The sequence below is a fragment of the Strix uralensis genome, chromosome 1 (genome assembly GCF_047716275.1).
Source record: "Strix uralensis isolate ZFMK-TIS-50842 chromosome 1, bStrUra1, whole genome shotgun sequence".
Taxonomy (NCBI): domain Eukaryota; kingdom Metazoa; phylum Chordata; class Aves; order Strigiformes; family Strigidae; genus Strix; species Strix uralensis.
Genome location: NC_133972.1, coordinates 79,505,497 through 79,792,025, shown reverse-complemented (window position 1 = coordinate 79,792,025; position 286,529 = coordinate 79,505,497). Strand labels below are relative to the sequence as shown.

Here is a 286,529-nt window from a genome sequence, read left to right as displayed (position 1 = left end):
CAGGGCCAAGCTGGTTTAAGATTTCTTGTGAAGAAAACTGATAAACTCATCTGACCAGCAATCTTTGAGCTCCCAGAACTACCAAAGCAGATCTGATTTGCTTGTCCTCCTTTCTTCTGCCTCCCTTCCCCCCAGCTGCTCACAGATGCATGTGGCCCACTTCACACTTTCTAAACCCCTACATGAATAAGGGATCTGCAGGCAGTTTATTTCTGTGACATTAATTCCAGGGAAAAAGGGAGCATCGGTGTCATTATCACATTACCGGTTTCACCACGTTTTCTGCATCAAATGCAGGCAGGCTTGCAGCACTGCTCAATGCTGGGGTGCTCTCGGAGCCAGCAGTGGAGAGTCCAGCAGCTCCTTTGACAAGAGCAGGAAAAACCACATACTCACGCTGACTAATTCAGCTGATTTATTTTTGAATGCCATATTGAGGAAGGCACAGTGTAAACGGAGAAGCGCAAACCCACCGAGACCTAGAAGGTGCTCCAAGCTGTGTGTTGCTTTGTGCCTCTGCCTGCCTCTCAGTTGTCTCTGTGAGTGATTCAGAAAACCCTGTTTAATGAGACTCAGCTCCTGCCATCTGTTAAGTGAGACACTATAGGGACCGGGTATTGTAACATATTGAATAACAGAATTGCCTTTGATTTAGTGTACTTTGTGTATCATGTCCTGTTGCCATCATTCACAGTGATCAGAATGAAGCTTTAAGGGCTCCTTTTCTCTTTGGGGTGTAATTGTACGGTAACATAATGACTCACTGCAGTGGATGAGCAGGCCACAGTGACCCTCTGCATCCCTCCAGCTCTGAGTCACAGGCTGGGATTATAGGGACATGTTTAGGATTACAGACAAGCACTCCTCCAGAAACCTCCTTCTCTCTCACCTCTGCCAGTATCTTTGCTAACAGAGGTTGTGCACGCTCTCGGATGAGGCAGAAAGGCTCAAAATTCAGGAGACCCCTGCACAGCCTGAGACTATATAGCCAGGTGTCTGATCAAAAGTATCTATCGATCAGCTTGGTCAGTGACACCCAAGCACATAAAAATGGGATGACATAAATCCATCCATCCTCATGCCAGGAAGTGTCTTAATAGTAAAACAGAAGTGTGTATTGGCACTTGGTGTGGGCGAGTGTTTTGCAGGATGCCTGACACTTCTGAATGGGTCCTCCTGATGGCACGGAGCAGGGACATCATTTTACAGACCTTTGAGATGACATGCTTTGTGCTTTTTGAAGCAATCACATGTCTGTTGTGGTGGGACGGCAACCTTATTTCTTGAAGACATCACTCACACCGTGAACCCAGCACGATGCATCTCAGTGTGGTGGCTCGGGGCCAGGACTCTTCTGCCTGCCTATGCCAGACCTGGCTGCAGGCATGGGGAGAGGGAGAGGGCTCCAGGCAAGCCACTGCTGGGCAGTGCCGTGGACGAGGGCAGGGCAACACGCACCGCAGGGCGCTGGGGTGGGGACAGCCGGGAAGGGGAGGCCTCGTTAATGAGATGGGGTTGATGACTGCATTAGTCTGAAGGTCTGGTGGTGCTGGAAATCAGAGATGGTGGGAGCAGAGCTGATTACCTCCTCCTGGCAGGGTGGTTTCAGTCGCCTCTCACAAAATCCCTGGCTAAGCAGTAGCTGCCATTTTGGCAGAACATCTGCAGTGGCCGTAGGGGATGTATACCCCACTCTGCTTGCAAAACACCTCCCTGGGTGCTTCAGCATGTTGCCCAGGCTATTGCTGCTGAAATACCTGACCTGGTTTTATGGGGATGGATACAGTCACACACAAGCATCAGCATTTGGAAAGTGACTCAGAGAATCAGCTACAGACTTAAATGAAACGCATTTTTAAAAAAAAAAGGAAGGAGAAAATGAAAGAGGAAGAGCTGACATCAAAGTGAAGACCCAGGAACCGATGGATTTCACACTCAGTCGATTGTTTCAATTAATTACACAGAAGGAGCTGTGTACCAAACTGCTCCCCCCAACAGCTGGAAGCTCAACAGTTAGCGAGGCCACAGAAATCAGATGTTGCAGAGGATCCAGTTGCACCATACATTTCCACATCTTGCTCAAGCTCCCCAGGTGAGTGTCTGGGTTTGGTTTCTGCGGTACCGCACCGTGTGCCCGAATTCGTCAGGGACGGGCGTGTTCGTGCCTGCTACCAGCCTGCTGCATTTGCCTCCCCGCGGGGGAAGTGGGGAGGAAGCAGAGAAATTGTTGGGTTTGCGTTTCACAACTGCCTGCAAAATCCAGGTTACTGCACACATCCCGTGGCCCGGCCTCTCGGGCGCAGTGTGATGGGAAGCGGGAGGGAGTGTTTACACAGCTCGCTAGCCGCTCTGCAGTCACTATAGCAACCCCCGAGGGTCAGTTTATAGTAGGAGAGGAAGTTCACTTTTGGGGAGTTCAGCTTTCCAACGCCAGCATCAAGCATGGCTGAAAAACAAAAGGCCAGGCGGTGGGAGGAAACACATTTAAAGGAGCTTCCTATGTGCAAAACCACCCAGTCTTTCTCAGTCACCAGGAGATGCTGCATTCCCTTCCCCTCGGTCAAAGGCACGCCGCCATCCGACTGATGCCTGCATTGGAGGGTTATCTCCTCTCTGCTGCAGATGCCTGTGGGCATTTGAGAGCAGGGCAGCTGTAGATCAGTGCAAAATGGAGCCACAATTCCAGAAACACCGCCGTGCTGGCACCCCCAAGCTGAGAGCCACAGGACTGATGTCCAGAGTGTACTCACTGTACGCTCCAGCTACGCCAAGGCTGTTTGCAGACCTTTGCCATGTCTCTCATGGCAGAAAGAAACAATAGGCGCTGCTCTTTCTGGTCTGGAGGTAAACCAGCAGATGTCCATGCGTTCAAACTTGTGTGCCCTCTGTGGAGACACATGTTTTTTTGAACTTGGCATGCTGAGACTTAGTCTGCATCGGTGCTGCCAGTGGTACCCTAATTAAATCCGAAATAAATGACAGAATGTCTCTGAGGTGATGCCTAGGGAAACACCCTCTTCCCAAACACTGCCGTCTTCCCCAGACAGCTCTCCCTGACCTGTATGTCTCCTTGCTCTGTTGTATCTCACTACCAAAATGGCCTGAATACTGCCCAAGAGCTGAAAGAGCTTCTGTCAGCCATTGTTATAACAGTGGGACAGTGTCAGAGTGCGGTCACCCTGGGGAATTGTGTTTTCTCAGGGCAGGAGGTAATAAACACAGCATCTCCTTAGCCACAAGGGAAAACAGCCTGTGGCCTGAAGTCGTTCTCTCCTCAGCAGTTCCCATCACTGGGTCTGAAGCAGCAGAAGAGAAAAGGCTCGTTGGGGCACTGGGGGCCAAGGGCTACTTTAAAAGAAAGTCCACCCCCAGCTGAACACGTCCAACACTAGATGGGAGAACAGGCCCCAAACTTGCTGAACTTCCCAGCTGAGCTCACCGCTGTGCATTATGCTCCAGGGTTTCAGAGCAGGGTTTCAGTTTACCTACCTACCCTGCGTACCACCCCTGTGTGATGGATATGAGGTTGTAAAGGGATCCCTGAACTCAGCAGCTGCTGGAGAAAAGGCCCTGAGGAGTCCTGTGCTTGGCCAAGGACGTAGGGAACGTGCAGTGGGTACTCCTCTGGCTGGCCTTGGCCATGGTGGGGAATGTAGAAAGAAGGAAGCCTAGTAAATCCCAGGGAGGTGTATGGACTGCAGGGTGTCAGGACTGCACTTCCCAAGGCCCATTTTCCCCTCTAAAATGACAAGTTACATTAGCTACAGATCTTTCCAATAAATCTCCTTCTTCTGCCCATGATGATCTGTCCACCAGCTGGCTGGGAGCTAAGCTGGGTAACGGCCTGCTGTGCAGGCAGAGCTTGGGGGAACTAGCACTGGTGTTTCCCAAAGGACCAAAGAGGCAGCAAGCCACTTCCCAGGGGAAGAGAGAGAAAGAGAGGACATGGGGAGGAGAGACTGTGAGGATCTGTGTGTAGGAAGATTGGGAATTGCGATATATTATGCCAGAGAAAAACAGGCAGAAAGACACACCATTGTGGAGGAGCACAGGGTCCAAGGAGGGGAGAGTGACGCCATGAAATACTGTGCAGGAGAAAGAAGGATCACACAGTTGGTAAGGAGTGAGCCATAGCTGAGGCCTCCAAAAACAAAGTGATAAAAAGAGAGGAAAGATGATGAAAGTGTGATGAGAATGTGGGTGCTGCAGGGAAGGAATGTCAATGAAGGCTGCAGAGATGAGAAAGGTGGCTTTGTGAGGTGAAGGAATTCATCTGGCCATACAAAGATGTCAGATCCACTCGAAAAACAGATGTATTGAAGGTGCAATTCATCTCATCCCAAAGCACATGTCAGATACATCGTACATCTACTTCTCTCTGAAAAGGAGACCTACGGCAATGATGTCAGAAGAAGACATCCACACCATGCAGGTCAAATTTCAGTGAAGGAATCCTTTATGCCTAATAATCTTCTGCTCTTGGGTGGCAAGCGGAAGGGCAGAGCTTTGCGATGAGGGCTGAGTGTGAGTGTTTGAGGGTGATCTCCTGGGAGATTTTCCCCGGGCCAGGGTGTTGCCCAAGGAAACATGAGTAGGTTTCAGTGCTGCTTCACTCCTGAACTCATCAGCAGGGAGGACTCTCCCAAGGAAACTTCACAGGTGGGTTTCACTTTTGCTGGCAACACCCATCTCACATGTTTAACCCCACAGGCTTTGAGCAGGGGATGCATATAGGGCCAGCAAGCAAACACTATGTCCAGGAGTGACAAGTGAGCCTGTAGGACAAACCGCAAGAGCTGGTGGCACAGCCTGTGGGCTGGCATAGACCCTCACCTTGCCAGTGGCTATGGCATGGCAAGGATGCCCACAGGATTAGGCACTGCCCCTGTGCAGCAATGGCAAGTGGGCTTTGACATCTCTCAAACAGACTGTGGTTCAGAAGGGCCTTCTGCCATTGACCTCTCCCTCCTGCTCTGTGTGTGGATGAGTCAAAGCAGCTCCTGGTGTCCTCAGTGACACCTGAGTCCCACACAGGCTGCTGCTAGCCCTGGTTACAGGACAGACCTGCCTGATCTCCTTACAGTGATTAACAATGGCCCTTCAGATGGTTTAATGTCACAAGGAGTCTTTCTACAGGCTCAGCTCACGTCCCAGAGCAGTCAGATGTCCTTCCCCCTTCTTTGCCCATGTTGGTGAGCAGAGGGCTCAGCCCTCTGCCCTGGGCTCCATCCTGAGGTACCCCCAGCTCCCTGCATCTGCCTCAATGTACAGCCCACGTGTAGCGGGTGGGGATGCTGCAGTATCAGTTGAACCGGGCCACCTCGTATGGAAAAAGCAGGAGGACACCCAGGTGACTGAGACACCAGCAATGCACACAGCTCAAAACCTGGGCATGGCTCTTTGGAAATATTACTTGGGGGGGGGGGGGCACACAGAGAGGCAGAGGAAGTGTTGTCAACATTCCTTTATTAATACTGTATGAAGAAAAATACCCTGAAATAACACCGTCAAGTTTGGCAGCAATTGTGAGGCACTTGCCAGAAAGGCAGAGGTCTGTGTGAAGCCCCAAGCCGGGCACAAATTTAATCCAGCTCCCCAGATGTTGCTTAAAGGTGTAAAAATGAGAGCTTTTGTACTGGCTCACCATCTGCTTTGAGGTACATGTAACAACACAGTGAATACCATTTGCATGTATTTGAAGATTTAATGTTCAGATATGTAGGAAGGATAGTATAAAAAAGGCTAGAAACAAGGTACGTTAAAAACAGGTATCTTCATCTTTGTTGCTACTGCTACTTTGTATGGAAATAACGCTTACATTAGTTAGACCATAAGTGGTCATCACAGAGGGTAAAAATAGTTAGGGAGGAAATAATAGGAAGGATGTTAACATTATAAATGTTTCTATATCCTCACCTGTGCTTGGGGGTTGCCACTGCACCCATCTCAAAGGATGTTTATTGAAAGAGAAAGAAGAGATTCTAGAAAGAGATGACAAAAATGTTATTGAAAGAGATGGAAAAGACGTGGAAAAATCTTTTACCCCTTAGGTTCTTCTGGCTTGTTAGAAAAGGTTTAACCCCTTCAAGCTTAGAGGAAGCCAAACAGCCAGTTGCACAGAGAAAGCTACAGAAATATTTCTGTTTGCCCACTCTCATCACTTCTGTCCCAGGGACAACCTCACCATCTTAAACTGATTTGCTCACCCTGAAGGGTTAACCTACCCCAGGGCACACCTCCTGCCACCAGCTTAGGGCTCAGCACAGGGCCTGGAAGGCAGGCCAGCATAGCTTTGCCCATTAGCTTTGAGCCCTCAGGTTTCATAATAAGATGCTAGTCACTGAATGATGATTGGGAAGAAGGTCCCCCTCTAGGCAGCGTAACCTTTAATGGTCTCATGTGAAGCATTTGGCCTTGGCCCAAAAGCCCTGGATACTCAGCACTGGTGCCTTGATCCAGCACGGCACTTCTGCCCTCCCAAAAGCATCATGTGGGAACTAAAAAGCCACTTCAATTTGCCCTTCACTCTCCACTGAAGACAAAAGCCTGGAGGGTTTATTTCTGTTTTCTGTGAGATGTTGCTGTGTGGGGGGACGTGGAAGCCAACTTTCCACAAACATCTCAGGGCACCCAGTCTGAGCCAGCTTTCGGAAAGGGGGTCGGGCATCAGCAACACACCTGAATGAGCAGTCAGACTTTCTGAAAGGCTGGGAGGTTGGCCAGCAGCACCCTGGTGGGAGCTGGCACAGGATGAGTCCTTGTGAAAGTGCAGCATCCTCAGCTTGTTCAGCTTAGTGTAAAAGGCAGAGCCTCAAAATGAGTCATGTTTGAGACTCCAAGTGGGAGACAGGGAGTTATGTTTTAACATCTTTGATGCGGGAGCCCAGACAACACTTCCTTGTGATGACAAGGACCAGTATTTTGTCTTCTGCTTAACACACTGTCAAGAGAAATGAAGTCATGGACCATCACAGAGGTTTATCTGTATTGCAGCATCACCTACGCTAATAACTGTAATAATTCCTGCTCACTTATGTCTTCTTTTGAAAAAATGCCCTGCATACAGAAAGGTTTTCTTATGCAATATGTATGATAGATCCTACACTTCCAAAATGCACTTCTCTGCATCTAGTAAAATCCTCAGGGAGAGGATTTTTTGTTCATCCTTTATACCACTCCAGGGGCTCTAACTGGTGCCTGGCTCATCCTGCCCCTTGAAACAGCCACGTTTCCACAGAGGCAGATGGCAGTCAGACCTGTCCGATGCACGTCCCTTACAGCCAAAGCGCTCCAGGGCAGAGGGGATGCTTTAATTTTGCTGCTTTTTGTAGCTTTCTTATGACTGCTTCCCTTTACATTTGTCTTAGCCTGGCTCCCAAATACCCAGGACCGCTTCCCTTTCTGTTTAGGGACAGTTCCACTTTCTCACTCTCATCTGCTGGCACACAGTGGGTGTATTTATGTTTCCAGCTTTCTACAGGGAAGAGGTTTAAAGATTATAAGATGTCCCCGTGGAAACTGCACCACTTTCAAACATGAGAGGATGTCAGTATTCATAAGAGGCAGGGAAACCCTTACTAAAAAAGAAAAATTCACTACATTTTTGTTCCTGCTTCTTGAAGGTGTCCCTTTAACAGCACTCAACAGCTGTTAAATGGGATAATCGCCTGTTATCCTCATGTCACTAATTCAAATGCTAATGGCTCTCAGTGCATGAGAGGTTATTCAGCCATCCCGCACCCCAGGTACGCTTTGCATGACTAGGATGCTGAAGCAATTAAGCTCCCTTCTGGGATTCCAGAAACATTGGAAAGAAATGCTTCCAGATGAACTAAGAGAGGAGATGATGTCCAAGACAGAAAGGAAAACTGGGAAGGGAGGAGGCCGGCAGGAAGGATTTGCATGTTTTGATGCCTCAGAGGGGCTCCATCCCCAACTTGAGAGACCCTGAGCCCAGCCCAGCCTCTGTGCCAGCCGATTCAGCCAGAGCCCAGTTTGATCCCAAATAACTACTACTTGTATGGTGGTAGTGCTCAGCAAGCCCAAACAAGGGTCATCATTTCACTGTCCTAGCTCAACCGCTATCCCAGCAGTGTAATATTTGCTATCTACATGGAAACAGAAGCACCTCCTTCTAAGGTCCAGGTCACTACTACAAGGTTGCTAGCAGCAGAGGAGCAACTCTGCTCCTCAGGTGACAGCAGGCTCAGTGTCCGTCCAGCCATGCAGCGCAACAAGCTGTTGATACCCTGTGGGGCAAACCCTCTGGTGCTCCTTGCCTCTGTGACAGGAAAGAGGCTGCAGAAGGCAGCAGCAAAATCGTTAAAATCAACAACACTTTTATAGAGCAGAGCTTGCAACTGGATCCATGCTTGTGTGTGTGCGTGCGCACGCATGCATGTGTGTACAAAATGCACTTCAGTGCATTCATTTATATTTCACGCATGCAATTCCCCAAAAAAATCTCCCAGTCTCTACAGAAGTATGTAGCGTCTTTTACATGGTAATAACCACAGATTGTATAGTCGCACTGTTAGACAGGTCATACTATTACCTGTCAATATCAACACAAAAGTAGAGCTGGAGTTAATCATAGAATCATAGAATGGTTTGGGTTGGAAGGGACCTTAAAGATCATCTAGTTCCAACCCCCCAGCCATGGGCAGGGACACCTTCCACTAGACCAGGTTGCTCAAAGCCCCGTCCAACCTGGCCTTGAACACTGCCAGGGAGGGGGCAGCCACAGCTTCCCTGGGCAACCTGTTCCAGTGCCTTACCACCCTCGCAGAAAAGAATTTCTTCCTCATATCTAATCTAAATCTACCCTCTTTCAGTTTAAAACTGTTACCCCTTGTCCTATCACTATACACTCTGATGGAGAGTCCCTCTCCACCTTTCCTGTAGGCCCCCTTTAGGTACTGGAAGGCTGCTATAAGGTCTCCCCAGAGCCTTCTCTTCTCTAGGCTGAACAACCCCAACTCTCTCAGCCTGTCCTCACAGGGGAGGTGCTCCAGCCCCCTGATCATCTTTGTGGCCTCCTCTGGACCTGCTCCAACAGGTCCGTGTCCTTCTTATGTTGGGAGCCCCAGAGCTGGACACAGCACTCCAGGTGGGGTCTCACGAGAGTGGAGTAGAGGAGGAGAATCACCTCCCTCGACCTGCTGGCCACACTTCTCTTGATGCAGCCCAGGATACAGTTGGCTTTCTGGGCTGCGAGTGCACATTGCTGGCTCGTAGTCAGTTTTCCATCCATTAATACCCCCAAGTACTTCTCCGCAGGGCTGCTCTCAATTCACTCATCACCCAGCCTGTATCTGTGCCTGGGATTGCCTTGACCCATGTGCAGGACCTCGCACTTGGCCTTGCTGAACTTCATGATGTTTGCACAGACCCACCTCTCGAGCCTGTCAAGGTCGCTCTGGATGACATCCCTTCCCTCCAGTGTGTTGACCACACCACACAGCTTGGTGTCATCAGCAAACTTGCTGAGGGTGCACTCGATCCCATTGTCCATGTCACCAACAGAGATGTTAAACAGGGCCGGTCTCAACACTGACCCCTGAGGAACGCCACTCGTCACTGCTTGTCACTTGGACATCGAGCCGTTGGCTGCAACTCTTTGAGTGTGACCATCCAGCCAATTCCTTATCCACCAATGGGTCCCTCTGTGAAATCCACATCTCTCCAATTTAGAGACAAGGATGTCATGTAGGACAGTGTCAAATCCTTTGCACAAGTCCAGGTAGATGACATCTGTTTTAAGCCTAAAAATCTTTTGTTATGAAACTACTGATAATACATGACCTGCAAGGAGGTGGGGCATTGGTGTCTGTCCTTCCTTTGCACAGAGACCAGATGACAGCATTATACGTGATGCCAAAGGAACAGCAGTGACTTCAGTTTCCACCACAGCACTGGTGGATGTGCCTCACCCATCCCTCTTGTTCTCCAAGGAGGGTATCCAGATCCCAGACACTGGTGTCATCTGTCTAGAAAGTGGCAAGTAGGAGGAGAAAAGGGGAATTAACAGATCAGTATAGTACTCTGGAGGGGAAGATATAGAAGGTGAGGAGGGTAAATGGATGGAAAAGAGGATAGCTCTTCCTCAGCTCTCAGACATGGTCACCTGAAACACTTGTGACCACATTCTCCAAAGGGGCCAATAATCAATGAACACCCAGTTTTGTCTTGAAAAACTTATTGTGACATCAAAACAATGGTGCATTTCTAAACCTGGTCTTAAGCCCATGGAGACCACTATTATTTGAGGAAATTCACTGGCCAAAGCACCTTCTCATCCTCAGCATCCAGCATTGGCTTTCTTTTTAACTTTGAAATGATCCTGTATTCAACTCTGCAGGCCTGATATCTCCAGTTCCCTCAGTATTTCATTCCTAATTCTACTTTCGCGGCATCTTCTCCTCTGAAGAGTTACTTATGGGCAAGAAAAGTTTTTTTCATTGCACATTCAAAAAAAAAAAAATCTGTTGCCATGGCAGGGTGTGGGTTACAACCAACCATTTTAGTTGCACTAAGTTTAAAACGGTAACCAAGTTAGCAACTCTTTTGTTTCCTCCTGGGAAATAAAGAACCAATGCAGACAGCTCAATAACAAGTGCTGGGATGTGTTTGCTCCTGTGGGCTTACGGGTGACCACCAGGCAGCCACGGCTGGTCCCCTCCACGGGCTGCAGGACTGACCCAGTTTCTCCTCAGAGCTGTCATGGCAACCTCCACAGTCGTGTTTGCCGCTTTGCATGGTGAAACCTTTGATTTCTGGCTACAGCAAAGCAAGAACACAAAACCAGTGACAGTGCAAGCAGGAGAGCAGCTCAGCCTTTCGCCCTGGGTCCTGCTCCCAAACCAAATCCACGTCCTGTGGTAGCAATTGAGTTGGACTCCGGAGGGAAAGCAAGCTGTTACTTACTCTTTTCCATTCTGGTGCTGCTTTATTCCTCAGAAGGAAGCACGTTCAGCCTGGCTTGATAAAGAAATGAGGCACATGCAGTCATTTCATGCGTGCACAGTGTGGAGCAGAGCTTGCCACTCTTCCAGTCCCCACTGAACTTGAGGCCATTGCCCACACAGACCAAACTCAGTAGAGAGTTAGTACCCTCAGATCCGTGAAATCCATGAGAAGAAGGACAAACAGGGGAGAGCAATCATGCCTCCACACAAGGGAAGGTGACATCAGGAGCTTGGCCCATATTTGACATCGGAGAGTCTGCACAAGAGCGGCACCGGCTGAGGGGTACCCACCAGGGCTGCTCCCAGGGCCTCTGGCTTGAAGGTGGTTGTGCATTTACCCATCCCCAGCCATTCATTACCCGGAGAGTTGGCTGCCTACAGCGACAAAGAAACATCAGCGCTTTACACTAGAAACCTTGTCAGCCCAAACAGGAGAGAAAAATCTTCTGCACCATGGGACAGACACCCAAAAAATCACTCCTGTGTAACAGGGTGGAGGGAAAAGGAGAAAAAAAAAGAAAAAGAATAGATGGCTGAGAGGTTTGATTTATAAACGGAAATGAGCTGTAAGATAATGTGCCTGGACTGGCTAAGCTGAGGTGGGTGCGAGAACAGGTGACAGCCAGCAGGAACCAGAAGAGCTGAGGCAGTGGAGAAGGAAAAGCATCAGCCTGCTCAGAGGGAGTGAGAAGCACAGAAAGCGCATGCTAAGTAGGAGTGCTGGGATGACATTTGAAAAGGGGAAAATTTAGGCCGAGTGGCAGGAAAAGCTTCCTGACAGTGAGAGGCACGCACTGGAGCCATCCCGCGGGAGAAGCCCTGGAACCCTCATCACTTGGCATGCAAGGACCGAGCTGGAGGAAAGCTGCAAGTCCTGGAAAGGCCTTATCCAAAGCTCGCTGAAAGTCAGCAGCAAGGCTTGCATTAATTACAGGAGGCTTGGCTCAGAGACGAACTCCACAGCCAGGAACAAGCCTGCAGGGAAGAGGGGAAGTCCCAGTAAGTGACTGGGTGGTGGTGGGTCTCAGCATGAGAATCCCCCTCCCCACGGGAGCTGGGAAACAAATGAGTGAGCACGATGGGGAAATAGATGGGGAAATAAAAAATACCTTCTCCTTTAAGGCAATGTTATCTGTCAGCGAGGAGCTGCTCCGCTCTGGCTAAGGCACAGGCAGAGTCAGGGCTCAGGCTTCTGTTAGTCTGGGCCCCTGGGAAGGCCAGCTGCCAAAAGAAAGGGCAATTTTAATTTAGTCAGGGGGTAGGGTATGGGTGCGTGGGGAGGGAAATGAAGGAGAGAGTGAGGGAGCATGCACAGAAGAGTGAGGGAGAGAGGGGACATATGCACTGTGTCTCTGGATGTGCAACAAGAAGCCCAGCAGGGCAGGGCTCAGGACTGGGCGGAGGACGTGATGGCTGGAGGCAGAAGCCAAGGCAGAGGCAGAGGTACTCCAGGGACAATGCTGTTTCCCTCCTATCAAGAAGGAGCCTTGTCCGAAGAAACCCATGGTAAAAACTGCGGGGAGCACCGACTCCATCCCTAGAACTCACTAAGCCACCAGCTCTCCCCGTCACAAGAGGCAGAATTTCCCCTGTGGGGAGGCAAATGGAATAATTTCCCTTGTAGGGAGCCTCTCCATCGTGGCACACAGAGAGCTGCAGCACATAGCCCCAGAGCTGCGGGCCGAGCTCACAGGTAGCCTGGTGTGAGCTAAGCATCATCCCACTGATTCCAGTGGCCTTACTGGGAGTTGGCATCACATCACCTCCGCAGCATGAAACTGAATTTCAACCTCCGATCCCATGTGGATTCCTTCTACCCCTCACGAAAGCATCTGCGCCAAGGGTATCCACACATTCATGCAAGAGATAGCCAGGCATGGACACTTAAAGCAATAACCAAGTTGTGCACACAACAGCCCTGGACGTGCTTGTTGCATGTGCTATCCATTTCCCATCACTGCCTTTACTGCTGTATTCCTTTATTCAGATAGACCGCCTTCTCCATTTGAACAGCCAGCCTGGCAGGGCAGGAAATGACAGCCCATGCTCTTGCCCAGCCAACAGAAATGGAGCTAAAGTGGAAAACCTAATTTAAGAGTGAAGTACAATATAAAGAGGTTGCACGTATTTCCAGATCAGGCATTACAAACCCAGGGAATTCAGAGTTAAAGTTATGCTTAAAATAAATCTAAATTTTTTAAAGTGTGGCAATATGCAACCAAGGCATACAAATAGCCTTAATTTTGCCCTGCAGTGACACATAACCATCTGACTGTGATTAAAATGTTTTAGTACTTGTGCTCCTAGACTAGATTACCTTGATAAATACAATATTTTTTCATATTCCCTTGCTTTCCCCCTCCCCCAACAACCCTGTGCCCCAGATATTGCCACCAGCACAGATTTCACTACCTACCAGGAAAAGAAGATACATATCGCAGGTCCTTCACATCTGTAATGGGAGCCTGGGGCTAAGCATTGTCTTGGAAATACCCTCCCTCCTACCATCACAGCCACCACCACCCAAGGCTCTGGAGAGCACAACTTAAGTGCTCACCAAGTGAGCATTTACTCCTGCTGAGGAGAAGGGAAGGGCTTTCCTCACACCTTTTATACCACTGTAATCTACACTCGTGTATTTATTTTGCAAGCCCATTAAAACGTTGGTTTTAAAGTGTAGAGAAAATAAAAGAGAGACAAAGAAAAATCATCTGGATAAACAATTATGGCTTTTTGTCAAGGACTCAGGAGCTAATCGAGTCCAGATCTGTTCCACATTCACATTTACATGCAAAATAGTACTTACCCAGCTACAAAAAGTCAGATTAGCATCAAGAGTCAGCTCTGCCCTCAGCTACATAGTGCAAACTCCGTGGAGTGAATGCAGGCTCCCAGGGTGTAACAGAGGGCAAAGTTTGGCCCCAAATACTTGAAGACCATTTGGCCTAGACGTATGTGAAAGTGGCTGCTCTGCACTTCAATCCAGTCTGAAATGACTCTCCAGAAGTTGTATTTACTTAAGAGTGTGGGTGGCCTGAATTGTCACGGTGTGTTTAAATATTTGGCACTAAATCACAGCTGTCCACTTATTTGCACTTTTGCTGCTGGGCAGCAGGAACACCCCTGGAATTAGTCAGCATCAGATGCATTAATGAGCTAACAGATATATCATAGTTTACAGTTTAGGCTTCTTTTGTTCACATAAATTCACACCCCATCTCCACTTCTTTCCCAGAACAGCATATCTTTTCAAACATGTTGACTTTCTAAGCTTTATTTTATTTGGCCTTTATTAATGAGCTTGCAAAGTTTTCTGTTATGCGGAAAAGCACCTTGCCCCTAGCAAGCTTTCTGTGCATTACACACAATCCTGAAGAGACTCGTTGTGCGAGGGGAAACGGTCCAGCCTCAGAGAAGTTCCTCTTCACAAGCCAAAAGCCATCCTCCACATGCAAAGATCCCAAGTAAATATGGAACCAATAACAACTGCAAGCAAAGACCTTTGCATACGGAAAATATTTATAAAGTCCGTGTTACAAATCCCATCGGCTGGAGGAAAATGCTTGCACCTTTGCTGTGCAGAAAGCAGGCAATCTGTTGCACAAAAGGAAAGAAAATGTTGTTCTTTGGGTTAACACTCCCACGTCTCATTCATCCCACTTCTCCACCACCAGTAACCTTCTATAAATCACAGGCATAGCGTAGGTTGTGATTTAATAACTCGCCGACAAACTGTATCCAGTATGGGAGGACCACAGTGTTGGTATCAATTTTTTGTGACTTGTATGCCTAATGGATGCTAATTGCAAATCGTAATAATTTTTTATTAAACAAAACACTAGAGATTTTACCAGGGTAATGCTCCAGCATGGAATCAATGGGAGACAGTTTTCTCTGTGTGTGAATAAGACTTTTTTCATTTAAAAAAAAAATGCTTACTTGCTGACACTGAAGCTTCTTGTGGGAATACATCACTTTTGTAATTAAATTTTCATCTGGAAGATTTTTCAGGTCAAAAATGGAATTTCTGGTCAAAATCATAGCAGGGAGGAACACACAGGAAGCCAGGCTCTGAACCGAGCACAGCCAAGCCTCTCGCATCCTGAGCGTTCAGCTTAATTATGGAGCCAACAGCTCGTCTGCCATATGGCTGCTCCTCGCCTGGTCTTGCTCATTTTTGGCCATACTCCTCCAGCACCATTTCCTGGTTCTCCCTCTGGCCTCTCCCAGGAGCAGAAGGTGCAAAGCCACAGGCTGAAAGCATCTGCCCACTTTGCAATTGTATTTGCCAAGAAGCATCCCCAAGCAGGTGGTTACCTCCAGCCAGAGGAGCATGGAGGAGCAATCCCACCACCAGCAGTTGCTCTCACCCTCGCAACAGGATCTGGGAGAGGATGCCTGGCCATATCTGCCTTCCCCTCCGTGCACAGGAACGCACCGTATCAGCAGAAAGCACCTTCGTTAAGGGCGTAAATACATCCCCACCCCACCCCCCCCCCGGGCTGCTACACGGCTTTATCTGCAGCAGTGCAAGGAACAGGGAGAGCTGAGCTGCCGGCAAGCCTCCTGCCCGGACAGCCTGATTCACCGGAACAGGCCGGCTGCTTTTTGTCACCCTTATGATGACACACCAGAGCTGCAAACCTGGTTTAACCAGCCAGTTTGTGACAGCCTTGTGTCCACAGAGTGGTACAGGGTAGCTGGAAGGGGCCGGTGAGCCCCTCCGTGAGCAACTCTGCATTGCATACCTCAGCCAGACTGCTGCGACAGAGGTGGAGGCCGAGCTCTCACCAGCCACAGCGCACAGCCTCAGTCTCCATCCACCTTAAGGAGGGTAAGTCAGAAGTGGTTCAGCTCAGTTACCGCAGTCAAATGAGCCTGAAACACTGTTAGGAGGGATCAAAATCACATGTGCGTGTGCGTGGTTTCACAACACCTCCCTCTCCTCACTGCCAGCCACACCAGTTTCCTCAAAGAAAAGCAGAACAGTAGAGCACAGACCCAAAGCTACGCCGTGATGTATTAAAGCCTTGTTTTTCCCACTGCTTAAAGAACTGACCCAGCCCCCTCAAATGTTCCCAGCATATTTGAATTGTGAGTCAGAGACCACAATGGAGATACTTGCCTAGCTTGACGAAGTTTAAGTATCTCCTGCCAAATAGTAATCGCAGATTTTTTGCTCTGTCACTCATGAGTCCTGTTTCTGCCGCCCTAGCCATGCAAAACACACTGCCTCATTGAGGAAGCAAGGATTACTTCTCAGATGCTTACCTGTAGCATCTCCAGGTTTTCATGGTCCCTTTCATGCAGAGCACTGCTAACAAACAGGATGGAAACTTGCAGGTATTGAAAGCTTACATCCCTGTACCCACAGTGGAAGCAATGAAGATAGAGGATGGAAAGAATAGCAGCAATACTGAAAAGTAAGGCCAGGAAAAACTTCATCTTTGCAGGCAGGGTCTAACATTCAAAAGAAATAATAATTCAAGATTGAGATTTCCATAGACTGGAATAGCACCTCACTTAGCAAGACATCCTAAGGCTTAGGAGTTAATCCGTCATGGACCATCATACCCTCCATTGGGCCACCACCACCACCACTGCAGTAAACTTTGGCCAGGAGTAGGAAGCACCAACCATATCGTTCACCATAGCTAAAGCCACTGCCTGTTATGAGTTAGCATTCAAAGTGACAGAATAAGTTTTCACTGCTCTTTCTTCTTTAGCGGTAAGAGGGCTGCAGCCCTGACCGGAGCTCCATTTTCTCTCCTGCATCATCCGAACAATTCACACAGCCCCGCTCAGGGCAAAAAGGTAGAATACACTTTTGATTATTATTTTACTATAGGTCACACTCATTTCCTATTTTTAAATTTCCCTACACAATCATGAGTGCTAGAAACATTTTTTCTTAATTAGCTTCCCCCCTACTTCTTCCATCAAAAGCCAAGATTCCCATGCGATCTCAGCACTCTGGCAGAGAGGCCCGAGGGCTTCAAGGAAATCCCCGAGTATCACAGTGCGAGGCTTGATTTGCAGCGAGGAGAGCTGGCAGCACCGCAGTGTACCCCAGCACTCCAGCTGTTGCTCCAGCAGTGGGGCCATGTTGGGAGGAGTCCGAGGACAAGCAGCTGAGAAAAAACTCAGACACAACCAAACCCTCCAACGTTACACGAGGCCGAACTCATGTGTGTCTGTGTGTATGTGTGCGCTTGCTTTATTTTTCTTTTTTTTTCCCACCGCAACTAGACTTAATATTTCTTCAGAGGATTCATGCTCATACTTGTCCCTAGAAATCCTTCCCATTATCTTCTCCATCGCCCGGGCTGCAGTGAAACAAGCAGCCTGCTGCTATCCATCCCTGCTGTCTGGGGTTTGGGACAGCTGGGCTGCAAGGCGGCTGAGATGGGGGAGTTTCCAGGCTCTGAGGTGCATGAGGAGGAGAGAGATCATTTTGTGCGCTGCTAATCTCGCTTTGCAGGAGCGCTGACTTTCGCCTCTTTAGCACCTGCCATGGGGAGGCTTAGGTGTGGTACACAGGGGCAGCAAGAAAAAAAACTTCAAGCAAGATTTACTCCCTTCCTTATTAGTTAATGCTTGCCCCAAAAAATGATGCAAAGGCAGGGGGGTGAATAGGTCTGAGTGGACTTCACATAACAAATGCAAACATCACACTTTGACATCTTTGTGCTTTTAGGAACGGGGAGTCTTCGACTGAAGCTGTGTCCCAGAGACAGCAACGCTCTAAGATGTTCTTCCCAACTCTGCCTCAGGCTTGACATTTCAGGACTGTGGTGTCTTGCTGACAAACCTGAGCCATGTTAAACTGAAGATAAAGTATCAGCGATCTTTTTAAACTTCCCATCCCATTCCCGCCCCCCCCCCACCCCACCCCCACCCCCCGCCAAGCACGCATTCCTCACAGCTGTGCACATGTACTGACCTCTCCCAGCTCAGTCCTGGCGACAGGGTGATACACAGCCCAGACCTGCACTCCCTGAACGCCCCACGGGGTTTCCGTCTAGCACGGAGCTAGGCACTGAAGGTGCGTAAGAGGGAGCAAGAAAGAAAAAGAAGCTGTTGCAATGTGCAACAAATACAAATCCTAAAACAAATGTGCAACAAATCCTAAAACAATATGGATCCTAAGCCTGTTCAAATCAACCAGTGAGATTTCCAGCACCTCTACTAGGCTTCGGCTGAAAACAGTAAAGCCAGTAGTAAGTATCATGGCAGCAGGAATAGATTTTAGAGTCCCAGCTGATGGGTTAAACCCTGAACTGAATACTGAACTCATCCACAGAGGTGATTGCTCCAGGACAGCTGCACTGGCAAAGCCATGGGGGGGTGGGAGAAGGGTGCTTGTGCTCCCACCAGCTGCCAGTTGGTAGGTGACCAGGATACTTCACATGTCAAAGCTTGTTAATCTGACATCATCTGTGAGCAATAAAATGTGTCCATTAAAAACCACCTACACCAGCTAGAGCTATTGATAGGAGACAGACCAAAGCAGCAGGCAAACGGAGTTACCGTAAAGTTGGAGCAAGAGGCCTCAAAGCTCCTTGCCTCACACAGTTCAGATGATGCCAAGCTAACCAAGCTTAGAAGGAGAGCTGCTCTTGCAAGGAGGTCTTCTGCAACCAGCTGCGTGAGACCACTGTCATCTGAGCTGAAAGAAAAACCCTGTTGTATGGCCAAGGTAGGAGATTGGAGCAGCTAGTGCAGGGGGATGCAATGCATTTTTAGAGCACACTAATCTGGACAACAAGCTTTGGAAAGTGTTTCTGGAGTCTGAGCCAACCTCACAGTGCTGGCCCCAAAAATATTTAACACGTGCTCTTCTTAAAAAAGGCATTTTAAAGAGATCTGGATTGCAGTCTGAATGCAAGCAGTTCCTCTCAGCTCTCCATCCTCAGAGGCAACACAAGCAGATCAAGCAATTCGAGTGGCATTAACTGGCCCTGGAAGAGCCTCAGCCCAATGTCTGGGCTTGCTCCTTAAGCCAAAAAGAAAGAAGGCAGCTGCAAAACCATTGCATATTCACCTGGAAAGTTTCTAATGCTGTTTGTCAGAGCAGTGGCTGACACCAGGAGCACATCAGAGTCCTCTCCCTGATAGTGTGCCACCACCGAGCCATCGGCTGGGCTGTGAGATTGTCAGCTGTTACTTAGCAGCCCAGGCTACTCTCACATTACAAAATCTGGAAGAGAGATGGAAGCTGAAACCAGAGAAGCTGCAAACAAGGGCTAGCAGCCTCCCACAGCAGAGCAGGACAGTCTGCCCACCGGGAGTACCTCCAGCATTTGGGAGAGGACAGATTTTCAGTGCTGGGCACTCAGAAAACCTACGTAAGCACATGCATTTGCACGATGCACAACAAACCACTGGCTCTGCACACATGCACTGGCCCCTCACATCTGGCATTCAGACACGAGGACTTCAGAGGCCTAAAATAGGGGATGCACCTCTCTCCTACCCCTGCTAACTCACAGCAGTTGCAAGGGAGACAACAGCAAATGCCCCCCCTGCAACCCACTGCTGGCACCTCCATCCCCAGCAAGCTGCCAGGCTGTTACACCCTTACAAAGGGGCATGGCAGAGCAGCCTCCCCAGCCAAAGTAAGGTTTGTATCAGGGGCTAAAGATCAAACTGTATCTATCTCTGAACACACCTTTGTTAGTTTTGGCTGCACTCTTTCAGGTATCGCCTGCCTCCCCAGGCAAACAGTTCCTATCCTGAGCGCCGCAAGCCTGCTGCGCTCCTCCGAGGACTGCTTTCTCCTCGCAGGTATCTGCGCACCTACCGCATCCACAACAGCGGGGAGCAGCTGAGGAGGGAGAGCCCCAGGACTAACACCGCTGCAGTGAGCGTGTTGCAGGGAGCGGAGGAAGGAGCTGGAAGCAGATTCACGGTCAGGCTGCTGTTTGGCTTTGCTGGAAACAAGAGTGGAAAGCTGGCACCGACATCCAGCCGCCCCAACAAACATTGCATTCATATGCAGAGCTACGGAGCAAATGATCTGTCAGTTGTTCATCTGGAGAACAGGTTTCACCAGCCTGGATTAAATGATTACGTTGCCGCAGCATGTGCTTCTTGCTGCTTTTGGAGATAAAGGAAGTAAGGCGAAAGTACTGCAGAGAGAGGCCAGACCCTGCAACCCAGCTCCAAGCATCTTTACGTTTGGAGAAGGTTCAGACCGTCACGGAGCACAGGGGACAGGGCGCAAGTGTTTAAAAGGCAGCATTTTGGTGCTGATGTGCTGAAACTGCTAATGCAAGAAAACACCTCATTTGAGTACAGGAGGTGTATACTTTGCCTCATGTTACTGCCTCCAGATGTGCACCAGACTGGTTGTATTTCTGAGCCTTCTGCTCCTCATTCCCACAAAGCTGAAGGCAGGGTGAGTGCACTTGGAGGTCTAACAGCACATGTGCAGCAGCGACAGGCTCCACCAAAGCCTGCGTCCTGCCTGCACAAAACCCCCGTTGAGTGACTCCCTTAGGATGTAATTGCAGTCGACTTCATTCCAGGCCATGAGCATATGTCTGGCTACGGACATTACTGCGAGCACACAAGGAAAAAAAGAAACATAAAGGAGAAAGTGCAAAACAACACTCTTGTAATCCAAGCCCAGTTAGGATAACGGGTGTTTTCCTCTATAGGAAAAGGTTACTTTGCTACCTTTGGCAGTCTGGCCAGCTTCCCTGCATTAGTCTTTTGCAAGGCAGAAAAGAAAGGCTGACACCAGTTTAGCAGACTCAAAACCACAACACTGCACCAAACCCATGGCTCCCAGCAGCACCCCCTGAAGCCCTCCAGAGCCCACGCAAGCAAAAAGCAGATGCCCAAAGAGCCGACACACCAACTTTAGGACTCCGCCAGACCTCAGGGAGCCCTGAACCCTTGCACTGGGGAGCCCGGTGCATCTTTCTCCACTTCATGGCCTCTGGTGAGTCACCAGACTTTGTCCCATGGCCCTGTCTCTCAGAGGAGGATGCATCTGCGGTGGAGGCGTGCAGGGATGCAAGCACAGCACACCATGTGCAGCAGGAGCCAGAGCAGCCGCCCTCTGCCCCCACCGTGTTTTGCAACATGAACAGTAGCAGCAGCGCTATTGCTTTCACATTTGCCTTTTTTTTTTTTTTTTTCAGAATGAGCAAACCTGTGCATTGGTCCATAGCTCACCCTTGGGAACTGTACAAACACTGCTCTGGGGGAAGCTTTCTGCAAATAGCCCGCAGCAAGCACCCAGCACCCAACACTCCCAGTCCCAGCAGTTGCAGGATGGCAAATCTCTAAGTCATCCAAAGTAAGGTCTTATCAATGGAAAGTGTCAGGCAAGCCTAAGCAACACTGAGCTGCTCTCCCCACATCAAGCGACTGTGAAAACACGTAGGATTTGTCCAGCTGGGATGGCTCCCAGTCAGGCATTTACATTTGTGACTCGCGGACGAGTCTTTAAAAATACATCCCAGTGCACGTACAGATGTACTCCAAGATACACTTACATCCACAAGCACATGACTTAGGAGGTGGGTTCAAGCTAAAGTGACTCAGCCTCCCGGTTACAGGAACAAAATTAGCAACCACTCATAAACGTCTTATGTCTTAGATGGGGCTAGATGGCACTGTAAGTTAGTTAATGTGCAAGCCCTTTGCCTCAGGAGATTTCACTTTGGCATTATGATCAGTGGAAAACCAGGAAAGCTGGTGCTCCCTAGGGTATATTTTCCAGAGCTGGGCTAGTAATTCACACTGACAGCCTGATTCAATACATTTTCTAGGTACCTAGTTAGGAGCTGTGTCCAATAATTTAGTCATTCTCTGGAATTTACTTATTTTATTTTTTTTAGCAAATAATTCTTGGCTTGCAAGCATTTAAACATATGTTTTTTCCCAAGACTTGGCCTCCATTTTCCCTGCTTTAATTTATCCCATTTCTCCTCATTAACCCCTGCCCCCCACCCCCGTTGTTCCCATGCTGGATCCCTCTACCTCTCCCAAGAGAACAGTGATGAAATGACATTCACCTCCCAGTCCTCCTGGCACATCACCCCTTCTCTTCAGGATCAGCTTGGCGAGGCAGAGAGCCCTCTGGCCCCGAGCCCCTGAATCACTTAAGGATGCACAGCTGAAACAGAGCAAGGCAAAGTGGTGGAAGGAGGACCAGGCTCGCAGCGCAGGCGCCTGGCTGTATTCAGGTCAGAGAATTCAGGTCCCTCAGCCTTGGGCCTCTGCCTGAGCTGGTTAGGAGATGAATGAGTAAGGATCTGCCCTAATCTCACACCCAGTCCTTCCAGAGCCTCTGCACTCAAGCAAGCACGCCGCAGCTAATGGCACCATGCCACCAAGAGGGAACGGCATCCACATGTCCGGGTGGGAGAGGGGGGGACGTGCCATCCTGGTGCAGCACATCTGCCTCTGGGGCTGGGAAGAAGATGGCCACCTCTTTAACAGAGATCGTATCCATCACATCTCATACTCAGATGAGTATCTCTCTCTCATCATTTAACAAGGGGAGCAGCCCTCTGAAAAAAAAAAAACCTTTTCCCAGCCGAGAATCCCATCAGCTTCCTGACAGCCTGGGTCATTCGTGCCTGTGAATCTGCCTCCCTGTTCCTCAAGTAACAGATTAGTCACGTACATTTGCAATGGCAGTGATTCTGCCAAATAGCTGAGGAGCGGGACAGGAGGAGGAGAACGGCAGCATGACAAGAACAGGCAGAGGAGGGGAGAGGAGAAATAAAGTGTTTCTTCCTCTTCTCCCATGCCCCTTTGGATTTCAACAGCATTTGCATGCACAAGCTGCAAAACAGCTGCATCACGTGCTGGAGGTGAAATCCAGGCGTTATCTAGCCGAGAGACTTGGACAACCCTGTGTCTCCTCTTTTGCCCCAAGGCTGGCAGGAGCATCGCCCAGCAGCCAGAACCCTGACAGCTCCTTTGAGGTTGGGACCAAAAGCCTTCCTAAATACAGACAACATCTGGCAACTGGAAAAACCTCTCGCTTGAGCTCCCATCTTTTGAGTGACTGACAAATGCCAGACCCCGGCAGGGCTGACAAACGCTGAGGGCTGCAAAGCTTCCTGCTAAGGGGCGAGTCACTCAGAGAGGAAAACAAACAGGCAGAAGGTCCCCAAAAATCCAGCTCCTGATTAATAAAGACATGGCTTACTGCAGTTACTTCCTTCTTCCAATAGCATGCATGAAATATCACCGTTGTCATTAGAGCAGCAGTGCATGGAGCCTGTAAGCAGGTCAGACTGCTCCTCCATGGTGTACACGCTTGTGTCAAACTGTCCCTGTCCTGACACGCTTCCAGCTGCAAATGCCCTGGTAGGTAACAAAGAAGGAGATTCAAAGCAAAAGCACCTGAGTGATCCAGTAACAGGAAAAAAAAAGCAGGCTGTTTTGGGTCATCTCATGTGTGCACACATTCCCAGACGCTCAGTCTGTCCCCTGTAGCTCAGGGAAATGCTAAATGGGCAGCATGGCCTGGAGAAACTGTAAAGAGGGGGAAAGCAGACAAGTGCCTGGGGGAAAGCAGATGAGCAGGTTTTCAAGACAAGCATTGCTACTGCAATAAGAGATAGGGACACGTGTAGGCGGTCCCTGTCCTGGTAATAAATAACAGCTACAAAACTCTTATTAACCTCTGTAAAACATGTTGGTTCTGCCAGTACGTGCATCATGAAGCTATCTGTTACATGTTAGCACTGCGCTAGTCACTTTGGCTGTCCCAGAGAAAGGCAGAAGACAGGGCAGGCAGGTCACAGCATCTTGTTTGCCAGCCAAGGGGAGTCACAATCTCAGAGGACACATCCTCATTATCATAAAAATGATGCTTCCCTTCTGTATCCTCTAACACTGAAAAAGGAGAATAAAATCACTTCCCAGACAGGAACCTCACCATAATGTGAAATACCAAAGAAAACCTCAGAAATCTCCTATCTTTTCTTCCTAGGAACACACCGGCATGGGTCTAGGCATGAGCACCTGGTCTGGTGCATTTACCCGCAGTCCAGCGCAGGCTCGGCCCCGTTCACCAGCAGGGATGGGAAGCACCAGGCCCCTTCTCTCACCATTCTACTTCCCAGAGGGGCATTCAGGGCACAAGTGGCCTGCTACTGGCTAGGGAAGTCCTGTCCCATGTGCTGCCAGGCTTCCTCACAAGCCCATCGTTAGATGTCCCTTTTCAGAAACAGCATGGGGAGGAGGGGAAAATGCATAAACCGGAGCTCTGATATCTGGCATCACACCAGGACATAGATTAGACTAGTCAATCATTTTAATTGCTACCCAACAGTAATAATCTATTTATGCAATTTACTCTAAAATGTGCGTAGCACTATGGTCAGTTTATAATGCCAGTTGGGGCGATTCTTAACCAAACAGCCACGGTGGGTAGCAAGGTTGTGCATCTGGGGGCATTTTTTTGGTTGGCTGTTTCCAGAACTGCACTAGAATATTTTTTTGTTTAGGTTTTTGCTTCAACCTATATATTTTTGTCCATTTACTTTTCAATCTAACATATTCAGCAGACAGAAAAAACTGCAGAGCAGTAACTTCCACTACACATACTTACCATGCAACACAAGGTTATTCTTCCAGGGCACCCATGTCTTGTTCCTGTCCTGTGTATTTATTTTTGTACTCCTGCAAGGACTTGGATGCTCAGGAAGGATGCCATTTTAGAATTACTGGACCTAAGTAGCTGGAGGTACATAAATGAGCAATATGCTGAGACCTTAGGGGAGCCGATGGCTTTACTAGGTCATCAGCTAACCCACACAGCCAGGAGCGCAGGGTGTCAGTGAAGGAGATAAGCCAGCTCCAAGACAGACCCCAGCACGCCTCCATGGGAGTGTCATGGTCCACAGAAGCACTTTGTTCTCCTTTAAGGAAAATGGGACATCGGAGAGAGTTCCTCCCCCTCCATCTGCACCATTGAGACCTCTATTATTGCAGCACTGGGAAGGATGTGTTGGGTACACAGAAGCTGTTACCTGCCACTTGCTGAGCAAAACCACAGGGAAAACGGTGGTGCAGCCTCTGCTCTGACTGTGTCCATCCCACATGTCAATGAACAATAAAAACAGAGCACTGAAAAATAAAACCCAGTGCTTCAAAAAGCCCCCAGGAGACTATCTTCAATGGTATAATTTTTTTTTCTGCTTCTTTCTGATCCTTTTTTTACTGTTGCAGTTGACATCTTTTCCTCTTGCTGAACCAGCATTTCCTGACAGCAAACCATTGTCAGAAATTTTCCATCCAGCTCTCAAGTGGATTTCAACACTCGGTGCTTGTGTATGCTTATGAGAAGAGGTTAATGTCAATCTCAGAAAATTATCTGCAGGATGTGCAAAAGGGTACCACCAGTGAGGAGCAGCGCTTTTGTTTGGAGAAGTTCAGACACTAGCTGGTTTCTTTGCCTCAAAACTGGGGTCAGCTCTTCTCTGCTCACTTACATCTGTAATGGCAATCCTTCTTCACGTGTTTACTGCCCAACTGACCTATCACTTGGAAAAAAATCCGTCCATGGGGAACACTGTCTTTCGTGACACAGCATATCCCCTTTGAAATGCCCTGGGGATATTTTGATCATTTTAAAACCAAACATCTCAGAGAACAGCATTGCTCTCCCAATAAACAGCAGTACAGACAGGCCTCAGAAGCTAAACAAGCAAGGCAGGAGCTTGTGGGAGGAGATGATAATAAATGCAATAGCCAGCTTCTTAATCACCGCCACTAGTGCCTGATAACCATTACCTTGTCACAGCTGCCCTGTGCTTAGTGGTGACAGGACAGCTGTCCACGTTTGGAGGACTTTACCCAGCTAAATCTCTCCAAGGATGAACATGCACTGAAGTGTAAGCACACCCAAATAACTTTTTAAGGAGTTGGAAAAAAAAGATCTCCTGCGCCATCAGAGAGCCATCAGGCCTGAGGCAGCCCCAAGTCTGCAGTGGTTGCACTCCAGCAACCTCAACAGCCAAGGCTTTTTTGGGAGTGGGAAGGGACACAGTGAAAACCAGCCTGTCCCCACTCAGAATTTCTGCCTGCAGGGCACTCAAGCCAGATCTGCCTTAATAATGACCAGCAAGGCATCTTTTCCTTCAAAAGCCAGCACTCCTCCTCCACAGAGACATCGATAACTGCTGTCATAAGGGGCATTAAGTTCACCGGCAAGTGAAGCTGGTTTATGAGGGGGAGGGGGAAGGGGAAGGGTTAACCCAAATTCATTGACCCACCCACTGTCATCTGCCAGTAGCTCTGAGCACACTCATGGGGAGTAGGGGGGGGGACACGACATCCCAGCAGCACGTCCAAGAGAGGATGCCTTTTCTAAAGGACACAGCTGATTCATCACCCGCTTAAGCATCACGGGCAGTTTCAGCTGCAGAGGCCTGACCTGTTTGGCAGCAGCCAGCCGGCATCAGCTGCCTCCTGGAAAAGGGAAAGAAAAAATAAAAAGCTTTGAAATCACAGAGTGAGCAGAGGAATGGGAAGGAAAAAAGGGAGGGGGAGTGGGAAGAGGTGGGCTTGCAGTCTCTGGTTGGGTAACAGGCTAATTCCCCCCTGCTCCCTGCCCACGACTCCTTCTAATTACCCTGTTTCCTCTGAGCTGATTGGAAAGTGGCCTTGTGTCTGGAAAAGGCTGTAAGCATCTTACATGCATCTGTTCCACCTAATCCCTAATAACTAGTGCCTGTGTGTTCAGGGAGAGGAGGAGGTGGGGGAGGACGAGTGGGGAAGGGCCGGGAAGGCTTTCCGTGTGCGCTGCCATGTGGCAGTGGGCAGGGCTGCCCTGCCGCCAGGGCTGGGGGCTTTCGGGGAACTAACGCTGTTCCTCTTCTGCCCGTTTCACAATCTGGAGGCCCTTTCCTCCTTCCCCTTGCAAGAAAGAAAAATTTTATTAAAAAAAAAAAAAAAGGAGAGGGCCAGGGATGGGAAGAAGGACGTGTTTTGCCAAGCCTCGCTGCTGTTTGGATCTGTTTAAGCCACTCGTTTTCCCCTTGCCCTAATCCTGCATTATCCTTTAGGAATGACATTCAATTCCTGAAGGGGGGTGGGAAGTGCTCTCCAGGGCCCTACATGGTTTGCCCAGGAATTTGGATTGCACTTTTTATGTGCAGCTCCGGGAAGGGGCAGAGAGACAATTATGCAGCCGTTTAGTAGCAAGGCAGGCACATTTTCAGCAAGCTCTTCCTAGCGGGAGCTAATTCTACGCAAGGAGAGTGTGGGGATAAACAGCTCCATTTGCCAGTAAAAGGATTGTCACATCTGGAATTTACACAAGTTACGAGGAGCCAGGAGCCACTATTTTGTTTTGCTTGCACCGCGTCGTAAAACATGTTAGCACTTTAAAAGCGTGGCAAGGCAGACGCATGCAGGACGACATCTCCCACAACCCCGCCATGCCCTCACCCTCGCCTGCCAATGGCAGGGGACACCGGGCTCAGCCCTGCGTCTTGCTCAATGTCCTCAACTTTGCTCCAGCCCCTGAGAAGGGAGGTTTTTGGCTTCCAGCACAACCGGCTAGTGGTACCACGTCACATCTCCACGTGACAGCCCCAGAGAGGCTCCCAGACAGGAGAGGGACCCACTGTGTCCCCTGCACATCTCGCAGGGGATGCCAGCCTGCCCCCAAGGCTCAACCCACATGGAGGAGGATTCAATCACCGATCTTTTTCAACAGATTTTGAAAAGTTTGGCTGCGCCTCTGTGGGGTATTTATTTCCAAGTGCTTTCTGCATTTATCCAGCCAGTTTTCCGCTGTTTTGCTTTGGGATTTTTGCAGTGGCAAGCTGTGAGTGCTCCTCCTGCAAAAGCCTCTTCGCTCACCCCTCAGCACACAAACGATGCCAGAGGTGGTAACGAGTCCCATGGACTGAGCCACACCTCATTCCCATAAGAAGCCCTCATCCTCATTCCAACAAAGATGCTGGGAAGCATCCTGTGAAGGAGCGATGGGATACAGGCATCCACAGGCTGGACCCATCCCATCTAGCAACAGTGAAAATAAAAAATTAAGGGGAAGAAAACTGAAGTCAACGGCATTAGCCATTGCTAATGGCTAATGGCATTAGCTGAGATTTTGTGACTTTTGTGGCCAGCAGGTAGAGGGAGGTGATTCTCCCCCTCTGCTCTGCTCTTGTGACACCCCACCTGGAGTACTGGGCCCAGTTCTGAGGCCTCCAGCATAAGAAGGACATAGACCTGCTCAAGTGAGAAGTCCAGAGGAGGCCACAAAGATGATCACGGGGCTGGGGCACCTCCCCTGTGAGGACAGGCTGGGAGAGTTGGGCTTGTTCAGCCCAGAGAAGGGAAGACTCTGGGGACACCTTATAGCGGCCTTCCAGTACCTAAAGGGGGCCTACAGGAAGGGTAGGGAGGGACTCTTTATCAGGAAGCGTAGTGACAGAATGAGGGGTAACAGTTTTAAATGGAAAGAGGGTAGATTTAGATTAGATAGGAGAAAGAAATTCTTTTCTGTGAGGGTGGTGAAGCACTGAAACAGGTTGCCCAGAGAATTTGTGGCTGCCCCCCTCCCTGGCAGTGTTCAAGGCCAGGTTGGATGGGGCTTTGAGCAACCTGGTCTAATGGAAGGGGGGTTGGAACTAGATGATCTTTAAGGTCCCTTCCAACCCAAACCATTCCATGATTCTATGATTTTCACCTTTGGTGCTTCACACCTGCACACAGCCCTTAAGGATGAGCAAGGCAAAACCCAACAGCCCATCTTTTCCAATTTGTTTTTTTTCTTATTCTGTGTCACCAAGCAGCAGTTACCCAAGAAACCTGCTGCCCACTGACTTTCATGAAGGACTGAGCCAGCCCGGGTAGGAAAACAAGTACGAGCACAGTCATCTCTCGGCCGCCATGCTGATTGCAAAACACTGTGCAGAGGTAAAGGCCTGCAGGTTACTGTGTGAAAACCTGGCTGTGATTTACACCTCCTCCTCATCCTCCCACCAACGGACTAAGGGCTGCCTCTGGGAGTCTCACTTCACCCTGCCGCAGCAGCACTGCTCACTTTGCTGCCTGCCGGCAGGGCAAATACCCAGCTTTTGTGAGTCATCCGCCTAGCCCATCCAGCAGCAGATCCACTGCCCAGAGTGCCACCAGTGCTTGCATGTCGGGGAGCAAAACTCACACCAGGGATGGCTCCCCCGCAGCAGGATGCATAGCACTGGACCTGCAAGGGCGATGGGAGATGGGGAGAGTTGGCCACCATCTGCTTCATCTCTCGTGACTGGTTGGAAAAGTGAAGTGAAAGAGCATGACGGGAAGCTGCAAGGTTGCACTTCGCTTGTAATACTGTCCTCAAGGTTCACAGACTTTCCTTTTTTAAAAAATTTTATCATAAAATGTACCAGCTGAACTTCAGTTTTGCTAACATGATACAGAAGGTATCCCTCATCACTCTAACTAAAATTTAAAGCCCCTTGAGGTAACTTGGTGCAACTTTCCCATGATCTCAGGCTCCTGCACTTTAAAATTAACATCTGAAAGAAAAAAAGAAAAAAGTGTCTTCAAAACCTCCATCTTTAGGTACAAGATAAGTGGCATAATCACTTGAAGTAGTGTGCCCAGAACCACAGATGATTTTCTGTTAATTCAGCCTGAAGTGCTATGAAAACAGAGGCCACCTTCCTCCCAAGCTGGAAAGACAGCTTTGGTGAGGAGTGGTCAAGGCTCCTGAAAGTCAGGTTGTGCAGCCGAGGCCCTGCATAACCCTCTCAGAGCTTGGTTATACCATTTCTTTTCCCCCATTCTTAAAAGAGAGAAAATAAACCCTGAAGCCTGAGCCCCTAAGCTGCAGAAGCATATCTGAAACAGGCAAGCCACTGAAAACGCCCTGGTTTTTCCCCACCTCTGCCTGCTTTGGTTTGTCAGTGCCTGGGAGTCACTTTGTGCACACATGTTTCCCAAGACTGGCCATGTTCTGGCTGTGACCATGGGTGTCCCAGTAGCATGGGCTTGCCTGAATGTGCAAGGGTTGGCATGGAGTATAAACAGTAGCAAGTAGATGGTGTTTTAGGACGAGAAAACATCCAGTTGATCAAATTTATAGCCAGAGATTGTGCTTACAATTACAACTGCAGTCTCATTCCCTCCTCCTCAATATCCCACCAGCTCCAGGGAAGAAGAGACCAGTCGTGCCACAATGGCTCCAGCCCTCTGAACACCTTTTCCACAGCCTGGTCATTGCACCCTCAGGAAAAAAAGACAAACTGGCACGAACTCTGCCCCCAGCTACACCTCCAAATGACGGGAGCTGCAGAGGGTAAGAAGGGAGAAAGTTTGGCTTAAACAGCTCTTCTCTATTAAAGAGTCAGCGCAGGAGGACATTTATTTGCACCAAAGTACCAAAGACAAGCTAGGTATCCAAATACTTCTGAAGATCCAGGTTTGCCCAGCTGGTCAAAACCTACCTAGTGTTTACTTGCAGAGCTGGGAGGAGACCATGGAGGTACAGCCATCTACGCTTCCTACAGTTAGTGCCTGTAGCAAGAGCAAGTAACCACAGTTCAGGAGCTGCGTCTCCTCGTCCTGTGCTCTACACAGAGATCTGCAATCAGTCCCCCAATGTCCTGCATTCTTTGAGATCCCTTTGAAACCCTTTATAAGGGTGTTTAAAAAAACAGAAGTCTTTGCATGACAAATTCCACATGCTGCATACACAGGCATGAGATGGTTTCAAAAACTGCTAAAGGAATGAATTCACTGTATCCCGATTCATGCTCTCCATACGGGGCGATGCTCCCAGCCTATATGTATGAAATAAAACAATAACTATACTGTATGACAGGGCTTAGCATGAAAAGGTCCTCTATTTTCTACTCTGCTTTCACTGAGGTCCTATCTTTCCAGGATGAAACCTTCATAAATTTTCAGTTTGGGGATACTGAACAGGTTTATTCTGACACCCTTCTCTGAGGAAAGTCTGCAGCTTCCAAAAGACGGGCTGTGGATGCAGCATCAGCACGGTCACAGCCCACCGAAGGACATTTGTTATCACCCATCCCAACTGAGCTGATTAATCCTCAATGGCAGTGGCTTATTTTAATTGTCTGAACTCTGTTAAGGCAGAACTGAATCCCCTTAACTCCTCTAATTCTAGGAGATGGTTTTTTAGCTTGCTTCATGGATTTTTTTTCTTTCAATCTTGCATTCTTTTTGCACTAAGTCATATACCGCACACCATACCTTGGGAAAACCCGTATCTGCAGGTCCCTGTCCTGGCCAGGGGAAAAGCTGATCTAACTTGGAAAATGGCCCTACTTTGAAGGTGTCCCTCCAACTGAAATGTTTCTGAGATGAAGGCATTATACTACTTGAACAGGGAGAAGCAGAGCCAATGCTGCATGAAGCTGGGCTGACCCAGAGCACAACTGGGCCATGAGGCTCCCCTGGGAGCCTGGAGATGCCTGACTCGGGGGGCATCGCCTGGCCGGAGATGCACAGTCTCCTTGTGGGCTGTCGATACTCAGCAATGGATTAAAAAAAATAATGCCACTCCAACAGGCTTCAGGACTGACTGACCAGTCCTGAAAATCTCAGCTGAAAAAACTCATCCAGGGCTAGGCAGCGAGTGAACTGGCAGAACAAATGGTGCCTCCGTTCTCCCCATTCCCAGATGTCTTCTTTAGCCACAAGCTCTGTGCTAAAAACTTAACTGCTGTAACTTTATATAACAATTATGTCACCACTGTATTTCAGAAAGCACCTGCAAAATCCCGTTAACTTGCCACACCAAAAAAATGAAAAAAATAAGATACTTTGGATGAGAAGATAAAACAATGGTATTATTTTCAAGGGTGAAGCCTTTACAGTTTATATTTAAATATAATCCCCTATTTAAGCTATTAACCTAACTTAAAGTAAATCCTTGAGAACTTTGCCTAATATTCCGTAAAATGTAAATGAGAAATTTCCAAAGCAGATAACGAACTACTTTTACAAACAGCAGAAGGTGTTTCACCCACACCACCAAAGTGATCCAACTGAAGGGCTGAGCAGACACAAACCATACACATTTCCATTTCCATATGAACTGGTGTAAAACAGGAAGAATTCAATCAGTCATTAAACGTAACAGAGATCTAGGTTTTTGCTCTGGCTGTAGCTTATTCAACTATGGCTTTATATTTAAATGTTTTTACAGTATCTTTCACACTGGGGCTTGGGGGCTCCCAGGCAGTCAGTGATGCGATTAGATAAAAAACCAGTTTAAGGGCTATTTGACTTTTCATCCTTACTTCTTACTGCCTTGCTTTTGCGGGTTTAAAGCATAATCTTTTGACTAATTAAATACATATGCATATTCTGTTGCCTGCACAATGAATATATAATTAGACTCAGGAGGAAGATTATGTGCTCTCTAGCTGATACTAACACTTCAGCATAAAGGTACCCCAGACACCACTAAATGTAACCTATGAGCTTCTGCTAATAACATGCTGCCTCTGATCTCCAGAGGATTATCTTACTCTGGAGCTCTTATAGGAGCCGTATATTGAAAGGGGCCTGAAACAGATACCCTGTAATTTATGTCCCTGCTTAGTGCCTCAGTGAGGAAAGGCGGCCTTTGCTCCAAATTGTAAGGGTTTCTTTCCTTCTCTTTTTTTGGGGTCTGAAGTTAACACACGTGATCTTCAGGGAGCAGGAAGATGTAAGGAACCTCTGGGTGGTTTCAGGGAAGAAAGCATATTTTGCTGCCCAAGCTCCATCCTTTTTTTTTTTTTTTTTCATGTCCAGGACCGCTTCTTCCCCTTAGAAACACAGAGAAACCTCTTAAATAAATTATGTTAGGCAAGGTCCTTTCTCTCTGCTCCAAAATTAAAGTATGTCTGCTGCTTTATCTTCACCAAGCACATACTTCGTAAGCAGTGCTACCTCCCAGTGCTATTATTTGCTATACCTCATAAATATCGGAGTCCTTTTCCTTTCCTCTACTTGGCACTTTTCCCACCACTTTTAGGTTGCTGGGTATTGTTTTTGTTGTTGTTTTTTAACAGAGGTTACCCTCCCAGCCACCACATGATAATGCTTTTTTCTCCCCCCTCTGTGGTTAGACCAGCTCAGACAACTAGATAAATATTGTAGGGAACTGACCCTTAAATATCAGGTTTGCCTGTATTTTTTCATGGAGGTCTTTATTTCTTTAAATTGTAGGTGGTCTCCTTAAGACAGCAGGGAGACGAGCCTGATGTAGTGAAAGGAGGGAAAAAGAAGAAGCAGAAAATCCCCTCAGGATGTTTCCTGTGGTAAAACAGAGTAAGGAATATTTCAGGAACAGTAAGAAATATTTCAGGGCAGCTCCAGACAAATTCAAATCCAAATCTTCTGTGAGGTTCAGTAAACTGTGCAAATTGCGCGTTTCCTCCAAAACCCCAAACCAGACAACTTGAACCTGGTTTTGGAGCAAGTAGTGGGGATGTTGGCATTTCTGTGCCCCTTGGCAGTTGTAAAGAAGGTTGGGTGGTTTTTTTTAAGATGTCTGTCTTTTCAGAGCAAAGTTTGCTTAAAATAACAGTGGGCTAGCTACTAATAATCAGCCTCTATCAACTAGTGTCAACTGAAGATTTAGGCAAGGAGGGGGAAAAGCTCCTTTACTAGAAGTATTGTCTCAGTGTAAGTGATCTGCAAATTTCCTCTCACCTTAAAAATGAAATGATATCTGGACAGGCCAAAAGACAAAACCAGACCTGCAGCCTCAATGTCAGCAATACCTGTGACATTGTTAGTGTTACCTTCAAGTTAACTCAGCAAATCATGGGGTAACATAGCAGTCCAGTCCCTTTTCCGTAGGGTCTAACTCCTTAAATAACTTCCTTCAGCAGAAGACCCGCTTACTTTTTTGTTGCTGTTTACATTGTCAACCAAACATGTCCTCTGATGGCATTGAGGAGAACTGTACCAGAGAAGATGTAGCACCTATGTCAGTGTACTTGATCTCTGGATTTTGTCACACATAACATGCTTCACTGCAATTGCTTTACTTTAACCCTTGCTCAATGCAAAGAGGTACCCAGATGTCAGAGTTTCATATCTGTGCCTAAACTTCAAGGTTGACATACCTGAACATCAAGAATGAAGCACAGATCTCCTTTACAGCCCCAAAAGCAGGCAACCTGGAAAGTTTGGAGATTAAGCAAGTACTTGGCTAGAGAGCACTGTGTGTTGGTCCCACCTTATGTTGACCGACTGAAAGTAAAGTTGCTCTAGTCCCAGGGCCAGAGGTAGTCAGGTCGGCCCCAGTGCCACCCCTCTGCAGCACACCCCCAGGCACAGTGAAGTTGCTCCGTGCCACTCACCACGCTCTGCTTGCAAGGTTTTGACCGTTGCAGGTACCTGACATAAGCCACGCATCTGCTGGGACCCTTAATTCACTCTTCTCAAAGCCCTTTCCTTTTGGAAAGGAAAACCCAAAGCATCTGCCTACTCACATGGCAACATACCACATATCTCAATCAGAGCTGCTGAGGCAGATTGCTAAACTTAATTACCAGTTCCAAGGACTGAGACTGTGAATGACAGGTCAATTCATGCAGTGAGCTAGCAAAGATTGCTGATAAATGCTTTCTAATTGAAAGGATGATAAAACACCTATTAGTCACTGAGGAGCTTGAAGAATGAGTTAGTCCTGGGTTTTTTTTACACTAAAGATTAAGAAGTGCTAATCTCGTCAGCACTCTGCCGTCATTTCCTACCAGCCTAGTCACTCAGAAGGTTCAGGAAGGATGGTGACATTGCAGGGGGGTGACCAGTCACTGCTCCCTCAATCCTATTAAGGAGATGAATAGAAATAAGCATTAGCAGCGCGGATGAAGTCTATTGTAATCTGAAGAACATCGGACATTTTTGTGAGTTAGGAAAACAACAAAGAACAAAAATAACCTCTCACACACAGCTCCCTTGGAAAACTGGCTGTATTAACAATATGACGTATCCTCTGCACAGCACCTTTTAGCCCAAAGCATACAGTGGAGTTTAGTGGGCATTAGGAGTCCAGATGCTTAAGGCCCACCTCCAGCAATATCAATGATCTGCTGTATACAAGCAGTTTGAAACTCAAAGGCTGGATTCTGCCCCAGAAAAACCACTATGTAGGCACATGTACCTGTTTTTCACTAAGGCATTAGGACAGTCACTCTGGCAGTAGGACACAGCAGTCATACAGGATGAGAAATGCTCTTAGATTGTCACAGTGGGAAAAGCCACCAGAGCTGCCCTGCAAAAGCCCTGTGTGTAGATGTGACCCAAATGTTACCTTCTACAGCATTAAGTGACACAACATTTGCTGCTGGGAAGGCATGAAAACAGCCACCACCCATTAGCAGGAAACTCTGTTGCCTTGTTTCCACACTGTGCAACCCTGGATGAATTTTTCAGCTCTCTGTTTCTCTTTCCCTCCCTGCTCTTTTGCCGGTCTTTTAAGACCATAAGATGTTCAGAGTGAGACTGTCTCTCACAGTGTATTTGCTCTGTGCCTAACACAATGGGTTACAGCTCTCACTTAAGCCTGTAGGTACTGCTGTCATATAAATAATAATTCACGACACTTACACACACCACACTGCTGAAATGTAGCCACACTAGAGTTAAGGTTGGGACGTGGCCGAGTGACACAAGCCACAGAGCACGTATAAAGTGAAGTTTTGCCAGAGACAGAAGGTCAAGTCATTTTTACATGCTTAAGGAGGAGACGTCACCTTACATGTTAGGATGTTCCTTAGTTTCCCCTTTCTCCCCCACCAACATCCACACAGAGTGCTCACTACATGGTATTTAATATATACATTGTGAAGCCCAAGGTTTTCCAGGAGGTTGTAGCACTCCTGAAACTGTGCTTTATACGTTTAACTAGTGACAGATTTACAGTCTCTACAACAAAAATTGTGTAAATTCTTTACACAAAGAAGAGCATTTCTTTGAAACGAGTATGCCTGGCCGGCATATCTGACTAGAAATTGGCTTGAGGAGAGAGAGGAAATAGTTGTACTAACCAGTGTGTGAAAGTAGTCCAACGATGGCATGATTCAATTAGCGTAGAAACTTGTAAAATTGTAAGACCCTGTTCTTTTAATTTCAGATCCCCAAACTCTCGAAAGTCCAGATCAGTCTTGGTCAGCTCGTTCTTGTTGTACTTGACATGGTTTGCCTCAAGCCAAAAGCTTCAGGCTACGGACAGACACTCTTCTTCATAGTCAGATGTGCAGGTAGATATTTTGACTGAAGTGCACAAGGCAAATCAGATCGGCAGCTCTGCCAGTAAACCTTAGAGATGTAACTTGCAGAGAAGGGACCGTGATAAGCAACTGTGGGCAAAAACTTCTTCCAGCAGCTGGGTCCAGAAGATATATTAACTAGTAGTGTAGTGCCTACAATATTACACTAACATTTAAAACAGTCTTGTTTAGTGCCTGGCCACGAACGAAGGTCATCTCATGCCACTCACTTTACAGCACACATGTCTCAGACCTGCTCTTCATACACTCTACACACATTATAATTATGTACCAAATATATGTGGATGCTACTATATTTTTTTTTAAGAGTACTATCCTTGCTGTGCAAGTACCTATGCTGGTACAAAACTGCTTCTTACTGACAAAGTATATTATCTAACTTGGGGATAAGCCGCACTCTACATCCATATAACTACACTCCCATTCTCACTGAAAGATCTTCTACTAGGTATTTGGAAAAGTACACCTGCTGAAGCAGGCCAGCCCGCAGTTGTGGTGGTTACACAAAACTTCAATATACATCCCAATAAAGACTCCCCAGCCATTTTCACACATACTCTGGGATAAAGGACAGAAGCTTTTCGCCCTCCCCGTTCTCATCATCAGTGAACATCATTCAGATCAAAGATTGTTGTCTGATCCCAGGAAAAGGCTAACAGTGACTGCAGTGCTTAGGCAGTTGCTCCAACAACTATTCATAGAGCTGCACTGCAAATCGGATGAGGCAACTGATCTTTTTTTTTTTTTTTAATAAAAGTATCTTCAATTTTTCAGGGTTTTTTTTTTTTTTTTCTTAAAACACTTTCTTGAGCCAGCTGCAGCTGCAGCCTCCATCTCATCAAGCTGCAGCCTGAATTAGCATCCATGCAAATGAATAAGACAGATATCCCAAGTTTTATGTTTCATGCTTATTGCAAAGCTGAGCAGATGTGAAGCATATTTACAAATGCAGAGACATTTTGGGAGTTGCCCTGTTTGATGTCTGGACTTGTTTTGTATACACTTGTTATATTGCTGCAAGTTCTTGGAGGAGGATCCTTCCATGGTGACTTTACTAAATGAAATAAAATGAAGCCTCCTTCTGTTTAACCCAAAGGGAACTTGGCTTAAAGCTTTTTTTTGCAGTTGCAAGATAGCTCTTTAGCTTATATCTTACTGTGTCATCAGTAATTAGGCATGTACAGGAAATCAATCTCAACAGGGATATAAGATTCAAAACCTGTCAGTAAGCATTAGATAACAATTCTTTTTAAACACAAGGTCTTCAAAACGATGCTTATTAGTGAAATACAGTGTCTGAGTCAAAATCCTAGATAACCTAACAATAATTAATTTTGTTCAAAAGAATAAGCCTGAACTGTTTTGGTGACCATAGGAATACAGACCACTAAGATAAAGCCTGGACAGAGTTCCTCTAGGCCAAGAAGTATGAATAGGCAGCAGGACAATTGCTAGGAGGGATGCCAATGTAAAAAAAAACCAAAACAAACCCACCTCCTAACAGAAATTTAGGCCTGGAAAATGCATGTCAGCCTCTAAGGAACTCTGTTCCTGTTAGCCTCGAGATTCAGGATGTCCTTAACAGGTGTCAACCACAAGGACCGCTTTCAAGGCATTTGTTTCCTCCGATGGCTGTTTGCATCAGAATGTTTTCTCCAATAGTTACTGCAGCTAAGATTTCCGACCTAAGCAGACAGGAAAACATGGTAAAGCATAGGTATTTTGTGTTCAGATATGTCCTTCCATATCTCTAGACTCCTAAGTGCATACAAACACACAAACCCAGAGAAGGTCAAATGTTGAGCTGAAGGGAGGCAGTGTCACTCCTCTGATTACATGTCTGCACACGTAACATCAGGTTCAAACACCGACTGAGATGATGTAAATTGGAAATGCTGTTTAAGTCAGTAGAGTTAGGCCATTTGATGCTGATCCAAAATATCTGCTTTAAGTATGTGGGCAGGGCATGCCCTCTTAAATCTGAGCAAATCCATGGAGTCAGAGGTAGTTTGCAAAGAATCAAATCTACCCTTTTTTCCTTCCACCTGCAGCCTATTAATCCATAAAATTTGGAAAACAATAAAAACCCATTGCAGTTTATTATTAGATTTTGAAAAGTCCTGCAGACTGTTGGAGTTAACTTGCAGGAGTTACATTAGCAAAGTCACTCTAGCAACACAATTCTTGAGATGCAGTCAGCAAACCAAGACTGAAAAAACAAAGAACCCACAAATCAAGCTCACAAGGACACGCAGCTTGTTTCATTACTTCTGACAGCAAGGTAGTTTAAGCCCCTCTTTCATTTGGGCATGTGTCCTTAGTGATTTTGTAACTGGAAAGGACCTATTAGATATTTTGAATTGGGGTACTGCCAGTAGCTATTGCTTTCAAGACCTTTACACACTGAGATGGGAAGAATGTGTCCATGAAATAGATACTGGACCATGTGTGTTTGTGCATGTGTGTGTCAGCTTCAGAAGCAAAAACGCCTGAATGAGTTAGATCTGTAAACTTAGCTCCCTTTGGGAAAACTCCTCCTCCAGAAACCTTCTACTTTTTCGGAAAATACACATTCTTGTTATTCCAGCTCTCCTCATCTTATATACTTTGTAATTCCAACATGCAGTGAGATCAGTGTTTACACTGGCATAAAGAATTCCTGCAATTATGGCACGAATGAGGAATAAAATATCAGGACTGCCCCACAGATACACAAACTGATCTATAGGAAGGCTTAACATACTGCTTAACATTCATGAACAACAGTGCACAGGTACCCGGACACATCTTCATCCTTGCACATAATAATATTCACATAATGACTTTATTTAGTCAAAATTCTTCTATAACGTAGAAAGAGACACTGGAAGACACTTTGAAGTTGAACATACATCACAATGCTCTGACTCTCTGTTTCCATATGCTGTGGTTTCGCTTCCACCTCCAAGTTGGAAAGAGACAGGACTGAAGTGGAAGATAAACCAGCAGCCCCTCCGCACTCTGATGGGGAGATAGAGACGTGGGTGGGATGGAGAGCGGCTCAGGGGATGTGTAGCTGACCACCAGTCGCTCTGCGTTGCCTGCTGCACCCCTTGACTCTGTGCCACTTCCAGACTTTCACTTTAGCAGTGGTCCATGGGCCCTTTCATCAGCCCTAACTCCCAGCCACTGCGTGTCTTTATGATTTTAGAGCTACCTGCTCACTCCACAGTTAGTAAAGGAAGCAGCCGGCCAGATGGAGTGATAGGCAAGTCCCTATTGCCCTTCCATGGGGTGGGACATGCCCTCCCATCCACTTGCAGAGCTCTCTGGGCCAGGAGTATGAGAAGGAACGAGGTCCTACCCCGCGTCCAGCCATGGCAGCTGAGCTCAGCTGGGAGGCGCCTGCAGCCAGCTCCCAGGTTCGACCCCCTCCGCGTCCAGCAACGGGGATTTCTCAGATGAATGCTCCCGCCCTGGAGCTCGCTCCCCTTGGCAGCCGCTCAGACCTTGAGTCTAATGACCTTCAGGGCACCGTACAAGCCTCATTCATTTTGCTTAACATTCGATTAACTGTTTCTGGGTTTCTTCTATAATTTGCTCTGAGATTGAGGCCTCCATGGCAAACAGGAATGAGAAATAAACTTCTTAAATTTTTCTGCAAAAGACAGCCTGGCAACAAAATAAATATAGTCACTTCATGCAATCTAAAACAAAAGACAATACTGAAATGTATAAAACAACCTTAAAATTGATAAACCTAAAACCACTGTCAGGGGTCTGCAAAGAATTCACTGCCTCTGCCTGTCTCCTTGGCAAAGAAAACGCTTCAGACACAGAGCAGAGATATACCAAAGGGACAAATAAAAATGCAGTTAGTTTGGAGATTTTCTTGTAAAAACACCTGTTATGCTAAGGATGCAAGAAAAGTTTTTCTATTTATTTTCTCTCTGAGCAATTGCTAGAGCTGCTGCAGAGATATTTTGCAATTGTGAATACAAAAGGAGGTGGTTTATCTGGCAGTCAAGCTGTGGTTCCCATGATGAAAGAGTCTGAGGACTCTGGCACTGGCACGCACATACCAGCTACTCCCTCGTGTGATCGTCTGTGCTGCAGCTCACTTATTCTCCCTTTTTTTCCATGTCAGGACTTTGTCCTAAAGTTTCTGAATGCCTTGCCTGTGGCTTCAGATCCTCTGCCATCACAAATGAAGAGACTGCATCAGGGAAAGACAGCCTAGCTAAAGGCTCATGTCCTAGTTCCTCGGACAAAGTAGGGAAGGGGAGAGATTTAAGGGATTTTAAAGTGTTCCCTGTAATTTGACAGTTACTAATCATGTTCCAGCTTTTTAAGTGCCTCCAGCTCCTTCACAACTTGGTAGGTACCTGCAGAACTCCATGAGTTTCTAGGAGCTGCATAAGGTGAAAAGAAAAGAAAAAATACTGAATGCTTTCCAAAGTACTTCAAAATTACCTGGGTAGATTATGCTGTTGAGGTTTGTTGAGATTTTCCAATAAACCTGACAATTTATGTGGACCAAAACTGGGCAGAGCTGGCTTTCACAGTCAGCAGGGTTGGGGCACGTTGCATTTCCTCAAAGATAAGAGAGAGAATCGTTTCACACTTTGCCCGGATTTGTAGTAACACTGGAGGTATGTGAATCATGATGATAAATGATGCAATGCACAGTGGATTCCTAATTCAAAGTCTTCTCTTTATGAAGTTTTCCTATCTCTAAGAGAGTATGATGTAGCTCTTGCATAGATCCCAGATGGTGGAAACCCACTTCAGCACAAACCCCACTGAGACCTTTGTGGCTGAGATGAGTCCTCTCTTCACAGGCAGACAGTGCAAACACAGCTCAGGCACACTCATCCTCTGTGGGTCAGACCTGGTGAGACCTGGAAAAAGGAAGACACTTTTTGTCTACTTTTGTACTACACTTTTTGTGCCTCAGCGATAGAAAAGGACAGTCTGTTGCATGGCTAACTCCTGTTAACCCAACAGTTAATGGTGCATTCATTGGGCTTTCAGCTCTGCAAATTTTCAGTGTAATCCCTGGTAAGGCAAGACAGCATTCAGCACACATACAGCCTCACCAAGCAAAACCCTGCACCTTCAAAATCTAGATCTGCGTTCATATTCTATAGCTCTTGCTATAGAATAAAGCTCTTCTTTTCATTAATAGTTTTGGAAAATACCATTACAAGAAGGAAAAATCAAAAGTTTCCTATTCTGCATGATGAGGGTCCCACCTGGGAAATCACATACCACACTGTCCCTGCAAACAAGATGCCAAGCATAAACATTTCACCCAGCTGAAAGCACATACAGATCCTTCTGCTAAACCTGCAGTTCCAAACATAAAAAGGCTTAAACAAAGTAGAGAGGCCAACAATGAACTTCAGCAGCATGAGCAGGCACACTGCTGGGGAGCACAGGGGAGCAGAGGTAGAAACCCTCTAGCAAGAGTACATGGTGGGAATTTGAGTGACTCACAGGGGTAGCAGCTTTCATTATTTCCAACCGTCTAAAAATGTCCTTGGTCGCCACATCACGGTGTGGCTGCATGTACTGGAGGTGTCTCAGGTTCCAAGCAGCAGAGGTGACTGTGGGGCACCTGAGCACCCCTGGGACTTCTCCCTGCCCCTTTGATTCCCAGGCACAGTAGCAGGACCTGCATGTGCTCTGAAGGGCTGCCTGCATCCCCACTGCTTCGGGCAGGTCAGCGTGGGTGGGGGAGGCAGGTGCCCCCGTGCGGGGCAAGGGGATCAGGGCCTGTGTGCTGCTGTGAAGACAACTTTGATCTCCTTCCATCAGAGAGGGAAGAGGAGATCACAGAGCATGTAAGCACCCAGAGGTATTGCCCACCACCTGGGAATCCCCCGAACATGGGAGAGGGCTTCTTTTGCCAGAAAGCTCAGCCAGCTGTTTTCCCAAAGGGCTCTTTGGGGCTACAAGTATCTACACATAACAAGGAGCATCTTTTAGGCTGCTCTGCTTTTTATTAAGGATTAAGTAAGCACTTTCTTAATTCATTTAATGACATCTTTCCTTCATTTCCCAAACCCAGTCATGCACTGAAATCAGACTGACCTTAGTAAACACCAAAAAAAGAATATCACTCTTTTCATGGAAAAGCTTGGCATTATTTCCCAGTAACAACTGCAGAATCCTTATGGAAGCAGCCAATTAAGCAATAAAGCACAATAAAGTACAGCCTGTTACGCTAACATAATAATTCACACCTATAGTATTGCTACTAGAATCACACCTGCAGTGTTACATAAGGCCAAAAGCCAGGAACTATTAAAACAAGCTAGCCAGTTTATTATTACAATATAATTTGTGCCTGGGGATACGCTGCAGAAATTATAAAATATTGATATGTATTTTTATTTGAGTGTGAACAAAAATATGAATTTTAAAAGGGAAATGATGGAGTGGTTTAAGAGTAAAATCAGATGGAGCGTGATTCATTTAAAACTATACAAGGCAAAATGCTGACAACTAGCCAGTGGGGTAGGGGTCTGCAGCAGAAGGGAAAAGGAGTGGATGAGGTGACACCATGGCATCTTGCATCTGCTCTGTGGCCTGCTCTCCTGGGGCAGGTACTCAGTTGACCTTAGCTGGAGGACCTCATTGAGCTATCATGTATGTAGATCTAGCTGCTGGGCTGGAAGTAATTTGATGGAAAAAAAGTAAGTGCTTAGTCAGAGTATCTAGCATGCATTCCCTTTGAAACATCCCCCAGTGATAACTATCATAATTATACTTCCTTGCTCACACTGGTCACAGAGGAATTAGGCTGCCATCATCCATTCTTGCTCTGTGAAGAGTTTCAGCTGAGTCGAAGGCATGGGACATGGCACTGCTCAGCTGTGTCAGCAGCAGGTTGCCCTATCCTGAAGCAGTCCCAAACAAGGAAGAACTAAAAACGACAGATCCAGAGACAGTACAGACTCTCTCTCTTACGACACTCCCCAGATGATTCAGGAAACAAAAAATCTGCTGTTTTCTTACACTTACAGCATGAATGGGGCTGGACGTTCCCATTTCACTTGGTTATGACCCTAACTGAACCAGTTGCAGGATATAAATGAGGGAGTTGAGTGGTGCTCTGGTACTTGGGGTATACCTTTTCAGACAAAATTTTGGCAATCCAGAGAGCAGATGTAGCCTGCTCCTGCTCTAACACCTGGTGGGTACGGGGGGGCATAGGGGAGTTGCATACCGGTGTTCATTGTTAGTGCACCTGTAACACAGTGCCTGAAGCCATCCCTGGTATTACAGGCAAAATAAAGGCATTGCCCATACCCATGCAACATCTAAGAAACTGTACTCATTACTGTTGGCTCCTTTGGCAGGCTGGGACCCTGATAACAAGCCCCACAGCTTCTGTGTCTCATCATCGACCTGACAGCCCGAGGCTGGTCATCTCAGCTAGGCTATCATATCCTCCTGCCTGACCTCTCTTGCCTCCTCTTTCCCTTCTTTAGTCTATCTGAAAAGCTGCCACAGAAATAACCTTCTCCTGCTGCTCTGACCTTGTCCCCAGATGCCCCTGAGAGGTGATGGCACACCAGATCTGCTGTGTAAAGGCTGCAGACACCTTCGCTGGTAACACTTTAACTCCAATCAGCCAGGCGAGCAGGTGAGAGGTCAGGGTGGTCCCTGCATCATTTCTGCTGACCAAGTCCATTTCTCCAGCATGGCCCACCAAGGTCCCTTGTACAGTCAGCCTCCTCACACTGTTGTAAACCCCACTGGCGTCCATGCCACCCTTGTTCTGGCCTGCATCCTGGATCCCCCCTGAGTACCTTTGGGACAATGGCCAGCGATGGGGCTGGCCTGCCATCAGGGGCAGAGGACTGCAGGGGCACTCAACCTCAAGCCATGTCCCTTCGCCCTGGGTGGCTCCTCTGAGATCTCCAGACCGTGCCAGACAGTCTCCAGGAGTCCACATGCTAAAATGTCCAGGGGTCCATCCTCATCATGAGGAACTGAACACAGAACCTGGTAGAAACCCCATAAATTACAGCCCACAGAGTCGCTCAGGATTACCACTAATTAGTTAAACAAACCTTACCTGCTGTGATTTCTATGGAGACACAGCGGCCCCAGCCTCCACTGCTTTAGCAAAGGTGCCGAGAAATTATGAGGGGCACTTGGCTCAAAACTGGGTTGTCTTGCAACATTTTTCTGAGGTACTGTTTGCTTTGGCCTGCAAATTTCTGTGTACAAAACAAAAAACAAACCAAAACCCAACACAACAAACAAGTAGATAATTTCTAGGAACAAACTAATGGCTTTAGGAATCAAGTTGGGGGAAGGGGGTGAGAAAAAAAGCAGTGGGAGCTGAGGGACTTAAGAAATGCCTGGAGCATGGCCAGAGCTTGTCCTACAGTGAAACGGTGTGAAAATAGGTCAGACCTTTTTCTTTTAAATTTGTATTCTACCTGTTTAAGGGGCTCCTTGAAAAGTTGTAACAGCCAAAAGTGCATTTCACAGCTCTGAACACTGAAGGGAAGTAAAAGTAATCTCATCTTTCTCTGCTTTTTTTGTGAAACGACATCGCTTTGCAAAGGCACAGTCCTGTGCTCTATTCAGTACCCAAGCTGTGCTATTAAACTACTACACATACATACAATTAATTCTAAAACCTAGAAATATAGGGGAAAGGGGGGCACTCTATTTTTTTTTAAAAGAAGCCATTTCTAAAGATGTGGCAAGAGAAGGAAAAAAAAAAAAAAGCAGAAAGACACATTTTATATTAGAACCAGATGTGGAAAGGGGGAAAAAATTAGATTTGTGCCAACCAGCAACGCAGAGAATTTTTTATGTTTCAGCTTCGGAGTTGAATCTGCAGCACGCCGCGCCACATGCTGATATCCGTCAGTCTAATGACTATGGCATATTAGCAGCATAACGCTCCTGCCAGCAGAGAGAAGGGAGTTGGTAAACTAAAAGCAACCTCTTCTCTCTGTCTATTACGGTATAACCTTTTGGACAGTTAGTGAAAACCAGTTCAAACTCTGCTGTCATCCAAACTTCAGACCCATTGAAAAGCTTGCCTTGGCCCCAGGCCAAAGTCCAGTGTTTTATTACCAGTCTCATGTCTTTCTGTCCCTTGCCTTCCATTATCCACTTATTTTCTTAGCTTTTTAGAAAAAAAATAATAATAAAGCATCCTTATAGTACAACAACTGTCTCAACAAATTCTGGTACATGTCGTGGACCTCGTTAATTGATTCCACATCCAAAACACAAGACTTTGGGCTATTTTTGTTGTTCAAAGCTGTACATTAGCCAACATCCTCTGCATATAATTAACCCCCTATTTCCACGGAATCTCTGCATTAACTTATTACAGACTCGGCTGGTAATGAACTCCTGGGAGAAGTCCACATACAAACACTGGCCATTGGCTTCGCTGCCCACGTGGATTAAACAAAAATTAATCTCATCTATTTGGTTATTCATTTGGTGTCTTTAAATTGGAGGCATTTTTCTGCTTCGTTTGATGCACACAAAGAAAGAGGGATCTGGCTACTGAACTTTATCCAGAAACATCCATGTGTGGAGCAGATTAATGGGAACTTTTCATACCCATAATAGCTTTACAGCAGCGAAGTAGAACACGCAGTTCTCCCTGGGTGACTATAATGCTCTGGGAGACAGGGAAAACAAATGTGGCTAGAAGATAGTAATGTTTTGCTCATCAAGCACTGCGTAGTTTAGACATCATTAAAGTGACATGTTTAGAACCAAACCTGGGAGGAAACTCGGCTACCAGGGGTGGGTTTTTTAATGCCTTTTTTTTTTTTTTTTTTTTTTTTTGTGGAGCACTGAAGCTTTGGACACTGAAATAAAAAGAAGGATGTGACAGATAGAGATGTCCCAAAGCAGCTGCTGGTATCGAGTGACCATATGTAAAATGGTAAAAGGGAAGTGACAGGCAGGCTAGTAACAAAAAGCAGCAGCAGCAGGGCTTACCGATTCCCCCTCTACCTGCTTCCCACTGGAAATGGGGATTTCTAAATAGAGAGAACATAACAGCTATTTTTATAGCACTTATAACTTAACTGGTAGTGATCACCTGGCTGGAATCCAAAAGAGCAAGGTTCTTCTCTGGGCTTTGCACTGACCATGAATCAGTCACCTTACTGCTGCGTGCCTCAGTTTCCCCATGGGTAAAGCCAGAGTAAGAATAACAATGTCCCCTGGAAAATGTTCTGAATGCTACTAGGGGAGAAGACTGTAAGTGGATTACTCTAAATGAACTTGCTTCTCCCCTGCCTCCTCTCCACCTCATCAAACTCCTTCTCAAAATGAGGGTGGCTCTTGGGTTTTGGGGTTACAATTTTCAACAACACCCTTCTTTATACCATCTCTCTTGTCCATTAGACTCACATGGAAGTGTTCTGAAGAGGTGTCACGGGGTCTCATGGTCTCTTCTCCCTGCTACACATACAGAAGCTGCTTCTTGGAATGAATTGACTTCATCAGGTTAAAAACATCAAGGTCAACCCAGCTGTGCTAAGGAGCCTCCTCAACTAGGCCCTTCCAAATTCATGGTCTAACTTTAGTGGACAGTACTAGTCCAATTTCTCACATGAGCTCCCAGTGTAGCAGACCTGCCTTTCCCATAAATACCCCTCCCTGCCTCTCATGTGATTTTGGACCTATTTAGAAAAACTGTGTTACTTGGAAAGGTATTTATGCAAATTTTCAGCTGGGGATGGGGGCCTGTGTGCTGTGAAAGCCCACAATTCTACCTAAGTCACCTTCTTGTACAATATTCCTGTTGTTGTAGGACCTACTGGAAGAGGAGCAGACCTGGCCACATGCTTCAAGGCTCTCGGGATTTCCCCTGGCCCAGACGAGTGCTCCTGTTCCTTCAAGACAAGAATGGAGCCCCTCAGAGATCAGGACCTTGAGTCCTCCTCAGGGGTGGCCTGAGCAGTCTGAAGGACCATGTGCAGTGCAGCCCATCCCTCACAAGGGAGCTGCCAGCCAGGATCAGCACTGGACAAAACCTCTACCTTTCGCTGCAACAACGCCATTTTCAGCCTGAGCTTTTCAGGCTCACATGTTACTTGCTCAGGTGATTAAAGGTTGTGGCAGCAATTCCCTGCCTACCAGTGCCCGAGCCAGCTGGATTAAACCTCACTGGCATCTGCCTACGTGCGTCAAAGCGTGGAGACATTGCCTTTGACAAGCAGGGGCAGATGGCCTTGGAGGAAGATGCGCGTGGTGGCCTAGCTCCTTCTTGGAGGCATTTCTCCCCTCCTGCCCCTCACCTGTCTGGCCAGCATCTCTCCTGTGCAGCAGGGCTGGGGCAGCAGCCAGCTGTTTCTACCGTCATCCCCAGCAGCTGCTGTCTCCCTGTCACCTCAACATCCCACTGGCGTGGTGCATTATGTCAGTGGGAAAGCAGCCAGGGTTCACTGGTGTACAGCGAGAAGCAAAAATGGTCAGTGTGCCACCTCTGCAAACAGCCCAGCCTGCCACCATTCAGGGAGTATGTGTGGGTGAAGCTCCTCAGAGAGGAGGGGATTACCTGCCCCACACCCCCAGCCTTGCTGGAGGAGAGTGTCAGGAGCTGTGTACCCCTATAACACCTGTTTCAGATGTATCTGAACAGAAAGCATTAAAAGAAGGGGTTTAGAGGGAGTACTCACATCCATGGCCGTGAGTGCTCTTCATCTGAAAACTACGAGCTGACCCCCTGGTCATGCTGCATGAGTCTCACGGCGATGCCTCCAGGGCGGTATGTCCTGGGGTGCACTTTCAATCATCTCCTGAAGACTGAAAGATGAGCAACAGGACCATGACTGGGTGTCCCATGCTTTCTGCGAGGTTTTCGGGCTGTACAGAGAATGGGCAGGCTTTGTTCATCCAACGGAGGTCTCCATCCACTTCTGACAGCCTGCCACAACCCACTGGCCAGCATCTCCTGCCAAACAAGCAGAAAAGCAGAAAGTAGAGGGTGTCCAGAAAATGGAAATGAGGCTTGAGGGCACACCACAAAAGTTAGTGGGGACATGGCTGAGACCCACTTCTTCAAGGCAGCTTTACAACTTATTTTGCCACCAATATTTAGCCAGTTGACCAGTTAATCTAGTCGTCTATGTCAGCAAGCATCTGCACTTCAACCACACTGCTCTGGTCCTCCGAGCAGTTGCTGCAGGGACATCAGCACTGCTCAGGTGCACCCCAGCCAGCTGGGAATGCACTGGCTCAGGTCCCGAGGCCATGCGAATGGGCAGCAAGGCACAGGGATGGACTAATTGCTGGAGGACTGACAAGTTCTCCAACAGAGCTGCCCCGCTTGCCTTTCTCCAGATGCAGGGTGTCTCTGACCAGGTAACAGAAAGAGGAGCACAGCTATAACCAGCCTAGGGCACAGCAAGAAGAGGAAGCAAAGCAGAAGTGGCACTTATGTTTACTGCATCAAAGTCAACATTTGAAGAATACTGCTGTCGTTGACTGTAAATAGTGCAAAATGGTTTCCACAGGCAAACAAATCAGTTGGACGTGTCCAGGCCCATGTTCATTACCAGCTTGGAGACAAAGTTGTTGGGATTCTTGCAGTGCTGAATTACTTGTCTCATTACAAGCACACAAGCACACATTCTTACACACAAGTTTTTGCACCAAAGTGCAAAAAACAGTGTGTAAGAATTGTGACTTTAAGAGCAGGATTGCATCTAATCTAGCAGTCTTACTTTCTTTCACAGTTGCCATGAAAACAAGTGTGATTGCCCTTTATTCAATATTTACTAATGCTTCTAAAGTACTGACAAGAATTTTGTAATCATCCATTTCCTTACGCTTCGCAAAGGAGCTGAAAATCCCTTAAAAATTACAAGACATGCAACGACTAGCGGAGGTCTGTAAGCAGTACCAGTTAAATAACCAGCTAGCAGATTACAGCACAAAAACCTTTTAAAAGGGAACTCGATAGCAGACCGTTGCTGAGGATGCGATGAATGAAGATTGCTGAGTTGTCTCTGAGGAAGAATTTTCACTGCCACTGAAGTCAATGAGACCCTAGGGGAGAGATTTAAGGAATTCACTTCTCATTCAGCCTGAAGTCTTCTCAAAGCAACTTGGATATCCACACCAATATCCAAAGCCTCCAGACCAAGCACCCAAAATTCAGACCACCCACAGCTCTCACACGTATTTTGGCCCCCTCAGCTGAGTCAAGGGGAGCCCAGTGGATCCTGAGTTTCCCATTTCTCTGCTTTTCATATTTCCTGACCCTGTGGAAATTACCTCAGCACAGGAGGGAGCTGCCTATATTAGCAGAGAGTGTGGGCTGGAGAGAAAGACAAGAGGAGAAAGCAACTGCTCTTCAGCTGGCCTGACCACCCTGCAAACCCAAGCAGCTTTGCAAGACTCCGCAAGGAAGAGGATGAACCTTGGGGAATTTGTGGAGCCTAGTGACAAGCTGCCACAAAGGGGTCAGATGTCCCCCACACAGATGAGTCTTGCCCTTGGCAGGTCCCTCAGAAGAGAAATCATGCACTGGAGGGAGGTCGCGCTGCAGGTTACTCCATGGTGGGGTGCAGCACATCTTCCTTGCCTCTTCCTGGCAATCCAGTAAAGAGTGAGCCAATGGAAATGATGACTGGGCAGCAGACTGGAAACCCTGGGATTTCAAACACTTCCCTGCAGTTTAAAACTTGATGGCAACCATCACACTCCTCCAAATCAGGCATACCATGATCCTCACCCATTTTTATCTTTACTCTCCCTATGGTGCTCTGGATGAAAGATATCAATCCATCTGTAAGCACACAAAAAAAATGCTATAAAAACTCCTGATAAGCTGCTAGGACCCGGTAATTTCTATAAATCACATTTACTATTTAAATTCAGGGAAGAAAAAAAGAAAATTAGTCTACAGTAAAAGCAGATGATGCTATATCAGGCAAGACTAGAACTTCCTGATTTTTCAGAGTAGTGTCAGCTGGGGTTTTAAAACCCAACCTCTACATGTCAAAAATGTAAAATTTACAGCAGAGCCAGGCTTCCAAAGGTTTATCCACACAGTTGCAAGCCTTATGTAGACATGATGAAGTTCTACCAGCTCAACAAATAACAGGATTTTTAAAGTGAGTTATTTAGGCCAGGTCTGTGGACATGTATTTCATCTTCGGTTTACTTTAGTTTAGCTTAAGATTGACTTCAAGATCGATTATTCTAGTTTCAAAGTTGCCCATCCAGGGCTTTGTAACAATTTTAAACTTTGCTTTCAGTCATCGAACGCAACTTTCAAACAGAGCAGAGGACAGGACAAGTCTACTTTGTTTATTCGAGAATTCCTGTGTGCAGCTATTCTTATTTTAGAATAAAAGCACTCATGCAGGGACTCAAGTAACAAGATAGTTAGAGCCCATATAATTATTTCTGAACATTTTGTGTGTACGCCAGCTTTGTATCACAGCACCCACTGTGTATGCCAGTTCTGATGTAATGACATAACTCGTTGTAATAGATTATTTGGGGATTAAAATCAAAACAAACAGGTACTATAAGGAAAAAATATTGCCACATGAGGGCATGCTTCATCTCTTTCAAAAGCCTGCCTTTTCGGCTTGGATATTTAAGGCAAGTTACATTTTAAGACCTAGTTTTAGGAAAAGGAAAACTCGGTTTTTAATTATGATTTGCTAGGTTTCTTACATACCAATTAAGTGCAAAATTATCACAAACTTTGAAAAGAAATATTCTTTGTTCCCATCCGTGGACGTAGTATTTCCTGTGCTGACAGCAGCATATGCTTTGGTCTTAGGGCAGAGGAGATGAGCTACCTGAAATTTCAATGCATAATACTTGGGTTTGTACCATTTGGTACAAAATAACCACAGGACACAAAAATCAAACACAAAGGTACGAAAGGTATAAGTTTCGCCTTTTGCCCAATGGGAATAGTTTCCTGGTCAACCAGCCACACCAAGGCAAAGGGTGGCATCTTTTACTGTACTCTTGCAAAAGAAGGGCAGGGTTGTGGGGTTCCCCGGGGTTCCCCAGCTCTAGTGCAGTGCTGGATCCATCTCTTCCCAGGAACGACTGCCTGTGCATCCATGCACGCCCCGCATCCTCAGATCATGATATTGCTGCCAAACCTGCAGTATACTGTTGTGGGGATTCCTCAAATCACATGGTAATCCCAACAAAGTCCAAGCATCCCCTGCAAAGTCCACCTTTTAGGCAAAACTACCACCATCAGGCTTTCAGAGTCTAGCTGGTCATTTGTGGTAACAGCCCAGAAATTAATTAGGTCTGTAGACAGTACTGATGGGCAGCAAGAGGTTAATCTCTCCACTTAGAGAGCTGCACCAGAGCAGGAAGGATCCTCAAGGCCACAAACTTTCTCTAGTCCTCAAAGGAGGATTCTAGACCCACAGTGGAGCACAGTGATTAACTAGGAAACAACAGTATCCAAGCCTTTGAGTCACTAGAAGTAATTTTGTTTCTAGTGAGTCAGAGTATCTGTACATCCTTGCTTCCTGGAAACTTGAGTAAACACGCAATATCCCACTTGAGTATCATGTCTGTATCATGGAAATGATTCTCCAAAATGTTTGGTTTCTCCCAGCTCTAGCTAATATTCACAGATGCTCAAAATGCTACAGGACCTGGCCTCAGGGTGATTTGTTAAAATCAAACGGGAGGGTGTTTTCCCAAATTCCAGAGGAGCAGGGTCACACACCAAGTTTCAGATGCCTACCACTCGCCTGACCTGGGCTCAGCATCCCTGCTAGAGGAGCATCAGCTCCTGGAGCCTTCATCCTTGGCTGATCCAGTGAACCAGGAAGCTGCAGGGGCTGTAGCCCTGACAGCACCCAGCTGCACAATTCTGGCAGTCTGGGCTTGTGCTGACTAAGACGTTTGCACTGATGACGAGAGCCAGCTCATGGGGGAATCTTTCTTCGGCTTCTCCCTTTATCCCAGAGATGTAAATCCACTACGTGCGTTTTTCACTACCGCACCCATGCTCCAAGATGATTTAATCTGGCCACGGAAAAGACAAACAAAACATGAATGCTCCAATGCTTGTGGAAACAGGTGCAGTAAAAGCCATAGGTGGAGGGGCAAATAAGTTGAGGCAGGCTTTTAATCCAGTGACCTGGACAATATTGAATTCCCACACATTTTTGTTGTTGTAAACATGTTTTGGTTATAAAACTGAAAGATGACAGGCTTTATGTTCTCACTGTAAAATATCACACGAGAATGCACTGTGGTATTAGATGGGAACATCACCAGTATTCTGTGCTAACGGTGACTAAAATTCTTTCTTCTGTGATTTTACCAAGAGTAATTTTGAATTTATGCCTCAGCACATAAGTAACTGGATATTTATGATCATCCACAGGGCCAGATACATTGTGCCCCTGGACGAGCAGGCCCGAAGAGACAAGAACCCTGAATACCCACTTGCTGTTTAGGGAGGGACCAAGTTTCTCCCAAACTCCCTTGCCAGGCCATAAACTGCTTTTTTGTGCATGGCTTGGTTTCCCCACCAGCTTTTGCACCGCAGCCTGAACCAATCTATCCCCTCCAGGTCTCCATGGCCCCTGCAGGTCCCAGCGGGGCAGCAGCCAGCCACTGCTGCTTACTCGCTCCTGCTTGCTGCCCCTTCCCGCAGGGCCTTGCCCAGGCGTCCTGCCACCGCGATGTGGAAGGGCTGCACTGCAGTTTGCTAATAGGGTGGAAATGGCAGCTGGATCCCTCTGTGCCCACCAGAAATAAAAGCAAGGGCAGGAAGATGACCAGGCAGTCATCTGCTGAGCACTGGGGGAGAGGAAAGATCCCCACTTGCTTGCCCGGCCCCCAGCACACACAGTGGCAACATTATCTGCACCTCTGTGTGTCCCAGGCTTGCCTGACACCAGGAGATAAAGGAATCATGTTGTATCTTTAAAGAGGGACAGGGGCGTGGGAGAGGCGGCCTGTGGCCCCATCTTAGACCTGGCAGGAAAAGGCCAGTGAGTGCACTGGAACAAGCGGCCGCAGGAGTGTGGGACACCTGAGTCACACACAGCAAAGACCAGCCTGGTGTGGGCACTGCCGCCCAGCCAGGGCAGTGGGACAGCCATCCCACGGCTTCTCAGCTGAAGGATGGACTACGCACAGGATGAGCTCCAGCACCCAAGGAACAACATTCCCACCGAGCAGAGAGAAAGGGAGGTGCAGGGAGTGGGGTGAGAGGGACTGTCAGCCTGAAGACCGCTTGGGTCAGGGAGGAGTGGAATTAAATAAGATAGAGCTGGGCAAAGTAAAATGAAAAAGAACTAAGTAAAAATAAATAAATATAAAAAATAGGATGAAGCAAAATAAAATAAATACATTTAAAATGTAAAATAAAATGTGGTGGGGAGGGGGAAGGAGTAGCCACTTTCTCACTGGATCCTGCCTCAGCAGCACAGTCCTGTCCCAGCTCATGGAAGGACAAAGGAAGGTCTCACAGGGCTTTATCACCACAGGAACACCAACCCAACAGACAGCCCCTGCCACCACGGTGGGAGGGAAGGGGCCTCCCCTCTCCCCAGGCTCCCGGGTGTCATCTCACCCTGATTCACACCGCCGTTTCAGAGGCGGCTCTGGCTGGGAGTCAAAAGGAACCCGACGCCCCGGTCAAAGGCTGGAGCAGGCCACAGCAGGCTTCCTGGCAGAGCCGGTGCTGCGGGTGCTCCCAGGAAAACACAGGAACAGATTTCGGCAGTGGAGGAGGGGAAAGCACTTCCTTTTTCAGTTCACACCCTCCCGTATTAGTCAGGACAAGGACACCCAACATCACCTGCCTGGCCAGGTGGCCTGTGCAGGTCCCTGCAGGGGACTGCAACCCAGCATGAAATCTCCAGGGAACACAACAGGGTGCAGGAGATGTCCTCTTTCCTGGACCCACAGTGTCCAAGGCATCGGCTAGCTCACCAGCTTCCCCAAAAGGCACTGGTAGGGCATGCACAGCAGGGGCAGGCTGCAAATCTACAAGCCCTTGATCTGGGTTTAGGTGGTGTTTCTGAGCAGCCACCACTTCAGCAGGTGGCACTCTAACTCGCGGACCAGTACGTGCACTTGGAGATCTCTCTGCTGAAACTTGCTGTTATTTCACATCACAAGAGGCAAGCGTGGCCTCTCTGGGAGGATTCCCTGATGGTTGGGGAGGAAGGGAAACAACAACATCCCAAAAGCTTAAAAGGCAAAACCTCAGCAGGAGTCAGGTACTGAAGTTCCTTTGGTACCACTGAAAAACCCATCCAAAGTCCTCAGGTCCAGCACAGGCAGGTTATACAAGCTCACCTGCCTGGATGCAGGCACCACTGTCACTAGGACTTTTGCCCCATTCGCAACAATAAGTCTATTTATAAAGCACCCGCTTCCTGTTCCAGCTCCACCGCTGGTGCTCGCAGCACCAACGAGCGAGCGCTCCCTAAGCGAGCCTCTGTGGATGCGAGGCTGCCCCTCACTGCTCACCCCCGCTTCCTGCTGGGAGTCGGCAGGACAAAAAGCCTGCCCGCCGTAGACGAGGTGCGAGCATGCGTTTTGCTTGCCTGCTGACTGGTAACCTGTGGCAGAGAGGCAGTGAACAGCTGGGTTGAGAAAGCTGCTGCTGCTTGCCAAGTCTACGTGGTCGCCATAAAAAAATAATGCTAGGCTTTCCATGGAGTAAGAGCTAAGCACGAGCTCCCACTTCAGCCCAGAGACAACTGCGCCTGCTTCTCTCTCTGCAGAGGAGAATTCCTCTTTGACTGAGGAAAAAAACAGGGAACAGGCATAAGGAAAACAGCACATGGCAGCAATCATGGGAGAGTGGCAAACAGCCATCCTAACTGGTGGTCACAAAGCTGTCCAGCAGCTGCAGAGACAGAGGAAGGGGGGGGAACGAGCCAGAGGGAGATGGAGCAGAGGAGGAGGGGAGGAAGCTTTAAAGACAAGCAGATTGAGGGCAGCCTCCTAAATGAGTCAGAACTCACTGAGACGTGGCCATGACTCCCTATTTAGCAGAAGGCATCCGCAAATGAATAAAAAGGAATAAAACCTGGACAACTAGGAAGTCGAAGTCAATCGGATTCATACATATTTAACAGGGACATTCATCCGAATAGAGGCCTGCCTGTAGTGCTGGAAACAAGTCATGCTGCCTGGGAGGCTCACACAGAAAACCTTGCTCCCAGCCAGCATGGGACAGAAAGGCAGGGGACTGCTCACTGTGCTCAGGGGGAAAAAGCAGCCCCAATGTGAACAGAGAAAAAGACGAAGGAGCCAGTGAGGTGCAAGGGAAAGGGCATCTGCCATGCTGGTGAGATGCTGGGGAAAGGGCACGCTCTCTGGACCCCGACCCAGGGAGGGCAGGAGAGACCATGCTCCGTTCTGCAGCTGAAACCCCACTCCTGGCACACACTGCAGAGGACAAGCAGGGCTGCTGCCTGTGGAGCTGGAGCAGCTGAGCTGCAGCCCAGGAAACAGCACGGCTGCCCAGGCTGGGATAGCCCCAGGAAAAAACTTTAGCTCTCATTTTCTGGTCCAGAGATCTTGCTCTCAGTGCAGCAGCATGGCTTTAACAAGAAGCTGCAGAAACCTGGAGGAACGTCTGCCAGGATCATGACTGACGTCAGGAGGATGAGGGATGCAGGGATCACAGTCTGGATGGTCTGGATCCAGGTACGGACCTGGGTTATAAATCTATTGCCACACATCCCAGTGGACCCCTTCAGACCTGGATTAGTGGGAATTCAAGCCTAAGAGAACCACGCCACATCAAACCACGTTGCTTCTGCTCCACCTCTACCTACAGTGGCATGTCCTGTATCAGTTGCTCCACAGGCAGCCCTCGGCAACCTCTTGGCATTTGATGTGAACCCCATTAGCATAGAAATGGGAAACTCACCTTGGATACTACTGGCTTGGGAAGCATCATCGCAGGATTCCCCCTGCCTACTGTCCCCCATCGGCATCCCTATGAAGCACAAAAACAATTCCTACCAAGACAAGTTTCCTCTGTCCGGCACAGCCTGTCGTAGGAGTTCTGCAACCCAGGCTATGTCCTTGCTGACACCTGCACAACCTCAGAGCCCTCCAGGGGTTTGCACAAGCACAACTGGCTGAACTTTCCGACGAGGCAGAGGAACACAGGCACTGTCATCCCACAGGAATTGCTGCGGCCCTGTTGACATGGAGGCTGCTAGATGGTGTTTCCAGAGCAGATTTCCCTCTCTCCAAATGCGGACGCTCTCCCTTGGGGCAGAAGCAATGGCTTCAGTCCACCTTGTCACCTGTGGCAAACAAGCATCAGACAGACAAGGAAAGGCTCTTATCTGGCAGACGGGAAGCAGGACGCAGCTGAAGAAAAAAGGAGAGTGCACCTACAGTAGTACGTGATATGTTCCAGAGATATGTGAAAATGACAGTTATGAAAGAGACGGGAGGGGAAGGGAAAGAAAAAAAAGTCTTTTGGCCCATGTCCAGGGGGAAAGGTTCATTTCTGTCTTCAGACTTAATGGTTCAGCTTAGGGAGAAATGCAAACTGCACTGGGTCCTCCCTTCCCAGAGAGAGAGAGAGAACAGGGTCAAAGGCAGCACTACCTTTCCTCTCCCTGTGTATGTCATCTGCCTCAGCCCAACCTGAGGCAGGAGGTTGTCCTGAGCTGCCATTGTATCTGGGTTTAAGAAGAACAGCAGTGGTCTGGTGATCACTGCATCATGTAGGGAATCAGAAGTACTTTTGCCTCAGGCCACACGGTAAGCTCAGTAGGAACCAATTTTCATGCATCAGATATATTACATGGATGCCACACATCCCATTTGGCAACACCCGCAAGTATTGCAAGCTTCTGGACAAAGGGACTCCAAACTCTCTGGATCTGGCACAGCACTCACCAGGCTTGAATTTAGACTTACATTCTTGGCCAGCAGCCCCGAGCACTGAGAAGGAAGCATCCTTATCCTCCCTCTCCTCCCTCCTTCTCCCTCCTGCCCCCAAACAGAAGGCGTATTGGATCGTTCCTCTCCTCAGCACAGGGAGCTCTGACAGTCCTGCTCTTCTCCACTCACCAGGAAAAAGTCTCTGCTTGAATCAAAACACATCACAAAAAACAGCTGATTTCACCAGGATTTCCCTTAAGGAGAAAATCAGGAAAACAAAGAGTTCCAGCAGTGCTGAAACATTTTTCAGCATGTTTGAAATACAACATAGCTGCTTTTTTTTTTTTTAATTTCAAAACTACTTCCATACTATTTTACTACTTACTGTTGTAACTCCAGTGAGGGGTTCTACCAGTACAACACCTAAAATTTTTTAAAAAAATACATATTTTTTATCACCAATAAAAGTATACAGTCAGGGGAGGAGCTATCTGTACATCAGGATTTACAGATTTAGGAATTATATAATCCTAAATGGCATTTCCCAGCACCAGACCACGTGACTTTCCAAAACAGGGAAACAACTTCAGCATCCTATTAACTGTGTCCTCATGTGTATGTATGCAGCTCCATTGGTCTTACAGGTGTAAATTAGGGCAGGATTTGGTCCATGACATCCCTAACCCAAAAGAACAATTGCAAATCCTTAAAGGAGAGGGGAAAATTAAGAGACAATAGCCCTAAAACAATTAGTGAGATTAGAGACAAAAGAAAAATAATAATGTTGACAAAAGCAATGCTATATATGTTAACTTGACCCCAAATAAAACCTTAGATACTGGCTACTAAGTACTCTGTCAAAATCAGTCAACTGAACACTAAAATAAAGCCACTTTGGAGGGGGAAGCAGCTTTAAACCTACAGAAAGCAGCTTTACATACCAACCGCAGGCAGCAAGTAAAGAACACTGTGTTTAAGCAGAAATTGCAGGAAGCGTGTGGGTGGCAGGAGCCATCCTCCACGCTAGAGTTTAGTGGAGGACGCTGCGACCATTCCTGTGGTCAGTCCAGGGAAATCTCCATGCTGTGGCAAGATACACCACCAAGGCACACCCTGCTTTCCAAGGGCTAAGGATGAGCCTCCTGGAATTGCCAGGGACTGAAATGGAATTAGAAGAGACAGAAATGAAAGGTGAGATCTTGGACCAAATACAATAGATCTTGGATGCTGTACAAAAGTCACAGAGATCAGATGTCACCCAGTGATTAGGGAAAGATGAGATAATATCAAAGAGAAGGTAGGCCAGCTATGTTAAGAGGAAGAAAACTCCTTCAATTATAGCTCAGACCTACGAGTCAGAAGATCTAGTTTATACCCTTGGCAAAGCTGAAAACTTCCTGTGACATCTTAAGCTAACCAGTTTGCTCCTCGATACAACCAGATTAATAATTTACACAGGCCAGAGCTTTAAATTAACTGAGGTTCACAGACTACTTGGAGCTCCTGAGGTAAAAAGTGCTCATACCTTAAAACACAGCAATGAAACCCTCCTGCCGTCCATCTGCCGAGCACAGTGGGAACGCTCCCAGTAGGGTACCGCACACAGCCAGCTCCCACTATGTAAAACACACTTTAGCGCTTGCTACATAGTGCCATTGACAATAAAGTCCCAGCATACCTTTTCTTCCTTTGCTTGCTATCCCTTATAATCAGCTATATCCCACCACATTCTTCATGAACAGGAACTATTCATATCATTATATGAATATAGCCAAGGTATAGTAAACAGGAGTAAAGTAAACAGGAAAAGCCCAGGTATAGCCAAGTAAACAGGAAAAAACAGAAGATTTGCTAGCAGGTGCTAGGGAAAGGGAGGAGGTGATGGCGATCAGCAGCTTTGGCAGCTATGTAAATGGTACCAAGCATGGGAATTTCGTTAACCGCCTCCCTGTTAAGAAACCCAGAATGGTGGGGATTCATATTTAGAGAAGGCTTTCCAACATGCTGTTGGCTCTTATCTTGACCCAGCATTGCATATACTACTCATCACAGGCCATGACAGAAATTATATCAGCATCAGCAGCAACCAGAGTAGCAGAATATTCTTCATGGAAACAAAAAAAACCCAAAAAACCACCAGTGTTTACCATGAATAATGTCAGTTGCTCTGCAGCTTCCACCTTCCATCTGGGATTATTTGGCTCTGAGCTGATGAAAATGCTTTTGGAATATCATCTGGAAGGAGGACAGCATCCAGATGTATTTGACAGGAGTGAAAAACCTATGTGAGCCCTACGTTTCTTGTCTAAAAGTCACCACCCCAAAATAGCTTGTGATCTAGTTATTTTTATTTAGAGAAGAGCCTGTGCCTTGAGTTTGGATCAGAGTCCAAATTCCACTAGACTTTCAGACTGTTGTTAAGGTAGGATGCTCCATTCCGGCCCAGTTCAGAAACAGGATGACCAGTAAGTTAGGGATCTCCTTTAGAGCCAGACTCAGACATTAGGGTGGCCCATTTTCACAGGTTTGTGTCATACAGCTTTACAAAAAAGGGCAAGTTTGTTTCATGATGGAGAATTTAAAAACTGTGTGCTCATTTCCATGTTTCAGAAAGGCTGCAGGTTTCTGGGATGCTGGGAAGACTCCTGAGTCTCACCAGTCCCCAGAGATAATGGAGAACACGTTTCACTACCTGAAAATCATGGGTACTATCAGCTCTCCCTGTTAAAGCACTACCAGCACACAGGCATGTTTACCACTAGGCCACACACAGTATTATAGCTTGGTCCATTTTGTCTGTGCACGCATCAAGGATTCTTCAACAGTTCTGTATTTTTGGATTTGGAAACTCTGTAGGAACTCCAGGATCTCTTAAAAACCACCTGCACATTTTCTGCCTGCTTCCTCCCATTTCTGAATGATCCCTTGAGCACAGGAGCTTTCTTCTTTGCCCCAACTGGATATTCTTAAAGATGTTATTATAACTTGCTGGTTCAGCTTTAACCACAACGGTACTAACATAATAATTAATACTAATTTCTTGTAAATGGTCTGTTAGTAGATTTGGGTAATAATGATCTTAGTTACCTGGGCTTCTACCACACTGTGTACCCGTCCTAGAGCTCTTGTTTACACAGGAGGCTAACACAGCTCCAAATACTCCATTTTAGTTGCTCATGTAACAAACAAGTACTACACACGTGCTTGGCACAAAGTATCCCAGTACATATTCCACAAAACAGGAGTAACAGTCTATTCCAGTACATGTATCCAGTCCCATACACATGCCTTACCCATCTTCAGACCTGTAGGAGGCAATGCAGGAACTGTCTGGGGCTGTGAACACGTTCTGTGGGAAAAGCTGCAGCCTTCTCTCCCTCCTTTCTAAAACTCAGGGTAAAGCTCTGCTAGTAAACAGCTCTCTCTTAAAGAGAGATAACCCAGCAATGTCAGCTGGGTTAACTAACACTACCTTTGTCAGCACTTAAAACTATCTGAGAGACTTCCACCTGACAGATTAGGAGAAAGACCTTGGACCACCTTTTCTAATTACAGAGCAAGGGGTACAAGCACCATCAGCAGAGGATTGGTAGCAAGCATCTGGAATGGCTGCAAGATCTCCATCCAGCTCAGCTGTTTGAAAATAAATGTCTGTCCGCAGCCTTATGGAACTGAGCTGGTACATCTTCAGACATCCCTTACATAAATCTCTTGTACACTCAAGAGATTTATGATAAACACTTGCTCTTTCCTTAACCTCCAAAACCTTTTCCACCTGCTGAATAACGCAAGATTCTTTCCCCTCACTCAGCCTGTTCAATATCTATATAAAGCCTCTAGAGGAGATTCAGTGGCACCATGGACTGACTTGTCAGCAGTACACATATGACACCCATCTCTACATCATCTTCACCTCCCATGCAAATAACACCATTACCCAGCTCTTCAAGGGCTTGGCTGAGATCAGCAAATGAATGAAGAGAAGTTGGCAGAAGCTGAATCGTTGCAAGAGCCTGGGCTGATGATGGTATAGGAAAGTATTTTACATTTCCATAATGTCATCCATTCTCCATTGCTGGCATTAAGACTAATTGAGGATTTAATGTTCAGCTGAATTCATTCATTCTGGAAACCCCAATAACTGTTGCTGCAAAAACCTCAATCTTTCAGCACTATTTCTGATCAGATGACTTGCTGGATTGAATTTCGCCCTTATGCTTGATTTCTACAACCTAGTGTGTTTAGAAATGACACCCTGTACAAGAATGTTTCAGTCCATTTACTCAGCAGCACAAGACCACCAAACAAGCTTGAGCTCTGTTCTTTGCTCTGCTGACCACTCAGTCCCAGCTTAAATTCAAGGCTTTGCCCTTATTTTCAAAGCCTTCATGACCTTAGCAAAAATTGGTTTAAGGACATCCACACTTCTAACATTGTGTTGAAATCTGATGGTTATATTGCTCTTGTAACAAAAGAAATACCCAATTTGAAGGGTGTGTGCACCAGGGACAGAGATTCCCTAGTGCATAGGACACAATTATGGACTCCTGATCACCTGGGAGAGACAACCATAAATTCCAAAAGTGCGGAACGAAAGAGAAACTCCAGTTTTTGAACCCAGCTTTCCCATCTCTAGTCTAACCATACCAAAACCACCAGTATGAACAAGTAGTCCACGACTGACCGACAGGATGAAGCCTGATTTCCAAGGGCACACTCCAGTGGGGGTTCTCTGGAGACTGATAAAAGATGGGCTGAGCTGGCAGCATCTTGATGCTTTTAGCACAAACAGGCTCTCTCATGTACCCATCTGCCTCTCTCTTTCAACCTTTTAGGGACTTCACTTTCAGATCTGTATTCTTTCACCAAGTTAACTGACGAACAGGCTCACACTTTTGGGGAGGTAGGGCACATGGAATCACATACACAGACAGACATACACACGCAGCATGATTTCAGAGGTGTTGTTTTACTAGGAAACAGTTATTGGCAAAAGAGCTCCATGTAAAAAACAGGAGAGGAAAAGAGAGAGAGAAATGTTGAAGATGCCTTGTGTTCATTTTCATGAGTTTGTAAAGTAATTGGAAGCAGACACATAAAGGTATCCAGGAACATCCGAGGAGTCACTGCTTTCCAAACACCAGTGACTCCGAACCTGGAGAGCATCACACAAAAGTTTTCAAGTGACAGGTAAGTCACTAATGATAATCAGATCTGAAAGAAATTCATTTCCTCCTAAACCAAACACAAAAGCTGCTTTTCAGTTATATGAGATGCAGAACAAGTCAAAAAGTCTTGAAGACACCATTGAAATACACCTGAATCTATGTCCATCACTCACATCTACACAGGAATGGGGCCTTGTTTTAAGGTGGCATTTCCATGTTACTTTTGAATTTCCCAACCACTGCTCAGTTGCAATATACCTAACTATGTTTAAATTGCCTGCCAAGGAAAGTAAAACAGAGGTAGCTCAACAGGGGAACCAACCAGTCATGTATCTATACAATATTCAGAATAAATGCTCTGACGATGCAAAATCCTCACAATGCATCTAGAATTGCATGAATGCCTCAGCTAGTTTTGCCTGGAAGGAAAAACATGTATGTATGAGCAGGGATACTAGTCAAAGACACTATCATAGGTTTATAATAACTCCATCCTGTTTTCGTCAGCACAAAAATAAGCCCTGAAGAATACATGTCAGAAATTTATTTCTGACAACAACTGGCATTAACTTTGTGAATTTTAAATGCCAGTCGGACAACTTTTCAAGTGGTTAAAAGGTGCATGAAGGTTGAAAAGCTTGGAAGTCTTGCCAAGGATGATAAAACTTTGCTGAATTTGTTAAACTTACATTCCCATGAAATTTTCACTATAACAATCGTTCAACCTGACAACTGCCTAAATTTGTACTGACCTAATCTGACAAGACATAAGTGACCAAGCAAACCATCAGAAGAGAAACTTGGAACCACTGAAGAAGCCCACTCGAAGCCTATGCCATGGTGGGGTTATATCTCATCAAGCTCTTCCAGTGGTTGATTCCAGCAGCAACATTTGGGTTGGCACGCTGTGCCAGTGAGTCAGCATTTTTAAGTTACAACTGAGAAAACAAGAAAAAAAAATAATTATGCTGGTTTAATTATTTGGTAAGGGAGCCAGCATCATCATAAAACTGCCCAAATTTTAGTGCAAACCAACCTTCTCCCCTTTCTCTCCCAAGACTTCTTATCTTCTTTTCTTAAACTGACAACTCAGAAAACAGTCAGGGTGCTGCTTCCTTCTGCCTAGTATCCTCTGCCCTGCTTGCACATGTGCTTATCCAGTAACAGGCATCAATAGTGAAATAGGATTACGTTCCACTGGTTTAAAGCATGAGCACAGCCCTGGGTGGGGCTGCTGGAGGATCAACTCTTAATAAGGTGTCCAATTTATAATCTAACAGGGCGAGGAGCAACTGGCTCTCAGAATGAATAGCTCTTCTGTGTTACCATCTCCTGAGGCTGGCTGCCTGGCCAGCCCGCCTCATCCTTTTCTCTCTCTCTCTCACAGATGTTACTTTTTTCACTAACTTTTTTGCTGTTTCCCAGACTGGAAATATAAAGAGGAAGGAAGATGAGAAGTATCCACCCGTATCTGGTCAGACACTGCAAACTGCGACAAAATGAACTTAATAGGAAATAAACCCCTGGTATTTATTTACTCCAAGAAGGTTTCATTTCAACCTAGGATCCTGCTCCCAGGGACCGTCTTTGTGCCAAGAGATGTCTTTATAAGGAATGTTCTGCGCAACAGCCCCAGACCTGTGGGACACCAGGCACCACACAGAGCGTGCAGCCAGCAGGGTGAGGAGGAACGGCCGAATGCTGTGGAGGACAGGAGATAAGCAAAGGGATGCGATTCCCAGACTGATGCTCTCTCTGGTTTTGTCTTAGACCTCTTCTGTTAAACGATGTGTGGTGACTCAGCCGAGGAGCGCTAAGTTAACACACTGATCCTTCTGAACAGCCAGAGTGGCTCCCTCGGACGTTGTTTCCGACACACACATCCCCGAAATCCCACAACCGCCTTATCCGCCGCGTCGACATTTTCCCCCTTGCAGAGCAATACGGCCACAAGCATTTTCCTCACGGGTAGCCGGGGATGCACCCGACTGAGCCTGCAGGCCCAGCAGAACCCCGCGGGGGGGGCGGAGGCCCGGCCCCGGGCCTGGGCCTGGGCCTGGCCCGGCGCACGGCGCAGCACCCTCTGGTGGCGCCCACCGCCCAGCCGCCGCCGCAGCCCGCCCGGCCGCCTCGCGGAGCGGCCCTGCGGAGCCTGGCCCGGCCCCGGCCTCACGGCAACACCTGCCACAACAGCCCGGGCGGCGGGAGGGGCGCCGGCCGTGGCAGGGAGTCAGGGCTGCGATGGCCCTAAGCAGTGCTTTAAAGAAGCACCGGGACTTACCGCGCAGGTCGGCAGCAGTCGGACCCGCCGGTGAACCAGCGCCCGTCCTCAGCTGCTGAAAGACCTGCAGGGAGGCTTGGCATAGCGGCTCTGCAGGGACTGGCAGCGCACTCGAGCGGCTCGCTCTTTCTTCTCCGATCTCCAAAGCGGTTCTCTGGCCAAAGATTCACCCCGTACCTCCAGGAGATATATTTAATACATTTCCTCTCCACGGTGATGATCTAATCCGACCTCTCACAACGCATAAATCTGTAGCACGCTGCATTCAGGAATGCCTCCTCAATACCAATAGCCGTCCTTTCTTTCTGTCTCTGTGCTGGCACTGCATTGTGTAGAATGACTCTTTCTCAGCTGCAGCACTTTAAAATAAAAAAAAAAATACAATTCCACCTGAAAACTTTCCATCATTCTGTGCTTCCCCCCTTGCCAAAGCTCAGTGTAAGGTGATATGACCAGTCACTCAATCAATCTTTGTCAGGGTCGGGGGCATCTGGCTCGTGTAGGATTTTTTATAGTAGAAGTCTGTTTCTAGGACCATTGGCTCTTCTGCAGCAGGATGCTGTTTTCAGGATCTGATTTAAGCTGAACTCCAAAAGACCACAGAGAAAGAAGAAGCAGGGAGCGTGCACTCGACTTCCTGGAAAAGACACCCAAGCTGTTCTTATGGCCTCCTGCAACCGCAGTCCATCCTCCCCGGGGCTCTACGGCTCGTCCTGGCAATTGCCAGCACTCAGAGCTCAGAGGGCACAGGGCAGCAGCCTGCAGCTGGCCCAGGGAGCCTGCCTGGTTTGAGCAGTGAAATGCACAGTGTTTTCAAGTAATAGCCTGTTCAGCAGCCGCATCATGGTCTGTGAGAAATGCTAAGTGTCATTAGCAGTCTCTTGGTTCAAAATGTTTGGGAGGGCCACTGTTCTGTCCCCATCCTCACAGGGTCTTTGCATCTGGGATGGAGAACACAAAAGGACAAGCTGGGCCGCAGTACCCGTTATGCCATTGAAAAAAATGAAAATAAGATGTCAACAACTTCTGTGGGCCTAATTGTTTCTTCTCAAACAGATTGTTAGCTTATGTGAATCAGGGTAGCTCTACTGAGTAAACCAAAGAATGGAAAGGGGTGTGGGGGGGGTGGGGGAATAGCCTTGGGATCAGAAAGGCACAATATGGGTCTTTATCCCCATTGCTTGCTGGCTACTGAGTAACATAAACCTATTGCCACCACCCCCCCGCCACCAAGAGATAGTGGCATTAAGAGAGATGAAGAGACACAGGGTGGCAAACAGTAAGACTGTGTTTCTGCAAACACCACCATGCAAGGCCACCTGAAGGATCAGCCCTTGACTCCCTCTCTCTGCAACTCTTGCTCTTGCCCTGCTGCTCAGCTCTATCATGAAACTGAACCACACAAAACTAAGCTGATTAAAAACCAGAAATGGCTATCTTCTGAGCCAGATTGCTTCCCTGCTCTGGTCCACCTTACAGCCACATGTGCTTTGGACTAGATACAAGGGAACAGGTATAAAGAAAATACTTTTGAACTGCTTTTTTCAGCATCAGTGACAGCTTGAAGAGTTCAGACTGCAGCCTGGTGAAACGCTGGGAAATCCCACAGAGAGCAAAAGAGAAGGAAGCTGTACTTTAATTTCAGCAAAACACTGAACACAGACAAAGAGCAGGCAGTGAGTGAGTGATGCAAATGCCCCTAGTCAGATTTCTCCACTGGACCTTCAAGAGAAAAAGGTAAAATATCAAGCACAAAGGGCAGCCTGAGTTCTCCAAACACAAAATCAGGACAAGCCAAATCCTGTCCAATTGCACAACATTAAAGAGTGATTCTGTGCTCTCTTACCTTGTGCTAAAGGAACAGCAATGTTCTGACCTGCAGTGATTTATGTGTAGCAAATTCATGCTCATAAACAAGTGAGAGGAACCAAAATCTCATGCCCTAATCCTTCCAAGCAAAACCAAATTTTTTATGGGCAGCAAACTTGCTGCTGAAGAAGGTAATGTTTATCCTTATTTGAATCCAATAAAAACACCAAAACAAGAGAAACAATGCTCAAAGAGCTCTTCTCTGTTACACTTGCAAATAATGCTGAAAAAAAATATTGTTTCACATGCTTTACAAGTATTAATTAATTTAGCCTGATGTCTTCCCACCTGGACAGGTGTTATCATCTCCACTGAACATATGAGCAAGCTGAGTAAGACAGAGCTGGCCCTGTTTTTTCTAAGTAGCATCTAATTTTCAGTGCACTTCTGTGTACAGGCAGCTTCTGTTAATATTGGCTAGAGCTGTAAGTGATTAATATATGTGTAGGACAGATTCTGGGTATCTCAAGCTACAGGGCTAAATTTAAAGTCCATGCATGAAAATGTGAACCTAAAGGACTTGCCCATGGCTGGGCAAGATAGAAAATCTGTTGCAGGATCAGGAAAATAAGCCAAGTCTTCAGATTCCTTGGGGCTTGTCTCCACAAGAAATGTAGGGAAGCAACGTAAAATTGCAGCACGCCAGAAACGTTCTCCCCAGGTGGACCCTTCGGTGTTTGCTGCTTTGAAAGAGCAAATTTTAACCCCTCCATAGATTCATCCCTTCCCCACAAACACAGAGAGACCCACTTCTCACTTATTGCTGAATACTGTAGCTTGTTACCACTTTCTAAACTGAAAGGTGATGGTGACAAGAGAAGGATGTGGTGACTCAAGAGGTAGCAATAAGAAAGCCAAGGGTAAAGTTTCACTTTGGTTTCAGCAGAAAACTTCCCCATGAAGATACTCTTGGTTTGCAATCAGCAATGAAGTAGTTTACCTGCATTTCAAAGAGGCATGAGTTACCTCCCACTTAGCATACACAAAGATTATGTCTACCTGTTTTAAGCAGACACAGGTGATCTGAATATCTGCCCCCATTAGCTGGAGGACAATGCCAGCCCAAAGGAAGAGCTGTGTGGTTTCACGCTAGAAATAAGTAGCAGGTCTCTCTGCAATAAACTGCCTAGAGATAATCTAACAACGTCCATGCAGGGGGCTGGGCTACAGATGTACATCCTCCCAAGCTAAGGTGCTGGTGGGAGAGGTCTATCTTCCCAGCATGTGGTTACCATCCCTTCAGGTCTGCTTTGCTGAACCATGCTTGAATGCTTCTCACATTTTTCCTGTCTGAATGAGGCAGGTTAGCAGAGGCCTACTATTTCATCGTTATAAGCCACGACCCAATGCAAGATGGGAAGTGGTCACCCCACAGCCTACTCCCTGGATCTGGAGCAGCAGGAACCTCCAGCACCAGGGAAGAGCAGGAGATGGTAACTTCTGCCACAGCCTACATGAACACCTACAGCCTAAGTGCCGGGTGACAGTGTCCAAGAAGTTCATACTCTGGCTTGTCACATGCCAGGCTTGGGCCTGGTGCTAATGCATTAGGCTTGGCTAACATTTTATTTGGTGCAGGCATAGCTTTGCCATTATTTAAATTCTCAAATTGGTGTGATATAACTTAACTGGCAAAAATCAGAGTAGGCTAGGTCTGCCAGAACTGGTGGGTCTAAAGGAAGACATTGTGCTGCAGTGGGTACCCTGCGGTGAGGATAGCCGCTGGCCAAGAGTGACCACCCAGGAGGTACACACACTGTGGAGGCAGGTGTAAGGTCACTTTATGGTCTTGGTGGACTTGAGAAGAGTAGGAACACCAGAACAGATGTAACACTGTTTTTGCCACTTCACGTTATGGACATACCTCTGTTCAGACTGAAGCAGAGCCCCTTGGTGTGGCTCCCCCTCATCCCTCACACACCCACAGAGACACCTGCTGCACCATGACACCAAATCAAGTGTTTGTACAGCTCAGCTCTAAAGACTTTTTAAGGACCTTTGGGTTAAAAAAAAAACCCACCATACATCCTCCCTGAAAAGCACTTCTTTTAAGTGGATCATTTCACAGAACTGGCTTAAAGGGCAGCTAGACAAACAGCTGTATCAGCATGGCCGATGGAGCAGTAACCTGGGGCAGCACAGAAGGAGCCGACCGGAGTAGCCGCCTCGCTCAGCTGCAAGCTAGAGCAGGATGCCTGACTGTGGCCCAGCTCTACCAATACTTTCCAAAGTGTGTGTTTCAGTTTGGATTGTTTTGGTTTGGTTTTTTTTCCTTAGGTTTCCTAAAGAAATTAGGCTAATGCAATTTCTCAGTCCCTCGGTCTTCCTGTAATCCCTTTCAAATCTGCTCTTGAATCCCAGTCAAATCTGAAAGAGTCTTGAACATAGCATGTCCCTCCTCTAAATCAGCCAGTGTATGGGTAGAAGCCCAAACTCATGTCCTCTGCAAGGAGAAAAGCAGGCAAAACTCAGCTGCCAGCCAGTGCTGCCGGTTAGCCAACACACGACTCTGGCCCATGGGTTTCAGAGGGACAGGGAGGGAGTTGAGGTGGCAAACCTGCTGCTCATCAGAGGAAGCCAGGCTTTATCACTTTGATTGCTCATCCACAGCCTGCCTTTATCCAGGTTTTGAAACTTATGGCATGTCAACTTCAGTGTGTACTTGTGTTTTAAAATACAGTATTCTGCCAGAAGTTCCTTCTATAAGTAAGATGTAGTTAATACTTTTAACTCGATTCAGTCATTTCTGTATCAGGCTATTATAAGATTAATTGTCTTAACAACACAAGTATTACAGATATTCTTAGTGCAAAAAGCGGATATTTACTTCTGTGCAAGGGCTCAGATGTACCATTTGTGCAATGTGATGCCTGATACTGTATTTATATTGCTAAAATGTGTTTTCTGGGGGGAGCTTAACACAGAGGTGAATTCCATCTAACATGAGAGGAAAGAAATAACCTGTCAGCTGGATAGGTTATTCACCGATCTATAAATCAGAGAGTAACAATGCATACTGTATTCCCGCCTGTTCCCACACACTCCTTCTTGTCATCACAAGAGGTCTTTAGTACCCTGAAATATAGCTTGACAATAAAAATTAATTGAAAGTGCACTAGAATCATTAACTTTCGGAGCTTCACAGTTTGCCCATCCTTAAATAACACTGGTTATAAAATCCTGTTTGTGCTACAATTCCTTGGCTCTCCGCCATGTAGCATGTACAGAAATCAGCAATATGTGCAGCAGGGACTTAGCTGGCTATAATATGAGCACACATAATGGACTTTCTTCTTTAGCTTAGCAGCAAAACACTGACTCAGATCTAGAGACTGGTTATAGTCCCAGTGGCGTTTACTCCGTGTAATTAGCAGTATCAAGTGTGTTGTCTTTTGGGTAGCCTGATTGTTTCCATATGCACGAGTACCTTCTATGAACGTAGACAGGACAAGAGGCAGACAGCATTCAAAGCGTGCGCAGCACTACAGGAAGCACATATGTTTTAAATACATTATCTCTACAATTAAGAAGAGTTTATAAATCGGTCATATAAATCTTCAAGAACGGGGCCAGCAGAGAAAGAAAAAGACCTTCTTTCCAAGCATGAACTTCGCCTGGGTAATTACTTGTACCCAGGTCCCTGAGATGGGGCAAACCTCTCCCTGCTTGCTGATGGAAGAACAGCATGAATCAGTAGCTCACGTGGAGCGGGGAGCCTTGCTCCAAAGCTGGTGTGCATTGCTCCGGGCGGGAGAAGGCTGTTGATGCTGTGTTGAGGCCCGGAGGAAGATTGGGCTGGCGTTCGAGGTGGGGCGTGCCTGGGAATGCTGCACAACATTCATCTTAGGGGCAGGTACTTGCTGAAATTCCAATTCAGCAAGAGCGATGGCTGAGGCAGAGCGAGGCCTTGCCTTCGCCATGCAAAGAGGTGCAGTTTTTTACCTCAGGGTAGTGATTCTGACCTGTCCCAAGGTAAAAAAGCAGTGAAGGCGAGCAACTTGAGCCTCACTGCAAGGCAAACTAGGCACGGGGAACCCCAAATGGGGGTGTGCTGCTGGCCTCGCCTACTTTACCACATCAGCAGCAGTTACAGCAAGTTTTTTAAAAAAAGTAAAACAAAAATCCTTGAGAGCAGGAAAGACAGGCCCTAATGTCTGTTTTGAAATAAAGGGTAAGAAAAGGGGTTTGTTTGGGGTTATTTGCCTCTTGTTCTCCTTCTCCCTTCCACGCCCCACAATGTTGCCACATCTGACAGACTCTTTCACCCCCAACCCCCAGGCCTTCGCCCCATGGCTGGCAGCGTGGCTGGAGGCCACGGGGAAGTGTGGGGGGGGAGAGAGAGAGAGAGAGAGTCATTCCCCCTGCGGTCTGGCTCCTCCTGCTCCGCGCTGTCCTCCACGCACCTCTCATTACATCAGGGCCCCTCCACACCTCCCTTTGTGGCAGTGCACCTCAAGGCACACCTTGCTGTTTGGGAAATGCTCTCCCAGGATATTCCCTCGCACGCCTATTTTTATGGCTACAGTTGGTGCCTGAATAAAGGCCATCTTAAGTAACTGTCTCAGGCTGCTTGCTGTCTCCTGCCCTTGGTGAGCTCCCTCATGCTGTCCCAGCGGCCCAGGACAGCCTAGGACAGCCTCCCTGCCACACTCCTCTGAGCCTTTCGAAACCTTTTACATATGCATCTGTTTTATTGCTTTGCTAATGGTATTTCAGTATCTGTTCTGTAGCAAACCACTCTTTATCCATAATGTGAACTCGCCAAAGGAGAATGCTGAGGGGAGTGTAATACCAGGGTATTAAAAACATAATTTACTACAGCAGATATGGTAAATATTTCACCTTAAATCTTGCCTTGAAATACAGAAAATACACCTGTGCAAAGCACCTTTAAACTTGAGCAACTGCAGCTAGGCTCAGTGTCTGTACCAACTTGCATCATACAATTTCACCTCCCTTTATCCGCTACCTCTAGGAACTAGTACAAAAAGCTTCCCAAGCAAGCTGTTTAATTAATAAATCTTCACTATAAAATACTGAAAAGCAATATTTTATGCAATAAATCCAGACATACATTCTTCTCTACAGCTCTTAGAAGTATCTTGCATTTGCTGATTTGGATATGATTTTTGCAAGCCTAGTAAGAAGTAAATATCCTTTATAGAAAAAGGCATATGCTGCTCATCGACAATCGTTCATTAAACAGTCTAGAAGTTTGCTTCAATCATGTCTTCTGACGTTAGGAATGGGGATGCTATTATTTTAATAATAAGCTATCAAACAGTATTGCAAATAGTCACTGTTCTGTAATTTCTTGAAAAGCTCTGAAGAGGTGAAAAATGCATTTACAGCACGGCTACTGCTGCCTATTCAGAAGTGTGTTTTATCTCAACCACAAGATTTGGTTATCTCAGTGAAAAATACTGCACTCAAAATTAGTTTAGTAGTTTTTACATCTATCATTGTTGTCGTTCTGCATTTGTTCTTGGTGGTTTCTCCTGTTTTTTTTTCTAATTTTTCTTTGCTCATTTCTACTTAAATATCTGTCAGTGACAAGTGCACTTCATGGCATGTGGTCTCTCTCGTGGTCACAACAGATGCAGGGAAGCCCAGTGTACTCACTCAACCTAAAAAACATTACCAGGGAGTGAAATAATCTGTGTGCAGACTCGTGTCCTTACACTTGCAGGTGTGTAACTCTTCCCTAGTGCATGGTTAGCTATAGGCATCAACTCACTGTTGTGCAGAAATACCTGAGGAAGGTTTAAAGATGCTTGAGGTACTGCTACCAGCTTAGTACTGGAAGCACATAGGACAGTACATGCTAATTTAAAGTTTACGTAAATAATAAATATGTTTTAGGGCCTTTTTACATGTGAAACATTAGGTTAAATGAGAAGTATGAATATTTAGTTCAAATTTAATAATTAAAAATACACATGTACTACATAGTACCTAGAACTCTGCTATATGAACATTTTTATATATTGAGAGAGTATCTGGAAAACCACCTTTTCTGTGGTGATGGAAATAATATACTGCTTATGTGTCATGTTATTTTGAGTCATTATTAATCTATTACTCAGCTAGTTTTGTAAATGTGGTACAGCACTAACGATTTAGGGTGACATTGAAGATTCAGGTCCCTGACTCCACAGACATAAGCATGTGTGTAACATGTGCTGAAGTGCTTACAGGAGCAGAGCAGAAATATGTATCAAGCCCAAACTTGAAAACAGGTGGTTTTAAGTTATACAAGCACAAAGAACAGTGAACAATTTTTTAAGCAGCCACTTTTTGCATTCAGAAATTAAAAAGCTCTTTTTATTCCTGTTTCCACCACCCAAAAAAAAGCCTCCAACGGGCTGAGAAAGCAACATGTGAAATGTGAAAAAAAAAAAACAAACAAGTCGTAATCTTAAAACTGAGGCTCCTTTCCACCATGGGGGGCGGGGGGGGGGAGGGCAGGAACCCACTTTTTTTGCCTTTTTTTTTTTTTTCCCAGCAGCCTGTGTCTCCAGGCCAGTGAGTGTCTAACACTGTGGGATGGGAGCACTTCCTCGGCATAAACCAGGGCACCCTTACAGGGTGGGCTCTGCAGCATGCCTGGAGAGCAGTCTGCTTGTGGTCATAGCTGGTATTTTGCAATAACAGAACCAAAAAAAAAGGCTTCTATTAACATCTCTCCTCACTGCTGCCACAGTGGGCCAGTGCATGTCCTGGCAGCAGGGCTCCTGGTGACCCCGGGAGATGTCGCCCCTGCCTATGCCCTTCAGGGTGGGCCCGGCACACCGGCCTCTTCAGGGAGCTGCCCCCCTCCAGGTCCTGGAGAGGAGGGGGCCCCGAAACCCACCACCTGCTCAGGGATGGGGGGTGCTGAGGGCCACCTTCCCCTTTCCTTGCCTCAGGGTAGCCCCGTGCCCTGAGGGGAGATGGGTAAGGCCGAGGCCCGGAGCTGGGCCTTGTCCCTCCCCAGGTGGCAGCCCCCCTCCTAGGCCTCGCAAGGCCCAGCCACACTCCCAATGCTGGTACCGCACGGGTGGCACATGCACCCCCAGGCCGTGTCTGCACCTCCCAAGCAGCAGGGGCCTCCCATGTCCTGGTGAGGCCTGCCCGTGGCACAAGGGCCGGGAATAAGCGGGTAGCCCCGGTGGCGAGGCAAGGTGAGGTGGGGCATGGGGATTTAATGTCTGCCCCCAGCGTGGGGGTGGGGTGAAATCCCTCTCAGCTGCCCTCAGGGGAAGGGAGTGGCCCTCACAGGGTAACAGACGGGTGCTGTGAGCAGCCACCGGGATGCAAAACCAGTCAGGAGCTCCCTCCTCTTACTCACCTACCTGCCCGCCGCGGCAGGAGGCGGGAGGAGGTTTTGCAATATCTGAGGAAAGGGATGAGCCCCGGGATGGTGAGAGTGGGAGAGGAATGGCAGGGTTACATAAAGGAGGTGGGCGAGAAGGGGAGCGGGACAGTCAGATGAACGCACCCAGGCTAATCTGGAGGTGAGGGCACAGCCGAAGGGGTGTTGGGAGAGGAAACTAAACATTCACCCAAGCGTGGCTGGCCAACAGGGGAGTGGAGGGAGGGGGGACAGCCTTCCACTGCATTTGGTGCGGGTGCATGCTTTGATGCGGGTGCATGAAAGGACTGGACAAAAGACAGAAGCACCATCGCTGCACATACAGGGTGGCAAGACAGAAGACACCCTTTCCAGGAGATTTGCAGTTCCCCTTCCTGTTCCCCGGACGCTGCTGGGGAAACCTGCGTTTCTGCTGCTTGCTAGGAGACAGCACACAGCGTGGTGGCTGCGGGTGTGTGAGGCTTGCTAAATGGAGGCTCCTGCTGCCCTGCTGGTTGCTGCTGTGCTCAGGGAGGGAGGAGGAGGTGGAGGAGGAGGAGGGAGGGATGTGAAAGTGGGTCAGGAATGTAACTAGACTCTGCCCCCCTTGTTGCAGGCACAGGCGGCGCTGCCTTAGCGATGGAAAGCAGGCATTTCACTGTTGATGTTCCCCAGTCGTACCGGCAGACGGTTACTAGGGGATCCTGAAGGATGTGTTTCCCTGTGACCCTGTGAGAAGAAAAACTTAGTTGCCGCAGTAACCAAGTTTGTCTTGGATGCAATGATGCAGTAAATATCATAGGTGAGCCTTGCTAATGGAGGAGGAGGAAGCTGAAACTGTATAGGCTGGATAACTTGCAGTCAGGTCAGGAAACGCTTAAAAATGTCCCAGCAAACTGTATTAGTTAAGTACACGACTTTTACATTTCCTGATGCAATAAAACTCTCAGAATTTATCCCCTATGTATTGTAAACTACTAAGAAAACAGAGATAGAACTAAACTGCCTTACTGATGTAGCATGAGGTGCAGAGCTCACCCACAACTCTGCAGTAGCCCTGTGCAGCCCTTTTGCATGCAAGTAATTTTTGTTTGATGGCCTGAATTCTTGAAAGTTAAGGGGCGTGAAAGAAGGTGAATGCTGACTCAAAACCTTAAGTTTGCATCCATCTTCTTTTCAGCATTGTTACTTTAGAGTAACAATTTTCAATATTGTTACTTAGATTAAAAGAGAACTCATCAACCCTGCTCCTGTAGGAAATCCACAAACTAAATACTTTCAAAGTGGCAAACAAACTGAAAGAGTAAGCAAAAAATATTCAACTTGAGTCCATCATTTCTCACTATTGCCTCCAGTTCTTAAAATCTGATTTCCATCTTCCTTTTACAGAGAAACACACCTTTATTCACAGGGGTGGGGAATTACTTTTCAGAATTAGAAGGAAGAACTGAAAAAAAGCACAGAAGACAGATACCATGATATATCTGTTTCTTTAGTTTTCTTCCAGAATCATGTTTTTTCTAAAGCACTGGTGTTCTGGAGGAAAAATAGGTTGCTGTACATGGGACTGATTCTGCTCCCAGCCTGAGGACTGACAGGAGAGCTGAGCCGTCAGGCTCATAGATGCACCAGGAGTGAGGTGACACACCGAGTGTGTCAGGGCAGGCCACACAGCAGACAGATATGCATCCAGTCAATGGATGAGAGTATGTGTGTACATTTCATTAATGGAACAAAAGTCACTGGAGCAAACTGTGGAGTTATTCCTTTTAGTCCTTTGAATTATTTGTCAAGGAGGTATTGCTATGAATAAACATCCCTTTAGCTTCTTTCATCTCTGAAAGCTACTCAGTGTTTAAAAGCATCCATGCCCTTTAAATTTAAGGATATTCAAGGATGCACAATGAATGTTACTGTTTCTACTTTTTATGTGAGATAATTTGTCAGGTTGATTTCCCAAATCATTTGCTACTAAAAGCTAAATTTAATAATAAAAGTTACATGGATGTAAGCAAATTGTGGTGAAATATAACCAATCTATTGTACCATTACTCCTGTTTTAAGAAAAAAGTAGAAACCAATAATGGTTTAAGTGCTGTGGGCCATAAAGCTTTTCTTAAAAAGAACTCGGTGGATGGCCTGGGTGATACCTCATAGATGAATGTAGCCCATTGCCTCCAGTCATGGAAAATATTTAGACAGTCTTTATCCACAGTTTTAAGATCAATAATTGCTGAGGTATGTCATGCTTGGTTTTTTGTGGAACAACACTACTTGGTTCTGTCGACTCTCCTGGCAATGCAGAACAGTCAGTGGACAGTCTTTCACACCATCTGCTTGTGCCAGCCTCTGCTGCTGTGCAGTCTTGCAGACCTGGGCAGGGGGGGCCACAAGTCTCTCTCATTATTGGGTGAAAATGGCAGGTTAGAAAGCTTCCTCTTCCGGGACTGCCACAGAAAGTCTTGATGGTCCCACCTATTATCAGCATATTTCCATGTGTGTTGAGGCAACCCTGTGAGCTGGAAAAGCTAAACGTTACAGAGAAGAAGCACTTGTGTTAGCAACCATTCCTTCAGTTATTGGCAGGAAGGGTCTGGTTTTATTGTTAGGCTGGGCCCATTTTATGCCCCTCTGGACAAGCAAGGGGCATGTTAAGCCTTATGGAAACAGTCACGAGAAAATCCTCCTGTGCTCCATGTAGGAGCATGGTGTTTCCTACCTATCCCCCCCCACCCCTTTCTGTAGGGATGATGTGAGGAAGGAGGTGTGGCCAGCAAGTTGCTGCTTTCTAGTTATTCTTGGCTCTGGCAAAGGTCTTTCTATTCAAGGGTAAATGGCAGGGACCTTGACGCCACTCTAAATCTGTCGTAGAGGTTCCGAGAAGGACCAGATAATATGACAAGGCACGAAGCACAGCTTAGGTATAACAGAGAATTAGACCTACAACCTGTGGCTGCTTTGAACAGGAGTTTATTGTGGCATCCCAGACTGGTCCTTTACTGCCAAGCTTTGAGTATGGGCATAGTCTGCAGTGAGAAGCCAGTTAATGCAAAAGTATGGAAAAGGAAACATGGAAAAGTTCCAGGTCTGATACCTGAGTCCATCTGCAAAAGCATTTTTGCTTTGTTTTTGCTTTAACTTGTACACTGGAAAATTAGGAGGAAAAAAACCCCAACTATTTGAATAGGGCTTTTTCTAGCTGTGTTCAGTTGAGTCACCTGGTTATTAGAGAGAAAAAAGATGTATAGAAGTTTTACCAAATCATGTTAGGAGACTAGTGTGCATGGTCTGGTAAAATACATATTTTCTGAGTAATTTTAGCATGTTTTGCCTTTTAAACCCATCATTTCCAACATAGATAATAATAATTTAGAAGAAGTTATTAGCTCATCTTGTTTCCACCTTGCAGTGGAACTATTTTGCCTCCCACTAAAGTGGCTGACTGGCTTTAGGGAGAGGATAGATTGGGCCCTATTAAGATAGATTTAAAGATTTAGCCACATGCTATTTCGGAGGTTTATTTCCTTAGTTAATGTCTTGTTCTTACCAGGCTGAATTGCTGAAGCTTCTCTGTAAACAGGACAAAACAATAGCAGCAAAGGTATGATGCCATAGCATGCTGAATAGGGACCTCAAAGGCCATTACCATTTTAATGATGGCATTGTTAAGCAAAGTAGTCTTGAGATTAAAGCGTTTACTTCATTGAGAAAAAAACATGTTATTTATTGAGTGTTTTACCTTTAGCAACCAAAATACAGTAGTGTCTGTCTTTCTTTTGAAACTCTCACAAGTAGTTTCAAAGCTGTTTGCAGCTGGAGACTGTCAGCCACTCACTGTACTTACAAAACAGGTTTAAAAGCAGACACGGTTAACAGGATGTGACATAGACTCTTCAGCACAGTATGTGACACATCCCTGTACTTTTCTAATAACTTTGAAAGAAGCTGCTTAAGCTTAGAATGCAACAGGTCTCCTTAAAGTTCGAATTCAACAAGAAAGCCTTAAGGAAGGTATATTCCACACGTATCTTATTGAGAATTATTTCAGTGAACTTTTGCTTATCAGTACTGAAAAGATGTGTTAAAACCAGTCTGACAACTTTTTTCGTAACGCCATGTGCTGGAGGGCCTTGAGAAAACAGTTTTGAAACAATATCAGAGCCGAACTACTGAAATGCTTTGAACAAGAAGAATGTTCATTAAACACATTTCCCTGGTTTTTGTAGTGTCCCAAACAACAAAAGTCAGGTATTTCATGATTTATAGCCCCTTTTCCAGTGAGATGCTTCAGAAGGAGCTCGGAAGATTTGCATCTTGCAAGTAAGAACATGGTGGACTGAAAATGCTTAACCTACCCTATTTTTTCCAAATTTTAGCTGTGAATTTACTGGATCCTGTTTCAAAACATGCATATAAAAGTCTTAATTACCCACCCAGCTCCGCTTATCTTAATCCACTGTAATTCAGCCAACACCCACGGGAGAGGCTATGCAGTGAGTGGACCATGGGAGATGTAGGCTTTTTTCGTACTTCACTGGAAACAGTCACTGTGGTATAATCCTGCTTTCTCTGAGTTCCCATTAACTACAACTCCTTGGAGTGAAATTAGGTTTCATTGCCCAAGGCTGTACTCTTTTCTCTCCTGCAAAAGGGCTGTGCTTCAGGTCACAGGGCTGTGCTTGGGTCCTCCCACCCAAGCCCAGGGCATGGTCAAAGCGCCTGACAGATCAGCTCCTCTGCAGCCACCTGGCAGTGCTTGCTCGGCACTGGAGGTCTGAGGAGGAGAGACACAGATAAGGACTTTGCAAAGCACACTAGCTTCCCGTTTGGTTCTCCCTTTCCAACTGCAGATTTTTCAGTATTTCTCAGCACTCCTTGTCTTGATGTATAGCAAAGCGTTTCAGGTCAGAATGGGTTATGCAGCACCTCTGAAAAACACATTGTATACAGCTTGCTCTAAAAAATGAGAACTAAGTGGCACAAAACCATAAAATAGGATTTAGAAGAAATCGTAGATGTCATTTTTCAGGATACACTTCCTAACACAAAAGATGATGCAAACAAATAGTAGCATCGTGTTAGAGCCAGGGGAACTGGTTTGGGAGCACACCAGCTCAGGTTAAAACAGAAATTTTGCTAAAGGGGAAGGGCCTTCCAGTACGGCTGTTCAGCAGCATAGGAATTAAGAAAAATCAGGATAGTGAGAGAAAAGTACATGTTGTGTTACAAAAATGTAGGGCCCAACTCTAGAAAGGTTCATGGGTCACTGGGGATGCTACCCAGCAGGGAATGGTAAAGGAAGAATCTTCTTCACATCTAGGGCTGTTTTGAAGAGCTGCTGTTGATGGTACTTCCTCCTGGGCATTCCCAGGAGCTGTGTCTGTGTCTGCTTTGGTAAGTAGAGAATAGATGGTGGATCCTGGTATTGGCAGGACCATTTACACATCCGTCTTGGTATTTTCTTTGAAGTCTTGGGTAATAGCAAACGAGCCTCTGTAGAGATGATTTTTGCAACACAGGAAACACCTGTACACCCTCCTCAAATTATTTCTCCGCGTGACAAACGCACACCAGCTCTGCTGTGTCACAAGGTCATTTCACCCTAAAAGTTAGGGTCAGGAGCAACCTCACAAAAAAGCACTGGACAAGGCAAAACCCGTTCCCTCCTCTTGTCTCCTACTCTGTGTTCTGACTGCTTTTTCCCTCTATTCTTCAACCCACAGCTTGTCTTCCTAAAAGCATCAGTCCATCATTCCCGATATTTATTTCTCTGTCTGTTCCTGAGTTGTCAAGGACCAGCAGATTCTTTTTTATTACCGGTGTGCTTAGAGCAGAGGTACAGCTACAGGCTGGTTTGCATTCAAAAGCTGTAAAAGTAGAACTGTATCAGTCAGTGATGTGATTTCTGCAATTTCTAAAACTTTTTCTTTAAACTTGGTTATACAGCTGACACCTCTCTTCCTCATTTAATAAGAGCCTATTCTATTTCACGCACTGAAGTGCGCACCGTTGATATAAGCAGGCCTGGAGCTGGGAGAGGGGGCTCCTGTTCCTGGCCTTTCTGCATCTTACTGATTAGTTCCCCTCTCACCACTCCAGTTCCTTCAGCTGTGCAATGAAGCTCACAAAACTGTCCTTTTTATTATAAAGTGATTTAAGGTTCTTGGTGAAGAACATGACATGAAATTAGACAGCAATAGCTGTTGCAGAAGTGTTATATACCACTGTCACTGTGTGGGAAGTTGTCCAATGTCGTGTTAGTATACACAAAGCAGCAAAACATTTTTCAAGGTTAGCATCTTCTACTCTTCAGCCTGGCTAGGATAGAATAGCATCTTAGATAAGAAAATGTTTTTGCAGTGCGATATCATTACTGTGGTCTTCTTAAGATCTTGTCAGGATCCTGGCAGAAGTTATTTGCAATAAGAAAAAAAAAAAAAAGCAATTTCTCTTTTAACCAGTTATTAACCCTGAGACAATCTATACTTACAAGGAGGTAGTAAGTGTCGTATGCACAGTATCTCTTCCTTTGTTCTCTGAAATCAGGATGGTTTCTAAACATTTAAGTGTTATTTTATTACTAAGTGCTACTGTATATCTCTTAATATTTTACAGAAAACTGATAATAGGTGAATTACACAGCTCTGGAACTCCTTACGGTTGGGTATATCAGCATTTCTGTAACTTCATCTTTTCTCAGAGCAGGCCTCAGAAACTATTCTTGGATGATGTAGCAAACATTGGGTAATTCAGGAACAGTTTTATAAGCATTTAGATCTGTCGGTTACACTGCCTTATTTTCTTCCTGATGAATATGCCCAGCATGACACTGAGATTTTTTTATGAGAAACTCAAAGTAACTTGGAATGAAAATTCTTCTAATTTAAAAACAAAATAATAATCCATTGCACTGAATCACATACACAACTTTGATACCAGAGGCACCGTTCCTTAATCTGGTATCTCAATCTACTAGCGGCTAATTTTAATTTTGTTTTTAAAGTAACTGAAATGCACATGCAGATTTAGGGTTCTGGAGAGGGAAGGAAAGTAATTGTATTACATCTTCACTCTCCTCCAACTCATCCCCTAAAATAAAAAATTCTCCACCAAAGCAACAGACTATATAAGATGCACAATAGTTGTATATGTTGTACATTTTATTAATCTGAAGCTGAGCCTTTTCGTCCTTACACCATTTTGTCCCCAGGTCCTGTAACAGCCTTGCGCTGGGTCAGACACCCGTTTTCCAAAGAATGCCCTGGAAAGCACTGTGTGGGTGATACTATAATTCTGTATGTTTCTACAATGGAGCAGTGTGTCTGCGTAATGGGATCAGGAATTTTGCTTTGGAGAGTTAATGTGAATGCCAAATGATAAATAAAATGCTGAAATGAAAAATAGGCCCCAAAGAATGGAAAGCATTGTAATAAGACAACATTTCTCTTTCTAACTGTGGGCCCTCTGAAGTCTGCAGAAAGGGTTTATGGATGAGACATGACCAGCAGAGAGCATGCAGGATCATCGCTAAGAGCAGATCACCAGAATTCTGTAGAGTCACAAAACTCTCGGCTATTTAATGTTCAAGTTAATAATTCATAGAACCTTGTGACATTCAGAAGCATTTGGCAAACATCTTCTAATATTACTGGATTGTTTAAAGATGTTTGCAGGTCACATTTACAAGTGGATGTCTGTTATCTGGCATTTTTTATATGCCATATTTTTATAGCTCTTTTTGCTGTTATCTGCACACTGACTCCTTCCCACTGTACCAGGAAACTGTATTCCATTCATAGATAGCTGGCTCCATCCTCTCTTTTTTCATGCATAAATGTTATAGCAGAATATCTCTTTAGGAGATAATTTTGTTATCCTGTTTCCAAATCCTTATTATGAGTGCCTGAAAATCAAAGAAAACCTTACTAATCATATACATTTTCAAATTATCTATATAAACAGCTCTTAACTTATGTCACTCTTCTTTAAAGTTCAACCTGTTTCTTCATTGTATTATTTGTATTCCTGAAAGCCTTTCCTTTTGTGTTCATAGCAACCTTCCTATCTCCCTTTAATCACAGTGGCCTCCACCACTTTTCCCAACTGTTTAGAATTCGTTGGGAAGAGTTTAACTTATTTTCTTAGTAATAGTGTTTCAACATGCTGCAGCATATTTTACAAATGGTGGAGGATTCTAAATAAGTATTTCTTACTGAATTTCACTTTTAAACTAACTTCCTGGTATTATTCAGGGAACACATTACTGGTAAGTAGATTTGCTCTGGAATTTTTCCACAAATTTCTGAAATGCAATTTAATTTTTACATCCCAAATTTGTCACTTAAATGTTTGAGCACTGATTAAGCCCTTCTTGGGAGGGTTTACAGAGTCAAAGGTGACTCGTTCAGTAGACTAGTAGTTTGGGCAGTTGCCTGAGATGCAGAAAAGTGTTTCCATTCGTTTTCATCCCATTTTCATCAGAGATCACACAACTAGTTATATGCATTATGCTATTAATTTTTTAAATGGAATAACTGTAGTTTGACATCTAATTCATACTCACATGCTTAAGTTTCAGGGTTGATCAGCAGCCATAGAAGCAATGAATGTGCTCAACAGCTCTGAAAATCAGGCTATGTAGGTGCCTAGAAAATGCAGAATCAAATATCTAACTACAGGCATCCTAACCGGAAAAAAATAACTGCCTTTTTTTTTTTTTTCTTCTTAATTTATTGAATATGGATAAAGTATTGGTTCCTAGCAGAAGCAGAGCATATGACTTAATGGATCTCTTGCTCATTCAGATTGGTAAATCTGATACATACATTTATGATGTCTGGCAAATGTCATGATTTTTCTATGTAAAAAATAAAATGTAGTTATTAATTCTGTAGTCTGATTTTCAACATATTTGTTTTATTTTCTACATTCAGAAAAAGGTAGTGTTATGCTCTGTAAAATTTGGGGAGAAATAGCTGGCAGTGTGAATTGTGACATGATGTATTTTACTGATCTTGAAAGCTTAGTTTAGGCCCTCCTAATTACATGAAGCTCCCTCTTCTCACATAGCCCTGGGATAATTGAATGGTATGGCAGTCCAAAGCCTTTGGGATGCTAAAATAATCATGCATTAACCCTATAAACATACTTTTGCTTTGATGTTATCGCCACTAGCTGCTAGCTGAATAATTACAGTTCCCTTGTGATCAACTTTCATATGATAAGAGTGATAGCAATGATAAAGAGGATGAAAAAAGTTGCAAGACACTTGACATGTGTTCTTAGTTCATACGAAGAAAGGACATCAATTTATAGAAATTGATGTGGAGCATGCTATGTAATTAAAGCTTTTGGTCCCCATTTCATTACTGCAGGCAAGTGGGGCTTGCACTCAGTGGTGGGGAGCAGCCACAGGAACTGGTTGTGGCTCCCTGGCTGAGATAAGTTTATGCTGTTCCCTTTGGCAAATCATTGTCTTTTAAATTCCTCAACGCTTTGTTCAAAGTACAGCTGTGTTTCAATAATAACTTATTTCTGTATAATTCCAGTTCAGTGGTTTTTATTACATATGCTGCTAACATTTTCACACGAGTACTCCAGCTGTACAGCAGTTCTCTGCAGTCAGCACTAGCCCAAAATCATGCCAGGAACTGTCTCTATTAGTTTCCGTGTTACCAAACTTTTGTATACTGAACTATTATACACCACTCTCATCTTACTTTCTCTTCATTCCTCTGTTGTTCCAGCTCTCCAAAACTCTCCATTTTTATGGTTAGCCCCAATTTTCTGCCACAAGATTTTGCTGTAGTTCCTATTTACACGCAATAATATCCAAGTACCAAGTTTTAAAGAGCTGTCAGTTTCCAGATGTGAAATCTGAGCCCACTCCTTCTTTTCCATTGTGGCTGCGTAACGTGGTGTTCCTCCTAGAATGGGACTACTTATACCAGCTCTACTGAATCACTGCATGCAAGTGGGCACAGGGAGTATTTCCTCTCTTTTGCTGTGTCAGTAACCTGGAGTCTAGACCAGAAACATCATCTGTGGATCTGTCTTTAAGATTATCCCAAGAAAAGTGTGCAGACTGTGGTTACTCGTGCTTGTGTCCATTGGCTGGTGGATCAGGGGCTTAACAGCTAAGAAAAAAACATTAGGCAAGATTTTTATTGATTAAGTCTCTGCCCAGAGAACAACAGACTAGATCTTCTGAGGTGAATCGTTCCCACTTACAGTGGAAACCACAGTTCAGAATTTCATGTCGCTTAGGAGACTGTTCACTAGTCTGTTTATGGCATATAACTATAACCATACCAAAGCTCTGATAAATGCCAGGTAAAAATGAACAGGAAACAAAAGCAAGCTTACTTTTCAGTCAGAGAGGCCTTTCATGCCACTTTCTAGCCTTATTTAGCATTTGTGTATGTGTGTGTAGAGGGATAAGTAATTGTGGAGAACATTGGTGTCCTTCAACAGATGGTATTTTTACATGGGGACCACTGTTCAGAAGGCTCTAAGGTGAATTCATCACATTCGTTTTTATGTGTATTTTAAATCACATTTCACGTCCAGATCCCTAGAGGTAGAAAGCCAGTGCTCCAATCCACTGTGCTACCGTGCATTTTAGCAGTGTTCTCATCAGCCCTTCTCCTTGATTGCCTTCTGTATAATTCTAGTGAAATAGGCTCTATCCTCGGGCCTTTTCTTATTTTTTGGTTTCTTTGCATTTGACCATTTTAAAAATAATTTTGCTGAACTATTCAGACTGCTCATTTGCACTCTAAGAATTACCTTCAGCCACTTTTGAGAGGGAAAGGACATAGAGTAAAACAGACAGCTTAATGAAACAAATTTAGAAGATCTATGTGAAATGAATATGTAAGATTGTCCAGAAAATTATTAGAGAAAATCTTATTTGCGGTTGCCATTTAATCAAAATTCATAGCTGAGAAGATTATTCCACTGGTGAGTTTAGGGAGCCACAGCAGTCTATTATCAGTTCACGGGAGGTTGCAGGAAAAATTTTGCATGACTGTTAGGATTTCAGGATGTTTTCATAGATATTAATCCCAAACGATTTAATCCTTTGCTGTAAACACATGGGCCACTGAATGCAAGCTGAAACTTCGGAGTTTAAATGTTTTCTGCCCTTTCTAGCTACTCGGAGTTCTTTTGAGGAAGAGGCTGATGTCTGTGCCTTGTTCTTAGAAAACATTTGTTTCAAGAGTTGAGATTTCCAGTTAGTGAATCATTTCAGGTAACAGTTCTCTTACGCTCATTTTAATAATAGTGGTTTGGGTTTTTTTTCCTTTTCCAGTTTCATTTTAGATAGAGCACAGTCCCATCTGACCACCAAAGTAATTGAAAAAAAAAAAAAAAAAAAGTTTAGTAGCACATCTACCCCGTCTACCAAATATTTCCTCTCTAGATGCTCATTAAGAGAGTTTTCACCTTTCTTGTGTTGCACAGGAGGAAACAAGATTATGGAACGTGTTATCTATTATACAAGTTGAAGACAGGAATGCAGAAAAATATATTGAGAATACTTTAGTCTCAAGAATCCTTTATTTAAAAATGAAGAAAAGTGGATGTTGAATGATAAATGAAGGTTAAAGTGTCCATATTAGGACTTAAATGCTCTTATCCACATTTTCCTAATATTCAGACACTTTGCAAGTATTGAGTTTTCTTTTTGTAGAAGCAAGTATGTTCTTACATGAAAGCTCCAGAAATTATCTAAAACATGTCCCTATCTTATGGCCCTCTGGTCCACAAAGCTATCTTTTTCTGCCAGGAGTAACCTTCTGCTGGCAGTTTTTGCTGTTGTTGTGGAAGTCATTTTGTTATGTCAGTAGAAGAATTCCTTTTACCTGTCTTAATCATGTCTCCATTAGGGACAATCTGCTAATACAGCATAGCTGTTTTGACAAGCAAAGAGCTCTACTGGTGTATTTACACCCCTGTACGCTGCAACAGAGGTGTATCTACCCCAGTACAATTTACATCAGTAAAACTGTGCTTTTGCCAGCGTGGCTTATCTTATCATTGTCTGACTGACACAAGCTGCACTGGTGAAAGTATAGTTCTGACTCCATAACTGTGAACATTCGCTGCTTTTGGTAGCGTAGCTCGGTTTTAACCTCAGTTGCAAATCATATCCCTTTGTACCTCTGACTAGTGTAAGTAGGCCTGCACAATGTTATGGCATAGACCTGTCCCAAGGAAATTTTGCCTCTGGTTTCAGGAGGCACAAAGCACAATGTAAGTAGGTACAAAAGCACAAGTGCCTCTTTTCATGCTCATTTCCCTGAGCCCTACCATTTTCTTCTGCTTCCCCCTTGATTCTTTATCTACTGCATTCACTGGCCATTTTTCCCCGGTAGTTCGGTTCCTTCCAAAACTCTTCTCTTCCCCAAATCCTGTCACTGCAGGCTCCCCCAAGATATATTAATCTCTGCCCTTGAAAGTTGTCCTGCTTTTTCCTTCCCTGCAGGGTAACTGCTTCCTTGCATACTTTCTTCATGACTGCTGCCTCACTTCCTATTTCTTCACTTCTCTGCTGCTTGCTGGCCCTCTCTGCGTATTTTCTGCTGCTTTGTGGGTGCATCTCAAAGCACTGTCTACTGTATTTTCCCTGGGCTGGTTGGGGTTTCCTTCTTCCCCACCCCCTTTTATACTTGCACTATTTGAGTTATAATTAGCTGTGGCATGAAGTTAAGAAAATAAAAATGTAGGCTGGAAAAATCAAGAGAAACGTCCTAACAGCAAAATCTGCAAGAGTACAGACCAAGCTCCCAACAGAAGCTGTTGAATCCTCCATAACTGAGGATATTTAAAGCTAAACCAAGACAGTACTGAAAAGTATATAGCATAGAGCAGTACTGTGGCAGCCTCGGGGAATGAATAGCAGGTATTTTCCATCTCTACCCTATAATACCAAAAGATAGTAAGTAATGCTTCAGGTGGATATTGCTGCCTTCCTTTAGTTGCTGCTGTCTCCGCTGGTGCTACAGCAGCCCTTTGAATGACTGAACATGAAGAAGTCCCTGTTAGCATGAGCATTTATTTTGTTTGTGAGAAGTTTCAGAATCAGCTCTCCCTAGCAAATGGGACATGGGGAAACACACAGCTGGCTTACTACTTGCCTTCAGGAGGGAAAATAATCACATTTAAACTAACAATCAATTAGGTGTGAGAGGCTGGGTGGTCAATAAGAACGAAACGTGTCATGTTCAGTACCAAATCACAAGCTGCGCATTAAACACTAACTTCTTTTTGCACACCTGTGTTTTTTGCATTACCTGGCAACAAAAGCTTCTGGGCAACAATGCAGAGTTTTAAAAGAAGTGAAAGTATTGCAGTGGGTGGTTTTGCTTACCATTGTTTTTCCCGCTCCGTCTCTACACAGACATGCTTGCACATGGACTATACAACCCCTTTCTGAGGCTGTACATTAGTGATCACAGAACTGTTTGAGAACATAAATGTCAAACATCTGCTTGCTAGTTTTTTCACGCTACATTTTTAAACAGTGTGAGGAATAAGTAGGCTGTGCTCTTCCAAAATTTGCCAAGTAATTAAGTATGCGGGGGGATCTCACTTGGTTTTATCAGTTTAAAACATACTATTTTCTTAAATCCTCCTCTTTTAAGAATTTTGGTTACTAAAATTGTAATAACACTCTTTTGTGCCCCTGTTGTTTGTTTTGGTTACAAGGCTGAAAGACATGCCAGTTAGTTATGTACCACTTTAGCCATTCTCTACAGTTACCACTGTATATAGGATATATCCTATATACCTGAAAGAATAGGTTTCAGTTGTTGATCTTCCCCAGAGAGGATTTAGAAACATTGGTTATTGCTAAAATAGTTTAGGGGAATAGTTTATACTACTTTTTACACCCTGAAAATCAGGGCTGGGGAAGAGACTAGTTCATCAAGCTGGTCCAGTCCCAGCAGCAGGGCTGCTCTGCATTGCATCTATCTGTTGGAGACTCCCACAGTGAAAGGAGAGAAGGAGATGGGGCCAACAATTATTGCAGCCAGAGACTTCAAGCAGTCCTGCAATATGCCCTACAGGCTGTGATCTATGGCGGAAAAAAGTGGTGTGGGTTTCAGAAATACTGTCTTTGTATTTCCAGATGAGTCCTTAGACAAGAGGTAGTCTTAGCTGGCTAGGTGAGTCAGCTCAAGGTCTGTTTTGCACTGTTGAAATGGCTCAGAGCAAACAGGGAGCAAATACTTAGCACTCAATCATTTTTGCTGTGTATTATCACTGAAATATTGTCTGCTGAGAACAGGTCATAAAGCAGAGTGGATGGCTTGGTATCTGAAGAACTGCACCAGGATTTGGGGGGAAAGATGGGTTTTATTTCCAGCTTTGCACTGCTAGCCTGTTGAGATGTGAGGGAAATTGCTTAAGCATGCTGTGTTACCTCAGCTTTTCTTTCCCTCACTAGAGGCTAATGTTAAGATAAGTTTGGACTGAAGCTTCGGCCTTGACTTTCTGATCATCCCAAGATGCCCTTGGAGATAATGGGTGGGGTTGCTGCAGGAGCAAGTTCCACCGCTCCGCTCCCTCGCTCCCCAGGTGCCCGATTTCCAGAGGCCAAGGTAGTTGAGCATGGTGGTGCATCACATTTACCCACATGGGGGAAATGGGAATACTGTGTCATCCAACAAATGTTCTGAGAGAGTTTGCAGCTGGTATTATGTAGTGGGCTTTTCTGTGCGGTTTTCCACTGCACAAATTCATTAAGTTTAGTTTTCCAAGCATTTTTTAGGAAATACATTTAATTGAACTTTCCCCCTTTTAATCTCTGTAATTACCCTGTCTGTATGGTGGTCACACTTGTCAGTTCTGCGTTTGTTCTTAAGGAGTTTTTGATCCAAGAAACCTGCGTCTCAGTTGAAAGAAAAAACCCCTCAAAAGCAAAACAAAACCCCAACCCATGAGAAGACCCAGCAGTGGCATGTTTGTTCATTTAAAGAAATACCTGGTTGAAACGTAAAGGAAATTCGAGCATTTCTTTTGGTCTTATGTTTTATAAAGACTTATTTCTCAAAGACCCCGGGGCTGTATTCTCTGATCCCCTAAGCAGGCTTTTCCCTGTGTTAGTATGTCAGCTGAGTTCTGCCTCTTGGCACGAGTGAGGACATCAGTAAAAGGAAGGCAGTGAGAGGACTCCGGCTGCTGTGCAAGCATAAGACCACGCAGGGGATGGGGCCTCCAGTGCCCCCAACATGCTCTGTGGCTGGACAGCCACACACTGGGACGAGGGAGCCGGCTCCTGGCAGCTGCCCTCACCCAGCAGTCATGAGGTGTTAGAAAGTCAGGGCCCAACTGCCTCTTACAGTGTGTACAGTACTCCTGCTTAGTAAGAGAACTGCCTACTTCATACTGTTTTGGCTGAAAGGGATGTGTAAGCATTGCAGGAAATTAAAGTAACTTCTAAATACCATGATGTAAAACAGAGAACATTGATAACGTCCAACAAGATGGGAGGCAAGGAGGGAAAGATTTTCTAGCTGACCTCTACCTCCTCTTTTAATGCCACTGTTAGCTTTAGTCTCGGCGCTTTAAGACATCATTGCATCCTCAGAGTTGCGGCCTTCACATAAGCTACACATCCTGTTTTTCTTCTCTCCTTGAATGCCTTTAATCAGCATCTCTGATATTTGAATTGTGGGTGAGGGCAGAGTTGTCCTTTTCTTGGGACCGCAGCCAGTGGCTTTTATGTCACCAACATGGCTATGTCACCCAGTGGTTTTAATGAAATTGATAATACACAAAATACCTTCACAGAACTATTGTTTTTATTTGTACTATTGTTCATTGCATTTAACACCACTGTGTAGAATCAGAGAGTTATGTGAGGGCTATACAGAAGTAAGAGAAAGTCTTCTTGCCCCTTAGCATGTTTACCATCATGGTTGAGTATTGATGTCACAATATCCAGAAAGTATACAAACCATGTGCAGTCTTAGGTAAAGAAGACTTAATACTTCAGCTGTCACAAATAGTGATCAGAGGACATGTGATAAAACATAGCAATGCAGATGGTAGAAAATGCAGGATGAAAAGGATAGCTGTATCATGTAAGCAATGTAGTAACATTACAGGAGAGTCATTTTATTCATAAAAGTGGTTTTTATTAGACAAAAATTACCTCTACTTTCTCTTTCACTGGAATAAAAAAAAAAAAAAAAAAAAAAAGAAACCATTTGCTCAAATTTCACATTCAGTCTTAGACCACAGTGGGTTTTGACCTCTCTGATGCGTTACAAAAGTTGGAATGATGGCAAGTTTGAAAATGGAGTTATTTTAATTTCTCTTGCCTTGTGACAGCCCAGAATTAGAATTCATTCCTAAACTGTTAAAGACACATCACTTTTTACTATTTCATAAACCCTGGTAGTTAATTTTTTATTAGTTATTATATAACTTTTTTTGCCTCTTCATTTTTTTAAATTTACAGCATTAACATAGTGTGTGCTGGTTCAGCCTTCTTTACAACTTTCTGAAAGAATCAGGGTGTTTAAAACATAAAAACATAGAAACATATTTTATCCAAGCACTAAAATCCTGATTTTTTTCCGTATGAGCTTTACAACACCAACATTATTTGCATTTCCACCTTTCCAGAGCAGATTTCAGATGCTGAACTGAATGGCGCTTGTTTTCCTATTCTGTCTATCCGCTTGCTAAACTTCCCTCGTGGAAGGCTGCTTAAGCACCTCTGAAGTTAGAAAATACAGCTGGGGCGGATGGGAATCTTCATGCAGAGGTGGGCCAAAATGCCTCCAAGACTGTTCTACAGGTATTAGCCACAGGTCAATGAGACACGCGTTGCCAGCCTCCCAAGATGATTATCCATACAGGAATTTGCACCAGTTTCAATTACAGCAATTTATGTAAATGTCTGTGCAAACAAGGCCTTAGGTTGTAAACTCGTAGGCCTAATCTCCACACAGTTTATATGTATGTGCCATGCAGGCTTAAACCACGGCAGCCTTCCAATGTGAGTAACATGTTTTAAGGGCTGAGTTTGAGATGGACAACTGTTCAGTTTTTTGTTTAATCGAATGCCTGACCGCAAGAGATACTGAAGTAAAGACGTAAGCTGGCTATAAAGCTATTGAATTTACCAGCAGTTCTGCCGCTGTGGGTTGGCAGGTATAATGGGGACGGAGATGATAAGGTTAAAGACCCTTTACAATGAATTTTTTTTCAATTACTTCCCTTGATTGTTTTTTGGTAAAATAAGAACCTTGTAACAGAACAATCAGAATGCACTTTCTAATGTTTGCTGCTAATATTGTGGGGTAAACTATTAGGTAGCCGTTCTGTCAGTCAGCAGCTCCGCTTTAACAGAGCTTAATGGTATTGAAATTTATACACCAAGCTCACATGCAATACTGCACAAAATTTGGCTGACATAAATTCAGCCTGCAGAAACCACCACAACAAACCCACGTTAAGTTAAAGCTGCAGTTTCGTGTTCTGAATACACGTGTGTGCCTTTCGGTTTTGCAATTTTGGCATTTCCAAGTTCCAGGTCACCAAACCTGCAGGTGTTTTACTTGGAGTCCAGAAGGGAAGAGGTTTATTCCTGACATGAAGCACAGCTCATGTCTTTGAGACAGCTCCCGTGTATTCCTGACTTGTATGTCTTTATCCAGTATTTGAAAAGAACTGTGCAAAGGAAGTTAGTGGTGACACCTTACAGGCAAAAGACTGCATGTGAAAAGAGTTAGTCAGGGAATTTAGCCTTCCTTTCCATGTGAATCCCTTTCAATCAGGAGATAGGATACCAGGTAGGCTGGTACAAGCCTTTTGCCTACAGGCCAGGACTTGATTTCTTTAAAAGACAGCCTTCGACTTCAGGTTGCATCTCACCAATAACAGCTTTAAAAGGCCTAGTTTTAGTAGCTTTAGAAAGAGTGTAAATAACCATTTCCTTAAAGTGTAAACTGGTTCCTCCTATTCTCATTATGGCACTCCTCGCAAGCAGTTTTGCCTTTTTTTTTTTTTTTTTTCTTCCCCATTGAGCTTTCAGGATGGAGTGTTTCCAGAGGTTTTACATACTATTATTATTTGTCACGCAACTTTAAGCCGGTCCTGGCTTTAAAGTGAAATCCCCACGACTCCGAACACCTCTCTGTCACTTGTTGAGTCTTCTACATCTTTGAACTGCCCCTGCAGTGAGAATGACAGGACCGTACGTGCAGTGGCTGGGCACTTGGTAACTACCTCTATTTGCCAACGTCTGAATCTCGCCTTCGATAAGATGCAGTGTTCGGACCTCCTGTACCTATGCTGATGTCTTGTTAAATTTCACGTCCCCTAGGTTTCGCCAGCCGGACGGATGACTGACCCCCAGCAGGGACCCAAAAACGCGCACGGACCGAAGTTTTCCGAGGGAACAACCAACCACCACCAGAAGCCGACTTGTGCACACGGAGCAGCGGATTCCTGCCGGCAGCCGCTGTACCTGGTGAGGCGCCGGGCAGGAGGGAGGAGGAGGAGGATGCACAGACATTTCCACGGCCAGCGGAGAGCCCCGATGACTTCCTAAAGCCGGGCAGCGCGGCACCGCCACCGGCCGCTCCAGATGCGCCTTCAGCCCTGAGCGCACGCCGCGGCCGGGGGGAGCCGCCGGCTGCCGGGGCACCCCCACACCCCCCCCATCCCCCCCCGGCGGGGAGCGCGGCCGCCGCCGGCCAGGCCGGCCCGGGAGCGCCCCGGGCGCCGCGTGGCACCTGGCCCCCCCTTCTTCTCCCGGTTCGGGGCATCCCGGCGCTGCGCTGCCGGCGGCGGGGCCGGTGCGCGGCGGGGCGGGCGGGGGAGGGAGGGAGGGAGGGAGACGGAGAGGGGGCGGGGGGGGGCAAGTTGTGCTGGCTCCTCTCCTTGGAGGCGCCCCTCCCCGCGACGAGGGAGAGCTAGAGATGCTATTTGCAACAGGCTGCCGCCGCGGTAGCGCGTCCCCGGGAGAGGAGCCGGAGCGACACGTGATGTGTCTCCTTATCAGGGTGCGCGGGGGGGCAGCGCGGGGGCGGGCAGGGGGCGGGGGCGCCCGCGGAGCGCGGCGCGGCGCGGCGGGGTCCCTAACCGTGCCCATCTCTCCCCTCCAGGGAGGCGCGGAGGACGGGAAGTTAGCGCGGAGTTGATGAACTTTGCACATCCACAGAAACGCCATTTTGATTCCTTTTTCCGGAACAAGTTTGCGGCTCCCTCCCGGGCGCGCTCCCCCCCCCGGCGCGCCCCCGCGCCCCCCCGGCGGCCCATCCTCCCGGCATGTCGCGGCGCAAGCAGCCCAGCCCCAGCAAAGTCCGGCGTAAGTACCGCGGGGCTGCCCGGCCGCCGCGCTCCCTCACAAAGGGCAGGAGCGTGCCTTAACTCCGGAGGGATCTCTTTTTTTTTTTTTTTTTTTCCCTTCTTTTCTTTTTCTTAAGGGGGGGAGAAAGAAAGAGGAGGAAAAATAAACTTCTGGGAGGGGGCAGCGCGGGGGTGAGGACGTTGCAGCGTGTCGGCTGGTCGTGCGACTTGTTTAAAAAATGAAATGCTTGTTAGGGGGGGAAAAAGTTTCCTTTAAAAAAAAAAAGAGGAGGAAAAAAAGTTTGGCTGGCAGCGGTGGAGATGATGATGAGTTCGTGCAGCCTCCCTCTTCCCTTCCCCCGCTCCTCCCTCTCCTCTCCTCCCTCCGCGGCTCCTGTTTTTTTTTTTTTTTTTTTTTTTTTTTTTCCCCTTCCCTGTTGCAGACTTTCTACCAACCAGCGGCACCAGCCGCGGCGTTTTGCCTTCAGGACCTGATGCTCATCCATATTAAACCGTCTGAGCTCAGGAATCCGGCCAGATCATCCCCCCCCTCCTGCTGCAAAGTTTATTTTTAACCAGCCACCGCCACAATTTGGATGGGGCTGCGAGGAAGCAACATCTTCTAGCCCGGCTCGCCCCCGTCTCCCCAGTCCGCAGCCTCTTGCCTTTTAACTTTTCCTTCGGGCTCATTTTGCTGCCGGCGGTGGCGGTGGGTCCCGCGGCGGCCCCTGCCCGCTTTTCCCGGCCGGGGGGGCCGCGCTGGAGCTGGGAAGTTGGGATGAAGGCGCCCCTTCTTCGCAGGTAGAGCCGGCTTGCGCCGCGCATCTCTCCGCTGACTTTCCGCCCCCCCCGGCGGGGCCGTGCCTGCTCTTCCTCGGCACCCCGGTACCTCTCCCCTCTTCTCCTTCTCCCTCTTCTTTATTTTATTTTATTTTTTCCCCCCTTTCCTCCTCTTTCTACCACCCCCCCCCCCCCCCCCCCCCGCCTCTTCGCCGGTAGGGACGTGCGTGTCCTTTCCCCACCCGGCCTGCGCGGCGGCGGGGGTGAACCAGGCCCGAAGGGGGGGGTTGGGGAGAGGGGCTCTGCCCCCCGCGGGTCCCCCCCGTCCCGCTGTCTTTGTGCGGTGCCGGGACACATCCCAGCGCGGCGGGGCTAGCGGCGGGCAGGGACGCCCGGGCGGCGTCACCACTACAGGAAGGAGCCGGGCAGCATCCGAGGCGGGGGGGTGGGGTTGGGGGTGTCCAGGCTGGGGCAGCCCTCGCCCCCTTCACCCTCCGTCCTGACGGCGGGGGGGGGGGGCGACGGTGAAGACCTTCACCCTCCCTCCGCAGCGGCGGTGTTTCGGGTGAAAACAAAGTTTGGGGCCGCGGGGCTGCCGCCCCCCCGCCGCGGTGCCCGGTGCGGACGGGAGCCGGCCGCGACCCGTCGCTCAGGCGACCGCGCTCCCCATCGCCCGTTGCTACGGGCCGGGACCCCCCCGCCGCCTTCCCCCGGCGGCTCCTCCGCGGGGGCCGCGGTGAGGATGCGAGGCAGATCCCCCCGCCCAGTTAACAGTGCACGGGGCTGGGTGGGGGTGTCTTCTCCCCCCCCTCCCGCCCCCCCCATCCGCGGGGGGCTCGGGCAGGGCCGGGCGCGGCTGTTGTTGGGCAGAGCCGGGCCGGGCCGCGGGCAGCGCGGCGCGCCGAGATGCTGCAACTTTTTTTTTCAGCAGAGGAGGGAGGGCGGTGGATTGAACTTTGTCATGTCGCAGATAAGTTTCCTCTGGCTTCTTCTCCCTGCACTTCTCCCCCGCCTCCCCTCCGCACGCACGCTTGCTTTTTTTTTTTCCCCCTGCTTCTTTTTTTTTTTTTTTTTTTCTTAATTCTTTTCCCCGTTTCACCTCTCGGCTGCAATATCTTCGCCTGCTCGGCATCCTCGTCGGGTTACGCAGGAGGAGGAGAGCGCTTCTTCCTGGCTCAGCACATTTCCCTGCCCGGCCCGCTCCGCTCCGCTGCGCACCCCGCGGGGGCCCGGGCGCCTCCGTGCTCGCCGCCCTCCCACGGCCGCGCAGGGGTGCCCGGCCCGGAGCTGATGCTCTGGTCCTGCCCGCCGAGGAACCAGCATCCTGCCCGGGAGCCGCTGAACTGATTTCTGGAGGGAAGGCGGCGGGGGGGGGGAACCAACCATCCAGTTTTAATCCTGACTCCCTCTTTCCCCTGTTTTCTGTTGTAGATAAGATCAAGTGTGGTTACGTATTTGAGAAAGTAGTTAAACGTCTAGTTCAGTGTGATTTGGGGGCACTGGTCTAGGACAGTCAGCAAATGCAGCTGATGTTTCTTACCATTCCAACATCCAGCCCTGTGCCTTGGAAAAAAAAATTTGCTTACTAACAACAGGAGCAGTTGCTAAATAATTCCCATCTTGTCACCCCTGCAGTGCACAGCGGACAGCTGTTATGATGGCTGAAGTTTTTTGTTGAAGTCTGTCGTTTTGACACAAGCACCGAGTTTTGTTACCGCAGTTCCTGTTTTCCACAGGGTCAGCGTGCGTGAAAGGGATGCAGTGACTCAGGGTCAGGCCAGCCATATTTGTTTTAGGTTTTAATTTTCTCTTTGAAGACTTAAGGGTATATAGCCTTTTCTTGGTGTGCCTGCATAATGCCGATTAGCCTTAACGGGAGTTGGGTACATCCAGGGAAGAATAGGCCCTTTTGTTTGTTAGAAACCCAGAAACAGCATGAATCCATCATCCAATCAATCAGAGTACCAGGGCTCTCCCTCACCTGCCGGCAGGGACACATCCAGCCGCCTCTCTTGCTGCCGGGCAGCTGTGCTCGGCCCAGTGCGGCCTCTTTTGCTCCCTCACCTTTCTCCTCCCAGCAGCTGTATTTGGAACTGAATTTGTATCGTGTAGTTGGAAAAACACAGTCCTTGTAGTACAATTGAGTAAACTTTTCTTCTGCTCTAATATCATTGTCAGCTTCTAGTTGTCAAACTGTTGTTTGTCGATCTGTAGAGACTATTTATGTAGCCACTCTTACACATTTCTTTTAATAACTAATGACCCTAAAGAATATATTTTTTTTTTGGCTTGCTTTTAAGACAGTGTAACAGGGTGTATGCTGACTTTTTCCGGGTTTTTTGTTTGGTTGGATTTTTTTCAGTCGGACCTGGGTGTTCGAAGTTCTGTTTGCTTGCAGATTTCAGCGTAGTGAAACATCTTATTCAGACTCAGCTCACCCAGGTTGTGTGCACATTCTTAACAGTATTCAGTGACCCTCTGACCAAATGGCTTTTCTTTTTGATTCTGAGGGTCAGGAGATTCTTGAAGTTTCAAAATTGGGAAAGCTGAATGTCTTCATTATCTGTTAGTAATATCTATAATCTCCGTTTGTACCAAAGGCAAGTGCAGTGTTTCCCAAGGCATACAAACATTGACTTCTGCAGTGCTTTTCTCAGTCCTTAAGGATTTTATCACTTTGCCTACATTGGAGTCATACTGCAGTCATAACAGTAACTTGACTTTAGCCTGTGAAAGTTTCTTCTTAAGCAGAAATAGTTTGGATTGCTCTCAGCTGGATTTCTTATTTAAAAAAAAACCCGTGCATGTACTTACATTGTGTAGATTAAAAACATATAGATAAATCCCTTTGGTTATATTCATTATCCCTTGTAAAAGTAGGTGGTGCTTAGAAGGTCATAGGATAAGTGTTGCTAAGCAGCTAAACAGAAGGATGCTAAAATTAACCTGAGTGTTTTTGTAAGGGATTCACTTTTTAAGTTGCAATAATTTTTCTAATTGATTTAAAATACATTTTTTGATAGTAAAACATCTGAAAAAAATACTTAGATGCATGAATAAAGCTTTCCAGGAAACTGTCAAGTGTTCAAATTACCTACATACAAGAGTAATTCAGCCTTCCCCCAGTATGCCTAGATTTTACTAGCACTGGGCCCTTGATTTGTGCCCTTTGCAAATGTCCTTCCAGAGTTATCTATTGCTCCAAGAGCATCTGATGTATGTTGGATAGCAGCCTGTAGGAACAGTCTTGGGAAAAAAGAAACTGCAAAAGTTCCCCAGGAACAGGCAGAAAACAAGTAAATCCTGTTAGTCTGAAATCTATGCGTGTGCAGAAAAACCCCCTTTTAACTTTTTGATGAATGATGCCTAAGTTTGGAAATCTGTGTTTTAGGTGTACACTCTTAAAACATGTGAAATCATGTTTTCTTCTTTTAGCACAGTAAAGGTTGTTTTAAAATGAGTGTATTATTGGACCATGTTACTGGACCAGTTTGAGAGGGCTACCTTGATGATGTGGTAGCTTCTTCCTTTCATGGGAGGTCATTGTAGAAGAGGATGGTCGTGCAGCTTTCGGTTCTTCTGAAGGTAGTGAGAATGCCTGTTGCTCCGTGGCTTTTACCTCCTTTCTGAATTCAAGCAAGACGGTCAGTCATGGGATTACAGCTTTAAAATACGCTTTTCCAAGAGTATTCTGCAGCTTGGAAAGGGTCCAGGAACTTCTTCGTGTTCTTTGGAGTACAGCTTCATCGTGGATGGAGTGCTCAGGTACCCTGCAGCTTTGCTGGGAAGCATCTTGAGGAACAGATGTGAACTTTGGGGTTGAGAAGGAATTACTCTCTGAGACCATGAAACAGCTTGTTTCTTATTTTTGGGTGGGAAATCTGACTGGTCAATTTGCTGTTCATCAGTTAAAGCAGATTTTCTTTGGGGAGCTGTTTGAGGAATCCTTCCTCCGTGTGTTTTGTTTGGGTTTTTTTTTTTTAATATCCTACATAAACCAGCAACTATGGGACCTGTGTGCTCACCTCTGCCCCCCCCCCCCCCATTTAAAAGCATCTTTATAGGCAGTGATTTCAAAGGTAGGACTTGGGTGTCTTTGGAAATGCCACTCTCTGGTCATACGCTGAAAAGTTAGCTATTTGTGTGGAGCCAGGAAGGGCTTGAAATTTGCAGAGCTTTGCCAGGCTAGGTTTGGTTATCAGCGTTTGATTACAAATGAAAATAGGTGAGGTTGGCTGAGGTGGGAAGTCCTGGCTCTGTTCTGGGGTACTTCTGAACAGGAATTTCAAGAGCACTGACTCTTTGTTCTTCTTCGGTGCAAGAAATCTGATGATGGCTTATCTTTGATGTCTGCCAGTCATGATGTTTTTCCCACCTGAAGGTGTTTCCTCCACCCCACCTACTGCTCTGTTTTGAATAGCAACATTTGAGTGCCAGTGACTAGAAGAGTGCAGGCTTCTGAGGCAGGAGTACCAGAGCATCTCACTCCCCTTCCCTCAGCATTTTACTCGGAGCAGGGTGACAAAACTTATTTAGAGCTCGGGCTAATGTTTTATTATGAAATGCTAAAGTACAAAGAATTGCCAGCTGGGGCATATGCTGTGGACTCCCGTTGGATAGCTTGTTCCTGTTGTGCTGGAAGAGGGTCAGAACAAGGAAAAGAGCCTGGACAAAAGGGAGAAGAGTCAGTGGGATACTTGGCTCGTGGCAGTGCCGGTGTTAAACCTGTTAGAGCAGCCTCCTGCAGTCAGAAAGGAATTGTCCTGATGTAACTGAGCAGCGCCTTGGACCTGTGCTTCCTTTAGAAACAACACAGGTCTTCTGGTGTATCCTGCTTTTTTTTTTATAGTGACATTTCAGCTTTCAGGTTGGCCAGCCTAGCAATCAATAAAGGTGGTTGCCTTTGAATAGGTGCTTTACACAAAAGAAGTAGTTGATGGGTGGAGACTGTTTATTCAGAGTGATTCAACTAAGTAACGCTAAGAGAATCTGAATACCTCTTTAAAGACATAGAGAAAAGCAGCTGTTTTAACAACAGGATTCACCTGCAGAGTCCCAGCCATCCAGAGATGCTACAGCAAGGGAAAAGCTGTCAAAATCCCTCATGGGCATTGTTAGGCTCCTGAATGAAGACAGGTATTCCAAGGACCATTAGAGAGGGAGGTCTTTCAGGCCTTGGTTACCTCCCCTGTCTCCTTTACTGATCCATGCCATAGCCATGCCATAGAAGCATGTGGAAGCAGCTCAAATTCCACTCTTTTCCTGCACCTAACCTTCCTGAGCAAAGATGTTTTGTGTTTAATCTTATTTAGTTATTTACTTATTTAATCTCAGGATTTTGAGAGATCCTTTTCCTTTTGAAGGAGACATCCCCTCATCCCAGTGTCTGAAGTTTCTTTGAAGATCCATTTGCACAAGGGACATATTTGTGTAGAGGTCTCAAAAAGTGTGGGAGAACTGCATGCACACAATGGCCAAGTGACTTTCCAGTGTATCTCTGTCAGCTTTGAAAAACTGAATTTTGACTTGTAAGTCACTCTGGGTAAAAAATATCTATGCTGCTGTGTCTGAATGACTTGCTAATTTGGTTCTAAAAGGGAAGTGTATTTTGTGGTTAATAGAATTTGCCAGTCTCTGATACATGATAGACTTCTCCACATATCCTGGTGGATATTTTAACAGGTGTAGCATGTGCTTGCTTGAAACGGCACAAACATACTTGTAGGTGTTTTAGGAACGGGTTGCCTGCGTCATCTGTCCTTTGAAAGCGGAGGATGATCAGCCGTTGACAAACCTTATTTTAGTTAGTTTAAGTATGTGCTTCCTCTGTGAGGATGAGAGAAGCAAAAACTTCGCGTTGAAGTGTAGCTGGCTTTTGCTTTTATTGTGTGTGATTAGCTGGCTTTAAGTCGAGCCCTTGTTAGTCCCGTTTTGTACGGCAGGTGATGTCAGTGTTCAGGTGTATCGGTACCTGGGAGTGCTTTGCTCAGAGCTCTTGCATCACAACAGTAAATTCCCGTGTTCAGGCCGAACTCCTTCACACTGCTAACGTTATGGCTTGGACAAGGGAGAACTGCTTTGGATTTTGCAGTACTTCCTTGTATTTCCTTTAGGGAGCAACATCACTTTTAAATTGGACTGCTCACAGCTTTGGGTAGGGGAGAGAGCCTAGTTTAAGTTCCTCTTTTTGTTACACAAAATGCATTTGTGTCGTTAAGTTCATTATGTCTCATTGCTCTTAGTGTTTTGAGAACATGAGAAGCAGCCAGTACATGAATACCTGTGCACTGTTTTTCATTCATGTGTGCATTTTTTTTCTGATGTTGATGCAGTTGCCTCTGTATCAAGGACAACAGGTGGCTGTGGCGTGTTGTGCATGTGCTTGCCTGCTTTGTCCCCTCCTTTTCCCCAAAAGCATTAAGGTATCCTGAATTGGTGATAACTTGCAGCACAACTCACATATTTTGCTGTTTATACATTCTGATGCTTTTGGATGGAAGAAAGGAGGGCTGCAGGAGGAGGCTTGCTTTTTAAGTGAGACACTGGAGGTCCAGGAAGTGGAAGCATGTGCCAGTTGTGGAAGAGATGTAGCTGGGTTACTAAGGACTTCCATTTGTGAAGTTTGACAGTATTTTCCAGGGGAAGAAGTATGAGTGCAATGACAAATGCTGCTCTACAGAGATGTAACTTATGCCTTGTATTTAGTTGATTTGGAGGGTATATTCCTTTTAGTCTGTTTTTCTAACAGCTGCAGGTATTATTTGTTCTTCCTCCTTATCAGATGGCCCAGCCAGGTGTTGCTTAGTACATCTTACTACATTTCCAAGTAAGGTTCAAAACTGGTCCTTGACAGCTTCTGGAACAAGTCTTGGAGTAACTTCCAGCCTTTACAGCAGATAGGTGGCTCTTTTGCATGGTAAGATCTCCTGGCAGTCTTTGAACTGTCAGGAGCCTGACTGTCCATGCTGCAAAAAGGTCTAAGAGGGCTGTATCATAGTGTCCCTATTTCCTCACTGTGGACTCAGTTTATTGTTGGAAACTGATTTTCTTTAAATAGAGAAGAATTTATTTTCATATCAGTGCTACCTGCACTTTGTGGAAGAAATCTTCTCCATCCTCTGCCTGCATTCCTCCTTTTTGGGAAATGGCAGTGTCTTTTTGCTGAGTGTGAAGTGGCTACCATGTTCAACTTAACCAGAGGGTGAATTTCTAGGGGTGAAGTGAAATGATCCGTACCTCAGAGTGGGATGCTGGTTACGTTGGGAGGAAGCCATGCAGATTATAAACTCTGCAGGAAGGAACTGGTGGATTTTGTAAACTCTGCAGCCCCACTAACTGCAGTTCAAGCAGTTCTCAATCTCTACTTGCAAAGCTTTTGGAACTTGTAAGCTCTTTAAATCTAGTGACTGAGAATTTTCCATGGTTCCCTTTTCCCTTGAGAAAGAAAAAAGATAGAAATAAATGGTAAGGTTATTCATTTTAAATGCTCAAAAGTCAGCAAATGAAAAGTTAAGGTGTTCACAGAACAGTTAAGTGGGCCAAGCTGAATACAGATCATGCCCCGTTATGGTTGCTGTTATGTGTTTAATAAATCAATAGGTGTGTAAATAGTATGTAGAAGTGGAGAACGTGGCTTCATTTGAATCAACAGCAAAATTCTTTCAGGCTTCACTGGACTAAGATTTTATGTGGGGTATATACAGCTGAAAGCTCTTGAGCATTCATAGCATGAAAGATGCCAGGAAACTTTAAAAAACTGAAACACTAATAGTGTCTTTGTATTTTTGTGGTGCTTGAAATTCCTACAGGTGTAGTTACAAAGTCAGTGCATCTGTTTTAGGAGCTTGATTGATAAACAGCAAACTGAATTTGTGATAAAATAGCCTATTCTGACTAAATTCTCTTCTATCCTAGTTATGAGCATTGCTGAAACAGTGTGGCCATTGCTGCATCCCTTTTCTAAATCCTAGAGGCTGTGCTTTAACTTTCTTGAGTATATTCGCTCTGGGGAGTGGGAGGAAGATTTGTCCTTCCCAGGCCTGTCCTTCCCTGCAGGAAAAGGGGAATGTAGAGAATTCTCCCCGAGGATGGATCTGGGACAGAGATGGCCCCGGCATGTTTGGGGCCAGAGTTTTTATTTACACCATTGCGTAACGCTTAATCTCCATAGAAAAAGATGTGGGTTAGTAGATTTGCAGCTCCACAGTCTTGCATGTAGCTGTGGTCTGCCTGATAGCCGATGATAGCATGCTGGTATTGCATAGTAATGTACTGATGCCTGCCTGGGGTCGTCCTGGAGTATTGGGTGACCCTGTGCAGAAGGATCTGCTGTTGCCTGACTTTCAACCTCGTGCATTGGCAGCCTTTCTCGTGCCTGCACTGCTTGAATCGTCCAACTTGCAGTAAATGTTTCCGTTTGTGTGCTCACTGTCTGTTCAGAATGATTGCTAAAAAGTATTTGGGCCAAAAATAATTTACACTGGACAAGAAGATGCCAGCAGCATGTGCAGATTGCATGCAGTAGTTACTGTCCCAGCTAGTGACTCAAACAGAGCTGCACAACCCAGTAGCACAGATGTGGATTAGGAAAGTCCAGACTGCTGATTAAAAAATTTCCACTATTTCTGGTAATGGATGTTTATAAGGGCTGCCTAGTCCAAAGACCCAAGAAATGAGCAGGTGGTGGTCTTTGTTTAATTCCCAGTATACAGATGCCAAGTGTTATGCTTTGATTTCCTACACTGTAAACTCTTCGGGGCAGGGATCAGCATTCAATTACCGAGTTTTGAAAAGCCACCTAACACATTGTGGAACTGACCTGCTCGGTACTACCTCAGTATAAATGTTTAATTATAACTATCTTCTTACCCCATAGTGGACCCTTTCCAGATATCAAGGTTGAGGCATGCTGGGAACCTGCACTGCTGCTGCTGAGGTGTCTGTGTGTAAGCAGAGAGCTTTGGTTGCAAGGCAGAATTTGGGCAGCTCTCATAAATGCCTAGTTTGCACCCAAGGGTCAAAGATTCCTTTTTTTTTTTTTCCTAGGCAGTATGGGTGCAAGTATATACACGTGTTCAGGGGTCTGTTTCTGGTTGGTTTAGAAGCAAACACACTCCTAGATTTAGTACACGTTTTAAAGCATCAGAGTCAGACCATGTCCTTCTCTCTCCCTTTTGCTTTAGGTCTGGATGTAAAAATTACAAATGTCAGGGTTCTGAAATTGAGAAATTAGAAGAAGAAACTGGAAATAGAAGGATGCCACCCCCTAAAAACATCACCTTCCCAAGACTGAAATGAAGTGCAATTGCTGTCTTGCCGTTCACAAAGTAGTCTAATTCTCTTGCCTTGAGTGATTTGCATTGTAGCTTTAAACCGAATTCTTAAATCATCCCAACAGTGATGTATGTATCATTTGTTATGTTTATACAACATGAAAGCATATGGAGTAATGGAAACATCTAGAAATTAGACCTCCAGAGAAGACTCCCATTTTAATCAGGTTACTTACTTGGATTAAACCAACCCAAATTTAAAACATGTGGGCTCATGTACTAAACTAGTTGCATTTTCAGCACTTCAGGGGTCTGTCTTGGAGTTTGTCGGTGCGTTGTTGTAGTCTGTTCTAGCCAGCTTTGTAGGAGCAGTTTGGTGTTACTAAGGTTGGAATAAGCTGATGTCAGATTTTTGTCCACAGTGCATAGCAAGTAGAGGTCAAACACTTGTACAGCCGGTGATACTATGACTTGTTAAGAATGTACGCAGCAGGTCGCTTTTCAAAACATCTTTTGAAAAGCAGCCTGTGAGAGCAGTGCCATGTAGAAGAGGCATGCATCTTCCTCTGGCATCAGCAAATGGATGCATCCTATCACATTGGACTGCTGAGCATGTTTAGTCATGTTACTGTAATAAGCTCTGGGAACAGGAATGGGTTCTGCCCTGTTGCGCTTCGGGAAGATTTGAATGAATTTGACTGGTTTGTTCCAGGGAAGTTCATGTTTGTATCTGCTGCTTTTGTGCTCAGTACAGAGAAAGAAGGAGTCAAGTTTGTTTCTTGGCTCAAGGAGGGTTTCTTTGCAATTTAGGATTGCTAACATTACTGTACTTAAATTCTTATTCCTTAGAAGAGGTAAAATTAAAAAAATTGTAAGTGATTCCTAGAATAATCAGTGTTTCCGGTGCTGATAAGTGTACAGATCTGCTTGCTTTTGAGACTCCACTTTGCCCAGATAAACCAAGTATTAGGGACCCTTCTCTTGCTTCCAGCTGTAGCCTTCAGGCATCCCTATTTCTCCTGTCCGGCTGAATCATCTTACAACATATGCAGATGTAAATTTTAAATGTGCTGGGGTGGGGGTTACTGTCTTTATCCTTTTCTTTTTTGTCTTAACACAGCTTAGCCTGATGGCTCTCAAGATACTTTTTAAATTTGCTGGGGGGTGTGTGTGTATGTCGGAGGCAAGTCTAGATCACGCCAAGCACTGATCCTGCAGACAATTTAAACACAGATATAATTCTACTTAAGTAGGTTGTTCCATTTAAGTCAAAATACTGGCATGGGCGAAGTTAGGGGAAGTGTTTCAGGACTGGGGCCTGCGTTTAACTTTCAGAAAAAGTATTCCTGACACAAGCCAGAATCTTTAACCCGTGTGAGCTGCAGCTCGAAACTCGTCTCACTGACTTCAGTTTCTGACCTGCTTGAGAAGGTATTGCTCAGCCCGAGGAAGTGTTGCAGGTCTTGTGGCCTGAGAAGAGTTGGCTTTGAAGAGAGATGGCAAGAAACGTGGCCATGAACCAAACTCCTTCAATATATGGTGTCTGCAAGAGTTAAACAAAAGCACTCCAGCAGCTCATGTGCTCTCTGTGTGTGCATACTTTCCTAATCTTGACATGGGGTCTGAGCTGCAGGCTCTGAGGGCGTACGTGAAGTTGGCTTGGCTGTCACCTTTTCACTCCCCGGATCTGGCTGCGGCTCAGCATGGGGACGCTCCCCGCTGCTGGGAGTACTGGCTGCAGATAGCCAGATGCCTAAAACCTGCCCCTGTGGGGCTGGCTGGGCTGAAAGGTGCCCTGGCACGCCTCTCCTGCCCTCACACTGCTTCCTGCCCTTGCGGGGAGCAGTAGAGGGAAGAAAAAGTGCTGCGGTGGCCCCCTTCCTGCGCCTGGAAGATGTCATGCACCCGCCTTGTGCTCTCGGGTTGGTCTGGGTGAGCTTTCTGCTGCTCTGCTATCATCATTTGGCTGGAGAACAACTGCCTCTGAGGATGGGTCTGCTTTAAAACAGGGGAACAGCTGTATGGAGCAGGGCCCATAGGCCCATCTCTCATGCTGGCGGGCTGTCTCTGCACGTGGGGAGAGGGAGTACAGAGCACACGTTTTTCTCCTCTAGGTGACAAAGTCCTAAGGGCAACTTGGGCCTTGGCTGTCCAGGAAGAAAAACTACAGTTCCTTCAACCCACAGCACCCTGTCAAAATTTGCTGAGCATTTCTGACCAGAGGCTGGAAATGAAAGCTGTCTTTTTTTTTTTTTTTTTTTTTTTGCTTAGGTTTCCTTGGAAAGGCTGCCAGTGGCCACCTCGCCCCACCCTGCAGACATGTGGGCGGGAGTGGGGGTAGCCGGCAGGAGGGAACATCACCAAAAAGGCAGAGGGACTTGGCTCTTGGCCACGCACAGGAGCAGGAACAGCTGCCTGGATGGCCCCCGGAGCCTCACTCATGTCAGCATAACCAGCGCTCCTTAAAACGCGGCACTGTGTGTGGGGTGCGAGGGGGAGCAGGGCTGGGAGCAGGTTTAGGGGGGTGAGCAGTACACAGAACAACCCCCATGATTATTCCCCCCCTCCCCTTCAAAACAGACTTCTGCTTCCTGTAGGAATGGGAAGGCTTTGGAAATTCGTAAAAGTAGAACAAGTTACTGAAAGCAAGGAGCAGAAAGAATACACGTTGTAAAATTTGTGTGTGTCTGCTTGGTTTTTTTCCTTTTAAGAGAAGTGTGGCTAGGAACAGTTCGGCACTGTTGGATAAATCTGTCAGTGCTGTTCCCTTCTCTCTCCCCTATGTTGTCTCTGAGAACCTGTCACACTGTGACAGATCATACTGTCAAACATCATACTGTCTTTGAAAAGTATCTGGCTTGCCTTGGGATGCCGTATGAAATACGGCAGGATGTGGCATCCTGCAGGGAGCGGGTCATGTGTGCTCGCTTGGCCTCCTGCGCTTGCTTGAGCAGAGGAAGGGAATGCACATCAGAGGAACGCAGTTGTTCGCGGCTCCCTTCCACTACCCTATGTTGTTTCAGAGAGATAGCGCTTTGCGTTACCCAAGAGGTTTGCTGAAGCTGTCTTTCCTTATATATTGATACTAAGGGTCCTTGATGGTGAGAGCCTCTGCTTGGTTAAGGGCAGTGGGGCTATCTCTCTGACCTCCGTGACATGGGATGCTCAGTGCAAAATTACCCATGTGATAGGTACTGAACTGAATGAATGTGAGCTCTTCTTGGGCCCGAGATGACTTCTTCCAATTTAATAGCTAATACAGTAGTTTTTGAAAGTTGCAAGAGAATCTGACGTGTAGCTGGAAGCGCTGAGGGAAGAGGATACCAGCTTTTCCAGAACTGTGCAGCTCAATCACAGAACGAGGTTGGACTGGACATGAAACTGGATTCCAGGGTGACGTGGTGATTGCAGCCTCCGCCGGCTTTGCTTCTTCCCACAGCTGGGGAGTTGATTTTCCCAGTAGGCCTGTGCCAGCATAGTCCTGCTGCTAGTTTTGTGGTGTTACCCCAACACAGAAGTTGTGCTTGAATTGCTTGCAAGTGGTATGCAGTGCACAAATCTAGGCGACAGGGGTAAGCCAGCCTATCAGGGCTTGTTGCAGAGCTGAATTTGCAAAATGCTGTCTCCATCAAGGCCAGCGTAATAATAAGTTGCAGAGATTCCGTCTTGAAAAACAAACAGCGTAACACAGGCGTTTGGGAAGGAGGGTGTTGTGCTCTTTTATAAGGCTCTTGCTTTTTGTTAACTCAAGTTAACTTTGCGAGTTAGAGTAACATTTTCTGTATAATTCCAGAATTCTTGTAGTAATTAGCAAAAATGACACAGGGTCACAGCAGTTGTATGGGACCGAGTAAGCATCTATTCATGTTCTTTTCAACTGGGACAGTGGCATGAAGAATTTATTTACTGAAGGTCACAGAGAGAGACAGTACCAGAGGCAGAAAAAGAACCCGAATGCTCTAAATCCAGTCCTGTGTCTTCACCATTAGATCATGCTTCCTGTCTAGGCAGATGAACCCACATAAAAACCTTGGTTCACAAACAGATGACAATCAAGTACTACCAGCATTGTAAAATACAGCTAGGGCTAATATATTTGCTCTGACTTTCATCTTGAGTGCCTGGTGGAACACCTGTAAGTATTTACATTTTAACATGAGCTTTTGTGCTTGTGAAAGCAGACAGTTTGACAGCAATGACCTCTCACACAAAAGCCTGAATAAGTGATGAACTTCCAACAAATCCATGACCTGAACTCTGCTGGATGCATATTGAAGGCGACAAGTTAATATGGCCTGTGGCAGTACCAGCAAGAGGCCGGGCTCTGTGCTGGACTCTTCTGCTGGAGGTGGTCCACAAACGAGCCTCTAACCACTGTCCCTGCCCAAAGGCCTGGAAGTAAGGGTGCCGGGTGCCTGTACTCACTGCCTAGGTGAGGGTCTCAGGCAGATGGTTGCTGCAGAAAGGACTTCAGTTTTTCCGGAGGTTTCTCATCCTGCTGCTCTGCTCTGACCCTGGGTGAAGGGCTTGGTTTGTGTTACAGAGGAGGCAGAAGGGTGGATGTGTCTCTTCACTCCCAAGCTGTGCACTTCAGAGTTTGCTGTGCTTGAATTGAATTGAGTGGTAGTTAAAACTTCAATTATGGGCAGCTCTGGAGTTGGACGTGTCTCGGCTGCAAGCATGGTAACTACTGGCCGTCAGACAGGGAAGACAGCTGTGGTTCGGTAACCTCTGAAATCACCCTGACCTGAATCACGCTGAACCTGTGGCTCTGGCAATGTTTCCTCAGGACTGCCCTGTCCTGGAATGAGAAGTTCCTGGTACCTGCTTCTCCAGTGAAGCGTGAGTTCAGAGTGGGTAATGCCTCTTCAAGCTGACAGAAATGCCTCTGGATCTACAGTGGAAGGATTTTTAGTTCTGTGGAGTAAGTCATGCTGCATTTTTTGCCTACAAAAGTGAAAACTAGAGGGAGTCCTGCTTGTGTCTAATACCAAGTCAAGCCAAAAGCCCATGTAGCCCAGGATGCTCATTGATGTGGATTTATCAAAACAGAGTATGGCAAAAGGACAACTATTAATGATGCTTTCCTACTATAGTCTACCAGCAATGTGCAGCTTCTGAATTCTCTTGAGCCACGGGGGTTTTATATAGGTTCAATACTTAAGTTCAAGAAACCTTTTTTCTGAGCTTGTCCATCAGCTTTTTGAACCCATACTGACACTTGGCATGTTGTGGTGGTGAGTTTTGCAGCTTAACTACATGTTCTGTTGGAGGGGAGGTGAAAAAGCAACTTTCTAAACCTGCCATTTGATGTTTCACTTGATGACATTTAGGACTTGTACTATGGGAAATAGTGAGTAATCATTACCAACCTCCTCCCTGCCTTTCAGGATTGTGTGGACCTCTGCTGTATCACCTCTGTGGCCTTCCTCCCAGGTTGGAGTCCCGATCTGAGTATCGGTTATTATGCAGAAGTTGTTCCATGCTTTTGATTACGTTGTTCACTGACACTTGTTAAAGCTTCAGTTTGCCTTGTTAACATCTATCACGGGCACATGCCAAAAGTACTTTATTTGCCTGCATATTTATTGCTGTAAGGCATATACTTGGACAGACTTAAAGATTTCCAGGTGCTGCCAGTATTCTCCTCTTCAGCAGCTTTTTTGGGAAACTTTCTCAACATTGGCAGGTTACAGGCAGAAGATGCTGATTGGTAAGGATGTTTGCAGGTCTGCCTCATGATTGCTTGAGAACTGCTTGTTTAAATGGTGCTTTGCTCTCAGCCTTCCTTCCCAAATATACTACTAGTTTCTAAGAGCAGTGTCTCTGTATCCCTCCACTTAGTATTTTTTTTCCCCCCTACAGATGGCAGCCTGAAGCATGCCCTCCATATCTAAAACCTTAGTGATGCAACTTATTCAGAGACAGGGGGCATTTGTGCTTGTCAGCTCTGGGGGTATTTCTTTGAGATCCACTCAGACCAAGTGATACTACCCACAAAAAAGTTTGCCCGCTTTCCAGTGCTAGTCTGCTTATTTAGGATGATGACTACGTTTCACCCATCTGTTTGGTCTCAACAGGTACCAGAGGAATTGTTTTGAGCGCTCCGAAGTAAAATGTTTATTGATGTAACTCTGCTATGTTCCCATCCCTTTTTTTGGTAGTCTGCCAACTCACTTGTCCACCTGTAGGACTCCTCCATGTTGGTGGACTTGGAGATTTTAATTTTTGCAACCAGAAGTATTTTGCTTCAGTACTAACCATACCGCTACTATTTACTTACGTTAGGTTGCTCCCAGGGTCCTTTACAAATGGGTGCCTACAATGCTACTGAAATGCAGCCATTTCTGAAGTGGAGAGTGGGAAAGGAGAGGTTTAGATCAGGTCATGCTAACCCTTTTCTTTCTGTGTGTAAAGTGCTGTGCATTCTTCAGTACTGACATAGCCTAAAAAGGAACCTTGGTTTTTAAAGCCCTACCTTAACCTGCCTACCAAATGATGCATGCTGCTTGCTTTGTGTTTAGCTGGTGAAAAACTTTATTCCAGCTTGCCAGAACTGGAAACTTAGTTGCAAGGGTAACACTAGCTATTTCAAACCTTTTGGTAAGGAAAGCCTTTCACAATGAGAACTCAGCTCTATGTTACTTAGTCCCTTTCTCAGCTCTATGTTACTTAGTCCCTTTATTAAGCCTCTCAGGATTGATGAAATATAGTAAGTGGTCTTAGGAGAAACAAGCCGTGTTCATCGTATAGTACTGATTTATAATGATAATCTTCCAATGTCGCTGTGTATAAAACCATTCTAATAAACTGTTCAGCACTTAGTGTTGGTCTCTGTAAATTATATCATGTTTGGAAGTAGCAAGCGTATCTGTTTGGAGAAAGGAGGCAGGGGCTGTCCTTTTAAACTATCAAGTTGTGGTTGTAGTTCTGATTGTTGAATTCAGAGCTCGTCTTGTATTGCTCTGCTGCTGCCCTATGCATTTAGTATCCTGTATTTAAATTTAGTATCCTAAAGGCTGTGTGAGGACCAAGGAATGGAGCTTTAGCATGGCATATGCTTTGCAGGTGTCTCTGCTCTTCGGTGTTAGATGAGGAAAACCTAAAAGCTAAAATAAAGTTATTGTATATGTGTAAGCAGGAGGGCATGTTTATGTTGCTTTAATTAGAAATATTTTCTTAACTGCCATTTTTCTTAAGGTATATATACTAAATATTAAAGGTATGCCCTAAAGTGCTAGGCCAAGAAGCTGATAAGGACTTTTTGTGTTTGACCCTCTGTCTTCTGAAAGTTCAGTTTCGGCTGGCTCAGTTCTCTAATCTGACTTGCTATGCAGCTGATTTAGTTGTGCTGGCACAAGGAGGCAGTGGAGAAGACATAGCAGAGGAGGACAGGACTTCTGATTGCAATGCAGATAGAACAGATTTCAAAAGCCCATCCAACCATCATTAAAAAGACTGGTTCTCAAACCATCAAAAGCATCATGTCTCTAGTGAAGCAGGGGCCAGGAGGAAAAGTGGAAGCAGGGGCCAGGAGGAAAAGTGGAAGAACCAAGCAGAATGTTTTTGTGCCAGTTTATCTTTGTAGGGACCTTGAATCAACCTTGGATGAAACAGGAGGCATTGCTTGCTAGGATGGATCCTTGAATCCATGCAGCAGTGTTGCTGGGTTGATGAATTCCTGCACATAGAGCCTAAGCCAAGCCCTTCTTCATGGGTGGGGGGTCATTAGCAATGTCTGTTTTATCTGTCCTTGTATATAGGAACTGCATCTGCTGTGTTGTGGGGCTTAGGATCTTTGCTGGCTTGGAGTTGTGATGTTGAAAAACCAGCACAACCGTTTGGGTTTTTTTGAAGATGCTTCATTTTTGTGTATTCTTATCTGTGCTCTGGCTTCCACCTTCATTGAAGGTAAGCGTGAGCATCCACTCCATGGCTACTGTCAGTTCATGGGTATCTCTGTACTGTGATGCCAGTAACTGTAAAAGTGGCAGGCTTATGTTAATAGAGTCACTTTCCCCTGCCCCCCACCCCTTTTGCTTTTCCCACTTGCCCCTGTCTTTCAGGTACATTGTGGTGTTTGCCTTCAAAGGTTGTATTTAACACCACTTGTATTTAAGGCTTTTTCCCCACACCACTTCAAGGCAAGTATTCTTCCAGGTGTGACTACAAACAATGCAAAGGGAAAAATCTCAATGGAGATCTGTTTGTTATCTCTTTGAAGCTGCCTTTTTTTTAAGAGTCTTTTGATATTTAGCTATTTCCTCCCAGCTTTCCCCTTTCTGGTGTGTCTTTGCCTGGATAACTAAAAAAATTCATAATGATCTTGAATTAGTGACTTCAGAATGGTTTCCTTGGCAACCTAAATGTGCGTTTGACATCATAGAATGAAGAAGCAGCAAAACCAGCTTAAGAAGGGGAGTTTGTTTTTGTTTTTCCTAATTTGTTTACCCCCTTACCTCTAGCAGTTCATTCCTGTTGTTGTACTGTAACTCACCTCCTCTTCAGAGATGCTGATACAAAGGTATGTGGGGTTTCTCTGTAAGCCTTATCTCTAAAATGATCTGGGTAGCCAGTCCTCTCTCATTTTTTCTGTCTTTCGGCAGTCATACCTCACCAACTTTTGTTTTGGTCAGTGAAGGGGAGGTAAACTGTAGGCTTTCCCTGACTTGGGAATGAACAGCTGAAGGAAGGGGAAGAGCTTCTGGAGAGGTGTTGACCCTCAGTGCAAGTGGCACAAAACTAGACGCTGTTTGCGTCAAGAGGCTTCGGAATTTCAGCTGTGAAGATAGTCTCGTCTTCCCGCCTTACCACACGTGCTCTGTTTGCTCTCTTGATGCAAATCTCTTTATTGCATTAGCTGTGCAAAGATTCTGTTGCTTCTGTGAATAGGGTCTCCTTTAGCTGTTCTTTCTGCTTCCAAATTAATTTCCATTTTAAGAGAGTATCTTTCTTAATTACACTTGATATTGGGTAGGAAGATCATGTTTCATCATGTAAGATTGTGGTCCAGGTTTTGTTTTGGCTGAACTGGTACCAATCTGGTGCAACTTTGCCAGTGTCAGTGCAGCGTCTTTTGTGGCAGAAGTCGGTTTGTGTAGCCAGGAGCAGAGTATCAATCACTTGTGTAGAGATAACAACTTGAAGAAAATAATGGTGAAGACTGATGTATGTTTTATTGGAATCACAGACTTCTGTTAGAAGAAACGGAACTAAACATGTGCTAAAGGCCGAGTACGTACAATAACTGCAACAGTACATTTCCAAGAAAATTGTCTTGTTGCAAAGGAACGTGGACTGTGAAAGGGCTTTATGGCATCTGCACACTTAATACAGGCTCTATCAGTAGTTATCATCAGTTACAATAGTCCATTTGTTTTTAGATTTCTGAAGTTATTTTTTATAACTGTTTGGGGGAGTAGCATGTAAAACAGGGCAGCATGTAGAAATCTAAAACTCCAGCCAAAAGACACCTCCTTTTTGTGTCTATGTGTTGCAGCTGTCTATCTCTTGGCAGCAGGCAGCCTGTGCAGAATGTGAGGTTTTAGCACTGAAGCATGGAAGAGTGAATTAAGGAGTTCTGAACTTAAAACATTCTTCTTTTCTAGGGAATTTCAGTCCTTGCCATTCCTTAGTTATTTGAAGACTATTTGTAGGGTTGTTTTTTTTTCTTTCAGTAACTCCTTATATCCACAATATGATAAACTGAGACAGGTCGCTAACTCTTCCATTTTCTCAGTTATTCTACAGTTTAGTAATCAAATGAATTGGAGTCAGCTGCATGGATACCCAGCTGGGAGGAAATACAAAAAAGAGCATGTGTGTATTTTTTTAATGGGGAGGAGAGGAGGAAAGGGGAGATTTCAGTTTTTCAATGTGAAATAGACTTTTGTATAAGCCAGATAAATGTTTTGTTTTAGAGATGTCAGCACAGGACATGTTGTTTCTCTGTAAACTATGGATAACATCATAACACCTAGGGCATAGTTACACTTTTTAATCACCCCTTGTTACACCTTGAGAGGGAGAGGATTTTGTGAAATGAGCTAGTGTAGCAGCTACCCTCCAACAACTCAACACTATGAGTATTTGCATTTTGGAGTTAAGTAGATGCACGCTTTTATACCGTGCAAGAAAACTGACAGGGGAAATGTGTAATTACACATTGTAAGGCTTTCCATTAAAACCTATTTTTTTAAAAATATGTTGTGTGTTGAGTTACGCAGGTGTTGTCAGAATAGAGGGTAGAAACTGTGTCCTCAGTGCTCCGAGAAACAGGATTTGTGTGATGATCTCCATCTCCCTTGCAGACTAAATCCTTGTCTTTTGCCCAGGCTTTCCATTATTCCAGCCTGGTCTGGGATACAGTTTTCCTTTCAGCTGAGACATTTGTACCGCTGTAGTCACTGCATCCGCACTAGGCAGTGTGGCAGTTTTGTATGCGGGTAGTACCGCTGCCTTGCTGGCCAGGGCTGGGCTTCTCTGACTGAAAAAGGTATGGTTAAAGTTGTTCAGCTTCTGAGTTCGTGGATGAAGCCTGAATTTTGCTCCCTAAAAAAGGCTAAACCTTTCTGAAACACACATTTTAGTGTGCAAGGGCTGTGTGGTTGCTTCAGCAGGTTTTGGTTTTTCGATTTTGGGGTTTGGTGTTTTTTTTGGTTCATAACTTTTGCACGGCTTTTAAACCCTTGCTCTTCGGGAGGCTGGTATAAAAAGGAGTGGAAATCATCCCGGGGAGAGGAAAAGGACAGGCTAACCTTGGCACCTGGGGCCTGGCTATTATGTTGCACTTCCTCTGCGGGGCGGTGGGGCGCGGGGCCGGCCGGAGTGATGTTCTCACAGCAAATGGAGGAAGTTGCTCTAGCAGAAGCAGGGCTGCTGGATCTCCTCTCGCCTGGGGGATGGGGCAGGGTGGTGAAAGAGGGTTACACAAAGCACCGGCGCGGGGGGGGGGGGGGGGGGGGAAGGAAAAAAAAAAACCCAAACCACCCTGATCCCTCAGCTACGTGCAAAGCTCGACAAACTTTTCGGAAAACGGAATGCCTCGGGGAGGCCAGGAGGGGTTGGGGAGCAGAGATTGTTTCCCTGGCGGCTGCTGGCGGCGGGGAAGGTACCACGGGAAGGAGCTGGGGAAGGATGGAGGGGGGCGGCGGCTCCTCTCCCTGGTTGCTGACTAAACAGTTATGTCAGCTGGCAGTCGGCGCGGCCTGGGGATTTGCGATATAGCTCCTGGAGGGTGGGGGTGGCTGCGCGGGGGGAAGGGGGGGAGGGTTTCTGGCCCTGCCACAGCAACTGCTGCTCCTGCCTCTCCGTCGCGCTCGGGGCAGGGAGGCCTGGCCACGGGCGTGCTGGGCTGTGGCGTGACCCGGGAAGTTTTTGTGGTGATGCCCAAGCGAAGGGAACGCGCGTGCATCCACCGTCCTTGTTTGTTTAAACATCGTCACGGTGCCTCGAATAACAACCCCAGCCCTGAAAGGCTGTCCCATGCGGGAGAGCGTTCCCGTCTGACTGGTACCCATGCCTTCCTCATCCGCTGAGTCAGGGCCCTCCAGAGCATGCGCCTCTGCCAAAATAGTTGGAGCCTGTTGCTGGGGTGTGAGGAGCTCCCATCTGAACTTGGTGCTGCTTGCAGATGCTCGGGGAGAGGGCAGCCCTACAGGGCAGAGCTGCATATTTGTCCCTCTGCTGGGCTCTGGCTGGAGCTCGCGGTGACGGTGCGAAGTGCAGAGGTGGCAGCAGCAGCAAGGCTTGGCTGACGTGCTGCCTGCTGGTCTGCCACAGGTAGAGACTTCCCTGTCTAAGCACGGCCCAGTGCTGTTAGAAAGTAGACAGTGAATTCTGGCAGCTGTTCAAGTTTAATGTTTCCTTTCTTGGCCTTGAAGGCAGATGGAGCCCAGGGTAGCCCTTATACAGAGCAGGAGGTATTTATAATGATTCTTTTAGGTCGGTAACATTCAAATTCTATTTTTCTGTTCTTCTTGTTTTGTTTTCCATAAATCATGTGCCGTAAAGTTGAAACAGCCTTGGAACAGCTGCGGCTTTTCACCCGTGTGCTTCCCTCCCCTCCACCCCCCATTAGGAGTATGTGAAGGATGGGTTGCATGTGAATCACCTCTGTACCTATTTTGCTTCTCCTGTCCCAGCAGTGAAAGACAGAGAAGGACCCTGTCCTGACAGGCAAAAAGGGTGTGTGTCTCAATTGTTTGAGGTCAACTGAGTTAGCTGAACACAATTAAAAAAAAAAACTCTCTTGATTCTCCTTGAGGTACAGCCTGCTATGTCCGAAGCCATGTTTGTGGCTATGCGAGACCAGTTAATGTGTTAACCTGCATCTTAATGAACATTAAGATAGATTTTTAGTAGTGAGCTGCCGTGGTTGTAGTCATGAGTGAACTTGTCTGGTCCACATGGACAAGCTTGCTGGAGGCTTTAGCAGGAGAGCACCAGTCAGTGTTTCTAATGGTCTAATTAAGATGATTTGCTTTTTTGGGTGTTGTGTTGTTTTTTTTTTTTTTTTTTTTTCCAATGCTGAGTGTACTATGAAAGGTGAGTGAAGGCTGTAGAAAAATGTTTATATTGTGATGTGGAAATCTACAGGTCTTGCCCAGGAGTTGCTTTGTTGTACCTCTGTGCAGCTCTCATCACCTCAGTCCAGTTCTCATCTGGGTGTGTTGTGCCTGGCACTCTTTCACAGCACACCTGGATGCTCTTTCATGCACGAGTCAAAAGGTAGCGTGATTTCATAGGGCCTTGCAATCCTTTACCAAGCGGCCTTACAGATGAGCTGGGCAGCTGGACTTCTGTCATTGTGTTCTCAGCAATGTATATGTCTGCTAGCTGGTGTGGAAAGGTTATAAAGTGCTAAAGTATCCAAGTGATGCCTCAGTCTCCATTCTGCTTTAAACACTCCACTTGCGACCGGCCACAAGAGTGAGCACCTCGTGAGAGGGTGTTAAAATTGATAAAACCTGAATCCTTAAAGATCTAGCTTTTGTTGCTGCTTGTTGTAGGTAAAAAGAGGTGGTGGGATTTTTTTGAGCAGAGGAAAAAATCTCCAGTAGGTAGGAAGCCACTCAGAAGTTACTGTTAAGCCAGATGTACATCATCTGTTTTTTAAAGCAGTCAGATTGTCTGTGGCTCTATGAAAATGGAGCTGTTTTGAAAGGAGAGGGGTATGTAACTGCTTGAGTGCCAGGACATAGGGTCTGAAATGCTGAATAACCACAATTCTCGCTAACTTCACAAGGAACGCTTCTGGAAACGGCTCTTGATGCATTGGGTACAAAGCACTACAAGTGCGGGTAAACAGTTCTTTAAAATATTTTGGCACACTGAGAAAACTTCAGTGAGTGCTACTTGGAAGCTGAACACTTGACTTCTCGTGGATAAGATCAGTTTAAATAGGTGCGTTTTTCCTTGTGTGTGCATGAGAGAGGGGAACAGGAGGGCAAGTAAAAAAATCAGAGGAAAAGACCTCATTGCTGACTTGGGAGACTTGTTTGGCCTTCTGGGCCCTGTGCACTTGTCTGTGGTTTCCAGCCAAAGGCTCTCACTTTGAGAGCGCCTTGCTTCTTGTGCTGAACTATTTTTTGACGCACTGAATGAATGCAATATGTTAACACTCCTGTAAGTCCCAGAATTGCTTGGCTGCCCCTTGCCCTGCCTGCCTTGGGCTGGCTGAAAAGGTACCATTGTTTGTTCTGCAAACAGTGGGTGATGGTTGTTTCCAAGGTGACTATGGCACTGTTGCTGCCCTCTAGTACAAAAAAAAAAAATTGGCTTTAAACACCTGAGAGCATCCCACTGTCACCAGAGACAGTGGGAGGGAGGAAAGAGCTGTTAGAGCTCTCTGGGCTGGATATTAGAATACAGATGGAGAAAATGCCAGTAAGCTGAGAAGGGGCGATGCATACATTTGGTTTACGCTACAAAACATTCTTCCTAAATAGTGCACGGATACAGCTGTTGAAACAGGTGATTATTTCTAAGGGTGTGTCTCTGATGAGAAGAAATTATGGTGAATTTAAGGTCTCTTAATCATATTGATCAACTGTTAGTTGTAGTTTGAGTTTACAATAGTAATATCCTGCTTTTTCACTCAATTAAGAGGATGTTTTGAAGACTGCTCAAGCAAGGGTATGTGGACTTCCTACAAGGAAGGCTAGAAGGGAACACTCAGCAATTCTGCTAGACTTGAAAGTTTTCAGACTGTTTTGGAAAACATTGGTTTTGTGTATTCTTGGAAGGCCTGTGGTACTCAGAACAGTGACTTATTTTGAAGTGTCTAGGTGGATGGATTAGAAGCATTTTTGCAGTCCTCTCCCTGTGCTGCCTGCTCATCTACTGATACAGCTGTTTAGTATGGGGGGAGGTGAGTTTAGAAGGAAAAACAGACCAACGCTTTTTTTAATTGGTCGTGGATGCTGCTAGCAGAACTTTGCTTCCCCCCACATCAGGTTTAGTACAGTTCATACGCAGGTTTCAGTAAACATTAACCACTTTTATCAGGGCTCGCAGCATGCTGAATGGTTAGCAAAGAGCGTGTACTGAGAGAGACAGAGAAAATGAACAAGTCCAAGGTCAAAAGGATGGTAGGTTTTTCTTTATTAAAATAAGGGGTGGAGAAGGTTGACAACACTTTGTGGAAAAAGTAGGCCTGTGTGAAAAATGTGGTTCTTGTCCTTAAGCTTTCATCCAGATGAGAGTATGTGGGGGTACTGCAAGGAGGATGTGCATCTTCAATCTTTCTCCTGCTCTAGTGAGATGACCAGACTGCATCAGCCCTCCTCACACTCTTGCTGACTGACAGCATGAACTCCTCATGTCTCAGATCAATCCAGAGCTAAGTATGATCTTTGCTATTGTTTGTCATATCTTTATATGGGCCTGCTCCTACCCAGCATCCACAAAGCTCCCACTGACTTCAGCAGTGCACAGCCAAGTGCAGGCAGCAAAAGATCACAATTTCCTCCCCTCCTTGCCTGCATGAAGCAATGATACAAAGCCATCCTGGTTAGGAAGGGTGGTTAAGGAATTGTGGTTTAGCAGTTTGCCTCACCTTTCTTTCTCTTGGGTGACTTGGGATATTTCTTTATTGCTTTTGAGGGGTGCAATGCTGCTAATTTTTCTGCAAAGTGATTTGCTGTAGTGATTAAAAAATAGTTGATCAGCTTAGCAATGAAAATGAGGTAATTTGCAGGTAAATTAATGAAATTGTTTTAAGTTGAGGTGTGGAAAAAAAGCATTTTGAAAAGAGCATGTGACCTGCCCTAATGAAATTTGTTGAAGCATCTGATGCCAGAGTTCAAATTGTAAGTTATTTTTAATTGTGCAAATCACCATATCCTGTCCCTCCTAGCTCCATTCAAATAATACTCTGCAAAATAAAGAAGCAGCAGTGTTCACCTGCATGTTTCCTAGAAAACAAAATCAATTGAAAGGTTGTACCTCATTGGAAAAACACAGATTTACTTAAATGATACATCAAACATAGAAGAAATCCAAACCGTCTGTGGCTGATCTGACAGTAGTTTGAGAAACACCCTCCGCTGCATGCCCCTCAAATAAAAAACGTGTGCGCATAGTTAAAAATCTCTTCTTTGTGGTGACACAGATGATTCAGTGCAGGAAACGAGAGGAATCTCATTCAGCAGTTAAGCATTTGTGGGGCGGGGGTGTGAGGAGGTCATGGTGTTCAGCACACACGGTTAGAAACCTTCAGGCTCCTTTCCCTACTGCATTTTATACTGATGTAAATCAGGTCTGATACTGGAAGCCTCCACACGAGAGGCAAATCCCATCCTGTTTGTTCCACCTGGATCAACTGGGAGTTGAAAGAGACGAGAAGGGACTTTGTTGTTGGTTTTAAATTTTAACTACTGACATTAGCCATCCAACTCAAAACCATCCCTTGTCGTGGGAGGTGCAAGGGCTCAGGTCTCAGGTCCGGCTGGAGCTGAGCTGCAGGGTGGCCAGGCTAGTGCACGGAGGAGGGCCACCACCAGGGCTGCAGTGGTGGCCCGTGTTCTTCTTCCTGCTGTGGCTGCATGGTCCTGGGGGTGGCAGAAGGAGAGGAGCTTTAGATGCAGGGTTGCAATTACAGCTTCTTGGAAGATGCTGTAGTTCATCTAAATATAAAATATGGACTATGGGTTTGGTCTGAAGTGTTTGTGGGGTTTTACCAAACCACTACAAACAAGCCAAGTAAACAGCAGCAAGAAGTGACACATTTCAGGCAGGATTTATTTTTTATTTTTCTTTTGCAAGGTGATGTGGATATTTGTATTCTGTGACTCAGTGTTCAGAGGAAAGACATTTCTCAAATTGAGAACTTCTTTGTTTGTCCCTTATTCACAAACTTCCCAAAGAGCTTTATTTTAAAGTTTTTCAGGAGGCCGGGATGTAATTTTCTTTTTAACTCTGTTGATGTTCTCCCACAGCTTCCCAGGTGTTTTCGCCTCCTTCTCCAAATTTAAAACAAAAACAAACAAACAAAACTTCCTTTCCTAATAAGTCAATCGTGTGTTGTATTAGAAGTCTTTGTAAAGTCTGTGGAGGAAAACAAAATCATGTGTGCTACTTGAATTCTAAAGTACATTCATTTAGTACTAAGGGCAAGTTTAATGGGAGCATGTACAAAACATTACGTGTATGTGTAAACTTTTGCCTTGCCTGGAAACTGACCAAGGAATAAAGTCAGAAAGACAATTTTTAGATTGCTTTGATGCCTCTGCAAAAGCATTTGCAGTTTTTTTATTTGCTGTAGGTCTCCAGCTGATAACCGGCACTAATGAAGTGGCTTTTCATACAGTTTTATTGAAATTATTTATGCAAATACAGTGCAAACTTTATTGCAATAGCAATCATTTACAGTGCACAGCTGGTAAACAAAAACATTACCATTCATTCTCCAGTACCTCGATAGCTTCTGCTCGGTTCTCGCCACTGTAGCTGGCTGTGTGTGTTCCTAGTGTTTATTCCTCGACTCCAGCAGACCCACAGGTTTTGTCTGCTCGGACCACTGAAGTGCAGGAAGGGCCCTCTCTTTTGAAGAACGACTCCTCCTGTTTTGCCTTTTTTTTTTTTTTTTAACCTTGGTGGAAAAATAATTGTACTGTCAGTCTGCAAGACCACAGTACCCCTCTGAAATTGTTTCATAAAAGGTTCTCAGAGGACCATTAGGTGCACCAGAGGCAGGAAGAATTACATGTGTCCCCTTTTTAGATACCCTTGCAAAGGCTTCTGTGAAAGAGTACTCTCTTAAATCTGTAACACATGAAGTCTTTTGATAATATAGTGAAGGGACTCAATCTGTCAACCGTTACACAAAATTTCTGTCCTCTCTCCTCTAGCTGGGGCTCCCCCCTTGCTGGGGCAGACAGCCTCATTTCTCCCAAACTACTGTGGTCAGGTTTGGCTTGGTTGAAAATTTTTGTTGGGCGAGATGTGAGAGACCTCTGTGCCATGTGAGCACCAGGAGAAAACAGGGTGAATGCCCCACCGCAGCCTTGGGGCATCCAGGAGTGGTTGGGGAGACTTGTTTTTTCTTTCCTATCAGCGTGCAGGTGGGCCTCTATTCATTTCTCTTCTTACGGAAACTTTCATTGGCTCTCCCACTGAACTTCAGTTACAGTGTGTGATTTGGGGTTTTTTTGTTTAATTACTGAGCTCAGTAGAACAGAACAGGTGACAGGTATTCATTAATGAGCCATGCTACTTAGCTGCCATTTAGGAGCACTTTTGCATTGGCCTGGTGGGTGTCTCATGTACCTTAGGGGCAAGCAGGATTTGGATTCAGCAATGCAGATGCCAGGTGTGTTTGGGGCAGGCAGCGGTGCCCCCGGCATTTCAGCTTCAGGAGCCAGATCTCCCTAGGCTCCCAAGGGCAGACTCCCATCCTGCAGCAGGACCTGGGCAGCCATAGACCCATGCGGGCTCTCTGATGCGAGGTGCTGACCAGATGAACCATCCAGATGGACTGGTGGCCATGAGCTGAGCATCCCCATTGTGAGGTGGCAGGGGGCCTGGAGCAGTGGCCTAGTGCACACCAAAGTCACGGCTCTGCATGGCTTAAAAGCCTGGATTGTTTCAGTCTTGCAGCCCTCGTGTAGGGTCTTACATTCAAAGCACTAATGACTTCCTTGTTGGGACCCAGACTCTTTAAATTTTTATTAAAGGGATTGTCTGTGCTGACATTTAGCTAGCACCAGATGTTGGCTTTTGGTTACCAGTGTGGAGGTGGCATAGCTAATAAAGGCAAGGGTAGGAAACTTGTGAGAAACTGCCTGTCAGATGCAGCTTTGTGTACTGCAGCCTGCGTGATGTTTGTCGCTTCTTCATGGGCCAGCGTTCTACAAGAAAGCTTTTTTCTTTCCTCCTTCTTCTTTTTCTTCTATACTCTTGACTGGCCAAGTGTTTTCCAAGCACATGTCTCTTTCAGGTGGCCTTGCTCTTTTGTTAGAGGCTAGCTAATGCAGGGAGAGTGCAGAGGTAACTCAGTGGCAGATCTGGGGGGGGTTTCTCTTATATTTTGGTATTTCTTCTGTACGTAACTTTCCTGAAGATCATACTTCTCCCCCTCAACCTCTTTGGCCATACCCTCCCTCAGAAAATGTCAGCAAGCGATTGTTTCCTTTGCAGAGCAGCGAGCCCCTAGACAGAGGGTTTTCCAGTTTTATGAATGCACCATTTGTTGCTGAGGGCACAACTGTTCGATATAACTGGCTGCATCCCACTCTGCTTGGGACCAGCATGCACTACAGCCAGGCTATGCATAAACCAGATTTTTGTATTAAATGGCACCATTTTGTCCACAGCAGCAGTCTGTCTGTCTTTTGTGTGTGCACGTGAGACTTGCAGTTTTCAGATGCAAAATATATAAAGAACAGCAGTTTTGCAGAAATACATGTTACTCAGTGAGCGTACCGTGCTATTTTAAGGTTTCTTTTTCTTAGGGAGTTCCTGATGAGTGCCGTTTCTTCATTATTTTGTGTGGGCGGGCTGAGGAAAAAGCACATTTTAAAATAGTTTATAAAATGGATGCATAGTATAGCATTACAAATGTAGTTGTTTTATTGGGGACATACTCAGTTATAAGTTAACTGAAAATACATGTAGCACTTTGAAAGTGTACGCGCTCTTTTATGTTTTATTGTATGTCATCAACCCACTGCATATCCCCCCCCCCCCCCCCCCCCCCCCTTCTTGTTAAGTGGCACAGGGCTGGAGACTGTATAGATGTAACCACTTGAAGATGCGCTGTGCTTCACATTTTTAAGTATGTCTAGGAAATGTCATCTGATGTCAAACCTGGTGCTCATTCTCACCGCCTGCCCCACTTAACCCCCTTCTAAGGTCAGCACAATTCACAGGTTTTGGCCAAAATGGTGTGCGTGGCTCCAGGCTGCTGTGAAGGGTCAGGGTGTGTCAGGGGAGGCTGAAGGGGCTGTGTGGCCATTGAGCATGGCTCTTGTCCTAGTTTAAGATGCAGTTTTTAATATTTCCCTGCACACGTTTCTACAGGGCGCAAACATCTGAAACTCTTGGTTTACACTTAAAATAATGCAATACCGGCCTTCTGGCAGACTGGGAGGTGCATAGGGAGGGGGCGGAGGCGCGGTTGGGGGTTAGTGGGTACCGCGCTGTTTGCATGCTGTTTCTCTGTCATTTCCCCCTCGGCCCTGAAAAGCAACTTTTGGATAACGCCGTCCCCATTCTCAGGCGAGCACAGGCTGTAAAACAGGGAGGTTGCATGAGGCTCTGGTCCCAGCAGCTGAATCACAGCTTAGGCTTTTAGTCCACGCTGCCTATCTTGTTTGTCTTAATGCCAGGAGTTTCTCCTTGGAAGCACAGTGGGCTCTTTTCCCCATCTCTCTTCTCTCATACCTGTTGAGTCCCGCTCCAGCAAATAAGAACAAAGCAACCCCAGCTTAGAAATTGCCCACTTGTGCTTCAGTAAAAATGCTTTCTATGCTCCATCATTATTGTGTTTAAGAAATGGGGAAAACTGGAAACACCTCTAATTTTCCCTCTTTAAAGAATGCAGTACTGAGTGCAGAAGATGAGGATTCCCCACTTCACCCTCCTTTGGGTACCTGAACGAGTCTGAGCATCAGGCAGGCTTGCCTGAAACATAATAATCCATTCACCAAAAATAAATAATTAAAAAAAAAAGTACAGCTTCACAGCCTTTCTGTGGAGGTTTCCAACCCGCGCCCCCCCCCCCCCCCCCACCTCACCATGTTCCTCCATATATTCACTACCCACATAATGTTACCCGCAGGATGAAGGTGGAAGGGGGAAGCTTGTCCTCTTTTCATGTGACTTCAGCACATTTATTAATTGTACCAGACTTCAGGCACTCGTGTGACCAAAGGGATTGATCACGTTTGTAACCAGACAGAAGTTTTTCAGACACATCTTGCCTCGGCATCCCAGCAGATTCAGAGAAGGAGCCAGAGCTGCTTTCTCTGTGATTGCTCATTTGTGCTCATCAGCTGGCTAGCGTATAGTGTGCAGAGACAAAGGCCACTCTGGCCTGAAAAGCCCCCAAAGAAAAACAGTATAGTAAATACATCTGTAAAACGGTGTTCAAGTTACAGACTGCATGCGTTTCATGTGTTCCCACTCGCTTTCTCCATGTCCCTCCCTGCTCCCGGACCTTGCTGCCTTAAAAAAAGGATGGCAAAATAGTTTGATAAAATGTGTCAAGTGTTAAACTGTTGATATGATTTAAAAAAAAAAAAAACGGAGTCTTTGCTCAAGCATATGTTTCCAACACTTTAATCTTTTATGGACTGCATACTTGCTGTGGGAGTGGAAGGGGATGTTGCAGGCTTACTCTCAGTGTACTTAGAAATCTTTCCCACAGCATGAAAACTCCCCAGAAAACATGTGAAACAACGGCCTGGAAACCAGGAAGTTTCTGATGCCTAGCACTCATTGCTCTGAGGGATTTGCTGTGCTCTGGAGGTCATGGAATAATCTTTCTTCTTTGTTGGCTTCTCTAAGTTTATTTTACACGTCACGGAGGGGTATGTGTGTGTTGCTGAGCTTTTAGGGGTCCTCATTTCTGTAGCATGTTTTTTCCCTTGGTTCTTTTGTTACTGCACTCCCATGATTAATATGTCTGCTGCTTAAAATGGCTACTGAAACACCACTAAGTTCTTGCCACTGGTTACCAACTGCTTAACCCCTGTCAAAAACCACCCAGCACAGCTTTGAATTGATGCTTTTGTTGCTTAGCAGGTATATTTCTGATCTTCAGGCTATCCATTAACCCTGTAAATACTGTACACAATGAAGGCATAAATCTGCTGTGGTGATGATGGTACATCCTGATGCCATGATCACTGCTGCTGCCCCCGCACTGCACTCTGGTTAGATTTGCGTGGCATGTAGTCTTCTGGGTGTGTGGCTTTGGAGGGTTTTTTGCTTTGTTTTCCCACCCCCTCACCACTTTGTATAGTTTTGTTTTTTGTTTTTTTGGTTTTTTTTTTTTTTCGGAGCAGTAGAAGTTACTAACATAGAAAAGCAGCGACGAAGGTGGGAAGTCTGGCACTTGAGAGCTGGTGGTCCTAGTGAGTTGATAAAGAAGATCCAGTTCCCTACAGTAAAGAAATTGTGCATCCAGTTTCAGTCTGTGATGGACTTGGCGTTTTGTTTTCTGGCGTCTCATTTCCGTGTGCCTATGTTTGTGCTGGAGTGCAATGGAGCGTGAAAGGAGTCAGAGGAGAGAAGGGGCTGCAGCTTGGGTCTGATTGCCAAAAAAATCCCCCCAACCACCTTGACCAAAAGGAGAGTTAACTGGAACATACCACAAAACAGGTTAGGCAGGACGCTGAAGCCAGATACGAACCTTCTCCTGTGCTTTAAGGCATCTTCAGTATACCCTCCTCCCTCTACCCTTTCAGGATTTCCCCCCCCCTGCCTCCCCACCCCGTTATGAAATAGTCCTGTGCCGACTGGGTTTGAACATGGGGCAGGCGGATGGTTGCAGTGCTTGCTCGCCTGCTGCCAGCTGTTTCTTAAGAAACAGAGGGTGCACTTGTCCGTGCCCGTCATCCCGTCGCAGAGGCAGCGCTTTGTGTAGCATGTGCCTGTGTGAGCGCCTTCGTGCCCTCCACTGAGTTGCCTTGCAAACAGTCCCAGCCGAAAAGTAGCGGGGGAGGAACAGCAGCAAGGAGACAGGGAATGCTGGCGGGTGGAGCTTGGAGGGCTGATCCTCCACGTAGTTAATCATTACTTGCAGCATAACCTGTTCCTGTTTTCTAGAGGTTTCACTGGCACCCGCAGCCAGAAGCATATGAGGAATATGTGACAAACTGCTTTCTGAGCAAGACAGTTTGCCTTGCAGCAGCAAGCCCAGTGTCTAATACAAGACATCATTTCTTCTGTAACATGTTTATGCCTAATCGTTCAGTAAACATACCATATATAGTCCGGTTTGTGCTCGCTATAACACCCTGCTGCAAGGCGACTTTGCTAGTACTGTACAGATTCCTTAGCTCCTGGTAACCGGCTGACAAATAGGATGTTCCCATATGTAACATAAATATTCCACACAACTGGGTTTTTTTACACTCCTGCTCATAGTGCATAAAGCACTTGTTTCTGATCATGACAGTCTTAAGTCTGGCACTTTGAAAAACAAAGGTTATTATACAAAGCAAGGTGCCCTATCAGAGGATGGACTGGGTCCCACATGTGGACTTTCATTGCAGAATAAAGGTTCCACGCTTCCCATAAGTGTCAGACAAAGCTTGTATTTAGGGATCAATGTTTTGGGGACTTTTTTTTTCTTTCTTTTTTTGTCTTTCTCCACTTTAAATGTCTGTTGCCTCCTAGGTGATGGGTCCCAAGCTAGAGCTATGATTCACTGAGAACTTTCTCTTTTCATTCTGGCATCTTTTGTAGAATTTCTCCCCTTCCTCTTCCTCTATGACCTCTTTTTGTTTACGCTGTGCTAGCAGGGTACTGAGCACGGCAGAGGACATGAAGAGCAGCACTGTGGCTAGATTCACAGCTTTCTTAATCAGCTGTTACGTATGGTTTGCCTTCAGCTTTTTCCTTTTTTTTTAAAAACATTGTGAAATGACTTCAGTAACATTCTGACTCTTTCTCTGCTAGCAGAAGTGGTTCAGGAAAAGGAGATGAAGCCTGCCTACCTAGGCTGGGGTGGGGTGGTTTTGCCTTTTTGTGCCTTCTACTTTTTGTCTCGTTCCTTGACGTGTGAGAAGACAGCGCAGTAGTATGGACCCCAGATAACCTTGCACAGAGCTCTCTGGCTGTCTGCTTGGTGATGGCTGTTAGCGCCTGGGTCCAGCAGTTTAGTGACTGGCAATGTCTCCTGTACCACTGAGACGGTTGCTTAATCAGAGAGGTTGCGGGTTAGATGCAGATCCATACAGGTGGATTTGCCTCTAGTGACTTGCTCCTTATTTAGGCAATGCTTCCAGAAGCAGAGACTTTTCGGGGGGGGGGGGGGGGGGGGGGGGGGGAATGTTTGGGTGTTACATAAATAGACAGGACATGCATTTCTCTGACTTGTCTCTCATTGGCCTCGTCAGAGTGAATTATGTCTGACTGCTTGGCAGTTAATTGGACCATCCTTCCCATTTCCTAAGCTGATAAGCCCCTCACTGTCTGCCTCAATCAGGCTTCTTTGTTTGAGAAGTTACTAATGCTGCAGAAGAACAGAATAACTACTTTCCTATGTACTGTAACCAAGTGAGGTGCTTTGATTAATAAGCCTATGAAGATTCATCATATTTCTTCAGCAAAATCCTTTCACGAGACTTACTTGTACTGTAACATCAGTAGCAGTTGACAGGCACTGAAAAGTAGGTATAGCTGGTGTATTTAATACATATCTTGTCCCTTTTTGAAAGAATTGCATTTGTGTTTAAGTTATTCTGTGAGCAGCTTTCTGGCAGATCCTAGTAGCCGTGTGGAATATCATGAGTGTCTGTGGTTGTCTGTCCATCAGGATCGGGTCTTAGAAAAGATTCCCTTTTACCACAAAGTCTTCAGACTGGGACTGTCTTTTTTCATGTGTCTGGACGGTGCCTAGCTTAAAGTGGGTGTTGCCAGAAGGTGAGTAATAAATGATGATTAATCGTCTCTGAGCTATGGATGAGTTTGTATGAAAAAGCACTTGGCTAAAGGCTGTGCTTCAGCAAGCTCATCAAAATTAACCACGCAGGAGACAGTAGTGTAGCATCCCAAAGGCCTTATTTTTCTGTCTCTTGACTGGTTTTGTTTTGACTGCTGTGGATTTACTACATCTGATTGGTGGAAAAACATGGGTCCCTTTGTCTTCAATGTTAAATGATATTGGTATTACAGATTGCAAATGGGCTGAGTGATACAGAATTGCATGCACTAAAAGTAAACACCCTTTTGTTAGGTTGCTCAGTAATCTTTTTAATACAGAGGTGTGGTTGTGAACCTTGCAGGTATGCATCCTCATGTTTGTACCATTGAGTCTGTGATATGAATGCATAGGAAAGATGCAAAGATACCAATCCCTGTGTTAGTTGTATCTTGAAGTTGAAAAGTAATTTTATTCTGCAGGAGACCACTTATCCTTTGCTGTCAAAACTGTAAATAACTAGAAGTAGAAAACCTAAAGCCATAGTGATTTTTAAAATTAGTTTCCATTCTGAGTTTAAATATTAATTTGAGCAATGCAATGCATCTGTTTGATCATACAGTTATTTCTAAAACCTTTTGAAAAGTAGGATTTGTCTCAGAAATCTTCCTTCTCCCCCCATCCTTTGACTATTTCTGGCAGCTCTCAGGGCCCTACGCACACAAAATGAGTATTAGAGGATTTGCATCCTGCACAAAAATCGGAAGGACTGGGCTTTTTTGTCTTAAAAAGCTTTCCAAAATGGGATTTGTGTTGACTCGGACATAGAGAATATAAAGTACACAAAGAAAATAAATGAGCATTGCATTGTGAGCCTACATTTGTAGGTACACTCCTACCTTCAGAAGTGACCACCAGTTTATTTTTCATTGTACCTCTGAGTTGGTGTTGTTGAGCCCCAGGATGTCTGTGCAATTGATGGAGGACGAGGAGAGGACACAGATGCTGTTGAGTTCAAGCAGCTGTTAGTGGTGTTCAGCCCGTACTTCTTTGTTACATCTGAGAGACACAGGAACTCAAGTGAGCTGAACATGGGGCCCGGTCAGTAGGGTGAGATCTGGTGGAGAGGCTAACGGAGTCAAACCATCAACAGTGGTCGGATCCCAGTCCCTTCCTCCCAAGGACTTGTCGGCAGTCATCAAACCCCCAGACAGCTAGCAGGTGACTTCTTTCATGAGCATTTTTATTGTCTGACATTCAAGGTGATGGGTGGAGAATTTGCATTTGGATCTTAAAGTTTCTGGAAGAGTGTTTTGTGCTCTGTGTCTTGTCTGAACCTTACCCAAACTGATTCAAGACCAACTACCAGCCACTGATTCAAAGGCCTTGCCATCTACCATGGGATCACTGAGCTTCAGTCTTTCTGAGTGGAGGTGGTGAGGAAAGAGGGGGAGGAGGTGTCTGTGCACTAAAAAGGAAAAAACTGGAAAACAAGCAACTATGCACTATGAAGTTCTTGGAAAGAAAGATGCTGCGTATGTAGTAGTTAATGTGAATCGCACTCTGCATGCACGGTAGCACACTTACGTGGCTTACGGGAGAGCAGCTCGGTAGGCTGCCGTGGAGTCTTAGCAACCATGAGTGGAGAGGAAGCAGGAAGCAGCCTGGCTTCCCTAAAAGAGCTAGGGGAACATCAGCGATAGAGGAGTTTAGGAAGTGTTTAGCCTCAAAATTAGGGCAACTTGAAAATGAATTAACTGCTGGACCTGTAGTGATCTGTGTGTTCATGTATGTATAGAACCTTAAGCACAGAAAGGTTTGGGGTGAGTCTGGAAAGGGTCCATGTTTAAGGAATGTAGTTCTTCTGGCTTCTGAGATAGCTTTTTGTGTAGACAGCATGGAAAACGATTACAAAAACAAGTATTGCAAGACACTTAATGAGATGGGAAACTGGCAGTGCTAAGGCTGTGGCTCTTGGACTTGAGTGATTGTGAGAGAATTGCAGTTTTTTTCTGCTTGCTTTTTCCAGGCAAACATTTTCTGACTCGTGAATAACCACGAGTGGAGTTTATCCTACGGGCTTAAAGTAAGCAACCCCAAAAATGCATTGAAAATCTCTCTTGACTTTTGGAATGAGGGGTTGTGACAGCAACTGGACTCAAGGAAAAAAACATACTTTTAATGTTTGCTGGCGATTCCACCAGTGTAGTCTGAGACTTCATCTGCTGAGGTGTCAAACCATCCGCTTTCACCGTTTTGGAGTGGGGGTGACTGGGACTGACCAGACCAGTTTTTAGGGAGCTTAGTCAGCTTCCTAATTTCCAGGTATACTGAAAGAGTCATCAGGGACAGGATTGGAGAGAGAATGTCAGTAAGTTCCTCTGCATGAAAGAAGAGGGGCTGCCAGGAGGATTTTCAGTTGGAGATCACCAGGCAGCTTTGTTACGGGCCCTGTCTTCTCTTGCATGCAGCTCTACCAAGCTTTAGCCGTTTATGCTGAAACACTGTATGTCAGGTGTTTAGCTTCAAGCCTCATTTGTTTTGGTTGAAAGAAAAATAAGTAATAAAAAAAAAGTTCTTCAGCCATTTCTAAGAATGCAGCTAAGGGAAGAGTAACTTCAGGTTTTGAATGCTTTTCCATGTCCTCTATTTTCTTATTGGAGAGAAGAAAATTCACAACAAACCAAGAATCCTTAAAAAAGGGGAGGAAGTCTGACCTGTTTGTCTAGTCCGCAACACTTGTAGTGCAGGGGCATTGAGATTTGGGAAGGGCAAAGCAGGTGGGAGATTGCAGTTATAGCTATTGATTGAATAAGCTAGCTATTGATTATCATAGCTGATAATCATCGGCAATGATGGTTTCTCCAGTGTGTTGTCTTCTTAATGTCTGTTGCAATATGTATGGTAAAAAGGACTGTGCGTGACTCAGGGAAAGACAAGCATCCTTGCATCCCTCTTACTCCAGACCAGAGTAAGTCAGATCAGCTCTGTGAATACTGAAGTTGGCAACCTAGTCCCACATCCTGAGTTAGCAATTTAGTGACCTTGTGTACCTATATATTTGTCTTCTCTTTCACATGCAAAAAACATGTAGGGAATGCATGACCGTTTCTCTTGCAATGTGATGTACAGGTATAGGTATCGAATCTCTGGTTGAGGGGTTTGTTGGTATAAGATGAAAACATTCTCGTGAATGTGCTTTACTTTGTAGGCCCTTCTGTTCCATGTGGAGTAAGGGTAGCTTGAAAGTTGTCTGACAAGATTTGCACACCTTGGGGAACACCACTGGTCTCCTAAATAAAAACAAAGGTCCAGAAGTTTGTAAATACCTGCGTACGTCATGTAAACAAACTTCCTGATGCAGGGGCCGTGTAGCCCTCCCTTGCAGACCACAGCTTGCACTGGAAGCTTTGTAGCTTCTGTTGAAGCTAATAGGTCTCTTCCATAGAATGGGCCTATTAGTATCAATTCATTAGCAAGACTGAGGCCTTGATTTGTAATGAGCCCTTAAGTGTAATTTGCAATAGCCTGCTGACTGTATTTTACTAAGCTGCTGTGGGTGCAGGAGGGAAACAGATTGAGGCTGGAGTAATATTTACCTTCGCTTCCAGTCAGGAGAAGTATCTAGAGCAAAAAGGAATGTGCCACACCTAGGATCTCCAGAGTTGACTTTTCTGGGAACTTCGACCACAGAGAATGAAATACCCCCAATGCTGTATATGCAGGACGAAGGTGGCTGCTATCTTTAAAAATACGCATATGAAAACGGAACTGGAAGTTACTGCAAAACTGCATTTGAAGGTATCATGAGGGAAATTTTTAGAAACCAGACCTGAAAGGTTTTACAACAGTGAGTATCTCAGGATACTCCCTGACATTTCTCATTTGCTTTGCAGAAGTGTTAAAAGAACCCCTGGTTTCCGTAGTTATGGCTAGCAATTAGTATGTAGGTATAATATGTATTTTAACGTGCATTTAAAAACTGCTTCTTTGCTTAATTATGGAAGGGGAGGCTGTGGAAAGAGTATTGTAAGTTCTTTGGCAAGACACTTGATTGAAGTAATTTATTCATGTTAAGTACCCCAGAGCAATATTGAATAGCTCTATCCTCCTCTGTTTTGAGAAACTCCTCAAAATGAAAGAAAAATTCATTTTTTATTTGTTTTCCAAGAGAGAAAAAACTGAATTTCAAAATGGGTTAAACAGTTTAGCGATTCGTATTCCATTTCTTGCAAGCTTTCCCCTCCACCCTGAGCCCAACCACTCTTCCCCTCTGCTCTTGCTCACAGAATTACCATGCAACTAATTTTAGAGGTGGGTTTACACGTTTGTTTTAAAAACGCTGCAGTCTCCATCTCTGGTAATCCACCAGGTGGAAGCAGATGTGTAGAATAGCTGTACATGTATTTGTAAATCTGAGTTTGAGCAGAGGGGGGTTTCTAAGAGGGCAGTGTATGTGCAAAGGCAAGGGAACCCTTGGCAATGTAATACCATCAGTAAAATAAAAATTTGCAGTTAACCACTAGCTGGATTCGTTGGTGGTTTTCGTTCATGTGGTGGGCCGAGTGACATTGTATTAGCCAATTCTTCTGATGGATGGTTAGAGATCAGTTGCCTGGCTGTTCTGAAGTACAATAGGGAGAAGGCTATCAGGGAGGGGATGGGAGAATAAGATAGGAAGTGGTTTTCTTAGAGATGGGTGCTCTTCTTGTGCTAACAGAAGTTTTGGTCTGTTAGCCTCAAGTGTGCTTTTCTGACCTATGAGCTTTTTCGTAGCTGACTGATGTCTTCTTCCCTTCCACATGCCTTCCCATCAGCCACCTGGCATCCCTGTACCTCTCTGCTCTTGCAAAAAATGGCATCTTTGGAGTTTGGGGGATATACATTTTATATTCAGCCCTCACAACAATTTTGCTTTGAGTGCATCTTTGTCTGGAAATATGCTAAAAGTGTTAAAATATTTATTTTGTTTGGTTGAGGAATGGGTGGGAGGGCAGGGGGATTCTACGTGGTGTCAAACAGGAAGCTTGATGTAGCTCTAAATGACCTCGTGAAAGCATCCCTCTGGCCTGTGAATGCTCGTGGTCTCATAAAGGCAAGCAGTGGGCAAGGGGCTGTGCTATCCAAATTTACACTGCCTGCTATGTGTCGTGTAACAGAAATGCTGTGGCTGCATGCTGCTGCAGGTGTCCTTCTACAATTTTAGTTGTTGTTTCTGTTGACCTGTTGCACTAAAATTCATGCCACTGCCAGAGAAACTGTCCTCTTAGTAACAAGCTTTATGTGTAGGGCAAAGCCTGGACAGTAAGACGTGGTGAATGTATATTGGTGTAAATAATTTCCTTACTGACTTGTACTCATTGAGCTTTGCTTAATTCTGAGCATGTTACAGAAACAATCAAATTGCCTAAAAGTGAAGTGTTCCTTTCCACCTATACCAGTGAAGATACTTGCATTTTAAGTCCAGGGTTGCAAAACTTTGTCCTCTACTTCTACTCAGTGCATGTCAGGACAAAAATAAAATGGAGGAAGAGCTGAAAGAAACTGTTTGCATCACTCGAGGCCCAGTGGGAGCTGGGGGTCAGATTTGCTCTGAGAATTAATCAGTTCACTAGAGAATATGATAATACAAGGAAATGATGGCATTGCAATAAGGTTTTCATTTTTTTTTTTTTTATTAGTAGCAGAAACTAAAAATAAAAAGAAGGTGGGAGAAAGCCTAGGAGCAGAAGTGGCCTGAAGGGGAAATGACCAAGACCAGCTTAGAAATGCAGAGAATGGTGGTTCAGAAGTGCTGCTTCACTGCATCTTTCTGTGAAACTCTTTTCTGTCTTGTGGACAGGGGAAAGAGAGATCACAGCCCTGTGAAATCTGACTTCTTAATGCTGTTCTGAATAAAGCAAATTAGTTCTGGGCCTTCCACTTTTCTTGTGGATTGATGATTTTAAACAGGGAATGCTAGGCCTGTGGAAAAGCAACTGTAATCGCAAATCTGAAAGCGGCGTGTGGCCTTTCTTGTCGTTTTTAACAAGCCAAAACGTCGCAGAAATCTGCCCAGGCAAACTTTTGATCCTGCTGTGCCCCAGTGCAATAATTATAATGCAGAAACAGCTGATGGGTCACGTCTCCAGCCCTGCACAGCATTATGACTTGCTACCTACATTCCATGTTTAGCTTTGAGCGATCAGATGGTGCAAGCAACGTGAGCTAGCAGCGCCTGAGGACATTCAGCCAGGCAACGTGTCCTTTCCCTTTGCAGCTTTGGTTTCTTTTCTCCACTTCTGTCCCATCCTGTGCCCTTAAGGTGATGCATTTTACAATAAATACCACTCTCTGGAGGGAGTCAGCTGCCCGTGCGGGAGCATGTGTACCATTCCCACTTTGCTGTATGTTAAGTCCAAGGGCCCAAGGTTTGTAAATATTGTTTATAAAGTACCTGAGGACTATAGGTGAGCTGGTTGTCCTACTTATCGGGGACTCTGGGACTGCGGTCAGTACATGTGGTGGCACATGGTGACAGACTGTTTCAGCATTGTTACTGATGTGACTTAATGAAGCATGAATTTTATTGGGGGGAGGGGTAAATTTTGTCTGTGCATGGGGAAAGGGTCATTTACAAATGATTGCAAACAAACAAAAAAGTTGAAAATGATGCTTAATTCTGTCCTGTAAAGACTGAGGGAGGCAGGGAGGGAGGGGGATATTTTGGACTTGTGTTTGTTTTGTGCTTAGCACTGTGCAAAATGTACACTCAGTCCTTGATCTAGGAAAAAATTGGATAGGTAAGGATAAAATTACTAACTCATTGCCTGGGACTACTCACTGTCTTGTTCACCTCTTCCAGGGATGCTGTGGGAGAGGTGCAGTGCAGACATTTTAGTTGTGGTAGTTTTTTTTATTGTGAACTTATTTTCACTGGGTTTAATTGGAGAACTGAACGTCAGGTAGACTTTTAAATGATAGGAGTGTTCTTTAGGGCAGAGGGTTTGTAAATGAGCTCTGAGCTGGAGAGAAGCTGGTGAGGGGAAGCAGGAGGAGGGAGTCTGAAGATGGAGCCGGCTGTGGGTTTGTTCCACTACATCTTTTCATCTTTCCCTGGTACTGCAGCACCACAGGAGTAGAGTTACCGACAACATTCTTGCTCAGGTCTCTCATCTCTTACTCAAATAGAGGGTGTAATTTGACGATGTCTCAGCTCTCCTGTGTGAAGGCTGTTGATGAAACTATATGTATGTATGTTTTTAAGTGAAAAACAAAAAAATCCCCAAACAAATGCAAATCCCAAACCAGATCAGTTCTGTGATCCTGCAGTGTGTGGTTGTTCAAACGCTAGGACTGGCATGAGACCGGAGGGAGAATGTGCGGCCGGAGCTGCAGGGTGAAGCGAGGACTGGCAGTCTGTCCTTCTGAATGACAGCCGTGGCTTACATCAGGTTAAATCAGTCTACAATGCAGGCTGAGGCAAAGCAGAATGGATTAAAAACAGGTTTTCACTTCTAGCCTTGAGTTTCCTCACAACTGCAATTCCACGTCAGCTTGTGGGGGTACATGTATTTCAGCATCCCAGCTGCTGTGGAGTATGAGAGATATCTTTTTACAGGACAGTTCTCACAGTCAGTATTCACTAAAGTTTTCCTTATTCGAACTGCTGTGTTCACAACTTTCACAAATAGATTGTGAATCTGGATTTTTATCTCCTTCTTCTCCATCCGTATCAGCTGTTATCGGCTGCAAACAGGTTAGCAGTGAGGCCTGCTGGGCTGCTTAATGGGTGGCCGCCTGGCGCTGCCTTCGGGGTGATGCAGATCATTTCTATTGGCCAAGGTTATCTCCCTCCTGACCTTGTAGCCAGAACTCAGCCTCTCGGTGGCATGGTAATTGTGAAAAGGAAGGCTTCTGAAAGAATTTGTAGAGGCTGGAATAGTTTTTTGTTTTTCTGGTTTTGTAAAAGCCGTGGTTTATTTTTATCACTGCTCTGAATGAGGAGAGAAATTGCCTTGATGTTAAGTTTGCAAATTCGGACAAGGTCATGCTTGAGGATTCTTTTCTTCTAAAATCCATGGTGGAGGCTTCCCAAATTTAGCATGGCAGGAGGCTGCTGTACCACAATGTGGCTTAAAAGCCCGCTTTTGCTACTGTACTTTCTTGGTTGTTTGCTCACTGAGCATTGATAGCTTGCTGTATGTGATACATCTGATGGCATCTGATTTCTTCCTAGCTGTAGCCCTTCATACCAGAATGTCTTTTTCCTTGGTTGCAATTGGTTCAGTGTACTGGACAAAATATAATTGCATGCTTTTGGGATGAAGAGAGACCTCTGTTAGCTGTGTAACGGAATGAGGCACAGGGAATGAGGCACAGGGATTAATGGGGGGAATGGGGAGAGAGGGAGGAGTCGGGGTTTTTTTTTTTCTAGACACATCAGGCTCCTCCCGTAGCGAGGGAGAGCATAGTACATCGAACCTAAAGACCTTTAAAGTACATGCTGAAATGGATGCTGGGAAGATACAGTACAGTGCTTGGGCACAACTCCAAGGCTCCCAAGGCAAGTAATATTTAAACAAGCTGAACAGCCCCTTTAGGCAAGCAGCAGGAAATCCAGCACTGAGCTTTGTGTTGTTGCATGGTCAGCAGAAGATAAAAGCTCAGGCTATGCAGCTGGGGTTCCCTCCTATCATTGGATGGCAAACTGTTAAGAAAAGATAAAAGAACAGAAAAGAACAGGGGGTCGTCTTATTGAAAAGCATTCCTTCATATTTTAAGCCGTCAAAGTACTTTGAAATACATTAGGCCTGATGTAAGTCAGAAATAGCGCCATCGACAGCTTTGGTGTGTGTCAGATCTTTTACATCAGTTGGCAGGTGAAAGGTGAATTCGTTTCTCTGCTTCACCGGAGATAAATGTTTAACATGGGTAGGACTGTGATACTCATAGGTGCCTCACTGCGAGCCTCACAGAGGGTAGGAGCTTCCCAGAACTTTTTTTAGGAGCAGGGTGTATAATGGTGGGGCTGCTGCTGACTGGGGGTTTCATTCTGAAACGCAACCAGCATTCAGCCATATATAGCCTTTCCACGTCCTGCTTTCTGCAGCTGATCCTTGGTTAGGGACTTTTTTAACAATGAGGAAGAGAATTTAAATGAATGAGTTTGCTAGTTCAAGTCATCTAATCATTATTTACTGTATTCCTCCCCTCTGTCCCTCCTCCTTTTTTCCTGCATCACAGCACTGGTGTCTTGGGAAAGAAAATGCTTCAGAGCATTTGTTACCAATTTAGCAGCAAGTACGTGCTCAAATTTGGGATTTCTGAGATCTGTGTGTGCCATATGTAGGCAAAATGTAATATTTGCTAGTTCCAGTAGAAGGGAACAAACACAAATTTGCTGTTCTTCAGACAGTGTTTCTTTAATCTAGTAAGACTTACATTTGTGCAGCCTTTTTCTTTTGGTAAGACATTTAACCGTCCTCCCTAGGGTGCCTAATTGCTTATCATGAACTAATCAGTCCCCTGGGTATATGAAGGGATGAAACACTGCCAAGATAGAGACTTCCCCCAAAGGTGTGATAACCCTCCCAATTACCCCACCCTTTGGGAAGCTTGCTTACTGCTATTTTAAAGACCTCATTACTTCAGAAATTATCCATGTTTAGAGATTTTAGGAAGTTTTAAAGTAGTATATTTGCTGAGGAACCTTTGAACTTGTGAGCTTTCATATTATTTATGTCAAGTCTGTATTGAATAATGCTTCAAGTTCAGTGTGAAATACACTGAAGATGTTGCTGCTGCCACTTCTGCTTATAAAATTGCCTACTTCCATAGCCTCTGTGGCATGCCAGACCCTAACAGATGAGGAAAAGGCCGGTTTCTGTGTTCAGTTATTAGTAACTAGGGATGGCGAAATCTTCTAGCTTCAGAAACCCCATTTGAAGTTTAGAGGAAGGAAAATCTGTTGGTGACTGTCTTCTAATTTTTGGTAGAATGATAGTTACACATTACCATGTGTGAAATGGGTGGTTAGATTAAGAAAATTTTTTCACCTTACAGTGAAAAATTATTTAACTAGTGGGTTTGCTTGCTTTCTTCCTTTAGTTTCTTGTTTTAATTCATTCAAATACACGCTTGTTTGCTCTACAGGTGAGATGGCTACTGATTTCTTGGATTATTCTATCTCTTTGTATTGAACAGTTGAGCTCCATAAGGCATATAAAACTTACTACAAAACAATAATGTCTGAACTGGAAGTGGAAAATAGCTTCTCTGATTTAGTATCTGAGTGAAAGTATGCGTTCTGGTGTTGAGGTTTTCTTTGTCCTTCACTTATGCTCTGAATGAACATCATTTTTATATGAAGCTTGGAGGATGGGATCTGTCAGTCAGGTAGAAATACAGTTTGTTCCTTTAAAGAGTTGTAACCTAATCAAAGAACAATATCAGATTTTTTTTTTTCTTTTGCGGCTCTTTAAAAACACTTTCGGTCTTGTTCACCTCTGGTCGTAGAAGATTCTAAGTGACCTCAGCAAGATTAATGTAAATCTATATATATTGCCATAGAATGTACTGGCTTAAAACTGTAAAGCAAGGTGATTTCATTTTTAGAATGAAAAGAAAGTGGCTGTGTGAGTGTGTATGTATATATTACTGAGAAAATCTTCATGTGGAAACATCACTCCTCAAAAGAAGTATGAATTTTTCAGTATCATAGGTCTGATTATGATACTTCATTGTTGCTTCACTATGTGTGCATATATGAAAGTGATTAGTCAAGGTTCCACTGGCAAACCCTTGCTGTCCTGTTGCAGAAATTGGGGTGGGTGTGAGTGGGTGCACAGGCCACTTAGTTGATTTTTTTTGTTGCTGTTGTTTGGTTTTCTCTATGGTGAACACTTGCAACTACTACTTTATCCAGAATTGGGTTGAACCTATGCATAATTCATACTAGTTTGTTTCAGGCCAATGTTTTGGTATATGATATGTCAATGGGAGTCAGCAGAAAGAAATGAGTTCCCTTTTTCATATGTGAATTGCGGGAAGAATTGTCTGTATCATCTGTTTGATGGCAATGTGTGAAGTACTGGTGGTGGAATTGGTTTTCTGGAAGAGGAGGGTGGTTTTGGACTAGCAGCAGACGTTTTTGGCTGGAGGAATAGCAACTTGAAACTTCTTCACTTACTGAAGAAACCTGTTCACAATTTTGTCTGTTTTTTTTTTTTTTTTTTTTTTCCCCAGCGTTCCTGAAATAAACTTCCTGCAATTCTTTGCAGTGTGCAGGTGTCCAGACTCCCCTTTACTCATGGTCGCCTGTGCAGCCTGTCAGGCGACTGAAGGCTGTACCTAAAATTCTGCTGGCAGTGCAGCGCACTGTAATGGTCTTGATATAGTTACAGTGGACACCTCGTACAGCTACAAGCCGTAGCATCCCCTCCTAGTCCGAACAACTGAGTATTGCGTTCCAGGAGTCTACACGTGTGGAAGACTGCCTGGAATAGAAAAAGGAAAGCTGCAGAGATTGTAAGCTGCTGCTTGATCCGTGTGGCTGTCGTGCCGAGGAGCATCAAAACTTTGCTGGATGGATCCAACAGCTCGTTGCAGAGTAGAGGGTCAGTCTCACTGGTTATTTGCAGTTATTAACCTTAATGGATTCTATTTCTTTTGTTTGCTTTGTTTTTATGTTTTTCCCTGCGTGCATAAGAGGACTCTGGCCTCACAACCAGAATGCTCATGTTCAGGAAACTTAAGGCTGTTCCCACTGAAGGGCTTTGAAGATCAGCAGGCATTTCCTCCAGGGTTTACAACATTGTTGGAGGAGCCAGTCGCTGCAGAAGTCTTCAGGCCTATCCGCCCAACTTTGGTCGTTCCTTACCTCACCAGCACATGGATTATGCTGTTTGCAGACTGTCTAAGCTCCACGATGACCTCCGTGGATTCCTCATGAGCTTTTGCAAGGCCGGGCCTGTGTACTTTGTAAAATCCTTTAGAAATGCTTGCTAGCCTTTAAAAGTCCCAAAGCAAAGGCTATACTACAAGGAACTTGGAAGGTCAGCAGCTGGATGTGGTTGTGCACGAAGGGAGATCTCTGTGTGTGTGTGTGTGTGTATGCAGTTTGTGTTTTGAAAATACATCTTTTTTCAAGTCAGATGTGTTGTTTCTGAGAACGCTTCTTGTACTCACCTGATAAAGCTGAGGGACTTTTGAATTCCATAAGAAATTGATGAATTGGATCCCTGTGCCCTTTTTTTGCACACGTTACAGTCTATGAAAATTAACAGATGCTGTTTCATTTTGTCAGTGTGCAGGAAGCACCTCCCACAGGTTAGTTTCACTGTGTGTACTTCAAAATAGAAAGAAAACTCATACTGAAGAATACCACTGGCAAGTAGCACTGCTGTTTAAAAATTTTCCTACTGGCTTTCCTCTGAGAATCTCAATTTGGGAGAGGCTTGCCAGCACCATCTACTGCTGTAATTAATTTACCTAACTAAACCAAGAAAGAAACTTTGTATTTCAGAATTTAGAGCTCTGCAAACAACCCTGAAGGCTACCTGCCCAGCTGGGTGAGCTCACAAGGCTGTGGCAACTTGTTCATCAGTGATGGGAGAGAGATGTTTTTCTCAAGGCTGGGTTTTCCCTTCACGTGGAGGAAGCAATAAAACTCAGATTGTGATTTGTGGTACTCTGGCATCTATGGCAAATATGTATCTAGAATAACCCCAGGTAAAATTAAACAGCTAGCTTGTATCTTTTAACTCTGGTTCAAAGTAACAGGAGAATGGCAACCGATGGTCATCTATGCTTAGTATCACATGGAGATGATGTAGATGGTGTCTGTCTGTTCCTGGTCCTTAGCAGACTGTAGGAGGTGGTTGACTTGAGACCTCTTTGTGCCTCATAGGGTGCAGGGCAGAGGTTGGCTTTAGCTTGTGGGTCTGCAGAGGGTCTGCCTGGTGTGGAGATACAAGCCTGGGAAGGAGCACTACAGGTTACCTTGCTCATGAAAAAGCTGTGTAGCCACTTTGGGTATTGCAGTTGGAGGCTGATACTACAAATGCCTCCTAGGGTGGATGGGAGAGTGAGGGTTGTACAGCATGCTTCTGAATCCCTTTGCTCCAGCAGATCTCTCATTCCTCCCTGTGGCATGTCATTTCCCCTCTTAAAATTTCAAGCTAAAACTCTCTAATTAAAAAATCTGTTTTGGGGGGTATGTGTGTTCCTGAACATTTTAAACTGTCTTGATTATAGATTTTTTTGTTGTTGTTTTGGGGAGTGTGATAGGGGAATAGTTCCTGTGCTGACCAGAAACAGAAGACAGGAAGATAATGATGTTAACAAGGTGGGGGAGAAAAGGAGGTGTTTGTTTAGAAAAAGCCTAGTCACTAAAGCCTGTGGAGCAGAGGAACCCTGCTGATAACACAGATGAAATAGTCTGCCTCTTTCCTAACTTTAGAGGAGTGGAGCTTTGTAATAAATGGCTGCCATGTGGCAGCTGTCTCCCAGCTTCGTGAGCCTGGCAGTAGTTAATCCTGTCAGCAAGTCATGCTCCCTGGAAAAGAGCAGCGAGAAGAGCTGCAAACTCTTGAATCATTCTCTCTGCAAAATATTTGCATGTTGAATCTCTTTCTGCTTAAAACGAGTTTGGTGATTTGGTGGAGGTTCTCATTTTTAAGTAGCATTAAAATGCAGCTGTGTTGGCTTTTAAATAAAACGTTATAAATGTGCTGAGATGCTGCGATTCTTTTCCTTCTTTATAAAAGAAAAAAGCCATTTTAGTTTTGGAAGGTATATGTTCCAGGGTACAAAACGTTCTGTGTAAAGAAGGGACGCTCTATGTTGCTATCCCTGTGTGTTAAGAAATTACAGGTTGTGCATCTGAGATCATGATTATCCTTAAAAGCTTGAGGCTTTAAAATTAATCTGTTCACTTTAATTTGCTTTTTGTATTTTGCTGAGCATGTAATGTTTCTGTCCTTTCTTCACAACACAGAAAACTAGAACTTTGACTTTAAAAAAAAAAAAGTTTGGGATTTTTGTTCAGTAATGTAACACCATCAGATTTTTACAGGCTTCATGATAAAATCATGATGGCTGACAATGCTACCACCAGGAAATTAGTTTTAATCCCTATAATTTCTACTCTTTATTTTCTCATGTTGTGCATCATTTTACTGCGTTATCTTGCGAGGCGTAAAGTGCTTTGGCGTGCTACCTAGTACGGTGCTCCAAGCAGAGAGTGTGCTGGCATCTCTTGCAAAGGCAGTGCGGTCAGGCTGCAAAAGATGCGTTGGGGGCTCTGTGGTAGGCGAATTGATGCTCTACCCCTTGGGCTTGCCTGTGCAAGGAAATTTCCTAGCATGTGGATGCAGTTAGAGTGGTGAAAGGCCATGTGGGACATAGCTACTCTGAAAGGAAAGAGTGTTTTCCTGCTTTAGCTTACCCTAGGTCCAGAACAGTTTTTGTAAAATTGCCTGTGCATTCAGGCCTTCTGTGAAGCTCTCTTTAAATCCATCCTGGAGGAAGAGGATTGCAACCAGGGTGCCGCACAAGAAGCAGGGCACTAGCACAGAAGATTTTCTGTGTCTTCCTCAGCGTGATTCATCCTGCCTCTCTAATCCCTGCCGAATCCATCCTGCTGCGCACACACACCTCTGGCTACATGTGAAGAGCAAGTGTGAGGGGGTGAAATGTTTGCTCGTTTCTCCCTCCAGAGATTTGCTTTAAACCATTGCCTCGAGTCCTGGGTCCAAAGCTGCCCTTGGCTGAGCTGCTGGCCATCAGGGCAAGGGACAGGGATGGAGATGGGGACAGGGACAGGCCCTCCCTCCCTCCCCGACAGCTGCAGGCGCCAATTGCCAGCGAGCAGCCCGACCGCATGGTTTTGTGGCTTTTCTTCCTCTCATCACTTCTGTTCCTTCTTGTTTCTGTGATGCTGTGCAGAGGAACAACCGGACGGATTGTCTCCTCTCAGGGTGGCTGCCTGGGCATCTGCAGGGACAGTTGGTATGGCACAGGAGCCCCCTGTTTTTCTAGTGACACCAGGGGCTATTGATGGCAGGCTGGGGCTCTGCTGCTGCTGCTGCACAGATGCTTGCTCTTGGCCCACCTTAAAAGGACAAGATATCCCGTGGTTTAAACTGGCCATATATTGTTGGGGATGTCAGCATCTCCGTCATAGCTAGCCGGCCGAGCCCAGCGTCCCGCTTTGCCTGCCCTGTGTCCCTGCAGCCTCTCCTCACTCGGAGCCGAGGGGTGCTGTAATTTGGACTGTTTGGAGGGGAGGTTGCTTTTCTTCTCCGTTACTCAGAAATGTTTTCCATGTGGCTCTCCCAAGCGCAATCTGTCTAGCTCACCCCTCGGGCTCTTGGACAAATATCTTGTTCCCTCAGCACAGTGCTTGCTTAGCCATGTAGGTGATGGGACATCATCCTATAGCTTCACTCCCCGCTCAGGGTTTTAAGTTAACTGAGTTTGGCAGGGTAAAGCAAAAATTTTTTTTTAAAAAAAAACAACAAACCCACAGCTATATTTTAGATTGTTTCCTCAATTTGCATCCCTTGTCCCCTCTTGCTTGTCTGAGTGACGGCAGCGGCAGCAGGCAAAGTTTTGTGTTGCGGGGTCGCTGGGGGCTCCCCTCAGGCAGGCGCCCCTCCCCTTCCTCGTCCTGTTTGGCCGAGACACACACGATAGGGGTGCCCGCTGGTCCTTCCTTTGGCTTCCTCCTTCCTCTCGCTCTCTCACTTTGTCCTCTGCTCCTCTGGGGCCGTGTGGGCAGCGGTGGTTTTGGCAGGCAGCGTGATGCTGCTCGCCTGACCCATTCCCGCCTTTGCAAGACACCTCCATCCTGCCTGCTGAGGGAAGAGCCTTCAGGGCCTGCTCCCTCCAGTCCCTGCCTCTGCTTTGGGCTCCCACCCTCTCCCTCTCTGCATTCCAAGGCCATCCCCTTGCCCGGTGGGAGGTGAGCCAGCCCTGGCCCGAGGGAGAGACATGGCGGCCGGACTGGGGAAGGCTGATCGGTGTGGGGAGAGACCCCGGGCCATGTCCCAGGGAGCGCTGCCCTGCTGCGGCTGGTGCCAGCCCGGGGGGGACACGAAGGGACTTTCTCGGGTCGCCACTTCATCTAAGGCAAATAAACTGGAGTCAAAGCCAAGAAACACATCGACTTCCTGGAACTCTGCGAGCCGTCGGCACAGCTGTCCCCGCTCCCCGAACACATGCAAAGCAGAGCTTATAAGGACAGACAGTATTGCTTTTGTGTCCCTCCTCAGCCAGCGGGGAGGGCGCAGGGGAGGGGATCTGCCGGGTAAGGCCCAAGGCCCGCCTTGTCCCCTGTTTCCCCATGTCGCCATGGTTCCCGGTGACTGGGGGAAACTGGGCCCCCTCCCCACTGGCCTCCTGATGGCTGTGTGGGCAGGCAAGGATGAGGATGGAGGGGTGTTTACAGTTGTCTACACAGGAAGGAATGGAGGGATGTCTGCTTGCAGCCATTTATTTTACTCTGCTGTTGCCTTGACTTTATTTTTTCGTGTGTCTAAAAGTGGTGCTTGTGGCCCCAGGTTTGTTAAGCTGTCTTCAAATCTCAGTATCCTTTTTGCTTGAACAAGCTCTCAAAGCTGACTGCAATTCAGTGACAAAGGCTTCCTGGAGGGCCAGGTGCTCACCCACAAGCTGATACGAACAGCGAAGATGAGGAACAGCTCGTAAATACTTCTTTGGTCGGGGGGGGGTGAGGGCTAAGGCGTTAGAAAAATCTCAAAATTCATCAGCAGCTGTTGAGCCTAAATGTGGCTGCAGGTTATTGCAGCTTTTGTGGAGCTGTGCATTTTGTGTGGCACTGTTGTCCCTGAGAATGGCGGTGCTGGTCATGAGCTCGGTGCAGGCTCAGATCGAACCCTCTGATGTGCCTACGCAGAGACCTGAGCTTTCCTGGAGGGAGCCTGGGGGCCGTCGGGTTTTGCTTTCACCCTCAGTGCTGAAGCAGTGTGTGCCTCGGTTCTCCTTTCTAGCCTAGCAAGGCCACAGGCTTTTCTGTGTGAGGGCTGTTCCCACAGCACACAGCGCTTGCGAAAGGAGCAAACTTGGGTACCCTGTTCAAGTCAGCAAATTGAGCGCAGGGCCAAGAAGATAGGTACGAATGCATTTTATATTAAGGCTGCCTGGTGTCTTTGTGCGTTGCTGTAAACCAGTTGGACCATAACGTGAATTTCATCCAGGAAACCCCTGCTTTGCCAGTACGACATCTCACTGTTACATTAGTATAGCTTCCTTGTTCTCAGTGTATTACATCAATGTAATACAAGAGTATCATGATGATTCAGAGCTGTTGTTCGCTTAAGGCATTAACTAAGTTAAAATTCTGGTATGCTTTATGGAGAGATGCTTTTGGTCATCTGAGCCAAAGTCCAGAGGACCATGAGTGGTCCATGAGAAGGTGATTTTCAAAACATACATAAAAACTAAGTGCACATGTGTATCCCATCATGCACTCAAGGAAATAAAACAGGAGGAGTAAATATGTTTGAATATTTAAAATTTAGCCTAACTGTTAGATGTTGTAGCAACAGTATACAAAATAGTCTGGAAATACCAGGGTCATCTTGTTCTTGTTTGGTTCTTCTTCCCCTGGCCCTGCCCCGAAAACAGAAGGTGGTCCCTAGCTCAGTTTTAAGGCATGGCCATGAGCGTATGTTTCACTTGTTTATTCTGTGTCTGGGTGCATGTTAGGTAAGAAGAGACATATGGATATTGTGGATTTGTAGGGTTATTTTAGGAAGCTAACACAGGTAAAAGAATTGTATCGCTAATAGCTCAGAGAGTACATAGCAAGAGGAGCAGTCTGCCTTTGGTGCTCAGAGAGTACCTTTTAAGAGATGTTGCTCCTTTTGGTTTTTGTCTTTTAGGGTTGGTTTGGTTTGGTTTGGTTTTTCCTTAGATGAAAACATCAGTTACAGGCACAAGTTCAAAACCTTTGGGGTAACATTCTTAGTTTTTACTGAATGCTAAGTGAAAAGAACACCCACCAGATACTCCCATGCCACTGTCTTTCTTTGTATGCTTGTCTTCCTTTCCCCATAGGCTGCTCTGTACTGGTGCTCCAGCAGTGGTGACAGTGAGGTGACGCGGCCAGTATAATTCTCTACCACTGGGGTGCCGAGTCAGCACCAACACTTCAGTAGCAAGGGCAGGGTTGGTACTAAAGGTCAGTTGGGAAAACTTTTTTCATTTGGTTTTCCTTTGCCTTGAGGCAGTGCTTTGAATAGCGTTAACCCTTTTTTCTTCCCACACGATGGCTTTTCACCCTCTTTCCTTCCTGCCAGTGTTGATGCAAAATCACATTCGAAATGTAGTGCGGGTGATTGTGCGCATCTCTTGGGATGGGAGTGACCATCTGTGCTTAGGAGTGTCGCCATGTGCTTCGGGAGTAAAATCTGCTCCTCTGGGTAGAAACTTAGTAGCAGACCAGTGCATCAGAAACCTTTTGGAGCGCGGTGTAGCAATTCTTAGGTATTGTAATCTCAAGGGTAAACGGTAAACTGTTGTTTATTCAAACGTGATATCCCTCTTTGAAGTTCTATTCTCGTCTGAATTTGTATATTAGAAGGTCTGGCCTTCATTTAAATGATCCTTGGGGTTTTTTCTACCACTTAGGGGAAAAAAAAAAAAACAGTGGGAAAGCCTTGAATAAGCTAATAGCGTTGCTAAGATGGAAATGATGAAGAAGGTTCAGGATTCCTGTTTGGGCCTCACGGGAAAAAGTGGTTTAAAATGCATGTGTGTGTGGGTGCACATTCCTAAAACTGTCATTTGTTTCCCTTGTTTCTCCTCCCCCCCCCCGGTGTTCTGTACTACGTACTACGGCATGTTTAATGAAACCAATAAAAGTATTTGGCTGAGAGTGTTAATCTTTCCCTGGCCCAATTAGTGCATGGCTTCTACTTTAACGTTAATGTGGATTTTTTTCGGAAGGCAGAACAATGAGCAGCTTTGTGCTGCACACCAGGTTTCCCCCTCTTTGCCTGTATTGTGTGTTTCTTCCTATCTATTCCAAAGGGAGAGCTCATGTGCAAAGACAGTGGAGCAATATGGAGCAGAGACTTGTACCAGCTCCCAGGGGCCAGGACATGCTGCTCCGTGCTTGGGTAGCTGCCTCTCGATGGCAAGTCAAGTGACTGTGACTCTGAAGACTCATCATTTCTTCTCCTTTCTTCTTCCTTCCCCTGTGGCCCGTGTTCTCCTTTTTGCTTCATCCGTGATGCTCTTCACCAGAAGGAGAAGCAACTGTAACTGTTGAGAGTGATCTTAAAACAAGAAAATTAAATACAAATAAATACACATAAGCAAAGGGGGGAAGTAACTGTTGATGGGCTCAGCTTTAACGTACAGTGGAGTCACACTTTATCCCAAAGGAGGAAATAGGTCTAGCAAGTGTCTTCCTGTACAGACTGGATGGGAAGCAAACAAGGCTTTTTTCTTTTTTTTTAGCTCTGCTTTCTCAGTGACTCTCCCATTAGGTGGTCATGTGGGGCATCAGGGGTGGGCCTCTGTCAGAAGCAGGAGCTAAAGGCTCCCTTAGGTTTCTCTGTGGGATTGAAGTTGCCCCAGTTTCATAGTTTCAGCAACATCATCAAGTGGAGGAGACACATTCCCGCAGAAGAGCCAGGTCTCTTGGTGTGGCCATGCAGAGGGCTGCTGCCTTGTTTTGTTTGGTGTCATCCCCCCCCCCCTCCCCCCCCCCCCCCGCAGCATGTGTTCTCGCTCTGCTGCTTGCTCTCTGCTTTTCCTCCTTTTCACAGAGGAGGACTGTGACACTGGGGGGGGGGGGGTGTCCTTCAAAGTAGAAGATGACTTGAATGCTTGTGACCACTTCCCTGTTTCCTAGAGGCTTTGGTCTGATATTGAATGCAACCTGAGGCTGCACTGTTTGCCAGCCTATTTCCTGTTTGTCCTCTTTCCTGGAGGTCTTTGTTTTGTCCTGGGGAGAGGGAGGAAGAAGGCTCCATCATCACGACCTTTGAGCAGGGGCATTTGGTGTGAGCTGAGAAGGCTTGCAACCCTGAAGGAAGCCTGGCACTGGGCATCCATGCTGGTCAATACCTGTGATTCCCTGAGTTTCATAGGTCCTGTGGAAAAAAAAAACCACTTCCCCATCCTCTGTGATGCATTTATTTAAAGAAAAAAAAAAAGCTGCAAGAGAAATCTCTCAATATGTTCCTGCCTAAAGGCGCTCTTGCCATGGGTTTTCCCACAGGAAGGAGTGATTTGGCCCAGTATTCTTATTGTTTCTATATCCTATTGCAAATAGAAAGTAAGGCTTCTGAAATGAGTTTGTGCAGCTTGTGCAGTTGTCTTTGTTTCAGTGGTGCATTTTTGCTTCATGCAAGAGAGTGGAAGATAAATATGTAAATAAAAGCATGCAACAATAATACCTATTTTTTCAGAAATTAAGTTGTAATCTTTCAACTGCTTCCAAGATAGGAAATTTTTAATATACAGAAGATGGTTTTAAAAACAAGATCTGTGACTATACATCTTTGTTTGCGTTACCAGGAAGGTATTTAAATTCAGAAATAAAATAGCTGTTGGTTCATAGAAATTGTGAAAGACTGTAATAGCATAATGTATAGTTTTGCTCCTGAAAGAACAGAGAGCAAGCTGGCAGGTGTTTCAAAGCCAGGAGGTAGGATTGTTAATGTGTGCATATATGCCTGCCTCTTCTCTTTGGGATGAACATTTCACTTTTTTACTGTTGCTAAAAGCAGCACTAGGAATTTTGACTCTTGATCTCTGGGAAGCTCCTCAGCAATCTTACAGTTACATCGGCCAACGCAGGAATCTTCACAGTTACACAATAGATTGACTTTTTCCAGGGTGAATCAATGGTGACAATAATGTCTTAGGTATTGACTGAAAGAGGAAGGAATAGTCTACTTTGGAAAGGAGAGTTGTTTTGTTTTGTTGGGTTTTTTTAAGGACTAAAGCACTTATGTGCATTATTTTAACAGAAATCTGTCCTAGTAATTTAAACTGGTCCTTATTTTTGATGGTACTAAGCAGGTAACAGCAAGCGACTTAGAAGATTTAGGCCAGTCTTGACAATTACTCTTTTATGCTTATTCTATTAAAAATTAAGTCAGCTACCACATAAGTGGTTAAAAAAAAATTGAGAGAGGAAAAAAAAACCAAACGTACTGTGTTGCTTTGAATGAGATGGATGTTTTTTAAAAACAACAAAATAACAAAGCTGCAACAGTTAAGGACAAATAAAATAAAAGACAAACAAATATATAGCTCCTATAATTACTGGAGAAAATACAGAAGGATGGGTGCTTGGCCTCACCTTGGATCAAGAAATCTCTGTGTTGCAGGGACCACTAGTGTTTTCTTAGCAGAAAAGTACAAAAATGACTAGGGAAGAGTTATCTTGAGCTGTTCAGGATAGCATAAAAATATTCTTTTTGTGTGTTTTTGAAGATGAAAATTGAAAACAGTATTTGTTAAGAAGTTGATACTATCCAGAGCCTTAAACACCAGTCTCTAGACTGCGCTGGCTTGCTGTGTCAAATCATCTGTGTGCCGCTCCTGAGAGGGTCAGCAGTTAAATGTAGGAAGCTTGAATCTGTTGCTTTGTCTGGCATTGGGTGAAATGAGGAACTGCTTGACACAAGCCGGGCCCTTTCTCTTTGTCTGCCTTTTCTTGTGTGCTCTAAAATGTCAGTAGTTGGGATAATGTAGTCATTTATTGTTTGCAAATGCTGTTCAAATAGCATTTGAAGATGTGTTATGTGATTGATTTGCATGTCACCCTTGAGAATATATTTTTTTAAAAGGAAGAAACTGTGTTAACTGCGGTCTAAGGCTGATGGTCTTGGCTTTCTGAAAAAAAGAAAACCTGTATTAAGTTTGCTGGATGCGATTTGGAAATCTGGAATGATGAAATGTCCACAGTGCATTCATTTCCATAATGAAATAACTATTTTGCTTGTAAGGTTATAAAGGTGTATTTCTCCATTAAAAATGTACCAGTAGTTTTCCATATTACAGATAACCTTTTCCAGAGGCTATCACCATGGGTGCTGCAGGCAGAGAGCTCCTCTCTTTCTCATGCGTCGATCATCCCCTGTCACCTCTAAAAATGATGTTTAACTGCCCCGTCATTCTTCAGCCAGAACAGGCATCCTTCCTGAAACCCCAGTGATAGCATGATAAGGTTGTGGTTTCAGAAAGGGGTGTGGAGAAATTCTGTCGGCACATACGATGGTTGCTTATGTCTTCAGCTCATCTGGAAACCTCGGGCAGTGGGTGTGACGAATGTGCCAAATGGTCCCAGAAACCTCAGTAGTCATTTCACCACTGCTGGAAGGAAGAAAAAGGTCACCATGAATTCATGTATTGGAGTAAATGTTAATCCTCCAAGAAGAGAAGAGAGGAGGAGTGTGTGTATGAAATTGAATTACTTAAATTCTCTAGCTGCAGAATAGTCTTCCAACTTCTTAACCAAATGTTGTGACCATCAGTGATAGGCTAGCTTGCTCTCTTCTCTCCCTTCTCTTTTTTTTTTTGCTGGCTGAATACTGGGGACCAAGCCAGTAAGGGTTTCCTCTCTTCGTTTGCCCAGGTTGCACCACTGGCCAAGGCAGCAGCATCTCCCAGCCCAGTGTCCAGCCACTCGTGGGAGTGGACATTTGGCTGTGCTGGTGCTGTTTATGTGCTTCTGTCACCGTACCTATGTACCAGTCAGGGGAGCCCTCAAACGAAAGGGCTGTAGTTTTATTTTGCTAAAATGACTTCCAGAAAAACTTACTCACTTTCTCTTTTTTACCTTCTCCCTCACATAGTGCTAGAGGGTGCTGCTGAAGAAGAGGCTGAAGAGCCAGACGCTACTATAGATACTACACTAAGTGAGGAGACCAGCAACCAAGAAGAGAGCCACAGTCAATCAGGGGATAAAAATGGAGGTAACTGGTTTGACTACCTCTGTGTAACTCTATAAATTAGGACATTGATTAAGGCTTGTAGAGACATTTCTTACACATCCATACCCCCTATCTGTGTGAAAAGTATATGATACATTGGGCAGAAGCACTGGTGCATACATTTCTTTCGCCATTCCTGAACTTTATCTGTCTGAAAAGTATAAAATAGGTTGAGCAGAAGCATGGGCACATAAATACTTGACTGCCACTGTAGGCTTCCAAACTAAGATTTTTTTGGCTCCTAGTAACTTGGCACCACATTACTTAGCCTCAAAAAACCACCTGTTTATAATGCTCAAACTTATCTTCCAAAGACAGTATTATTCAGAGATCAAATGTTCACAGACAAACGTGTTCCTCCTTGTTCACACTCACATCCTCTTGTGTTACAGTGACTTTCTCACAACGCACATGTTGATTCTGTGCTCTCTGCCAGAGGTGACAGAGCAATAGACTTTCAGGCTGTTCCTGTTTCTTTGGGAGACTTCTTTTGGGGTAAAGGAGTGTTTAGTTTGAAAGCATTTTCCTTTTTAAACTCATAAAGAGGAAATTGGAAGGCCTTACCTGTGTGTTTGACATAACCTCAACACATGGTATATTGAGAAACCAGAGATGAGATTTTAGGTGTGTTTGGAATTTGGTATCTGAGACAGGGGCATCCTTGCTACATGCAAAATGTGATGGAGAAGTCTGAATCAGAACAACTTTAGCTGCGGCATTAGTTGTGGATGTAATACATATGCTCTATGGACTAATAGGGTTTGGTAGACCAAAAAGAAAAAAAAAAACCAGCTGTGGCAGTAAAGAGACATTTGGGGGATTTGGGGTTTTGTTTTGGTTGGATTTTTGGTAATTTAGCTTGTTCCATATACAGAGTTGGCTTAAGCTATGCTGGAAAGAGAACTCAGTACCCTACACTCTGTTACTAATGCCTTAATTGTGCAGTTCTGCTCAAAACACGTGCTTGCTTGAATGATTGTGCTTGCCAGAGCATGCATTCATCAGTACTGCTCTACCAGTTCACGGTGATCACAAGGTACCACAAATAATACTGTTTTACAGCAAGAGAGTTTAAGGTAAATCACTCTATAAGCCTCATACTGAATTAAGGTTGAAAATTAAGATAATGTGACTGTCCTATGAGAAGAAATGCATACCTTGTCCTGTGCATTCCAATATGAGAAACTTCTCCTTTTACAAGAACTCCAGTTATCATGGGCTGTTGCTTGTGCTCCATGATGATCCAGCAGAGTGTGATGTGAATTACAGGCGGTTGAAAGTACTGTGATGTTGTAGTTTTTTTTTCAGATGGCCTAGCAACTCCTATGTGTGTTTTTGTTTTTAATTCCAGAGAAGCAGCTGGAAAGCTTAAACAGCTACAAGGTATCACCAAGTTCACCAAACAGTTTGGACGGAGCAGACTTGTCCTCCATTGATGCCATGATGTCAGCAGTGATGAATGTGGGGAAGATTGCTGAAAACGGTGGGAGCTCTCAAAATGTCAAATCCCCCTCGAAGTCTCCTGCACCAAATCGAATTGGCAGGAGGAACCAGGTATGTAAACCCAAATGCAGGGAGGGCAAAGGGGAGACAAGCAGCTGCATGGGAAGTGATAAGACATAATTATGTTTCTTTGATTGTTTTGCCTTTTTTTCCCCCTCAGTGGGTATTTCTTGCCTCCACCATTGCTTCTCTGCGTATGTTTTCTGGTGGCTCTCCAGAACATAACTTTAGAAAACTGGGAATCAAAGGGGACTGCTTGCTTGGATTCACACATAAAAGATTTGAGCATGAGCTCCAATGTCATCCAGTGGTGAGCTTGTGTAAGCAGATCCCACTAGCAGTGGCAAAGCCGCCTAAGAATTGCTGCTTCTTCCCTGCTGCATCCTTTTCTCTAGGCTCTTGCATTCACCTAATCTGTTGGGGGACCAGTTCATTTCATGAAACTAGGAGAAGACATATAGCCCAGAGAGGAGCAGAGTGATGTGGCAGGGAGGCTTGGCTCAGCCATCATGAAGGGCCCCTCATGAAGTGTGTGGCTGTCACCAGGGAAGATCCAAGTGACAAGGTTAAAGGTGGTGCTAGAATGAAACATCTATCAGGACACTCAGTTCACACGTGTAGTATAAGGTGTCCTTACCTCATTGTTAATAAAACTATGAAGAGCTATTGCAGAATGCTTTGTACAAATCCTGCAGAGCAAATATATGTAGCTTTTACCACTTTTTTTCCATTTACCAGTTGATGGCACCAGTTGATAGCAATATTGATCTAAACAAGTGAAAGGAGAGAGTTGTCTCAGTTAAAGCTATGATTGTTTATATCCACATTTTTCTCTTGCTGGACCAAGCCCTACTCATGAAGGTGCTGCAGAACATCAAGAAATACCCCAAATCTCTGTGTCCATTTGACTTCAGAGCTTGTGGTGAAGCATGGAGAATTTGTAAATGAATCAAGATGTAACAGGGACCAGAAGGGTTGAGAGGCATGACTCATGTGATGTTTCTATAGTAGTTTATTAATAGCTCGCCAAGTAGCTGCCCAGTTGACAGATTTATGACTTGTCTTGAATTTTTTTGCTTGAAAGGAGTTGAAAGCCATTAACTGTAAATGAACATTCTTAAATGAAGAGTCTGGGCAGTATATGGGCAACTGTATTCATGGGATTGTATTGTCTAGCACCTGGCTTTAAGGTTTATTTGCAGTGTTCCCACATAGGGGCTGCCCTGGTTCCTTGATTTCATCATGTGAAGTGAGGCACTGGAGTTCAGACTAGTCTCAGTGGCAGTGCAATTACACAGCTGTCCACCGGTACACCATGTGGTTTGGCTTCAGGGAAGTTTATTAGCGTTAGTGACCTTTATTCCACCTGATATTTCAGTGGGCATCGAATCAAAGGAAGCTCGAGAGTAAATGTGACAGGATTAAGAGGGATTCTTACAGCATAAAAATAAACAAATACATTTAAAACATAGTAAATAGCCTATTTGTTTTTAGGCTGAAAGATCATTATCACCAGAGGGGCAAATGGCTACATTACTGAGAAAATAGAAGTGAGATGTGAAATATTAAGTGGGTATCAGTCTGGTTAGCAACCTCTAATACAGCAAATTTCCACTTTCAGCATAGCAGAATGAAAGCACTGAATTGTTTCAGTGTGTAGCAGCGCAGAGATCTCAGATTCTGGTCAGAATGTACCCCTTATTAAAATTTCAAGGATAATAACAGTTAGCTAGTTTTCTGGGTCTGACTGCTGTTTCCCATGAGTTGGCAGTGAAACATTCTGCCCTGAACCTTTGTCCCAAAGGCTATGGTTCCCTTTATAATGCTGACTTTATCTTGGCTCTAGTCTACCCATAGTCTAATAAACATGATCTGACATCAAGCAGCATCCATTTTAACTTCTCATTTGCTTTGCTCTTGAAGAAAATAAAAAGTGTAACAAAAGTGTTTCTGTGAGCTGGAGAAAAACAAATAGGCTTAATGCACAACTCCAAAAATATTTGACATCAGCTGAATGCAGAACAGTTGTGCCAGGTTGACTTACTAAAGGGAGAGTAGCTAGCAAATTTGCTGCTAATTTTATCTTTCAGTTCAGGAAGTGTGTTTTCAGCAACCTGGGTCTTGTGGGGTAGCTGAGTGCTATGTTTTAAATTTGTGAGTGGGGAGTGCTTTTACGGTAGAGATGCTAATATTTTTTGGTCTGGATTGGGTCATTCAACAGCATTCCTGTTGTAGCTACCCTGGATGTGCTTGAGCTGTGTTATGGTATGCAGCACGTACCCTGTGTGACCACGGGAGAAAGTTTGGGTTTTAGTTAATAATAAACCTGAGATTCAATTTAATCAGCTCAGGCTGAGCTATAGTGTGTTTCTGATCTTTGCTTCAAGGTGAACCAGCAATTACTCTATCTTCTGTTAATTTGCTGATTTGAAGAGCAGGCAGTCTGGAAAGCAGGTTTTGAAACAATGAAGTGCATCATGTAGAACTGCAGCACATTTAAGGGGTGGGGGGGGGGGGGTGTGGAAGGGGGAAAGTAGTAGGTTGATAATTTCACAGAAATACCCTGGGGATTAAATACCATCTAAACTGTCAGCACAGCTGTAGGGATTTTCCTCACAGCACAGTGTGTTTGTTCTCTGTCCTGAGCCAACTTTAACAGGGTTGCGGTATAATTGGAGCTGAACATTACTCCACAGACAGGTTGCATATAGTAAAATTAAAGTTGTGTAAGTAGGATGGAATGACCGTGTGCGATTACATGTTCATATATAAAAGTGGAGAGGACACTGGGATAATGCATTTTAATTTTCTTGAGGTGTCCGGACTTCATAATGGCAGCCTTTCTTGCTTGCTTTCTAATGTTTTGCACTAATAGTACGTTAGGCTTTGGCCTGTGTGCGTGGCCTACAGTGATTACCTTTAGGATGGAGAGCCCTGAAATACAGTTAGAAAAAGATGTACAAGAGAAACAGTAAGTAAGAGTGAGAGAACCTAATCGGTGCAGTCCTGATCCTTTTGGAAGTGAAGTCACAAGTTTTGTTTACTTCAGGCAAAATGGAAAAATAACTTTTAATCCACATCTACGTGTCACTGAAGTTAATAGGAAATTATCATGGCCCTATTTTTGAAAAAACAGTGTTAGATTTTAATAGGGTACTCTCCAGAATGGTTCCCTAAATCATATAGGAGGGGACATTGCTTTATTGAGATTTAAAAAACCCTTTCTCTAACACTGTGTCAGCATCTTCCCTCCTAACATGCTAGAGAATTTGTCACAGAGACTTGGGTTAGTCATTCTCAGTGTTCTCCACAAATGCTTGTGTCTGATAATCTGGAAATGATTGCTTCAGAGTTGATGACTTTTGGGATGGCGATGGGGGAAAAGAGTTGTGTGGAGAAAGGAAATGCACACATACACTCATACTCATCAACTCACTCCCAACTAAAGAGCTACCGAGGGTGGGTTTTCTTTTTTTGCTTGTTTTCAATGGTTTTACTAATGACATCTAAAATAGCCAGCAAAGAGGTTCAGTAGAACATGTTCTTTTGGCATAAATATTGTACTTTGCCATCAGTCATGCAGAGATGGTTACCTGTAGGTAGCAGAGAGTGGATCTACATAGCTGGGAAAGATTTGCATTGTTCTACAGAAAACGGTGGTTTAATTTTCAGTGCCAGACCATCTTCCTTTTAATATACAGGCGTTGGTGCAGAAGCCACACCTGGGCTTCTCGGTGAGATGGTGAAAATACCCTTTATGTCATGTAGTAGCCATCCTCGTAGACAATTCAGGCAAATGCCTTTGGTTCCTGCGAGAGTGCCATTTTCATCCTTGGCTGAATGAGTGGCAACTTTGCTCAGTGTCTCAAGGGCATACTTAAATCAGGCTGAGTTCTCCGGTCGGCTTCATTGTTTGTACTCGTGGTTTGACCGTGGTTACTCCTGATTCTCACCTGGGAGGAGAAGAACCGGGTTCATAATGTGTTCTTCTTGAGTCACGTACACTCCTGCACTGTCACCTCTTTCTTGCTATGATCTCATCAGATCTTGCAAGCTTCAGAAGGGTTGGGCCTGGCCGGTGTGCCCGGATGGGATGCTTGCAGGAGAAACACAGGATGCTAAGGGAAATGGTGCTGGTGATTCAGTAAATGCCACTCTTCCTTCTGAGTCAGCCACGGAGCAGAACATACAGCCCCTAGAAAAGGGCACTAAGATAGTGCCTTGCCATTGAGATGGGGCAGAAAACCTGAAGTCCTGATGACTTGTGCTTATTAAAGATCTTTTGGGAAGATTCGTGGCGTTTGCCCACATACTCTGGCAGTGTTCCAGGAATTACTTTCTGCTCACCTAAATTCCTCCTGGCAGTTGGAGCTGATTGTAATAATTGCCTTCACTTCCTGTCCTAAACTGCTACTGCTGAGTATCTGTGTGCTGTTAAAACAGCTGCTGTACTTCTGTGGCAGTGGAAATGACCCCCATTTATAAATTCAGAAGTTTCTGAAACTTCCCTGAGGGATCTATCAGGATGATAAATATATACATGCGAGTTGTTCTGTTAGCAGTGGCCTTTTGTACTTAGGATGGATAATATTTTTTCCATCCCCAGCAGTAACAGCTTTTGAGTTCTTTTATATAGATACTCCTTCTGATTGTTTTGTTTTGTTTTGTTCACAGGAAACAAAAGAAGAGAAGTCTTCCTATACCTGTCCTCTGTGTGAAAAGATTTGCACTACACAGCACCAGCTAACTATGCACATTCGTCAGGTACGCAGAGTACTAGCTCTTGATTTCTTAGTTTTATTAAGAGTGTCTGCTTTACCAGTGTGCATTTTACAGTGGTGGAAAACAATTCCATGTGCAAACCAGAAATTGTTTTGCTTTTATTTTAGCCTACCCCTTGTTTTCTCTTTAAAAATAAACCCCATAAACCCAACCCCAAGGTGGGTAATTTTCTTCCCTTCCTTCCCAACACTCCCCCTCACAGTGGCTCAAACAAGGATGTATGTCCTGTTCTGCATAGCTTAAGGTATCCTGAGGATCTGAAAAACCACTTCCATCATGAGGCATAAGTCTTGTTTTGTTATCCTGTTTGACTACAGATCTCTTTACTGGTCATGCAAATTAAGAAGCAGGAAGACAATTTTTAAACCATCTCAGTGTAGAAGAGCCTCTCAGTCCTTTGCAGGGTGTAGCAATTAAAAATACAGTTTTTTAATGGATGATGCACTTTTTTGTCAGCTACAGGCCTCTTCTTGCTCTTCTTGAAATATATGCATACTTTATAAGGATGTTTGGCCTTTTCTATGTCAGAAGGCTCTGCTTTGGATGCTAAAGTTGTAGTTCACCACTGTGAGTCCACTAGATACGTATTACTTCAGTTTTCCCTCCTGTACTGCAACTGTTACTTAATTTTTTTTTTCTTACTCTCCTGATGGGGTTTTTTTGGTATGTGAAGAAATCTTCAAGTCTCTGAATGCAAGTAAGAAAGAGTGGTACATATACACAGTAGCTAATGGCCATACTTTGGCCCTGTAATGCATTCCTATGGCCATAGAAGTCTGCATGTGCACTCAGAAGCAGTTTATTTCTCTTTTCTTGCTACACAGTCAGTTTGAAATTAGTATCTTTACAGAGTATTTGGTTTTAAGTGTCTTTCTTCTCCCGTGAAGTTTGTAATTATAAGCTCTTTCTGTTTTCCCCCAAAACTCACCCAGCCCCAGCCCCAAAACACTGCACAGCTTAAAGTATCCCAAGGTACCATTGTGTGATGGGTTGTTCCTGAGTCCTTTTCTATCCTCTTCCTCTTCTGCTGCATACCCAGCAGAAAGGCTGCATGTGGCAGGCATTGCAGCCTGTATGAAACAGCTACTTGTGCTGGTGCATTAAGGGGTTAAAAATGAAGGGTGGGGGTGGAGTTGAGGGGGGAGGGCTTCGAGGGGGAGGTATATACAGGGCACACCTTAATATAAGGTATTGTGCCGAGTGGCTCTTAAGATATTTATAGTTGTCGATAATACTTTACTGGCACTTCAGAAGGGGCATTCAATGAAAAAAAATCATTGCTTTCTCTAGCATAACACTGACACTGGAGGGACAGACCATTCCTGCAGCATCTGTGGAAAGTCTCTGAGCTCAGCGAGCTCCCTTGATCGCCACATGCTGGTGCACTCAGGTGAAAGGCCTTACAAATGTTCAGTATGTGGACAGTCCTTCACCACCAATGGAAACATGCACAGGTGAGTGCTGATCGTAACCCAGGAGTTTGGAAAGAGTTACAGGATAGGGGGCTGTTTTGTTTCCTTGGAAGGACTTGCAAGCTGACTAAAGACACTTACTTGGGCAGAAAATGCGGACTATCTGTGATCTACAAGTATGGTATGACACAAACATACTACAACTACTAGGATGCTTAAGGCAGGAAGTCAGAATTGAGAAAAATCTTCTAGCTCTCTTCACGTATTACCAAGAGTTGTTATGGATATCTAGAAGTATTGCTTTTTTGGTTTTATTAGTAGTAGTATTATTATTTTGACAAATGGGATGGATTTTTCTCAGAGGACAAAAACATATAGCCAAGCTGTATAGGAGCTTCTAATTTTATAACTTCAGAGTCATGCAATGCAAGCGGTTGTATCGGAACAGCTGTGAAGGTGTTGTATGTTTTATAGTTAGGGATCCAAGTGCCATCATGAGGATGCCTCTTCAGAATAATTGATCGTGTTTTTAAATACGTACATCAGTATTTACTTGTACTTGCTTGTACTATAGACAACTTACTGTGCTATAGATCTGGGAAATTCTCTGTAACCCAAGTTGCCAAACATATTTCCTGTAGTATCTTTCATAGGGATGTAGCAATATGTACAGTTGTCAACTGTTGAAACAAAATGTTAAATCACATGGATATTCCTTCCCCTCTCTCATTCCCCGATTCAGTATTCGTTTATTTGCATGGGTGGAACACCTTAGAGCTGATTAAGACTTCGTGAATTCCCACATAGCTTTAGTCCCCATATCAAAGAGTTTACAACCTACAAAGAAACTGCAAGACAGGTGGGGGAAAGGAATATAGCTTACAAGCAAAATGACAAGAGTGATGGTTATAGACTGGTTCTGTGTGGGAGGGAAGAAATCTTGTTTCCTTGATTATTCCCAGTCATTTTCCAAGCAGTGTGCTATAGGTGGAATGAAAGGGGTGATTTTGGTGACAATAGGAAAGACTGTCACACAGAGGAAACAACAGCTGCTCGCAGCTTTACCTTTTCTATATTGTATTACATGAAAACAGAGGAGAAACAGGAAGGAATGCAGTTTTGTAATTCCATATTTATTTAACTTACACTTGATTGGAATTGGGGAGAGTTGGATAGAGACATAAAATGAGGAGGGAAAGACACAAAGATGTTCAGAGGAGATACTGGCCTTGGGCGTTGAATAAATCACACATCTGACTCATCTGACCAGAGGTGTTGGGAGCCACATGTTTGCCAGACTGGGTCATTACTCTGTCTGCCCTGAGGAAGGCAGGGCGACTGCTGAGTTGCAGCTGATGGCACTGTCAGCATCCAAGGGTGAATTCCAGTGCTGGGACTCAGGGGTGGTCAAAAACTTGTGTCCAGGTCCTCAGACCAGGCTGTCTGCTGAAAGACTGCTTGTAGGGTTTGTTTGACTTTTTGCTCACTAGGCATATCCTCATCCTCTCCCAGAAGCAGGAAAGGGAGGCTTCCCCTGAGACTCGACTCCAGGGCTATGAGATGTTGATGTAGTCACCTTTGCTTATACAGGTTTCCGTGTATAGCAACTCTTACTATGCTTTAGTAACACATTTGCGAGAATTGCCAGACTCAGTGACTTGCCCAAAAGAAGTAAGTACAGAGCAGAACCTTCTGATGAGAAGATTGGTTTTTAATTTTTTCTTTTAACGAGATGTTGCTTGAAGTGACCAGAATGGAGTGCTGTATTTACTGAGTGCACTAAGAAGGACCTAAGTTCATGCAAGGAAAATCTTCCTATTAAAAGTTCTTTCCATCTGATAGGTTCCTGTCTGCTCTGTAAAACTCCTTGTGTAGGCCTGCATCGCAGCAACTCGGCGGGATATTGGAGAAACCTGTTACTGAGCTTGGTGGCACTGCAGCAAGTGACCCCACACCTGTGACAGGCAAGATGCTGAGCACACTGAAACAGGCTAGTTTTGCTAAAGGAGGGTTGTGGTTGGCAGGACTATGCCACCAACTTTCTGCAGTGAATAACCTTGCTGCTATAGCAGACTATAATAGTGAAGCCTGTTGCTGAAGTAGAAAGCATGAATGTGCAAATAGGCAGATGAGGATAAATGCAAAGTGAAATGAAATTTGTTATCTGGTGCTCTGACACACTCACAAGGAAGATGTTCATTTTACCCACCAGGTACCTCCTTCCGAAACAGGTATTTCTAGTCTAAGATGGCGTGAAGTAAATTCTTTCATAGGCATCTCAAACTTAGCTGCAGCATCAGGTCCAATGGCCTGCTGGTGCTGTGGCTGAATGTCTCTCACATCACATTCAAAACTGCTTCTGCCTCAGGATCCCAGAGCAAGGACCTGCTTGCCAGGTCCTGCCTTGTGTGCAGCTCTGCAGGCCTTGCTTTTGGTGGTGCTGTGCCTGTTCTGCGCCAGCTGAATGATAATACAAGTCCATCGTTCTCTGCTTTTGTGCACAGTTCCTTTATTGTTCACTATTTTTGTGCTACAGTATCTAAATAGTGACAGTTTTATGCCCAACACAGCAAAGAATCAGATTTCTAATGTGCCTCTGGTAGCCAGCATGGTGGTATCCCTGGAGCGTCACACAGAGGAACGTGGGATCAGAGAGAGAAGTTGTAGGCTTAGCAGAAAGTTGTGAATGTGTTGCTAAAGAATCAACATAGCTTGTGAAGGTCCTGCAGGAGCCTCCCCAAGTGTTATTGCATTTATATCAAATAAGCTTGGTGCATGAGAGAGGAGAGAGGGAGAAGTTAGTCTGCCAGTATCTGAACAGGGGGGAAAGAAATGTATAGACACATACTACGTACATCGTCTCTTCTCTTTCTCCACTCTGCCTTGTTCTGGCTCTTATTTAACTGTATACTTTTTTGTTTAATCCAGACTTTTAAAAGACCTTTTAGGGGAAAAAGTCCAACAAAATGGTTTTGTCAAGGGAAATATTGTGCCATAGGAGTTCTTATTACTGTTCCGGCAGAGGATGAAATTTCTGATCTGTTTTTCCACCTCATAGCAGCCAGGTTATTAGACATTCAGCTGAGCAGAGGAGGGAAGGAGTTTTGGTTGCTTTTTTTGGGTTAGAAAATATCAGTGTTGTTATACTCTCAAGTGCCCATCTTCTCCTTAGAAAGTTGTTTTTCCTCTCCTCACTTAATAAAGTGAAGGGAGGAAAAGACCCTCCAGAGCTCTTATTTGCTGTCCTTTTGCATGTGGGCAAAACTTTTTTGCAATAGCCAAACATTTTGTGGAGTGGGAATACTCTTTTCTGTCCATCTCTTCTCTGGGTAAGTCTCACTGTGTTAGGATGTTGCATGTACTCTTTACCTGTTAAATTGATGCTGCCCTTCCTGGCTCCCACAATACATGCAACACTTAATTTGTAAATGAGTCATAGCCTCTCACATAAAGTCCAGTTTCTTTTTGTTGTGCTCCTTGGCTCCTTGTCAACAAGTCAAGTTGAATGGGCACAGCACACAGGGGTGGACGGGGATGGTTCTCTTGTGCAGCACCAGTCAGAAAAAGAGGTTAAAACCTGCTTCCTTTTCTGAGCAGGATGACTCTTGGCCAGGATTTTCAACAGGGAACCGTGAGCCCTGGGCATCTCAGAAAACTCTCTTACATCTGCCAGACTGCTCAGGAGTGGCCTGAGCCTCCTGTGGGGACAGTTGTTGTTGGAGAGAGCAAAGGTCTCTGGAGAGTGCTCAATGTCCAACGCAAAAAGCTAATTTTCTCATTCTTCCAAACGTACCGTCAAGCTGACTGCCTCTGTATCAGTGCTGCTCCTGCTGTTTGGGGAGGGTTGTTGCAATCTTGTACAATAACTGGGAGATCTGTCAGTGTCTGGTATCAGGAACAGGAATTGCTGTGGAGGAAGAGTGCTGGAGGCAGTGCTGAGTTTTTTACAGAGATTTCTTTTTGACCAGTAGTGGAAAGAGGAAGTCTTCCTGGAAATAACAAGCCTTCTAGCATCAGGGACTGATCTGGGGGTTTGAGGGGTTGTTTTCTTGGTTCTTTTTAGGAATTTGGAGGAAGGAGTTAGATCACAGTAATTTTGAGTTCAAAATTAGTGTAATTGAAATGGCATTACAATGATCAGTACAGCAGAAAATCTGCATTAGGATATGCTAATCCTCACACTTTGACGCTAGAGACACAGACACTACAGCTTTCTCTTCATCACAGTAAATTAAAGTTGAATATTCTCAGATCTCCAGCAGGAGCATAAACTATATGGAAGGAGGGTGGTATGTGTGTTCTGTAGCTCTGAAAAAGCTGGGAATTTCCAAAGTAGTGTCTCCAATCAATAGATTGCAATTACTAAAGGCTTTCCATCTGTACTGTCACGGTAGCTCCCTAAGGAGTTTATCTGTGAGTAGTGCCAACTCTGAGAAGCCCTTTTCAGTCTAGACTCTGCCACCAAATAGGAGGTTGCAAGCTCTTATTCTGTCTCCATCACTGCATCTCCCCAAAACACAGACAGAGGAGTTAGGCTGCTGCTGTGGGTTTTAGTGGTGGTGGTGGTTTGTAAGCTTTAGCAAGGGACCTTGAGGTAGAGAAAAGACTTTGCTTGACTTACCATGTTGCATTCCAGTGGAACATGCATCAGGCTTCAGGGGAAAGGGCGATGCCTCCTCTTGGTCCAAAACGGTTTCCTTTGGGGGTGGGAGACATTGCCAACAGCCCCTTTTCCATTTTTGTGACTGAGGATGGTCTGTGCCTATTACTTTAAAATAATATATTCCTCCCTGCCAAAGACATGCTCTCCATGCAACTTGAAAATGTTAACAGGATATAAATGCCAGAAGGGAGGTGAGAAATGACCTTCCTGCCAGTTTCCAGTGGGTAGCTATTAAAGGCTCTGTGGCAAGACTGAAAAGGCTAAAGGGATAATATATGTATTTCAGCCACAGCTTCCCCAGTTTGGTAAACGAAGGTGCAGTGTCCATGGCTGATGCACCAGGCTGTCCATATTAGTGTGGCAATGCAAATTAACTGAAGTGTTTCTTATGAAACCAAAACATCACAGGTATCTAGCTCCTTTCTCTCCTTCCACTTCCTACTCCATACCTAGCAAAATTCTTCATAATGGCTTTTTATTTACATCCTGGTTAGGTACTTGTAGGCTGTTTATGCACCATCTCAGGAACAGGTCTCAAAGTTTGGGGATTTTTTTTTTTTGGCACATGCAAAACACCACATGTAACAACCACATGCAGAAGTCTTTGAAACTCAAATTGGAAGATCTGGATCGCAGAAGCTATGCTTTGAAGCATGCTTACAAAGGGTCCTATCAAAGAAGGTATTTCTTCTTTTAATTAAGAAGGCACTTTCATTCTCAATCTTATTTTCAGTGCTAGATAATTTTCCCAAACTTCTCTTTTTAATGTGCTGTGGAGAGACAAACAGCTGGTTTTGTTATCAGGGCATGGTAGTATTCTGATGTTCAAATTAAGTCTTTTTTAAACAACGTATTGTGTGCGTGTATGTTGCTGAATGAGTGTTTTTGAGAAAGATAGAAAATGCACATGCTGGAGGATAACCTGTGACTTTTGGTGTTTTAGCCAGCCATCTTCACTGGCAAATGAAGAGTGTATGCATGGTGAAGATTGTAACGTACTGGTTGGAAGATGGGTGTTGGATCCTGATAAAGGCATAGGGGTTGAGATGCATACACTTTAACGATTTCCCTGCTCTCTTTAACATGGTTCTGTGTCTTGTGGGCAGGCATGCGTACAGGCTGCCTGTGACTTTGCAAATATCCAATAGGTGGAGTGTCCTCAAGATCTGGCTGAATCCATCCTCTCCCTGCATTCCACCTGTGAATTGCTCCTGTGTTATTTATGGCATTGGACTGCTTCCAGTATGTTGTGTGTGCTTTGTGGGGTGCAGTGCAGTAACAATGCCCAGCCTCTTAAGTACAAATAGGATCTCTGCAGTCTAACACGTGCAGTCTGGCATTTGCTTAAGATGGGAGTTTTTGGAGACAGAGCATGGCCAAATGTCATGATGAGCTTTGTTTTTTCCAGAAGAAGAAAGGAGCTGCCTTATTACAACATGGTTTGGTTTCTGGTGGTTTACAAAGATGACCAAGTAGAAATTTGGTGTTAAACATTGGGCAGCTTTGAAAAACTGAACATACAAGATCTTGAAACTAAAAACAAATAGCCGAGGAAGTTGCCATGCTGAAAATGGTTGACACTTCACGTGTGTGTAAAGGCCCTCTCTTATTGTCTTGCACAATACAAATGTCTCTTTGGTCATCTCCTAAGGAGCTTTTATTTTAATGTAGCAATTGGTAGTCAGTGCTCTTAAATATGAAGAAGCAGGCTGTATTACAGGCTTTGAAATCCATTCCTTATACGTGGGGGATGATTTAACCACTGTCAGCATGCTAGTGAAAGATAAGCTTCAGCAAATGCAAGTGCCCTAATTCTTCAGCAGGGATAATGAATGCAAAGGACTAATTTCTGCTTCTAGTAATTGATGACTGTAGGACACAGGTGAGATGTGGTAGCTGTTTTGGTTTTCTTTGCAATTAAAAGGTGTTTGTTAGATTTTTCGCTAATACATTTTGTAAATAAGGATGGACAAACAGGTGGAGGGAAGTTTTTTTGGTGTCTCTCCTGTCAACAGATATATCCTGAGTAAATGTTTGGTATTCTGCTGGGATCCCCATGTTTTGAAGAAGGAAGGAAGAAAGGAAAGAAGGAAGAAAGGAAGAAAGAAAGGAGAAAGGGGAGGGAAGGAAGGAAGGAAGGAAGGAAGGAGGAAGAAAGGAAGGAAGAAAGGAAGGAAGAAAGGAGAAAGGGGAAGGAAGGGGAGGGGAGGAAAGGAAAGGAAAGGAAAGGAAAGGAAAGGAAAGGAAAGGAAAGGAAAGGAAAGGAAAGGAAAGGAAAGGAAAGGAAAGGAAAGGAAAGGAAAGGAAAGGAAAGGAAAGGAAAGGAAAGGAAAGGAAAGGAAAGGAAAGGAAAGGAAAGGGAAGGGAAGGGGAAAGGAAAGGAAAGGAAAGGAAAGGAAAGGAAAGGAAAGGAAAGGAAAGGAAAGGAAAGGAAAGGAAAGGGAAGGGAAGGGAAGGGGAAAGGGAAGGGAAGGGAAGGGAAGGGGAAAGGGAAGGGGAAAGGAAAGGGAAGGGAAGGGAAGGGAAGGGAAGGGAAGGGAAGGGAAGGGAAGGGAAGGGAAGGGAAGGGAAGGGAAGGGAAGGGAAGGGAAGGGAAGGGAAGGGAAGGGAAGGGAAGGGAAGGGAAGGGGAAAGGAAAGGAAAGGAAGGGGAAGGAAAGGGGAAAGGAAAGGGGAAAGGAAAGGGGGAAGGAAAGGGGAAAGGAAAGGAAAGGGGAAGGGAAAGGAAAGGGGAAGGGAAAGGAAAGGGGAAGGGAAAGGGAAGGAAAGGGGAAAGGGAAGGAAAGGAAAGGAAAGGGGAAAGGAAAGGGGAAAGGAAAGGGGAAAGGAAAGGGGAAAGGAAAGGGGAAAGGAAAGGGGAAAGGAAAGGGGAAAGGAAGGGAAGGGAAGGGAAGGGAAAGGAGAAAAGAAGGGAAGGGAAAGGAGAAAGGAAGGGAAGGGAAAGGAGAAAGGAAGGGAAAGGAGAAAGGAAGGGAAAGGAAGGGAAAGGAAGGGAAAGGAAGGGAAAGGAGAAAGGAAGGGAAAGGAGAAAGGAAGGGAAAGGAAAGGAGAAAGGAAGGGAAAGGAAAGGAGAAAGGAAGGGAAAGGAAAGGAGAAAGGAAGGGAAAGGAAAGGAGAAAGGAAGGGAAAGGAAAGGAGGAAGGAAGGGAAAGGAAAGGAGGAAGGAAGGGAAAGGAAAGGAGGAAGGAAGGGAAAGGAAAGGAGAAAGGAAGGGAGAGGAAGGGAAAGGAAGGAAGGGAGAGGAAGGAAGGAAAGAAGAAAAGAAAGGAAGGGAAAGAAAGGGAAAGAAGAAGGAAGGAAGAAAGGAAGGAAGAAAGGAAGGAAAAGGAAGGAAGAAAGAAAGGAAGAAAGGGAAAGAAAGAAAGGGGAAAAAAGAAAGGGGAAGAAAGGGAAATAAAGGAAATAAAGAAGTGCTTTTCAACAACAGTATAGCAGTAAGAGTCTGTATCTCTGCGTCTTTGATGAGAATTAGAAGACTACAGTATTTTTAATGGTCCCAGGCAGAAACTTTTGTCTGTCTCACTGTTGCTGAGTAGGTTGGTCATCTTTTGTAAAGACTTTATATAAACTTTTATTTAATTAAGATGATGCATAAATAGGGTGCTCCAAAAAACCCTTCCATAGATATCTTCAGCTGTAAGAGACTCTGAAGGAGCTCCTGTGCCACAGTACCTCTGTAAGCCATCAGAGCTGAAAGGTGATGCCATGATTTTAGACGTGTTACCTGCTGCTTGTAGCCTTGGACAGCATCCCCCTTCAGTTATCATTAAAGAACAGCAAAGGAAGTTAACACAAAAACACGAATGCTGAGATCTGATTAGAATCAAGTGAAGCAAGGAAGTGCAGAGTTAAGATTTATACGCAGACCTTAATTAGCTCCATTGTTCTTGAGAACTGAAGTGTACACAATGAGGAACATTATACTTGCATCTCCAGAGCTCTTCAATACCTAAACATAAGAAAGACTTCAGTGTGCTTTTCAGTCCTAGATTTTGTGTCCGTTGCCTTTAATAGCCAAGTCTGATCTTGTGTATTGTAAGATTGTGGATTTTTATGTTTTGGTTTTCTGCAGGCAAAAAAAGGGGACACGCTCTCAATAAGTTTAGGTTTCTGGTGTGACGAGTCAAGAGGAAGGTGGTCTGACATAGCAGAGTAATACCACCCTCCTCATGGGCAATAACATAAATCTCCGTATAACAGAGCATATTGAGCGTAGCTTAGTGCTGCTTTGTTACCCATGTCACTGTTCAAATGAGCACAAGCCACTTGACAGATTAGACTCTAGTTGCAGAGCACATGGCAGCATGGCAGCGGAGACCTTGATCTTTCCTCGTAAGTACCCTTTCAGGAACATCTCCTCTGAAGGTCTAGTATTCTCAGGGATGTTACCTCCCCTTCTCACCTTGAAGAGCTACAAAATAAATACAAGCCTTAATTTAGCAAGCACTAGAAAATCCAGGCAATCTTTGCACGGAGTTGAGGTGATTTTAGTCCTTTGCCATAAACCTGACATTAATGCAATTCTTGCAGAGATGTTAGCTCTCAAGGTTAACAAGTAACCTGTTGTTTTGTTGGCATTTCTGTTGTGAAAATGCTGGTGGTGAGAAAGTTACTGGAAGAGTTTGTATCTTAAGGTAATCTTTACTCAGCCTGTTGTGCATGCACGTCAGAAATACTTGCATCGCTTCTCAAATAAATGTGTGTTCACTCTGTTCCTCCTGTTGTCTGAAAAGACTCCTGGGCCAAATACTGATGAGAATGAGGAAAAAGTCTATCTCAAACGACATTTGTGGTTGCTGTCGTTCCACCTTTAATGTATGTCTTCCAGCTTTACCTTTTCTCCCCCCAGTATCTAACCTGCTCAACCTGTTCTAGTTCAGCATGCTGGAACCAGCAAACTGCAGAACATACCCCCTGTCAGGGTCAGCAGGTTTTTTCCTCTTTCTTTTCTCCCCTCTTTTAAAAATAGGCTATTCATTGATAGTAGATTGTCAGCATTTGGGAAAACTTCTCTAGCTATAAAAAAAAAAAACAGTGAGGGGAATCTTAGCATTTGGGTTTAGCCAGGGCTTTTCACTCGGGTTTTTTGAGCCATGATGTTCACCTGCATGATGCACACAGTTTAAGCAAAGACACAGTCTATAAAGTAGTAGCACCATTATACAGCTGGTAAATAGCACACAATACACAAATACTGCTTTCTGTTTCTTGAGGGCATCTATAGATAATGCTGAGTTCCTTAGGCTGCTCTCTTAGCTGAAGCTTTCTAAACATTCTCAGTGATTTTTTGGTGAATCCTCAGAGTCAGTTCTCCAGTGCTTCATGTGGAAAGATATCTTAAAACAGAGGAGGTGTACAACTTCTGTGTGGCTCATTTTTGACATCAAGCCATCTCAATGTGTCGTCCTTCTTGACAGTCTCATACTGAGGGTAAAGAGAGTAAGGCAATCCATATTGCTCATGGATTGCACCCAAATTAATTTCACTTGAGAGTGAAAGTTCCCAAACTCCTGTAAAGTAGCACAAGTCTTGCAGGGACTTCTGTTTCCAGCTAGTACGCTTGACTAAACAGACATGTAACAAGACGTGAAACCTTTTCCTAGTGCTTCTCTGCTCAGCGGGGGAATGCTGTGAGATCACTGCTGGTGAGGAAGGAGGACCACATGTTCAGGAACGGGACAGGAAATGGGCTGAGCACGTGAAACTTCTTTTGCTAGGATGCCGTCCTCAGCGCTGGGAAAAGTTTGCACAACTTGTGTGTGTGCAGTGATAACCTCTTACTTCCTTGCCCCTCAAGTTACTTGGTGACTGCTGATATCGGGATGATGCAGAGACCCTGCTTTAACACAGTCGTGCTTCTCTTATCTAGTGGAGCTTCCTTGCTTGCATGTGTGTGTGTGTGTGTATATGTGCCCAGGGGGAGGTATTCGGCTCCATCTGCACCGTGTCCCTGGCATTGCTGTGCCCATCTATTTTTTCCTCCTTGAGCTGTGTGATGCAGCAAGTTGTTCTGTGCTGTGTGCCATCAGGATTGCTCAACAGTGGAGTGTGAGAGGGAAGCAACTGCATGAGGGCTTTGCCTGGTTCTGGGAAGTAGCTGGGGCTTACGTTTGCTTGGTTGGTAAAGGGGTGCAGTTTTGAGGGAGAGGCAGGATGTACCTGGGACTTCTTCAACCATGTTTGCTCTTAAGGATAGAACTTTTTCCCCTTCTGACATCCTTTCACTTAATTCTTTCTCTCTATCCCCCCGCCGTGTTTTTTCCTGATGCTAAAATTTAAAACTGCTTTAATTGTCCTTACCATCCAATAACACTTGTTTTCTTTAAACATGAAGTTTCCTGAGAAATTGTGCCTGAAAACCATGAATTTTCAAAAAGATGAAAGAAAACTGCAGTTCAGAATGTCTCAGGCCAGGTTTTTGGTACACTTTTAAAGATCTTATTCCTGCTTAATTTTATTGTTGTTAATAAACTTTTGTCTCCAAGCTTAAGGAAGTACGGGGGCCTCAGAAGGATCTTGTTTAATGCTGTCCCTGAAAGAGTTTCTTACGGGTTTGGAAGTCTAGTTGCAGTATTTGGCATTGTTAATTTAGGTCTGCTCTGAATGTAATGAAAACTGCGGGCAGGCAGTTTGGTGAAGTGGTACTGGGAAGCTCACACTGCATTTCCCTCCTCTTTTGCCCTCCCTTATGCAAGGGTTGATGTGAACTGCAAATGAATGCTTTCTTTTGCTGTCCTTTGGGAAGCTTTGCTTTGGAGGCTCCGTTTGAATCACTTCCCTGACACAGCATCATCAGGCAAATATTTGTCTCCCTTTTTTCCTTTGAGGTCTTCTGACAACGCTGCTGGTAGGGAACAGGAGTAACTTTGAGCCAAGCTGGGAATGCAGTTGTATCAATCTCAGCCTGTTTGAACTTGCTGATTCTGCATAGCAAGTAGTTTCTTAAATGTGAATGCAACATAATTATTCAGAAATGGTACCCCCCCGCTTTGGATTTGTAGATCAGTATCATTCTTCTCACTCACGCTTACAACTTGCCTTTATTCACAGCAAAGCAAAATTTTGAAAGATCTCTGGGATAAAAAATTACAAAATGCTTTGTGTGGATGTGTGTGCATCGTATATCCTTAGGTATCATGTATTGGCAGCTGCATGACACTGGTTAACTTTGCAGACTGTCCTGGTAGTGCTGAAAAGGAATTTCAGATCTGTCATTTGAACGTAATCACAGGTGGCTTTTGCAGCCTTAGTGCACCCAGCTAGTCTTGGTGGATCTAAATACTAATGCTCATGTCATCCTAATGATACTGTCTGCCGCCTGCTGTAAGGCTATTTTTGCTTTGCTGGGAGAACCTCATTGTGCAGGCATATAGCACAGCAGCATGCACTGAACTTGGGGGGATGCTTAGGGCACGTCTGTGCAGCACCTTGGGTTGCAGCAGTTCCCGGGGGGACGCCGAGGGGGCTGCTACACCCACATGCCGCTGCATGCTGCTACGCGGGGAGGCTCGCTGGGGCCATGTTAGCCCTCACAGACAGAGCTAATAAGCATTGGGACCTCCATGAGGATAATGAGCCGTGCCGCTGCGCCGGCAAGATTGCAGTGCCTGGGTGCTGTGGGGAGTGCTAGCTGGGGGATCTCCTGTTGTGCCTGTGTGCAGACATGCGGCTAAAATGAGTCAGTGCTTCCCAATCTGATCCTTCCTGGGACCTGTTCGCCCCACCCTGCTCTTCCACTGCATGCCTTGCAATGGCTTCCTTACTAGCCATAGCCATGGAGAATTCTTGCTGTTCAGCTTCATTTTGTTTATCCCATATTAGTGTTCAACACTGATTACCACTAGAATATTTGGTGGTGCTTGAAATTTGTTTTAAGATAGCTCTGCAGTTGTAGGAGGGTGTTTCCAAAATGGTTGGGATTTTGGTATTCGAATGTCTTTTGACTTGCTGTGAAGTGTGCATGGTGTCTGAGGGCTTTTTTTGTCATTTGGGGGTTTTTTTGGGGATACAAATAGCAAACAAGCCAAGAAGAGAAGACAAACAGAAACTCATCCAGGTACAGATTGTGTCTGATTTGCAGAATTACCTGCTTCTTTCTGGTTCCTGTGACTACAACTGGCTAAGGCTGAGTGGATTGCTCTCTTAAGTGGGTGATGTTGGTAATTAGCACTGGAAATACATTGTCAATACAGATTCTCTACATGTTTTAACAAACAAAATGACTAAACTCTTTAACCCAAGGGTATAATGTTGCTGCACTTTTGACTTAAGTTCCAGTCATATTCACAAGACTCTTAGGAAGAGGGTTAGCAGCAGTATATTAACTGATTGCTCCTAAAAATGCTGCTGCTTCACTTTGTTTAGGATTTACTTCCCATGCAGGTCAGATGGCAGAAGCTTTGAAGAGGAATTCCCTGTGTTTTCCTACAGTTAGACAATTTGGGCTGAAGTAATGTTTGTTAAGCAGAATGAAACAAAAACAGTGACAAAGATGATGTGACCTAGAAATCTTTCAAAGAGACAGTGTAATTTTGAAGTCTGTCTTCTCTTACTCTGTGGGCTGTTTTTCATTCCATGGGGCCTGAAGAACATCATGGTACAAATTTCAACCTGTCTTGGATGCATCCTGCACTATTGTTGGTTCTGATATGGTGCATGAAGTTGAAACTTAGACAAAGCAGACTTTTTTTTAATACAGAGATGTTTGGTCATGTTCTGAATGATAGATGCTTTTTCTTTACCGTGGATTATTGAAAACATGGTTTTTTAATTCTTTGGAGATTATTTACTGTTACTTGATGGTAGCAATGTAAGTGAAAGATCTCAGGGAAGAAAACCATGGAAGAGGTAAAGCAATTGTATCAGCTAAACTGTACTTAAGGCATCTGACCAGCTCAGTCCTTCCCAGATTAGCTTGGTGAACTTGACTAAATCTGTGTTGGAGAAGAAAAAAAGAAAAAAAAGGTATGTTTTAAATAAGGTGAAGGATGGAAGGCACTGGTTTTTATTCTTAATCTCTGAATGGTTGGATGTGTGGCTCCCTTTAGATAATCATCAGATATATGAGGATCATCCCCTTGATTTTGATATCAAACTATCAGAAATCACGAGGGAGATGAGGAACAGCCATGCGCGATACAATAGAATATAGGGTACATCTAGTGGTAAAGTGGAGAAACTTAGAATAATATGTGGGATATGAAGCCAGAACCTGAACTCGATACTGTCAGATGATCTCTCTGGACTGATAATGCCCGGATTCATTGGCCTCCCCACTGCGTTTCCACAGGCGTGGAGACATGAGGGAGGAGGAGGGTGTTTATACATGCGCTGGATCCTGTGCTTAAGAATTAATCTTGATTTAGATGCTGGGACTTTCCCAACCGGGCCTCAGTGAAATTGTTTGCTGCTCCCCCTCTGGACATGCTGCTCCTTCTAATCAGACCTACCTGGCATAAAACTCTCTTGACTGAAAGCCAGCAGTGCTTGTGCTGCCATAGTTATAAGGGAGAGGCTTAACCCTGGACCCTGCTCAGAGGCTGCAGATACACCCTTTTGTTTCACATCTTCCTTTTGCCTGGGCCTCCAAGCCAGGGAGGCCCTTTCTCTTAGGGATGTGGAGCACATCAGCAGCTGTGGAAACCGGGGGTGCTGCTACAGTGTGATTTTTCTCCCCAGAGTTAAGAGGTGAGGGATTCCCATGCATTCTGAGGGATGCTTCCTCTCCAAGAGCCAAAGTGGCGCTGATCAGGTTATCTGCATGCAAAGCAGGAGCTCCTGGTTTTGTTCATAATTCAGTGGGACCCGAAGCTGGGAGCAGCTGCGTCTTGCAGTTGCCTCTTTCAGGATGCTTTGACTCCTCGTTCTAGCCTTGAGCCAGCCAGTCAAAACCTGCCCACGTCTGGTTTTGGCATTGAAGCTGTAGGCTGCCCTGTTTCGAGACCTCCAGAAAGCTTATATGATCAACATGCAAATCCTCTCGGCATTAAGAAAATATGGCAGCCCTTTTTGGAGATGCGGTAAAGACTGAGATGTGACCAGCAGGAGCTGCATGTCACTTCATTAGGACACATGTGCCTTTTTTTTTTCCCTTCCCATGAGTCAGCTCCCTTAGGCACTGATCCATCACCATCCGCGGGGAGAAAAAGGAGTAAGGCACTTGAGTTCTGCATTTGTTTATTATTACAAAAGTCTCTTCTTCAATGAAAAGCAGCAAAGTAATCACTTGCTACTGTTCTGGTGGAATAGTCACCCTTCTGAAATCACTCCCTGCATTACAGTGTGGGGCTGAAAACTTTTTCTGCCCATTTGTTTTAAAAAATAAAAGAAAAATAGGAAAGAAGTTGGGGAATTCTTGTGCAGTATCATCTTAGTCATCCTGTTCACGTGACCATTAGAGGGAGAGGAAAGCTGTGGCAGAAGAGGGGAAGCGGAAGGCAATTCTCATAGGGAGGATGGAATGAAAGGCAGTCAAGCACTTAAAAAATGTGATTTTGTTGAGAGGACTGACTGGCACACAGTCATAGCACAGTTGGATCCTCTTGGCTCACCTATGAAATTCCTTGTGCGAGGGGGGGGAAGAGATTACTAGAAGAGCTTTTTCACATACAGCTGTGCTGCAAAAAGCATAGTGTGTAGCAAGTTATCTGCATTTTTTGCACAGCAGTTCTTGAACGTTAAGAGTTTAGTTCAGAGGTGGACGTATCTTGTTTGGAAAAGACTTCCTCTTTCCATTTCAGAATTATTCTTTGCAAATTCTCCTGGCTCTCTGTCGGGTCTCATTTTAAATACAGTTTCACCACTTTCTCTGAGAGGTTAATCAAGGTTAGCTGGCATTTAGTGCAAGGGAGTCCTCCCTAGTATTAAGCTCAAATTTTTATCTCCTTCCTTTTATCCTGTATATCGTGGTTACATTTTAGTGTTCCACCCTTAGTACCATCCAAGTGTATGTGTACTTGCATGCGTGCTGTGGAGGCTAATAACCACTGTATGAAGTGCGAGTTTCAGGGCTCTGAACCTTCCCAAGCTTGTCTGCTGCTCTTGGGTTGCTCTGTAGGATGGCTCAGGGCCACAATTCATTGATTTAAATTAGAAAAACAAGCCAAGTTTCATCTGCTGTGGCTCTGGCTATCTTCTCAGCTGCAGTAGTGGTCACTTCAGAGCTGCTGGCATATGTTACTGTAACCTGCATCTGTGGCTGAATATGAGCATTTCTGTGCATGTCCTTATTTTCCCCTTCTTTTTTTGCACTACATTCTCACTTAAAGTGTTGAGTGTTTATCTTTACTTTTTGGAACTGATGAATGTCCTATCATTTCCCTTTATCATTGTAAGATGCTGAAAGCCAGGCTGACTTATGAGCCTGGCTTTTGTATTCAAAGTATGCCAGTGTTGTCAGGCCAAAATATGTTCTTATAGTCACAATGGGAAAATAACTTGTAAGCACAGCTTTGTTCCTGTTCTCCTCATATCTTGGCAGGCTAAACAGTGAGGTCGAGCATTTTCAGCGTTACATGTAAGATCTAATCAAGGCAAACTCTTCTAAAGGAGGATAAGGCAACACAAATACTTCCCCCCCCCCCCCCTAATTATAGTTAGGAAACTTTTTAAGTAGAAGAAGCCTTGGTGAAGGGAGTGTTTAACTTTAAAAGAAAGGTTGTGGATGTGACCTGGCATCTGCTTCAGTTCAACCCAAGTTGGGTGATAAATGTTTTCTTGAGGCAGAATGACATCCATGTTGCAAAGTAAAAGAGAGAAATGAAGATTGTGTCTATCCTTTGTACTGCTCGGCGTTATCTTCCCGCTTATCTTGGGCTGTAGCTCTAGTAATCTTTTTCCTCTCCACCCTTGAATTGATGTAGTGAAACTTGCTTAACCTGCCAAAGGAGCAAACCTACTGGCTGTAATGTGGACAGGTTGTGCCTCTCCTTGAGAACTCTGGAACCTGCTGCTTTGGTTTCGGATTTTTCTTTTTTCCTTAACGATCGCATGCAGGGAGCTATCACAGCAACTGTGATATTTGACCTACACAGTAAAAGTCAAAGGTGCAGTCAGGGTGTCTTCCTGTTTATAGCTCAATAGCTCAGGCTTCTTCCTTTCAAATATGCAAAACTAAAACATGAAGAGATTACCACATTCCATGCTGTGGGTATGGATTCTGCTCTCGCTTTTAGGGCTTGGCAAAAGTGTGCACGTTGCAGGAAGAGTAACTGCAAGCTGGGGACAGCCAAGGACACTGACACCAGAGGTAGCAAAGTTGCACCCACATTAGCAAGCCCTGCCTTATTAGCATATGTTATATTGCAAACACGGCTGGACTGCTTTTGGGACTTGCAGGAGCAGTGTGTTTGCATGCATTAGGTCACGCCAGGCAGAGGTGCCAGGTTGGACTGGCACTAACCTGGAGGTCGCAACAGTTTCTCCTGTTGATACGCTGTGGATGTGCCATCACACCCCTCCCAGGTAGGAGCAGCTCCATTGAAACAGGGCAGAGTTCAACAGGTGGACAAACAGCAGGAGGAAAGAGCCTCAAGGAGGCTGTTTTGCATAGGTAGCTACTGAACAGGAGTTCTACACACTTGTTACTGGCAGAAAAGAGACTTTAAAAGAAAATAGGAACAAAAAGTCCCACGCTTAATGCATAGAAGGATTTTGGTTGTTTGTTTGTTTTCTGGGTGAATGTGATTTAACTTGACTGCTTTTGCTCTGTAGCTATCTGAAAAGTAACTGGCCAAGTAATACTAGCTATGTGTCAGCCAAGCTGCCAGAAGGTTAAGCATGCAGGCCATGTGTGTGTCTGGGGTGGGGGGACAGACAGGCACACGCAAAAGCCTCTGTCTCACTTTCAAGAGCTCATCGAAATTGGAAAGCAGTCTTTACCAAAAAGAAATAAAAAAAAAGACCAACAAACCACCTCCCAGGTTTTGCTTTGCCTGTGCAATTGAATACTATGTTTTGTTGTTCCCAGATGCTTTTTGAGTTTTATCTTCAGCCATTGTGGACAGAAGCCCTTTGAACAAATAACTGTTTTCTTCTCCCTTGTTCCTGAGTGTAGAGACAACTGCTCCTCATGCTGTTGATTTATCACCCATAGGAAGCTCTAGATAGCCTGAGAAGTTAGATTGATGCCGGGGGTGGGGGGGGGGAAGACTAAAGAAAATGAGGCAGTACAGTACCTGTAGATGCCTTCCCTGCAGATTTTGTGAGATCAGGTAGCACTGGATTCATGCAGATAAATCGGCTAGCTTTGGTGCCTATGGTGGCAGGGCTACCAGAGGGCCAAGGCAGGGGAGTGGACTGCACTGCGGAGCCTGTGTCAGCGCTCCGCCTTCTCCCTGGGTCCTGTCGAACCTGGAGGCGGCCAAACCCTCAGAGCTTCAACCTTCTTTCTGCTCCCAGTCAGGTGATCATCAGAGAAAGAGGTCCAACAAATTCAGCAATGTTTCCATGATGCTGTGCCCAACCTGCTGAGCACATCTGCACACAGATGCTCTCTCCTCCTTGAACCTCCCACAGTGTGACTGACAGGTGTCATCAGTGTCCATCCACCATCTGTGTGACCAGCGAGGATTACTAGGGGGCTGGGGAAGCCACGCTTTTCCTCATGTGGATCTGGTCCTCCGAGCAGCCCTGGCCTTTCTGGGTGTTAAAAGCAGGCAGTAGCTGAACAGCCATTTTAATCTTGCATCGGTTCTGGTACGTGTGGTGCTTCTGGCTTGAGGCTGTTCCCACATAACACCCTCAGAAGCCTGGCTGTAGTTTGAGATGGTAATTTAGATGCCTTTTTATTTTTTTTTCTTTTTTTTTTTTTTCCTTAAAGGTTCAGAGATTGTGAAAGGAAATGTTAAAAGAAGTGTTGTGTGAGGAGACAGTCCTCCCAGCAGCTCCACTGTAGTCTGCCCATGGGTCAGTTTGGTCCAGTGTGTTATCTTGAAGCATCATGCCCTTGGCATCCAAAACTAAAACGGATTTTATGTCATAACACCCAAGCAGTTATGAGGACATACAAGACTTGCTTAGGTTACAACATTCTCTCATGTTTGAACATGATAGCGTGCAGTCAAGTTAAATGGCACTGTCCTGAGCCGAGTTGTGGGTGTGACTTCTGAAGGATGGGCCCTAATGCCATTAACATTGTCTCTCTCCCTCATGCCGCTTTGAAGTCAGTTGTATGGACAAGGGGCAGCTCTCTCCTGCACTCCTGTTTCTAGCTATTAGAATCAAAAATTTTCATTGCATGCAGGAGCATAAGTTTGACTTTTTTCAAAAACACTATAAATTTGAAGTGAAGCTAAATGCCCTACATTTTTTAAAAAAAGAAAATTTACAATTTGAGCTTTGAGTACCAAAAGAAGCGCGGGAGCAATACCTTTCATCTGACAGAAGGAAACTAGTCGATACTGTCTTCCTCAGGTTGCAAATATGGAAAACCAAAAGGCAAGTGGGTCAGGTATCCATACACTCAGGAGGCTGCGTCCTGAGCTGTTTTGTCCCTCTCCCCTTTCCAGTGTCTTTTGACAAGAAATAGTTGTTTTCTTAGGGAATACTTTGGCAATACAGAGTTTTGCAAGCTATACCTGCTGCAGCTTATCAGTGTGACCAGATATATCTTGACTTCCAAGTTGCAGTTGAAATTCAATATTGGGGTGCACCAGTGTGTTAAGGATGAGAAGAAAACAAATATATTTAAAAACTGTTGCTCTGAGATTGGCATATACAGATCCATTTGGGGTACTGTCTGAAACTGTAAAAGGAGAACCAGCTGAAGGTGGAGTGCTGTTTTGCACTGAGAGAAATGGTTGCTCATTTGCAGACTTTACTTACTAGACTACCACAAGACTGGGAGGCTGGGAGTGTAGCTTAGTGTGCAGTATTAGGCAGATGTGGTTCCTCTTGGATGATGGGGGACGGGCACGGTGCTCATGGGGCTAGATGGTAGCGGGACAAGTGCTGTGCTGTGGGTTGGGGCATGGGGGAGAGCCACGGTCCCAAGCACTGCAAAGGGGCCGTGCTGGATCGTGCCCCAGCTGTTTTGAAAAAGTTCAGTCTGTTTTGTGGGATCTCTGCTGGTATCCTTTAAAGGCAAACCTTAGAAGTAGTGTTGTCATTACAATTTACGTGGACTTTGCACCCCAATTTGTCTGCTGACAGTGTCTTCTTCCCCCTCCTGCTCAGGCACATGAAGATTCATGAGAAGGATCCAAACAGCACAGCGAGCACAACTCCTCCATCGCCGCTGAAGCGCAGGCGATTGTCTTCGAAACGGAAGTTTAGTCATGATGCTGAGATGGACAGAGAGGAGAGGACACCTGCAAAAAAGGTTCTTTATGGGGCATGAAGCAAAAGACATTCCTGGCTACCTCCTAAACTGTCCGCTGTTGAGTTCATGCAGTCAGCACAGAAATACTAAAATGTGGCCTTGTTACAGCCCTGTATATATTTTAAGATGCCGTGCTTTTCCTGTGTAACCAACACCGTTGTCTGAGATTGAAAATGAATTTCTAGTTTCAGAGATTGAAAGGAATCAATTTTTTTAATTCTTCATTGTTCAAATTTTTGACTTCACTTATGATTTATATTAGATGATTGATGTTGGATGACAAGAGGATGAACTATTTTTTTGCTACTGCAGCCTTTCCCCTAATTTTTTATTCTCCCATTTAACTCATAGTAGTCTTGCAGGATAGTGATTTGAACTTTTAAAAAAACAGTATTTACCTCAAAAGCAGCAACAACTTCAGTCTGGTTTTGTCTTGATCTGGAGGAAGAAAAATATCTGTAGTACATTTCCCTTTCACAGTAGCATAATCCTGCATTACTGAAGTTACAAGAGCAATCAGAAAGTATTTATTTGAAGGCTAGACATTTCCATTAGGGTTTTGTTTATGAAATATTTTAGTGCATTTCAGTCATTTATACAAAATGTATGGTGACTGCCAAATTTAACTTGACCCTTTCCACTTACTATCTCTAAATGGCAAGCTAGTAGCAGTTCCATTTAGGTCAGTATCCCCTTGTTCTGTGCATGCTTTTCTCCCTGTAATCAGAAGAGGGCTGTAGAAAACATGCAGAAGTTCATTGCTTTTTCCCTGGACCACTTGAGTTAGCAGTTGGCAGTATCTTAGTGGCATAAATAATTCAGGCTGACAGCTCGCCTGGCTTTCTGAAGGGGGAGGAATGCTAGTTCAGTGGTATATAAACATACGGGTTTATAAGTTGTTCAAATCGCAGTTTCTCATTAGAACTGATGTATCCGTGACTTAGCTGCACACTTTATCTCCTACTGAGCACGTTCTCACATGCGCACAGAGGCTCTGTCGCTTACCCTCTCTCTGTTGCCGAAATGAGTTATTTTTGGTTGCCTGCAGCGAAGTTACGGATGAAGCCTGCTACTTCCTTTTATATGAGAAGGACTTTGAATGGATTGCATGTTGGGTTTGTTGCTTAAAATTTGGTCTAGTGAGGTTTTTTCCCTCTCTCTGAAGGTTGTCGAGGATGGTCACTCTGGTGAAGGGGATAAGAAGGCTGAGGAGGAAGTTTATCATTGTCCAGTGTGTTTCAAAGATTTTTTTTGCAAGTATGGGCTGGAGTCCCACATGGAGACACATCCAGATAATTCGTTGAGGTAAGAAATAGTCCCAAGAGTGTTTCTGGTCACCAGATGGCCTGAGGGAGCCTGCTGGGGAGAGGCAGGAGCCATTCAGCCCCCTGCACTGTTAACTGCCCCCCTTTGTGATTTTGAACGGGTATTTAAATGTTCCTGCCTCATCTTGTGTCACTGGGGTGCTATAGGGCTTAATTTTATTATTTTTTTTGCAAATACAGGAAATCTTCCCAGTTAATAGCTGGGAATGTTTTTGGAAGAAATTAAAGCACACCTTCCTCCCCCCAAACCCATCACTGTTGTTACATAAAACTGTAAAATGCCCTGATTGCAAACTTCTAACAAGTTAAACTAAAGATGCTTAAAACATGAAGCAAAACTTTATAGAAGTATTCAGGTACCAACCTATGAGATTATTCTGCTTGGGAAGAAGAAGGCAGCTGGATATGAAGGTTTCATTGTCTATCATGGGAGTGAGTGAAGATAGATGAGTTTCTGGTTCTAGACTTTCAATAAAATGTGTTATGCTTTTCTGCCTGTTGAGGTTAGGGAATGGTTTGGATTTTGGCTTAAATCAGCTTCTCTTAACAAGGAAAAATTACTTATTAATTGTTTGGGAAGGTGCTTGGGTGTTGTGTTTTGGTTTAAGTAATTGCCCCTGGGACTCCTGATACTTTTTATTTCCTGTTTTTTACCATAGAAAAATGTAGAGCCAGATACATGAAGATAGAAAAGAGGTATTCCAAATCTAGTTTAAACATGTAGAAAAGCTGCTATTTTAGAAAAGGAGACTGTCCATTTGCAGAAGCTTGTCAATGTTTTAAGCTTATTTTGGGACATTGGACTCTAATGATCTGTTTGGAAGAGTGAAGGATTCAGCATCTTGAAGTGTCAACAATCTTTCCTGAATACAGTTTCTTAATAGAATGGCACGGAGCAGAGCCATCCCATTCTATTAAATGGGATTAATTCTATTACATTTTCCAATTTTTTTAAAATTAGAAAACCTTGGTAAATATGTGTAAAACCATTTTTAAAGACATTGTAAGCCCTGTAATTAGTGGGGAAAGGATTTGGAAAGATCTTTCTTAAATTTGATCCTGCAAATCATAGTTAATTAAATAGAGTTTGCTGTTTCTGAAGTAAATGGAGTAAATTTTCATCATAGAGCAAAACTGAAACAGTTGTTCTCTGGTTAGAGCTCTGCAACTCCCACAAAAGGGGAGTCTGAGATAATTTTGCCATATACTTTATGCTTTAGAGAAAGCAGCTGTCATATTAGGCTTATCCTGACATTAGCCTCATTCTGAAGCTTCTGTGAAGACAGGACCTCTTTGCAAAGCCATGGGCCTGAGTGGAGAGGTGGATTCTCTTGCTTTGACTGATAGATAGAAGGTAATTGAATAGATACCCTTCTAGCTTGGGCAGCTTTGCAGTCTGTTGCAGCAAGGCAGAAAGACACACTGGCTGTGCAAACACGCTGTTCCTCTTCATGCAACTCTTTCTCTAGGATTAGGAGACTTGCTTTTGGATAATGCTCTCCTGAGATGGATTTTGCTACCCTTGATTGTGTTGAGCAACAAAGGCTAAAATGTGTCCCTAAATCAAAGCCATGATTGTGAAGCTCTGTGGGCATGAGTTAAGGGTGGTGCTGGGATGCTTGTCTTTATGGACTTGTCTAGACGATGGTAAAGGGTTTTTTTGTCAAATATTTGCTCTAGCAATTTAAGACATGTCAGTGGAGATAGGACAGGGCAAGGAAGCTGTGGTTCTCCCTGGTCAACTAACGTATTCAAATGCAACTTGCCCTGCCTATCTGGTGTAAAACACATCTTTTGTCCTAGTCTAGACAAGTCAAATGATACTGTCTGCTTGGCCCAACCTAACAGAAAATCCTCTGGTAAGCAGAGCAGTCTGGATTGCTGTTAAGGAGAGTCTTTCATCCTAAAGGAAATGGGTTAAAATCCTTGGCAGGCAGGGGCTGTAATCCCTTGGTTCCCAGGGTTCTGCAAGACTGTAGGATTCAACAAGATAGCCTGAATGTGGTGCGCCATTCTCAGTCCTGAGTTCATGTGACTGAAATGATTCCTCTTGGTGAGGCTTAGGGGTGTTTTTTTGAGTGAAAGAGTATCAGAGCAAAGGGCACATGTGTATGGGTGTGCTCATGGCAGGGGAACAAACTGCAGAACATTAGAAGGTGTTCATCAAATCCTGGTGTTTCCTTATTGTAGAAGGCAAGAAGGAAGAACTTCTTCAAACAAACAAAGTGTAGCAGCTGTGTTATGAGCAAAGGACAGGGAGCAGAACACCCTCAGTCTTTTTTTATTGCCAGTATTGTAGAGGTAGAGTCACTTGATCAGGACCTCTGTGAGTCACGTATCAGATGTTGTGCATCTCGGAGCCAGATGCTCTGGGTCTGGCAGTCAGTTTGTTCAGCACAGACTGTCATGGCCAAAACTAAGTGATGCTCAGTCTGCCTAGCCGTACCTTTTTATGTAAACCACAGGGCAAACATCCGACTCCTTTTTGGTCTCCCAATAGTTAGCGTAAAAATGATTGCAGACTTCACCTCTGGAGTGGTGCGCCACGTGCATTGCCTTGACGGTGGTACCAACCTCCCTCAGGGATGCGTGCCCAGCAGCAGCATAGTGCCGGGGTGGGCAGGAGCTTCTGCCTGGCTTCCTTGTGGTCCTTTAATCCTGTCATTGTAGTGCCGTTGTGTAAATACAGCCTCTTGCCCTTCAGAGCCGTCTGAGTCTGTCTGTCCCGGCCCCCCTCTGCTAAGGAGCAGAAAAGGTAAAGCTGTCTGGCAGCCCCCGGATCAGTATGTGAGCAGCTAATTTACAGGGTGGGCCTTCCCGATGCTGTCAAATGAACAACTTTAAATCACAGAGGGGTTAGCTGTTCAAAGTCAGATGAAAAGACACACCGCGTTGTCTTCCCCACTACTGCTTTTTCATGTAAAGCCCCGAGGGAGCACCTCATTGTTTACTTGCAGCAGAATAAACAATACTTAATCCACTGATTGTGTGAGAGGGGCTCCCGCTTGGGAGAGTATCTCTTGATTATGTAAAATCCTAAATCGTGCATCTTTGTCTCCTAATTACGGTAAGAACTGCCCTGCTCTTGGGAGCAATAATAGGGCTCTTTGTCCCACTGACAATGGGCTGTGGCACTGCATCTCCTTCATGGCATTACCACCCCATGTCAGTCTCTGTCCCTTTGAAGCCCTGGGACCTGCACCCTAATTAGTGACATGAGCTGGTCCCAGCAAGGTTGTCTACAGTCCCTGTTAGCAGTGGGTGGTGGCCCAGGGGTGCTTTCTGATCCCCTTTGCCTCTCTACCTGGATTATTTAAAGAAGACGTCTGTTTCCCTGCAGCTGGGGCCTCAGAACACAGTCTATTTTGGTGAGTTTGTATCTGAGTGTTGATATAATTAGCAGAGCGCTGAAATGCTGTGCAGCCAATAGGGAAAATGAGAAACCTCGCCGAGCGGAGTAACTTCTCAGGAAACTTTTGTGGTGGAGGGTTGCTGTCAAACATGGTAATGTGCTTGTAAAGATCACCTGACAGACAGCTCTGAGCAACATCAGCAGTACAAGCAAAGGAGAGGTGAGGATTTCCTGGGGAGAAACCTCTCGAGGCGCTATGTGAGGTTTCTTCTCTTTCCTTTGGCAAGTACAGTGGAACAGGCTTAAAGTAAAACGTGTGGTTTTTAAAAAAGTACATGCACTATACAATTCCTCTGTTGGGTTTCACTGTAACCAGAGAATACCCTTTGTATTTTCTCTCCTCCAGGAGGCTTCATACAGTACTCTATACCAGCAGATAAAGGTTTTTTAACTTTTCCTCCCTCACAGCAGCAAGGAGACGTTTATGCTACCTCTTATGCCCATGTATCTTCCTGAGGAGAGGAGAAGGGAGGTAGTAATAGCATTGCACCTACCTCCTTTCTTAGAGACATGTTTCAACATCAGTTCTCAACAAGGATAGTTGTGCAGTTTAAACATGGTAAAAGCCTGGATCTTAATGAGTGTTATGAGGGTTTTCTGATCACATTTGGTTCAGTGTGACATTGCCTTCAGTTATGGGATTTGGTTTTGCTAACTTTTTATAGGAGACAAGAAACAAATAGACGTTGCAGAGTGTGAAAGACACTCTCTCTGCCTCAGTCACTGAGCTGACCTGGTGACCAGAACCAGTAGATGCCTGTTGCCATGAATGGATTCAGAGTAGATTAAGTTTTCTGACCTTTTACAGAGCATGTCCAAACAGTGATATAATATATTAAGCTCTGTAATTTGCCAAATCCCAGGCATATTTTCACAAGGACAGCAAAAGCAGTTCTCTTGCCCCAGGGTAATGTGCTTCTGTAGAACTTCCAAACAAAGAAAACCAAAAGCCATTCACAGTCTACCTTGTTCTTCAAAACACCCTACCCAAGTTTTGCTGAAACTTGTAAAGTCAAATTGGCTAGAAGTTGAACACCACCTTGGAGAGTTGTTGTTTTGAACAGTTAGATCAGTAACAGGCATAGCAACAGAAGAGCTCAGGTCCTGGAATGGAAAGTGTCAGGACACCCTGCTGTCATCTGCCTCCAGTTTTCCCAGGGTCACTACTGTGAGCTTTTGTTTCCAAATACGCTCCCAGGTGGAAAATGCTATTGCTGTGTCTTGGAGTTACCTAGCTTCACTCAGAAGGAGTGGACAACTTAAATGCCCTAGGAATGGTCTCCTGGACTCTGTGGATAAATTGTTTCACAAGATGTCACATGCACATTGTAATTCAGTCAGGCTGGTCACCAGTGCCAGCACATCCCTGTTCTTCAGTGCATGGTGTCAGGTGGTGGAATGATGCAAGGCACCTGGACCTACGTCCCAGTCTTAAATCATTTTAGCCAGTGCGCACGAGCAGCCCTGTTTAAGTCAAGACAGAATGAAGTGGGTTTGGAGTCAAAATGATTCCAGCTACTTAGAATATTACATGTTTATTGCCCAGTTACTGTTCTTCAGGGCAGTTCTGCACATTGGCTTTGGGGAGATAAAATAGCCAAGAAAATAAATTAATGTAAATTTAAAGTGTACAGAGATGATTCCAATCAGCAGCAGCAGTACAAAAGACTAGTACAAGACTAAATTGTGTACGGAGCAGCAATGTGACTGAGTAAAAGTACATTGTACAGGATGTAACAAGGTAAAAAAAAATAACACAGAAAAAGCCCCTTAAGTTTCATTCCTGTTTTTGCCAATGCCTACTTAAGCAACTTTAGGAATTCACTTTCCATCTTTTCTCTCCTTATGTAGTAGGGAATGATCTGTTTGACTTCATTTTTGTGAAGCATGTTGCTTTCTACACATGGTCAGCCTTTTGTGGGAAGAGGGTATTAGTAACATTGCAAACTTAAAGAATGAATGTGTTTGAAAACTAAATATTGCAATTTATATTACTTGTGAGACAAAACTACGACTTTGTGTCAGGGAGAGGAAGTTTTTTCCTAGTAGTTGACACTACTGTTACTGGAAGCAACTTGAAGCACGAATGACAAGTAGTCTTTATGCAGCATTGTGAAATTTCATACTACTTTTCTATCTCTGTCACAACCATTGGTGTGCACATAGATAAGCCTCATTCCTTGTTAGCACTTCAAAATACGAAACGTTGTGCTCTTTTAATGCAACTGGATAATTCTGAGGTTGTTGTATCCTACATGATTGTTGAGTACTGAGAGAGAGATGGAGAGCATTCCAGCAGAGACATGTTCATGGACCTCCTTGACCTAGTTTTGGCACACTCTACTTTGGCCCCAATACTCCCCTTCCTAGTCATTATTTGAGATTGTACCAGCAAGGGTAGTTTAGGTAGGAACCGCTGCTGGAATTGCTGTGTACTAACAGAGTCAATACTACAAGATTTGTTACAGCCAAGGATGGAGGTGCACAGGGGTCAGTTGCGTGGCATTGCCGATTTGGCTGAGTCTCCTGCTCTGCTCTGCTCTGCTCTGCAAGCTGCTTGCTCAGTGTCTTGCCGATAGGAACTAGGAACCGAATCCTGATCTATGTTGGCAGCATTTTCAGTTCAGCAGCAATTCCATGAACCAGCTGGTGGTGATGAAATCCAGCTCTGGTAAATGCTACGACCAAAAATACGCTGTGGTAAGATACAACTCTTAATGTTGCAGAGGAGAGGGTGTGCAAGTAAGCTGGCGAATGCATCCTTTTACTGAGCAAATGGAGAAGTAAAATCAGTGGGTTGAGCATCTGTCTGTATGCTGGCTTGCAAAAGCAGACCAGAACTGCATTTTAAGTGCTTTCTGAAGTTTTTGTTCAAGAAAGAGGGATGGGAAACATCTGAAGAGCAGCGCGAGTCCAGTGCTGGCCTAGAAGTAGTCAGCTCACATCAGGGAGCTCATTGTGCGAGGAGACTGGGAATCCAGAGCAGCCGGGTAAAAATATCAGATAGTGAATGGACACAGGGAGTGACCCTCTCATGTGAAACTGTGTGGTGTGTCACATGGTATTATCTTAGCTCGGTTGCAAGAATAGAAAGTGGATAAAATGCAAAGCTGACTGTAGAGGAAAGCTGCTTGTAAAAGGGAATACAGGAGGGAAAGAGGGCTGAGCCAAAATAGGTCATTAGCATGCCTGCCTGATCCTGATGACCAGGGTTTGTTTATACTCAGGCTCTCTCAAAGTGCTGGCTGCTGCTTATTGTGTTAGCAGTCATGTCTGTGTGCTGGGCATAGCTTACCTGTGAATGTAGATAAGGGCAAGGGTGTTCAGGCCAGATTTGGCTGGACCTATTTGTGAGCCCTGTTGTCATCAGTGGATGGTTATAGGATAGACAAACGCCTGTAGATGTGTTTCTTTTTATGTTACTTGTGAAAAGTGTTGTTGCTTTTTTAACATGGTAGACACATAGATGAATTTTTTTTAACTCTTGCCATTAATTTTAAAACTACACAAGTACTTGGCTTCCATGTTTGAAAGATGTGTTAGAATGCAGGAAGAGCTTTCCTTTTCTTACCCAGAAAGAATACCAGAAGGTCCACTTGAGTTTGTGTGCACAAATAATGACTTTTATTATGGATGCTGTGGAGCTTCCAATTTTGGTAGCTGTAGAGGACTGTACTGGTCATGCTTTTTTTTCTTTTTTCCCCACGTATGCTTGCCCTAATTATTAAATCCTTCATTGTTGTTTATGTTGATCTTCAGCTTTTGCTCCATGATTCCATCCAACCAATTTCTTGACACTTTTGGTTTTTAAAACTTTCACCTTTATTAAGTAAAAAGGTCGTGATAAGAAAATTAACTACTTTGTGCAAGTGTCTGCAGTCCATCTCCCATTTTCCCTTTATTTCTTCTTAGTTCCATGTTAATTCTGTTGAAGTAAATGGTAGAGTGAGCTACTGATCCACTGGAGCAGAGGTGTTTAAATCTGGTGCTGTTGAAATGTTGCCGGTACATGCAATTAGTTACAGCGCTGGGTAGAAGTTAAATCTTTTTTCCTGATTTTTCTTTGCTCGCACACAAAGTTAAAAGGTGGCACAGGATGGCTCATGCCTTTTTATTAAACCTTATAGTGGTTAACTTCTCTTGAGTCACTCTGACTGTGGGAGTCACAATATGCTGGTGCTGACGCTGGTTCTGCAGCATGCCGACAAGTTTCTGAAGCACGACATCACTCTGGCTTATATCGGATCTACCCTTGCTCCTACATGATACTTTTCTCGCCTGGACCAGAGCGTGGCTGTAGGAATGCATGCAGCATTGTGCATCCCTCTATTAATAGAAGGGCTGGCACAGTGGTGTCAGCCTTTGCTGCACCCAAGGGTGGCTTCTTTGAGGGAGAAGATTAAAGGGAATGACGGGACACATTGGTAACAAAGTCGGACAGCCAGTGGGGAGGTGAGAGGGAGGAAAAGTTAGAAGAAAAGTCCCGCCTTTGCTGAGGTGAAACAACGTGCACTGAACTTCTGGTGAGCTATCTCTGTCCCCCTGTGTGCTGGGAAAAGGGAGGGGCGCCTCTCCAGCCCATCGTGCCTGCGCTGGCTCCTGGTGCTACTGTGCCACTTGCAGTTTCGGCGCTGACCCATAGCACTGGGAGAGCAGGAGGTCCTTCGGGGTCAGACACGCTGTGATGCTGCAGGAGAAGGAGGTAGGAACAGTCATCGCAGGACAGCAGGAGGACCCATGGGGATCCCCGGGGGGGAGGCAGGAGCGGCATTCATAGCACTGCTGCTTTTCCATCACTCATCTGCAGCAAGTGGGAGAGATTAGTGCAGCTGTTGGATGTTATTTCCCAGGGCCCTGGGTGTGGAGGCCAGGAAGGGTTTTTCATCCAAAAGGAGATGAGTATCTGGAGCTGGGTGGGGTTGCACAGGAGCAGAAACCAATTTGCTCTCTCTCATCTCCTTCCCTTTGCCTTGCTCCAAAAGAAGTGAGAGAGAAGCAAAGGAATCCTTTCCTGTATGTCTGTAACCTGCTAGTTTTTCTTTCATAGGTGGTGAAAGCCCTTATGTTTGAAACCATCCTTTCTCCATCTCCCCCTCCTTGTTGGCCTCCTCTGCAGTGCACATTACCGGTACGGAGGCTGGGAGGCTGCTCCCGTCCCTGGTGCAGACATGAGTCAACAGCAGGGAGTCGCTCGTCTTTCTCTTCTGCCCAATTGTATTATTTTTAGGTCAGCATAGGATTTTCTTTGCTTGTAAGAAGAGCTGCATTAATTCTGAAAATAATGTGAGACAGAAAAGAGAATAATAACAACAAAGGTTGAAATTTATATACAGTACATATTAGGGATTTCAGTGGGAGGAGTTAGATGACTTAATAACATAACTGTGTATTTATGACTTCTGTCTCAGGATATGTTTCATTCTTGTTTTGTTTTCCTTGCTTCTGTTTGTGGCACTTGTTAATGAGCATGGACAGGAAATGAACAAAATGGTACCAAGCCTTTTATTTTAGATAAGGCCTAGAAATTAACACTGGTTTTGTTTGTTGAGATCCACAACATAGGCAACACAGTGTTAGTGAGCTGGGTGGGTGAAAACTTCAGGTTTTAGTCTACTCTTGTGTGGTTCAGAAGTGTGAGTAGAAGAATGCTAAATATCACTTTCCCTTTCCGACTGCCAGTCTCAGGTAATGCAGAGCATAGTGTTTGTTTAATTTCTTGGTAACAGAATGATGGATATAAATGTTTGGCATTTACATCTTGACTACTGACATAAAATTTAGAAGGATTGAATGTTTGACTGCATTACCCTTAACCAAATCAAGACTGATTAATTTTTGCTTAAAATTTGGCTCTGCATTTCCTTTCTAAAATGTCTTTAATTTTCTTAAGGAAAAAAAGCTATTTCCATTGCTGACAAATTGGAATTGACTCAGAGGAGAGTACAGTGCAAGGCAACAGGCATCGCTTATGTAAACTTTTCTTGCATAGGTGCTGCTTGTCCTAAGTGTAGTAAATCTTGGCTTGCCTCTTGAACAAGCTGCACAAAGCATTGCCTATTTCTTAAAGACTGTTAAAATGGTTTTATATCCTAATTAGCATTACACATTTCAAGAATACTAACTTATTTTAGTAGAAAGCTTTTTAATGGTGTGTTTTTACACAGACACCTTGTCTGCGTTTAAAAAAAATGAAAAAGGTGCACTGGTGTAGTAATAATTAAACAGACTAGCCTGGTGTGGTACATGGCCTGGGCACCGAGGTCAGCCTCGTCATTGCACTGTTGTTGCACAGTTATACTTTGATTCTGCTTTTGTGTTTTAGAAGTTCTGTTTTCTCATCCACTTGCTTTGTACACCTCTGCCAGAGAGTCAGAGCCCTAATATTACGTTCACATTGTACAGGTATGAATGACTCTAAAACATAAAGGCAATTGAGAATGAAGCTCATTTTAAAGTGGTCTTAGCTGCTAAAAGCAGTTTTTTCCTTTTTACTTATAATTGAATCTCTGTGCTTGGAACTGAACAGCTTTCTTCTCTCTGCTCTGTAATCATATTTATAGAAAAATGGAAAACTGTGGCCAAGACTAGCTAGCAATCACATGATAACACAGCAGCTTTTATTTGCTACATCTGGAAACTTACCTTGCAAGTAGAGTGCTTTTATCTCCACTCAGGTGTTGAGCCATTGCTCTGCCTGTTCTGCTAACAACCTCAGAACCTGTTCCCATCTCTGTTCTCTGCAGCCATACCATCCGTGTTTGACTTGGCAGTACACATGAGCAGACTTGTGAAATTGTAAGGAGAAGGGGTTTTTTTTGGTGTTGGGTTTTTTTTTTAAAGTTCATCATGAGCAAAGTATTACCATATGTTTCAGATGCTTTATTTGATATGCTGGACTTTTCAGACTTTCCACAATTATTTAACTTTTTTTTTTTTTTTAAAGCAATTTAAGCAAGATGAAAAAATATTCATATGACCTAGGATTCCTTTCTCTTGTCCTTCTTAGACTGTGTTTTTAGATCTACAAATACAGCAGGCATTGACACTACCTAAAGATGGAGAATAGTACTGATGACAAAACAGAGAAATTAATGGTTAGGCTTCCTTAAAAAAAAATAATGCTTCCAGTTAATGCGTTGTTAGGCATGGCAGCTTACTCCATTTTAAATTAATACAAGCCTTAGTCAATGCAGCATGATGCTTGCCTTAACTTTTTAGGTTTTGAAGCTTAGTATCTCTAAGTTTTTCTTGGAGGTGGTGCATGTCCTTATCTGCACCTGCATTGCTAATTGTATTCAAAGCTCAAGTCATGTCATTTGGGAGAAACTCGGACTCCCTTCCTACTTGAGGTGAGGGGGAGGGAGTTCGACAAAAACACACACACACACAAAAAACCCGTTGTGCATACGCTTGGGCAAACGGGCTGTGTATTTTAAATAGCTTGCATCCGTAGCAAAGACTGACAAGCCCAAGTGAGGTCTGCAGAGCCCAAGAGACCTCCTGAGCCAGTGGTATGGTGGAAGCCCTCAGCATCAGGAGCAGCTTTACAATGACCTCCCTTGTCCTTGGCCAGCGGCGTGGGCCCAGGGCGCCAGCGCGGGCTCTGGAGCCTGCTGGGCTGCCTGCTCACCTGGGAAGCCAGCCCTGGGGAGGCTGCCCCACTCGTCTCTCAGGGAGAGCTTTTCTCGGGCTGGTTCTATTCCGGCTCTCTGACTTGCATCTGCCTTTACAGGAGTGCCTGGGCCATGGAGGAAGGGAGGGCATCCACAGGAGTCCTGTGCTCCAGCTCCTGTGTGATCTGTAAACTGTGACAGCAGGGGAAGGTGCTGAGCCAGGGCGCGGTGCATTTATATGCCCTGAAGTGCCTGCATCTTGAGATGACAGGCGTGATTTATCTGGATGTTTCCTTTTTCAGCCAGGAGCTTATGTTTGACTGAATGGAAAAAGAGCTTAGTCCTTTTCCTGACTTCTCTTTTTGCTTGCTGCTTCTTCACTCACAGCAAGAAAATAGAAGGCCAAGGAAGAGAAAAATACAGAGGTGTTTAATTCTATGCATTATAAAAGAGAGAAAGTACATACTCCTTTTTCAAGATATATTGCTTTTGTTTTGGGGGAGGGGAGGCGGTTCCCTTTGTATGGAAAACACCATTTTTAAATTGGAAATTTGTACTGTCCTGAGGCATAGTAGTTGATACAGGTGTACTGCAAAGGACTTTCACACGGGTCCCTGCTCTGAAAGATTTACTCTCAAGTGCAGCTTTTGATGGGAGCTCTAAATAAACCAGTGCTTAAAATCAACATGTCACACAGCCAATGGAGGTGAGGGAGTGTAAGATGGACGAGGTGCACCACCCCGGTGTGTGGGGGCGCTGGCTGCTTGCGCAGGGGCACAAGCTGCTTGCGCAGGGGCACAGGCTCCTGCTCGGCCAAAGTCCTGGGGGTACCGTAGCAGGCACCAGCTCTCCCAGTAGTGTTTTGGTCCAGTCAGTGGTAGCTGTGCCTGCCCTGTCAGGCACGAGGGAATATGGCTGTTGCGTTGTGTTGCTGGTCCGGGGGAGGCCAGGCACATCAAGGACCCTGGAGCTGCCTCAAGACACCCCAAGATGAGGGTCTGCGTCCCTCTGCAGAACAGCTGGCCTCACAGACCGTCAGCGATGCTCCTGGTGCAGGAGCAATTGCTTGCAAGCCCTTGTTGTCTGTATGCTGATGTACAGGAGGAGCATGCCAGAAGCACTGCTTGCTTTCACACGAGGCGTTTTCATTACCTCTAAAAAAGAATTTTATTTCAGTAGCCTACAAGGTCCTCAGGTGACTGCTCTAACCCTTAATGCCCTTCTTCCCCAGGGGTTATGGTAGTTGTGTGTTTTTGTTTTCACTGAAGATAAAAGCTTTACATCACGGAATAGGTGCTGCCAAGCGAGCTGGAGGAGAGCTGTAGATCCTGATGCGGGAGGAGCGCTACATGTTGGCATTCCCCCCCCACCACCAAAGATTGTTGTCACATTTAGCAGACCTCTTTAAGTAAACATTTGCTTTGTAAATAGCATTGGTTTGGTATTTAGTGGAATGCAGGGACTGTACTGGCAAGAATTATAAAGGTAGGATGCAAGTGAATTGGCAGGGGAGATAAAACAGATTAAACCTCCAGCACGTAATATTTATGTCCCAGCGTTCTGGGTACCGTGATAACAAAGACCGTGTTACATATACTTCACACATGCTTCTTTCACCACTCAGAGACTATGAGTCCAATTGCTTTGTGGGTGACTTGGTTATCTCTTCATTTTCAGGGAATAAAAAAGGTCTGTGGAAGTTTATGTAGTGATAAAAAGAACAACAATGGGAGTTTGTTAGGGACAGGACAGGGAGGGAGTGGTTTCAGGATTTTGTCAGAAGTCATTTCTAATTGCAGGATGTTTTTTTAATGAGTAGGCACGCGTCCTTTTCCTTGTGTGGAGTTCGAAGACAATATGAGAACTAAGGCAGGGGGAGATATGTGAAAAACTCCTAGTGCATATAATATTCTCACTGACAAAATCTGACTGCTTCACATTCACTGGTGTTTGCTTTTGTGAAACCCGTGCTTTGGCTGCAAGCTGGGGCTGTAACCCAAGGAACCATGTTGAGTGAAACTGTGTGCCTCTTGTTGAATGCAGACTGGATGTGACCTGTCATGCTGCAGAGCTCAAATCCCAGATATTTAAAAGGCAGTAGGCTTGTTTGTTGATGTGTTGGCCAAGTATTGCTGCATAGTCCTTACTGCCTTCAACATAGCTGCATTTCCAATACCTTTGATTGTTTAACTGAAGTCTACTTTGTGTGCGAAACTTTTTATTAGCTGAATTTTGGATTTGAGAACTTAAGAAAACCAAGAAATCATAGCAATAAAGTGTGGATCAGAAAAGACCTTGCTTCTGCAGGCTGTGAAGGGGGTGTATGAGTGTCAGAAGTATTAAACCTGTTTCAGGTCTTCGTCCTCTGACCCTCCTCCCCTCCATGGAGCACTAGTTTTCCTTTTTAAAACAGTATATTTCTCATAACAGCTTTGAAAAAAATCAGTGGAAGTTTATGGAAAGGCAGTGCAGAGAAAATTCATACATGGCTATTTGAGTGGTGTGCAGTAGTATGTTTTAAGCAGTAGTTAAAAAAAGTGCTATTTATACGTTTGCAGCTGATTGCTACTTAGGTCCGATTTAGTCCCTCCGTGTCACTGATTTTTTTTTAAATGTCTTTTAATAGTACTTTTTAGTAAAAATGAAATGGTGTAAAGCCATTGAAATATTTCATGTAGGACAATGGGAAAGTTCTTAGAAGGCTGTGGTCTCAGCTGCCAATTTGCTGTCTGCTGTCTAGGATGCTCAGTTCTCATGTGCTATGTTCTTTAAACTTCAGTGAACTTAATAGCCAGAAGCTAGTAGAAAGTAATTGTGATTGAAATGGCCTTTCTTCGGTGATTTTTGACAAGCTGTGGCTTTGTTTTGCATTTAGCAGGTTCTTAGTATTACGGGACAAGAGGAAGGAGGCTGTCCTAACGCAAGAAGAATGCTAGTTCTTAAGCTTGCAGTAGTCAGTCATTTCTATTTTATTCCTTTCCTTTCCAGGTGTGACATCTGTTGTATTACCTTTCGTACTCATCGGGGCTTACTGCGCCATAATGCAGTTATCCACAAGCAGCTTCCCAGAGATCCCATGGGAAAGCCTTTCATTCAGAACAACCCTTCGATTCCAGCAGGCTTCCATGACTTGGGATTCACGGACTTCTCATGTAGGAAGTTCCCCCGCATTTCTCAGGTACTCTCTGTTCTTCATAGCTTAAGGTACCAGCTGTTACAGTGCATATCTTCTGAATTCATTGAAAGATTCATCCTTGATGAGGCAGAGACTGGGTGCAGAATATTTTGTGGAAAGCACATTACCACTGTCTGTGTAGGCTTCAAACACTTTCTGCCTTTCCTTTTTCTTTTTTCATCTAAAGAATATTGGGGTTGCTTTTTTTCAGCATTGCAGTGGATAACTATTGGTGTAAAGATCTATGAAAATATTTTAAAGGAGAACTTCAGTGATATTAGATCCTTGCCCCTTTCAGCCTGCCCATTAGTTGTCTTCTTCCCCAAACCATCGTATATCTAAAATCAATAGGGAGGACACATGGTAAGGAAGACATTATTTATTGTAATTTAGTGCAACAAGGATGTAGTTGTGTTCTGAAAACCTTTGGGAGGTCACCTTACTAAACGGTGACATCTTCAGTGATTTCTTCTCAAAACACTCCCAGGCACCTTTCCACTATGTTCTTGCATGAGGTCTGAAGATTTTGCACCTTTGAGGGACAGTGGCTTGGGAGAGGCAGGGAGGTAGTCTGTAAATACTTTTCTGAGAGTCATAAAGCTTTCTATTAGATGGTATTATTCCTCCCTCTGTCAAACCTTGCCTGCCTTAGTTAGTTTGGGTCTGGATGAAGCAGCTTATCTATTTTTTTAAAAAAAAAAGAAAGAAATCAACAGCACAATCCATCAGGACCATGCTTATTCAGTATCTGGGCTTTTCTTGTTCTACTTGGATTAAAGCATTGATTTCCAGCTCTTCTGGCTGCAAGGGTAGACCTGAAATTTGCTCCTGGTCCAGGGGAGCATGAGCATGGAGGTCATTCTGTAACTCTAGTAGAGTTTTGGTGTAAAAGTTACAAAATCAGGAGAAGAGAGAACTTTTTAAACAACTTGATTTTATTTCTTTTGTAATTATTGACAAAGTTATAAATGTTGGGACTTTTGCTTGCACTGTGAGGCAAGACCTGTGAAATACCTGAACAAAGTTTGTAGAGTATATAAAGATCTTGCCAGCCCTCTACTTAATTTATCACTTGTGCTCTTCTTTGGTGTGGAACCTTTGCAACATGTGAGCTATCTGGGTAGCATTTAAATACAGCATTTGGATTCGTGATAATTTTCAGAGACAGGTATAAAATCCATTTGTGAGCTTAGTATTTTTCTTGGAAGAATAAATGTAATCAGACTTCACTAACCAAAAGCCCTCCTGTTTTGGGCTCTGCATTTCATTGGTTTGCTTTGGGGGATATTATTTTGGTTGGTTTATGTTGTTTTGGCTTCTTGGATGCCTTTTTTTTTTTTTTCCTCCTTGCCTCCTAGTTTCTTTGTAGTAATAAAGCTAGAGGAGGTAGTCTTACTGCCCAGCTTACTGGAGCTTGCTGTATAGTCTACTGAGGCTCCTGTCCTGTCAGTGAAGTGAGAGAGATTTCTGGAAGGGAAGTTCAGGATGGAAAAGAATTTGAGAGTCTGAATAGCCCTCTGAAGGAGTTTGCTTTTATAGAAGGGAACTTTTGAAGAATCAGCTTCTAATTCAAGTATACCACTTAGGTGACTAAAGGCAGGAGCAGGAATGTCTCTATGCCAGGTAGGTGGTGGCTGCTCTAAACTCCTTAACTTGGGCAGTGGAAGAGAGAGTGAACTGATTTTGTTTTGCAGCAGGATGTGATACCTTTCCAGTTTGAGATGTCTACTCTAAATATTTTTGCATGTCTTGCAGGTCTGGTGTGAAACAAATTTGCGAAGGTGCATCAGTGACTTCCATCGATTTATTTGTGAGACGTGTAACAAGGCATTCCCTATGCTTTCAGCGCTCAAACTGCACACAGAAACTCATGTGGTGGATCAGGGAAAAGACAAGCACAAGCCACAGTCCACGACCCCACCTGGCGAGAACCCAGACCAGAAAGCCTTCATGGCATCCTTGGGCCTACAGTACACCAAAGACATCAAGCCTGTCAAGCAGGAGGACAATACACAAGATGAGGTCCAAGAAATGCGGCTCAGAGCACTGAAGAGTAACCTACCTCAGGAACCCGGCAGCACCGGTCTGCTCAGCCTCTCTCCTCTGGAAGCTGCCTCCATGGGAGGGTCATTTTCAGTCCTTCCCCCTACAAAAGAAAACATAAAGCTCCTCTCGCTGCAGCCTTTCCAGAAGGGTTTTATCATCCAGCCTGACAGCAGTATTGTGGTAAAACCCATCTCCAATGAGTCTGCCATTGAGCTGGCAGACATTCAGCAGATCTTGAAGATGGCTTCTTCTGCTCCTCCTCAAATCAGTCTTCCTCCACTTTCTAAGGCACCTTCTGTCCCTGTGCAGTCCATTTTCAAGCATATGCCACCGCTGAAGCCAAAGCCTTTGGTAACGCCTCGAACAGTTGTCGCAACCTCTACACCTCCTCCTCTTATCAGTGCCCAGCAAGCTTCCCCTGGCTGCATCAGCCCAAGCCTCCCACCTCCCCCTCTGAGGTTGATCAAGAACTCGGTGGAGTCCTCCTCCAACTCTCACCTCCCCCAGCCAGGAGCCAAATCAAGTCCTTCCTCGCAGCTGCTCCTCCAACCCAAAGTAGAGCCTTTAACTCAGCACGAGATGAAGACACAACTGGAGCAGGACAGCATCATTGAAGCTCTCCTGCCTCTGAGTATGGAAGCCAAGATCAAGCAAGAGGTCACAGAAGGAGACCTCAAAGCCATCATCGCAGGGGCAGCAAACAAGAAAGCCCCAACCATGAGGAAAGTTTTGTACCCCTGCCGTTTCTGTGACCAGGTGTTTGCCTTCTCTGGTGTTCTGAGAGCTCACATCCGTTCTCACTTGGGTATTTCCCCATACCAGTGCAACATCTGTGACTACATCGCAGCCGACAAGGCAGCGCTGATCCGGCACCTGCGGACGCACAGTGGGGAGAGGCCTTACATCTGTAAAATCTGCCACTACCCATTCACAGTGAAAGCCAATTGCGAGAGGCACCTGCGAAAGAAGCACCTCAAAGTGACCAGGAAGGATATAGAGAAGAACATCGAATATGTCACCAGCAATGCTGCAGAGATGGTGGATGCCTTCTGCTCCCCAGACACAGTGTGCAAGCTGTGTGGCGAGGACCTGAAGCATTACCGGGCCCTCCGCATTCACATGAGGACGCACAGTGGCTGCCAGAAGAAGAAGCCGTTTGAGTGCAAGGAGTGTGGCACAGCCTTTTCAGCCAAGAGAAATTGCATTCACCATATCCTCAAGCAGCACTTGCATGTGCAAGAAAGGGAGATTGAGAATTACATCCTAGCAGTGGACTGCAGTGCCCAGGAAAGCCAGACAGACCCTCCTTTATTGGACGACAGCACTTACATGGACCGCAAGCCCATGACACCTTTCCTGGAGCCACAAAACGGCTTCTTGCTTGGGACGTCATCTCATGTTCCCATCAAACTTGAACCTGCAGGCAACTTCCCGATGGATTTTGACGAGCCGTTGGATTTCTCTCAGAAGAACAAAAACCTGAGTGCTGTGCAAGTGAAGCAGGAGAACCTGTTTGGCTCTTCTCCCCTGTCCCTCTACGACTGTTCCATGGAGCCTATCGACCTGTCCATCCCCAAAGCCCTGAAGAAGGATAAAGATGATGTCACATGTGAAGCCAGGAATCAAGACCTGGCTGCTTCTGGGAACAGTGATAAAGCCTATAACTGTCTGCAGTGTCCTTTGGTTTTTGGTGCCAATGGGAACTCAGAGAAAAACAGGGCCGTTGGACATCCCCAGCCACTGAAAGGTTCATTGCATTTGACTGTCCCGATCATTTCCCCGGCTCTCCTTGGCAATTCTGCCTTGCTGAGACCCTTGAGGCCTAAACCACCACCGCCACCTCTCTTGCCAAAGCCTCCAGTAACTAAAGAGCTGCCACCGTTGGCTTCCATTGCACAGATCATCTCATCTGTGTCTTCTGCTCCTGCTTTGCTGAAAACGGAGGCTGCTGACGCCAGTCCCAAGGCAGTGAGCAGCTCCGCTGTGTGTGACAAATCAGGGAACGCCAAAGCAAAAGTGACAATCGTGACGCCTGTTCAGAGAGACTCCAGCCTGCCCAGTGACCTGACTCAGGCGTGTGATCCAGAGCAGTCTCCCATTGCCGATGCTGGGTTGACCAAGAAAAGAGGTAGAAAGAAAGGAACGAAAAATAAGCCTAAACTTAGCAGTGGTGTGGATCTGGAGTCAAGTGGGGAGTTTGCTAGCATAGAGAAGATGCTGGCTACCACAGACACTAATAAATTTAGCCCATTTCTGCAGTCCACTGACAATTTCAAGGAAGAAAGTGGCAGAAATGGAACAAGTGAGGACGAGAAGGAAACTGCTGAAGATAAGCTGCTGAGAGGGAAGAGGAACGCTTACTCAGACTGCCTGCAAAATATCCCTTGTCCTTACTGTCCTCAAGTCTTTCCATGGGCAAATTCCCTGCAGCGGCACATGCTCACTCACACAGGTAAGAGCACCTTGTGCTCATGGTGGATTGTAGCCCCCGAGGATGCTCCTCATGGAAGGGCCTCCCCGTGGAGGAATCTTCCTCTCTCTGATGCCTAAATGGTGTTCATTATTTTGCAAATCTGTAGCTGTTGCTGTTGTGTAGTAGTGGTGGTAAATTTTTCAGTAATGGAATAATCTCTATGCCTTTGAGTATCAAGGGAGAAAATTAAACTGCTAAAACCCATTTGACTTCAGTGGCATAACTTAGTGTACCTGGGAAAAGACTCTGGTTTCAGGTGTTCTGTTAGTACTGTCTTATCTTGAAGGTGAACATGCATGTTGAATATTTCATTGTGCCTTACATGGTTTGTTTGGCTGCTTCCAGTGGCTCTTTGTCTGCATCAGTAATAATAAAAAGATCCATAAAAATGAGAACAAGTAAGTATAGAATTGTGGCAGGAAAGTAAAATAATATAGTGTTCAGCATGGTTTTTTCATGCAGTGGCTTTTATTTGGCAGATCAAAATGGAGGATGCAAGAAAAATCATCCTGAGCATTATGTAGCAGCTTGCCTCTAGGAAATGTTTCTTCTCAGTGCTAGACAACTAAAGGTGGGCTTATGCCCTAAGGCATGGAGATGTGTATGGAATCTTTACTGTTGTGCCACTGTGTAAGTAACCTCAAACGTGGTGTAAACAAAAGGAGGAATTGGGGAGGGAGATTTTATTTGGGGTTATTTTTCATTCTTCTCTGTAAAGGAAATGCACTAGATAGTGTTGCTGACTTGAAGTTTGCTCCATTTTCCACCAACACTGTAATAAGGTAATTAGCAGATTCTCATCCTGCTCTGAGGGAGAGAAAGGACAAAGCTCTATTTGGTGTTGCTCCTTTTTAAGTCAGTCACAGCTGTTAATATTATTTCCTTCATTATGCAATCTCAACTCCTGGTGTAAAGAGTAAAAGTTAGGGATATTTGTAAGAAACCATAGGGAAATTGAGTACAGCCTCATGAAAGATAACATTTTTTTTGAAGGAATTGAGGTTTCCTGGAGCAACTGGCTCATGTCTGTGCTAAAGAGGGAAACCTGAAGAGGTGAAAGAGGTTAGCTAAGAGGTTTAAAGGGAACCTGAGCTGTGGAGCAGTCCCTATTACAGTTTGCTTTGGGTGACGTGAGGACATAACTTGCAAGGTATCAGTGCAACAGTGAGGCTATTGTTTTCTGGCCCAGAGAAACCAAACTATTTCATCTTATTAAGCGTACAGTTTACTTTCCATGGTGAAGGAGAGCTCTTTATTTGTATCAATTGTTTTCTAACACCCTGCTCTCCAAAAAAAATATATCATTACTGAAGAACCGTTCATGAGACAGAAAACAATAGAGAGGCTTTTCCCAGACTAAGGGGTTTGACCTGCTTATTGATGGCAGACTTCCAAGGTAGCAGCACTGGTATAAACCCTTAATGAAGACAGGAAAATGCACTCGGCCATGAGTTACACTGGTAAAACTTGTCTCCCCTACCACCACTGGGCTGTGCTGCAATCCCCATAAGGAAGGCAAGCAACTGTGGCTGTAGCAGGGCTGGATCCTCAGTGCAGATACAAGATTTTTGGTGATACTGTGGCAGTGGCAATAATCAGATTCTGGTTGGTGTGCTCTGGCAATGATAATACTGAGCTCTTATCTAATCATCATCAGATCAGTGTTGAGGGAGACTTGTTGCTGGAGGACCACCCCATAGCAAGCTTTGACTGGCCTTGGGGCATCTCCTTTCAGGTGACACTAGCACTCTGTTTCTAAACTGGGAGTTTGCAGCAGCTCCCCTGTGGCAGCAGTGTAGATGAGGCTTACTGGAGGGGAGGGAAAGGTAAGCTAGGAAGGTAGAGGAGATTTAGGCCAGGGAGGTGGTGCCAAAGCAAGCGCTGGGATGCATTCAGGTGGAGCGAGCCCTGTGTTTTTGTGGCAAGTGTCAGTTGCTGGTGGCATGGGAGGAGTTTAGCAGCTGCAGGATAGATACGGCAGTTTGTTGGGTTTGTGTTCTAGGTGGGCAAGTTGGTTTTCTGATGGAGACATCTACGGTGTCATAGTGCAACACACAGTTTCTGTCCCCACCTATTGCACAGGCAGTGACTTGTTAGATATCTCTGTTTTTTAAAAGGAGTTAAGAAAAAATCATATTCACTAATCTTACTGTAAAGAGAAAAGGGGAACTTAATTGTCTGGTCTTGATGGCTGCTCCCCCACCTGGGGAGAGAAGGGACCAAGAGACTGATGTGAACGGGATAGATGAGTTACGGTGATCTGTGTCCAAACTGCATGTGTCGGGTATCTGCTCCATAAGGAATCACTGCAGGCAAGCTGGTCTCTGCTCCTAGATTTCTGTGGTATGCTGCTATCAAAAGAACAAGGCAGTCATTTGAGCTAAGAAGTGGCAGCTAGCTCTTCTCCATCCATTTGTAGGAAAGTTGTTATTGGAGTAATTTACATAAGTGGTCTAAGCTAATAATGACTGAGCATGGTTGAGGAAAAGGTGTATAATTTTGAGCATTTAAGTAGTATCTGTATAATACCACTTCTAAACTACTGTGTTTATACAGACATGAAAAAATTTTTGCAAGTGTGTCTTCCATGTTCAATAAAATTTTGACATGGAGGACTCCTTCCATACAGTGTCAAGATCATATTTATCTTTTGTGAAAGTGCAAAAATATACATGCTGCCAGTAGCCCACATTCCTCGCGCAACCAAAAGTCTAGTGAAAGCTTTTGCCCTGCTTATTCTTACCTCAACTCCACTGTGTGTTTTTCAGTTCAAAAACATTTCCCTGTAAAAGCATACACCTTCCTCACCAGTTTTTATTTTAATGCAAAGCTCACAAGTGGGGCACTGGGAATTTGGCGTAGCTTGGTTTTATACAGTGTTTAACACAGTACCTGTGTTTTGTTTGAACATGCTTGAATACTTGCTTTCAATATATTCTCTTGATATCTTTATTGTTTAATTTACTCTTCTGTGCTTAGCTCGGATTGCCTTTCTTTTTTGCTCTCCTGTCCTGCTCTTGACTTTTTTCATTCTCAGAGCAGCAAGTAAGATTTGGCCTGCAGGTGGTGCAGTTAATTTTGCTCCTTTACGGCATGTGCATCACACTAGGTTCAATATGAAATTAAAATAATGGTCTTTTCTGGCCATTAGTTTGTAGTAGATAACCTGAATCTGTTTGCAGAGAATCACTTGAGAATATTTTCAGAGTGATACTGCCAGATCTTATTTGGCCCAAGATTATTTTTTGTAGAAAGTGAGATTTAATGGCAGAGGAGAGGGGGTTTTTTTGGTTTTGTTTTGTTTTGGTGTTACAACAGGAATGAACTGGACAAGAAAAGATCTATAAACAAAATAAAGTAATAAATAAATGGGCATTTTTATTCTTTGCTTTTATGACTTAAGTCAAAGTGAAATTGTAGACACCTTTACATTGCAACATTTGTCCTTACCATGGCGCTAAGGTGTTTCCACTAGGATGACAGTGGCAGGAGATATCTTAATCAAGGAATGATCTTCTAACATGCTGTGATTGTTTCGATGACCCTTTATATTGAAAAGACTTTTCAAATTACTGGCCTCCGTGAAACATCCAGCCTAGACTAGTCCTGCTGTGCTGCTAACCAAATTTTACAGTCAGTTCTGAGTCAATACGTAGGGACAGATGTATTTTAATGCAGACCATGACCATTCTTATAGAAAAAGTTAATAAAAATCAAATCACATTGCACTTAAACTGACTGTTTAGGTTGCCCTCCAGTGAGTAAGCATATTTTATCAGAAGAACAGCTGCCTTTAAGAGACAATACAGGAAGCAGAGAATACTGCTTTTTTTGCATTATCTTTTTTGGGCCTTTAAAGGTAACATTTTTGGAAAGCAGTCTGGTTTTCATTTGGGAATAGGACTGTGACTTGAGTTGAGAGGATTGGAGTTTGCACAGTAATCAGGATTTTAGTTTGGGTTTTGAGATGTCCAACTAGGACGTTTATGTGGAAAGAAGCATATCGTATCTGTTGTAAGTATTGGTCTGTATGACAAATGTTTGGTTGATACAAAAGTTTTAAAGGCTGAAAATATGAGAAAATTGTGACCTGAGATGCAGGTTGAGTTTCAAGTAATTAATCCCCAGCTAATCCTGTCATTGCATGCTTGAAAAGAAATGTGGAAAGGAATTGGGCTATCATGAAGCAAAAGGGTTTCTGTTCAACTTTGAAGTTCTGTTTTGTATTTGCATTGTGAATGAAGCCAAATAAGAGTGCAGAAAGTGGTGCTATTCGTAACCATAAATTTATGGTTGACTTAGCAGGCATCTAAAAAGAAAGAGTGACTTGAAAGCCTACAAAAAGCAGTGCCTTGATGCTTCTGAAAAGTTGTGTTGACACTGGAAGAAAATTGAGAGAAAGAAACAGCACCAGAGATGACTGTGAGATGTGGGGAATCCCTCGTATGGGTTGAGATGTTAATTAGAACAGAACCAACTTGCGGAAGATTAAAGTGAGAAACACATGCACAATGTTGTTTCAAAGAGGCTTCTGTCTTGGGTTGTGGGGCTGTGTGTGCAGAGGTTTTGGGTGTGATGTGGAAGGTGTGAGAAGAGTTGATCTCATTTTACTCCTGGGGAGTAAAAGGAGAGCTGATCTCCTTTCCTTCTAGAGAAACTGATGCATTACAGTCCAGACAAGGGGTCTGTGCAGTGGGTGGGAAACTGGCTGACAGGCTGCACCCAGGGGTGTGGTGGTGGTGGTGAATAGCTCCTTTTCAAACCAGCAGCCTGTCCTTGGGGTCCCCCAGGGATCGATATTGCACCCAATGCTTTTTAATATCTTCATAAGTGATCTGGATGATGAGATTAAGTGTATCCTGGTGAAGTTTGCCGATGATACTAAACTGAGTGGGGAAGTGGACACTTTGGAAGGGAGAGCCACCCTGTGGGAAGACCTGGATAGACTGGAAGAGAGGGCTTACAAGAACCTTGTGAAGTTCAACAGGGACAAGTGTAAGGTCTTGCACCTGGGAAAACATAATCCAGGAGTGCAGCACAGACTGGGATCTACCTGCCTGGGGAGCAGCTCTGTCAAAAGGGACCTGGGGGTCCTGGTGGGCAACAAGCTGATATGAGTGAACAGTGTGCTACTGTGGCAAAGTAAAGGATGCTGGTTTGTATCACCAGCAGAGATTAAGTTATTATCCCACTCTACTCAGCGCTTGTCAGGTACACAAGGAACACTGGAACACTGTGTTCAGTTTTGGTCCCCACTATGCAAAAAAGATATGGACAGGCTGGAGAGGGTCCAGAGAAGGGCCACAGATGATCAAAGGACTGGGAAGCCTGCCATGTGAGGAAAGGCTGAGAGAACTGGGTTTGTTCAGCCTTGAGAAGAGAAGGTTTAGGGGAGACCTTGTCACCATGTTCCAGTATTTAAGGGGTGGCTACAAAGAAGGAGACTCCCTTTTCACAAGGAGTCACATGGAAAAGATGAAGGGTAATGGGCCCAAGTTACTCCTGGGGAGATTCTGACAGGACACAAGAGGAAAAGTTTTCACAATGAGAACAATCATCCAATGGAATAATCTCCCCAGGGAAGTGGTGGATTTGCCAGCACTGGGCACTTTTAAGATTCAGCTGGACAGGGTGCTGGGCCATCTTGTCTAGACCGTGCTTTTGCCAAGAAGGGTTGGACCAGATGATCCTTGAGGTCCCTTCCAACCTGGTATTCTGTGATTCTATGATTTACAAGTAACTATCCTCACAGTCTCTTTCTTCATCATGAAGTCTTGCAGGCCAGCTTTCTTCATTGCATTGCATCCCTGGCTTTTCTTTCAACTCTTCCTGAGCTTAGTCCCTTCCCTTGTTCTAGTCATTTAAATGAATTACAGACATGAAAAACTTTCTCCTGTGGGGAAGTAATTGATTGCTTATTCAACGTATGGGGCTTGATTCCACTGAATTCAATGGAAAGATGCCCCATGGCTTTGATGGAAGTTATGTCAGATTCACATGGGTGATAGACGTCTCAGAAGAGAGCCTGCTGTTGAGGAGCTTGCAGTCAGATGTTGTAGTTGATCACCAAGCAATAAGGGCAAAGAGGAAAAAAACCAAGTTTCCTATTACACATGAGAAGGACAGATATACTTTTTTCTTGTGTAAGGCCAGAAGCCCTTCCCCTGTCAAAATGTGTTATTGTCTTTTCTACCAAATGTAACAGAATTTGCACAAACCTGGAGTTGCCAGCTGCTACCTGAGGAGGAATGTGCTTATCCCCCAGTCTAAGGAAGAGGATGCTGGATCTCACAGTGTCATATACGGTTTTTCCTGGCTGTTCAGAATAGCAAGCCCAACTTGTGTTTGGTGGGACTGAACGCTGCAGACAGGCGAAGCGTAAGGGCATGAGAAGCGCCCTGCCATATTAGAGCAGTGGTACCTGCAGCCAAGTACTCATGTCTCTCATGGTAGCAATAGGATGTGCTATTCAGGGTGAGCATGTGGGCCCGGCCTCTTCCTCTGGTCTGTTCCTCTGAATGCTTTATCAGCATCCACAACTGATGCATTAGGGTTGCGTGTTAGAGGGCACATCCTTGCCTGCTCCCTTTACTACCTGTTTATGGACCTGTGTGAGTCTCTCTTGACTGCTTTCTGAACACGCTGATGCTGTCTGCCTCCGACTTCATCTGGTGTCAAGCTCCAGAAGTTCGCTACCTGCTGTGTAAGGAACTATTTTTTAATCTGTTTTCAGCTGATCCCCTGCTAGTTTCAGAGAGTCCTCCCTTAGTTTCAGTATTGCAGGATTTGGGGAATTGTAGTTCTGTGTGCACTGTCTCAGCTGCCTTCGTGCTTTGTAAACTCAATTATAACAGCCCCCTCTCTCCTTCAAAGCGAGAAGCCTGAACCTTTCTGGTATCTCCTCACAGGGCAGCTGCCCTATCACTTAGATCAGGTTTGCTGTGTGCCATCTGCAACATGACTGTCTCCTTTCTGTGGTGTGGAGACCAGAAGTGCAGACACCACCTGAAACAAGGGCACACCAGGGCTTTACACAGCAGCAAAGCCTTGGTCTTGCTCTCAATACCCTTGCTTGCAGTACCTGATGTTTCTTGGCTTTAGTTTGGCTGCTGCTGCAGGCCAAGCCAGTGATCCTGGAGACCTGTCAGCAATGGCTCCAAAACTTCCTGCCTGAATGTACCTGCCAGTACCACATTCAGCATCACATAGGCATGTTTTAAATTATTTTTCCAGAGGTGTTCTACCTTATATTCATCTGCATTGAAGCTCACCTGCTATGGTATTGCCCCCTCTGTTTTGAGAGTTTAGCATTGAAGTAGATTGATTGTCAGATCATGCAAGGCTTTGTTGTAGGCAGGAGAGTGGCATTTAGTCAGAAGGGACAAGCTGACATGAAACCAAGGGTGAGCGTAGTCACTCAGGGTTTTCCTGTGCTGACCAAATGGGATGGATGCAAGAAGGAAGTTCAGCAGATGATGGTACATGTCCCTTGCCTGAAAAGTGTTTGCACAAGGGAGACATTCCTGTAAGGTGTTCACACCTCCAGAAGAGACGGGGTCACTTTGTGTCACTTTGAGTCGGTTTCATGGGAAAGTTGTTGAAGGAGCAAACCTAAAAGCAGCAAGAAGTTGTCGCTGTGTATTAGGGTGGCTAAAATTATGAATGAGTTGTTACTCTCAACCTCAGAGTAGCTGCTGATCAGATTGCACAGAAGTGTGCACAGGATTTTCCTTTTACATTTCCAAGTTCTGGTTTGTTTGGGGAAGGCTGCTGTCTTCCCAGCCTCTCTCATCCATTCTTCTTTTAATACAGCAGGTTGCCTTGCAGTGGTTCAAATGTAGTAATACAGGTCTCGGTACTAGTCTGACATTAAAATCTGCCATGCTGGGGACATGTTACGACGTGATTTGATCTTGCCTATCATGAAGAGACTAAGTTGCCTTGTTACCATGTTAACAGCCTGTAACTTCACAGGGCTGTAGCACGGTATCTGGGGTGTCACGTGGGCTCATCCTGCCTATGCAGACAACAGATGGCTACAGCATGAGAGGAAGACTCATGTTATAACATGATCCCTTTGCAGAACAAAAGTCTGCAGAAAGGGCTCTGAAAGTGCTCACCTCTGACAATCTTCACAGTGGAATGAAACTAAAATGTCCTACTTGGGTCTATTGAAAACTTTCTTTGTAGTCAGAGGGATCCTGACGCAGCTCAGCTGGTTGGTGGGATGAGGGGGAAAGCGTTTCTAAAGCTGCTCGTAGGACTTTGGTGGATGTAGATATTGTTCTTTGCAGTGGCACTGGGCTGGTCAGAGTGGTTTGACCTGCCCCCGGCAGACAGAGCCTTGGGCCACGGTTGGATAACACAAAGCACTTCTCAACCGTACTGGCTCAACCTGTTCCCAGCTGTTCATCCCCACAGTTGTAGCTGACCCAGCCGCCCAAAAAAATGAAAAGGGCAAGGGGAGGGACCGGCAGTCGTGAGATCAGTTCCCGGATCTGGCTGGCGGTATGGCCCTAAAAGAGCACATTGATGCAGCTGAGGTGTGGAGTTGGCAGCATCTCCTGGGAGGCGCTGGGGATAGATGCTGTTGAAATTGGCTTTTTGCTGTCGAATGCTTTGTGTCTTCAAATAACAGCTTTAGACAGCAAGGAAGGAGCCCAGATCCTATACTGTTATAGTTACCGTGTGCACTTTATAGCACAACTTAGTGGCTTTGCCAAGTGGTGTTTAATCATGGTCTAAAACCATTCAACAACTTTGGACTTGTGGTGTCCCTCCATTGTCCAAGCAAAATGGGATTCAAAATCAGTAGAAGTAAATTAACAATTTAAAACTGTGGCTTAGTTTAAAATGGGGTCCTTTCTCTTTTTTGTGCTGGTTTTAAAAGGTGGGTGAGTAGCATGCTTGGGGCTCACATGCAGAGCCCGTGCAAGGGCTGTACTTGGAAGTGAATAATTGTCCAAATTTCACTGCATGCCAGAAGGAACAGGAATGAGGGAGATGCTTGGATGCTGTTTGGTCAGCCATAAACGAAACAAAGCTTTAAGATGAGGTGTAAGACAGGAAGCACAATTCAATGGAGTGTCACTGGGAACAAGTTTATAGAGGGTTTCTTTTGGTCTTGTTTTAAACCAAAACAAAAACAGGATGGTGGTTTTGAATAGGATTCAGAGACAAGGAGACTGTGTGAGTGATAGGGCTTGTGCATGTCCTTGCTGCATGGAGAGGAAGGGAATGGTCTAAAGCACCTGAAGCAAAGCGAGGACACCTTGCCCAGCTCGCAGCAGTCAGACTGGGGGAGACCTGTACCAGCAGAGAGGTGTACAATGAAATTGTGGAGAAACTTAATGAATCGCCCAATTTCATCATGTTAAAGCAGCCCTGCCTTTGTCTCCTTAGGGCTTTCTGAATGCTCCCTTATTGCAACAAAACACAGTTGACGGAGGAGAGATCTGGGATGGGAATGGGGTAAGGGATTATGTCTTACGTAATACAGAAAGAAACTTTGCTAAGGAAAGATCCCTTCTTAAAGAGGCTTGCCCCTAATGTGAGCAGGTTGAGCACAACTGCTCCGTGCTAACTAGGCAGATGTTGTCAAAGTAAGTATACTCAACAGTGAATTTTCCAATTAGCATTTAGCAGAATTCATCTTTGCTCTAGATATCTGCCACTCTGTGATCCCTCCAGAAATCATGTGAGGCCTTGGCATAGTGGGGCACTTTTTGTTTTTCCAAACTGTTCTAGCTGTTTGTACCTCTGAACTACATTTGTGGGCATTTCCTAGAGGACAAAGGGCTTAAAACTGCATTTTCAGTGTCAGGCAAAGTTTAACAGTTGCTTCAGAGCCACAGCTCAGGTTAAAGCGAGTTGCTTGCTGCTGGGGGTTGGCCTGAGTGCTAGAGCTGTTGTTTGGAAGGTACTGAGGAGATGGTGTGTAACTTGCTGATTGTATTGCCAGCTCTACATCAAACTTTCTGCTAAACTGTGGAATTCACCATAAACTCAAAGTCTGGGGGTTCCCCCGCCCCCCCCCCCCCCCCCTTCAATGCAGATTTCCACTTGGTAGGTGCAGTTAGAGCTAGTCCTGAACACTTTTATTTGTGTCAGTGACTTCAGCTGCTCTCTTGAAGGTACTGGGGGATCATACCTTGTGTCAAAAGCAAAAAGTGGTTTTTCTTCCTGCATTATTTTTCTCCTTTTCCCCAGATATATTCAGTTCCATTTATTGTAAATAGTCCTTTTCTATCTCAAATATTTTAATTTCAAAAGCTATGCAGTTATGACCAAAAGCTTTCTCAACTGTGAGCTAATTAAATATTTAACTTGTGTGTGTGCATGTGATGTAATGATGGCGGCTTAATTTTAGTGTTTAGAGTGTTTACAATAAAAATGGACGAAGATAACCCCCAAAATTTTTCAAGTTGACTCTGCAGGTTGGAAAGATGTTCTTGCAGTTCGTGGCTGGAAGTAGAATCAGCGTTGTGTGAGTGGGTCCAAAAAATCCCAAATTTACTAGACTGCTACCACCTAGTGGTGGCTGCGTCTGTTGTAAAGTACAAGATTAGCTGGGGTTATTTCAGTTAATCTAGGGAAAAGAATAAATCATCGGCTCATCTGACTGATAATGCCAACTGCTTGTACAACATCCATTTCCAGGGCTCTGTCTGCTCCAGTTTTGAGCATTATTTACGTGATGGGTTTTCTAACACTTCTCTAGGGTTGTCAGGAATGTTTGGCAATAAACACTTGCTTTAGTCACAAAATAGTTTCCATTGCAACACCCTGTTTTATCTAATAACTCCTTAGCATCTGAAGCTCTACTCTCTATTCCACCTTAGTTCCAGGAAAAAAGAAAACCACGGGAAAACAGAATCAAACCAGCAGCCTCCCCACCTTGATCTGTATCTGCTCTTTTATCTGAAACTTTCCTCATTTGGTGTCTCTCTTGGTAATTTGGTTTGTGTATGCAGGAGAGCAGTTTACTTCTTTTTCTTTCTTGCCACCTATAAAAGATTAAGCGGACTCTTCTGACTGGGCTGACTGAAAACTGCAACTTGAATTGTAAATAAACTTCAGCAGAACAGTCTTTTCTTTCCACAGTTTGAAGGAAAAATGATTTTGGCTGCAACTATATAGTGGTTTCTTTCATGCAAGCGGAAAAGTTTTTGGATTCTCAGATGGAGTCCTTGAGGTTTTGCTTATGAATATATCTCCTGAGAAGTTCATTTTTTCCCAGGAGCTGACGAGGCAGCAGCTGAGCTACCAGTGGTTGCTTTGTCTTGCCTTCCTCTGTACGTCCTTACCTCCCTGCTTGTCTGCTCTTTCTCCCTTACCTTGCCCATGGTCTTTGACTCCAGTGTCAGAATTGACATCATCAAGTAGTGTCACCTTCTTATTTTCACTTTGGAGGAGTGACAAAAACTCTGGTTGTCCATGACAAGGTAATGTATTCTGCTCCCATGGTTGCTGAAGAAGTGGCAGTGGGTGGGAGCCTTGGCAAGCAGACCTCTCCACTCTTGTCCTCTTGACTCACCAAGTGTAAATATCTGTGAGATAACAAATGGACCAGAAAGCATTTTACAATCTTAGTAAGTAAAGAGGGGAAAGGAGTGAAAGAAACGGCAGGCCTTTCCCACATGTCCTGCTTTCCTCACTGTGTGGATGCAAGCAACTGCTCTGCACTGTAAATCAGCAAAATTCTGGAAACAGAAATTACCCATCTGAGAGGAGCTTGGCCCCATTGAAGGGATGTTTTCCCAGATCAGAAGGCTCAGTCAAAATCCTCCTTCTCCTTGTGTAAGATACAAGCCTGCTGGAGTTGTATGGCCAGCAAGGTCTCTGTTGCTGTAGATAGGCATCTGAGTGGGGAAAAACCAGTAGTGTAAGCCAAGCCTAAGCTCTACTGGAGTGGATGGAGCAGCTGCCAGTGCGAGACTACCCGTGCAGCTGTCCCTTGCACCGCGGTAGAAATCCCACACCGGACCTGACACGGCTGTCTTCATGACTGTCGTGTTTCCCACACACCTTCACAACTCCCCTGCTGCTATTCCAGTTCGGCTGCAGCAGAGTGGGGCTGATTCTCACCCATCCCCAAACAGCCAGGATTTGTGCAAAGCAGCTCTCTTTTTCACCAGCTGCAAAACCAACCACGCAGGTTGGGGGTAACCGCAGAGCAGCTCGACTAGTCAGGAACTGCCAGTTCATGATATGCATGAAGTTTCATAAGCGGCCTGTGAAACTCCTCGACAAAGAAAACAGTAGGTCTGGTTTGTGCAGGTAAGAAGGAAGAGCACTCATCCAAGCACGTACGCGTGTCAGCACGTTCCTGGCTATGTCCCTACCTGAGTTTTGAATGTGTTCATTCAGGGCTGGTGGGCCGGCTTTGGAAGAGAAAGTCCTGCTCCCATGTACATCCGTGCTCCTGGGGTCTGAAGTGGTCTTCGTGAAGGCATGTTGTTTAAACTTGGTGTTTGTTTTTCTTGATGTCGACCTCATCTGTTTGCCTGTGCTAGTAAGGCAATGAATGGCACTTACCTGTGAACCACCTATCCCTTGAAGTGTATCTCTCGTGCACAGGAAAATGTAATTGTGGGCCAGCCACTCAAGAACAGAATAATAGCTGGGAAGGGGCCCAGGCACAGAGGAGAGGAAAAAGGGAGATGGAGTTTAGGTACGATTCCTTGAAGGATGAGTATACTATAAGAAAAATAATATATTTTTGGATATACTGGAAGCAGAAAAAGAAAAAGGGAGAATTAGGGGAAAATTGGAAAGTCATGCATGATTTGAATAGGATTCAGAGACAAGGAGGCTGTGTAAGTGATCATCATATGTGCCTGGCTCCTTTTTCTCTGGACTGTGAAGCAGTGCCTCCCCTTAATTATTATGCATCAGCATTTCAGCTTGATTTTTAGAAATTAGCTCTTTTTCTTTAAAATAGCTTTTTTTCCCCTTCTTTTTTCACCTTAATATAGCCAAGACTTAATCAGTGAGTCAAAACACAGAATTCAAATGGAGATTCATAGGGTACTTGCAGGTGACCTTTGTTTTCAGATGCCCACATCCTCAAATTTGTTAGCATTATACACAGATTATGGCTTGATTGGGTGTTTTAGTGGGCAGATAGTTAGATGAGCAATGAACGTTGTGGAAAGCTTTTGTGTAATCCATTGTCTGTGTAGATGGATCTGTCTTGATTAAAAGGTGAGCTAATTTTTTTTGACAGGTCACTTGTTCCCCTTGCACCCCCCCAAGAAAAAGCATATCGAGGATTATGCTCTATTAAGTGATTGTTCACGATTACTGGAAATGCTGCTAAGCTTTGACATTTGTTTAATGGCCATTTATTATCACTTGGGTGGGGAGATGGGGTCAGTGCAAATCGCGTTGCAAGACTACATTTGAACTATGAAGTGCCTGAGAACTGTCTTCTTATCTTCTGTCATTACTCTTTGCTTATGAAAAAGCCTGTAATAGGAAATCTAGGCAATTTGGAGACAAGTACGTGTTGTACTGTGTCAAATGGAGAACCCAAACTGCTCTACTAGAGTTTCTAAATCCCTGTAGTTACTCAGCTTCTATCAGGCTTGCAGATGAATGCTGAAATGCCTGGTAGCTTGTGTGCTCCCTTGGCTGCATGCTGTCAACAAGAAGGAGGTGGGGTGGAGGACTTAAAGCAAGGAAAGTTTCAACTTTCAGAAAGCACAACTTGCAAAGTTCATGTCCTGGAACGGTTGTTGGAAAGTGGCGATGGGGATGCACTTACATGCCATGCATCATCGTCAGCTTTGGCCTCCCGATCCAGTCCAGCTTATTTCCTATTTACACATATGCTGTTTGTATAGAGCTCAGGAGGGCTACAGCTCCAACCCTTTGTTCTCCTTAGGAACCTTATCTGGTTTAATTTTTTGAGATGTCTTCAGTAACATTAATGCTACCAATTGATAAGGAAGCAGAGGAGGTCATTAAGGTGGACATCTTAGGTAGTTTTGCCTTCTTGTTGGAGTAGTTGTGAAACAGTGAAGGGTGCTGCCTGTTACTGCATCTTGGCTTTATGTTTTGGTTCCAGGTGGTGTGTCAAAGAGTGTGTGTCAAAGACCTCTGTGGATGAACTTCTGCATCTTTTGCTTATATGATGTATACCTGACTTTTTAAACTGATCTCTGTGTTATTGTCTGCACTAACCTTTAATTGTACCAATTGGTTGCATGAGGCCTTTGAAAAGCGTTTCCTGCTGCTTATAAATCAGTTTGATTAGTATGTGGATATATATTACTTTGATCTATGTCCACATTTTTCATCCATGACTTTATAAATAATACATTCATGTGTTTCTGGAACAGTGTATTTGTAATAGTAGTGACCTCAACTCTTCTTTGGTGTCTCATGTTTTGTGTTCTCTAGTAAAAGTGAATATATTTAAAATTACTTCAAGAAACTGCCAAGAATGTGAGTGTATTTTGGAAAAGAAAGCATTTTGTTACAGATTTTTAATCATCTTGTTAATTGGGTTCTGTGGTGTTTTGATCTCTTTTCAGCTGTAAGTTACTGCCCTAGGTCACAGATAACAGAAACAGATGTTTGGACGTTTGATGAAAAGCAATGCTCGTGGGTCCCTGTGCAGCCTTGCTGCTGGTAGTTGTGGATTAGTAGCGAGCATCCCACTGAAAGTTTCTCTCTGTTTGCTTGCAGACGGCCAGTCTGATGCAGAGACACTAGCTACAGGAAACGAAGTCTTGGACCTGACCTCCTGCGAGAAGGAACAGCCAGAGGAAATAACAGAGCTTCCAGAGAGTGAGTGCAGCCCCAAGGAGGAGCAAAAGGCTGACTCCCCTCCGGCAGAAGAGGATGCTGAAGAAAAAGCAGATGGATATGAAGAGGGCCCTGAGGAAGATTCTGTAAGTAACAAAAGTCTTGACCTCAATTTTGCCAGCAAATTAATGGACTTCAAGCTGACAGAGAGTGACCAGAGTGCAGGCAGCGGTTCTCAGACTGAAAGGAAACATGCCTGTGACATTTGTGGCAAAACCTTCAAGTTTGCTGGCACTCTTAGCCGTCACAAAAAGGCCCACACTCGTGAGGACAGAAAGGATGAAAGGAGCAGTGAGGATGAAAGCAAAAACATTCAGGATGATTCAGGAGCTCCCTCGATGCAGGACTCTGGTCTTGAGCAGGAAGAGTCTCCGATGGACTTGAAGGTAGTGGAGTCTCCTGTGGACTGTGAGGCAACAGGAAAGGAGAATGAAGAGAGCGAAAGCATCTCTGAGGGGGAAGGCACAGAGAGAAAGTCCACTGAGAAGAGCAGTGATGACAAAAAACCAAAGACTGATGGGGCTAATAGTACTGCAAAAGCAGACAAAAGAAAGAAAGTCTGTACTGTGTGCAACAAGCGTTTCTGGTCTCTGCAAGATCTGACGCGACATATGCGGTCTCATACAGGTAAGAGGAGGCTTGAGGGCAGAACAGATTGCGAGCAGGTCTGCCACCAGACTGAGGCATCTGCTCTGTAGGTGCACAATTGCTGTTAGCACTTGAGGTTGGAGAAACTGCTTTTAGTCCTGCTGGTTTCTGCAGGGTTTCTTCTCTGCCCAATCCTCCATGCTGCATACAAAGCCTATCAAGGGAGCGGGAATTGTCACCACTGCCTTATCTTCAATTCCCAAACTGTTTTTCCCCATGCTTGCTTGCAGAGTTTGGAGGTGAGGGCAAGTGTGGAGATCCCCGGGCAGTTGTTCTGTCCAGCTTCTGACTCCCTCATTGTCATGTGGCCTCTTTGAGCATTTTGACAAGCAGTGGAGAAACCTGGCAGTATATGATAAGACTTCATCTCTGAGTGAAATGTTAGAGATTATCTAAGCCTGGTACAGGCAATGTGCTGGTGGTCTGCGTGACCTGTTGCTTGAGTGAAAGGCAAAGCTACGGTGGGCACCCTGCTCTTCATTCTGACTTGGGCAGGGAAGGTAGAACACGAGTAGTAAAACACTTTTATGATGGCTTAACTCAGCAGTTAAAATATGTGGGATTGCTTTATGCGATACACGGTTTGCAGCAGTGCCTTGCAAATGAGATGAAACCATGAGCCAGCTCAAAGGTGAATTATTCATCCTTATTAATGCATCCTTATTAATGATGCATTCTACCTGTCAGCGAGCTGCTCTGAGGTGGGAAAACTGATGCAGTTTGACATTTTGTATCTTTTGAAGGTGCTCTCTGCTGAAGACAAGATCTTTGTGATTAACAAAATATTTGTGCTGTCATTGACAGTGATACTTAGTAAACTACACCAAAGACAGGGCCTTAACCAGACTTTTTTGTCCTTCTAAATAACAAATATTGACCTATCAAGTGCAAAATCGACCTCTTTTCTTCTGTCATTGAGCCACAAGTGAAACAGGGGACAGGTCCCATTCTTGTGCCTATTTTCATACATTCAGAAGCTTTGGGATGCTAATATCTGAAGTACTGAGCTTTACCCCCAAATGATGTGTGCCCGTGGGGATTCCCATACCGTATGTTTTAGTTGTCTTCATTGCATGCCGAGCTATGTGGGTCTTGTCAGTATGTTTTTCTCCCGTTTGTTTCTCTTTCTTATTTGATACTGAAGGATGTTTTAACATAGGATAGGTGTTGAATAGGAACGCGGGACAGTGCTTTCTTCAAATTTAATAAATGTAAATACCACCTATCCCCACTGTTAGATCAACACATTTTCAACTGAGGATTTTGCCTCAATACTGTGACTTTCCTCCTCCTTCTCTCCTTCCCACTTGTTCAGCTATATTGACAAAATACTGTCAGGTTGTAACATTGCTTATACTACAGTTTTAATGTGTGGGCTTTTTAAAGATAACTGTAAGGTTTTGGAATTTCTTTACTCAGAATAGGAATGTTTGGGACACGCTGAAGTGTGCAAGAAACCTCTGCCTGCCTACTGAATAGCAATCGGGCTGGAAATGTTTCGTTCTCCCAATGCAGGCTGCTTCCCCGAAAGTAGTTGTGGGATGCTCTGGTGCTGCCTGCCCAAGCACAGGGTGAGCCACAGCACTGCATCGGCCACAACCAAGTGCTGGATGGACAAAGGCTGTCGGCTGAAAATGCTGCCGGGGAGCCGTGCCCTACCTTGATAGCAGATGCCTGAGCAGGGCACTGGAGAGAAACGTTTCTAAGAAGCATCAGGCTTCCCAGGGACATCAGGACCCACTTGCACATTTCAGCCAGCCACCTCAAGTTGGCAGTTGGTTTTCTTTTAATGATCCCAAGCACTGTTACAAGTGAGAAATGAGCCGCGAGGGTCTTGTTCTGTATGCTCACTGGCACAAGATGGTGTCTTGATGGAATTGCAGCACTGAAAAATCTTTTAATGGGTGCAATCGGAAACAGAATGAAGCGACCAGGGTGGAACCTTTGGTTCTTCAGGACAGACAGCACCTTGGGGCACTGTGCTTGGTTGGGACTTTGGGGAATTTTCTCTGTGGGACTGTGGTTGCTTTGTTTTCTGGTGAGCTTATGCTTAGGAAAGTAATCAAGCATTTCAGGTGCAAAAAGCAGCTCTAAGATCAGAGCAGACTACTTATTGATTATGGCAGAGGATGCCTACAGCTGCTCTGTGGCTTAAGATTGCAAAATAAGAGGAAGAATTTTGTCCTCTCAGTAGCATTTCTGGAATGGGTGTGAAGAGGTTTTTCAGGGACTTTCACATGTCCCTCCTGTCCTAAAGCACCAGTGGGCTGAGGAACACCAGCAGCTCTGTAAATAACATCCCCAGGCAGGCATTTTTCACTTGATCAGTAAATTTTGATCACCTCTAACAGGCACCTCCCGTGCCCCATGAATACCTGACGAATCTAGGTCCTTTAGCTGCTCTGTGTCTGTTTTGAAATGTGGTGATACTGTCTTCTGCTTCACAGAAGGAGGAGGGGCCGTTGTGGCAAGGGTAATTCCTGACAGCTTCTCTTCGACTTTGGTGATTAACTTGTGCGTTTCATCCTTGTGCATCTGTCAGCATCTGAGAGAGAGAGATATTTTTCTCACATGCTGTTTGGTTCAGCTTTTAAGTGCTGTTGACCGCAGTTACTGGGGAGTATCCTCATCCTTCCATCTCAAGTCCTCTCCCTCCGTGTGTCTCAGGGGCTGACCTGCAGCAGGGAGCCCCCATAGTGGACTGGTTTGACAAAGGCTTTTGAGCTCCGGAGGACGACTGCAAACTTCTTCCAGAAAAGTTGCTGGCTAAATTAGACTGGATGCTGACAAGCACCTGGGGCTTATGGTCTTCCTCCCTCCTTAGTGCAGGGCCATACCAAGCTTGTAGAAATCTCAAGACACTTAGTTTTGTTTTTTTATTTGTGCCCCAAGCGATTTATCTGTATTCCCTCTTGCATGCCATCAGCTAGTTTGTTAATACAGAAGCAAAAAATCTGCATAAATGCGACACCCGTGTTTGATATAGGTACTGAATTTCCCAAGTGTAGAGCTGCTTGAAGCAAGAGGGAGGCACATTTGTGACCTTACGGCTGACTTTGTATTTTAATTCTATTCTAGGTGAGAGACCATACAAGTGTCAAACCTGTGAACGGACCTTTACTCTGAAACACAGCCTGGTTCGTCACCAGCGCATACACCAGAAAGTCAAAAATGCCCGAAACCATGGGAAGGAGAGCGACAAGGAGGAGACCCAGTCGAGGTGCGGAGAAGACAGCGAAAATGAATCTAGCCACAGTGGCACCAACCCCATCTCAGAAAACGAGTGCGACTCTGCGGGGGGCGTCAGCAGCCATACATCCCTCATGGGAAGCCGAAAAGAGTCCCTGGCCGGCACCGTCAAGGACTCCCCCTGCAGAGAAGACAGGCCGAGCGGGCGAGGAGCCAGCACCTGCCTCGCGGAACCCACCAAGAGTGCACAGAAACAGACCACAAAAGACCAGGAACCTCGGGGTAGCTCCGAGCACGAGAGGCCCTCAGGTTTCATTCAAGACTTGCTGGAGATGCACAACAAAAAGTCTCCCATGAATCACATCCTTGCCTCTGCAGACAGTGCGCCTCAGCTCTTGGGGGTTGAGTGACTTGCTAGGAGGTTGGACCCGTCCCAGCACGCAAACTGAAGCCAGCAGAGCAAGGTTGCTGGAGTCTTGTTTTGGAAGAGCGACCTACAGCTGTGGGGAGAGTATGGCAGACTGAACGCGGTGCCATATGCCTTTCAGTATAATAATGCAACAGACTACAGTATATACTGATTTGAGTGCCTTACTACTTTATTAGATCTTTTGGTATTATAGATTTTTTTCAAAAATGATTTTTTTTTTTAATATTTTAATGAATTATTTGGAGAGGACCTTTTTCATTTAAGCATTAATGTTACCTTTTGTATTGGTGTGCGTGAGCTTGTTCTTGTATATCTGTGATAGTCGCTGTGTTTGTTCTCTGAGCTGGAAATGGGGGCAGTGGGGTGGGAGGCCCTTGGATACCACAGCCAATAACTGGAAGAAAAATGATGTGAATTTCATATGAAATAGTCAGAGGAAACGCAGATGAGATGTTGACTTACTGTTCTTTCTCAGTAGATGTTCTTGCATTTGCCACATGGTGGAGCATTAAGCCTGTTCCAGGCCTGAACAACGTGGCAGTTGAAGGTGTTCAGAGTGGTTCAAGCCAAGAGCAGGAAACACAACAGATTTCGACCTCACACTTGTTTCCACTTTTCAGCATTAGAAGTGGTCGTCTAAATCCTAGGGGGTTTTTCTGGCCGTCATGGACTGAGTGTGTCTACAGAGAGGAGTTACATAGCAACGTAACCTATGGAAATTATGCACCCGCTGTTATATATGTTTGATTTGCTTCAGTATATTATTATTATTATTTTATTATTATTTTATAAATCCATCAGTTTGCTTGTCTCTGCAGTCAGCAGAAACCAATGGGCAATATTTGCCCACGCAGATGTATAACGCAGCTTGGATCCCCTCTCAAAATGTGTTTGACTTAATGCTTTCACCAGCTCCTCTTCTTATGTTGCAGCTCTTCTACTGTACTTTAAATGAAACCCTTCCTCTGACCGGAGAGTCAAATGGAGGCCAGCGAGGTATCATCACACCTGTACAGGGGAACATCTCACTCGTGGTGGGGTGCGAGTGTGTGCGTGTGGGTGCGTGTGCGTGCGTGTGTGTTGGGGGGAGAAGCGTGTGAGAACGAGGGGGCTGTGTAAGGCCCCTCCAAGTGCATAAGAAAGGCACTGCGAGTACTAGGTTAATCTTGTTGCAATGACATCGGTGACAGCGTGTGTTACTTAAAGAGCAAAGTTACTCCGTCTTCCAGTTGAAAGCAAGCAAGAGAGAAATGCGAGCCTTACCGTCATCTTGCTACTGTCATGTTCTAGAGCAAGAAAGTACTACTGGTAATAAAACTACAGATATAAGACATGTTAAAAATAAATAAAATAAATTAAAAAAAAATTCTTCCTGAGATTTTGGGGTTGATGCTTGAAGACTTGAGGTGTGTGTCTAAATTTCATATCAATAATTTAACCCCTTTAATGCTGGCAGCTGGAATTTCTCCGTATGGCTCCTGTTGCCGGCAACAGGTGACACTCCAGCCACCAATATTGAAGGGGTTAAGCGAAATGTATCCTACTGTAGCTGTGCATTTTTAGGAGTGCCCAGCGTTTTTGTTGTCCTTGTTGTTGTTGTTGTTGTTGTTGTTTGTTAATTGTCCTTCAGTCATGACCTCTGGGACAGACAGAGCCATAATAGCGTTGCCGGAGCCTCACTGTGCTATTCCACCACTGCAGCCCCCCAGCCCAGCCCGCACTGTGACCCTCCCTCCTTCCCCCCGCAGAATCGCTTTTCCTGCTCTCACCAGACATGGAGGAAGTGGGCCTCAGACCCAGTCTATATTATATAATATATATATATATCTATATATATCTATATCTATATTAAAAATTCTCCGAAAATTTCTGGAGACTGAAATCTCACTGTCCAGAATTCAAAGGAAGAGAAACGTTCTCGAGTAATATTCTTGCGAATAGAATAAGAAAAAATGGTTGAGGTATATGTGATTTCTATTTTTTTTGTGGGTTTTTGTTTTTTTTTTAAATAGGGATGTTTGAACCAGTTCAGAAACAAAGCTAACGCCAGATACAGATAAATCAATCACAACCAATGATTCATTTGAAACTCTACCCAGGTGCATTCTACTTACTTAAAACCAGTTCATGCATCCCTTAAATTGTTATTACTATTATAATTATAATAATTATTATTATTATTATTATTTTGGGTATTTTTGGTTTTTGTCTTTTTTGTTTTTTGTTTTTGTTGGTTTTTTTTTTTTTTTGCAACTCTCCACACTAAACTGCGCAATACTGTGGGGGAGAAGCCATTACTAAACTATATGCTGCAGAACAATGTAGCAAGTAATTAATTCCCAGCAGCCTGCCGGGACATCTGCTAGCAATAATCACTATTGATTTAAAGCTTTATTTAGCCTTTATCTATATCCTAGTAGAGTATAAGGTCTTGCCACATTTTATTGACATTTTTATTAGTTGAGTTTGACTGAGAACCGTTGCTGTTGTTGGGGTTTTTTTTTTGTTTCCCCTCCTCCCCCAATATTAAACTGTGAAATTTATAATGTGTTTAAACTATGGGTGAATCTTAGGCTTTAGTTTGCATGTTCAGCTAATTTGTCTCTATACGATTTTTGTTTGAATCTTTTTATTTTTTTTTCCTCTCTCAGGGCTTTTACAAAAAACAAAAAACAACAAAAAAAAGGATCTTCTGAAATTCTTTTGCCTGAGTTGCAATGGACTTAACATTGAGATAATTCAATCACTACATTAAGCACTTGACTGTGAAAGCGCAAAAAAAAAATAAACAAAGGAAAAAGAAAAAAAAAAAAAGAGAACCTTGTTTGAGGCTGTTGTGAAATAACTTTTGGGGGCTATGTGACAGTCTGATTCCATTTTCAGAATGATTCATCATCTTCTCTCTCCTCTCTGTGTGTCTCCTTTCTCTCTTCTCTCTCTCCACGAAGGAAGTTTAATCCTAGTGATTTCATCCCATGCAGGAAACAGTAATAAATGTGTAGAATTCATATTTTTCTAAAGGGAACTTAAACTGCTGCTACGAATTGTGTACAAGACTGGTTTATGCCACATGAACAGAGAATCACACATTTGTTTTGGTACTTTTATTCCTCTTTTTATTCAGTTGTACAGTACTTCCAAATTCAAAATAAAAAGTAAAAGTTGTTCTGTATCAAACCATCTAAGCAATAAAATGTTATATTTAAAAATTATAGGTTACAAAATGGACGTGGCTCTTCTTGTGGGTTTGTTGTAACTTGCTTTCAGACTTCTCTGCTAGAGGATGATGTACAGGCTGGAGCTTATCTGTGCAAATAGCATCACTGTTTCTCTTCCTTCAGTTGAACTGAGTTTGAGTCGATGATTGCAGCTCTTTGAAAATTCATGTTCATTTTGACCACCATTTTCTGGTAGCCAAACCCCTTTGAAACAGTGCTTTTCTCTCGGTGCAGTTCTTTAACATAGCAACTGAAGACAGCAGAAAAGTGCTTTGGTGCTGTTTTTCCTGCACAGGCATTGGGTCAGGGTTCTCCTTCCTTTTTTTGTTAATTGTAGCCCCATGATCACGTAAGTGAGTGTCCTTCCAGCGCGTTGTGGTGCTTAACAGTCTATCAGTCGTTTTCTATATAAATTAAATAGGTTTCTGCCAGCATAGTTTTCTTTTTGCATAAATGTGTATGGCTGTGAAATCTTCAGGGTGTATTCAGAAGCCACGTGCATGTGTCAAAAAAAGAGAGAAATCCTTCGTTTTAGCGTGTTGGAGCTACCTTAGCTTCATTTTATATGCTTTCCTATAAATAAAACACATTTCACAGGACAGTGGCCCAGAGAATCATCCGAGTTGTGTATCCAGCTGTGGAGGCCAGGGAACTGCAGCGAAGCTGAAGCATCTGCATCTTCCTAAGCCCTGCTGGGATGGTGGTTCTTTCTGGTAGAGAAGTGAACCAGATTCAGAATCAGAGAGGCATACCCAGGGGTAAACTGCTGCTGCTTTCCTCCCTCTGGCCTCCTCTGCCTTCATGACAGAGGTTGAAATTCCCCCCAGCACTCTCCCTGGTGAGGACCTGGTCCCTCACTGCTGAACAGGGACAGGTTGAAAGAAAACCAGTCAGCCAGCCAGCTCTGCCCCAAACCGAGGGTATCTGATGAAGCAGGGCTCTGTGAAGTATCTCTGGGTGAGCTGAAGGGGTGGAAACCTGCAGAAAATCACTTTATTCCCTCTTCTACCCACTGGCCTGAGAAATCTCCCTTCCTCTTGTGAGACTGATGGGAAACTCACATCCAAAGGGTGTGGGGACCCGGCATGAGGGGTAAAATCAAACGGGATGAGTTTATGTGGCTAGGAAGTGATTGTGGCTAATTACTGACAAAAGAGATGACTTAGCACTTGGTTCTGGGCCATGGAAGGCTACAATTGGTGTGCCCAGCCCTTTTCTCCTTCTACCTAAATTTGACTGTGACCATTCCCGAGTTGGGAATTTCCCTGCTTTTGCCTTCGACAGGGTAACGTCCTGCAGGCCAGCTGAACTTTGCTCCTTGCTGGCATTCCCCGCACCCTCCTCCTGCCTCCGCTCCTCCCTGGAGGCAGTGGTAGCTAGAGCTGGCCTGAAACATCAGGTTAACAGAGGGATGGGGAGGTGGTGGTGTCTCCATGTACCCCCTCTGACTTGCTTCTTCCTTGCCTCATTCCCTAAAGCTTTTTTCCCACCTTTTTAAATGTGAAGCTGCAGGTTAATTCTTGACATGGGTGGAGAGAGTGGCACAGCCCCCCATGTTGTGGGTCTGTCTCACAGCAGTGCCTCAGGCGTGGAGTCCATGCGCTCGCCCCAGAGCATCAAGATTTGGGGAAGATAAAAATCCTCTGCCACCAGAGGGATGCCTCGGCAGGGAGGGGCACCAGGAGGGTGTTTATTTCCAAGTGTGGAGTATGAATCTGTGGGCTGTGGGCCACGGGGATGGGCAGGAGAGCTGGTTTGAGATACAGTGAAAACTGGCTGTCCCAAAGCAGGATGCGGAGCCCAGTTGGAGCATCTTTTGCATCTTTACTGCTACTGAAATGCAAACTGTTAAAGAGAAAGGAATAAAAGTATTTGTTTTCCATTATCCAGCTGTCACAAAGTACCCAGCGTTTGAGGGATGGGAGGGCTGTATACCTACACCTAGATCTTCAGAAAGTGAGTACAATGAGAAATGATGTGCTGTTGATTCTATTAACATAGTGTTTTGCCCTGTTTTGTTGAAAAAAGTCTGTCTGAAACAAAATTACTCATGATTCAACTAGCAAAGGTGGCAAGGGGCAAAAGTTTACTTGAAACCTTTCCTTGTTCACAAGCCTCTGGTTTGGGGAATCACACATGCCTTTTTCTTTAGGCATTTCTGTAGAGTTACAATGGGATTGAAAATGTCACTTCTGGAAACTGTGAGGCTTAGGACTCAGAGCAAAAGGGAGATGCAAGATCCCAGCGTGGAATGACTGGCACTTTCTGTATGTCAAACAGCCTAAGGGGCACCATCTTTTATCATCCACTCAATGCAGGAAAAGGATGGGGAAATGCATCAGATTGTTTAATTGGGACTGTTTAATTGGGATTGTTCAACTGCTGGACTGGAATAAATGGGCCACGCTGACATTTCCCAGAACTTGGGTACCCAAGCAGTCAACATCAGGGAGGAAAATGCGTAAAAGCTGTACAACGCACCGGTATCTTCTGGTGACGTGGGTCACTTGAGCTCTCCAGCCTAGGAGCTGCGTAAAGCACTTCCCCCTCCAGTCCCTTTCCTTGGCAGGAACTGTAACCACCTGCGCAGGGGAGTGGCTCGCTGCACCCGCACTGCAACAGCGCAACAGGCCATAGGAAGATGCTGGGTCACGCACGCGCGTGCGTGTGTGAAATGGTTTGTATCTAACCTGCTAGTGGGATGACATTATTTCACTCATCTACACTGCCTGTGTGGTGGCTGACCTGGGGAGGTGGTCAGTTGCCTGGCTGTGTACATACTGCATCTTGGTAGCACCATGTCCCCGTGGTGACCCCTGGACTTTGGGTCCTGTGTGAGCTCTGCAGTTCCTGGGCTTGGGTCTGGCCTCCAGCCCCCACGCTGCAGCTGCCCTCCCTGCTCCATGTCCTCATGTGCACACGCAGGGAACAGGGGAACCAAATGTCCAGGAGAGATCACAGGATTTCCCTAGTCTTGGGCAATTAGTGCCACACTAGATCACAGGATTAAAGTGGAAATATCCCTAAAATGACAGGAGGTTCAGCACAGCTGGGATTCTTGAGCCAACAGCCCTGCTGAGGGGGTATACGTTTGCAGTCTGTTCCTCTGGTTTTGAAGTCAGGAGAAGTTTTGTTCAGACAGCCCCCTCCAGAGCCTAAAGCGTGTCCTGCAGATGCATGGACCTGCACTCCACAAGTTTGAAACTCTTGGCCTTTCTCAGCATGGCCACGCTGGTGTCCTTCCTAGTCACCTCAGCTGAGGATTGTGTTATTGGGAATGCAGGGAAGGTGATTTAACCCCTTCTCACCAGTCCTGAAAGGACAATTTATATCAAGTAAGAAGAAGGTGTTTCTCCTACATGTTGAGTGGGTGTCAGGCACTGGTGGCGTGTGCCCTTGGTCCTATGAAAAGTTACGGACTCACTCGTCCTGCGAAGTGCATGTGTTTGCTTGGGACTGATTAGAGGACTGGGGGGAGCAGAGCACAAGGAGTGTTCTGGGGCAGAGTTATTGGGTGTTTTAGGATCTCTCACCAGCTGCACCTCTTCCAGGTGCAAAGGCTGTAAGAGCAGCGCTGTGTGCTGCCAGGGCTCATCAGTGGCTTCACCTGGGCAGTGACACCTATTTAATGCAAGGGGTGGGGGGGGAGGGGGGGGTGGGGATAAGGAGAACAGTGTTGTATTTATGTACTGCTGAAGAAGCAGCAGCAGGTCTGCATTGTAAAAAGATATTAATGAAGCTGTTTTTCCAGTAAGATCTCTTTTTTTCAAAGAAATTAAGTGGATTAACACCCAGGAAAAAGGTAGTAGAGATGCAGAGGGAAGTTGGCCTGCTCAAAGACAGCAGTGAAGACACAGATTGATGGCAGGTTACTGCACAGAATGGAATGTCGAGGAGCTACAGGAACATCTACCTTGCTGTTGCTGGCTGCGCACGTCACCTCAGGTAGGTGATATGTAATCTGCACATGTCAGTGTTAATGGGGTGCCTGGCAGAGGGGAAAGTTGACTGAATTCTCTAGGGAAATGAAAACCTTCAGAGTATTCCTAGGTAAGGAGCCAAGATGCCTTCAATTCAGGATGCATGTGAAATCACCCTGTAGAGCTGAAACTAGGTAAAGAGTTGGAGTTGAGAAGCACTCGTGAGGCTTTCCAAAAAATCTAGTATTGCCTCCTACTTTCAGTTCTCAAGTCCCCTCAGAGCCTAAAAAAAGCCACATTCAAAAGAAGCAGGAGTTTTTCATATGTTAAATACTAGTAAGTGGGAAGTCTTCTCTGGCTCACTGAACCTCACAGCGTAATGTGGTAGAAAACCTTGTAGCAATCCTGTGAGTAGTAGGAACTGAAAATAGCTTTCTCCTTTGCTGTGCTTGCTGTTTATTTCTCCCATGCCAGATACGTCTCTTGTTTGTCAGGGAAAACTGCCAGGAGTGTATGAGGAAACTCTGGATGATGGGCGTTTGGAATACGCTGTTGTGAAAGCGTTTGAACTTCTCTAGGGCCTTTCAGCAAAGGGTTGTGAAGAAGTTTACAAACATCAGTCAATAGGAGGCTGTAAATAAGAGAGAAGCTTGCTGGAGAAAAGGCTTTTCATCATGAAAGGCCTGATCTATTTTCATAATCTCAGAGGTTAATGTGGTAAAGGCCAGCTCTGCTGTGGGCTGACTTTCCATCAGTAATTTTTAGCCTGTAACCGCGGAGGGAGCACGGCCATGCTACTCATAAAAGTGTGCGAAGGTTAGGACGAAATGTCAGCCAGAGACATCGCTGCTTCTACTATAACACGTGATCTGAGAAACAGCAAAACATGCCTCTTTGCAGCAGGTACGCTAAGAATTGGCCCTGCGTGAGTCTGCGTTGTGCACACAGGCCTAGCAGCCCCTGCCCTTGCAAAAGGAGTGGGTGAAGGAACGAGTTCAGTTACATTTGGGTAACTAAAGCAATCAATGTGTTTAACCTTTCCTCCCATCTCCTGCTATCTGATTGTACAGAGAATGATGACAGCTTCAATTTGCAACTAGACTTGTCTTAAATGAGCAACATCTGACTTCCAATGGATCTGCATCCAAAATAAATATGTGTGTTTTATTTTAGGGCGATGGCAGTGCTAGCTAGCTGCGAGATGTAGGCTTGCTTTGACCAATAAATATTTCTCTAGAGTGTTTGCAACTCAAGGTTTACCATGTGACCTGTGCTTGAGAATGGAAAAGTGACTGGGTAAAACCTGGCTGTAAACAAAACTGTAACTTTTTTCCTTGCTGTTTTCCTCTGTTTCTACTGAAGTGTAACCCTACTTGATGCACGGGGCTCCCAGGCAGCAGCTGGGGAGGAGGTAGAACATGGCAGGATACGTGCTGTCTCATGTGCCGCTGCTGAGCAGGATACAATACTCGTCCTTTCCTCACTTTGCCAGTAAATCTCTTTTTGGTGTCAGGATACTTAACATCATTTCATCTATTGCCTTCAAGATGCCTATATGAGTAAATCTTTACAGACTTCAAGGTTACATACATCAGGTCTGTTATACTCCACGGCCAGAGAAAATCAAAGCATCAATCTGCCGGCGTATACAGAGCAATCCGTGAAAAGTCGGCACCACAACACAGCAACTTTCATTTTTGATCTCCTTTCTAGATTGTTATCTGACAGTACCTTTTGGAGTTCAAACCACAGGGCCCTTCTAGTGCAGCTACCTGAAGCCCAGAATCAGCTCTGAGCTGGTTGGAAAAGCTTGCCAGGGGTGTAGGTAAGGGAGAGGAAAGGATCTGGAGAACAGAGGGGCCTGTGCACCTCATTTTGGCACAGGATGCAGAGCCGCATGCTGCTTTCAATGCATTTTGTTATTACTTTTGAGTGAATGCACCTCTCGTAAAGGGTTTTAAAGTTTTTTCTGAACCAAAATATTTTCTGTAGCAGCTGTAAAACACCTGCTTAAAAATTAAGGCACTTAAGTTGAACAACACTTTTAATTAAAAGTGATAGCAGCTCTCTCCCAGGGTTCCTTGTGGCAGCCTTTCACTGAACTGCAGCTGTGGGATGTTTTGCTGTTTGTCAGCAGATCCTTGGTGGCCTGTACTTATTACCACTGCAGTGAATCAGTGACATCTGTTTTGAGGCAGTTCTACAAATCCAGCATAATAGCAATAATGGGGTGACAGCCCTCGGGGATTGTCACTAAAGGAAAACTGCAGTAACCACAAGGAGTGCTGCACCTCACTAAAGGATCAGTAAATGACACCCAGTGAGATGTTTTTCACAGGAACAGAGGGAACATCTTGCCCTGCGTGAGCACGGAATAACACTACTCAGTGAGGTCAGTGATTGTTCTGGCTACACAACTGCAACTGATGTCTCATACTTCATCCTCACTGTATCTTTCAGTTGAGGGTGGATGGTAATTGGACACTGCAGTACCACAACCTGTCAGACTACTAATAGAGGGGAAAGGAGATGGTCCCTGTGTAGTGTGATTTTTTTTAAAATACAAGCTAAACCCTGTTTCATTTGTTTTTTCTTTCTGAAAGGCTGCCTTTCCTGTGGTGCTTAACAGCAAGATGTGCCTCCTGGTTGTCAGCTTGCTTATAGTAGCACCTAGTTAGGATTAGTTAGGCAAAATGTCATTTCCAGCTGTGAGAAATGCTTCCACTCTCTATGAATGAAGCACTTTTACAAACAACCATTCATTAACTAAGTCTTAAATACTGGCTCTAGGGAGAATATAACACACTTCATAATCAAGTTTGTTAGGGTACTTACACTTTCTTCTAATTATAACCTGTTATTTTGGTGACAGTTTGTCATACTGTATGTGATAGTCATCAGATGCTACTAAACTAACTTTTCATTTCCAATTGAAACCCGCAATAGGGTATTTTAAGACCTTCCTTTCTGTGTGGACTCCTGCTAAAGAACAGAGTTTGTTCTTTCTTTCTGTCTGTCTTGGAAACTTTCTGGTGGACTTGGCAGCTGAGGTTGGGATCAAGCGTGCTGTCAGGGGAAGGTTCTGTGCACTGCTCACTTCTGTAGTACTGTGGATCCCAGCTCATGCAAGGAAGTACACTTCAATGCTCTGATGGTTGGGACTGATTCATCTCTTGCAGAAAAAAAATACTCTAGCTGAAGATAGGATGTGGACCTATTTATGTCTGAACATGGTCGAGGTGCACATGAAGTTAAAAGGCCCAATTCAGTCTAACTTCAGTCACAAGAAACTTTGCTGAGGGCCAGGAAACCAGATGACAAACAGGTAGTGTGTACACAGCATCACTGTCATCCCTGCTGCTGCAGTATCTCACACTGACCCTGTAGATGGCTTTAGCCCTGACTTTTTTTGGAAGCAAATGCAGGACACTAGTATTTATAGCTTCTCATAGTTTTAAGTTTCACACTGCAAATTATTTTCCTAAAAGCACAGAAAAATGCAGTGCTCAGACTTACTTCAGTGACCAAGACAGAGCAAAGAATGATTAAGAAAAGTCGGACACAGTCATTCTAGCCCATCCATTTAGATGCTGCTCTCTGAGAAGGGACTAAAGTTCTCCTGTGCTTGTCTGTTATGAGAAGCAGCTGTCACTGGCTTGGGAGATCCCTCAGCTGGCAGCTTTTGGTATTGCTGGCTATAATAATTTCCATCTAGTGAACCTAGGATTGTATTTTATCTTCAGGGTAAATGCTTGTAATCACCAATGCAGCTTCATTTCAATTAAAACTATACTGTCTAGCTTCACCCAGGCCCCGTAGGGCAGAACTGTATTTGTTTTACTAGAATATACACTGAGGTTATCTTGAAAATTTCTCTTATTCAGATACTTGCATTGCTACGTATGTTAACTCCAAGTATCCCCTTCACTATGTGAAAGAGCCAGCTCCCAAGTTTCAGTTTCATTATGTGAATTTATGTGGCACAGGGAAACTCAGTTAAGGCAGGAAAAGCTCTAGTTTCCATGTAAGCTGAACAGACCAAAAGAGATGAGGAAAGACAGGTTAAGTTTCAGTTTTCCCTCACCAGTTAAGGAACTGGAATGTTATAATGCTGAAATTTTACTGCTTCTTGGTTAATACAAATTTATAATCAAGACTAACATGAGGGGACAGAAAGAACACCTACTGAAATTAAGACTGCAGTGACTAATTTAGAAAGAATAGAGACTAAAATGAACTCTCAGAAATCTATGTTGATCTTTTCAGGGAAAGATGAGGCAGACTTCAAATTTGAGACTTTTAAGTTCTCTGGGAGCTAAAAATACATCTTAAAAGCAGTTGTGTTAAGTTTTCCCTTATTTATCCACAGATGTAGTTCACAAATACAGGAGTCACAGCACCCTTTATTATTTAACCATTTTTGTTTTGCTTTTGTTTGCTTTTTTCTATCCTTCTGTTTGGAGGCAGTACACCTTCAGTATTACTGCCTGAATATTATTGTTGGCTTGGTCAGACAATGGCATACACTTTAAAGCTATATGGATTTGGCCTTGTTATAACTTTGTGCTCCAGCAGCCTCTAAGCATCTTAACAGATCTTTTTCATGCTGCCTACAGTTTAACAATAGGTTATTCTTTCTGGAAATGTAGGGGACTGGCTCAGTTCTAACAGATCAGGATTCAAGAATTTACTGAACATTTTCCCAGGGCCCTCCCTTATTCTTATAAGAATTTAGTCTTAATATTAGTCCATTGTCCAAAACATCACAGAATACTTCCTTGCTATTATTCCCACTCCAAATACACTTGTAGAAAAGCTGCTTTATAATAGAAACATGTTTTCACTCTGAGCATATTTGCTACTACAGGTTGCTTATCAAGAAAAAGAGCACCAGCATACCACTCGGGCTTTTTGGTGCCATACTTATGCTTTATTTTAAAAAAAAAGCTACACAATGCTAAGAAAAAAATCAAGTTTACTTTACAAAAAACCTGCAGCTGTTTTCAAGAGAACTGATCTCACTTATAAATGAAAGTCAGCAGGTAAGAAAGTAAATGTTAATTTAACATTTCATTTGCAGTACATCATCTGAACTTAATCATCCAAAACAATCAGTCACTCAAACTGACTGTTGATTGTATCTACACAATCATCTATATCATGTGATTTTAAAAAAAAATCCCTGGGAAAGCTTAGAGAAATGGAAAAATGTCAGGAGAATGTTATTTAGCCCACCTATAAGCACCTGCAGAAACTGAAAGATCTTTCTGGCTTTACTCTCCTCTAAGTTAATTGCAATTCCTGTGTATTTAAGAAAAGTCTTAGTGTAAAACTGCTAAATTCTGCTCAGTGAGGGTGTTAAACTGGTACAACATGAATCTACATAGTTACCATCAAGTTACACTAGTGCTATGTCTTACTATCTCCATAGAAGTGTACTGTGCAAGTCTCAAGTAATTCAAAACACTCCTGAAAAAGCCCTTGTGTCACTCCTGTGAGGTAGGTACTGTCCTTCCTTTGGAGGAAAAAAAAAAAAAAGAGAACAGACTCAACTGCTGCTCAGTACATCAGGCACACTGACAAACAGATCAACCAGCCTACATTAGTATTTGACTTTCCTGCTGCTTCCCTGAATTCAGAGCTTTCAATGGCAACATTCTGTTTAGCACTGTGCATTCCAGGAATAAACAGTGAATGATGCTTTTGATTACATCCATTCTAAGATAAAGATGATGTTCAGCATAACTGTTTTGAAACAAGCAGAAGCACTGCTGTCACTAGTCTGCTCCATTCATCTCCACTACCAACAATTTATTATTTTGTACATGAAGAATAAAGATGATACCTCATCCTTTAGTCTGACAGCCACTCACTCTGATTAAATGATACAGGGGAAAAAAAAAAATGAACTGCTGTCACAAACCAGACAGCATACAGAGGCCCACAGGTATCAAATGCTGTTTAACTGTAGCTAAATTAATGCTTTGCTACCACTGTAGAAATGGCCTCTAAAGCAGTTTTTCTCACCCCAAGTATAGACTCATTAAGTCTTCACAATTTTTTGAACTAGTTAAGGAGCTGTGAGAAAGGAATTAGTAGCAGTCCTTTGCACTAAGGCCATAGTTTATTTGCAGTCTAAAACCATTCAAGCATCTCTTACTAATAAGGAAAAAACCCTAGCTCCTATCTTTCAGAGTCCTTGCTCCTCTTCTCATAACCTCACATGAGCAGTTGTGGGGTAGTGTAGTAAGCTTGTTGAAAACTAGACTGGTAAGAATTATATAAATGCTTCTGCTGCCACACAGAAAGGGGTGGCATAGACACAGGCAAAATTGCTACTTGTTCCATCTTAAAGTTAATGAAACTATACCCTACTCAGCTGATGGTAATAATAATGATATCAGTAACATACCTCTGACACTAAGCTCTCTGTCTAAAAATTGAGTAGAAAATTCAAGTATCAAAATAAAAGTTGTTAAACAGGATAAATCAACAACTACATTCTCCCATTTGAAGAAATTAAATGTAGTAGACTGGATTATTAACTAGAAACAATGTCAGAGATGCCAAAGTTCAATCACCACTACACACTGGAATGTTATTGCTAAATTTCAACTACAGCAAACTAACAAGGAATTCAAAACTGTTACTTCATTTATGATGAGCAGTAGCGGACTGCTGGTCACTGTTCATACTTATGAACTGCTTTTCTGGCTGAGAAAGTTACTAGGAACCATCCACAGTAAATGCCACACTATGATCAGAAAGTCAGTCTTGGTGGACTTTCACATTGCTAGCTCCTGTGCAGGTTGCTGAACTGTCTACTCTCTTCTTTCATGCTTGGAGCTTAAGCATTTGGATGTTAACCACTGTGTGCAGAGAAGAACGCTGAAACCTTCAAATACTTATTTATTACTTGTACAGTGCTTCAGCCCTTTGGTTTAAGTCCTGGTCAGTGTGAGATTTCTGAAGGCCTAAGTTGCTCCAAAAGTCAATCAGTAAGGGCTAAACTATTTATCTGAACAAATAAAACTAGGATATTACAAATTAGTATCCTCTGTTCTGATCCTTTGTCTTTTTCCCTAGAGCACCACTGTATGTAGAGCAGCTCTCATCATCACCCCCTCAGAAGAATACCTTCCTATCTTGGGAAGAATTGGAGTATACCATTTCAGATTACTTATTACCAGAAGATGAAAAAAATAATCTTGATTTCAGGTTAGAGACATAATTCAAGAGGGAACTTGGAAGTTCAGTATATCAGGTGCTGCAATAGCTATAGGGTTTTAGTATACAAAGCATTTAATACATAAACACTTCAGTGAATCAATGCAAGCTTGAATGTAAGCCCATAAACCTACTACAGAACCAGCCAGATTACATCACTACACACAAAGTTGTTCTACACAATTTGAGTGGAGATACCTCTTACAGAGGTAGCTTTCAACTATTTGCCATGTAATTTGTACGATGATTCAGCAATCTTAACTATTAAAAATATTCTGCATGGGCTAGCTGTATTAAAGGGAAGTTGAACGAAGCATCTTTGGGGTTGCTTCTCCCATTCTTATCTTTTCCATAGCAAGATGGATCAAGAACACTTTCACAGTTCATTCTGGCAAAGTGTAGATTAAAATAGTGCCAGTACAGGTAGTTTCAGAGTTTAGATGCTTCAAACACACTATGACATGATGCGCAAGTATTGCTCAGCATTCATTGGCTCAGAAGCTCAGTCCCTGCAGAGCAAGTGTAGATCTAAAAGAGCACTTCCACATGTAGGGATCAGGAAGGGGAGGAAAAGAAAACAGAGGTCTCAAGTCAATGTCCCTTCCTGAACTCAACAAGCTTCCAGATAACCTTCAGAGACAGGAAGAGATGCAGTTGAGATGCAAACAATTCAAGCCTTGTCCAAGTGCCTGAATGGCAGCAAACTGACACTCTGCATTATCTGCTTTTTACTGTCAGTTAAATTCCTGAATGCAGTGGATATGGATCAGTACCTGGTAATCATGTAAACTGTGCTTGCCACAAAAGAAAATCCCATTTTGATTGCATATACTTTTTCTGCTTTAGTACTGAACTAACATGTAGTTAATAGATACGCATCTGTGTTACTAGTAGAAAAGACAAGGTGATAAAAAAGTAACTCAGACCGATGTACTGACCAGGGAAAAGTTTGAGATTTAAAAACTGCAAAGGGTGAAATTAAATAGTTTGCCATTTAAAAAGATTATTTGAAGCCAACATTTTTTTCAAATTCAGTTTCAAGTGTGTACAGTAAATGCAAAGTCCTTGCCCCATGTAAAGCTTTAAGAAAAGTCCACATTTTGATACATATGACATTCTAGTTTTTGAGAGAACCAAGCACTTACTGAAAGATGTTCTGGCTTATTCAGTAATTTCTTGAGTAAACATTGCAGAGCTACCACTATAATCAGAATACCTAAGCTGCTGGCACAACTCAATAACTAACCATTTAACAAGTTGGGTATAAAAAAAAATTTATGTAGTAATACCAATTCAGCACACAAATTCCATGCTTCACAAGTTCTGCTGCTGTGTAAGAGTCTTCCTAACATCTATGCAGGTAAGTTCAGATTTTTAGGTCACTGCATGCCCAGAGCAAAACAGCAGCAAAATATCTACCACTACGAGCAGCTATACCCAACTGTGCCTTTAGAATGCAAACTATGCAGAAATCTAGATAATCAGTGCCTTGCCACTGAAATAGGACCACACACACACACTTCAGTGTGTGCATGCTGCAGAGAATAAAGTTACTTACTGAAAAATAAAAATGCATACAGATTCTGATACAGACATACAATCAAGACAGATTAAGTCACTAGACATTCAGATTTGGGGGAGGAGAAAAATCCTTCAAAGACAGCATACAGATGACAAGCCAGCATTACAAAGAACTCTAAAGGCACATTTCAGGTAACATGGTTCTGTTAAGACCAACTGCTTACACACGCAGGCACAAATCTTAATGGCTACCTTCCCCTCCCACCCCCCAACAATTAACAAATAAAAAAAATAAAGAGAAGTGCATTTTCAGTAATATCAACACCATTCAGTTAATCTGTTCAGTCCAAATGTTTAGCAGTATTTTCCTTATGGTGATATGGATTCTCTGCACTACTCCAATCCAAAAAACCCAAACAGGCAGGATTAGTAAAGGTTCAACTGTTGTACTAGTTAACATTTACTCATCAGAGCCCACTGATCTCTTCTGTGCCCTCTTGTAGGGCAACCTCCTCGGTGAAGCTTTATCTAGATTTAAAAAAAAGAAAAAAGACAGTTGCATCAGTTGCTACAGCTACTTCAGATTAGATGTTATATGACCATGTATTTTTCTCCCTCCCAAACCCAAGCCAAACTGCCCTTCTAGTACAATGCATCACCACAGAGAAGCCAGTTCAAATAGCTCAAGTTTTTTTAACTATTAGCATCCTAAGTAGAAGGTAACAAAAAAATAATGCTCCTATTCTGTAACATGCAACTCCAGGGTGAGGGTTGTTCAATTTGCCAGTTACTAAAATGCAAAAAAATCCAAAACCCCAAAAAACAAACCCCACACCATCTCCTGATGAAACCACATGCTCTGCTGTTTAGAAAAGTCATGCTCAGTAATTACACTTTTAGAAAGTTAATGAATTTTGATCATTACTGGTTTGAATTTACCTGCCTGAAGAACGTGTGACTGACCCTCCTTTAGACAGCTTTGTCTTGCGTAAAGTATTTCCACATTCATACAGATTAACAGAAGATAAATGTTTTGGTTGTGAAAAAACACACTCTTCCAGGAAGCATCCATGTTTGACTATGAAGATGTCACTTTGTAATCAGATATCCCATGCAGGGAAGCCACCCAGCTTTAGCTGTGTGATCACTAGGTGCCAGAAGCATCATCCTACTCTTAAAACTTTGACATGCCTATAATTGTCCTTTACAATGATGGTCCTTACATAGATAGAATTTCAATCCTTGTAATACTGTAGAGAAGCTGCAATACTTTGTAGGAAGTGCTGAAGTGATTGCTAAGTGTATCTGGCTCAAAAATGCACATTTTCTTAAACAGAACCCTCTCCGATAATTTCACTGTTTAGAGTATGTGCGAACACAAGGAGCAGCCATCATGCCATTACAAGCCAGTCAGTACAATATGAAGAGTCTTTCAACAATGAAATAGTCAAGAACCTCTGAGGATCTTGAAGGCTATGTATTTCAAAGGATTCTAGTGTAGAGTTCTAATTAAAACTAACCTGGATCTAAAGAAAACCACAATTAAGACAATTTAAACACCAGTTTTTCCTAAACTTCAGGTATTAAGATATGAATACTTATTTAGCTTAAGAAAGGGATGGGGACAGGACCCAAACATTGCCACGATTTGGACCCATTTAGAGACAGCTTGCTCTTTGGAAAAAAAATTAGCATTTAGAGCTTCAGTCTTTCTTGCTAGATTGAAGCTTTTCAAATTCCTGTGTATAGATTTTATGCTTGTGCCTCACAGAAGACAAGTGTACAAGAAAGCTTACATTTTCAGAAGTAAAACACCAGCCCTTATTCCTATGTAACACAAGTACAGTTAAAAAGGGTGAAGAAATCAAAAAAGTGAAGTCGTCAACTCCTGGCACAACTTCACTATCACAGCTAAGGCCTCTAGCCCTTCTACACTGAATAAAGCCCAGAATATGCTTATTTCATCAAAACAGGAGTCTTTGTCAAGTAAAGGTAGTTCCTGCAAACGGTTTTCAAAGCACTTCTTTTGTCTAGGATGCACTTTAAGTGAGGTGCTCTCACACCAGCCAATGCTACTGGTGATAGGAGTTCACCTGAGATAAGCAAGGCCCAGGAAGATAAACCTGACTATTAAACTATTACACCCAAGGCTGAGGTTTGTTTCTCACTGAAACAAGATGTACTCAGACTTCGGCCTGACACTACACCAAGGTAACACAGAAGACAAGATACACATCTCCATTTTAGATAAAGAGTTCTGGGAACTATTAGAAGAGATAATAGTAGTTTCAGTAGAATATTGCTGAAGTACATTACTACAATATAACCAGAAATATATATACACATATTTACAATATATGAAAACAAATGTATATAAAATGTGTTTGTACGGTTGCATGCATCTGTCCTGTAATCTTTTACTGCTCATGCTACATCACTAGTCACTGCATGCAGGAAGCTGTCCTTCTAGCCACACCGAATTATAACATGGACAACACATTAAGCACTTCCACTCTTTAAATCAGCAGAGTTTGCCTCACCTCTTCTACTCTGCACTGAAGCCATGGGAAAGCAAAACAGAAGAAACAGCAAGAGAAGTTAGAAATATCTACAAACACACAAATGGTCTAAAGAAATCAGATGTTGGGTTTACTGTTGGCATTTCAGATACCAAGTAGAACTTCATAATTTTGGACTTGTGAAGGGCATCAATACCAAGTCTTAATGTGGCTTTAGTTAATACACACTTCTAATGCTTATTTAAAACTCTGGTCGACAGACAAACTTCCAAACAACTTGAGATTATAGATATTTTCTCCTATTTAAACCTCCTTTGTGATTCAAGTTTTGGGTAGAGATTTTATACTGTTGAAAAAGATTCTACAGAGCAAATTGTAAAAGTCACCAATAGTCATTATTGTATCAACCACTGAAGTTTGTTCTATACAAGACTAGGCTGCTGATGTAATAGTCTAATCATTAAGCACAGTGCTTTAGACAATTTTATTCTCTGCTGTTCTGAGAAACTGGTATCAGCTACTTATTTGGTTACAACTAAGTGATTAAATAAGTTTGTTACACTCTAGTTTGTGGAAGGCAGACTACTTACTTATTTGATTTAAAGTTTCTTGGGGAATCCAGCTCATATCAACATCGTTCTGATTTGATGTTCCCATCTCTACTTTCTGTACTGGTCTTTTCCTCTGAAAATTCAAGAAAGATAGATTTTTTTCTTTCCACAAAGTTTTGATAGTACAAGTACTAGGAATAACTAATAATGATACATTTAATGAATTGCAATTATTTCACTAAGACACAAACTTAAGGCTAGTCAATGTATGAAGCTGTCTTTGTAGCTTAATTTAAGCTATCTTTACCATTAACAATTTTATTCACCTAAGCTTGGCATTACCACTTCTAATGCCTCAATACTTATTCCACACAAAGATAAAACAATTTCATGCATGCCTGGGCAAGTTCATTATACTCATTACAAAAAATGGCTGATTAATCAAACTTTGTGATGAGCAGTTTTGTTACACTTTCTCAGATTAGCACAATATTCTTGTATGTCACCTTGCAAAAGAGATTTCAAAGCACAATAATCATTCCATACTTTTTCCCAAGGAAAGCTACTTAAAGTATCATAAGCCAGACTGCACGAAGACATAACCTATGCATTGCATGCAGATGAGGCTTAAGCTTTCAATTTCAACAGCTTTTACTTGCCAGACCACTTACATGGACAAACCCTTAGCTGTATAGCTTTATAAATGGAATACAGAAGACCCCAATCAGCATTATGGCAAAGCATTGATAAGAACTAAAGGACTACACAACTGTTTTCCCAAAAGTTTGACCCAATTTAAACTGATAGAAATAGAGAGCATTGGGAAAGTTTACCCAGTAAGTATTGAATCAGTAGCTGAACACATCCAGTGACTGGAAGGTATTGAAAATTCCAATTCAACCACTTCAGTGTGGTGTGAAAGAGCAGACCCAAAGAGCATAGGTAAGCAATCTAAATGTCTCCAACTATGAATATTTTTTAAAAACACTCCAGTTTTCCCAGTAATCTCCAAGGTCTTGGTTCTAAATCTTCTGAAGTTCTACCTGTACCATCATACATCAGAAGCAATTACTGAATTTTCTTTTCTTTTCCTATTGGTATGGTCTTGTATTAGCAAGTACACAGACAAAATACACTACCCACCTTCCTAGATTCTAGTAACTGATGTAGGCCAACAATGACAAGTAGACCCAGTCCAGCGAGGAACATGTACATGAAGATTCTTTAAAAAACAGTTTAAGAAACGATTAACTAAAAATCTCAAGTGTTTAAGAGAGTTTACAGAGGCATAGAAACTAAGACTAGCTTTGGCCACATGCCCACTCGATCTTTCCCAAGACCTTTTATAGGGGGTGGGTGGGGGAGAAAGTAATGAATGTTTATGTTTGTGACAGTCTTAACCACTTACAAAACCCTTAAAAGTCTTATACACTTTTAGTACACTACTGCAAAGCAAGTGCTGCTAGGATACCGATTTATTGGCAACAGAGCTTTGAAAGGCCTTGCTTATCTTGCTCTGTCTTCTACAGTTAGAATTCTGCCTATGCAGACAATCATTTTTTGAATCTGTGCATTTTGGTTTGTTTTGAAGAATTCTACCTGAAATACCTGTTGATACCTAGCAAGAGGTGAACATAACTAAAATTAATTTGGGAAGCAGGAAGGAATTTATTCCAAGTTGAACATCTTAACTCAGATTTATCACAAAGGAAATTACAGAGTTAAACTACAGAAGAGACTTGATTGAACATTCCTCTTTTAGGGTAATTATCTATTCACAGGTCATTAACTCAAACCAGTTCTAATAATTTGAATTCGAGAGCTCCTTTATCAGTGTATCATACATTTTTACATGACCAATTGTTCTTTCATTGATGCTATTCTATTTGAGAAATATGAATTAATGCAACAGCTATATCTTTTGGTTGGCTTTTTTTAAAAGGAAGCTTGCTCAGAAGGCAATTTCTAACCTGTGGCAGGAGAATTCAAATATTCAGCATTGTCTACAAGTATTTCTGAAGATTACTTTTTCTTAACTCACAGGTTCTCTTAAAATTCCACTCCAGTGTTAGAATATATATAGCATATCAGCACAGCACATGCTTGCAACATATAAGGTGTATCACATGTACTTAGTCTTTAAGACAGGGAAAAAAACACTCCTGAAAGATACCTGCTACAGACAGGGGTTAGTACAATAATGAATGAGTGAGAGTTCCTCTATCTCATACTCCAAATACATCTTTCAGATGATGTAATCTTGGATTATACTGGAATGCTCCTCACAGTAGGCCAATATTATGGACCCTCTGCATCTTTAATTCTTAGGAAAAAAGCACAGTAGCATAACAGAAGCTTAACAGCTTTTAATTGCTATGTAGCTGTATAACATCAGGTCCTATTCCAGGTTTAAACCCTCTGAGCCAAAGCAGATGTGTAAACTGCTTGTTGACATAGTACCAATCTTGAAGATCCCTAGTATTAATACAGATCTTAATTTGGGGAAAAAGTGAATATTTTCAGTCTATCAACATTGTACAAGTCAAACGCCTGCTATGCCATCAGCAAAACAGAGCCAACCTAACATTCAGTGAGGATACAAGAACTGTTCTCACTGGCACCACCAATAACCTGTTCTATCAGTATACCAACTAAACTTGAATCTCCAGTCTCCTTACGTTTCTCCATCCAGCCCATCTTCTTTTTCAATAATTGTAACAGTTTGATTGAAGACAGCATCTTGAAACACATTGCCCTATAACAAAGTTTCCACATAACATTTTAAATTAATTTCTTGAACACATATACAAGTGTTTATCTTCTTCCGTGTTCCTGGAAAAACTCTAGGAAGTAGTAACTCCTGCATGAGACTTGATTAAGTTTATAAACAGTACAAGTTTGACTCAACACATAAAAGCACTTTTGGTGCAAGTACAAAGAACAGTCTTGGTAGTAGCACGAAAGTCACATCTAGCCTTCAGTGTTACAGGAAATAACATGAGCCATTACATATGAAGGGTTCTTATTAGAACAATCAAACCAGAAAGGTACAGAAGCATGTTAAACTTTGACCTGCACTAAAAGAGAAAAGAATCCCCTATTCTAATCCTCATTTATGCTTTTGGATAGTCTTCCCCCAGATTGCAACTACTGGCCATTTACTTGCTCTAAGTCAAGTTTGCAGAGAGGATCCATGCCAATAGGTAAATTTGCTAGCAAAGCCCAGTCAAAGTTAAGTTATCCTAAAGAAAGCTTTAGTTTTTCTGGGGGTTTTTTGTTGTGTTTTTTTGGGGTTTTTTTTGGGGGGGTTTTTTGGGGGTTTTTTTTTGTTTGGTTTTTTTCACAGGAGTACAGCCCACTACTACACAGTTCTAAGGCATTCTACCACTGCTGACATGACTTTAAGTCTAACATATACAGAGCTAAGTGCACATGGCGGGGGCTATTGTGAAACATGTAGACAGACACACTGTGCTTATGGATCTACTGCTTTGCTTAAAAACCACAGAGGCATTCAACTTTCTGAAGAGGTAGTAACTCGACTAAAGTTCCTTTCCTGACATTTCCACATCAACTAGAAAGATTAAAGTGAATTACAACATCAGGCTTACATTTACATCTCTGTAGTTGAGATTGATAACTAGTCCAAAAGGACGACCACCCATAGGCTCAGCAGGGATGAAAGAGTACTCAAACGTGGCTTGTCTCTGTGGTGGAACTACTGTATTCAGAGGGAGAGCTGTGAAGTTCTGGATATAAAACTGGTAGTCTTGAGGATACCGGAAAGAAGCATCAAGAGACTCAACAATGAAATCCTCTGCACCCTTATTGGTGAAGCCCACCAGAAATTTTACAATGTTGTTTGCTGGAAAGTCTAAAACACAAAAAATATTCAACCATTAGAAACTTCATACACCACACCCAGACCATTTCTAAACAGAGCACGTCTAGAACAGATTCTGATTTTTCATAGCTTCACTGTTTTATGCACACATTGATATAGTCTAAGCAACAGTAGATAAGCACAAGACTCTTACCTTCGCCTTTCACAAATAAGATGGTTGTATCAGCACTAGGTGAGGCTTTAGGTTCTCCTGACAAGTCTTCTTCCTCTTTTTCTTCTGTCTAAGACAAGAGACTTTTTTAAAAAATCCTATAATGAACAGTGAAGCAAAGACCATGCTTGTTTCATGAGAATCCCATGTGTCAAATCATGCAACAATGGTAAGCATTAGTATCCATTCCTGCTGTTGCAGGATCAGCACATAGTCTGTTCTCCCTCTAGATTTGATTAGCATAATTTTCAGCATTTATCCTTCTACTTGTATTTGACACACTGACTAATCTGAACTGCATTTAGCGGTACTGAAAGGTTTATAATTGGAAAGCAACAGCAAGGTCTCTCTTTGGGGGTGGAAGGAAAAGAATAGAATCCAAATGTTAAGTGTTCACAACTAAGCTATTTCTATTTAGAAAACAAGCATTTCCAAAATTATAGGCAGCCATAAGGCAAATAAGAGTTACCTTCACTACAGAGGGAGTATTTATAGAAGCTTTCTATTAAGTTTTAATTCATTAACTGTTATGTATGCCTGGAAATGGTTAAGACTGTTGGAACTTACTTAGTTCGTGGATTCACTTGTTCAAGCTCACCTTTGTGATGATCCACTTAATTTGGCAATTGCAAGCATTAAGGGCTTATTTTCCACATGGGGATCATGGGATCACCACCTCCCCCACCAAATAAAAACAAGGCTGAACCCATTCTGAACTGTCTGAACTAATTGCTTGTGAGTTAGATCATTTGATTTCACTGCTTAAATAACCACTTGAAGCAGTGGATAGCCTACACGTACCGTGATCTAGGGAAGCCATGAACCAGAGCTGAGCACCTAGCATCCTGATTTCAAGATGCTGTGCAAAACTGCATCTTGTATTTCAGTGGCAAATAAACTGCCTAAAAAGTGTAATGTTTTGTACCCGAGTCACAGACTATTTATTAAAAGCAAATTACATCCAAAAGGTTATTTAATAATACTCTGTCAGTACCAAATACCTAGCATACCTTCTACCGCTTAGCAAAGCTGGTCGACCATAAGCTCACCAATTTATGAACATCAGTAAAAATCTAACAGAATCAAATAACAGTTTACCAGGTCTCCATTTTTATTATTTAGGTCTTCTCCTAATAATGTCCCAAACTTTCTTATTTTACACCAGAACTTTGAGAAATTTTTGTACCAATTTAAGTACACTAAGTGTTGAGCAAGCCCAATACTCTACTGCTACAAGCTGATCACATAACTACTGTCATGGTTTAAATCTGGCTGGCAACCAAACACCACACAGTCACTCGCTCACCCTCCCCCACCCCAGGGGATGGGGGAGAGAATCAGAGGGGTAAATGTAAGGAGACTCATAGATTGAGATGAAAACAATTTAATAATTGAAATAACGATAATAATAATAATAATATACAAACAAGTGATACACAATGTGAGTGCTCACCACCCATCAACTAACACCCAGCCCATTCCCAGCTAGCAATCCCAGAGTAGGGAAAAATCCCAAAACCACAATCCCAGAAGAGAGAGCAAGTCAGCTTCCCGGCCAACCTTCATCTGTATACTGAGCATAATGCTATATGATATGGAATATTCCACTGGCCAATTTGGGTCCATTGCTCTGGCTGTGCTCCCTCCCAGCTTCTTGTGCACCTGCACACTAGCAGGACATGGGAAGCTGAAAAGTCCTTGATTTCTTAGCAATGACTAAAACCATCAGTGTATTGTCAACATTCCTCCCATACCAAATCCCATACTGAATCCAAAACACACCACTATTCTAGATGCTACAAAGGAAAATTACTCTATCCCAGCTGAAACTAGGACAACTACATAAAGCATTTCACTTCGTCAGGATGAAGCAAGTGACCCTGAACAGCAGTATGGCCACTGGTATAACAGGCATACTCTGCAACAAGTGTCAGAGACTAGGAATGTGGTAAGTGAAAACAGGCTGCAAAACTAAGTTTTCAGAATTAATACTGAGCTTAACTAAGATTCTGTTGCCCCTTGAAAACAGAGACCAAAGAAGCCAGAATGAAGTAGTCCTATACCCCGGCGTCCTTCTCAGTTTACTGAGACGCAGCTTAAGCTGGGAAGAACTACAAGGGGCTCCCATGAGAATCTGGTTCCCTCATTTGGGTTTTTTTTGTGAACTGCAGTTTTGGTCATCAGAAATCAGGTTGTCCCCATGTGGCTCTTCAACTGGTAATTCAGGAAGAAAAGACAAATCCTTCTGAAACTTCAAACTGAACACAAGTTTAATTGGAGACTTTAAAACAGCTATTTGGAAATAGCGATGCTATTAAACTCGTATTTAAATATACCTAAAATATCTAGCTTCAGGCACCTTTGGTCTATTTTGTACTTATGAGGTAGACATTCATGTACAATTACCAAGTCTGTTGGCTCATCTTCTTCAACTTCAGCTTCATCATCTTCATCTTCAACTACAGTATCTTCCACAGCTTCCTCATCTTCTGTAGCATCTTGAGCTGCAACTAATAAACCTGAACCTACCAAAACAAAATGGAAATACAAGAAAGTCTTTTCAGTGTCTAGTTAGTCAACAGAAAACTGACATTGTAGTACAATTTTCAAAATGATGTTTTAAGAATTTTAGCTTTCTGAACTATTCATTTATGTGCCAGTGAGTTTGAAAACAGAAAGTTTACAACTGGATAACAAGAAGTTCATCATTCACACAGCAATACTTAAATTTGCAGAGGCAAACAACTTGCCTTAAAAGCCATTGTTTGTTTTTTTTAAACATCACCATATTAAAATACCTTAATTTTGTTTTGTTATTACAAATGTGAAAATAAAAAGACATCGCTATTGCCAGGAAGTTAACTTGGTGAGTACTGTTTCTTCTAAGACTAATAAGTTTAACAAATTATTAACATGTGCTTTTCATTTGCTGGTACCAGAACACTACGCTTTCACGGGTAGTTAAAAAAGTTATTATTTTTGCACTTATTTTCATTCAAGCTTTAAAATATTAAAAAGTCTTTTTTTAATATGACCTCCTCAATATTATTTACAGCTATATCATATGTTCAAAAGAACCACAACACTGTTCAGAAAAGAAAATGATTAGAGCATGGCTCCAAGAGCAAGGCTCCTAGACAAGTGCAGCCAGATAGTTCACTGCCTCCTTGGTTTTATGGAGCCAAGTCTCCTAAATTCAAGCACCAGGCAATATAAATAGTGGCCACAGGACAAAGTTTTGTCTGTTTGCTGTTTAGAGCACATGTAGGCTAGGCTGAGAATTTTATGCACAAAAATATATACACAAAACTACAGGGTTTTTTAAAAAACCTAACGTTGTCCAAAAATGAAAGAGTAGAAATGAATGGATGATTGATTTACACAAGCCTGAAAAATAACTAGTTGTCATGAGTACACACTTAAAGTATTTAAAAACCTTCACAAGGAATAGGAATCCAAGGACCTCAAGATTGTCAGTCATAGCTAGAAAAAGCAAATGCAACCCCTGCCAAGTCACTTTAGAAGGTACACTCAAAGACTTTTGCTCAACCACGTGCAACCCAACCTAAGACTAACAACAGTGGTTTTATTTTCTGAAGTTTTAAACTTGTCATGCTACAAATAAAGATTTTTTTTTTTAATTAAAACCTTTGTATCTTAACAGGCTACGGGTTGGATACAAGCATTCTTTGCAAGCAACTGTGCTAGCACGTTCTCTTAGACCTCTAATTTACAGTTTTTTGCAATGGATGTCAGAAGGGCTGATGATGTGGCAATAGCGGGAGAGGAGAGCTGCCCACCGCGGGAAGCAGCTGACACACAGCATGTGGGGAGAGCCGGGTGAGATGGCTGCCCTCCTGCCTTTCCACACCTAGTAGCAGGGAGGCAGTTTTCAGGTGGTGAATCAGATAACGCTGCAGAGTAAACTGAGATTAGTGCTCGGCGATGTGAAGGACACTTGGGGGGTGGCGGGAGGCGCGGTAGGAAGGCAGGCTGGCAGCCAGCGCATCTGCTAACAATTCACTATAGCAGCCAGCACCGCCTGAGCGCGGCAGCACGCAAAGAGACAAACCCGTCACTACAACCTCGAGTGGGTTTCGAGCGGGACAGCCGCGCCCACGTGGCTCTCCGAGGCCGATCGCACGGCGGGGCCCGGGCAGCAGCAGCGCCGAGCACGGCTCGCTCTGCCGGCGAGGCCAGGGCCGACACTGCTCAGAGGAGCCCTCGCCCGCCGCCCAGACTCTCCGCGGGAACGGGACAAGGCACCGGGGCCCCCTCCCGGGCCGGCGGTGGACCACGTGCGCCAGCAGGCCCGCGGCGCTGCCGCCCGCGCCCGGCGGCCATCAATGACCGGCGCCCACCGCCTCCTTCCCCGCGACCGGACCGCGAAGGCGGCGCTGGGCTACCCAGGCCCGACGAGAGCAGCTCCCCCTCTCCACCGCCCCCGGGTCGCCAAGGGGAGCCCGCCGAGTGCTCCCCAACGGCCGCTACCGCTCCCCTCTCACCACCGGCAGCGATGACCGCTCCCCCCACCCCACCCGCCCGCCCTCACCTGGGCCGCCGCCGGCGCCCCCAAGCAGCAAGGCGGCGGGGAAGGCGAGCAGGGTGAGCAGCAGCAGCTGCGACAGACGCCTCATGATGGCGGCGGTAACGACAACTACCCGGCACCCCCCACCGGCCCCGCGGCTGCCGCTGCGGGCTGTCTAAATGGCGGCGGCCTCCATCCGGGGCCGCCCCGCCCCGGCCGCGCCCCCGCGCCGCAGCGGACGTGGCTGCGCCGGGGAGGAGGCAGCGCGGTCACGTGAGCTTAACACACGCTTCCCCGCCGCCGGCCCTCCGCGCGCGTGCACCGCCCCTTCCGTTTCCGGGGTGGGACTTCGCTTCCTGCCTCGAAGGGGGCGGGAAGGAGGTGTGTCCCTCCCGCGCGGCGCGCGTGCGCGGGATTTCCCGCCTGCAGCGGGCGGGCGCGCGCGCCCTTGCCTGAGGGGGTTGGGGGCTGGGCAGCCCGGCCTTGGGGCGCGGCGACTGCCGGGGAAGGGCTGGTAGTGGCCTTCAGCGCCCGGGAGGCCGCGCTGAGGGGGCTCCCGCCGGAGGGGTGGCGCGGCTTCCCTCAGCGCCCCGGGCAGCGGCGGTGCGGCTCACGGCGCCTGTGCGAAGCGCGGCGGGGCGGTGTTCGTCTCTGTGTGGGAAGCGCTGCCCGTGTCTGTGTGGGTGGCTGGCGGGGCCGTCGTGGCCACGACAGGTGGACGGGGTAGGGGCGGGAGGGCAGGGCCGCCTCTCTGCCAGCATGCCTTCGGCACCTGAGCGTAGGTCCCTTCTAAGGTAGGGAAGGCCGGACGTGTTTGTTAACGTACTGTGAGGGGAGGCGTAAAATCCGACGGCTGAAGGGGTTTTGTTTTGCTTTCGTTTGGTTTTTTTTCCAGAGTACACTAACATGCCTCTGGAAGGAGGAAGGATAAAGTATATTACTGAAACAGAGGTGCTATCAAAATCTCACAATTCTGCTTTGCTTTAGAACAACTGATTCAGTCATGTATTCAATGGTTTAATTGAAAAAGTTTCCCAAAGTGTGCTAGGCAATGTATATGGAAGTGATATGTTACCTTTATTTAAGTGAATCTTCTATTAAATGAGATGTAAGACATACTAAGATGGAAAGCCTTCCCAAATCCCCCAATCAAAACAGTGAAAGTACCAAGGCCAAAACCAGACCCCAAGCTTTCTCTTTTCTCCCACAATTAATTTAGTGATTTGCATACAGGGTACAATGAGACATGAGTAGTGATAAGTCACATTCCATATTTTGTGGTAATTTTGTCATTTGTGCATATGCAGCTTGCTGTGATGGCAATGGTAAATGGAATCTTGAGTCTTCTTTTATTCTCCACGCTTTTCATTCGATTTTGAACCTGCAAATCACACAAAAAAATTATCATAAGTTACTTTTCTAGCTAAGTTTTACATTGATCATATTTTTACCATCTTGAAAGTGTTACTGAAACATTTTTAAGTACTGACTGAAGATGAAGCATGATTTTGAAAACTGAAGAAGATCCATTGCTACTGATAAAAGTATTTCTAGTCAGATAATACCCACCCAATGGTATAATACTATTTTTTCTGCAAAGGTCTTTAAATTTGTTTAACGTAATAATCATTGGCCAAACATGTTTAACAACCTAGTCATGGTTTGGGTTTTTTTGTGGTTATTTTTGTTTGTTTGCATTTTTTTTTTTTGGAAAAGCAGCCAAATATTTTTTCCTTGGATACATAAAAGAATAGTAGCATGCTACAGGAAGTTTTCTGTTTAGCACCGTAGGATCTGAAACATTATGTGTCTTCTAAGCAGCAACTATGTACTTTATGTGCTGCTTTTCCATCTGAGTTAACTGAGTCTGATGTTACTAATTAATTAACCTGTGTGGTGCTCTTACTGAGTTTGCACGTGATGGGGGCACAGAAAAATGTTCAAAGTGTGTGTGAAAATAATTGAGATACCTTGACTAGTGTTAGCAAAACACCAAGCCCAGACTGACTGCGATCTTACAGCTGTACCTAAAAGCCTATTAGGCTGTGGTTCTTTTGTGCTAAGTGCTCTACCCATATTGAACAATTTATAATCTGAAAGGAAAGACTATACGAATAATTGGGGCAAGCTGCAGAGATTTTTTTTTTTTTTTTTGCACAGACTGCTTTCTGTGTGTATTCACAGACATAACAAAATAAGTGTTGACAATAATTACCATTATTGTAACTTTTAGATTTGACATCTCATATGTTGGATGCTAATTCTGAGAAGGCTGGAGTTCACCTGGAGTTCAGATTGCCCACGGGAATTCTGCACATGGTCACAGTTATGCACAAGCATTGTATCTTTGCATTTAAAAAAGCTTTTCGGTTAGAAATAACAGGTAGAACTGTTACTAGGAAAAATGCCTTCGGTTTCATAACATGTATTGCAAAAAGGGTGAGCATTCTTAGCATCTGTGGACTATAAATAAAGTTTACCTCATGTCTCCAGTTTCCATTTTGAACTTCTTAAATGATTCTCCCAGATGTGTCTTTTTCTAAGATAGCAGAAAAAGGCAAATTGTTGTTTATGTACGTATAGAGAGACTTCTTATTTCTGCATTAATACTTGCTTTTGGCATGACAAAGTGTTTAAGAATCTATTCGACTGCCTCTTCAGCATTTACTCAGTGGCTTCCATGAGAAATGGATTCAGCAAAGCGCTGTTAGGAGCAGTGTTTTACATACAGTCCTAAACTGTTGTCTGCTTCCTGTTTCTCAGCTTTTGATGGTGTACTGTGTTGTCTCAGGAAAAAGCCGGCTGAACTGTAATCTGACAAGGACAGGGATTTGGGTTGGAATGTAGAGGGAAGTTTTGTCGATAAAATCAGGAGGTTCACTTTTCAGCTTGCTCCCTGATTTTTCCTGCAATTTTACACTAGCAAAATGTATTTTTTTTTCTCAGTTGTTTTTCTCTGGACTTTGCTATAGCTGTCCATACCCTGCAGTGCCAAGAACTGCAGTACTTCCCTGTTCTCTTCAGGTTTGGGTCAGTACAGTAGTTTTGACGAGTAACTCCCCCTAATCCAGTGCACACTGAAAAGGTAGCTGGGACTTTTCATGGGCTCACAGATAAGACCAATTTTTCTGCTTTTCAGAAAGCGTCAGAAGCTGTAAAATTAGTTGGTGATTTTGTACCCTTCTATAGTTTATAGTGCCTGCTGAAATCAGAAGAGATAATACTGTACTTCAAAAGAATTGTATCAAGGATTATCTCTTTGTTACTTTTTGCAGTTTAGAGAATAATTCTATGGATACGGAATTCTGAGATTTTTTGCCTATTTCTGTAATACTTGTCAAAATGACAAACAGTTACGATTTGTGGCAGTTATTGATGATTCCAATGAGAGTCTCCCACTGGGAGCTATGAAGCTGCTGTTATTCTCTCTCACCACTCTGGGGGATCAATTTATTTGAAATTGGTGCAGGCAGAAAATACTCATTCACAAGACTGAGCCCTGGGAGTCCTGTGGGCTGCTCCTGACTGAGTGGTAGTACAGGAGACAAACCGGTGTTCACAGGAGCTCTTAATGAGATCTGCTAGATTTTTGCCTACATTGGGGGGGGTTCTTTGAAGGTCAGTGGTTTCCCAAGTTTTTTTTCCAGGAAGGAATTTTAGTTACCCTATTGCAGCAACATTGTCTCAAAGACACACAGATTCCTTATTTTATCTGAAAAAAACAGAGAGGACTACCTGATACAAATACCTGGAGAAATGTGTTCCATGGGCTTGACTAAATGATGTTTTTTGAGAAACGGAAAAAAATCAACTGAAAAATCTAATAATCTAGATAAATTTGTCATTGCTAACCATGATTGCTTAATCAGATTTGTATGCTCCCTATGATGGCAACAGGAAAGGAACTTTGGAGCTCCCTTTGGCCTAGTTCAAGGTTACCCAGTTTAAGACTGTGTAACACATTGGTTGAAGGTTGGGGTGATGGTTTTGCAATAGATATACAGTTTAAAGCATACAGATTATTTTTAGCCACCAGATTTTTGATCTTGCCTCTGCATGAAGGGTGGAAACAAAGTTGGTGACACCAAAGATAGAAAACTATTTTTATTCTACAGAATAAACTAATTATTGCTACTAAGTCAGTGATAGCCTGGCTATCTAGTAGATTTATGTCATTGTGGACATGGAATTCATACAGCTAGTCTTTCTCACCAAAGAAAAGGGTGCTACACTGTCAAATTAGGAAGGTACAAAGTTAGAGAGAGTCCTGACTTCTGAAGAGTTCCCCAGTTGCATCAAAGTGTTTTAGTTGTGAGATGCTAGTAAAGAGAGAACCTAATTGGACTATCCTAATGCTATCATCTTCAAGTAAAAGATCAAATTTTTTGAGTTAGTTAAACAGTTTAAATAACTGCTAAATTACTGTATATAAAGAATAAATAGTATGTGCAACATTTTTAAATTCTGCCAGAGAATTTAGCTTGAGAGTCAAAGTGAGTTTGTGTTTTTGGTGGTACTAGACTAAAGATTCGGCATGTCCATTTAATTATGTTTATCTACTAATACTTATATATTGGTTGAAACCTAGTTGGAAGTGCCAGGTCAACTTCAAGATTACAAATTAAATTCACATTAATGAACACAAATCAAATTGGTAGGTGAGTAGATTTTGCTTGTATGAGAGCCTAGGTGACATGGTGGCCTAAAGTACCAGCATTCCCTTTTATGTAATTGGGACTCGCTGCGTGGAAGAATTCAGGATGGCAGTGGACCTGACAGTGCAGTTCTGCATAGCTAACTGTCACAGTTGGAACTGCTGACTGTTCTGGAGGGGCTCAGGGCTTACACAGGCAGGGATGTGTAAGCTTGCCACAGACTAGTGGCAAGCTTTGAGGTGAAACGCAGCAAACCACCTTCCCACACTTCAGCAAGAGATCCCATATTCTTTCTTGCATCAGAAGCAAAATGAGACAATTTTTTTGGTTAATGTTCCAAGTTCCTTGATGCACACTTTCCTTTTTTTTGATTGTACTACATTACAGCAGGATGTCTGGTTGCTGCAAAGAAAATAAGCCCAGTTCTGAACATTATCATGTCTAGACAGTTTGTCTTCCCCAGAAGGTCTATATAATAATAGCAATAGGTGTGGTATTGATGAGGCATAAGCCTCTGAAGTGGACGAGGAAGAGGGAATGAGGACATCTCTATTAGAGAAGTTACCAGGCTAGTGAGATCCTAAGTGCTGCTAGCAGTGTTTAGCTGTCCTGTAGTGCTTCAGTGCAACCCTGTCCTTCTGCTGTGTTTGTGTAACAGGGTGTAGGGCAACATACATACATTTTACTGACTGAGTGTACTCATGCATCTCTTTCAAAGGAGCTCGAGTAGCTGTCTAGCCAGGAGCTAGTAACAAGTACTAAACTAGCAAGCTGAGGAGGCCTGTACCTCTTGCATTATATATTTATTCCTAGGACATCAATGCACTGCAGGGCCCCTAATCAGCTTCCAGAGTCCATTGTATAAACTCTATATGAACACAGAATAACAAGGAGCAAGAGGGGAAAGGGGCACAGCACACAGTAACGTTTGTTAGTGGTGCTCAGTACAGGCAGACAACCTCTGATTTCTATCATTGTGAATAACGAACTCACCTGAGTAACTTGGTCTTGGAAATTTCCATTAATTAACTGTCTTGTGATTGCTACATTATTCATCTACTTTGTAACTAAATGTTCATGGTAATAAAGCTTGAGACTCAACTGTAATTTATATATACCTTGTCTTACAAAAACTGTCAATTGCTATAGCAATTTTTAAGAACAAAGTGTCAGTGATAAACCCCAAGCTGGAAATAATGCTTTATACATTCTATGCGGAGCCTCTTTGTAGTATGTGTTTTTAAACATTCTTTTAGCTATAGAATCACAGCTATCAAATGTAACCAGCTGTGCAGATCTTTGTATCATGCCTTTCAGTCTGTACATTCAGGTATCTTCAGCTACCCTGGGCTTTTCTCCATTAGATTGTATCCAGTTGGCCTGAGAGATAAGCCTAGAGAATAAGTTATAAAGCAACTAAACCTTTTTATTAGACACTCTCGCCCTTTGTGGGAGTTAAGGAACATCAGCTCCTGGGCTTGCCTGGAGAAGGTAAAACCTGCAAAGTAAAGGGTCTGTAGGTTCAGTTCACATAGTTACTCTCTCTTCCCTCTGGGCAGAAGTATCTCCTAAAGGGTTGGTATGCACTCTGATACTGCACATAGAGTACTCCACATCCTCAGGCATGTGCTTCTCATATTCATTAGAATCACTGGAAATGTTTCTTGACTCCGTTCTTCATGATCTTCCCACTGGAATGTATGCCACTGCGTAAATAGTGCAAATAATTTGACTGGTTTTGGCTTATGCTGTAATGGAAACAGTCTGGTTTGCTTTAGAAGTGACTAATTTAATAGAAGGGTGTAACACCTAGTGTCATAGGTGAAGGGTGCATTTTTCTGAGTTACCTATGGAGTAATCAATAAATAAGAAAGCCATCCAAGGCTATGGTAGAGTTGTCAATGTTAAAGAAAAAAAAAAAAGGGAAACACAAGATTCAATTAATTCTTAGACATTGCACTTTATGCTATGGGAAATGAACAAACCAAATCTGTTTCCTTTGTTGGATGACTTTATGTACTGTTATTGGTACGTTCAGATTTGAACAACAGGTTCTGAGTCTGAACACCATTTTCTTTCCCTACTCAGTGAAGAAGCAAAGCTCTTTCAACAAGAAAAAAAAGGGGTTTTTACCTACAAGAATCAAGCACATTTTTATTACCTATCCAGTTTTGCAACTAAACTCAACCATGCTGAGTTTTCTTTTGTTTTTTTATTTTGTCATGGCTCTATTTTTCAGACAATTTATATAAAACTTTAGCATATCAATAATAAATGAAGCGGTAAAATAATGTATCTAATCTTCATCAGATGCACCAGGAGCGTTATCAAGCATTATGAAACAATGATACAAAGATCATGAGCTGGAGGAGATGCTGACTTTTCAGAGGCTGAGATCTTTCAGAGTCACTGGGACTCCTGGCAGAGCCTGTTCCTGTTGCCGCCTCACCCAGGTACTGTGGCTCTGTGCCAGGGCTGGTGGGACACTGCCTATGCTGGGGTTGCCCTCAGCTTCTGGCCCATTTTCCCTCGTGGATCGGCCCCATTCCTGCTGCATGCTTCCTGAAGGTTAGTTTGGGTTTTCTTGAGCCCTGAACTGACTACAGTGGGGCCTTGCCCCCAGGGTTCCCTGAGATTTCCTGGTAAATCTCCAGATCCTTGCTGAAGACTGCAGCCAGGCTACAAATGCAGATCACAGGCCTACAGGCGTCTGCATCCAAAGTGACCCCTGCCCCCAGGTCTCTGAACTCTTTATTGAGGAGTGGGTGAGGGTATGGGGGTTTATTAATCTAACCTCTGTTGTCCAGCCAGCAGTCATTATCAGCTCAGCTGTAGTCTGCTGGCTCTCAGGAGCCTCATATTCTACCTGAATGCCAGTAACAAGGGGAATACTGACTGCAGAGGTCTGTCACAGGACCTGTCCAATTTAATATTTTTGTAAATGGTTTGGAGGGCGCAAAAGTACTTATAAGGTTTGCGGGTAGTGTGAAATCAGGTGGTGGGGTGGTGGTATGGGCCTAGCAGATACACTTGAGTGCAGGGCTGCCACCCAGAGGGGCCTAGGCAAGCTGCAGGAATGAGCCAACAGGAGCCTTAGGAAATTCAAAGGAGGCAGAGTCCTGCACCAGGAAAGGAACAGCCCCATCAACAGAACAGGCTGGGGACTGACTTGCCAGGGAGAAGCTTCTGCTGAGAAGGACCTGGGTGGGCCCTGGTAGACGCTAAGCTGCCATGAGCCAGCAGTGTGCCCTGGCAGTGAGAAAGGCCAAGAGCATCCTGGGCTGTATCAAGGGGATCAGAGCCAGCAGATCAAGGTGAGTGTTATCTCTCTAATCAGTGTTAGCGAGTCCATCTAGAACACTGTGTCTTGAACCTCCCCAGCTCAGGGAAGATACAGACAAAACTAGATGATCTTTAAAGGTCCCTTCCAACGCAAACCATTCTGTGATTCTGTGGAAACTTTATCTAGATGCTTCTGCAGAACTGAAGAAAGACATAAGGTGTCAAACTTTGGAACATTTACATTCTGATCCTTCCATTCCTTTTGCCCTTAAAGAAGTGGGGAAAAAAGGCAATTATCATAACTTTTTATTTCCTCATTTATTTCAAATAATAAATTGCAAAGTGTTTGATCACTGCTTGAAATTAGATGATTGCATAAATATCTGTATAAGACAAAATTCCACAGTGGGACTCAAATCCAGTAAAGGACTTAAGAGAAGGAGTGCTCTCAACTTTAATGTTCTTGAAGAGAAACACAAGTTTATGTACTTTGCTGGTTCTCAACTTGGTCAGAACCCTCAGCTTGAGTCTGTGGAAGTTTGTCCTGAGAAAGGAAGGGAAAATGCTACACATGGCAACTAGAAACTCTATCTGTTACAGATACTTACGGTGCTTATGATGTTGTATCAGTCTGAATTACACCTTAGCTGTCTGTGATTCTCTGACTCTATCACATCTCTTTTTCCATCTGGCAGTTTGAAGCTGCAGGATGCAGTTTTGTTCTTGGTCTTTCACCCTCTGTTGCTGCAGTGTTTTCTTCTCTCTTCTGAACTTACAAATCTGCTGTTGCATTTTTGTCATCTCAGCTTGTTTGTTTTCAAATTGTGCTTGTGATTCGAAGCTGAGCAGCCAGCCTGTTATATTTGGATCACAGTTGCTGACTTTCTGCCAACCTGCCATCCTTTTCTCCCTGGAATTTTGTTTGCAAGGATAGGAGCCATTTCTTTGTATTTTCCTTTTCCTCCCTTAGCACCAGGGCCAAAGTTACAGTCTTGGCCTCCTGTTTCTACTTTTTTTTTCTGAGATGCTGCAATTCCCATATCTTTTTTGTCTTTCTTGCATATGGTATGATCCACCTCCAAGCACTGTCTCCTAAACCTGGTCTTCACTTCTGCCTCATGCTTTATTTGAAGGAGGTAATATGCAGATTTAAGTTCTTCCACATGTTTCAGAAGGGCTTTTTCAGTCTCAGCACCCTCAAGACATTTGATCGCACTAAATAGAGCTTCCTGTGTGACTATCAGCCATCTCCTAGCCTCATTTTTCTCCTTCGTGAATTTACCTTTTGTTTCATTTCAATCTTCAGTATCCTCCTTTAACCTGCTTATTTTTTCCCCCTGTTGCTGGACGGTTTTTGGTTTTAACTCTTTAAAATTGGTCTTCAGAGAAATGGTTTCATAGTAAGAATCAGTAATCTGTGTTGGCTGTTTCTTCTGATTCCACTTCATCCTCTCAGTCACATCATCTAGACCTAAATTCTCTTCATTAAACAGTAGTCTTCCCCTATCTTTAACCTTCCTCAAAACCATATCATCACCCTGAAGATCTGTGATTTGGGTTTGTTCTTGCTGAGCCTGCTCTAGCTCCTTGATGACCCCTCTAAAGTTCATAACTATCTCCTGAAATGATAATTTTTCCAAATGGTAATTGGAATATTTTGTTCTGCACATATCTGAGGATGCTTCATAAGGACTTGGACAGGGCCTCCCTGTTCTATAAGTGGAGAGAATCCCTTTATTGCTTCTATCTCCTTGCTTATATTCTTCCTTGTGAGCAAGTGATATCTTGGAATGCTGGAGTAAAAAGTCCTTATCCGCTTCTAACATTTCCTAGGAAGACAACCATGTTCTGTCATCAATTAATTAGAAAAATTAGAGGTCATGTGGCTTGACGATAATCTAGTCAGAGAAGGCAGAAAGGCAACAGGGGATAAATTTGAGTAAGCTTCCCCCACACTGTTACAGTACTAGTAGAGTTGTGTCATTCTTCTATTGCAAAACAAGAGGTGACACCCTCTGTTCAATTTATGCAAATTATTTTTTCACTAACTTCAGTGGAAATTTCCCACCTGTGAAGATAAGTCGGTGTGGACCAGCATTATGAAATGATGAAACTGAAGAAGCCCACCCTTCTACAATGCTTACAGCTCTTGCACCTGCATCAAGCTCCAGTGGAGTGAAAAGTCTAAAGTGTCACTGTCAGATTTTGCCCTAACTTACAGTAATCTTTGACCTTAAAGCAAGAATTTAAAAAACCAAGAAATTTAAATTAAACTTGGCCAAACAACTTGATTATAGAAAATGGATACAAATAAATGTTTACATTAAAGCAGTAAGAAATAAAAGTCTTCCAAGGCTCCATGCATTGCTCTGTAAGACAGAGGTAGGAGGCAAAAAAATATGCTTGAAATGCTACTGAATTTCTCTGCTGAAAGGAGTGGGACAGTCAGAATACCTTATAGTACCCTACATAATAGGTCATACAATCTCTTACTGAATTTCCTAGATACTGTAATAAAACAGGAGTAGAGTTTGATCCAACATTTTAAAATGTTTGGTTTTAATTTTTTTCTTACACTCTAACTGAAAAAGAAAACTATAAATAGGAAAAAACATCTCAGATTCTGGTGGAAACTGTCTCTCAATATTTTCTCTTTTATTGTACTGTATTACACTGTTCTTTATACTTCTTTTCACTTCTCTGACTATCAGACCTGGTATATACACTATGTTCTCATGCAAAGAATCAGATGATATACTACTGTTGCTCTTGCTCCAGTTTTTTGGAGGTTCTATCTTTTGTCCAGTAGCTGCCTACCAAAAGAGTGTCATTTGTAGCCTGTAAACATTTGTAATTTGTAATAATTAAAATTAAACACCATTTCATTTAAAATTTAATTACAATTAAAAATTTTAATAATTTGTAATCTGAATGGGAACTTCAATGAAAGTGCACTGCCCCCTACATTCAGGACTCAGTTAATTCAAGGTGCAACTCCAGCACCTGCACTTGATATTCTTAACACTTCTCTTCTATGTTAGACATCTGGGAAGCCCAGCATGCACATAAAAAATATTGCAATATATATGTAATTTAAAGCACTACTACTAGTTTTATGAAAGAAAGGTATTTTCATTATTCAAGCCTCCATTCAAGCAGCATGAATTCTTACCATGACTTCTTCTGGACTGGGAGTTTTGCTAGCCGAGTTCAAATTACCCTCTCCAGAAAAGTGTTTCTCAGTACCAAAACCTGGATATAACTTGAATGAAGAGCCATGGGGCTGAGTGAGAAAATAAGACCGATCTTTTGTGGGGGATTCTTTAATAATGCAATCCAATAGTGACTCCCCCATTTCTACAAATGGCACTTCGTGAGGAACTACAAGGGGCTTAACTGGTAATTGTTCTGGCAGTGAAACCTCTTCTCTCCTAGATTCCTGCAGTTCTTTTTTAATAGTTTCTTTTCCATCTATGCTTTCTTCTCACCAGCCCAGCATTCTCCTTTGATGTGCTGGTTCTTTTTTGACTATGGATTCTTCCTCTGGGAAAAATGTGTCCACACTTGAAGATTCCTTCCAGATTGCTATGCAGAAAGTTGTGCTGCTTCTACTGCAAGTGTTTCTATGACTTAGTAACACCATGGTTTTCTGAGAGGTAACTTGAAAATTTATGTAGAATCAAAAAAATAATTAAGTTTCTCACAATGGTTTCAAAGAATATTTGTGAAAAAAACATAGCGGAGGAGAAGAGGTACTTTGCTTGGAACTTAACACGTGAATCATTTGCCTCCTCAGCATGTGTCATTTTTGATCAGGAGCCACCTAGACAAAACATGATGCAACTACATGAATGTTCACAGCAGCACTAAAGTACTGTATTATCTAATTTGTCTTTCCTATATATGTGTGCCTCTTCTATTTAAATCAATGCATGTATAAAGTCAGAATATAAGCTGCAGTATTGGAATATCAAGCATACTACGTGAGATGAAGGAGATCTTGGCCTTCTGCTGTGGTGCTGTACAAAGAGAGTCAAAGTATAGGGACTGCAAAAAGCTGAGCGGGATTTCTCTTAACGTCCAAGACAGCATGAGCAGGTTTTTCTAACAGTCACATGAACTTGCTTGCTATCAATCTTAGATATGTCATTGTAGTTGCAGTGAAGTTGGAGAGGATAAGCTCAGCTGAACCAGCTGGGACCGTATCTCAAGAAAAGGCCATCTGCCTTGCGGAGTGCGTGTAGCTCCTCACAACTATTTGTGTTCTGTGTGTTGTGACAGCTTACTGTGATCGTGGGTAAGAAAGAGGGACTCACAGCTTGGAAGAAGATGGAAGGACTCAGCTGCTAGGGACGTACTTCACTCCTCATTACACTGGCAGAGTAGAAGGGGAATGTAGCAGCAGCATCTTACTTCTAAAGCTACACATAAGTAAACTGAATGCTGACCCTTCTTTTTTCTTCTCTGTATGATCACTGTTCAGGACAGATGCAGTTTTGTATTTTCAGATAGCTTTTTATGTAAATCATCTAATTTTAACAGTTTCTTGACCATATGCTTTCTTTTTCCCTCTCCTATGTCTCTCCATGCTCTGTACAGTCCCTATCATTTCTGTCCTTCACTCACGCCATGCCAATAAGGCATAAGAAGCTGACCTCAAGGTCTAATGAAGCCTGTTGATTTCAACAGGCTTTGCACCAGCTCAAGATCTGAAAGACTGCACTGTCTAGGAACTACAAAGTACTGCCCTGGCATATTTTGGTAGAGGAGGGGTGTGCAATAGTTGAAATATTATTGTAACTCATCTAGCACATGGCAGTTGAAGTCCCTCTCATGTTTGACATCACCAACAGGAACATACCGCATGTCAAATTTTCCAAGGCCAGCTCAGAAACACAGGTTCCTTCACAAAGTTGTCAGTCAGTGTCTTTTCTTCCCTTTGGGTTCTACTTTTCGTCTTGCAAATATAAAGGGAATTGTTAGTGGTCATCTCGAGTTGCTTTTCCCAGGAAGGAGCAAGACACAGAGATTCTGCGTACTGGGTCTCTGTACTCAGTCTCCCAGCTTCAGTGTGAACCGGAATATATCCCTGTCTTACATAACATGCAGTGTTAAGTACAGACCTGGTGCATCTCCGAGGCTGAGCAAACACTGTGACTCTTTTTTCAGGAAAGGTAAAAATGTAGTCATAGGCAGAGTAAGGGAGGCAATAGTTTTCCAAGGATAGTCTCGTGTGAGGAGGAACATGGAGCTACAGTGGTCCAAGCTGAGTATATAGGCTGATAGAGGTCTATACTCCCAGGGATTACGGATGCTGACGGGTAAACCTGTGACACCTCTTTTCACATGCCCTGTCATATGGTGGCTGGCACATGGAACTGTAATGCTGCTTCTCCCTTTCCCTCCTGCTAACTTGCGCAGTGGTCAGTAAGGAGTGGAGAGCCTGAAGTCCCTATTTTCCTTCAGCGTGAACCTGCATGGGAATGCTAAAAATAAGTTACCCCTTCAGAGAGATTGAAGGCGGAGGGTGGTATCCTCCTACTTTGTGTCCAATTGAGGCGCAATAACTGTGGGCTACGATTGCCTGACTCCATCCTTCTGATCAGTTCATTATATTTGCCTGATGCTGTCTATCTACATAATTATACGAGCCTCCTCTCCTCTCTGAATGCCTTCAAAATGCTAATGCATTTATCTTCATGTCCAGTTGTGTTACCACAAGAAACATTGCTATTTCCATTTCAGAAACGAGAAACTACAACCCTGAGAGTTGCATGAAGGGAGTTACTGAAAGCCACGCTGCAGTTCAGCCTGTGATAGATCTGGACCAAGAATCAAAGTGAGCCTAGCACTTGTAACATAGGAGATTCTCCTTCTGAAGGTACCACTGTCACCTAGTGGCCTGCTTTGCTTAACCCTTTTGCAGTTGAATCATTTGTAGAACAGTTTGTGCCCATTTCGAAATGAGCGCTTAAAGCCTGGGAAAAAACAAAGAGTCGTAGTGGAAGTTATGTGGAAGCCTGGAGCAAAGAAGGAATAAAAATGAATATGGGAATCCTTTGGCAGTGTTATGTTTCAAACAATTCCCTGAATTACAATAACTTAGTATTTTTACTTAAGACCACTGAATAATTTATTAGACAGTGAAATAAATCTGTAGGATAACACATTCTCTGCAGCTTCACCCACATGGACTAAGAGTTCTCCAACAGCTAGTTCTAGGAAAAAGATCAGTAAACAGGTGATCTTAATCCAATTTCAGGTGTTGGTGGCTGTATGTTGGGAAAGAGCTCAAAGCATGCCTGCACAAAGACAGATCTCCCCTCCCAAAACTGGTGGCTACCCAGATTGGGTGACAGCAAGGCATGCTGGCAGGGCAGCAACTGGAACTAAGCTTGATGACCATGTTTCCTGATGTCTGACAGGGCCACTGGTTCAAGTTCTGCCTGTCCCCAAACCAGAGGTGAACCCTGCACTGCTTCTGCTGCATTCATTTCACAGCTAAATAAAGAATGCCACACATAGCATTGCATCCACTTCTGGAGAGGATACTTGGCAGTGAGTTCCTTAACATACAGGCTCCCATTTTTGTTCATGTTTTGTTTTGTTTGTATAACATCTAGCACAATGAAGCATGATGGGAATTTCCAGGTAATAGAAGATCGTAAGAAATAACAGGACAGTTTGTTTTCATATAGAATCTACCTTTTCCCTTCCAGACCTCCCTCATGACACACTGCATAATTGACCTGGGTATCATAGTGATTGAGCAGCATGAAGGCCCTCCAGCAATGCTCCCTCTCCTCTGGCTGAAGTCACCGGTGTCTAAGGAGAGCAGCGGTACCTTCTCACACAGCTAGGCCTTGCAGGTTAGAGAATTCTTTCAAAAGCAGTTGTTGTACGGCTTCTTCAGACTGACGCTGTACTTTTTTCTGCCTTACCAGCTGGCACTTTGTTATGGAGAGAGAATATTTGACACAAGATTCCATCTTTATACAAAAGAAGGAGAAAGGGGTATTTAGGTTCCAGGTGTTCTAGTGTCAGAAGCTGAAGCGGCAGAATTTGAAGACAGTCTGAAGTAACGCTGCAGCTTTAGAAATGTCAGAAACTGGCTTGTTGCTTTCCACATTCAGAGGCTCTCAATGGGCTGACTTTACAGAAGCGTTTCAGATAGAAATTGCATCTATTTCATTCATTCTTTTTTAAAGGCTTCTGAGTACATGCTTCCATGTTTTCTGCACAACTGCAGATTTTTGATAGCCTTTACATGAACTACTTGGATAATGGGAAAACATCAACAAAAAAAGAATGCATTTTAAAATTTTACCATTATGTGCCAGATAGCAAAAGTGCAGCACTCGTATTTTCTTAATCCTACATTATATTGCTATATAAACAGATTAGCATGTAAATCCGGTCTCAAAAGAACTCTCTAAGACTTAGTTTGAAGTTTCAGAAGGCAGGCATTCTTTATTGGAGCGCTGGATGCACGAGGGGTCATTCCATCTAACATGCATGCTGAAAGACAAAGGCACGCTTATTATATACAATATAAGAAATGAATATTCATGTAATTTCTGAGGAGTACACACCTATTTCCAGAGAATTGAATGCATATGTTAATACATTGCACAAGCGTACTAAAATTTGGGGAAAGGTCTCTGAGGGGCTTCTGTGGGTGTTTTTGGTGGTCTGTGCTGGTCCCTAGTGGTTGTTGAAGAGGTGTCTCTTGGTGTCTGTTCCATGAACTCTGAGTCTTCCTTTCATGCAAGATCTTGTCTTGGCTCATCGCACTGTCTATAAAGTTTCTCAGCTTTCTTATCTTTGGTTTCCGCAGGTGTCTGCTGGTTTATCTGCCCTCTCCAGGATGTACCCATCACAGTTGCAAAAATTATGTCCTTCGGTGCATTCTTGCGTGAGGCCCCTTACAGCAACTAGCACCAACTGCCTGCAGACACCTGCTAGCAGGCATCAGTAAGGGGTATTACAGTGATCTAAGATGCTTCTAGTGAGGCTTGAAATTGTGGAATTCCTTTGGCTTCAGTTGGAGTTTTATTTTAATAAAGATTGGAATTTAATATTTCAGAGTATACTAAATAAAACTCTATCCATATCTATTACAGATGACACAGATCATCACTAACGTGTTAGGGAAAATAACCACGAACCTGTGGTAAAGAGAAATGGGCTTGAAGATGCAACATTTTAAGGCTGGATTACGTGATATACAGAGGTACCACAGGTGAGAATTTACTTATTACTTACCAGCGGTTGCTGTTGCACACCGGGTAAACGACCCCGCTTGAGGGACAACACTGTGAGCTCCCCCAGAGGAAAGCTGCGGCTGCCGGGTTTACCCTGGCAGCGCTTGTCAGAGCTCCGCGGTCCGTCACCGGCCTGGGCGGGTACCGGATTCCCGGTACAATCCCGGTTCTCGGGCCGCTCTCCCCGCCGCCATTTCCAGCCCCCTCACAACAGCTGCTGGCGGCTGGGCCACACCCGACGGTACGGCTGACGTCAGGTGCTCGCAGCCAATCCCCGCGCCGGAACCTGAGAAGCGGGCGGGGCCGGAGGCGGGTCCCGCCCCCCTCCGTTGCACGGCCGTGCAGGCCCACGACGCTGTCGGTCCCTTTAGCGGTGCCTGTGGTGCCTCGTGCCGGCCGGCCGCCTCCCTCCCGCCATGGATTACCGGGCGCTGGCGATGAGCCAGGCCGTGCCCGGGCAGTTCGATGATGCGGAGTGCTCTGAGGGGTAGGAAGCGGCGAGGGGCCGGGTGTGGGCCGCTCGGGGGGGCCGGGCCTCTGGTGGCGCCCTGCGCCGGCGTGAGGCGAGGCCGGGCGGGTCGGCTGGCCGCGGGTGCCGAGCGGTTCCCGCAGGCCCCTGCGAGGGGTTGTTCGGGTGCGTCTGTCCTCCGACGCGGCCGGCAAGAAGCAGGAGCGGGGAGGCGAGTAGTCCTGCACGCCGCCTGGCAGCGGGGCTGGAGGCGCGGCGGAAAACGGCGGGGCAGGGGGAGGCGTGCTGCTGGGTTAAACCTGTACGCGTGAGGAAAGGCTGTGTGCGCTCTCTCGGCTTTTTAGTTCTTTGCGATTTCTGCTTCACCGCTGCAGACCCGGGGTGGTCGAGGCGGTTTCACCTTTGTGTTATTTGATTGTAACTGAACACGTGAAACCACGTAAGAGAATGGTGAGTTGCTTAGGATAGCGAATAAGTTTGATTCGTTTTGGAATTAAAACACCTTTTTTGTTGCACCGAAAGCATAGAGCTTTTTGTATTTAGTGGGGAGCGGATAAAGAATAGTGTTGCTTTATGGGTTCAAGCCATTTTCTTTCCAGTTTACGCTTCATTTAATGAAATGTCAAATACTGGCAGAAAACTTGCTTTGGGACATATTTGTTCTGTCATAAAAATGTGATGTATGACAGACATTAAGACATGAGTAAGTCAAAAGGCTTCATTTCTCCCACAGATTCTTTTTTAGGTCTCACTTTTTTTTATGTAGGTTGTGCTGGTGCCCTGAGTTACCAGCAGGTTGGCTGTCTGCCTCTGATGAGATTTTGTGTGATACCTTGTCAGGTGGAAATCTGCTGTGGCAGCAAGCAGAGTGATTCATCTCTGGCGAAGGAGCCAGCTGGCCTGCACTGGTGTGTTCGTCTGATTGGACTCAGAGGGATCCAAATATGTGTAACTGCAGAACAAGTTAGAAGGCAGCACTGATGTGGTGAAGAAGATAAACGTAGTCCATCCTTTAAAGGCAGTGACATTCTCATATATGCTTGCTTAAAGGCAGGTGAAGTGAGAAACATCTCACGGAGAGCTAACCTTGTGAAATCAGTTGTTGGGATAAACATATTGAATTTTTGATGACTGTAACAATCATTTATAATTATATAAAATCTGTATTTTTTTTGAAGTGAATTTACACAAGACACAGAAACAGCTAAAGAAGATGAGATCACTGGGAACTGCCAGTCATACATGTGCAGAGAAGTTAGCACTGAGGAAGGAGATGGTGATGATGATGACGATGATGAAGAGGAAGATGAAGACTGGGACTGGGATGATGAGGTGGGAAGACTCACAAAGCGCCACAACGCTACTGGTGGATGCAATCCACAGGTATGTTGAAGGCTATTTTGTGAACATCAAGGATGCCCAAGAGCAAATGGGGCTAACCTGAAGGCTTTGTTCTTTTTTTAGTATTATGTTGAGCATAAATGCAAATGGAAATTTTTCCTGGAGAGAATCCCCCTCCTTTGACTCTGTTCCTCTGACGTGCCATGTGTGTATGTACGTTGTAGCCAGAACTCTGTTTGATTTCCTTGTCTCAGACCCTATCTCTGGATTCTTTTTGTCACTGCAGTTTTCCTTCTGTTCCTTTCTCAGCTTTAATTGCCCACCCCAATCTCTACTGATGTTGCTTACTTTTTGGTATTTGTCCTCTGTGGTTTTGAACATCTTCCCATCCTTTCTATCTGATTTTGAAACTTGTCACACCCAGGGTGAAACAGATTGTTTTGGACTAATAGTGAAGGAGACGAAAGCATAGGAGATGGAGGGGAGTGTTAGAAGTGGGTTAATTTAGAGTGTATACTGTTGGCATAGAAACTCTGGCGTTGTGGATAATGAAGAGCACATGCGAGATGCAAGAACTAGCATCCTTCTGACCCTCAACTTGAACACTGAAGGTTCAAAATCTCTTTTTTCCTATTGATACCAACATAACAGAATAGTTGAATTAAATTAGACGGGTGGTGATCATGGCATATTGTGTCTAACTCACAGCACTTGTCCTGGGTGATTTATTGTTGCCTTTAGTTAGAGGTTTATGCTGTCCAGTGTTGGTGAAGTTGTGTTCAGGTATTAATTGTGTTTGGAGAAGACTACCTGTAAGAAAAGATAGCATCTTTGAAAGTTTTTTCTGTTCATTACCTTCTCATTTTTTCCTCTCATTTTTCTCCTTGTTTCTGTCTGCTATTTCCCTTCCTTCTACAGACAGAAAAAGTGTTAATATGAGAGACTTGCAGCTAAATTCCCAGACTAAAAATACCCCTGAATTGGGGCACTTTTTGGAATTCTAACTGATGTGTGACCTGTATTTTCTTTTCTTGAGTTAAGTAAAGTCTGATGTTAATCCATATCCATTTCCTCACCCTTTCTGGTTTTTTTTATAGCTCTAGGCATAGGTATCTGAGCTGACTTTTCCAATGATATTGTCTGTATTTCAACGGGCTATTTAGAGAAGGCAACTTATATTAACAAATCCTTTGTTTCAGGCAAATAGACAGACCCCTAGTTGCTATTCAGCAAAAATGTCTACCCCTACAGACAAGGCTTTAAGGAAATTTGAACATAAAATTAATTTAGGTGAGTATAATTGCATTGTCTTCTTTTATGAAAACAGATACCACTCTGTGACATGTGACATTCTCAGACTAATTCTGCTTATTTTAAGCCAGAACTCGCTGGAATGGCAGTTAACCGTTGGCAGACAGATTAAAAAATGGCTTTTGCGTACTTCAAGTTGCCTTTAGTCTCCATTAATCAGCTGTCATATGCTTTTCTCTCCCCCTTCAGAGCCACAAGGCTGTTGTTTTTTCTTGGTTTTTTTTTTTTTTCTTCCTCTTGACTTTGCCAGATTGCATAAAGTATTTCTTCCCTTGCTTCTGTAGGAGCAAGCTGTTTGGCTGGAGGGATGGTATCAACTCTCTGTTGTGATGATGTTGGTCACTCCCAAAGGTGCTACCACAGCTAAATTTTCTAGACGATTGCAGTCCCCTGTAATATTAGGGTGGTACATTATGCAACAGTTATCTCTCAGGGGTAGAGTTTGTGTGATATGTGAGGAGGCTGCTGTCCTAGCTGCTGTAGTTTGATGTTTACCATGTGATGGAAATGGCTGTTCAGCTCAACTGGTTAGGGCTAGATGTAGCTGTGATTGGGGCCTTTTGACAGGGTAGTAAACGGAGGCTGTGGTTTCCTTTGTAATGAAGTGGTTCTAAAATGAAGGTTCGAAAGAGTGGTGCTGGTGTATGTAGCCAAATACAGCAGCTTTTACACATTTAGCATTAATAAAATGCCATTTTAAATACATCATGGGGAGAGAATACTGGAAGCTGTTGCTTATTTTGTTCAGAAAAATGGTATTTGATTGTGATAATAGAAGGGCGGGCAAATTTAATGATGAGATGTTATCCAAAAGGCATTACTTCAGGATGGCATTGCATCTCCAAGTCTGTAGGACTGTCTCACTCATCTGTGTTGTTACCTTATAGTCCTACTTTGAAATGTAGACAGAGTGGAGAGCTGGGTTAACTCTGGTATGGAGCTAAGTTTCTGTGCTTGTCAGAGAGCTCCACCTGTGTTTAACATTGTGTTGTGGCATTTCAGCTGGCAGCAGAATTGCAGGAGCAATTCTGAACATAGGAAACTTCTTTGGGTTTTGGGTTTTTTTTCATTACTTCTTACGTCTTTTTCAGATAAGCTAAATTTTGATGACTCTGTTATAAACAAAGTCACAGAAAAGTCTAGACAGAAGGAAGCAGACATGTGAGTATTACTTGTGGTTCTATTTTCATTTAAATAATTTAAATCCAGAAGAGTAGTTCTTATTTCCTAGTGTGATCCTGAGTTTTGAAGAAATTTATTAAGAAAATCAAAATTTGTAAATTGTCTGCATGCAGTTTGCTTTTTGGTCTTAAACTTTTTGGTTTCTGAATCAGCTGCCTAAATCATTCCAAAGTTTTGATTCTTTTGTCACTGCTGCTGGTAGCACATCTGATTGTATTGGTGTAGTAAGACAGAAGTGACAGGTGTCATTCCACTAGAAAAGACTATTTTATCTCTGATACTCTTTTTTTCTAAACAGAGGTCCTTAAACAGTTGGTCTAAAAAGGTATTGGAAGCCTTTTGAAGGTCCCTCATGATGATTTGGTGAGGGAAAGGTACTTCTTTTTAAAATTTTTTTTAAGCCTGCAGTTTATAGCCCTAAGTTGTTAAGACAGATATTGTTTTCTCCTGAATAAGCATAATTCAGTGGAGGCAAGAAGGTATCTATACAAGTGAAGGGCACTGATGTTTATAGATTTCTTTTTTTGGTTTTTTTCCCCCCCCCCCGCCTTCAGGAGAAACCTTTGCTTTTGTATGAACTGAAAGCCTTACTTCTTGAGGCTGTTGTCTTATCTTTAATAATGAATACCGAATGTTGTGTTTTACTCTGTCAAAGTACTGAGTTCATATGTGGTATTGTATCATTTATTTTCACTTCTGCTAGGTACCGAGTCAAAGACAAGTCAGACAGAGCAACAGTAGAACAGGTAAGTCCTTAATTCATCAAATTTCTCTTTTGATGGGAATAAAGAATGTGGAATTTGGAATCAGTAATAAAATGGATACTGTAGCAACAAGTTTTGCCTTGGAATTCTGTGTCCCTTGTTATCCTGAGGAGACCTGTTGTTTCTTTATGTTGCTTTCTTGTATGAAGGTTCTACTCGCTTCCATAAGCGTTTTGAAGCTCATTTTTGTGCTTAGCGTTGTGATTTGATTATAGATGCAATGCAGAATTCCATCTTAAATTTTTATTAAATTCCAAAGAACAATAAAAATGCTGGGTTTGCTTTTTTCGGTTTGTTTCTTTAGCAAGACTGGCCCAAGGCTGCATAGCTGCTCTATTTCAGTTATGATAACTGTATCTCAAGAGAAACCTTATTTGAACATACTTAATGCAACTGTGGATGGGAAATCATTCTCTTATGTCTCCTCTTCTAGAGCTAGCTCAAGGACATATGCCTAGCTTAAAAAAAGTAATCATGTTGAAAGAAAAAGTGAAGTATCGTGCTAGAATCATGGCAAAATTCTGAGTGGTTCCTGTTTGGGTCATCATTTGATCTTTAAGAATAGTCTGATGCTATGGGTCCTTTAATATGGTACTAAGACTGAACAGTATTACTAGGTTTTGTCCTCTTCAAAGACAGCAGTTGTGGTGACTTTCTGTATTAAATTTGAGGTGTTGGATCCAAGGACCCGAATGATTCTGTTCAAGATGCTAACTAGAGGTGTCATATCAGAAATCAATGGCTGCATCAGCACAGGGAAAGAAGTAAGTTTTATTACAAATGACATAATAGTATTTTTCTCAGCAAGCTAGGTGGAAGCTTTATGGTGCTCAGATGTTTGAAATACTTGGGTTTAGTACTACTGTTTTTCTTTTGTGTTGCTTGCTTGGTAGGAAGTTACCTTAAGATAAAATGCAACTTATGTTAAAGGAAACAAGTTTCCCCAAGTATGAAAAATTTCTCAGAATACTTAAGTGTTATCTTAAATTTGTGGATCTTGTTAATTATATGTTACAGCTGAAATTTTGGAAAGGGTATGTGTACACACAATATTAAACTGTCCCTGAGAAAACATACAAACCCAGGTAATTCTTTATATGAGACTCTTGCGTGCTGATCAGACGAGCTCCACATGTCAGCAGGCGTGGGAGTATCTAAATGGTGTAACAAAATTCTGTTTGAAATACTATTAAACCATTGCTTTTACAAAACTAGCATGTTCATGTGCAGTTACTATCCAGTAATATTGCAGATAATTAAAACCAGACCACAATTTCCAAGTAAATTCATAAATTGGTTTTAGAATGCCTAGTCCCTAGGCTGATCCGGTTTTCTTCCAAGTCCTTGGATGCTGATTAAAGGCATACTTCCATTCTGTGTAGAGGTGTCAATGTGAGAGATTTGGGCCATGCTTTAGGGCCTAAATAGCGCACAGGCTCAAATTAACCCTGCACACAGGGCTTGTTTCAGTCTCCAGAATGTGGATGAGGTGGAGTTTTCTTGTGTACTGTTGTTTTTGTTCTCTGTGCGTTGTCACACCCCTATCCAGTCGTAGGTACTTCTGGTAGAAAAAAGAGATTGCCTTTATGTGCAGTCTCACTCAGCTGGGTGCTGCGTATGGGCTGAGGTGAGATCAGATCTTTTCCAGGTGTCAGAAACAGAAGAGGAGAGAAGGTCATGTTGGTTTAAAGAGTTTTTCTTTAATGTTATTTCTTCCCTTTGTAATCTGATAGGCTAATGTATATCATGCCAGTACTGCGAATGGAGAGAACAGAGCAATAAAGATTTACAAAACCTCTATTCTGATGTTTAAAGATCGGGATAAGTATGTGAGTGGTGAATTCAGGTGAGTTTGACTTCTGCCTGGTTTTACTGGGGAAGAGGGATTGTTTGAAAGGTGGTAAAATCACCGGTGCTAATACTGCATTGATTGGATAAGAGTCCTTGGTTTTTATTTCTTTATTTTAAGATTTCGTCATGGATATTGCAAAGGCAATCCAAGAAAAATGGTGAAGACATGGGCTGAAAAAGAAATGAGGAATTTAATAAGGTGATTCTTCCAGTTTTTATTTCAGCATGCAAAGGTAACAGACTTTATAGGAGGTACACTTCTATTGCTAGACTGTGGCTATCGCTACCTTTTAGGGTCTCTGGAGTGTTCAGGAGAGTGTCTTAAGCTTCCATGTCAGAGAGAAAAGGAGGAGGGAGGAATAAAGATATTTTTGTCATGCTGCTCGTTCTCTAAGCTCTTCAATGTCTGAACTCTGACATGACTGAAAAGTGAGGAGAAGCTAGAAATAGCTGCTGCTGAGTAGCAGCCCGCTGTGTGATACAGGTTAATCTAGGATTAACCTGAACTGTGTAAAGATTCTTTGTCCGAGACAGGAATGCTTAGAGAAGGGTCAGAGCCAGAATGGTTGTGGCTTTTTGTATTCATTTCCTAGTTGTTCTTCACAAGTGAGAGTTTCCTGAGTAGAGGAACTCTTATTGTGTATTATATTTAAAGCAACAGAGCTCCTATAGGCACTAGTCCAATGCAAATAGTAGAGTTAGAGTTTAGTTTTATTTTTCTGTGGCTTTGTTCTTGTGTTACAGGTTGAATACAGCCCAAATACCTTGCCCAGAGCCAATTATGCTGAGAAGTCATGTGCTTGTCATGGGCTTTATTGGTAAAGGTGATAGGTAAGTATCCTTAGAAAATAAAATATTTTTTTTTATTAATATCTTTCCACAAAGGTTTATTAAAAGCAAACAAACCCTCTGAATTTGCCTAGTTACTTTAGGCCTGTAAAATGAACATGTTGCTCTTCCATGTGCATGTGACTTGTAAGGTACCCATACACTTGACAGCTACTACTACAGACAATCTGCATGATTCTGAAGCCTCAGTTGTGTCGTCAAGTGGCTTAACCAGAAATGAAGCCTGGAAAGGCTTGCTAATCATACATGACAATCGCTCATCGTTTTGTACTAAAAACATTAATGTAGCATGGTCCAAATCATCTCACTTTGGAAACAGAGCTCCAGTGTCTTTGGCAAGCATATACCAAGCTTTGCTGCCCTTCGTGCTGGCTCTGTGCACTTAGCTGCTCTTGCTGACTTGCTTGATGCACTTAGTGAATGGAAGGATCAGGTACAGCAATTAAAGCATCTGCAGCTGGTATGAAGAAGGAAAAAGTACTCACTTTCTGTTATTTATGTTGTAATTTCAAGGCCTGCTCCTCTGCTGAAGAATGCTCAGTTATCTGACTCCAAAGTCCGGGAGCTGTACCTGCAAATCATCCAGTACATGAGAAGAATGTACCAAGATGCCAGACTTGTTCATGCAGATCTCAGTGAATTTAATATGCTGTATGTTTTTAAACTTTGGTCTGAATTGTGACATCTAAAATGTATGCATTGGCAACCTCTATGTGAGAGTACTAATCTACCTTTAAGGGATGGGTGGGGTCCTTTTTGTAACTGGATTTTGTAACTTCGGTAATTAATTATGTAGCTTTTAACCCAGATCTGAGCTTTCTTTGTTTAAAAAAAACCAAACCACCACAAGCAAAAAAACAAACAAAAACTCAAACAAAGAAAAAAACCCCACCAAAAACCCCTCACAAACTAACAAAAAAAACCTCAAGTAGAGAAAAAATTAGTAAGGTATCACTTTTTTTCCTTTTTCTTCCCCTCACCCATAACATTGCTTCTCGTGTTCCTGCGAAGACAATTTCTTTAAAGTTTAATAATACAGCTTGTGTAGAGGAGGGAAGGGATTGACCCCAAAAAAGCCACTCTGGCCCAAATATGTGAGGTATATGCTAGAGAAATACATTAAGATTGTTTGCTGGTTCTTTGTTCCTGCCCCTCAGTAATCTCCCATATAACACCAGTGGAGTTAGTGCAGCTCCGTGTGATTTTTTTTTTTTTTTTTTTTTTGCAGATACCACAGCGGGGACGTGTACATCATTGACGTGTCTCAGGCCGTGGAGCATGACCACCCGCATGCGCTGGAGTTCCTGCGAAAGGATTGTGCCAACGTTAATGGTGAGTGGGCTGTGCTTCAACTCTTGTTGTGGTAGCTGATTTATTTAGGAAGGTGAAATGTGTTCACCTATGTTCTTTAAGGTATAACTGACTGTAGAAGCTGTCAAACTGCTGTTAAAATACCCCCTCTCCTATATTCTCATGTCTTCTTTGTGGAGCAGTGTACTGTGCGGAGTTCAGAAGAGTACAGCCTATTTTGCTAGAAATCATCTGGCTGAAATGAGTCATCTCACTGTATCTTAGGTTTATGATAGATCTGAGATCAGTCCCAGGCTGATTATAGAGCAGTCCCAGTCTGCAGCAGCGCCTAACCAGTCTTAACTTCCCTCACTTAAAGGGACTGCACAGGCATACTGATATGTTTCCTTATGAGTGGAATCCACATCTGGAATTCCTCAGCTGTCAAGAAGTTTACCATATGTTATGAAGTTTCCTGCACTTGTCCAGGTCAGCTGAGAGGATCGAGGCATAGAGTAATTTATTAGAGATGTTATCACTTGTCATAATAGTCTAATAAACAAGGTACCTTTATGGTATTTTTCTTCTGAAAATTTGGTCTTCATGTGTGAGTATGCATGTTGTGTAACAGATACACACCTCCTGGTAGGCTGTGTTTCTCTCTGGACAAGAAATCTGTTGCTGCAGGCTGCTTTTCCTCCCCCTTTTCAGACTGGCTTTTTCTAATTTTGCTGAGACTTTTCAAAGTCTGTGGAAAAAGAGCTGTGTGTGTTTTGATGCTATGTGTATGTTGATACCCAGTATGCTAGTTTTTCCTTATTCCTTTTCTGTTCATGAATTTCTAATAACTCCTTTCCAGCTGAGGTACTTGCACCCTTGCTCTTTTTTCATGTCTTTTGACTTACTCTCCCTACATATTCTGGTGTCTCAGTTAGTTGCAGTGGTTTTGGTGTGGTTGGTTGGTTTGTTTCCTGTCACTGCTTTCTGTGTGTAGTCCTCCTTCAGAGGCTGCAGAGACAGCCCTAGCTGTGAGCATTGCAAGGCTTGGGGTTCCATGGGCAGAGGGCTGCCTCTAAAGTAATTTTTTTTTGTTGTTCTTTCTATGATTAATTTCTCATGGTGAGAGATCTTCTGAAAACTTTAGTAGGAAACACTTATTAAGCAGTCCTCAGTGTCTTTCACTGCTGTTTTTCAGTACAGAAAGTGCAGCCTCAGAATTTGGTTATACTTGTCTCAAGAAACTAATTCTGAACGTAGTATTGAGGAAAATTCTAATACATTAATGTGTCTTCCCTTTTAGGTGGATCATAATTAGGCTGTACTGTGTGTCAGTGGATACTTCTGTTTCTCTTTGGCAAAAGTCTGAATTCTCCATTCCTTATTCTTTGAAATATACTTCTCATCTTAGTCATTTCAAATACTACATCTGTCTTATATTGTTTACTTAGCCCTTACTCCATTAAATCTGGCTCCTGCTGAAATTGATTTGGCTTTTATGTTTATCCAGTTATTCTCCTTTTGGTATTTGTTCCATCTGGAAGATGAATGGTTTTATTTCAGATGGCCAAGAGTCATTGGATAGCTAAACCCAGTATGATGCAGTACGTGCTGCTGAGACTTTCCCAAGTCATCAGGGCCATTGGCTGTCACTCAGCATCACAGCTGCATATGTTACACATAATTACCTACGTTTTTTGACTCTGCCCTTGTTTCCTGGTAGACTTTTTCCAGAAGCACAATGTTGCGGTGATGACTGTGAGGGAGCTGTTTGAGTTTATTACTGATCCTTCTATCACCAGCCAGAACATTGATGACTATCTGTCTAAGGTAAGACCTCGTACCCTTGTTGCTTATGTAGGAAGACTTGAACAATAAAATCAGTTCAGGCTCCTTCATCTCATTTATTCTACATCCTGCTATTGAAGGAAGCTGGTACATGATATTATGATATGCTAGTGCTTCAAAAATGTGTACTGGTCTTTTCCATTTATACCATTATAGGATGACAACACTTTAATTCTACGTTTTCTCAAAAAGTCTAATCATGAAAACTCAAATGTCTCTTTCAGGTGCTACTAGAACCAGGATGGTTTAAATTAGTTCTTTCTTTTTGGCAAGGAGAAGCTCTGCAGAAGTATAACCATGCTTATATAGAGAATGGGGTTAACAATGCAGATTTCAGCAGGGTGGGCTGAGGGAGGAAGGGAATCACTCAGGGCAGTGTTACTCCAAGGTACACAGTCTTGCTGGCCAACTATAGCAGCTGGCAGATCACGTTGATTCTAGGAGGAAGGAAACTTACTCAGTGCTGCTAGCAGCACCCATGTGTTTCATCTCTAGCTGCCAGTCCTTTGCTCCCAGCTGGATGATTCTTTAAAAGGGGGGGGGGAAGGCTTTTTAAGTTAATGCAAGAGAAATGAGGGCCATATATGCCATGCTCAGAGTGGAGATTTGATGTGTCGTTCCTGGTCAAGACCATGAGGCAGAGACTTGAGTGTGGTCCAAATACCAGTACAGCATGGGGATTTCCAGATGTTGTGTACTTTGTGTCATACTGGAGATTGAATGAGACAGAACTGTGCTACGTGGTTCCTCTTATTTGTGCTCCTCTGGCTTGCCCATGTGCGTGAGAAGAGCCATGTTCCAGGACTGAGCGCTGCTCACTGTATCCTCCTTGCACTGTTATGTCCTGTAGCCATGCTGGGCCTGCCATAATTTGGTCTGGGAGGAGCAGCGAGCATGTTTTCCCTCTATTAATAAAGCAGATCTGCAGTTACAAGTGTGCTTTGCAGAAATGTTGGTTACCATTAGGTGTCACTCAAGGCATCGCCATCGGGAAAGCTGGAGTATTTGTGAGTGACAGTGTGGAGTATGGGGAGAAACACAGATGGGAATGGTTAGTTGGATTAAGTGATGCGATTCTAAAGAGTATAACTTTGTATTACTTAATATTTCTTCAGGCAATGGAAATAGCATCGAAAAGAACAGAGGAGGAAAGATCCAGTCAAGATAAAGTGGATGAGGAAGTAAGTGAGGATTTTTGTTCCTGCTATGAAATGAATATTAACCTTGCCTCTTCTAAACAGTGAAAAATGTTCCATTTTATTTGGCAAAATGTACAGCTGATAAGCAAAACATTGTGATGCTGAGATGTCTTGAACTATTTGAGATGTGAAGTATTAAGGGATGCCACGTGTAAAAGCTGACAGTGATAAGTTGTTAGAAGGCAGCTACTCCATTTCCTAAACCAATATGTTTGCTTGTAGCTAGGTCCCTTGATGTATCTTCCAGTTCAGGTTCAGTTAAGAAAAAAAATGATTATGCCAGTGTTTTTGGACCAGTGATACAGAAGCAGGATATTTGGATACGTGCAGTGACCAGACGGCCTATCTAGCTCCAGTCCCAGTCTAATTCAGTTCTTGCATCTGCGGATTTTCTCCCTTGCTTTCACATTAAGTGAAGCCATTTAAAGACCATTACTGAAAACTGCTAACATTCTGGAAAGGCTTGATATAAAGATGAAACAATTTCTATCTTAGTCTTATCTGTCTGTTACAGATGAGTTTAAAAAAAAAAAAAACAACACCAAAACGAAAAAACAACTGTGTTGAGTGGAATTTGTATCAGTGAGACCAGATTTGTACTGGTTCATGTGATGTTTATCTTTGGAGTCAATAGTACTTGATTTATCAAAGACTTTTCTTTTGCTCTTGGAGCTCTGCAGGTTTTACTAACTGCTTCTGGCTCAAGCTTGCCTAAGGAAAGATTTTTTTTTTTTTTTTTTCTTCCTAAGATATCCTCAGCATACAACTTCTGATGCTAGTGTTTTGTTTCAATCCCATCTTTTTTTGCAAACCAGTTATTCTTTTGCTTATATAAAGGTACTGTCCAGTAAGAGAGATGGTTTAGTGGCATCTAAGTTCAGTCTTTTCCTCTTAGACCATGCCGCTATGGCTAGTTTGTGTCACTTCCTTCACAAAAGAGTAGAGCTGATTAAGGGCAAGCTCTGTGGAGGTGGGGACCTCTGCCCTTTGCACAGCACTTAGTCTAGCAGTTATGACATAAAGCCTGCTGAATTTGTGGTGGGATTGAGCTGATACCGTGAAAAAGAGAAGTAAAATACTTCTCTCTGATCAGGTACTGACTTAAGTTTGCTGGAGGACTATTTCAAAAAGACTGCATGACAAATTTTAAGTATGTTGTTGATACTGCAGTTAGGTTTTACTGTACTATACTGCTGCAGGAACCTTTTTTGACTTGGACTGTAGGTTGAAGCAGGTGGTATTATATAAAGAGATTAAGTTCTAACAGCGCATTTCAACAGAATTGCCTCCTGAAGGCATTGTAAACATCACCATAAAAACATTAGAGAAAATCCTTAGAATACAAAACCTTAGGGCTCAAGTAGGTTAAGAGGAAGTTGGAAGGATTGGAGAAGTTTGTAAGTGGCTGGTGGTAGTCATGCTTAGGAAGGAGCCTTATTAGTCATGATCTATCAATAATGCGTAGGTTGCACATTAAGTCTGCTCCTGAAAAAAAAAAAAAGATACACTGTGGTTCAGATGGTAGTGGATGACTGCCGTGTTCACTTTTAGTTATTCTGAGCCATGAAATCCTTCATGATTATTCTCTTAAGGATGCATAATTAGGAAGAAAGAACATCATGAAACTCTATGTAAATTAGTAAGTTTATGTTTTCTTTTACTAGGTGTTTAAGAAGGCTTACATACCTCGAACTTTGACTGAAGTTAAAAACTACGAGAGAGATGTGGATATAATGATGAAGTTGAAGGAGGAGGATATGGCATTGAATGTTCAACAAGATAATGTGAGTAGACATGCTGTGGCACTGCAAAACCAGGGAGGGAATATGACTTCTTCTCACTGCAAACTGATAGCAACAAACAAAAACAGAAGCCTTGTTATCAAGGTGTGGAGTACTGAATCTAGTGTCATAGTTTAAAATCATCTGGTTAGTACTAATGCTAACATTGTGGGTTTTTTCCCTCGGTTTGTTGGGTTTTTTGAGATAATAACTTTCTCTGAGCACAACGATTTAATACTCATATTTTGATAATATAATTTTCTTTCTCCCTGGGTGTAGATTCTCTACCAGACTGTGACAGGACTGAAGAAGGATTTGTCTGGTGTTCAGAAGGTGAGAGGGTCTTTTTGAAATCCTTCATTTCAGCCATTTTCAGAAAAGTGCTTAGAAGGACTACAGAGAATGTCTCGTCTTGCAGCTGACACCATGAAAGAAGCCTCTTGTCTGCAGAGTGGCCATTTATGTCTGGGATGGGTCTGGCATGACAGTGTGTCTGCACACCACATGAATTGCTTCCCTGCACTGTGGCTGATGCTAGCTTGCTTGAGAATGAAGCAACAATCCTTGCTGTGGCCATGAGATCTCCAAGGTGGAGAGGAGGGAAGATGTTTTCCAATTATGGAAAATGTAGTTGATTTAAATTGTAGCATGACTATAAGTTTTGATATGTTCAGGGTAGCTTTGCTGTAATTATTGTGTAAAGAACAACCCTTCAGTGTGAGGCGTAAGATATTATGTCTTACTATATCTGAAGTACTTGACAGTGACACTTGTGTAAAGTACATTGGATAAGAAGTTGGGTACAGATCAGTCTGTAGTAATATAATTCAAGGCAGAAGCCCTCTGTGGATTCTCCCTCATTCCTTTGCAAATGTTATCTGGCAGTGGCGTGGACTCTGTTTTAAAATGGAAATATAAATATGGATGGGACCAGGCTGTGGCACAGTCTCCAGGCTTGTTTAAGAATAAGTGAGTTTTCTAGTGTAGATATTTGCGTTTGCAATAAAGCCTACGTACAGTGCCCCCAAGGTAGATTTGGGTACAATCCAAGTATAATTAAAAACTGGCTTCCACATATCTTAACAAATCACTTGTTGAAGTTAGTTTGGGAGTGCAAATACAGCTGTGCTGTGAGCCCTGACCTAAAAGTTTATGTTGTACATTGTAGTTTCCTTGTTCTTAGTTTGGATTAACCTACTTCCATTCTTTTTCTTGAGACTCAGTGATGGCTGTAGTAAAGGAGATAGCATAAGCTAGCTCAAGGGTTTCTTTGCAACTGATTCTGTTTTGTTTTATATGTATGTGTGTGTATATTGTCATCAGGTTTCTTTATTTTGGTTTGATATAATTCTCTCTTAATACATCTTGCAGATTCCTGCACTTCTTGAAAAGAAGACAGACGAGTCAGAAACTGACTCTGATGGTGATGATGGCAGCTCAGAGAACTCTGAGTCGGGCTGTAAAGAATCTGTACATCCCAAAGATAAACCTGCTGAAGTCAGCATGGACAAAAAGGTCAGCTGGCCAGGAAATGTTTATTTTTTCCTACCTCTGCCTATGTGACAGGAAAAAATCCAAACTTAGTTCTGAGTGGTTCTTTCTGCTACTTGTCTGAAACAAGCTATGGACTTTTCCTGTTTTGGAGAATGAGAGCAGGGAATGTGAATTCCGTTATGGATGCTTTATTAATGATGTTTTTCTGTAGAGGAACATGTAACATAGCCCTCTGTAGCCTAGACAAAGCTAGAAGAGAGATCTCTGCAGGAAATTCTAAGGCTACACAAAGCAGAATTTAGTGAAGCCTGGGCAGCTCTTCAGTGCTTCCAGCTACTCTTTCAAGCTTTGGTGTTCAGTTTTGTGGTCGTGGTCCCTGATTAACCTTCTTTTTCCCAGGGAACTGAGACCGCTTGATCTATAGAACTGGAGACCTGGTGACAGTGTTTGTACAGTGGCTTTTGCAGTACCATTAGTACAGACTGGCTAGCTTTGCTGTGGGCAAGAGATGTAATGCAGTCATGCGAAGGGATTATGGTTTGGGGTTTTTTTTAAGGTTTCATTTTCCAGACTGCAGAACAGCTATGTTCTGTTTTGGTGAGGCTTTTCTGCAGAGTATCATCCATGGATGAGAGCCTTCCGGCAGCCTTTTAGGTGCTGTGCAAAAGAAGGATGAAACTTGCTGGGCTTAAGGGGTTCAAGATTTGGGGGTTTGCTTGTTAGGTTTTTTCTTCCTAGGAAAGGTAAGGTAATACATTCCATATCTGTCAAATAAAAATGCAGTGGTCTACTAGATACTTTCTACCGATCCAGAGCTGCTGCCTTTCAGATGTGAAGCAGGGAAGTCTTGATCACTCCTCATGCTTATGGATAGGTTTTCATTTGGACTTCTTTCTGTGTGAGTAAGATGAGCTTTTAGGTAACCTGTGTGTTTAGCTGTAGGTTGAACAACTGATTAGCAGCAATTACTTCCACCACCCACCCCATTATGCTGACATTTCATTTTCCAGTTGAGTGCAGTCTCTTCACTGTCTGACACAAATTACAGTGTACTGCAGTAGCATAGCACCCTTTCTTGCCAATCCTGATGATGATCAGCTTGCTCTGAGTTACAAACAGTTACTGGATCAGTATTTTTGCAGGATGTATAGAAACATACTCTAGCCCTGTGAGTAGCAGAGAACCTAGATCAGTCATCCTGTTGTAATTTTAGGTGTAAATAGCATGAGTTCAGAGCTTCTCTTGTTCCCTTTCTTCAAAGGTTGCATGAAACTCAGGTTTTACCTAGTTTGAATTTTGCCTTGTCATTATCAGTGTGCAGCTCCTAGCTCCACCCCCAACCTATACTTCCTTTTTCCTTTCCCCTCACTGTTCCTGTTGATTTTCTTATTTCTTCCTCTTAACCTCATTTTTATGTGGTGTGTTAATTAACTTGTTAATGTAACAATTGATTGACCTGCTCAAAATCTCTTATTCCTTCTGGCTTTAAATGAATGGTATTTCATCCTTTATAGGAAAGGAAAAAGATGGTTAAAGAAGCCCAAAGAGAGAAGAGAAAAAACAAAATCCCAAAGCATGTGAAGAAACGGAAAGAAAAGACGGCAAAAATGAAGAAAGGCAAATAAAATCAGCTTTGGCTTGGGGAGAGGGTGGTTTGTCAGTTATTTAGTCACCATCTTCTTTCTTTTCTTAAAATTAAAAATCCTTTATTTATATACATATGGTATTAACTGTGAGGGTGGTTTTGTAATTACATGGTGGAATTGTTTGAACAGAATATATGCCGTGGGTTTCTCAATGGGAAAGAATGAGTTTAACACTTGTGCATGTTAAAATCCTTTACCTGTGCAGGTTTAACCTGTTCTTAAACTCGCATTGATTTGTTCATGGGGTCTTACTCCCTCGCCTCACGCTGCATACAGGCTAGTTCAGTTTGTTCCAGAGCAGTGATGTGATCCAAACAGATTCTTGGAGGAGGGGGAATGGCGATTCAAAGGCCCGTGCCTTCTTCACAGTGTGGAAGCAAGCTGAGATATCTGTCATCTGCAGGCTGTCAGTCACCCATGAATAACCCTGCAGGCATTGTGCCTTTGCTGCCTCCCTGTGCTTGCATCACCTTTGGTATTTTCTTACTGAAAGCTGAGTGGTGTGACTTGGGAGGCAGCTGTCCTCGTTGCACAGTGCCCTTCTGAAGCAATCAGGCAGGCGTACCCAGACCAAAGCCTGGGGTTTTTTATTTATTTCTTGGATCCCAACATAGGACAGTGTTGCTCTTAAGGGTATTATGAACCAGCTATTTTGTAAGCTGGTCAAATGAGTATTTGCTGTCAAGATTAATCATGTGTGTTTGAATGCAAAGCTGTGTAGAGGCTTGTGGCAGGACCTCTCTGGTGTGGTTCAGCATTACCCATCCATGTTGTGCTAAGGTGCCCCAGCTCTTTATCAGGGAGAAATTGGCAGAGCTCTGCTCATAAGTGACCCACTTGAGCTGGGGCAAAGGCTCTGTACTGAAGACAGATCACCTTCTCCCTTGGCAGCTGCTTTGGCCACTGAGGCTGACAGAGTCTTGGGAGAGGTGTCTTCCTCATGCTGTAGCACATCAGCTGTCTTTTCCCGCTGCCTGCAGTTTCAGAATTCCGTGTGCCAGCACAGAGAAGGTTCCAATTCCAGTAAATGTCTTGATATGTTCTCCCATTAGGGGTGGAGTTGATGCACTGGGGATTTACACCTACAGGACATACATCCTCTGAGGACAGCTTTTATCCATCAGTGGATATCCAGCAATGCTGGGTTGGCCAGGGGCAGAGCGAGGCTTCCTTCTCTCTGCTCCTCGCCTCCCACACCCAAGTGATGATGCTGGCTAATTGCACACGTGGTTGCACTCCCCAATGTGACCTTCACAACCTCTGGTGCCTTTGGCTAGAAATCTGGTAAGAGAGGAACTGGTCAATGCTTCCAGATCTCTCTCTGTGCTCCCTTTCTCCTTACCCATACAGGGATTGACAGCACTCATGTACAGTATGCATATAAGTGTAGACAGAACTGCTGAAGCATGTTGGGAAGCAAGACTGGTATTTCCTCAGCAAGTGGGGATGTTTGTTGGGAGATTGAGATGAAATATCTGCATTTTGGAAAATGGCATTACATCAGGTGCGAGAAAGAGGGCAGCCTCTAACTTGCTCGTGAAGAAAGGAGGAGGTGCAAGACCTATGTCCAGAGGTGAGGAAGTATTGCTGACGGCCGTTTGTCTTAACGCCAAGGGCTGAGATGCTGCTAGATGTATGGACATGTTATTTCCTGCTTTTCCTTGCCGTCATGGGAGCTCATGTAGTGACATAATCAGGCAGAGGTGGCCGTGGTGATGGCTGCCCTGAACCTGACAGGTTGCATTCATGGGTGCAGTGCTGCAGGTGATGGAAACAGCAACAGCTTTGTGCACTTTGCCCTTGAAATCCCGTTGTATCGGGGATTCTTCCTGCTGACTGACAAGGCTATGGTGTATGCGTCTGCGATAGCAGTTGTGGTTCACAAAGGTGTGCACACCAGGAAGCGTGTGTAGGGACCAGGGGTCATGGGGGGATTGTGTCTGAACTGTTGCCTTCCTCCAGCAACAGGCTGTGCACTGGGCAGACCTCAGTGTTTTTGATGAAGTGGGATAAGCATCAGTGAAGCTCTAAGAAGCTGTGAGCGCTTTAACTTCGTGTAGCTCAGTAGTGGATGACTCCACCAGGAAGCTGGTCCGTGGCTGATCAGTGTGAGTCAGGGGTTGTCAGACACAAAAGACAACCTTCTTTTCATTGGGGCTGGGTGCTCTGAAGACAAGGATAGATGCTGGTTCTTGGCAAAGAGCCTGGAAGCCCCAGAGCCCAAGTGTGTGTCCCACTGCGGGGTGTTTACCTCCTTTACCTCAGGAGACGCTTCAGAGAAAGGAGGCTGCTATCATCTGTGCTTGAGGGAAGAGGAAATGTCCCAGCCCACAAAACCTTGTCTTCCCTTCAGGCCACGCACCACAGCCTGATCAAGTTTGCCTAGCTCTAGCCATCCTGTAGCTGGAAGGTCGTCCTGAATCAGTCATTTTGGACTGGAGTCTTGCTCGCAGTGATGTGCAGCAGGACTCTGTGCAGGCTGTGCAAAGCTTGAGGTATCTGCCTCAGGTGTTTTTTTCTAGGGCATGTTGACATAGTCAGGGTGTTTGCAGAGCACCTGAGGTGGAGCATGCCAGAAAAGCCCACGTTGTGCAGATGGCCTTGGGGGTAGCTGCTGCAGCTGGGTACGTGCTTTTCGGGGTGAGCTGTGAGCGCAGTTCACGTGTCCCGGCCATTGCAGGCTTGAGGTGTATAGAAGTGAGGCAGTCCACAGGAACGGGGTGGACTGGGAGCTCTTTGTGCCAGGACCATGAGATGAGCTATCTTTCTGGTGATCCCTGAAGCAAGGGAATGGCCGTTGAGAAATGTTAGACATAACTACCAAAAGGCACCAGTCTGACCGGGGGTGGGGATGATGGGGATGGGGTGGCATGACTTTGTATCCTAAGCTAAAGAAACCGGAAAGTAGCACAGATACTCCGTTACGCTCTATTGATACCAGTGGATGATGAGGTAGTGTTTTTTCCCCCTCAGAGATTAGGATCTGACAAGGCCTGCTCACTTTGTTTGCCATAGCAGCGTGTTTATGGTGTGCCCTGCTGCTGGCACCTGTGCAGACAGAGCAGTATCGCTAGGGCAGGAATGCCAGTACCTTGGATAAGAACAACTGGGACACAAACAGCTCAAGTTGATGTTTCCTCTTTATCTTCCATACTTTTCCCCCTTCTCCCCGAGATTGCACTTACTGGTAGGGCTCTTGGGTCTCTTGTGGGCTATTGCAAGTGTCTCCATTGTGGAGCTCACCTGATGGCGCACAGCACAAGCGAACAGACCGTGGAGAGGTGGGCTGTGGGGTGACTGGTGGGCTGCATCTCCTGGAGATGACCCTGAGAGGTTACTGCAGCGGCGGGGCTGAATTGTAGGAGTGTGATACCTACCCCTATGACTGAGAAGTCCTTTCTGTTGACTCCAGACTACTTCATCTTCTCCACTGCTCACTGAGTGTTCCAGTGTCAAAGTGGAGCATCCAGATTATTACTGTTTTTTTCCCTCTTTTGAACAAGAACATCTGTACTGAGGTCATGACGTAAACTTGGTTGCTTTGTCACTGTGGCTTTCGGAATGTTTCTGCAAGCAAGTCTTTTTATATTGTCTACATGTTTTTCAAAGCACAAATGTTTTGTTATCCGTCTTCTCTGAAAGCGGATTGGAGTCCAGTTATGTCAGGCAATCAGTATGAATTTTCACAGCTGCAACAGCATAGTTAACTGTCAGCTGCTTTAATGCTCCTTTCTGGTTAAAGTAGAAACACTAAATGTCTGAAATACCAGTTACAAAAATCAAAGCCCCTACAGGTAAATTTTTCAATTGGAAAATTATGTTATATTTTAATGTAAGGAACATATAGGTTTCAAGCTGAAGACAAAACGTGTTTGACCAAATCTTAATGTGCCGCCTACAGCTCCGGTCTCTGCATCACTGCGTTGGCACAGAGAAGAGCATGGCCAAGGGGATAGAGCAGCTGCCTTGTGAAAAGGCTGAGTGGGACTCCTGCATTTGGAGAGGAGAAAGTAAAGCAGTGACATGAGAGAGTTTTAAGAAATCATGAAAATGGCAGGCAGAGTGAATGCAGAAGCGCTCTTCACCAAACCCTGTAAATAGTGGAGTTAAGGGGAACTAGCTTAAACTAGTGGAGGATTGGGTTGAAACGGGCAGGAGAAAGCACTTCACACAGAGTGTGTAAAGTGGCTGCTTGTGGTATTTGCACCAGTGCAGGTAAGCATGGGCTGAAAATTAGCTGTCTAATCTGAGATGGTGTTCATTTTTTTTATTACTGTTATTTTTTAGAACAGGCTGAGCATATGAAAGACATAAAATTCTCAGGCACAGGTCAGGTGCTTGGAAAAATGCACTTCTGGGAATTTGCCGCCAAAAGATTTAGTGACATTTGAAAGCTTAAATATGTAGAGTGGAAATAATTACAACTCTGCTGTCAAAAATGTACAAAAGCAATTAATCCTGTCTTCCAGGGCATTCCCAAGTAGTCCCCTTTCCCAGTCATTCACTGGGACTCAGTGGGAGGTGTCAGGGGGAGGACTGAGAGAGAGATACTCCTACCTAAGATATGCTAAGTTCCAGAAAAGTTCATCAGTGAGGTGTTGGTTGTTTTGGGGGGGTTCACCCCCCCCCCATTTCCCTGAAGTCATTCAGTGCCATGTGGCTGGTTTGCACTCTGAGCAGTTGGCATCAGACTTCATCACAGTTCCAAGGTCTGTGCCAGGCTGGTATTAATTTGTTGCTTCTCCCACACTATATATTTTATTATATGTAGCAAGAGAAGCATTGGAAGGTGGAGCTTTGTGGATTTGGTTTCCCCGTGCTGAAGCCAGTAAAACCAGCTTTGCATGTAAGGATGTGTCTCCTTAGAAGGTTTTCATTTCTGTGCTGAAATATTTTGATTAAACAATGCAAAACTAGCTGTGGCAGGCTGCATGCTTGGCTTTGACATGTGTGCTCAGGCAAGAGACACACCTGTGGCCCTTAAAGATATAAAAGAAGCAAGGCCAACATTTACTGAGGACCCATGTGTCCTGCAGTTTTTGGTCACAGCTAGCGGAGTAGCTAATGAAGAAGGGGTGCAAAGGTGAGAGATGGATTCCAGAATACTGGATTGCTTACCTGCTTCTCCAGCTGAATCTCTGCCTGCTGTTTTCACCTGCAAAATTGTACAGCCAGTTTGAGTACGATACAGTAAATATGATGCACAGATGCAGAACATGGCAGGTGCTTTGTCTCTGTGTGCCCTTCACCCTGGGCTTCTCCCCTGGGGTGCACTTGCAGAATGATAGGGGACCTCTGTGGTGGGAAATGGTGTAGGGGTCTCTTGTCTGGTTATGGGGACCTACCTCTCCCTACTAAAGAAATGAAAGGATTTGGACGCTCAGTGAGTGAAGGAGGCCCTAAAGAAACTGTTTTGTCACTCTCAAAGAACTTTTAAAATGTTCTGTAGTAAACTGCTTCACAGGTTGCTTAAATGCAAAAAACAGAGCTTATTTTGAACTTTGTAGGTCATTGCTGTAAAAATAAATACATAACTTTATAACTCATTGTTTTTACGGTCCTAATTTTGGTCCTTCTAAAATGCCACTAGACTTTCAAAGCAAAAACACTGACCCTCTGCCTTAGCATCTCATTGCTTTCATGGTCTTGACATAATCTTATGTCCCTTGTGCTAATTTTCATATCCTCTAGAGGGAGAAGTAAATTCTTGCTTAGACTATGTTGGAAAGTTAAGGCTCCCTTAATATGTGAAAAGTGATAATGACATTTCAATTCTACATAACTTTCTATAAATTTTGGTGGATTTGTAAATGGCATCTAGATTTTTTTTTTTATTTCCCTGCTGAATTTGTAGTTCTTGGATAAAGTTGTATACTTTCAGAGGTGATAGGGGCATAATTTGTTCTGGGCCAGGCAGGGGCTGCAGCTATGGTATTAATGCTGGGTTTAGGATGAGGTTCTAGATGGCACATGACAAACGCCAAGGAGACTTTTTCCTCATGTACATATGAAGACTCATGGTGAGAATCTAAAAAATTGTAAGGATGCTGTTCTGCAACTGTCCAAACTCGTGGGCATAAACATCATTCTTTTGTGTAATGCAATAGCCATTGTTCTGCCACAATCACTAGCCCTAAACACAATTCGTTTTGTTGACAGCTGCTCTTCCCCCCCACTCAGTTGTTTATTTTCAAAGGATTGACATAAGAACAAACTTGGCCCTTCTTCTTGATGTGCAACAACCTGCCTCCAACCTCCGCAGCCTGTGTGGAACTGTAAGCTCTCCTAAGCAACAACATGAATGTTAGACCTAGCCTACAGCACTGGATTTAAGACTCTGTCTAATCTAGCCCAGAGATCCATGTCTGCTTTGGAGTTTGCAAAGGCACGAGGCTGGGATTGTTGGGCAGGACTTGCAGTTGGCAGGTATTGCTTGGGGTTTTTTTGTGTGTGGTGGTTTTTCTTTTTTTAAAGACAGCGGGCTATATTGGGTTGCTGCAGAGCAGGATGAAAGATGGACAGTGACCCTTCTCCTGACATTAGCGCTGGGCTAAGGGCTGGCATGAAGGCCAGTGATGGGGATCTGAGAGCAGAAAGCTTGGTTCCTAGCTATCTTCTGGAGAGGCAGATGGATCCGGAGCATTTACTTGGCTTTGCTTTTCATCCCTTTACCTAATTTGGGCTGCAACCCTTGAAGCCTAGCATGAAGCCTGTGCTCTGGGCTGTTGCCCCCCTCCCAGACTTAGCCAGGGCTGGTTCTCTGTAGCTGGCTGCAGTCCCCCACTACTCATCAGGGTCTGGGGGCAGATCTAGCTTTTCAGTGGCTCCAGCCCTGAGCGCTAACCCCAGTTCTAACTCTAGCCTTACCCTGAAACAGGAGAGTCCTGTGTTCGTTCCCCAGGCATCATCCTGGGATGTATGATCAGCACCAGCTGTCATCCCAATCCTCTGGCACCTAAATGAGCAAGAAACAAGCTGGTTCTTCCACCCCTCCACTCCCTAATCTAAACCTATGATCAGATGCAGGCAGCAGCTTGCCAAGCTGGTACTGTCCCGAATCAGCCTTGTTTGGTGGTACTTCCAGGATCCAGAAATGAAATTGTCTGTTCATTCCTCTCTATCCTTAGCCCTGGCTGTGGGTTGCCTGAAAGATGGATGGGACTCAGGATAGGCAGCTCTGCAAAGTCTGAGTGAATAGTTTGTACCATCAAAAATGATGCTGAATTCTGAAGCAGAGAGATGTTGCAGATCTGTTGCCAACACTTTGGTTAGGGATCAGCAAGTCTGCAAAGGTGTAATTTCTTTCTGGATTCTTCACTGTACAGATTGGTGTTTGTAAGATATATGAGTTAAAGTCATCGTATTGGTAAGGTTGCTGTTAGCCTATAAATAGTCAAAGCAGGTTGGAGTCAAGGTTTGGAGAGGTGGGGCTGGGTTAGCAGGCTTCTCACTAGATCTAGTAGGGATTGAATGTTGGGGTGGGGTCAGGTGCATCGAGTTGTTTGGGGTAAAGCTTGCTCTGAGGCGGTAAGAGGACCAGTTTTGGTCTGCATTTGGGATGCGCAGAGCCTGGAGATGTGTAAGTTGGCAGGACTAGATGAAGGCTCATGCTAACTAGAAATGGGGAGTGGAGAGTTTGCTGGTTGTTCCTGTTTAAAAGAAAAATTCTAACTTGTGTGCTTGAGATCATGCTTTTCATGCTTTTATACTTCTGGTTAGAAAAGAAACTTGAGGAATTGTTTGTCCTCTGTCCTCGTCCGGTTTCTCATTCTGTGGTCCTTGGACAGACACGAGCCTGCAGAGTGTAAGTGTGCATGTGTTGTAGAGCATTGTGTCTCTTTGGGCTACAAACAGGCCTTTATGTGGACTTGAGAGCTATCGCTATGCATGGTAGACCTCAGGTCTGGCAAATATTTGGGCCCTCAAGGAAAGGTAAGGAGGCAATACCGTACTGTGTGAAACACTGTTTATACAGCTTTGGTCTAATAGTGGTGAATATGGGAAACAGTTGTTCTTTGAAGATGGTGATAGCTGAAGCAATGGGGCAATGGTCTGGATAGACAAAGCTAGAGGGGAGAGAGCAGTTGTGGAAGAGAAGTGCTTGCCACTCTGTGGTTCTCCGGCCCCTTTTGCACCACTGCTCATTCTGGATGCTGTCATTGATCTATCTGCCGGGCTCTGGGTGCTTGCCAGTTCCCTTCCCTTGTTGGTCCAACCTGATCTCAGCTCCTCACCTTCACCACACCAGCTACACATGGGGCAAAACAAAGAAACATCAGGGAGAGCTGGAGACTCTTTTCAGGGCAGTTTTGACTTGTTTGAAAAGCCCCTCCCCACAGGGGTTTGTGACTGAGGCGGCAGATTTGCAGTGACTTGCCTCTGTGACAGCAGGAGCCTCAGTGCAGCACAGGGTGCGATTCATTGCTGGGGGTGGGTGGGGACCAGACCAAAGGCTCAATTCTACTAAAGGCTCAACTCCTGATACAACTGATGGGAGTTGAGCTTTAAGATTGGCTTAAAATGAGGCTGAAGAGTTTGCAGCTGTGTAGACAGGCACACAGTTTTGTGAATGTGTTGCATTTTTGGTGTTCTGGCACATTAGTATTGGTGCAGCAGGAGGAAGTGAGTGGTTCCTTCAAAGCTGTTTTTAAAGGCTTTAAAAGAATAGTTCCGAAGAGTAAGTTACATGTGTTTTTTTCTTTTCCTTGAGCTTCTAATGATTACTGCTTATATCACTGAAAAATATTGAAAAAGAAGAAAATAGCATATTTGTACCAAGCTCTTTCAGCCATCCAAAGTGCTTACAT

At 44.3% G+C, this 286,529-nt stretch overlaps 3 protein-coding genes and 3 long non-coding RNA genes across 22 annotated transcripts; 2 read left to right on the top strand and 4 right to left on the bottom strand.

Annotated features, from left to right (window-relative positions):
• Nucleotides 1–14,225: 14,225 nt before the first annotated feature.
• On the bottom strand, nucleotides 14,226–15,689 carry LOC141953900 (uncharacterized). The gene is made up of 2 exons (XR_012632039.1): nucleotides 15,285–15,689; nucleotides 14,226–14,561 (listed from the first exon to the last, which is right to left on the bottom strand). It is a non-coding gene; the product is annotated as an uncharacterized LOC141953900 (long non-coding RNA).
• Nucleotides 15,690–39,031: 23,342 nt separating this feature from the next.
• On the bottom strand, nucleotides 39,032–45,163 carry LOC141953894 (uncharacterized). Of its 2 annotated transcripts, XR_012632035.1 has the most exons (3): nucleotides 44,295–45,163; nucleotides 40,679–41,106; nucleotides 39,032–39,877 (listed from the first exon to the last, which is right to left on the bottom strand). It is a non-coding gene; the product is annotated as an uncharacterized LOC141953894 (long non-coding RNA). The 2 variants fall into 2 exon arrangements; XR_012632034.1 differs by having other exon boundaries at nucleotides 39,032–41,106.
• A 47,616-nt stretch (nucleotides 45,164–92,779) lies between these two features.
• On the top strand, nucleotides 92,780–220,172 carry RREB1 (ras responsive element binding protein 1). 7 transcript variants are annotated; one of them, XM_074872362.1, is made up of 12 exons: nucleotides 92,780–93,854; nucleotides 138,423–138,793; nucleotides 150,020–150,139; nucleotides 151,509–151,711; nucleotides 156,335–156,424; nucleotides 157,733–157,896; nucleotides 177,691–177,835; nucleotides 179,001–179,140; nucleotides 193,174–193,363; nucleotides 195,116–197,858; nucleotides 212,574–213,320; nucleotides 216,420–220,172. In XM_074872362.1, the coding sequence occupies exons 2-12, from the start codon at nucleotides 138,763–138,765 to the stop codon at nucleotides 216,938–216,940; spliced, it is 5,094 nt and encodes a 1,697-aa protein (XP_074728463.1). In that variant the 5' UTR covers nucleotides 92,780–93,854; nucleotides 138,423–138,762; the 3' UTR covers nucleotides 216,941–220,172. The 7 variants fall into 7 exon arrangements, with proteins under 7 accessions (XP_074728463.1, XP_074728460.1, XP_074728492.1 ...); XM_074872381.1 differs by having other exon boundaries at nucleotides 93,037–93,072; XM_074872359.1 differs by lacking the exon at nucleotides 138,423–138,793 and having other exon boundaries at nucleotides 92,780–93,072.
• Nucleotides 220,050–244,758, bottom strand: SSR1 (signal sequence receptor subunit 1). 2 transcript variants are annotated; one of them, XM_074872425.1, is made up of 9 exons: nucleotides 244,524–244,758; nucleotides 242,378–242,496; nucleotides 239,954–240,041; nucleotides 239,528–239,790; nucleotides 238,595–238,671; nucleotides 237,060–237,138; nucleotides 235,956–236,049; nucleotides 233,311–233,374; nucleotides 220,050–220,888 (listed from the first exon to the last, which is right to left on the bottom strand). In XM_074872425.1, exons 1-9 carry the CDS (start codon nucleotides 244,606–244,608, stop codon nucleotides 220,861–220,863), a joined length of 897 nt encoding a protein of 298 aa, XP_074728526.1. In that variant the 5' UTR covers nucleotides 244,609–244,758; the 3' UTR covers nucleotides 220,050–220,860. The 2 variants fall into 2 exon arrangements, with proteins under 2 accessions (XP_074728526.1, XP_074728537.1); XM_074872436.1 differs by lacking the exon at nucleotides 220,050–220,888 and having other exon boundaries at nucleotides 231,383–233,374.
• An 800-nt stretch (nucleotides 244,759–245,558) lies between these two features.
• LOC141945011 (uncharacterized) lies at nucleotides 245,559–261,072 on the bottom strand. 3 transcript variants are annotated; one of them, XR_012629397.1, is made up of 3 exons: nucleotides 260,702–261,072; nucleotides 246,980–247,038; nucleotides 245,559–245,880 (listed from the first exon to the last, which is right to left on the bottom strand). It is a non-coding gene; the product is annotated as an uncharacterized LOC141945011 (long non-coding RNA). The 3 variants fall into 3 exon arrangements; XR_012629395.1 differs by lacking the exon at nucleotides 260,702–261,072 and adding an exon at nucleotides 253,045–258,184; XR_012629396.1 differs by lacking the exons at nucleotides 245,559–245,880; nucleotides 246,980–247,038 and adding an exon at nucleotides 259,880–259,954.
• On the top strand, nucleotides 258,190–277,795 carry RIOK1 (RIO kinase 1). Of its 7 annotated transcripts, none has more exons than XM_074872308.1 (19): nucleotides 258,190–258,317; nucleotides 259,156–259,305; nucleotides 260,560–260,678; nucleotides 262,348–262,552; nucleotides 263,710–263,800; nucleotides 264,913–264,982; nucleotides 265,707–265,749; nucleotides 266,439–266,531; nucleotides 267,501–267,613; nucleotides 267,737–267,817; nucleotides 268,363–268,449; nucleotides 268,981–269,118; nucleotides 269,696–269,799; nucleotides 271,478–271,584; nucleotides 272,718–272,783; nucleotides 274,466–274,585; nucleotides 274,862–274,915; nucleotides 275,954–276,097; nucleotides 277,591–277,795. In XM_074872308.1, exons 3-19 carry the CDS (start codon nucleotides 260,620–260,622, stop codon nucleotides 277,699–277,701), a joined length of 1,686 nt encoding a protein of 561 aa, XP_074728409.1. In that variant the 5' UTR covers nucleotides 258,190–258,317; nucleotides 259,156–259,305; nucleotides 260,560–260,619; the 3' UTR covers nucleotides 277,702–277,795. The 7 variants fall into 7 exon arrangements, with proteins under 7 accessions (XP_074728409.1, XP_074728401.1, XP_074728418.1 ...); XM_074872300.1 differs by having other exon boundaries at nucleotides 260,274–260,678; XM_074872317.1 differs by having other exon boundaries at nucleotides 258,192–258,275; nucleotides 260,274–260,678.
• Nucleotides 277,796–286,529: the final 8,734 nt, after the last annotated feature.

Bases quoted from the DNA above. Each gene is read 5' to 3' on its own strand.
- RIOK1 (XM_074872291.1), top strand. From the start codon at position 261,117: ATGGATTACCGGGCGCTGGCGATGAGCCAGGCCGTGCCCGGGCAGTTC. The intron at 262,553-263,709 runs GTATGTTGAAGG...CCTTTGTTTCAG, and splicing joins CTGGTGGATGCAATCCACAG to GCAAATAGACAGACCCCTAG. The intron at 264,983-265,706 runs GTGAGTATTACT...CACTTCTGCTAG, and splicing joins AGACAGAAGGAAGCAGACAT to GTACCGAGTCAAAGACAAGT.
- SSR1 (XM_074872425.1), bottom strand. From the start codon at position 244,608: ATGAGGCGTCTGTCGCAGCTGCTGCTGCTCACCCTGCTCGCCTTCCCC. The intron at 238,672-239,527 runs GTAAGCCTGATG...ACTTTGTTATAG, and splicing joins TCAACTACAGAGATGTAAAT to GGCAATGTGTTTCAAGATGC. The intron at 237,139-238,594 runs GTAAGGAGACTG...TGTTTTTTAAAG, and splicing joins GATGGGCTGGATGGAGAAAC to AATCTTCATGTACATGTTCC.
- RREB1 (XM_074872359.1), top strand. From the start codon at position 93,033: ATGTCGCGGCGCAAGCAGCCCAGCCCCAGCAAAGTCCGGC. The intron at 151,712-156,334 runs GTATGTAAACCC...TTTTGTTCACAG, and splicing joins GAATTGGCAGGAGGAACCAG to GAAACAAAAGAAGAGAAGTC. The intron at 197,859-212,573 runs GTAAGAGCACCT...GTTTGCTTGCAG, and splicing joins GCACATGCTCACTCACACAG to ACGGCCAGTCTGATGCAGAG.